This window comes from Trachypithecus francoisi, unplaced genomic scaffold (assembly GCF_009764315.1).
Source record: "Trachypithecus francoisi isolate TF-2019V2 unplaced genomic scaffold, Tfra_2.0 Contig01585, whole genome shotgun sequence".
Classification (NCBI taxonomy): Eukaryota; Metazoa; Chordata; class Mammalia; order Primates; family Cercopithecidae; genus Trachypithecus; species Trachypithecus francoisi.
The window spans coordinates 10,949,487-11,162,170 of record NW_022681444.1 but is presented as its reverse complement, the minus strand read 5'-3'; the positions used below and the strand labels follow the sequence as shown (position 1 = coordinate 11,162,170).

Genomic DNA, 212,684 nt, shown 5'->3' with positions numbered 1-212,684 from the left:
GTCACAGAATTGTCCTGCAGCCCTGGCACATGTGTGCATGTGGACAGAAGCATGTGGGAGCTGGGGCAGGTCCTCTTTCCTCCTGTGACTCCGAGGGCGGAGGCTGTTCGTTCCCCAGTCTCTGCCCTGACTTGGCCCTCGTCCTGCAGCTACTTAGAGAGCATGATGGAACTGGAGCTTCAGTTTTGACCAGCTGCGTGTTGCTGGCTTTTGTGTATGTGTGTGTGATGGAGTCTCACTCTGTTGCCCAGGCTGGAGTGCAGTGGCGCCATCTCTGCCCATTGCAACCTCTGTCTCCCGGGCTCAAGTGATTTTCCTGCCTCAGCCTCCCGAGTAACTGGGATTACAGGCACCCACCACCACATCTGGCTAATTTTTGTATTTTTAGCAGAGACAGCATTTCACCACGTTGGCCAGACTAGTCTTGAACTCCTGACTTCAAATGATCCGCCTGCCTTGGCCTCCCAAAGTGCTGGGATTACAGGTGTAAGCCCCTGCACCTGGCCTTCAAATTGGCTTTTAAAGAGGATGACGAGGCCAGGCGCGGTGGCTCAAGCCTGTAATCCCAGCACTTTGGGAGGCCGAGACAGGCGGATCACGAGGTCAGGAGATCGAGACCATCTTGGCTAACGTGGTGAAACCCCGTCTCTACTAAAAAAAAAATACAAAAAAACTAGCTGGGCGAGGTGGCGGGCGCCTGTAGTCCCAGCTACTCGGGAGGCTGAGGCAGGAGAATGGCATAAACCCGGGAGGCGGAGCTTGCAGTGAGCTGAGATCCGGCCACTGTACTCCAGCCTGGGCGACAGAGTGAGACTCCATCTCAGAAAAAAAAAAAAAAAAAAAAGGATGACGAGCTGGTCTGTTCTGTCTGGGGCTTTGGGGGCCTGTTTCCCAGGATGTGGGCCTATATCAGTGCTGACGAGAAAGTCGAGGCAATCAATCCCAAGCTGGCCACACTGCTTTTGATTTTTTTTAAATTGTGGTAAAATACACTTAACATAAAATTTGCCATCTTAGTCATTTTGGAGTGTTCAGTAGTGTTAAGTCCATTCACATCGCTGTGCAGCCATCACCACCATCCATTTCTAAAACTCTTTTCATCTTGCAAAACTGAAGCTGTGTCCCCATAACATAACAACTCCGTTTCCCCTGCCCCAGCTCACCATTCCATGGTCTGTTGTGACGGGTCTGACTACTCGAACTTGCTTTTATAAGTGGAATTAACGGTACCTGTCTTTTTATAACGGGCTCAAATCACTGAGCGTGATGTCCTCACGGTCCATCCAGGTTGTACCAAGTGTCAGAATTTCCTTCCTGTTTTCTGCTGACTCCCTGCTTTCAAAGGCCATCTTGGACATTGAAATTGTGGCCATTACTGACAGTTGAAATGGCCCTGGCTCATGTCTCCGGGGCTTCTACAGTACTTTAGGTGGGGACAGCACTGCGGCCCACACGTCCCCACAGGCTGCGTGTGGCACCTGATAGTGCTTCGTGCCACCGTGGAGCAGGTGTTACTCCCCCACTTCTCAGACAGGAGGCCGGGCTCTAGAAGCCACCAGCCCACAAGGAGGCCCAGCAGGCTTCGGGCCCAGGTGGGGCAGTCTGCACATCTCAGGGCCTTTCCCTGGGAACAACGAGGGACAGAGGCCACACACCCAGCCTCCTCTCTGCCCACAGTGAATTAAGACACAACCCCTTACATCCCTCCCAGCCTTAAGTGGAAAGCAATGACCTCTGAGGTCACTTGGTCCCTCTTGCCAGTTTACAAGTGTTGAATCAGAGACTCTGAACTTCGGCCCTTCCCCGAGGTCCTGAGATTATGAGCTGACACAGGCCCCGAGCAGCCACAGCGATTCCAGCCTGAGGGTGTGGCCTTGGCGGGAGGGTTGACGCCCAGTCATGGTTCAGCAGCTGTGCACACCCCCTGCTTACCTGTGTCCCACGCTTTCCATGCAAACTCACGTGACGACGCTTTGTGCTTGCAGGATGGTCTACCCCCAGCCAAAGGTGTTGACACCCTGGTGAGTAAAGTTACTGAAGCTGAGACTGAACGCAGCTCAAGGGGCTGTTCTGAAGGTATTAGAGGGCGGTTTCCTTGATGTAAATCTCAGTTGGGGCTGCTAGCCGGGCACGGTGGCTCACGCCTGTAATCCCAGCACTTTGGGAGGCCAAGGCAGGCGGATCACGAGGTCAGGAGTTCGAGACCAGCCTGGCCAACATAGTGAAATCCCGTCTCTACTAAAAATACACAAAAAATTAGCTGGGCGTGGTGGTGTGTGCCTGTAATCCCAGCTACTCGGGAGGCTGAGGCAGGAGAATTGCGTGAACCCAGGAGGCAGAGGCTGCAGTGAGCTGAGATTGTGCCACTGCGATCTGCCTGGGCGACAGAATGAGACTCTGTCTCAAAAAAAAAAAAAAAAAAAAAGTTGGGGCTGCTTTGCCATTCTCTCCTCAGGTTCTCATGACATCTGAATTCGGAGGCCCACATGGCTGTCCTCTTTCCCTTTGCTTTCTTTGACTTGTGTCTCTTGTTTCCTGTCCCTTTGCTCACCAAAGCCCCTGCAAAGACCGATAGGTACCTCCTTCCTGGGGAGGGGCAGCGGGGGGAGGGTACGGGGAAGGGGTGGTTTCTATCTCTTTGTCAGCAAGGCCCAGCTTCCTCTGTGTTGTGGCAGGTCCAATGTTGAGGGAGGGCTGGGAATGATTTGCCCAGTTGGAGTCGCCTTTGCCTCTGGCTGGTTTCCTGGGGAAGGGTGGCTGCCTCTGGAAGGGTGGTCAGAGGAGGCGGAAGCTGAGTAGAGTTTCCAGGTGGGGGTGGCCATGTGCCACAGGCGCATGTGTGTGGCACCCTGCCAGCTCCATGTGACCCCACATCTCTCTCCGTGTGCAGTAGGACGGACGTCCGTGTCGTGACCCCTTGGCTGGCTCCCATTGTCTGGGAGGGCACGTTCAACATCGACATCCTCAACGAGCAGTTCAGGCTCCAGAACACCACCATCGGGTTAACTGTGTTTGCCATAAAAAAGTAAGTCAGTGAGGTGGCCGAGGGCAGAGACCCAGGCAGTGACGAGTGACCACGGACATTGAGGTCTCCCCTTGTGTTCAAGACAGAGTGGGGCGGCGGCCAGCCTTGTCCTCCCAGAGGGCAGATGGGAAAGGTCATTCACGCAGCATCTTACTGAGCTCACGTGGGCTTGCCGCGTCGGTAAAACCCCTTGTGAGTGGTTTGCCAATGAGCTAGCTGGGGCAAAGCAGCCACGATGCCTGTTCCATAAACTCGGGGCCTCAGGGGCACACTTGCTGAATGATGGGAGATCCCCCATCCTGGTGGTGGCCCTGGGGGACCTCAAGGAGGGACCCGCCATCTGAGGCAGTTGGAGGAAATGTCCTGGGGTGGGGGAGGCACCTGACTTGGGCCTAGAGGTTCTACCATGGACTCAGGGTTTGTGACCTCTGCAAACCCTTACTCACCCCTATTATTTCAGGGTTCACCTTCTTCCCTTCCCCCACATGGTAGGCCTGGTTCCTGATCCAGTGGGGAGTCCAGGAATGACCTACTGTTAGGAATACCTGCAGTTCAAGCCTGGGAGGGGGAAGCTCTAGGGTGCAGAGGCGGGAGTGTGGGGGCCTCACGCGCAGCTTATAATGAGGGGGCACATGGCCGGCCCGGCCGTAAGAGTGGCAGCTGCGTGGGGAGGCATGGCTCAGGCCAGGCTGAGGGGGAGTGAGCGGGCTCCAGCCTGCGGCCCGCTGCCAGCCTCCAGCCGCCTGCCCTCAGCCCTCCTTACTAAGAGGAGGTGCTGGTGGTCCCTCCATCGCTGAGAAGAGGATGAAGCGAGTCGGAGCCCGAGGACTCGCTCAGGACAGGGCAGCAGAACGTGGTGCATCTGCTGCTCTGAGCCTTCCAATGGCCGCTGGTGGGTGCACGCAGGGCGGGCCTCCTGCAGCCCAGGGGCACACGGCTGGCTGCTCCCCCAGCCCCCCGTTCTGCCTTGCAGATACGTGACCTTCCTGAAGCTGTTTCTGGAGACGGCGGAGAAGCACTTCATGGTGGGCCACCGGGTCCACTACTATGTCTTCACCGACCAGCCGGCCGCGGTGCCGCGCGTGGCGCTGGGGACCGGTCGGCAGCTGTCGGTGCTTGAGGTGCGCGCCTACCAACGCTGGCAGGACGTGTCCATGCGCCGCATGGAGATGATCAGCGACTTCTGCGAGCGGCGCTTCCTCAGCGAGGTGGATTACCTGGTGTGCGTGGACGTGGACATGGAGTTTCGCGACCACGTGGGCGTGGAGATCCTGACTCCGCTGTTCGGCACTCTGCACCCCGGCTTCTATCGAAGCAACCGAGAGGCCTTCACCTACGAGCGCCGGCCCCAGTCCCAGGCCTACATCCCCAAGGACGAGGGTGATTTCTACTACTTGGGGGGGTTCTTCGGGGGGTCGGTGCAAGAGGTGCAGCGGCTCACCAGGGCCTGCCACCAGGCCATGATGGTCGACCAGGCCAACGGCATCGAGGCCGTGTGGCACGACGAGAGCCACCTGAACAAGTACCTGCTGCGCCACAAACCCACCAAGGTGCTCTCCCCCGAGTACTTGTGGGACCAGCAGCTGCTGGGCTGGCCCGCGGTCCTGAAGAAGCTGAGGTTCGCGGCGGTGCCCAAGAACCACCAGGCGGTCCGGAACCCGTGAGCGGCTGCCAGCGGCTCTGGGAGGGCTGCCGGCAGCCCCCTCCCCCTCCCGCCCTTGGTTTTAGCAGAACGGGTAAACGCTGCTTCCTTTGTCCTGTTGCAGTAACTGAAGCCTAGGTCTCGCCCCCACCTCAAATCACACACGCCCCCTCCCCGCCACAGGGACACACCATTACATACATAGACACACACAGACACAAAATCACACACCCCCCTCCCTGCCACAGAGACACACCATTACATACACAGACACACACAGAAAGACACACAGACACACGATCACACACATTCCCTCCCCGCCACAGAGACACACCATTACATACACAGACACAGAAAGACACACAATCACACATACCCCTCCCCACCACAGAGACACACCATTGCATACACATACACACACACAATCACACACACCCCCTCCCTGCCACAGAGACACACCAGTACATCCATACACACAGAAAGACACACACAGACACACAATCACACACACCCTCTCCCTGTCACAGAGACAAACCATTACACACACACATACACAGAAAGACACACATGGACACAATCACACACATTCCCTCCCCACCACAGAGACACACTGTTACATACACAGATACACTATCACACACACCCCCACCACAGAGACACACCATTACATACACAGACACACACAAACAAAATCACACACACCCCCTCCCTGCCACAGAGACACACCATTACATACACAGACACTGAAAGGCACGCACAGACAGAATCACACACATTCCCTCCCCACCACAGAGACACACTGTTACATACACAGATACACAATCACACACCCCCTCCCTGCCACAGAGACACACCGTTACATACACAGACACACACAGAAAGATACAGACACAAAATCACACACACCCCCTCCCTCCCACAGAGGCAAACCATTACACACACACACACACACACACACAGACACACAATCACACATGCACTCTTTCTGCCACAGAGACACACCATTGCACATACATACACCAACACACAATCACACACACAATCACACACACCCCCTCCCCACCACAGAGACAAACCATTACACACACACAAAAAGACACACAGACACACAATCACACACACCCCGTCCCCACCACAGAGACACACTGTTACATACACAGACATACACAGAAAGACACACACAGACAATCACACCCCGTCCCTTCCACAGAGACACACCATGACACACACACAGAAAGACACACAGACACACAATCGCACACACCTCTTCCTGCCACAGAGACGCACCATTACATACACAGACACACAGAGACACACACAGAGACACAGACACACAGATATACACAGAAAGACACACACAGAAAGACATGCACGCAGACACACACAGACACAGACACAGATACAAAGACACACACATATACACAGACATGCCCAGAGACACACGGAGACACATGCAAAAACGTACAGAGAAAGACATACGGAAGTGCACAGACAGACACATAGACCACACAGACACACAGACATGCATGCAAACACACAGACACATAGACATGCAGACATGCACACACACAGATACACAGACATGCAGACATGCACACAGACACAGACGCATGCACACAGACTTGGGCAGCTGGAATTCAGTGCCTGGGGCATAAGTTCCTGGAGGGGCGGCCACCTTCAGCCCCCACAGTGAGGTCCTGAGGAAGCTTCCCCTTAAACAAGGGATCATGGAGGAGGTCTCTTCCGGAGCTTGGAGGAAGGCCTTAAGTGGTCCTTCCACCTCGGCATCCCAAAGTGCTAGGATTATAAGCATGAGCCACTGCACCTGGCCCCAACATCATTTATTGAAGAGACTATCGTTTCTCCATTGTGTTTCTTGGCAGTTCTGTCAAAAATCAGTTGACTGTAAATGCATGGATTCATTTCTGGGCTGTCTATTCTGTTCCTTTGGTCTGTTTGTTTTTATGCCAATCCCATGCTGTTTTGATTATTATAGCTTTGTAGTATATTTTGAAGTTAGGTAGTATATTGTCTCCAGCTTTGCTCTTAGCTTAAGATTGCTTTGGCTATTTAAGGGTCTTTCTGGCCATTACTGACAGTTAAAATGGCCCTGGCTCATGTCTCTTGGGCCTCTACAGTACTTTAGGTGGGGGGCCAGTACTGCAGCCCACATGTCCCTACAGGCTGCGTGTGGCACCTGACAGTGCTTTGGCCACTGTGGAGCAGGTGTTACTCCCCCATACCAATTTTAGGATTATTTTATTTATTTTGGTGAAAAATGTCAATGAAATTTTGATAGGGATTGCATTAAATCTGTAGATTGTTTGGGGTTGTATGGACATTTTAACAATATTAATTCTTCCAATTCATGAACATGGGATGTCTTTTTTTTTTGGCACCTGATCTCAGATATGGGATAACTTTCTAATTATTTGTATCTTCAATGTCTTTCACAAATGTTTTATAGTTTTCAGCATACAGATCTTTCACTTCCTTGGTTAGATTTATTCGCAAGTATTTTTTGTAGCTATTGTAAATGAGATTGTTTTCTTGATTTCTTTGTTAGGGTATAGAAATGCTACAGATTGTTGTATGTTAATTTTATATCCTGCAACTTTACTGATTTCATTTATTCTAACAGCTTGTTGGTGGAATCGTTAGGGTTTTCTTTAAGATCATGTCATCTGTAAACAGGGACAATTTAGCTTCTTCCTTTCCAATTTGGATACCTTTTATTTCTTCCTCTTGCCTAGCTATTTTGGCTGAGGGCCAGCTTGTTGGGTTTGTTGTTGTTGTTTGTCTGTGCCTTTTGGTGTTTCATGTTGCTGGCTTCTCCAGCACGCAGTCACAGATATATGAGGCAGAAAGAAAACCCAGGGAACTCCTGTCACGTCATTCCTCAGGTCCCAAGGTCCCTACCTGGTCTGCCTTCTTCTCTCCACCTTTTAGTGTTTGATATATATACATTTATGTACGTAGTTATATACGTATGTGTAATATCCAGGGAAATATACAGAGATTTTAACTGTCCTTAGTATAGGGCATGGGGACAGGTGCATCTGTTCTACCTTGCCTGGAAGTGGAAATTTCTTCAAGTGAATTTATCACCAACTAGCGTGACAGAATTCCTGGTTTAGTGTCTAGCTGTCCCCACTGAGACCAATCACCATGCCATCAGGCACTCTCTTCCCTCTGTGCTGTGTACTGGGACCTGAAACAGCACCCAGCACCCTGAGAGCACAGGATGCCTGAGGGGCAAGAAAGAATGAACGCAGCTTCTTATGTGCCCCACCCGGTCAACCCAAGTCAAGCACGGACCTGGGAGCTGAAGTGACAAGCTGGAGGTCAGGCAGTTCTATTACTTAAGGCTGGTTCTTCCTGACTCCAAAGGCCAGGCGCCACCCTGTGCTCCTTCCAAACAGAAGTTGGCTTTACCTGAGTCAGGAGGACAAGATGGCTATTCCTGACCATTGTATAGCAGTGCCACATCTCCTAGTTTCCAGAACATTTAATGTGCTGCTGTGGAGGCCCGACAGCTCTGAAGTAACCCTTTGCACCCAGGAGAAACCGGGCCTGGAGGGGTGGGGTGGGGTAGGCTGAGACTTCCAGTATCCCACGTGGGCATCCCGTTGCTAAGGGCAACTGCCCCTCCCCGCGAGGGTGGGGAAGGAGCAGGGAGGCACACCCTTCCTCCCTCTGCGTTTCACTGGAGAAGACCTGTGTCCTACCGTGGTTGCACGTCGTGGACCAGCCCAGAGGGACTGGAGTGACTCTTCTCTCATGTGGGGCACAGCCAGCCTGGGCACAGGGCCTCACCGAAATCCCTGGGCCCCGTCTCCCTGGGGATTTCCAGGGGCTGTTGCACTGCTCGGTGAGCTGGAGGTGTGGGGGACCACAGATGAGGCAGGCGCCTAAATTGCTTGGGCAGAGTCCGGCTGCTTTCCCCCTCCAAACCCCTCCCTGTGTCCTCACACCCCTTTGGGTCCCGGCACCATGGCCAGCAGCGGTCGGGGGTCAGAGGTTTGAGTCCAGGCTGATTCCTCGGATGCACCGACTTTGCCCAGGAGGGCTGGGCAGAGGGCAGCCCCAAAGTGTCATCTTTGATTATTCTTTGACCCCAAAGCCAGCCTTGGGCATGTCCCCAGTGCTGGGAGAGGTGCCGCCTCCACGGGCTGTGGCTTGCCCAGAGTTTGAGTCACTTTTGCTTCCTCGCCCCTCTGCGCTCTGTTTGGTTTAAATAAAGCGCACCCGCTTGACCCACCCGCTTCCTCCCCTGCAGCCTCGGGCCCCATCCTCCCACATGGCCGCACTAGGGGTGCTGGGGGCGGAGTGGGGACCAGACCTGAGGGGGTTCTGGGTTCGGCTTCCCAGCAGGAGCAGCTGGGGCATCATCAGTGGGGCAGGTGACCCAGGATCTGAGCAGGAATCTTCCAGGTGGAGGTGGGGCCACCCCTCTGCTTCCCACAGCTGCCTTCTGCTCTGGGGGCAGCCCTGGCTGAGAATCCAGTGAAGTAAGGGCTTTGAAATGGTTTTGATTGTAAAAGTATTGTTTAGCCATTCCTTTTTTTTTTTTTTTTCTTTTTTGAGACGGGTCTCACTCTATCACCCAGGCTGGAGTGCAGTAGTGAAATCTGGGCTCACTGCAACCTCCACCTCCCAGGTTCAAGCGATTCTTCTGCCTCAGCCTCCTGAGTAGTTGGGATTACAAGCACCTGCCACCGCACCTGACTGATTTTTGTATTTCTTAGTAGAGATGGAGTTTCACCATATCAGCCAGACTGGTATCAAAATCCTATCCTCAGTGATACACTCGCCTCGTCCTCCCAAGGTGCTGGGATTTTGGCATGAGCCACCACGCTCAGCCATGTTTAGCCATTTTTAAAAGTTGTGAACAGATAATTAAGTCTATTCACAACATTAGAAAATTTAAGTTAAAATGTAAATGACTCTAGCAAGAATTAGCCTTTAGGTGGCCCTGGGTCCCCCTCCTCAAGCCCCGCCATCAGAGAAAACTCTGAGAAGAGTTTTCCAATTTTTCTTATTTATAAAATGGGTTTGATTCAAAACTGACTTTTCCTCTTCACAGAGTCTCACAGGTCCTTCCCCGGGTCCAAGAGGCTCTTCTGTGGCCTGAGGGCGACTTCTGTGGCCTGAGGGCGAGTAGCTGCCTAGCCGTGGTAGCACCTCCCGTCACATGGTAAGGGGCCCCTCCCCAGGGCCACACCTGGCAGAATATGGCTCATAGTGTTAGAAGCTTGAAAATAGTGTAAACCAGGCCGGGCGCGGTGGCTCAAGCCTGTAATCCCAGCACTTTGGGAGGCCGAGACGGGCGGATCACGAGGTCAGGAGATCGAAACCATCCTGGCTAACACGGTGAAACCCCGTCTCTACTAAAAATACAAAAAACTAGCCGGGCGAGGTGGCGGCGCCTGTAGTCCCAGCTACTCGGGAGGCTGAGGCAGGAGAATGGCGTGAACCCGGGAGGCGGAGCTTGCAGTGAGCTGAGATCTGGCCACTGCACTCCAGCCTGGGTGACAGAGCGAGACTCCGTCTCAAAAAAAAAAAAAAAAAAAAAAATAGTGTAAACCAAAAATAAAATTCTAAGCCCGCTCCCACAGCCATCTGAATGGACCTCTCTTCTCTTGGCCAGGGCAACCCAAAGTTAACCTGAAAAACTGGTTCAGGCTGTGAAGAGAAGGTGGGGTGGGGTGGACATGCCTCATCTATGTCCTCCTCCCTTTTAAAATTCAGCAAAGGCTGACCAGCGTGGAACATCAACATAGACCTTACGTCTGATAAGAGGCATTTACAATCTGTTCTCTCTGAAGCGTGCTATGTGGAGGCTTCCTCTGCGTGATAAAACTTTGGTCTCCACAATCCCTTATCATAACCTAGACATTCCTTTCTAGTGATAATAACTCTTTCAACCAATTGCCAATAAAAAAAATTTGAATCTACCTCTAACCTGGAACCTCCCCGCTCCATCTTCGAGTTGTCCCACCTTTCTGGACGGAAGCAATGTGTATCTTGCATGTATTTGATTGATGTCTCATGTCTCCCTAAAACGTATACTATCAGGCTGTGCCCAGATTGCCTTGGGCAAATGTTCTCAGGACCTCCTGAGGGCTGTGTCTCGGGCCATGGTCACTCAGATTTGGCTCATAATAAATCTCTTCAAATATTTTGCAGAGTTTGACTCTTTTTGTCAACAATAAGCTCGTCAAATGAAAGCTGTTGGAACTTTAAATTACTTTGAGCCCCGAAGCAATGTGATTATGAGACCCTGGTCAAGCAGCAAGTCACTGTGAATTTTGCTTCTCTAATTATAGATTAACGCTCTTCCTTTCTTGTTTTGTAAAATGTTGTGAAAGATTAAATGGCACCAGATGTAAGACCCCTTCCCTTTCTTAGTTCCTGACCTTTTGTTACGAATTAACTTCTTTATTTTCTTGCACCCAACTCAGACCGGATGGCACAGAAGACACCGTGCCTATCAAATACCATTAGACAATATGTTAAATATACTTTTCCCAAAAGGAACAAGATATAACCAAACAAATTGCTGCAACTCATAAGCCAGCCTTACTTGGAAAACGTAATCATGCTAAACCTCCTTGTATTTTCCCATTTAAGTGAAGCCCTAATCCCTCCAGCTCAGAGCACACCGAGCCCATTCCTTTAGAGTCTGTGTTTTCTGAGTGGTGGTCCTCAAACTCAGAGTTAGAATCAACTCTATAAAATTGGATTTTCAGCCTTTCAATGATTTCAGGTGGCAGGAGAAACACACAGACCCCACCTCTTCCTTTGGAGTTCTGCATTGCAAAGGGATTTCATCCTGCCTTTTGTAACCAGCCAAGGGGTTCCTCCTGCCTCATCCCCAAATAAAGACCTTGCATTCCAGCAAAGAGAGAGTTTAATAGACACAGGCAGGCCACACCACGTGGGAGAGAGAGTTTGTACTCCAATCATTTCATCAAAGGCTTATAGGCAGGGGTTTTCCAAGGCAGTTTGGGGGGTCAGAGGTGGCCAAGTAACAGGTACTGATTGGTTGAAACAGACATGAACTCATAGAGGGTCAAAGCTGTCCTCCTGCAGGCTAAATTCCCTCTTGAAAAGGAAGCCATCGCCAGCCTCTCATGCCCACCCCCATCTAGAACCCCCACTCCTCTCCAGTCTGTGTTTTGGAAGAGCCTCTGGATCGCAGGGGCTGGGAAATTCGACTGGTCATCCCCGCCAAGCAAACACATTCTCCCATCCAGGGCCCCTCAGTGAGTGAAGGCTGAGCCCCAGGAAAGAATCGCTTCTTACGGTGGTGCCACAGGAGTGAGGTTGGCGGGTCCAGGTAGAACCATGGGTATCAGACCTGCAAAAAACCTGAAAAGATATCTCAAAAGACCCATCTACAGTTGGGAAAATTGTGTATGTTGCTAGAGCGGTCTACACCTTAGCTCCTCCCTCTAGCCTCAGTGTTTCATTAGCTTTACGCAGGCAGAAGAGTTTTGGAGGAGACCTGTTGTTATTTAAACTATAAATTAAATGTCTCCCAAGGTTAGCTCAGCCCAAAAGCCCAGGAATCATGAAGGGAAAGGAAAGATGGGGGCGGGTTAGCTCAGCTCACTCTTACAATGTTTCTCATTTGTAGCAGGATGAGCCGCAGACAAAACTCCTCAGACACTGGATTAAAGAAGGAAGAGGTTTTTTATTTGGCAGACTTACATCTTAAGAGCCGAGCTCCCCGAAAAACAAATACTTAGCCTTTTTAAAGGCTTACAACTTTAAGGGGTCCGCGTGAAAGGGTCGTGATAAATCGAGCAAGCGTGGGAAACGTGACTGGGGCCTACATCCATCAGCTAACAGAACAAAAAGTTTTACAATGCTTTTTATTTCATACAGTGTCTGGGATTTACAGATGACACAAGTAGTTTAGGCCAGGGGTTGATGTTATTATTATTACTTTTTTTAACTCCTAGGGTCGGGTGGTGGTGCCAAGGTTGTCCGGCTATTTGTCTTACTTTTGTTTCTTTCTCTCTTTCCTCCTGTCTTGTGAACTAGGCAAGGTGGGGGGAGGAGGGCAGCAGGAGTAGTAGTGGCCTCCTTCCTTAATTGATAGAGTTTTTACAAAGGCAGTTTCACTTTCAGCGTGGTGGTTCTCTAACTTCTCTTGCTTCCTCAGGTCCTCACCCCAAACCAGCACCCACCCTTCACTCCCAGGGTGTACCCTTCCTTCCCTCCTGCTCACCTGGGCCTATCCCAGATTCCCCCCAGGAGCTGTGGAAGGTCCCAGTGGTGCCACCTTGGCCTCCAGGGATCACTCTCCAGCTTCTTCCCTCCTCCCTCCACAGGAACCTTGCCTCAAACGTCACTCCCGCTGCTCTCTGCTGCACTCAGCCTCTTCCTGGCAAGTGTGCCCCTCCCCTCTTGAAAAAGAAGCCATCACCAGCCTCTCGTGTCCACCCCCATCTAGACCCCCCACTCCTCTCCAGTCTCAGTGTCTTGGAAGAGCCTCTGGATCACAGGGGCTGGGAAATTCGGCTGGTCATCCCCACCAAGCAAACACATTCTCCCATCCAGAGTCCCTCAGTGGGTGAAGGCTGAGCCCCAGTAAAGGACAGATCATCGCTGTCACAGCGAGTGAACTAGAGCGACTCCATGCTGAGTAGGAGCTGGGTGAAATGAGGTTGAACCTTCTGCGCTGCATTCTCAGGTTAGGCATTCTTAGTCACAGGATCAGATAGGAGGTTGGCAGGATTAGTATCGCGAGATACAAGTCACCGAGACCCTGCTGATCCAACAGGAAGCAGTAAAGAGGCCAAAACCCACCAAAACCAAGATGGCGACAAAAGTAACCTCCAGTCGTCCTCACTGCTCATTATGCACTAATTGTAATGCATTAGCTGCTAGAAGACACTCTCACCTGCATCATGACAGCTTACAAATGCCGTGGCAACGTCCAGAAGTTACCCTATATGGTCTAAAAAGGGGAGGTACCCTCAGTTCAGAAAAATCCCCTCCCCTTTCTTGGAAAACTCACAAACAGTCCACCTGTTGTTTAACATATAATCCAGAAATAAGTGTTAGTATAGTCAGCCGAGATCCAAGAACCCTGTGTTGGGGTAGGGATTGGGACTCGTTTCTGGTAACAATACTAGGGTTCACGGAGCCCCCACATCCCAGGGCAAGTGGTGCAGAAGCCTGAGCCATCAGTAGCCACCCCCGTCAGGCTTCTATATGGATTCCTTGGTGCAGGGCATTTGGTTTACCAGGCCTGAGAGACCCACACCTGAAGTGCTAGCCCAGCCCCATCACCACAGCCCAGACACAAAACTGCAGCCCAGCCCCACACTGCAGCCCAGCCACACCACTGCAGCCCATCCCCACACTGCAGCCCAACCCCACACTGCAGCCCAGACACACCACTGCAGCCCAGCCCCACACTGCAGCCCAGCCCCACACTGCAGCCCAGACACACCACTGCAGCCCAGCCCCACATTGCAGCCCAGACACACCACTGCAGCCCAGCCCCACATTGCAGTCCAGCCCCATCACTGCAGCCCAGCCCCACCACTGCAGCCCAGACACACCACTGCAGCCCAGCCCCCTCACTGCAGCCCTGTCCACCACTGCAGCCCAGCCACAACACTGCAGCCCAGCCCACCATTGCAGCCCAGGCCCGGCAGTCATTGCCCTTGCTAGGTCTGTGTGGAGGAATCAGAGAGAACACTCTGGAAAGTGCTAGACACATGGGAGGCCCTCAAGGAATGGTGGCTGCCACTGAGAACTCTGTTTCTGTGGCACTTTCTGGACAGATGGCTCCTTTGCAGATTTTTATTCCAAAACTAAGCTCCCATCACCCAGTCCTGTCCTCCCTGCTGGCAGAGCTTGTCCCTGGATCCAAGTTCTCTTCTTTGCACCAAATCCGGTGGCCTCGAGTCCCAGCTCTGCTTTGCACAGGGGCTTTTCGAAGCCCTGTCTGCCTTGCTGTGAGATGGGGTCACCCAGCTGCCCTCCGGGGGATGGTGTTGCTGATGGAGCAGATGAGGACAATGCCAAGAGCTTCACGTGGTCTGGCTTTCCCAGGCTGGATGTGCCCCTCTGGTCCTCAGTGTCCCCGCATAGAGAATGGCTGATGCTGACCACCCACACTTGGTTTCCCCAGAGCCAAAGCAGGCTCCTTGAGGACAGGGATCTGACCCCCACACAGGGCCCCCAGGATCTGCTTGACGGGGGCACCAGGCAGTTCTCCCGGAAGGCAGGGCATGTCCTCAGGGCTCTCTGGGGTTGGGTGGGCCTGGGTCATCGCTGCCTCTGCCCACGGTCTTTCTAGAGGCTTCCCCAAGTGCCAGAGCTGCCCTGGAGGGCCAGGGTTACCGGAAAACCCAAAGGGAGAAAGTCAGAGAGACATCAGCCCACCCAAGAAGTGCAGGGCCTTGGGGACACCAAGGGTGAACTCTGTGCTGTGAAGGGCAGGCCTGACCTGGAGAGAGGGAGCCTGCGGAGGAGACAGGGGATCTCCCAGTGCTCTTCCGAGGAAGCCCCCGGATCTCCCACTGTGTTCTACTCTCCTGGGCAGGCAGTTGTCAGGGTGAGCAGGTGTCAGGATGGTGCCTAGTACAGCTGGTTTTGGGCAGAAGCCCTGCCCGTGGCCTGCACGTTGGGTGTCTGTGCATTGGGTCTCTGCTCTGCAGCCTCAGCAGGTACTGTGACGGGAGATGGCCGGGCAGGGACCTGGCCAGCTCTTTGTCTTAGCTGCCTTCACACGTCAGGGTTTGCTTTGCACATCACATCCCTGTGAACATACAGGTAGGATTAGTTTACTGGTTTGTGGCAGGGTGGTTTTTTCTTCTTCCTAAAAATGGGATTTAGTGGATTTTTAGCTTCCCGGGTTACATCTGAACCAATGACTTGGAATTTCAGACAATGGCTACGTGCTTTTGACTGGGTTTGGAATTTGTGATCTAAAAGGGTTCTTCGATCATTTTGTTATATGGCTAGAAGATGAGACGATTTTTAGTGGCTTTAAAGAAATATAATGAAGCGTTGGCCACATCAACATCGACCAAGACCAGAGCGACATTTTAAAAAGGGGCAAAATCGCCGGGGAGTGTGGCTTCTTGTTGCTGGGGGACTCCCAGCCTTCTGCGTGGCCGGAGCAGAAGCGGCGGCATGGGGAAGCAGGCATGGAGAGTAGAAAACTGATTTCTGGTCAGGCACAGTGGCTCACACCTGTAATGCCAGCACTTTTGGAGGCCGAGGTGGGCAGATCACCGGAGGTCAGGAGTTCGAGATCACCCTAGCCAACATGGCGAAACCCCGTCTCTACTAAAAATACAACAACTTAGCAGGGTGTGGTGGCAGGCGCCTGTAATGTCAGATACTCGGGAGTCTGAGGCAGGAGAATTACCTGAACCCAGGAGGCGGATGTTGCAGTGAGCCGAGATCCTGCCATTGTATTCCAGTCTGGGCAACAAGACGGAAACTCTGTCTCGAAAATAAATAAATAAATAAATAAATAAATAAATAAATAAATAAATAAATAAATAAAATGTAATGAATCTGGAGGACTGCATGGTGTCCTATAGCATGAGGGTTAAAAGTTGGGGTTTTGGAAACAAGTCAGCCTTGAAATTGCAGCTTTGCTGCTGCCTGAGCCACTGGACCTTCTGAGCCTGGTTTTCCTCCTGTGTCAACTGAGGGTGGTGACTTGGGCTCCCGCTCAGGGGTTGAAAGATTCTGCAGCCTCTGGAGCTGCCACTCATCACGTCATCACTGGGTCTGCTGTTCTCGGTCCTGCCTGGGTGGAGGTTTCTATGACTTCTCAACAGAAGTGGCAGTCTCAGGAGAACGCTGTAACAATGGCCATCCTTTGAGGTGCCTGTTTCTTGCTCTGTTTTTATTTAAAGATCTGTGGAAATGTTGAACAGGAAAAATGAACTGCAATATCCGGAATGAAAATAAACTAGGCAAAGTATTCTTGATTAAAAAAAAAAATTTTATATATAATACAAAAATTAGCCAGATGTGGTGGCCATCACCTGTAATTCCAGCTACTTGAGAGGCTGAGGCAGGAGAATCACTTGAACCCGGGAGGCAGAGGTTGCAGTGAGCCGAGATCGCGCCATTACACTCCAGTCTAGGCAGCAAGAGCAAAACTCTATCTCAAAAACAAACAAACAAACAAAAAAGCCTTTTATCTCAGGTTTAGGGGAGCATGTGCAGGACTGTTATATAGGTAAACTCCATGTCTCGGGGGTTTGGTGTACAGGTTATTGAGTCACCCAGGTAATAAGCATGGTACCCAATAGGTATTTTTTTTGATCCTCTCCCTCCTCCCACGCTTCACTCTCAAGTAGACCCCGGTATCTGTTGTTCCCCTCTTTGTATCCAAGCATTTCTGATTAATGAACCTAAAGAAATAGTGAAAGAACAAGCAAAACAAATCTATTCTCTTTGTTGCTCCACGCCCCCCTCTCTCTAGAAAACAACGGTTTTAACCTTGGCTGCATATTAGAGTCACCTGGGGTGCTTTTAAAATTCCCTTTGCCAGGCCCCACACTTGAACATTGTGATTTAGTTGCCTGGCCCAGGCATCAGTTTTTTTTTTTTTTTTTTTTTTTTAAGAGATGGGGTCTTTCTCTGTTGCCCAGGCTAGAATGCAGTGGTGTAATCATAGCACACTGTAGCCTTGAACTCCTGGGCTCAAGAAATCCTCCCACCTCAACTTATTGAGTAGCTGGGACTATGGACACGTGCCACCATGCCTGGCTAATTTTTAAAAAGTTTTGTAGTGATGGAGTCTCACTATGTTGCTCAGGCTGGTCTCTAACTTCTGGGCTCAAGCAATCTCCCGCCTCAGCCTCCCAAAGTGCTGGGAATATAGGCATGAGCCACTGTGCCCGGCTGGCCTCCGTATCTTTTGAGGTTTCCCTGATGACTCTACAGAGCAGCCACAGTTGACAGCCATTGCCCTGGAATCACTGTGTTCACTCACATTTCATTTTACAATGACTGTAATTGGAAAGACACATTTGGTCATGAGGAAGAGGAAATGGACAACTCATGTCTCATACAAATCACAAGTACCTCCCGCTGGAAGCAGCAGGCCTCTGGGAAGGTTCTAGAAAGAATAGGTCCCTGTGTCTGGAGCTGTGCTTCTGAGCAACTGCCTGGCTGGGGCACCCCCGCTCACTGGGTGGTCACTAAGCTTCACACACTGCTCCCCAGCTACGCTTTCCTCCTTCGTGCTTCCTTCTCCTTGCTTGACTGGACTCCAACCAGGAAGGCTCTTTTTCTTCATGATTAAAAGAGTCATAAGTGCTGATGGGAGAAAAATAAAGTCATATAGAAGAAGACAGTCTGGGTGCGGTGGCTCACACCTGTAATCCCAGCACTTTGGGAGGCGCTCACACCAGTCATCACTCCCCCTCCCAGTGCCCACATCCCCTGCCTGTCCACTGTGCCCTGTCCCCAGTGCCCTGTCCACAGCACAGCTAGCTCAACACACGTGGCATCCACGCCAGACACCATGCTTTGCCTCCCGCTGCTGAGTCCACCTGGCCCTACGCGCCTATGTGGCTGGAGTCCAGGTGTGGGGCAGGCTTCCGTGATGGTGTCAAGGACTGGACGCTTCCTGCCTGTCTCCTCGAGGTCCTTAGGGCTGACTCATCCCAACTGGGTCCCCTGCTGTGGTTCTCAGATGCCCTCTGTGTGTGTGTTTCTTCTCTGGGTTTCCTGGCCCATTCCAGAGCAATCACAGACCAGAGGGACGGCACCCCATTAGATCAATCAGACGAGCCCTGGAGTGGGGAGTGCAGTTACCATCCATGAGGATGCTGGTGTGTTGGGGGGATACAGGGAGGGGAATGGATGCCACGTCAGCCACCAATAGCCCCTATGGGCCCCTGACTTCCTGCACTAACATCGTCTCAGTGCACACATCTGCCCAGGACCACCGGGGCCATTCTCACCTGTGGGTCTACCAGATGCCCAGGAAACGCCCCCAAAATATATGATGCTTACAAGGCAAAGGCCACCTGCCCTGAAGGACGCGGGGGCCACAGAGTAGTGGAAAGCAAAGGGATGGGAGACTTATCCCCAAATCAGTGACACACCTGACGGCAGCTCAGTCACAATCCTTAGGGAGGTGTTTTGTTTTGTTTTGTTTCTGGACGGGGGTGACTTTGTAGACAAATTGCATTTTTTTCTTAAAAATGTAAAATGATCTGCAATGAAAATATACTGTGTTCAGTTTAGGGCAAGTAGCCTCTTCTGATGTTGAGTCTACAAATAATCAGAAAGCACTGAAAATTCAAAAGCCGGACTTAAAGTTCTCAGCAGCGCTTGGGTAGGCGGTGGAGTCCGTGACAGACGCTGAAACTGTGGGCTCCAAAGGCCAACACAGGAAGGAAGGAGAGAGCCTCAGAGGAGGGGGAAGGTCGGACCCGGTCCACCCCTGGCGTGGCGCCCTCAGCCCTTCTCAGCTCCCAGTGCCTCTTAACATTGCTGGCGGGTGTGAGCCGGGGTCATGCAGCCTCTGAGCGAGCTCGGTCCCTTACTCACTATTTCCAGCCTCACCTTCCTTCCCGTGAAAAGGGCACGAGAGTAACACCTCCCTCGTGGAAGTGCAAGGCTGGTACAGGCTTTAGCCACATCTCTGAGCCCTTTCACCAAAAAGGACTCACTGAACCAAAGAGCTGCACAGAGCGTTAGCATCCACCCCCACCCCAGAGAGGGCTTCCTGGAGCTCACCTGGGGGAGAGTGTGTGTGCAGGTGGGAGGATGGAGATCGTGGCCTCCCTCTACTTGGCTAGTGGCTGAAGACCCCACCGGACATCTCTGGCCTCCCAGGTGGCAGCTGCCTAAGTGGTGGGTGGTGTCTGGAACCAGGAGACCCTGTTCTGCCTGGCTGGGACTCAGTTTCCCAGGAGGTGACCTGGACAGGGTCATGCCGCCCCCTGTCTGTGGCACCTGGCTTGGGACTCGCTCCCTCCCTCCCCGTTGCTCTTCCTTCTCCTTACTCCAGGGTCTTCCAGGAAAGTGCCAATCCTGGAGTAAGATTTGGGGGGCAGTTCCTGCACTGGCTTCAAGCCCTCTGCGCACTCCTTCTCCAGCTGCAGAGCAAGGGCGTCCGGTCCTCCAGGAGAAGAGCTGGTCTAGGAGCTTAGTGTGTTCCCTGTGTCACAGGGCCTCCTCCACCCCCTGGCTCACGGACCCCATGCTGGCTGCGCTGCGGAGGCCTGCCCGGCTGCCAGATGCTGGTGACTCCCCTCCCGGGACCAGCCTTCTGGAAGGGGGATGTTGAGCCCATGAGGAGCTCCATGAGTGGCTAAGCAGGTGGGGACGGCCGTGTCCACAGCATCACCTTGGCAGCTGATGGGCAGGAAGACAGGTCCAGGCGGCCTCCAGGCACGTTCCTGTTTGTGTGACATTCACCGTGACATGGTGCATGCTGTGGCACACAGGGTCCTGTGTTCAGATAAGCCAGGGCCTTGGAGGAACTCAGGCAGAGGAAAGAGCTGGAACACAAACACAGCGCGACCTTTCCTGGGAAGAAGTCCATCCATGAATGCGCCCTGGGCCCCCTGCCACGCCCTGGGCCCCCATGGCCAAGTGCACATCCCCTCACTTCCACCACCCACGACTCCACTCAGCCCAGCTGACTCTCAAGAGCCTCTGCTGAGTCCCAGGAGCCTCTGCTGAGCCCATCCCAGAAGGGCGAGGGAGTCTGGGTGGCCAGAGAGGGCTGAGGCCTGTCAGTCTGACTGGGCTCCTTCAGGACAGGCACCCACCTGGGACGGGGACGTGCAGGGACCGCTGCGGCTGCCCTGGCCCAAGATGCCCCAGAGGCCAGGCGGACAGGCCCCTCCCTCCTCCAGGAGGTAGGACTAGGCTGGGTTTTGAAGGATGGCAATGGCCAGGTGGACGCAGGGCACGGACAGGGAAGTCCACGCAGGCCTAAAACACACAGACTCAGGCGGGCGGGAACTTCGAGGTCAAATCCCGGAGCCCTCGGAGGGAACTCAGGAAATCGGAAGCTCAGTGGGGGGCCGAGTTTGGCGCCTCAGCCTTGGGACGGGAGGTGGAGTATCCAGCAGAGGGGCTGCTGCCCACCACGGCTGGCCTTGCCCTTGGTTTTGGTCCCGGGGAAGTGCAGGGTGCAGGAGAGATGCCACAAGGCGCTTGGGTGTCCTTCCTGTGGCTTCCTTCGGTCCCAGGTGGGTGTAAGGAAGGAGACCACTACTACTCCTGCTGCCCTCCTCCCCCCACCTTGCCTAGTTCACAAGACAGGAGGAAAGAGAAAGAAACAAAAGTAAGATAAATAGCCAGACAACCTTGGCACCACCACCCGGCCCTAGGAGTTAAAAAAAGTAATAATAATAACATAAACCCCTGACCTAAACTACTTGTGTCATCTGTAAATTCCAGACACTGTATGAAAAAAAGCATGTATGTAAAACTTTCTGTTCTGTTAGCTGATGCATGTAGCCCCCAGTCACGTTTCCCACGCTTGCATGAATTATCAGGACCCTTTCACATGGATCCCTTAAAGTTGTAAGCCTTTAAAAAGGCCAAGAATTTCTTTTTCAGGGAGCTCGGCTCTTTAGACGCGAGTCTGCCAATGCTCCTGGCCGAATAAAAAGCCTCTTCCTTCTTTAATCCAGTGTCTGAGGAGCTTTGTCTGCGGCTCGTCCTGCTGCAGGTGACACATCTATGCCACTGCATCCACGCAAGACACTCTGTTAGAAAAAAGACAGGAAGGAAACGGTTCCAACTCACGAGTGAGTCACTGGGGAGGTGGGATTGGAAGTGATTTTCTCCCTTCTTCCAGTTTTTTAAGATTTATAACATGTGTGCGTCCTTTAAATGCAAAAGGCTTCCCAGGCCAAAAGCCCACCCCAAGAAGGCACTGGCTGCCCGCCCACTTCCAGCAGGTGTTCCAGCTCAGGCATTGCAGCGTGGTTGCTCCAGGGCCAGGGGAGACACAGGCCAGGGCCGCTTTGCCAGGGGGCTTCTGTTTTCCAGGATAAGTGGCCAGTGCTGGGAGATGAAGGTCATCCTGGAGAAAACTGACGAGCCGGGAAAATACACGGCTGGTGAGTCCCGGAGCCTGAGCCACAGCCTTTTGCTGCCTTCTGACTCCACTGAAAGCCCACTCTCCTGTCCCACTGGTCAATTTGCATTAGAAATGTGAACACCTGGCCCCAAACACCAGGTGTGGCAGGTTTGTCCTGGGACGGTCCCTCAGGGCTTTCTCTGTAGCTCTTGACTGTGGCTCTGGTGGGGCCAGGAGCAGAGTCGTATTTGGTTGTGGGGTCCTGCACCCCAACTCCCACCTCCACAGACCTCATACCCGGAGAAACCGCTGGTGACTCACTGGTTTGGGATGTGGCCGCCTCTCAGGTGCATCAGGTTCCTGGGAAGTGGGGGGTCCCATGGCCTGGGGCTCAGGCCTGGTGGGGAACCTGGGTCGGAGAGCTCTGGGAGTCTGGGAGGGTGCAGGAGCTGCGGGGCTCGCTGGGCCGGGTGCCGCACGCTGTCCCGGGATCCTCTCTGAAGGCCCCGGTGGCTAATTCAGGACTGTGCTGCTGTCCTTCTGCAGACGGGGCAAGCACATGACACATCATCCGATCACACGTGAAGGACCACTACATCTTTTACTGTGAGGGCCAGCTGCACGGGAAGCCGATCCGAGGGGTGAAGCTTGTGGGTGAGTCCCGCACCCCCACCCTGCAGCCCAAGCCTCCACCCGCCCTCCCTCCTCCCACAGCCTCCTGCACCCTCTTCCCCACGGGAGAAGCCAGTGGGACCCAGGAACCCGCTGCAGTTTCCTTAGGACAAGTTTTCCTGATAAAGGCCCCAATTCCCACCCCTGGAGTTCAAGATTTCAGATGCCCCAGCCTAGGTCTCTGCAGCGAAGGCAGGAAGGAGCCGCGGCTGTGGCGCAGGGGCTCAGAGGTCACACGTGTCCCAGGGCAGGCCAGGCCCTCCCCCGGGGCAGCTCCCTGCAGCGTCATCCTTGAGCGCGTTCCTGCGGGGTGTCCAGCGGGGAGAGGAACGGGGATGTGAGCAGGAGTCTGTGTGGAAAGAATGTTCCAGCTCCCAGGGTTGAATTCCGGATGCAGTGGCTGCCACAGACAGTGACGTGTCAGCGCCATTCCTGTCTGAGGACGAGGCCCGTGAAGGCTCCTGAGTTCTCCCTGGATCCAGGGGTGGGCGAATGACAGAGGAGTGGGACAGGCAGTGCCCTGGTGCGCCTGAGGGCAGAGGCGCTTCCTCCAGGGCGGACCTGTCCTGCTGTCCATCCTCACTCCGGGAGATGCCTGGGGATGGACGGAGAGCCCTTCCCGTTCTCCCAGTTCTGCTGTCATGGGAGCCTTCTCAGCCATGCACAACACCCTGGTCCCGCTTTGCCAGCCCGAGGGCCTCTGGGTTCAAGTCCCCCCATGGTGGGCGAGGTCCCCCTCCCCAGCCCAGCTCAGGCCTCCAGGCTGTGAAGGGGTGCCGTCTGCCTGTGCTGCCTCAAGCGCCCACATCTTGTCCTGGCTCCCACCTGCAGAGAGCCCGAGAACAACCTGGAAGCCTTGGAGGACTTTGAGAAGGCCGCAGGAGCCTGCAGACTTAGCACGGAGAGTATCCTCATCCTCCAGGTAGAGCAGTAGGAGGCATGGCCCTGCAGAGCCCCCCCGTGTCCCCGCGTGGGGACGTCAGCAGAGCCACGTTGCATCAGTGTGTAACTGTGCTGCCTCTAATTCTGGCTTTGTCCTTCCTGGGGTGGTGGAGCTGGTGGCTGTTGAGGGGCCCCAGTCCTGACTGCATTCTTGTGGTCTCCTGACTCGCCTGTGCTTCCTTTTCCTGCAGAAACCTGCTCTCCAGGGAGCGATTAGGGTGAGTGAACAGCTTTAGAGGACATTTGAGAAAATCCAGCCTTGGGCTCAGTGGCGCTTCAAGAAGCCCTGGGGTCTCTCCCACCCACCACACTCCTACCTGGGTGGGAGACACCTCACCTAGACCAGGCAGGTGGGAGATCTTCTCCTGAGCTGCCCGCACTCAGGCACCAGCCTCTGCTCTTGCCCTGGGAGTGACTCCTGGGAAGCTGAGAAGCCCACAGCGCTGAGCCCACCTTTGCTGGCTGCTAGTGGAGACGGTGTCTACCCCCAGCCCTGTGGGCGGGAGCAGGCAGGAGACTCAGGTTCCTCCTCAGCACCGCTCACCCTCAGCCATTCTTGTGATTCCTCTTACCCGATGAGTTGCTCAAAGATTCAGCAAAGTGGCAGGCGTGCCTGTGCTCGCTGTGTCAGATGGGCCCCTTGCTGGCTGCATGAGGGAACCAGAGGTTCGGAGACTCGCCCAAGGTCACCTGCCCAGGTGTGGGCAGAGCCAGAATCCTGGACAGCATCGCTGTCCTTCCCGCACCCTCCCCTTGGCCTGCAGTTGCCCCAATGCCTCTTCACTCGGCAGGGAGCTCTGTGGGCAGCCTGTGTGTAGGGGGGTCCCTGCTCCATTTGCTCCAATCTGGAGGCTGGAGACCCCACCTACAGCCAGAGAGCTTCGTGTGTGCCCCCCACACCGTTGCCCCCAAGAGCCCGCATGTGCCCTCCACACCCTAGTCCCTGAGAGCCCGCATGTGACCCCCCCACCATAGTCCCTGAAAGCCTGGCATCTGCCCCCACACCCTAGTTCCTGAGAACCTGCATGTGTCCCCACCCCACAGCCCCTGACAGCCGCGCTCAGCATGTGCCTCCCACACGATAGCCCCTGAGAGCCAGCATATGCCTCCACCCTGCAGCCCCCCAGAGCCCACATGTGCCCCCCACACCATAGCCCCTGAGAGCTCACATGTGCCCCCACACTGCAGCACCTGAGAGCATATGCGTTCCCACGTCACATCCCCCTGCCACCCTCCCTGTCGTGGCCTCATTCACCCTCCCCCGCTTACCAGGGCAGGGGGCACCTTGGCTCCTCAACAGCCCAAGGACGGCACCACCCAGCACCTCCATCCTTCACAGAGACATGGAAAAATCTCCCCACCCCTGCAGAACCCGGCCAGCTGCACCCCTTCCTACCACCCCTCACCTTCCCCCGCCCTGCATCCCCTCTCCTGGTTCTCCATAAAGAGCTTCAGACTCCACCTGTCTGTAGGGTTCCTCGGGGTGGGGGATGCTGGCTGGGTGCTCCTTGGGTTCAGGGAGGGGGTGGGAAGCGGGAGAAAGGACAGGGGACCAGCCTGGGCCCAGTTCTCCATGGTGGGTGCCACAGGCCAACAGTGCGAGGGGCCTGGAAGGGCCTGGCAGCGGGGTGTGTGCTGGCGACTCGGCCTGAAGGTTCCGGGGTGCTTCCTGCAGGTCAGCTGCCCACGGAGCTCAGGCTCTAGGGGTGGGTGGGGGCAGGGCTCTGCTCCTCGGTCCTGCACAAGTAAGACCAGAAGGCCTGGGACCAAGTTCAGCTGCCACCCCAGAGGGGGACTGGGCAGGGCCACCAGGGCCCTTAGCACTGACGCTGAGTCCGTGAGGCTGGACGTGGGGAGAGGGGACAGCAGCTCAAGGCAGGATGTGGCTCAGGTTTGAGCTCACCGGGGAAGCCAGTCCTGTCCTCCGGGGAACCACACCAGCACTGCCGCCAGGGCCTGGCTCCACGCTGTCCCTCTCTGTGCCTGGGTAGATTTGGGACAGGAAGTTCCCAGCTTGGGGGCAGCCACCGGAGGTCCCACCTCACACAGGCGCCTTTCCTGACCCTGGCGGTTTGTAGGATTTAAAGTTTCTTTTGAAGGCGCAACATCGCAGTGGCGCTGGGAGCGAGGAGAGGCAGACTCTTAGAGACCTGCTTCTCCCCAGGAGAGGGCGGCTGCCGGGCAGCGCCACACGGGGTGGCTTGCGCCCGGGACAGGACAATAGCCTGCGGAGCTCAGGGGAGGGAGCGGAAAGGGTAGCGGGTGACCCAGCTGTCTGTGGCCAGCTAACATGAGTCATTTCTCTGCTGCAGGGCATAGGGGCTGTCCCTGATTGTCTGGTACCTGGCCTTGGGGCAATGAGGGCTGGTGGGGAGTGGCCCCTGAGTGGGGCCATCTGAATAAGGCAGGGTGGCCGTATGGACCAATCAGCTGCTCAGGAAGGGGCCGCCCCTAACCAGGGCCTCAGCGATAGGTCAAGACTGCATTAAAAAAAAAAACTCGATTCTGGCCAGGCATGGTGGCTCATGCCTGTGTTCCCAACACTTTGGGAGGCCGAGGTGAGAGAATCACTTGAAGCCAGGAGTTGGAGACCAGCCTGGGCAACATAGTGAGACCCCATCTCTACTCAAAAAAAAAAAATTAGCCAGGCTTGGTGGTGCACACCTGTAGTCCCACCTACTTGGGAGGCTAAGGTGGGAAAATTGCTTGAGCCCAGGAGGTCGAGGCTGCAATGAGCTATGATCATGTCACTGCATTCCAGCCTGGGTGACAGAGCAAGACCCCGTCTCAAAAAATAAGATAAAAAATAAAAGAATTCCATTTGGGTTCCACTTTCTGCATCTCAAGATGAATCTTGGTTCTTATGAGGTGTCTGAAGTTCTCAGTCATAGCAGATGCCACCCATGCCCAGCTCCATCTCCCGTCTGCCGGCCTCCAGGGGTGACGTGGCTGCAGCGGGGGTCACCTGCAGCGGCGGACGTGGACACGCCAGCCAGCATGCCCATCTCAGGTGTGCAAGTCTCTGCACCAGTCTTCAGACGCCACGCAGATGACTGCAAAGAGCCTGTGCGAGCACCTGTAGCTCAGAAAGTGCCCCATGCCCCACATGACCACCATGGGGAAGCCAGAACCTCCCTCGCCCACAGGACCAGTGCCAGAGCCCAGGCCCAGGGACAGTCTGGGCAACTATGCAGAGAGGAAGGGATGATGGGGCAGCAGTTACAGAAGACAGACACCCCATCTGGGTGCATCCCAGAAGAGAGAACCCTTCGCTACGTGCAGCGATATGGAGAACTCTCATGTGGACCAGAGCATGACTGTGTGAGAGCCAGAAAGGGAGTTTGGAAGGCGTTGGACTGGAATTCACCTCTTAGGGAGGCGCAGGGTCTGGTTCCGAGGGGCCGTCGGAGAGGAGGTGTCCCTGGAGGACTGGTGGGGAAGAAAGCGGGCTGTGAAGAAAGTGGTGAAGAAAGAGGACCGAGGGCCCCTCGGAAGATGTTACGGAAGGTCAGAGGGTGTCCCATCAGCCCTAACGGCTCCGTTCTTCCCAATTTCATCTCAAGTCATGTGTCAGCTGTTTCGTTATCCCTCTGCATTATTTTAAAAGTGTCTACTCGAGGGGTGACGATGACATCCTTAATTCACAGTGGACTTGGAGCAAGCACTGTGTCCTTTACTTACAATGTGAAGGCCGGGCGCGGTGGCTCAAGCCTGTAATCCCAGCACTTTAGGAGGTCGAGGCGGGCAGGTCACGAGGTCAGGAGATCGAGACCATCCTGGCTAACATGGTGAAACCCCGTCTCTACTAAAAAAATACAAAAAACTAGCCCGGCAAGGTGGCGGGCGCCTGTAGTCCCAGCTACTCGGGAGGCTGAGGCAGGAGAATGGCGGGAACCCGGGAGGCGGAGCTTGCAGTGAGCTGAGATCCGGCCACTGCACTCCAGCCTGGGTGACAGAGCAAGACTCCATCTCAAAAAAAACAAAACAAACAAACAAAAAAAAAAAACGTGAAGACCTTGTGACGGCACAGGTGCGTCCTCCCCGCTCTGCCTCATGTCATAGGCCCTGTGACTGCACAGGTGCGTCCTCCCCACTCTGCCTTATGTCATAGACCTTTTGACGGCACAGGTGCTTTCCCTCATGTCATTGCTGACACGCATCACATCTACATATGCTGGAGACGTCGCAACGCAGCACTGCAGAGCTTGCCTGAAGCCGTCCTACATGTGATAAAGGAACGGAGAGGGTGTTTTCTCTTTACCCGCAGACCTTCCCCGGCGAGTGCTCTTTGGTCCTGGGTGTCCTGTTTCCATACTGATCACATCCCTCCAGCCTGAAGAATGGCTTTTATGCATTCTTTTATACTTTTATACAAAACTATATGTATGTGTGTATGTGTATATATGTGTGTGTGTGTGTGTATATACACACACATATACATACACACATACACACATATATATATACTTTTATGAAAAAGTAATTGCAGTTTTGGTCATTAAAAGTAATGACAAAACCATAATTACTTTTGCACCAACACAACCTAATAGCATTTTTTAAACTGCTGGCTGCTGTCCATAAATTGTTTCCATTTTGTTTTATCCGCATGTTTCACTTTGCTTTTACTCTTGAAGGATATTTTCAGCAGACACAGAATTCTCAGCCGGGCGTGGTGGCTGACACATGTAATTGCAGCACTTCGGGAGACCAAGGAGGGCGGATCACTGAGTTCAGGAGTTCAAGACCAACCTGGTCAACATGGTGAAACCCCATCTCTACTAAAATACAAAAATTAGCCAGGTGTGGTGGATGTGGCTGTAATCTCAGCTACTCGGGAGGGTGAGGCAGGAGAATCACTTGAACCCAGGAGGCAGAGGTTGTAGTGAGCTGAGATTATGCCACTGCGCTCCAGCCTGGGTGACAGTGCAGTAATAATAATAATAATAATAATAATAATAAAAAGAATTATCAACTGCAGTTCTTTTCCTTCCACAGTTTACAGATGCGGTTTCCCTGTCGCTGGCCTGCCTGTTTCCAGTGAAATCTCAATGCTTAGTCAGCTCATTCTTCTGCTGTATGTAATGTATCTTTTTTCTCTGATTGCTTTAAAATTCTGTCTTTAAATTTGGTTTTTGGCACTTTGACTTTGATGTACCTAATGTGTTTTCTTTCTGTTTATCCTGCATGGGGTTTTCTAAGGTTTCTGTAATTTCATAAAACTTGGTAGATTTCTTTTTTTTTTTTTTGAGACGGAGTCTCGCTCTGCTGCCCAGGCTGGAGTGCAGTGGCCGGATCTCAGCTCACTGCAAGCTCCGCCTCCCGGGTTTACACCATTCTCCTGCCTCAGCCTCCCGAGTAGCTGGGACTACAGGCACCCGCCACCTCGCTTGGCTAGTTTTTTTTTTTTTTTGTATTTTTTAGTAGAGATGGGGTTTCACTGGGTTAGCCAGGATGGTCTCAATCTCCTGACCTCGTGATCCGCCCGTCTCGGCCTCCCAAAGTGCTAGGATTATAGGCTTGAGCCACCGCGCCCGGCCCAAAACTTGGTAGATTTCTATCCATTATTTCCTCAAATGATTCAGTGATTCTTCTGCCCATGATTGCTCTCCACTCCTCTGGGACTCAATTACATGGGTGTTAGTCCTTTGAATATTGTCTCTTAGTCTCTGAGATTCTCTCTCTCTCTTTCTTTCTTTTTTTTTTTGAGACAGGGTCTTGCTCTGTTGCCCAGGCCAGAGTGCAGTGGCACAATCATAGCTCATTACAGCCTCGAACTCCTGAGCTCAACCTCTTTTTGTTTTCAATATTTGTTCCATTTATTCATAGGGCTGGATTATTTCTATTAACATATCTTCCTGTTGATGGAGGTGTCTCAATTCTTCTCTTAGCTGTACCTGGTGAATTTTCATTCCATATGTTGTGATTTTTAATTTTGGAATTTCCACTTGGTTACTGTTTGCAGTTGCTGTTTCTCTGCTGAGAGCACCTGTCTTTTCGTTCATTCTGAGCACATTTATTTCCCCCACATGCTTCACTATTGTGGTCACTTCTTTGGCATGTCCCAGTCAGCTGCCTCCAGGTTGACTCAAAGCCAGTTCTCTTAAAAATGGTCATATTTTCCTTTCTTCATGTGTATAATAATTTTGGATTGTTTCCTGAACAGTTTGAATGATGTATAAACTCTGGGTTTTGTTAGATTCCTGTAAAAAGTGCTGGTTTTTGTTTTTGGTTTTTTTTTTTTTAGATGGAGTTTTGCTCTTGTCACCCAGGTTGGAGTGCACTGGCACAATCTCAGCTCACTGCAAGCTCCACCTCCCGGGTTCAAGCGATTCTCCTGCCTCAGCCTCCCAAGTAGCTGGGATTACAGGTGCCCGCCACCAGGCCTGGCTAAATTTTGTATGTTTAGTAGAGACAAGGTTTTGCCATGTTGGCCAGGCTGGTCTGCATGGGGAAGGAAAGAGAGATCAGACTGTTACCGTGTCTATGTATAAAGAAGAAGACATAAGAAACTCCATTTTGTGCTGTACTAAGAAAAATTTTTCTGCCTTGAGATGCTGTTAATCTGTAACACTAGCTCCAACCCTGTGCTCACAGAAACATATGCTGTGTTGACTCAAGGTTTAATGGATTTAGGGCTGTGCAGGATGTGCTTTGTTAAAGAACTGTTTGTAGGCAGCATGCTTGATAAAAGTCATCGCCATTCTCCAGTCTCAAGTACCCAGGGACACAATGCACTGCGGAAGGCCGCCGGGACCTCTGCCCAAGAAAGCCTGGGTATTGTCCAAGGTTTCTCCCCACTGAGACAGCCTGAGATATGGCCTCGTGGGAAGGGAAAGACCTGACCATCCCCCCAGCCGACACCTATAAAGGTTCTGTGCTGAGAAGGATTCGTGAAAGAGGAAGTCCTCTTTGCAGTTGAGATAAGAGGAAAGCATCTGTCTCCTGCTCGTCCCTGGGAATGGAATGTCTCGGTGTAAAACCCGATCGTACATTCTATTTACTGAGATAGGAGAAAACCTCTTTGTGGCTGGAGGTGAGACGTGCTGGCAGCAATACTGCTCTTTAATGCACTGAGAGGTTTGTGTAAAGCCAAACATAAATCTGGCCTACGTGCACACCAAGGCACAGCACCTTTCCTTAAACTTATTTATGACACAGAGATCTTTGCTCACGTTTTCCTGCTGACCCTCTCCCCACCATTACCCTGTAGTCCTGCCACATCCCCCTCACTGAGATAGTAGAGATAGTGACCAATAAATACTGAGGAAACTCAGAGACCAGTGCCGGTGCGGGTCCTCTGTATGCTGAGTGCCGGTCCCCTGAGCCCACTGTTCTTTCTCTATACTTTGTCTCTGTGTCTTATATCTTTTCTCAGTCTCTCGTCCCACCTGAAGAGAAACACTCACAGATGTGGAGGAGCTGGTCCCCTTCAGGTCTCAAACTCCTGACCTCAGGTGATCTGCCCGCCTCGGCCTCCCAAAGTGCTGGGCTTCCCAAAGTGAACCACCACACCTGGTGTGGTTTTTGTTTTGAAGCAGGAAGTTATTTCACCTCCAGCTGTAAGCTCTGCCTCCTCTGTGGTGCACAGCAATTCAGTTCACATTTCAGTCAGTTCTTCTAGCCTTTGCTGGGCCGCTTCATGTCTTACCTGTGTGTTCATTTTTTAGGGGTTAGCCTGAGATTTGGACGGTTTCTGCATAGAACTTGGGGCTCTCTCTTTGGCTCTCTTCTTTCTTGAATTTCTCTCTTCGCTTTCCAGCAGCTATCATTGCCTAGGACTCTGTCCTCTGGTTCTTCAAGCCAGCAAAATTGCAGGGTGTCTACCAGAGTTTGATCTGCTCCATGTGGCACAGACAGGGCCTGCCCTCCAGATAAAAGCAGTGAGAATGGGAAACTCATCCCGTGCCGTCACCTTCTTCCAGGTGCTGACCAACCTGCAGTGTCTGTTTGCCCTGGGAGAGTGGTTTCTGCATTTTGTCCAGAGTTAATCATTGCCACTTGAGGGAGGCTTGGTCAGATGGGAGCTCCTTGCCACAATGGGAAGTGGAACTCACCATTTAGCAAAAGAAATGCATTTCACAATCCCAATAGGAGAGGGCACACTTGAGCTAAGTAATGGCCTAAGTCACCGATGTCTCCCACTCTGCAGCCAGAGTCACTTGTTACTACCATTGCAGGAAACTTTTACTCAGCTTATCTTGACTGGGAAAAGGTACCATCATGTGTATAGAGTCACTATAAAGAGAACACATGAGGTGAGGGTCTCAGGTGGGGTCTCCCTCGGCCCTGTGTAGAGCACACTCAGATTGCTCTGCCCTCCAATCTGGCTGTGCTGGGTTGAGGGCCACAACAGGGACATTACCAGCCTGCAATGCAATCTGCCTGGTGTGGGCTGGGCATGCTTCAGCATCCAGAGAAAACCTTCAAGCGAGGAGTCATGGGACATGCAACCGAGAGCTGCCTGTGCACATGAGGAGGATGCGTCTGGGAGGACACGGTTGGGGTCTCACATGACTGTCTGTCCTCCACCCCTCAAGTCGCACAGATATACGCAGCCCCATGGGACCGTCACTGAAGCTTCACTGGCCATTGCATTTCTGGGCTCCCTTCACCGTCTGGATTGTTTACCCAGTGGGGAAGGTGCACATTCATCTCCAAGGTGTCTGAGACCTGAGTCAGAGCTCTCGTCAGGCTCTGGTCACTGTAGTGGCTTTGTCATGGTCACCACTGGGCAGGGAGGCACCCATGGGTGCTTCCCTGAATCTCCTGAATTTTAGACACGCTCCTCTCTGCTCATCCTAAGTAGGAGCCACTTCACCAGCTCACAATAATCAGGGTCAACTACCCACCAATATACACAATCAGGGTCAATAATTACCCAGCAATATATACAATCAGGGTCAATAATTACTCACCAATATATATAATCAGGGTCAATAATTACCCAACAATATATACAATCAGGGTCAATAATTACCCAGCAGTATATACAATCAGGGTCAATAATTACCCGCCAATATACATACTCAGAGTCAACTACCCATAAATATACATAATCATGGTCAGTTACCCACTAATATACATAATCAATCAGGGTCAATAATTCCCCACCAATATGCATAATCGGGGTCAACTACACACCTATATACTTAATCAGGGTCAATAATTCCCCACTAATATGCATAATCAGGGTTAATAATTACCCATCAATCTACATAATCAGGGTCAATTACCCACCAATATACGTAATCATGGTCAACTACCCACCAAAATACATAATCAGGGTAAAATATCCAGCAATATTCCTAATCAGGGTCAACTACTGATCAATATACATAATCAGAGTCAATTACACACCAATATACATAATCAGTGTCAATTACCCACCAATGTACATAATCAGGGCCAATTACCCACCAATAGGCATAATCAGGGTCAATTACCCACTAATATACATGATCAGGGTCAGCTATCCACCAATAATACATCATTAGGGTCAATTACCCACCAATATATGTAATCAGTATAGTATACAGTAACTCCGTTCTTTTTTTTTTTTTGAGATGGAGTCTCGCTCTGTCGCCTGGGCTGGAGTGCAGTGGCCGGTTCTCAGCTCACTGCAAGCTCCGCCTCCCGGGTTTACGCCATTCTCCTGCCTCAGCCTCCCGAGTAGCTGGGACTACAGGCGCCCACCACCTCGCCCGGCTAGTTTTTTGTATTTTTTTTAGTAGAGATGGGGTTTCACCGTGTTCGCCAGGATGGTCTCGATCTCCTGACCTCGTGATCCGCCCGTCTCGGCCTCCCAAAGTGCTGGGATTACAGGCTTGAGCCACTGCGCCCAGCCGTAACTCCGTTTTTGTTTTTTTTTTTTTTTTTTTTTTGAGACGGAGTCTCGCTCTGTCACCCAGGCTGGAGTGCAGTGGCCAGATCTCAGCTCACTGCAAGCTCCGCCTCCCGGGTTCACGCCATTCTCCTGCCTCAGCCTCCCGAGTAGCTGGGACTACAGGCGTTACCTGCTCATCCGCGGGCATGAGGATCCCAGCATGGCCTGGTGGAACCATCACAGCAGTTTCCTGGGGCACTCACTCTGCTTCCTGGTAGCAGAGCTTTCCCTCTTGGTAATCTAACACTCTAATCTTACATGACCTAAGACTGCAGGGATGGCAAGTTTATAGCTTTAAATGGTTCTAGGAGGAAAAATAAATGCTTAAGTCAATGGCCCAAGCCTCCACCTTAAGAAGAAATGATCACATCATGCCTAAAGAAAGTAGAAGAAAGGAAATAATAAAGAGAAGAAATTGACAATGGGGGAAGCAGGTGTGGTGGGTGCGTGTGCACCCCCACATTCTGAATCCTTGGCCATTTGGGTTCTATGCCAGCTATGGGTTTATTGCCCCTCAGTTCCAAATTTGCTCTTAATTATCCTGCGTGTGACTGGAGCTGGACCCTGTCGACGTTTCTCCGTCATAGCTGGTGCACTGTTAGGCCTTGTTAACAGTGCAGAGGGCACAGGGGTCGAGGGAGGAAGGGGCTTCCCTTTAGATTCAGGAGACTTCATTCTCTGTCCTGAGGGGCTTGGCTGGCATGCAGGATGCCAGGTGGAGCTCAGCCCCAGTGAAGTCAGCAACAGACCCTTGGGTGGCTTTGGGTGAGTTCTTGGGTACCCAAAGTCAGCAAACTTCTCTGCCATCCCAGGACCACAGACACACTCCTCTCCAGGGAGGCCTTAGCGCCTTCCAGGTTACTCCTACCCCAGTGCTCAGCCTCAGCCCTGGGGTAGAACTGGTAGAAATAACATTTCTGTTATTTTTGTAGTTTTAGAGTCCTCTTTACCCGTTGGTAGCCCCTCTCCTGTTACCAGTTGGGAATTCTTTGCAGTAATTTGCCTTTCAAATGACTGTGCGACCTGTCTCCGACACCCTCTCTGTGTCAACCACGGCCTTTACTTTCTGAATTTGGACACGCTGATATCTGGGGCCTTGCTAACCCGGGAGGAAGTGCTTCTTCTGGAGTTGGCTAATTTCTAGAAATAGCAGATGACTTGTCTGTAAGTGTGCCTTCCATATGCAAACCAACCAGTTCAGAGCCCACACCCTCCCCAGGGCAGGTAACAGACAGCTAGGGACAGCCAGCCCCCACACCCCAGGGCCCGGGACATTATTGAAACCAGCCCGTCCTGAGCCTGTTTACTCTGCTTCCTCCGTTCCTTCCCGTGGGAAATGTGGGAACCGCAGTGCAGGCTCCGCCCGCACTCTCCTCCTGCTCCCGGCGCCTCCAGACAGGCCCTGGTGCTTCCGTGAGGCCCCGCCCCTCCTGTTTCTAGGGGGTCTGAGTATAATAAGCCTCCGTCCCGCAGTCATTTCTATGGCTGTGTCTCCCCCCACCAGCCTGCAGCACAGAGTCCTTTCTCAGTATTATGTGGGGCCATCCTGGCTTTCCAGCCCCTGTGCATGAGGCCACAACGCCAGCTCAGCCAGTCCTGGAAGCTATGGTGAGAGCTGCTCTCCCGCTCGAGTCAATGTGTGAAATACAGCATTTTGGATACCTGCTCACCAGCGAGCCAAGCTGGACGCTAGTGAAAGCAGTGAGGACCGGTTTTATTCAGCAACTTCTGAGAGCCAGGGAGAGTGGTTCCGTGTTACTTTATGCAGGGGTGAAGGGGTGTTGTGAAGGGAGAGTAGGAGGGGGTGCGGGAGAGAGTGGGGGCTCCAGTGAAGAGTTACAGAAGGCTGGGCAGGGTCAGTGCAGTGGGGCCCGCTGTGTGGCAGTTATGGAAGGAGGACTTTGTGCCCCAATAGAGTCTGGAAGATGGAGGCCCATTCTTCCTGAAGGTCACATTTCTAAGGAATGGCTCTCAGGTCCTTGAGAATGACACTTTTTTTTTTTTTTTGGCGTCTTGCTCTGTCACGCAGGCTGGAGCGCAGTGGCACGATCTCGGCTTACTGCAACTTCTTCTGCTTCCCGGGTTCAAGCGATTGTCCTGCCTCAGCCTCCCGAGTAGCTGGGATTACAGGCACGTGCCTCCACGCCCGGCGAATTTTTGTACTTTTAGTAAAGACAGGATTTCCCCATGTTGGCCCAGCTGATCTTGAACTCCTGACCTCAATTGATCCACCCACCTATGCCTCCCAAAGCGCTGGGGTTACGGATGTGAGCCACTGCACCCAGCCTGAGAAAGACACTTCTGCATTGCAGGAGAAACGCTGACTTCTCAAAGGCGCGGAGGAAGGAGTCACAGGTGTAAGCCCTTTTTAGCAAAAGCTCTAAGAAGGGGCGGCTGGGTGCTGGCCGGGACACACAGCAAATTCTCCTGCAGCGCTGAGCTCTCAGGTAAGCATTTAGGGTGCTGGGGCCACCCCAGGGATGCGTCTCCTGCTGCTGGACGCCGTGAGAGCTTGGTGGTCTCCTGTCTCCTGGTGCAGGGGCTTGGGCGGAGCCGATCCATGCCAAGAGCTCTGCCGTGCTCAGTACATATGCACTGGTATGCTCAGCTTGGGTCCACACTGGAGCACGGTTCTCTTTGTGTAAAGCCCCTGGAATATGTCCCCACACAACTGCCTCGGGGGAAAATGTCTGAGAAAGGGAAGTCTTGTCTCCTCACACAAAGGAGGAGGTGGTGATTCTGCCCAGGTGGGTTCAGGGGGATTGGGGAGGGGATCACGATTCTCACTTCCATCTGAGGTCACATGAATGTCCCAGTTCTGCATGTCACGGTCCCACTCCTTAAGCAGTGACCCAACTTTCACATAAACACTTGGCGACTTTAGAACCCAGCTAACCGTGCAACCCACACTACTAAATGTGGAGTCGGATTTTCAGCCGCCGCTCTGTGGCTGCAAGAATGAAATATTATTCAAGGCCAGGATGGAATGTCTGCAGTGTCTTGCCTGTTACTCAAGCTTAGACCTTGGTATTTCCTTTCTGAAAGCCCCAGAGGAGTCAGGGCAGCCCCCTCCCCATTCTCCTTGCAGTCGTCATTACCATGTTTGTGGCCAAGCCCAGCAGCCAGTTGGCTTCCCAAAGCCTTGGTTCTAGTCGGTGCCACGTCCCAGTGAGCAACCACAGCAAACAATGTAGGGAATTGTGTGTCACTTCATGCCATGCCCATAAGAATCCCATTTTCCATCGACGAGATGCCCTCCCTGCATCTTTGCATACCCAAGCAACCTGCACACACGCCCGGAGACACGAGAGAGCCCTGTGGTTGGCAAGGGTGGGAAGAACAACTCCAAAGCTCCATGGAGTGTGGGGGAGAAGTCAAATAATTCCAAACGCATTCCCTCCTTGAGCTGCAGGAGAGAGCCGTGAGGAAACGCATCCTCTGGTTGTGGGGCTGGGGCTGGGAATAGATAGTCACACCCCCCTTCAGCCGAAGGTGCATGGGGTCTTAGAGTGCTTTCATTTGTGGGTCAAAAAACCCACAACCACAACCGAGCGTGCAGGTTTTGCCAAGAAAGCCTCAGATGCTTCATTCCAGCTCTTCTTTGCAGTATGTTTCATGGGGCTAAAATGAAGGTTGGCAGAGCTAGCTCCTTCTGGAGGCTCTTGAGGGGGAATCTGTCCCTGCCTTTTCCAGCTTCCAGAGGCCTCCACATGCCTTGGTTCGTGGCCCCTCCTCCACCTTCAAAGCCAGCAGCGCAGTCTCTTCTGCTTCTGTTGGTAAAGATTCTCTCTCCCCGCCCTCCTCTCTCTCCCTTCCTCGCTCTCCAGCCTCTCTCCTATAAGGGTGCCTGTGATAACAGTGGGTCCACCCAGATAATCCAGGGTAATTGCTCATCTCAGATCCCTCACTGAATTATATCTGCGAAGTCCCTTTTACCACACACACATCCACAGGGCCAGGGATGAGGGTGTGGACATCGTTAGGGGACCGTTATTCAGTCTACCACATGGGGGAAATTGACGGTCAGTAGGATTGCAAGTAAATGAACAGGGTGTCTCCGGAAAGTGATCTGTCCTAAATGGAACACAGCTTAGGGAAGTGACAGAGAGAGGAGGGGCTGCATCTTTCCATTGTGTAGCCCGGAGAGGCTTCTCTGGGGAGGTGATTTTTAGAATTTTTATTTGGTATATATTTCACATGCCATCATACTCACTCTTTAAAAGTGCCCAATTCAATGGGTTTCAATAAATTCACAAGACTGTGAAACCATCACCACTATCTAATTCCAGGAGATCTCCATCATCTTACAAAGGTCCCCACGCCCGTCAGCTCTCACCCCCATTCTTCCCTCCCCGCCCCGGAACCTCTCATCTACTTCCCGTCTCCATGGACCTGCCTGTTCTGGACATTTCATAGAAATGGAATCATATATATGTGTTTGTTGTGACTGGTTTCTTTCCCTTAGCATAATGTTTCAAGGTTTGCTCAAGTGGTAGCATATGTCGGTATTTTATTTCTTTTTATGACAGAATAATATTTCATTGTGTGGATAATACCACCTTTTTTATCCATTCATCCATGGGTAGACATTTGCGTTGTTTCCACTTCTTGGGTTTTGTAATGTTGCTAGGGACATTTGTGCATAAATGTTTTCGTGGGAACATATGTTTTCATTTGTCCTGGGTGTATACCTGGGAGTGGAATTGCTGGGTCATATGGTATTGAATAATTCTACGTGTAATTGTTGGATAAGCTGCCAAACCATGTTTTTCTGAGCAGCTGTGCCATTTTACATTCCCACCAGCGGTGCATGAGGGTTCTAATTGCTCCACATCCTTGCCAACCCTTGTTATTATCTGGCTTTGTGATTCTAGCCATCCTAATGAATATGAAGTAGTATTTAACTGTAATTTTGATTTGCATTTCCCTAATGACTAATAACATTGAGGATATTTTCATATACTTATTGGTCATTTTTATATCTTCTCTGAAGAAAGTCTATTGAAGTAATTTCCCTTTTTAAAATTGGGCAATTTGTGTTTTTATGTTGAGTTTTAAGTGTATTTGATATATTGTTGATACTAGACTTATCAGATATGTGATTTGCAAGTATTTTCTCACGCTCTATACCTTGTCTTTGCATTTCCTTGATGGTGTCCATCGATGTACAAAAGTTTTTAATTTTGATGAAGTCCAACTTGTCTCTTCCTTTGGTTGCATGCTATTTGGGTGTATAGAGAAGAATTCATTGTCAAAGCCAAAGTCACAGAGATTTACATATCTTCTCTTAGAGTTGTACAGTTTTAGCTCTTACGTTTAGGTATTTGATCCATTTTTGGTGAAAGCTTGTGTGTGGCGTGAGGTCTCACCTCATTCTTTTGCATGTAGACATCCACTTGTCCCACAGCCATTTGTTGAAGACTGTTCTTCTCTTGGCGTCTCAACTCATTTTTGTACCTGTGTTTGTGGGGTGTTGATTTTCTTCACTTCCCTTGGAATCCTTCTTTACCCAAACATCATTTTCTCTGGCCCTGTGGAGTTCCACCCTCTGCCTGCATAGACCAGTATTTAGCTACGGTCTTGAGGACCCCTCTGCACGTTTCGGGAGCTCTTCCTCTGCACAGCGCTCTCCTGTTTGCTTCCTTGTCTCCCACATTCTAGTCGTCTGCGATACCCAGAGTCGAACCTGCATCCTGCCCACGCCATCTGACTCCTTGCTCTGTTGGGTTCCTGTCTCTCTGGTGGCTTGAAATTCCCTCCAGGCGTAAAGCTGCCATGATCCAGCTGAGGTCGTTAGCTCCCACTCTCAGGGATCACAGCCTGTGCTGTCTACGTCCAGTGTCTGAACACAAGCGTTTCACACCTGGGGGCCAGTTTCCCTCTGTTTGTGGTGGGACAGTTAGGTCCATCCCCTGTTCTCCTGGATGCCCAGGTGGAAATCAATGCGCCCTCCTGGGTTATTGCCGCATCTTTCTGACTGCTTTCTTTGCTTCTGTATTCGTTCCCCAAATATCTTGGGTTATTGCCGCGTCTTTTCTAACTGCTTTCTCTGCTTCTATATTCAGCCCCCAAATCTGTGCTCAGTGCAGCAACTGAAGAGACCCCTTAAATACGGAAGTCACAGCTTTGCCTTTGTTGGAGCTCCCCAGGGTCCTTCACTCAGAGCAGAAGCTGAAGTCCTCGTCGTGGTGCTCATGCCCTTCACGGCAGTTCCGCCCTCTCCCCTGGCTCACGTATGGCCAGTCTCCCTGGATCATTTGCTGTGGCCGCTCTGCCGTGTGTTCCTGGAAACTGCCAGTGCTCTCTCACCTCCAGGCTGGCACTGGATGCTCCTGCCACCCAAACTCCTCTTCCACCTGACGAGCTCGTAACTTGATTCCTTCATGTCTTAAATTTGATGTTTGAATGCCACCTTGGCGAGGCTGTTCCTCATCATTTCCTTTAAAGGACAAATAACCCCTTGTCCCAGCACTCCCTGTCCAAGTTGTCCACTTTGCTTTTTCCATAACACTGATCACCATTTAATATATAATTATATGAACCAGTGACCCATAGGATCCGGAGACAATAGATTGAACAGGGATTGCTTGCACAATGAACAATCAGCTATAGAGGTTTAAAGAGAACCACAAAGAATGGCTCAGGATTGCAGGAGGGCAGTTAAGGAAGACATAAATGGGGCCGGGGATCCTTTCCACAAGGCTGGGTTCAGATCTCATGGGAAAAGGTGTGGTTCTTCCAAGGGATGCTAGAGAAGTTTGCTGGGTTGCCCCGGCCACAGCTGGCCCATGGTCAGGGCAGAGGCCAGCAGGCAGGGAACTGCAGTCTGTGTCTGGCAAGCAGGAAGCCTCTTTTCCCTCCCAAGGCAGGTGGGCTGGGGCTGGGAAGCCTACAAAAGTCACTGGGAACCCACATGTGCAGATGCCACTGAATCTCCATAAGAAGCCATTTGGGGGGTCCCCTGAATTCAATGTGGTGAGTGCCGCCAGATGTTCCTGATTTGTGCCACTGCCATCTGTATAGTAAGAGAAAGAAAAAGAGAGAAATGGAAGCATCCTAGAACCAGGCATCCTGGACCCAGCCTGGGAGGCACTTTCCCCTACGCCTCTACTAACAAAGCTTAGCATCACGCCAGGTGCACAAGAGAAGCGCCTGCTGGCTCCAGCTCCATTACCTTGGAACCGGCCATGAAGGGTGCATGTGGAGCTGGAGGCAAGACATTGATAGCTGGCACCACAATTCACTTATTTATTTTGTTCATTTTATGTCCCCTACACCTAGAATATGAGCCCCACGAGTGCAGGACATTTGTTTTATTTGCTGATGTATTCCTTGTGCCCAAAGAATAAGAGGTATCTAGAAAGTCTGCAAAAATCAAACATAAAAATGAACCTTTATCATTGTTATTTTGATGGATATTTGAGGCATTTCCAAGATTTGTAAGTAAAGATTGAACCCATCTACTGATTCGTATGTGGGAGTGCATCTGTTGAAATGATGCTTCTGAGTGGAGTTGCTGAGTCTTTGGCTCTAAGTTTTTCTTTTTTTTTTAAAGTGTTTATGCTCATTGTGGTTTTTAAAATAAACATTTAATCTTGAGACACTGTAGATTCCCAGGCAGTTGTAAAAAGCCACACAGAGCTATCATGTGTATCTTCACCTGTCTTGCTCCAGCCCCAACCCCAGCAATGACAGACCTGTTATCCACTACTGCAATCTGCTCATTTCAAGAATGTCATCTATTGCAATCACAAAATTGTGCGATTGGCTTTTTTTTTTCCCCATGCAGCAGCATCATTCTCTGGAGAGTCATCCCATTGTTGCATTTATCAGTAGTTTATCCCTTTTTACTTCTGAGTAGTGCTCCATGGTATGGATGTACCGCAGTCTGTTTAACCATTCACCTGTTGGAGGACATCTGTGTTTATAGATTTGGGCTATGACACATGTACAGGTTTTTGCATTGACATCGGTTTTCATTTATCTGGGACAAAGTCCCAGGGGTTCTATTGCTGGGTTCTATGCTTGTTGCAGGGTTAGCTTGTTTTTGTTTTTTTTTTTGTTTTAACCTGTCAAGCCATTTTTCAGAAGCTGTCCAGTTTCCATGCATCCTCACCAGCTTCAGTGTGATCACGATGATCTTATCTCAGCCACCTTGATAGGTATGTACTGATATATCATGGCTTTTATTTGTGTTTCACTGATGACTAATGGCGTTGAGCATCTTTTCATGTGTTTATTTGCCATCTGTAAGTCCTCTCTAGTCAAGTGTCCCTTCACATCTTTTGTCTACATTCTATTTTTGAAATTGTTGAGTTTTGAAAAATTCTTTATAAAGTATAGAAACTAATTCTTTGTTGAATATGTAGTTTGTCAATATTTTCTTTCAGTCTTTAGCTTCTCTTTTGTTCTCTTCACAGGGTCTGTTACAGAGCAAAAGGTTTTTATTTTGATGAAGTCTATTTTAACAATTTTTCCTTTTATGGATCATATTTTTGGTGACAAATCTAAAACCTCCTGACCCAGCTCCATATCCCCAAGGTTTTCTTTTTGTTTTCTAAAGCTTTTATAGTTTTCAGTTTTATGTTTAAGTCTATGATCCATTTTGAGTTAATTTTCATACAAGGTGTGTGTCCAGTTGCTCCAGACCATTAGCTTCCAACAAAAGCTATCTTTCATTGAATTGCTTTTGCATCTTTGTAAAAACTTAATTGAGTATATGTGTGCAGGTCTGTTTGAGGATTCTTTATTGTCTGTCCCATTGATCTATGCATCTGTCCATCTGCTAGCTATATAATGAGTCTTGAAAGGGTAGCCTGTAGCAGGGTATGGTGGTGTGCACCTGTAATCCCAGCTACTCAGGAGGCAGAGACAGGAGAATCGCTTGAACTTGGGAGGTGGAGGTTGCAATGAGTCGAGATTGTGCTACTGCACTCCAGCCTGGGCGACAGAGTAAGACTGTGTTAGGAGAAGGAGGAGGAGGAGGAGGAGGAGGAGGAGAGGAGGAGGAGGAGGAGGAAGAGGAAGAGGCTAGATTCCTCCCACTTTATTCTAAAAAAAAAAAAAGTTTTAGTTATTCTAGTTCCTTTGCCTTTCCATATAAATGTTAGAATAATCTTGTCTATATCTACAAAAATTCCTTCTGGAATTTTGATAGAAATTGTGTTAAATGTTTATATTATTTGAGAGCGGGACCCCATGGCACCCACTGCAGTCCACCCCTGGCAGCTTCAGAACACACATGCCCCACACTGAGCTCACACTTAGCTGCCACCGACTCTTCAAGGTGACATTTGCCTGTGATAATTTCTAAAAAAACAAAAAAGACAGAAGTCTTAGAACAGAAACATTCTTGGGCTGGGCGAGGCTCCAGCTGTGGTAGTTGGTGTCAGGTGTGGCTGATGTCCATCCTTTCCTCCTCGCCACTGGCCAGGGTTCAGCTGGACTAGGTTGCCTCTCTGGTGGGATAGCACCGACCTTCAGGGTTCTGAGCCCCCGGCTGTGCACCTTGGAGATCTGTGTTCCTGCTGTGCCACTTCACAGGCCTGGAAGCACTAGAGGGTGCCCAGAGAACCCCGGAGTTCTTTGCCTCCACCCTCTGCCCCTCCCATGGGATGGTGCACCTGCTGCTTGGTGACAGCCAGACTCACTCATCCAGCAGTAGGTTAGCAAGACTATCACACTGTACGGACAAAAGAGAGATGGGCAGAAGTTAAAAGAGTTCTAATTTGCCTACAAAAGTAAAGGTGGCATCTGGCTCGCTCCTGGGCCCTGGGGAACACTGAGCACCTGCCCAGAGGATGCCAGTGATGGTGGGGCTGGAGCTGCCCGTCTCGCCTGGCATTGCCAAAAGTTCAGTGGGCAGAAACCCTCAGCTGTCTGAAGAAGTGGTGCATTTCAGATCAGGCCCCAGCAGGAAAGTCCCATGAGGCCCTGGTGAGAACCGGCCAGAGGACATGGGGTCCCAGTCACCTGTTGGACACCATGGTGTGGGCAGGTCCGGGAAGCTTTTTTTTTTTTTTTCTTTTATGAGACACTGTCCTTCTCTGTTGCCTAGGCTGGAGTGCAGTAGTGCAATCACAGCTCACTGTAGCCTTGATATCTCAGGCTCAGGCAATCCCACCTCAGCCTCCTGAGTAGCTGCCACCACAGACGTGCACCACCATGCCCAGGTAATTTTTTGTTTGTTTGTTTTGTTGAGAGACAGAAACTCCTATGTTGCCCAGGCTGGTCTCAAACTCCTAGGCTCAGATGATCCTCCTGCCTTGGCCTCCCAAAGTGCTGGAATTCCAGGTATGAGCCACCAACTGTGCCTGGCCTCTTCTCTTCTTGTTGGTGTTTGTCTATTAAGTGAACAGCAGGAGAAATATACCCAAAGGATGGTGGCAGTGCCCTCCCCTAACTCACCCCTAACCCCACCAACAGACTCGAAACAGAACCAGAGCAGGGAAATTTATTCTCTCAATACAGGGGATGCCGTAGCCACTCGCTGCCATCTCTGCAGGATCACTCCTATGCGTCTTCCCTTGGACCTGACTGTGCTCAGTGCCAAGTCCCTGCCCATCCACTTCCTGGTGAGCGCCTCTCCTTGGATGAGTGCTTGTCTCCCCCTAGGTCACTTCGCTTTGTTCTGTTCCTGGCCCAGTGCCGCACTCTTGGATATCAGCCTTTTTTTTCCGAACAATTCATGGATGCTTGTTCTTCCTTTCTGGCAGCATTTAGAAGTTCGTTTTATTTAAAAACAAAACAAAACAAAAGTTTAAAAAACGCTTTATATTCTTGATCTTTCGAGATCTTTCCAGGATCATTTATTTTCATCTTTTAAGTCCAAGAGCTTTCCAGGATGTTCAGGCCTGTGTCTCTCCTCACCTGCCTTGCCTGAATGTGCGAGCACTTGCGCGTTCCTTCTGCCCGGGGAAATGTTATGCCATTCTTGGTCTTCTGTCCTCCACCCGTGCGCCTCGCTGCTCCTGGGACGCCCGGGGTTTGCAGGGAAGGCTCCCGCGCGCCCTGCCCCCTCTCGCTCGCGGGCTCTCACTCAGTTCTGGCTGCGAGCTTCCTCTTCGCAGTGGCCTTCACCTTCTGTCTAGCTGCGGTCTTTCCTGCACGGTCTCACTCATTTCCCCGTTTGTAAAGCACGTGTTTCCGAGCCCAGTCTGCTTTTGCGCCGTGGCCGCCTGTCCTCAAGGGGCGCGTTTGGCGCCCGCGGTGGCCTCCGTTGCCGTCACGGCGCTCTGGTTTCCGCTCTGTGGGCCGCTCGCTAGCTGCGTTCCCTTGCCCGTCCCCGGGCTCAGGTCCAGGTGCTGCTCCTCCCTGGAGGAGTGACCCGAGTTTGTCGTGGGTCCCGCAGTCACTGGCTCTGTGGACGTTTTGCTCATCTCCTGCCGAGAAGCCTGGAGGAAGCCTTTCTGTCCCCAGTCTCCTTGGGGCAAAGGCCGGGGTGCCCGGGTCTCAGGCTTCAGGGCATTGCCTGCGTGCTGCTCTCTGGGGGCAGGTCAGGGGCCGGCCAGCGGGGCCTTGTGGAATGTCACGGGAGTGGCACTGCCTTTCCGTGGGGCCTGTGGGTCACACTCCCTCCAAGAAGGGGAACGGACTCACCCCTGGTGGAGTCCTGGGCCTCCGTCCCTGGCTGCCGGGGAAGCCTGCCTGGGAACGCAGCTGCAGCTGGGAGAGGAAGGCACCGGAGGTTCCCACACCGCAACTCTTCCAGAACTCGCTCCGCCGCCGATGTGGAGCAGCTCACATTTTGTTTTGTTTCTGCTTCCATCCGCAGTATTTATTTCTGCCTCCTGCGTTTCTGTTCTTCTCCAGTCTCCCCAGAGTCGGCTTCTTTATTTCCATCTCTGTAAGGAACCAGCTTCTGCCTCCGAGGAGCGTCTCTGCCTCGTCCTGTGCCGACTGTCTCACGTTCCCTCGTCATTTCGGTTTTGCTCTGTTATTTGTTTGTTTGTCTGTTTGTTTATTGAGACAGAGTCTCACTCTGTCCCCCAGGCTGGAGTGTGGTGGCGCCATCTCAGCTCACTGCAACCTCGCCTCCCAGGCTCAAGTGATTCTCCTCCCTCAGCCTCCCGAGTAGCTGGGACTACAGGAGAGGGTCACCACACTTGGCTAATTTTTGTTTTTTGGGGGGTTTTTTTGAGACAGAGTCTCACACTGTCGCCCGGGCCGGAATGCAGTGGGGCCATCTCGCTCACTGCAACCTCTACCTCCCGGGTTCAAGTGATTCTCCTGCCTCAGCCTCCCGAGTAGCCCGGATTACAGGTACCCGCCACCACGCCCCTCTTATTTATTTATTTATTTATTTATTTTGTATTTTAAGTAGAGAGGGGGTTTCACCATGTTGACCAGGCTAGTCTGGAACTCCTGACCTTGTGATCTGCCTGCCTCAGCCTCCCAAAGTGCTGGGATTACAGGCGTGAGCCACTGCACCCAGCCTAATTTTTGTATTTTTAGGAGAGATGGGGTTTCACCATGTTGACCAGACTGGTCTTGAACTCCTGAACTCAAGTGATCCACCCGCTTCAGCCCCAAAGTGCTGGGATTTCAGGAATGAGCCACTGCGCCTGGCCTGCTCTGTTATTATTTTTAATATTGATTTGAACACTTGGTTCATTCATTTCCATGTTTTATGTTTCTTTCTTTCCTTTTTTTTTTTTTGGAGACAGGGTCTTGCTCTGTCACCCAGGCTGGAGTGCAGTGGCGTGATCTCTGCTCACTGCAACCTCCGCCTCCTGGGTTCAAGCGATTCTCCTGCCTCAGCCTCCCGAGTAGCTGGGATTACAGGTGCCCACCACCATGCCTGGCTAATTTTTGTATTTTTTTTTTTTAGTAGAGGCAGGATTTCACCATGTTAGCCAAGCTGGTCTTGAACTCCTGACCTGAAGTGATCCACCTGCCTTGGCCTCCCAAAGTATTGAGATTACAGGCGTGAGCCACCGCGCCTGGCTATATTTCCATGTTTTATTTTTCTAATGCTTATGTCTGTAATTTTCTCTAAGTGCAACAAAGGACACCTTTAGCTGCATCCGACAAACATTGATATAGATTGTTGTCATTGTTATTCATTTCTCAGTAGTTCATAAGTTCCTTTGTAATCCTAAGAGTATACACTGTCAATTATGGAAATCTGTTCATACTTCCTTTCTAATATATGGATGAAAAGTTTTTGCAAACATTTCTCATGTACTTAAATTAATTTGTGGGTTTTGGTAGTTGCATATTTCCACCAACATCTGATGAACTTAACTGATCACATTATTTACATCTTAAACGCTCAAATATTTTTCTCTACTTCATCCGTTTGTTTCTGAATATCTCTGTTAAATAATCTCACTTCAGTTGTTGATTTCTCATGTTCTCCTTAAATTCAATTGGTTTTTGCTTCATATATTTAGAATTTATCATTGTTTTGGTGTGGTCAGCTTAATGGTGGTGATTTTCTTTTTTTTTTTTTTCTTTTTTTCTTTTTTTTTTTGAGACAGAGTCTCGCTCTGCGGCCCAGGCTGGAGTGCAGTGGCCGGATCTCAGCTCACTGCAAGCTCCGCCTCCCGGGTTCACGCCATTCTCCTGCCTCAGCCTCCGGAGTAGCTGGGACTACAGACGCCCGCCACCTCGCCCAGCTAGTTTTTTGTATTTTTTAGTAGAGAAGGGGTTTCACCGTGTTAGTCAGGATGGTCTCGATCTCCTGACCTCGTGATCCGCCCGTCTCGGCCTCCCAAAGTGCTGGGATTACAGGCTTGAGCCACCGCGCCCAGCCTGATTTTCTTTTCCCTAAGGATGATCACTCCTGTTATCAGCACCAAGCATCTTTGTGTGTTCACATTTGATGTTTCTCCTCATATTTCACAGCAACTTCTTTTGGAAAATATATTTTCCTTTTCTTTTTTTTTTTTTTTTTTGAGGCAGAGTCTCGCTCTGTCGCCCGGACTGGAGTGCAGTGGCCGGATCTCAGCTCACTGCAAGCTCTGCCTCCCGGGTTTACGCCATTCTCCTGCCTCAGCCTCCCGAGTAGCTGGGACTACAGGCGCCCGCCACCTCGCCTGGCTAGTTTTTGTATTTTTAGTAGAGACGGAGTTTCACCGTGTTAGCCAGGATGGTCTCGATCTCCTGACCTCGTGATCCACCCGTCTCGGCCTCCCAAAGTGCTGGGATTACAGGCTTGAGCCACCACGCCCAGCCTTCCTTTTCATTCTTTGGTTTTTAGCATGAGTCTCTTTCTGATTTTTTTTATTATTTTATTTTGAAATTCACATAGAGAAAAAAAGTGTGTGTTTTTGTTTTTTTGTTTTTTTTTTTGATGGACAGTTTTGATGGACGTGGATTTTAGCACGTATATAGATTTTTTTTTGTTTGTTTTTTGAAACAGTCTTGCCCTGTCGCCCAGGCGGGAGTGCAGGGGTGCAATCTCTGTTCACTGCAACCTCCACCTCGAGGGTTCAAGTGATTCTCCAGCCTCAGCCTCCCAAGTAGCTGGGATTGCAGGTGCCCGCCACCATGCCTGGCTAATTTTTGTATTTTTAGTAGAGACAGGATTTCACCATGTTGGCCAGGCTGGTCTCGAACGCCTGACCTCAGGTGATTCATCCTCCTCAGCCTCCCAAGCGCTAGGATTACAGGCGTGAACCACTGCGCACAGCCACATGTATAGATTTGTGTAACCACCACTGTCATCAGCACACAAAGCAGATCTGCCACCCCCAGTACCCCCTCCTGCTTACCCTCCACAGTCAAATCCTCCCCCAGCCCCTCACCTCTGGAGACCTCAATCTTTCTTCCATCTCTATAGTCGTGTCTTCTCTAGAATATCACATAAATGGAATTGCATAGTATGCAGCCTTTTTAGACTGGCTTCACTCATTCAGCATATTGCCTTTGATATTAGTCCATGCTTTTGAGCATATCAACAGCTTGCTCCTTTTAATTGCTGAGAAGTATTTCATTGCATGGCTGGACCACAGTTTGCCCAATTGATGGTGAAGGCGTTTGAGTTGTTTTCAGTTTCTAGCAATTATGAATGGAGCTGCTACACACATTTGTGTACAAGTTTTGTTTTTGTTTCTTTGTTTTGTTTTGTTTTTGCTTTTGAGATGGAGTCTTGTTCTGTCATCCAGGCTGGAGTGCAGTGGTGTGATCTCGGCTCACTGCAACCTCCGCCTCCTGGGTTCAAGTGATTCTCCCACCTCAGCCTCCCGAGTAGCTGGGATTACAGGTGCACACCACCACGCCCGGCTACTTCTTGTATTTTTGGTAGAGACAGGGGTTTCACCATGTTGTCCAGGCTGGTCTCGAACTCCTGACCTCGTGATCCACTCGCCTCAGCCTCCCAAAGTGCTGGTATTACAGGCGTGAGCCACCGTGCCCGGCCTTGTACAAGTTTTAACTATAAACATGCGCGTCCTATATTTTCATTTCATTTGCGTAAATGCTAACGACAAATTACTGGGTCATATGGTAAGTATATATCCAAATTTATAAGAAATTGCCCGACAGTTTTCCGAAATAGTTGTGCCATTTTGCATTCACAGCAGCAATATAAGGGTTGCGGTTGTTCCATATTTTTGCCAGCATTTTGTAGTGTGAGAGTTCTTGGGAAATAGTTTTGCCATCTATTAGGTGTACAGTGGTGTCTCCTGGTGGTTGGTGTGCGTTTGCCTCGCGGCTGGCGATGCTGCGTTTCGGCTCTCGTGCGCCTATTTGCCATCCGATTGTCTTCTTGGGTGAAGTGTCTGTTCAAGGATTTTGTTTTCTTTTATTGAGCTGTTTTCCTTCCCTTCCCTTCCCTTCCCTCCCCTCCCTTCCCTTCTCTTTTGAGATAGAGTTTCGTTCTTGTTGCTGCTGGAGTGCAATGGTGGCAATGGTGTGATCTTGGCTCACCGCAACCTCCGCCTCCTGGGTTCAAGCAATTCTCCTGCCTCAGCTTCCCAGGTAGTTGGGATTACAGGCATGCACCACCGTGCCCGGCTAATTTTGTATTTTCAATGGAGACGGGGTTTCTCCATGTTGGTCAGGCTGGTCTCGAACTCCCGACCTCAGGTGATCTGTCTGCCTCAGCCTCCCAAAGTGCTGGGATTACAGGCTGTGAGCCACCACGCCTGGCCCTGAGCTGTTTTCTTTCTTGATCTTGAGGTTTGACATTTCTTTGTGTGTTCTTTTGTTGGGATATGTAATTTGCAGATATATTTTTCAGTGTGTAGCTTTAAAAAAAATTCTTTTAACAGCATCTTTTGCAGAGCAGTTTTTAATGTTGATGACGTCCAACCCATTCCTTCTCCTTGAATGAGTCACCCTTCTGGTGCTCTAGCTGAGAATTCTTTGCCTAACCCCAGGTCCTGACGGTCTCTCCTTTGTTTTCTTCTGAATATGTTGTAGACTTGCGTTACGTGGAGACCTGTGGTCACGTGGGAGCTGGTTTTCTGTGAGGCAGGCCTGTCGCTCATGTCAAGGACCATCGATCTGCCTGTGGACCAGCAGCTGTTCCAAACCCAGTGGGTGAAAAGATCGTCCTTTCTCCATAGAACTGAGCCATGGGTTCCATTAGTAAATGAGCCCTGTCCGTCTGGCTGTTTCTGAATGCTCTATCCTGTTCCATCGTGTGTGTGTGTACAGCCCTTTCCAACACACATGCTCACACCCCCATACATACACATGTGGAGAAAACAATTTCTTAGCAGCCCGTGTGGCTGCTGCCCGCATCCCCATCCTGGCCTGCCAGCCTCCATCCGCACGTTTCCTCCCACAGAGCCTGCTGGGCTGTGGACAGACACTGCTTCTCGGGCCCCGCAGGTGTCCCTGAGTGTCCAGGCTCCTGCTGAGAAGGGGCTAGCTGTGGAGTCTCATTCAGGGGCCAGATGGTCAAAGGGCCTGGAGGAACACCTTTTCCTCTCTGAGATCCGGTAGTGGGCTGGAATCCTGCCTGGCACTGGCAGAAGGTCAGCATGGTTAGGGAACACCAGAGCCTTTCTCTGTGGCCCCTGGGGGCTGGGACCTGTCCACTTTTCTCTGGCCCAGATGGGCAGTGGCCCTGCCTCTCTCCACCCTGGCAATGGCAGGACACCCCCCAGCAGCCCTCCCTGCAGGGAATGACTGGGTTGGGCTGACACCTATGGTGCTGCCACCTGGGGGAATGGGGAGTGGGCAGGGAAGGTGGTGCCTGGCCCTGGGAAACACAAGGGTGCCATTGTGAGCCTGGCATCACCTGCAGCCCTGGCCTCCTGCTGGGGTCAGCCCTGGGTCATAGGACAGATGCTTCAAGTTCAGGAGCTCCCCAGTCCCAGGAAGGAACCCAAGATTCCATGGCTTAGACAGCAGTCGGGGCTCAGGTCAACAAAAAAATTTTTTAAATGCTGATGCTTAGGCCTGTGGACCAGGCATCTCTAGCATCTGGGCCCCTAATTCTGAGTCCAAGATTCCCACTGTTTTGCACCCACCATGCCTCTGCACCCTCATTTCCCTCTCTGAGAGCTGGTCAGCTTCCAGCCACACTCATGTCCACCTGGGCCAGAAGACTCCAGCTCCCCTCCCTTTGCCTTTTCCCTGGTAAGCACCCCTGCCTAGGTCCTCCTTCTTTCCTCACTCCTAAAGGGACAAGACTCATTCAATCCTGAGAGTCATCCTCAGCCTCTGGGCCCAGGGATTCCTCACCTTTGGCATGGGAGACCCCTGAGGTCAAGGAAAACGAGTCCCATGTGGCCCGGGGATGAGGCAGGAACTGATGTTGGAAAGACAGATCCTGGTGGTCAGTCTAAGTGGCAGGGATTGTGATGCACTGTCATTTATGCATGTCATCAGGACAAAACTGCACTTGATATTAAGGAAAGGGCTTGGTAATAGAAGTGGTTAGAGGACCTGGAGCTCTCAATTGTGTCAGGGAAAATGCAGACTCAGCCACACAATCGTAATAGTTTCAATCCCATGTTGCTCAGTCATCAAATAAATGAATGGATGAATGGGTGGAGGATGGATGAATGGATGGATGGATGGATGGTGGATGGTGGATGGTGGATGGTGGATGAATAGATGGTGGATAATGGATGGTGAATGGGTAGGTGGATGGATGGTGGATGGATGAATGGGTGGGTGGGTTGGTGGATGGATGGATGGATGAAAGGTGGGTGGATGGATGGAAGGTGGGTGGATGGATGGAAGATGGATGGATGGACAGATGGTGGATGAATGGACAGTGGATGGATGGATGATGGATGGTGGATGGATGGATGGGGAGGCGAACAGATAGATAATGGATGGATGGTGGATGGATGCATGGTGGGCAGATCACTTGAGGACAGGAGTTCCATACCAGCCTGGCCAACATGGTGAAACCCAGTCTCTACTAAACATACAAAAAGTAGCCAGGCATGGTGGCTGGCGCACGCTTGTATCCCATCTACTCAAGGGGCTGAGGCAGGAGAATCACTTGAACCCGGGACGTAGAGGTTGCAGTGAGCCAACATTATGCCACCGCACCCCAACCTGGGTGACAGAGTGAGATTCTGTCTCCAAAATAAATACATAAATCCTGTCCTTATCATATGCTGAAACTCACAAAGCAATAATGTCAATTCTATAATTATGAAATTGCAGGGAACACATTTCCACTATTACTTTGGGGACATTATCACATGAGAATTTTTGTTGGTCAGGGATCTCAAATTCAAATGCCCACAAGCAAGTAATTAAAAGAAAAAAAAAGGCCGGGCACGGTGGCTCAAGCCTGTAATCCCAGCACTTTGGGAGGCCGAGCCGGGTGGATCCCAAGGTGAGGAGATGGAGACCATCCTGGCTAACGCGGTGAAACCCCGTCTCTACTAAAAAATACAAAAAACTAGCCGGGTGAGGTGGCAGGCGCCTGTAGTCCCAGCTACTCGGGAGACTGAGGCAGGAGAATGGTGTAAACCCGGGAGGCGGAGCTTGCAGCGAGCCGAGATCCGACCACTGCACTCCAGCCTGGGCGACAGAGCGAGACTCTGTTTCAAAAAAAAGAAAAAAGAAAAAAAAAAGAGGCCTAGAGATCAGGTATGAACTACTGAGACAAAGAATAACAACAGAGGAGGGTAGAGATTAAATATGAATACTGAGGGGGCTGAAGAGCAAGTCTAAATGCAGTCATCCCACCGCAACACCAAAACCCGAGAATGCAAAAGTCCCTCATATAAAATGGCACAGTATTTGCATATAACCTACGCACATCCTCTACTATGGTGTATTTATTTATCTTAGACAGAGTCTCACCCTATCACCCAGCCTGGAGTGCAGTGGCATAATCTCAGCTCACTGCAGCCTTAACCTCCCAGGCTCAAGCAATCCTCCCACCTCAGCCTCCCAAGGAGCTGGGACTACAGGCATGTGCCACCTTGCCGACATAATTTTTGTATTTTTTGTAGAGATGGGATTTCGCCATGTTGCCCAGGCTGGTCTCAAACTCCTAAGCTCAAGCAACTCACCTCCCTCAGCCTCCCAAAGTGCTGGGATTATAGATGTGAGCCACCGAGTTCAGCTTCTCTCCTATACTTGAAATCATCTCTAGATTACTTACAATACCTAATAAAATGCCTATGCACCAACTGATTCTCATGAATTGAATGTAGTACTTGACATTCAGGACACTCGATGTTGCTTTTCAGAACTTTATGGATTTTTTTCCAAATATATTTCATCTATGGTTGATTGAATTCATGAATATGGAACACACAGATAAAATGGGTCCATTGTACAGAGGATGATGGAGACTAAGGGGAAATATTGAGGATAACAGAGGCCAAGTGTAAATACCGAGGAGGGTGGAAACCAAAGGAAAATACGGAGAATGATGGAGAGCAAGTATAAACTTCAGGAGATGGAGACCAGGTGCAACTACTGAGATTGATGGAGATGTAAATGTAAATTTGAGGATGATGGCGACCAAGTGTAAATGCAGAGGGTGATAGAGGCCAAGGGTAAATATGGAGGATGATGGAGGCCAAGTACCAATACAGAGGATGATGGAGACCAAGTGGAAATACTGAGAATGATGGAGACCAAGTGGAAATACAGAGGATGATAGAGGCCAAGTATAAATACTGAGGAGGAGACCAAGTGTAAATACCGAGGAAGATGAAAACCAAGGGTAAATACTGAGGAGGATGGAGCCCAAATGTAAACACTGAAGGGGCTGGCAACCAAGAGTAAATACCAAGAAGGGTGAAGACCAAGTATAAATACCTAGGATGATGGAAAGCAAGTGTAAATGCCACAGATGATAAAGACCAAGTGTAAATACAAAGAATGATGGAGATCAAGAGTAAGTACCGAGATGATAAAGACCAAGTGTAAATACTGAGGAAGATGGAGAGCAAGCGTAAATACTGAAAAGGATGGAGACCAAGGATAAATACCAAGAGTGATGGCGACCAAGTGTAAATACCAGAGAGGTTAGACAGCAAGTGTAAATACTAAGGAGGGTCGAAAGCAAGTGTAAATCAAGGAGCGTGAAGATCCAGTGTAAAATACAGAGGATGATGGAGACCAAGTGTCAATTTGAGGAAAATGGAGATCAAGTGTAAATACTGGGGATGATGGAGACCCAGTGTCAATTTGAGGATAACGGAAACCAAGTATAAACACCAAGGAGAATGGAGAGCAAGTGTAAAATACTGAGGACGATGGAGAGCAAGTTTAAATGGGGAGAATGATGGAGACGAATTGTAAACACCGAGGAGGATGGAGAGCAGGTGTAAATACCGAGGAGAATGGAGAGCAAGTGTAAAATACCGAGGAGGGTGGAGAGCAAGTTTAAATGTGGAGAATGATGGAGATGAATTGTAAACACCGAGGAGGATGGAGAGCAGGTGTAAATACTGAGGAGAATGGAGAGCAAGTGTAAAATACTGAAGATGATGGAAAGCAAGTTTAAATGGGGAGAATGATGGAGACGAATTGTAAACACTGAGGAGGATGGAGAGCAGGTGTAAATACCGAGGAGAATGGAGAGCAAGTGTAAAATACCAAGGAGGGTGGAGAGCAAGTTTAAATGTGGAGAATGATGGAGATGAATTGTAAACACCGAGGAGGATGGAGAGCAGGTGTAAATACCGAGGAGAATGGAGGGCAAGTGTAAAATACCGAGGAGGGTGGAGAGCAAGTTTAAATGTGGAGAATGATGGAGATGAATTGTAAACACCGAGGAGGATGGAGAGCAGGTGTAAATACCGAGGATGATGGAGAGCAAGTTTAAATGGGGAGAATGATGGAGACGAATTGTAAACACCGAGGAGGATGGAGAGCAGGTGTAAATACCGAGGAGAATGGAGGGCAAGTGTAAAATACCGAGGAGGGTGGAGAGCAAGTTTAAATGTGGAGAATGATGGAGATGAATTGTAAACACCGAGGAGGATGGAGAGCAGGTGTAAATACCGAGGATGATGGAGAGCAAGTTTAAATGGGGAGAATGATGGAGACGCATTGTAAACACCGAGGAGGATGGAGAGCAGGTGTAAATACTGAGGAGAATGGAGAGCAAGTGTAAAATACTGAAGATGATGGAGAGCAAGTTTAAATGGGGAGAATGATGGAGACGAATTGTAAACACCGAGGAGGATGGAGACCAGGTGTAAATACCCAGGAGAATGGAGAGCAAGTGTAAAATACAGAGGAGGTTGAAGATCCAGTGTAAATACCGAAGAGGGTGGAGTGCAAGTATAAATACAGAGGATGATGGAGACCAAATGTAAATACTGAGGAGGTGGCAACCAAGTATAAATACCAAGGAGGGTAGAGCGCAAGTATAAAAATACAGATGACTGGGTGTAGTGACTCACGCCTGTAATCCCTGCACTTTGGGAGGCCGAGGTGGGCAGATCATGAGCTAGGAGATCAAGACCATCCTGGCTAACACGGTGAAACCCAGTCTCTACTAAAAAATACAAAAAAAATGAGCTGGGCGTGGTGGCGGGTGCCTGTAATCCCAGCTACTCGGGAGGCTGAGGCAGGAAAACGGCTTGAACCCGGGAGGCGGAGCTTGCAGTGAACTGAGATCGCACCACTGTGCTCCAGCCTGGGCAACAGAGAGAGACTCTATCTCAAAAAAAAAAAAAAAAAATAGAAGGATGGAGACCGTGTGAAAATACCAAGGATGATGGAGACCAAGTGTAAATACCGAGGAAGACCGTGCTTGCTTCAGCAGCGCTTGTTTGAAGATACTGTGGAGGCTGGAGAGAAATATAAAACAGGAGCCTGCAGCTCTGGCAGCGGTTGTTTGGCCTCCCTGTCCTCCAGAGCGAAAAACAGCAAAATCAACCACGACAGCCATGATTTACTGAGTTCCTGCTCTGTGCCAGCAAAGAGTAAGTCCTCTGAATATTACGAGGGAAGTACCATAAAATCAACCCATTTTACAGATGATGGAACTGAAGCTCAGAGAGTTAGTCACTTGGCCCAGGTAGGAAGAAGTTAGATTCGGGATATGAATCCAGACCCTGTAATTCCAGAGTCTTGCACCAACCACCATGCTCTTGGGCCTTGGAACTGACCAGAAAGAGTTCGTAATCATTGATTGCATTTGGTGCTGAAGCAGAGCATAGGCACCAGCAAGCATGGAAGTCGTAAATGTTTTGCTGGGTACATTGCCCAAAGGAAACACATGTAACCAGTACCCACAAAAGTTAGAACATTGCCAACTCTGTGGGCACCAACCCAGATGCAGCTCACCCAGTGGTCAAAAAACAGATAAAATTTACCATCTTAGCCATTTTTTTTTTTTTTTTTGAGACCGAGTCTCGCTCTGCCGCCCAGGCTGGAGTGCAGTGGCCGGGTCTCAGCTCACTGCAAGCTCCGCCTCCCGGGTTTATGCCATTCTCCTGCCTCAGCCTCCCGAGTAGCTGGGACTACAGGCGCCCGCCAACTCGCCCGGCTAGTTTTTTGCCCTTTTTTTTTTTTAGTAGAGACGGGGTTTCACTGTGTTAGCCAGGATGGTCTCGATCTCCTGACCTGGTGATCCGCCCACCTTGGCCTCCCAAAGTGCTGGGATTACAGGCTTGAGCCACCGCGCCCGGCCGGTACTCCTCTTTTTAATGATGTGAGGAAGCTCCACACTTTTTTCCATGTAGGCTGCACCATTTACGTTCCCACCAACAGAGCACAAGTGTTCCAACTTCTCCACATCCTTGCCAACACTTGTTATTCAGGCTTTTTTGATAGTTGTCATCCTAATGGATGTGAGGTGATTATCTCATTGTGGATTTGGTTTGCATTCTCTGATAATTAGTGATGTGCAGCCTGTTTTCGTGTGCTTCTTGGTCATTTGAAAACCATCTTTAAGGCCGGGTGCGGTGGCTCACGCCTGTAATCCCAGCACTTTGGGGAGCCAAGGCGGGCAGATCACCTGTGGTCAGGAGTTCAAGACCAGCCTGGCCAACATGGTGAAATCCTGTCTCTACTAAAAATACAAAAATTAGCCAGGCGTGATGGCAGACGCCTGTAATCTCAGCCACTTGGGAGGCTGAGGCAGGAGAATCACTTGAACCTGGGAGGCAGTGGTTGCAGTAAGCCAAGATCGTGCCATTGCACTCCAGCCCGGGTGACAAGAGTGAAACTCCATCTCAAAAAAAAAAAAAAAAAAAGATAAAAGAAAAGAAAATCATCTTTAGAAGAATGTCTACTCAAGTCCTTTACCATTTTTTTTTTCTTCAGCACCTTTTTTACTCATTTTTTAAGTGGAATATTTAATTGTTTTCTTGTTGAGTTGTAGGGTTTATTTATTCTAGATGAAAATCCATATCAGAGATATGATTTGCAAATATTTTCTCTCAGCTTGTAGGTTACCTTTTCACTTCGCCGTTAGTGTTTTTTGAGGCATGAAAGTATTTATGATTGACGTACTTCTGTCTGTCTGTTTTGCTTTGGTTTGACTGTGTTTTTGGTGTCATGTCTGAAAAGTCAGATATGAAATTTCAAACTTTCCTGTATTTTCTTCTAGAGGTTGTGCAGTTACAGATATTATCATTAGGTTCTTATTTCATTTCTAGTTAATTTTTGAATGTGGTGTAAGGCAAGGGTCTCCCTTTATGCTTCTGCAAATGAATATCATTTTCCCAGCACCATTTGTTGGAGAAACTATCCTTTCCCCAGTGAGAGGTCTCAGTACCGTTGTTGAGGATCACTTGAACATATACACAAGGGTTTATTTCTGGGTTCTCTGTTTTATTCTATTGGTCTATATCTTTGCCTTTGGCCAGTACCACATTGTTTTGATAACTGTAGTTTAGTAATATGTTTTGAATTCAGGACGTGTGAGTCCTCCACTTTGTTCTTTTTCCAAATTGTCTTGGCTATTTGGGGTCCTTTGAGATTCCATGTGAATTTTAGGGTGAATTTTTATATTTATGAAACAAATACCATTTGTATTTTGATAGAAATTGCACTGAATCACTTCAAGTGGTAGGGAAAATTGACAAGATTAAGGTCTTTGAATCCAAGAACACAAGATATCTTTCCATGTATTTGTGTCTTCTCTAATTTCTTTCAGCAACATTTTATAGTTTTCAGTGTACAAGTCTTTGAGCTTGTAGGATAGGTTTATCCCTTAGTATTTCATTATTTTTGATGCCATTGTATTGAAATTATTTTCTTAATTCCTTTTGGATTATTGATTGTTAGTGTATGGAAAGGCAATTGATTTTTGAATGCTGATTTTATATCAGCAACTTGGCTGAATTCATGTACATTTCTAACTTTTTTTGATAACTTTAGGGTTTGCTAAATATAAGCTCATGATTTTACTTCTTCCTTTCCAATTTGAATGCCTTTGCTTTCTTTTTCTCACCTAACTCATCCGGTTATGAGTTTCAATACTAACTTGAATAGAAAAGACAAGAGCCAGCACCCTTGCTTGTTCCCACTCTTGGAGGAAAAGCGTTCAGTCTCTCACCATTGAGTATGACGTTAGAAGTGAGCTTTTCATAAGCGACCTTCATTGTGTTGAGGCAGTTTCATCCTCTTCCTATGTGTGGAGTGTTTTTTTTTTTTTTTTTTACTGTGAAAGGGTGTTGAATTTTGCCACATGCTGTTTCTGCATCAGTTGGCATTACCATGGGGTTTGCCCTTCATTCTGCTAATGTGTCTGCATGGTTCATATGTTGCTTCATCCTCAGAGTATACTGTTGTGTGTCTGGCTTCCTGCATTCAGCTCATGGGATTCATAAATGTCTGTGTTTCAGTCTGGATTGACTCCATTCTTTTCTCTCTCTCTCTCTCTCTCTCTCTCTTTCTTTTTTGACAGAGTCTCACTCTGTTCCCCAGGCTGGAGTACAGTGGCACGATCTTGGCTCACTGCAACCTCCACCTCCCGGGTTCAAGTGATTCTCCTGCCTCAGCCTCCCAAGTAGCTGGGACTATAGGCACGCACCACCATGCCTGGCTAACTTTTGTATTTTTAGTAGAGACTGGGTTTCACTATGTTGGCCAGGCTGGTCTCGAACTCCTGGCCTCAAGAGATCTGCCCACCTCAGCCTCCCAAAGTGCTGAGATTACAAGCATGAGCCACCCCACCCCACAAGCCTCCATTCATTTCTATTGCTCTGCGTGTCTGTTTTGTGCACTACAACCTCACTGCCTTGACTCCTGTAGCATCATAAGTCTAAATATCTCATAACATAAGTCCTCCAAATGTGTTCTTATTCAAGATTCGTCTGATTCTTTTAGTCCTTTGTGTTCCTCAGATTCCACATAGCAATATCTGCTGTTGTATTTCATAAAGAATGTATTGCATCTATAGATCAATTTGGGGAGAACTCAACTCAGTAATATGTGGTAGGGGGAGCCCCACAATGTGAAAAGGAAGGAATAATAAGCTGGGAAAAAATACCTGCAACTCTTATCTCAGGAAAATGACTCACATCCCCAATATGTAAAGAGCTCCTAGAAATTGATAAGAAAAAGATCAGCAAAGGAGAGTATGAGACCCTTTACAAAAAGAAATACAGAAGGCTTTAAGCATGTGAACATATGTCCTTTCTCAGTGATAATATACAACATTGTCTAATCCAAAGGTTTGAAAATATACTCTGAAGTTGTGTAGAAATAGGAACTTTTATTCATTGCTGACAGAAATATAAGTTGCCTGCCAATGGATGCAGTTTGACCGTATCTATCAAAATTACAAACTGGCCAGGTGCAGTGGCTCATACTTGTAATACTAGCACTTTGGGAGGCCAAGGCAGGAGGATTACTTGAGGTGGGGAGTTCGAGACCAACCTGTCCAACATGGTGAAACCCCATCTCTACAAAAAAATACAAAAATTAGCTGGGCATGATGGTGCTCCTGTAATCCCAGCTTCTTGGGAGGCTGAGGCACTTGAACCCAGGAGGCAGATGTTGCAGTGAGCCGAGATCGCACCACTGCACTCCAGCCTGGGCAACGGAGAGAGACTCTGTCTCAAAACAACAACAACAACAACAAAAAACCCCACAAAATTACAAATGTATTTACCCTTTCGTTTATCAGTCCTGGTATAGGGAATTCATCCCACTTAACACTTCTACACTTGACATATGTTCACAGTTATTGATTGCGGCTTTCCTCACAAGAGCAAAAGATTAGAAACAACCCAGTTTGCTCCAGCAAGGATCTAGTTAAATAAATGATGACCATCCACATGACAAAATACAATGTAGTTGGGAAAGAAGATAAGAAAGAGAGAAAGGAGGGAGCCTTTTATGTATCACTCTGGAAAGATCTCTGGCTAAACCCAATTGCTACCAGGGCTAGCACTTACTATTCTGTGCCTGAGACACCCAGTTGGATTTTGTCAGCACCTTGGGAGATTGCTTTACCAACATGTCCCTAACACCTGGGTCATCATGGTCACTATGGGCCAGGCCGGAGCTCCTGGCCCAGCTCAGCCACTAACCAGAAGAGAGACATTGGCCATTCCTCCCATGGGGGACGTAGCCCAGGTCCTGCAGTGAACTCTAACCCTGGGCCTCCAGGTCACGTGAAGACAGACAAACTGCAGGGAGTTCTTCTTTACTTGCCTTAAAGAATCAAGGCAGGCCGGGCGCAGTGGCTGAAGCCTGTAATCCCAGCACTTTGGGAGGCTGAGACGGGCGGATCACGAGGTCAGGAGATCGAGACCATCCTGGCTAACACGGTGAAACCCCGTCTCTACTAAGAAATACAAAAAAAACTAGCCAGGCGAGGTGGTGGGCACCTGTAGTCCCAGCTACTCGGGAGGCTGAGGCAGGAGAATGGCGTAAACCCGGGAGGCGGGGCTTGCAGTGAGCTGAGATCCGGCCACTGCACTCCAGCCTGGGTGACAGAGCGAGACTCCGTCTCCAAAAAAAAAAAAAAAAAAAAAGAATCAAGGCCAACTTCATTATGGAACCAGGAAATGGATTTCCTCACATGCCCATTTTATAGATGGGAAAACTGAGGCCCAGTGAAGGGAAAGCCATTGGGAATCATGGATACCATGGCATGGCCGTTCAGAGCAAGGATCCCACATCCCCTCCACTACAGGCCCCACCCCGGCTGGCCTTGAGCTGCTGGACAGGAACTTGTGCCTGACCTACCAATCCAGACAGCTGCTCCCACTGAGCTTGGACTACGTGCTTGAGACCCGCCTCCCCTCTTTAAACCCTGCTCGGGCAGCCTCACACCAGTGGGGACCGTGCTTGTTCACAGCAATTCTCTCAAGCCTCTAGAACAGAGCCTGACACCAGAGGCGCTTAATGTTTACTGAATAAATAGATGAATGAATCAGTGTAATCCTCCCAACAGCCCTTCAAGGAGGTGCTCTAAAGAATCCTCCAACTCAAAGAAGTCTTGGATTCATTCATTCATTCATTCATTCATGCATTCAGCACCTGTGTGCTGCTCCCTGTTGTATGCAGACACCTGGAATATGACAGCAAACTTCAGACACCTGGACTATAACAGTGAACCCCAGACTCCTGGAATAGGATGGTGAATGCCAGACACTTGGAATACGATGGTGAATGCCAGACCTCTGGAACACAATGGTGAACCCAGATACCTGGAATATAGCTGTGAACCCCAGACACCTGGAATATGATGGTGAACTCCAGACACCTGGAATACAATGGTGAATGCCAGACTCTTGGAATATGATGGTGAACCCCAACCCCTGGAATATAATGGTGAACCCCAGACACCTGGAATGTGACGGTGAACCCCACACACCTGGAATACGACGGTGAACCCCACACACCTGGAATACGACGGTGAACCCCAGACACCTGGAATACGATGGTGGACCCCAGACACCTGGAATATGACGGTGACCACAGACACCTGGAATATGATGGTGAACACCACACACCTGGAATATGATGGTGAACCCCAGGCCCCTGGAATGTAACAGTGAACCTAGACACCATCCCAGTCCTGAGAGCTCACAGCCCAGCAGAGGGGACAGCATCTCACCCACAGTCAGCAGTGGGGGCTACAGAACTAGAGCCTGCTCTAGCATAAGGTCTTGTGCCAGCCACAGAGCTAGAGCCACCTCCAGCTCCAACACTCGGAGAGCTAAAGCCATCTTCAGTGTCGGTTCTTGCACCCCTTCTGGCACCAGGCTAGAGTTAGAATCAGCTCCAGAACAATAGCCAGTTCTAGATCCAGCTCCAGCACCACTGCCCGGGATAGAGGCAGCTCCTGCCCCGGCTCAGGCCCCAGCTACTGAGCCAGTTCCACAGCCAGAGCCCAGCAGCTTGAGTGTCAGCCACCACTCCAGCTCCAGTGCGGGAGCCTCAGGCCAGCACCACCTTCAGCGCCAGCTCCTGTGCCAGAGCTTTACTGCCCCTCCCTGGGATGACAACATTTAATGTTTATAGTATGTTTCTATTTCACATTCTTTATGGTTTATTATATGTTGTGATTTAAGTTTTAAATACAGGTCAGGTGCAGTGGCTCATGCCTATAATTCCAGCTCCTGGGAGGCCCAGGCAGGTGGATCGCTGGAGCTCAGGAGTTTAAGACTGGCCTGGGAAACATGGTGAAACCTCGTTTCTACCAAAAAAAAAAAAAAAAATTAGCCAAGCTGTAGTCCTAGCTCCTTGGGAGGCTGAGGTGGGAGGATCACTTGAGCCTGGGAGGTTGAGGTTGCAGTGAGCCGAGATCACGCCACTGCACTCCAGTCTGGGTGACAGAGCCATACTCTGTCTCAGAAAACAAAAACAAATTATACACAATGAAATGAAATTTAACCTTTAATCATTGTAAACTGTACAATTCATGGATATTAAATGCATTTACTGTGGTGTAACCATCACCACTATCTAGTTCTAGAATCTTTTCATCACCACTAACAGACACCCTGTACCCATTAAGCAGTCACTCTCCACCCCTCACCCCTGACAACCACTCATCCACTTTCTGTCTCTATGGAGTTCTCTGGCCTGTGGCCCCGTCATGAGCACAGCTGACCATCCTTCTGCCCTTCCCCACTAAGCTGGAGACCCCTGACAAAGCTAACACGTTTGCAACCATGAACTCTACCGCTGACTACAACTGTGTCCCAAAGAAGCAATCCTTACCGAGGGACACTGCTCAGGTGTGGAGCCAACTCGGCCCTCCTCCCATGAAGCAGAAGGGACTGGAGATTCCCAAGAGCATCCTCTCAGCCATCTCCTGTGCTGACTCACCACAGGGCTGCCCTCCCCAGGGTCTGGCTGGTGACTAGGCACTTACAGACTGGAGGGGACCAGGCCAGTCAGCCACCTGCTACCCACTGCAAGCCCAGGCCACCCCAGACTCCAGTAACTCTGTCCGTCTGTGGGATAAAACACTCGCGGGTCACCAGGTTGACCTGGCCTCAGTGGACCGCCATAGGCACCTTCTGTGCCCTGGGAACCAGAGGACCAGCTAACCCTTGCCAGTGGGTGCTGCCACCATGCTCCGATCCCCGTTGACCCCAGGTGCTGCCCCCCGCTGGCATGTCCCTGACACCTTTCCAGTACAGGTCACTGCCATCCATGCCCAGGGGTATCCTGGAGCACCCACTCACCCAGCAGATCTGACCACGGTGAAGCTGCCCTTCCAGCCACTAGGCCCCCAGCGGGGAACTCAGGACCAGAGGCAGCTTCCACTCAAGCCCTGAGACCAGCTCAGGTGAGGCTCCTCCCTCAGCAGCTGGGACATTGCCAATGCACTCAGCATGCATTCAGCCGGCTCCTCCAGCAGCAAAGTGGAGGAGATCAATGTCAGCTTTGTCCTGGAGCCCCCTAATGGCAGGAAAAGAAGGCGACTGATCCCCCTTCTCCCTGACAGCTCTTTCATTCTACGTCCCCTCCCAGCCAGGTGCCTGCATTCCCCACTCTGCACCCACAAAAGAAGCAACAAACCCCCTGACTCCTGAAGGGAGCTGCTAAGAAGCCCCAGAAATAGACGCTGGCCTCAGAAGCCCTGCAGGGTCCAGGCTTCTGCTGATCTTGCTGTTCCACTCAGTTCTGGGAATCGACCTCGCTGTCATCCCCGGAGACCTCGGGCATCAACTCCGACTCCAGCAGCACCTCCTCCTCTTCAGCCTCCAGCACACCACGGCTGCTAAACCCACCTTCAAACTCTCAGTCTCAGGGCTCTGCAGCCACAGCTCCTCACACTGCTCTACAACCTGCAGGTAGGCGACACCACATCATCCACATCAGCCTGGACAAGGACAAGGCAACAGGTACAAGAGCGTCCTGGGGAGCCAGGCGGGCAGGCAGTCCCTGGTCCCCTCACTCAGGCCTGTCTGGATACAGACAGACCTCTCCTGCAGGACTGTTTTGACAAGTAGCCAGTTCTGGGCCATCCAGGCAGCATGCCCAGCCTGAGAGGAAGCAGATGGCCCCCACAGGCCTTATCAAGAGCCAGAACCAGCTCCCAAACCAATTTAGAGTTGGAGCCAGCAGCAGACACAGAGCTAGACCCAGGGCCAAGTCCAGACGAAGAGCCAGTGGCAGCACTGTCGCTCGCATCAGCTCCAGAGGTACAGCCCAGGCCAGCACCAGCTCCTGCACCAGCTGCAGAGCTGCAGACAGCCCCAGCACTAGCTTCAGAGCTACAAGCAGCTCTATAAACAGCTCTAGCACCATCAGCGGAGGTAGATCTAGCTCCAATATGAACTTGAACATCAAATCCAGAGTTTGGGCACCTTTATCACAAATTGCTGCACCAGCTGCAGTGGTAGTTCCAGCACCAGCTCTAGAGCTTGAACCGACTCTAAACCGAGCACAGAATTAGAGTCAATGCCAGGTTCATACTATAGCCAACACCAGATTCTGAGGAAGAGTCAGGTCCAGAACCAACTCCAGCACTAGCTCCAAGCTAGAGCCTGTGCTGCCTCCAGAGCCTAAACAAGAGCTCTAGCTCCAACACCAAAGCAACTCCAGAGATACAGGCAGCTCTCTCAACTCGGATACCATCTCTAGAGCTAACCCCAGCTGCAACAAGAGCTCTAGCTCAAACACCAATCTAGAAATCGCTCAAGCACTACCACTCCCAGCAACTCCAAGGATAGAGGCAGCTCTAATGCCAACTCTGATGCCATCTCTAGAGCTATGACCTGCCCCAGCACCAATTCAAGGAGAGAGCCAGTGAGAGTTTTCCTTTTAGATACAGCTCCAGAACCTCCTGTAGCATCGCCTCCTGACCTAGAGCCACTTCAGCATCCACTTCACAGCTAACTAAGGCTAGTGCCGGCTACATGTCAAGACCTGACTCTGCCATCACGTCCAGAGGCAGAGCCAGTCTCTGGCCCAGAACCACAGCTAGAATCAGCTCTGGCACCAGCTCCAGTGCCAGCTCCCAAGATACAGCCAGTGCCAGCCCCAGAACCAGAAGCTTCATGACCCTCACCTGTCAAGGCATTCTTTTTTTTTTTTTTCTGCCTGTTTTTCTTTTATCCGTATACTTTATAGTTACCTGTATTTTATGTTATCAAATTCATATAAAATAAAGATTACCATTTTTTCTTTTCTTTTCTTTTTTTTTTGACACAGAGTATTGCTCTGTTGCCAGGCTGGAATGCAATGGCATGATCTCAGCTCACTGCAACCTCCGCCTCCTGAGTTCAAGCGATTCTCCTGCCTCAGCTCCTGCGTAGCCATGCCCGGCTAATTTTTGTATTTTTAGTAGAGACGGAGTTTAACCATGTTGGCCAGGCTGGTCTCGAACTCCTGACGTCGTGATCTGCCCGCCTCGGCCTCCCAAAGTGCTAGGATTACAGGCGTGAGCCACCACGCCCAGCCTAAAGATGACCTTTTAAAACATATTCAGTTGTACAACTGAATGGTATTCACTACATTCACCATCCCGGGCACCAACACTACTCTCTAGTTCTAAACACTTTCATCACCCCAAACGGAAACCCCCCCACCGGTAAGTAGTCACGCCCCATCTCCCACTCCGCGCCTCTAGCACCAGAGCTGGCCCCTGAGCTGGCATTAGAGCTCCCCCTGCTGTCAGCCTCGAATCTGCCACCCATGTCTGTTTGTTTACCTTCTCTGGATTTTTCATACAAGTGGAATCATATCACGTGTGGCCCTCGCTGAAGGGTTTACTGCACTTAGTAAGATGTTTTCAAGGTTCATCCACTTTGTAGCATATATCAATACCTCATCTCTCCTTATGGCTGAATAATATTCCGCTGTATGGCCAGACCACACTTTTTTTTTTTTTTTTTTTTTGAGACAGGGTCTCACTCTCTTGCCTGCCCATGCTGGAGTGCAATGGCACAATCACGGCTCACTGCAGCCTCGGCAACCCAGGTTCAAGCAATCCTCTCACCTCAGCCTCCTGAGTAGTTGGGATTACAGGCACATGTCATCACACCCGACTAATTTTTTTTTTTTGGTAGGGATGAGGTCTTACTGTGTTGCCTAGACTGATGTTGAACTACTCCTGACCTCAAGTGATCCTCCTACCTCATCCTCCCAAAATGCTAGGATTACAGGCATGAGCCACCACATCAAGCTTGTATTCAATTATTTTGGGTATATATACCTAGGAAAGAAATCACGGAGTCAAATGGTAGCACTATGCTGAATTTTCTGGGGAACGGCCAAACTGCTTTCCATAGCCACTGCACCATTTTACACTTACTCCAGCAAAATATGAGGCGTTGGTTTCCTCAACATCCTCTCCAGCAGTCGTTACTTTCATTTTTTAAAAATATAGCCACCTAGTGGGTGTGCAGTGGGATCTCATTGTGGTTTTAATTTACATTTCTCCAATATCTCAGGATGCTAATCATCTTTTCCTATGTTAATGGTCACTTACTTGTACATCTGCTTTGGAGAAATGTCTATTAAGACTTTCACCCATTTTTAATCAGGTTATTTGTGTTTCAATGTTGAGCGGTAAAAATTCTGTATATATTCTGGATATAAAACCATTGTCAGATTTATAATTTGCAAATACTTTCTGCCATCCTGTGGGTTCGCTTTTCATTCTTTTCAGGGTGTACTTAAGGGGCTTTAATTTCAATGAAGTCCAATTTACCTGTTTTTTTCTTCTGTTGTTTGTGCTTTTTGTATATTTAAGAAACCATTTCCAAATCAACGGGCATAAAGATTTGCTCCCATGTTTTCTCTAAGAGTGTCATTTTTCTTCCCCCCACCCAGGATGGAGTGAGTGCAGTGGCGCAACCTCGGCTTACTATAGCCTCCACCTCCTGTATTCGAACAATTCTCGTGCCTCAGTCTCCTGAGTAGCTGGGATTACAGGCATGTGCCACCATATCTGGTTAATGTTTTTGTATTTTTAATAGAGACAGGTTTTGCCATGTTGGCTAGGCTGCTCTTGAACTCCTGGCCACAGGCGTTCCACCCTCCTCAACCTCCCAAAGTGCTGGGATTACAGGCATGAGCCACCACACCCGGCTGAGTGTTAAAGTTTTATTTCTCAAATTTAGGTCTTTAATTCCTTTTAAGTCAATATTTTATATGGTATTAGGTAAGGCTCCAACTTCCCTCTTTTGCCTAGGGATATCCAGTTCTGCTGGCACCATTTGTGGAAGGGACTGTTTCTGCCTCATTGAATGATCCTGATAGCCATGTTGAAAATCAGTTGACATACATGTATGGATTTATCTCCTGATTCTCAACTGTATTCCACTGATCTGTATGTGTGTTCCTCATCTCTGCCGAAACTTTGCTGAAAATTGTTTATTAACTCTAATACTATTTTTTTTCCGTAGAATGTTCTACACATAAGTTCATGTCATCAATAAATAGAGATACTTGGCCGGGTGCAGTGGCTTATGCCTGTAATCCCAGCACTTTGGGAGGCCGAGGCGGGCGGATCACAAGGTCAGGAGTTTGAGACCAGCCTGGACAACATAGTGAAACCCCATCTCTACTAAAAATACAAAAATTAACTAAAAATCTCCAGCAATAGAGGAAGGAACTCCTTTTACTGGGCAAATTATAAAGCAGTTCAATAAGGTGTTACTGACAGGGTGCAATTACCATTGTCCCTATCACCCTCGGTCTTCAGGAAAGTTGAAAGAACAAATGGCAAATTAAAACTGAAATTGGCAAAGTTAACTGAATCAGTTGGGTTGCCTTGGCCAAAGGTAATAACCTGAATTGCAATCAGATCTACTCCCACTGGAGAACACAAATTGACCCCTTATGAAATAGCCACTGGAAGGCCTATGTCCCTAATAATAGCACTTCGTGCTTCTCCTGATCTCTTGAGCTCTGATATGACTAAATACTGCAAGGCTTTAATATATTATACCAAAGTATACTTCCACCAGGTGTGGGAAGCTTTTCCAGATCCACCAACTGCGGATAATCAAATCCTCCGTGATCTGGAACCTGGAGACTGGGTCTTCTGGAAACGACATTAGAGGAAGACCGCTCTTGAACCTCGTTGGAAGGGACCATACCAAGTTCTCCTCACCACCCACACTGCAGTGAAGCTTCAGGGCCTTGAACCTTGGGTCTGCATCTCATGAGTCAAAAGGGCCCCTTCAGGCCGGGTGCGGTGGCTCACTCCTGTAATCCTAGGACTTTGAGAGGCTGAGGCAGGCAGATCACGAGGTCAGGAGATTGAGACTATCCTGGCCAACACGGTGAAACCCCGTCTCTACGAAAACTACAAAAAATTAACTGGGCATGGTGGCAGGCACCTGTAGTACCAGCTACTCGGGAGACTGAGGCAAGAGAATGGTGTGTCCCGGGAGGCAGAGCTTGCAGTGAGCCGAGATCGTGCCACTGCACTCCAGACTCGGTGACAGAGCGAGACTCCATCTCCGAAATAAAATAAAATAAAATAAAAAGGCCCCTTCAGACTCCTGGAACTGTACACCTGTTGGAGACTTTAAAGTAAAGCTGACCAAGGAAATCTCTGCTCAGAAACAGACAGCATCCCAGTTTTAGACAGCTTTCCCAAGATCACGGATCGAGACTTCTCAATCATCAGGAAAGCCTTGTGTGCTTTTCTGTTTTCCTCATCTTCTGCCCTAATCCTGTCCTTTTGCCTACAGGCAAACCTATGGCACCATAATCAGTGGATGGCTTTAGCTCAAGTTTATGCTCTAGCACAAAACAAGAGTAATTGTTGGGTTTGTGGGCTAATGCCAAAAAATCAGGAAATGATTCCACTGGTGCCCATGCCCCTCTGCATTCCCAATGAGAGTTACCTGAAACTCCAAGGGAAGAACAGAAAGTTATTCTTGATATTCTAAACATCACTGCTACTTGCTTCCTATACTCACTAAAACCAACACTCTAACTTTTTCAATTGATAACTCGATCATTACCAAATATAAAAAACCAATCCAAAGCTGGGTGCAGTGGCTCACATCTGTAATCCCAGCACTTTGGGAGGCTGAGGCAGGTGGATCACCTGAGGTCAGGAGTTCGAGACCAGCCTGCCCAACATGGTGAAACCCCATCTCTACTGAAAATACAAAAATTAGCCAGGCATGATGGTACACGCCTGTAATCCCAGCTACTGGGGAGTCTGAGGCATGGGAATCACTTGAACCTGGTAGGCAGAGGTTGCACTGAGCCAAGATTGTGCCATTACACTCCACTCCAGCCTGGGCAACAAGAGCGAAACTTCGTCTCAAAAAAAAAAAAAAAAAAAATTCCAAGTGATGCCAGCAAAAGGTATATTGTGCTTCTAGGCATCTCACACTCAAGATTTGGGAATTATTTATGTTGATACAAGTGGTTGCTTGTGTAATGTAACTGAATTAAATCCAGTAGGATCTCTTTTTACTATATGTGGTTATATACCCTTACAACATGCTATAAAGGGGCCACAGAAAAGTAAATTTCCCACTGGACGTTGTTCAGGAGGTATGCAGATTTATAGTTGAACAAACCTGACTGATCTCTGCTCAAATGCAACTAGGTGACCCTCTTTTCCAATCCCCGAGGGTCTGTACTGGGTCTGTGAAGAATCTGCATATTCTGTTCTACCCCCTCACTGGTTTGGTTCTTGTTATTTGGCCTGGCCTGCTCCTGCCTTTCAAATAGCTTCCCCTGAAAATTCTCATGATAGCCCTTATGATCAGAGGCCACAATGATCAATAACTGAAATTAGCACTAGCCTTGAAATAGACGAGGATATGCTAGTTTCTCTTTTTTTTTTTTTGAGTCAGAGTCTCACTCTGTCGCCCAGGCTGGAGTGCAGTGGTGCCATCTTGGCTCACTGCAAGCTCTGCCTCCCGGGTTCATGCCATTCTCCTGCCCCAGCCTCCTGAGTAGCTGGGACTACAGGCGCCCGCCACCATGCCCGGCTAATTTGTTTTTTGTATATATTTTTAGTAGAGACAGGGTTTCACCATGTTAACCAGAACGGTCTCAATCTCCTGACCTCATGATCTGCCTGCCTCGGCCTCCCAAACCAAAGTGCTGGGATTACAGGTGTGAGTCACCGCACCCGGCAAAGGATAAGCTAGTTTCCACTGAAGAAAGATTCCAGTGGGGTTCCTGCGGGCGCACTCTTGGTGGTAGTGAGATACCAGTTGTATGGAATTTAAAGCTAATTTGTAAATTGGGAAACAGCTTGGATTTTGTAATCCGATCAGACCTCCCAGGGTTTCAGATGGGTAGAAGCTACTCTCAGAAAGGCAGATGACAGGGCTGGGCGCGGTGGCTCACGCCTGTAATCCCAGCACTTTGGGAGATGGAGGCAGGCAGATCTCTTGATGTCAGGAGTTTGAGACCAACTTGGCCAACATGGTGAAACCCCATCTCTATTAAAAACACAAAAATTAGCCGGGTGTGGTGGCTCATGCCTGTAATCCCAGCTACTTGGGAATCTGAAGTAGGAGAATCGCTTAAACCCAGGAGGTGGTGGTCGCAGTTAGCCAAGATAATACCATTGCACTCCAGCCTGGGCAACAGAGTGAGACTCCATCTCAAAAAACAAACAAACAAACAAAAGGTAGATGATAACATATGTATTCAACAAAAACCCTTAATGGAACATCGTGCAGCCTCAGATCCTCTTTTTGCTCAAGCTGGAAGCCTAGGTTTGGTGTTAAACAAAACTGAATATTGTACTTATCTCTTACCTGATTTTGTTACTACAGGAAGCTTAATTTAAAAGGTGCTGATACTGCTGTTTCCTTAGACACTGCCACCAAATACATTAAAGACATCTCTCAAGAGGAAAGAGCCCACGACGTATTTACAGGAACAGCTAACGGTTTGCAGGCCGCCTAAGGGTGGATGGCAAGCTTGGGTTTTCCAAGGGCTTCTAATCCTTATAATTCTTCTAGTAGGTTTCCAAGTTATTATGACTTGTATTACCAGTGTAACAATGAAAATGAGTAACTGTAAGTCACGCTACTTTACAGCAAACCGTGGTCCTTAATTGCTATCATACTCCAAACGAGGGTAATGACCAGTTAGACCCTAATACTGTTCAACTGCCTATATTGTCTGAACCTTCACTTGGCTAATTTGGTTCGGTTCGGTTCATAAGCACCCTTTATTTTTTTTGAGACGGAGTCTCGCTCTGTCACCCAGGCTGGAGTGCAGTGGCTGGATCTCAGCTCACTGCAAGCTCCGCCTCCCAGGTTTACGCCATTCTCCTGCCTCAGCCTCCCGAGTAGCTGGGACTACAGGCGCCCGCCACCTCGCCCGGCTAGTTTTTTGTATGTTTTAGTAGAGACGGGGTTTCACCGGATTAGCCAGGATGGTGTCGATCTCCTGACCTTGTGATCCGCCCGTCTTGGCCTCCCAAAGTGCTGGGATTACAGGCTTGAGCCACCGCGCCCGGCCCGTTTCATAAGCACTCTTATTAAGGAGTACGCTTTGGCATGTTGATAGTATCCTCTTGATAGCAATAATAATCGTCACCCTGTTACATTGTATCCTCTCAAGTATTAAATGTTTCCTATTTAGCCATCCATTGAGAGTTGAATGGCCTCATTCCAACCAGGTCAAAAAGTACATAAAGAATCACTTAGCTGGTACAAAGTTGCAACTTGTGAATTCCGTATTAACATCAAAGAAGACTTGTGAGACTCCATACTAAAGTTAAAGAAGACCTGTGAATTCCACACTGAGACTAAATAAGTCTTTAGGATGGTGACAGAGAGTGGCATCAATGCCCAAAGTTTCGGTCAATCTCTCTAAATTGAAAGGCTGACCAAAAGAGGGGAATTGCTAAAGCAAACTAAATATGGCCTAAGAAGAGACTCCCTACCTCTATATTTGAGTCCTTGTGGATCAACCATTACCTGGCTTAATAGGCAGACAAAATGGAAAACCCAACTTAGTAGTATGCACCTATAACAATGGCTGAGTGTTGGCCAATCTCAGTGGCCGTACTTCAACCACTCATAGACTGCTGAGTGTTCAAACCGTGCTCAACTAAGGCAAATGCCGAGCTGCAACCAATCTCACTGTTTCTGCACCTCACTTCCGATTCCTGTATGTCACTTCACTTTTTTGTCTATAAATTTGCTCTGCCCACGAGGAACCCCCAGAGTCTCTCTGAATCTGCTGTGATTCTGGAGGCTGCCCAATTTGTGAATAATTTCTTTCTTTTTTTTTTTTTTCAATTAAACTCCATCAAACTTAACTTGTCTGAAGTTTTCTTTTAACAGCTGGTAACGTCGGCACCGTAGCTTCCTGATTCATTCACTCATTCAGCAAATATTCTCTGGTCCTGCTGTGTGCCCAGCTGTGTGCCTCAGTGGGCATGACCCAAGGAGGTCACTCTCCACGTGGGGCTCACGCCCACTCTGTGACGTGTAGAGCGGTCCATTGGGTTAGCGGGGATGATGGGCACCGGGAATTGCCCACTTTACCAAAAGAGAGGCCTGTACTTGAAAGAAATAATGGAGAAAAGGCCTATTTGGCACTTGATCTTGAAAAATGAAATAATTAAAATATGAAAAATAAATGTAGCCTTTTTTGTTTGCTTGTTTGCTTTAAGACAGGGTCTCACTCTGTCATCCAGGCTGAAGTGCAGTATTGCAATCTCAGCTCACTGCAATCTTTCCCTCCCTGGCTCAAGCAATCCTCCCACCTCAGACTCCCAAGTAGCTGGGACTACAGGCACACACCAACACACCCAGTTAATTTTTGTATTCTTTGTAGAAGTGGGGTTTCTCCATGTTGCTCAGGCTGGTCTTGAACTCCTGGCTTCAAGGAATCTGCCCACTTTAGGCTCCCAAAGTGCTGGGATTACAAGTGTGAGCTGCCACGGCCAGTCAAATGTGTATTTAACAAAATGTGGCCTGGTGTGTTGGCTCATGCATGTAATCGCAGCACTTTGGGAGGCTGTGGCAGGTGGATGACCTGAGGTCAGGAGTTTGAGACCAGTCTGGCCAACATGGAGAAACCCCATGTCTCCTGAAAATACAAAAGGTAGCTGGGCGTGGTGGCAGGCACCTGTAATCCCAGCTACTCAGGAGGCTGAGGCTGAGAATTGCTTGAACCTAACAGGCAGAGATTGCAGTGAGCCGAGATTGTGCCACTGCACTCCAGCCTGGGTGACAGAGCAAGACGCTGTCCCACCTCCCCCCAAAAAAGGAAGCTGTAATTGCAAGTATACACTGAGTTTTAGAAACAACAATGAATAAGTCTGCAGTAGATTAGGTATGTGTGACACAGTTTTTATGACAAAATTATAGCATATCAGCAGAAATCTTCTAGAACCTCATTACTTTTCCTAAGGGTTCTTACATCTTCTAGTGCTTAAATTGTTCTCTTTGAAAACGGTTTTCTGTCGCCTTATCTTTTTTGTCAGTTGTCTCTTATTCCATTGCTAAGTGATCCCACTCTGCCAGGGTCTCCCTTGGCAGTGGCTTGCTATGTCTGGACAGGCTGCCAGCAGCCCTTCCTCAGCCTGGCGAGCTCCGGTTCTTCCTACAATTTGCACTTCCCTTTGCAATTGATTGGCATTTTGACTGTAGATCACTTTGTATGTGCACATGCCATGTCTCCTTTAATGACTTCATGAGTTAGGACTTTTGTTCCCATTTTACAGACGAGGACACTCAAATCCAGAAGGTGGAGACCACCTGCTCAAGTCCTGCAGCCAGTGTGGAACCCTGGCAGAGTCTGGGTCCCTGAAAGCAGACAAGGACTTGGAGACACATCATTTGTTACAGATGATCCCAGGACACCTGAGTGAGGACATGGGAAGGTGAGCCCGGAGGAGGGGAGCCAGAGAGTGGCCCTGATGAGCGAGCTCTGCGGTGGGCGCCTGGGCTCAGTCTTGGCTCAGCCTCCCAGTGTCCCACCTGGATGGGCTCCACCTCTGTGGTAGAGGGTCGTCCCTGGGGCATGAATGCTCTTGCTCTGCTGGCTGGTGCTGGCGTGCAAAAGAGGAAGCTCCCATGGGGTTTGAGGTACATGATGCCAGCCCACCTGGGAGCAGGGGTCTTCACCGTGGATCCCTGTTCTGTTCTAAACAAGCAAGCCGGTGCTCAGAGAAGGAAACGGTCATGACTAAAATCTCTCAGCCAGAGAGCAGTGCAGCTGTGGTTCCTGCCCAGCTCAGGCTGCCTCGGCACAGAGCCTGAAGGGAATGCACCAGGAGCTTTGTAAGTAGAAAAATCCCTGGCTGGGTGCGGTGGCTCAAGCCTGTAATCCCAGCACTTTGGGAGGCCGAGACGGCAGATCACGAGGTCAGGAGATTGAGACCATCCTGGCGAACACGGTGAAACCCCGTCTCTACTTAAAAAATACGAAAAACTAGCCGGGCGAGGTGGCGGACGCCTGTAGTCCCAGCTACTCGGGAGGCTGAGGCAGAAGAATGGCATAAACCCGGAAGGCAGAGCTTGCAGTGAGCCGAGATCCGGCCACTGCACTGCAGCCTGGGCAACAGAGCGAGACTCCATCTCCAAAAAAAAGAAAAGAAAAGAAAAGAAAAATCCCAGCACAGCCAGGAGCTGCCTCCTTTCTGCCTCCCTGGGGTCTCTGCATGCATCTCCTTTGTGAAAGGCAGGAGTAAGTGGTCTCCTCGGGCCAGGACAGCTCAGCTGGGAAGGCACCTGCTGACTGAGAGGAAACCATACTGCCTGGTCAAGCTCGAAGCAGTGGGCTGGGGGAGGGAGCTGCCTAGCACAGCCAGGTCAGACGCAGGTGCAGTCATCTACCAGCTGCTATCAGTGTGCACCAGGGGCTGAAGAGCAAACTGTGTGTCACCTGCAACCAAGCCTCTGAGGTGGGGACCATGGTTCCCCCATGCTCTAAGTGAGAAATGGAAACACCGCCTGGCCAGTGAGTGGCAGGGCTGGGGATTTAGCTGAGTCTGTCTGGCTCAAAGACAAGGCTTCCCACTTTCCTGGAAATGGGGAGTCCTGAGCAAGAATGTCAGAGGCCAAGAGGCCTCTCCTGTACAGGTGTCCTGGGCTACCCCAATCCCCTCCCACACCTGCCACACTTGGCCTGTCCCCCATCTGGAACACTTCATGTCTGACGGCGTCCACACACACACCTGAGACCAGCAGTCCACAAAACCCTGGCCCTTCCTGGGAGGCCACTCTCTAATGTTTTCTATTTTGTTTAAAATCCAGCCCAGGAGCCTGGATTTGTATTTTTGTAAAAATACAAAAAGTTAGCTGGGCATGATGGCTCACACCTGTAATCCCAGCACTTTTGGAGGCCGAGGTGGGCAGATCATGAGGTCAGGAGTTTGAGACCAGCCTGGCCACATAGTAAGACCCCATTTCTACTAAAAATTAAAAAAAAATTAGCCAGTCATGGTGGTATGCTCCTGTAGTCCCAGCTACTTGGGAGGCTGAGGCAGGAGAATCGCTTGAACCCAGGAGGCAGAGGTTGCAGTGAGCTGAGACTGCGCCACTGCACTCCAGCACTCCAGCCTGGGAGATAGAATGAGACTCCATCTCAAAAAAAAAAAAAAAAAAAAATGCTGGTGTCAGGTCAGGCATGGTGGCTCACACCTGTAATCCCAGAACTTCGGGAGGCCAAGGCAGGTGGATCACTTGAGCCCAGGGTTTCAAGACAAGCCTGGGTAACATAGGGCTACCCCATCTCTACAGAAAAATTAGCTGAGTGTGGTGGCATGCACCTGTGGTCCCAGCTACTTGGAAGGCTGAGGCAGGAGGATGGCTTGAGCCCAAGAAGTTGAGGCTCCAGTGAGCCATGATCATGCCACTGCTCTCTAGCCTGGGCGACAGAGTAAGACCCTGTCTCAAAGAAAAAAAAAATGCTGGTGTCAGACAGAGGTCAGCACACCCCTCAGTGGACCATGAGCTGAGTTAATGGGGTAGGCTGGGATTTTATTTATTTATTTATTTTTGAGATAGAATTTCACTCTTGTTGCCCAGGCTGGAGTGCAATGGCGCGATCTCAGCTCACTGGAACCTCCGCCTCCCAGGTTCAAGCAATTCTCCTGCCTCAGCTTCCCGAGTAGCTGGGATCACACCGCACCCCCGCCAACAGCAGCACTTTTAATGGTTGCAGGACCTGTTTCCTCCTCCAGGGACACCAGATCCCCCCGCTCAAGGCTGGGGGGTGAGTGTGCCACTCGGGGCTCTGAGATGGGCAGAGATGACTCTCCTCGAACTTGAACCCTTTGTTCATGTCTCTAAAGCTTTCCTATTTTCTAGAAGTAGACAAACTGAATCCAAGGGGAGTGTGCTGGGGTCTTAGTGCCAACTCACCCTCCAGGAGAAGAGTTCAGGCCCCCCCTCCCACTGCCAGGGGAAAGTATCCATCCCCCTCAGCCATTCCAAGGGTTTCGAATTTCAGGGGTATGATATCATGCCATATCTATCTATCTAGCTAGCTATCTACACACACACACACATACATACATACACATTTCCAGCTACGATTCCTGGCTCGTAACTCCCATAGCCCTTGTTATAATGTTGGGGTGCTTTAGGCCTCAGGAGCAGGCCTCAGAAAACAGAGTATCTCTCTCTCTCTCTTTCTCTGACCTTCTCCTGCCCTCCTTTCACCTGCTCCTTTTTCTCCTCAGGGCAAGAATCTTCCCCTGCCTTTCTGTCTGGCCATAAATTATCTGACCCACCTTGTCTAATTATAGGTCACAAGATCCCCATCTTAGGAGTCCTGCTCCATTCCCTGGAGGAAGGAATGCTGCAGGGAGAAGCCAAGAAGAATCTGCACAGACAGGCCTTGTGAGTTTCCCACTCCACCAATGCTAGAGCGTGGGCCAATGCTAGACCATGTGCTAATGCTAGATCGTGCGCCAGTGCAAACCATGTGCTAATGCTAGGTCGTGTGCTAATGCTAGACCATGCCCTTTTTGTCCAACCACGTTTCTACATAGTTGTCCATGTTTCAGTCATGCCTATCCGATTATCCCATGAAGCCTCCATAAAAGGCCCAAGAGGACAGGGTTTAGGTAGCTTCCAGAGGGCTGAACACGTAGAGGCTCTTGGAGGGTTGGGGCCCTGGGAGGGCGAGAAGCTTTGCACCTCTTCCCCTATACCTCGCCCTACACATCCTTTCATCTGTATCCTTTCTAATATCTTTTATAATAAACCAGTAAACACGTTTCCCTGAGTTCTGTGGGCTGCTCTAGCAAATTAATTGAACCCAAAGAGGAGGCTGTGGGAACCCCAGTTTGCAGCTGGTGGGTCAGAAGCCCTGGAAGCCCAGATTTGTTTGCTTGCTTATTTGTTTGTTTGGAGATGGAGTCTCACTCTATCATCTAGGCTGGAGCGCAGTGGTGTGATCTCAGCTCACTGCAACCTCTGCCTCCTGGGTTCAAGCAATTGTCCTTGGAAGCCCAGATTTGCCACGGCGTCTGTGGGAAGCCGGGGAGGGGGCAGCCTTGTGGGACTGAGATCTCAACCCGGGAGATCTGACGCTACCTCCAGGTAGACAGTGTCAGAAGCAGATTGAATTAGAGGACATCCAACTGGTGTCTGTCGCCTGTGTGTGTGGGAAACCCTTACACATTGGGCCACAGAAGTCTCCTGGGTTGACGCTGAATGACAGAAGAGAAGAAGCCCTTTGAGAGAGAGACAGAGAGACAGAGAGAGTTTGTGTGTGTTTTCCACTCAAGGGGCTTTAGGGGAAAAGGCGGCACACTTGGTGGGTGAGATATGCCATCTAACTCACTGTCTTATTTTATTGTCCTGATGTAGGCGGAGGCTGGATTTTTATCTTTCCACCATTTCTGAAGTGTGTCCCCTTCTGCTCTCAGGGGAGCCTGCTGAACATGTGTTTTCTGGGCATTCCTGGGGTCAAAGTCTGGGTGTGGCTTCCAGCACAGCCAAGAAGCTCCCCTCCCAGGTACTAGGGGTCCAGGAACCAGCCCTGAGATCCCTCCTCCAGGCCTAGCTTGCTGGTTTCAGTTAGTGCTTGGATTTGCTCCCCTGGGACAGGGTGCTGTGGGTTCTGCTTGTATCCAGGCCAGGCCTTAGCTAGTGCAGGATGATGGGCTTGGATCAGAGGCTGGCTCCTGGATGCTGCTGGGTTCTGGGTGGGCCAGCTGTGTGGATGTGAATGCACCTGTCCTCCTGAACCACCAGGTCAAAGAGGAATAGAGTGCAGGGAGCCCCAGAGGGGCAGGGCTGGCCCAGAGTCTACCCAGCTCTATAGTCTTTAAACCCCACTTTTTTTTTTTTTTTTTTGAGGCAGTGATACATTGTTCTGATAATACAGATGTAGAACCCCAATGTATCCAACACAGGACAGAGCTGCTCAGGGTGGAGCTGGGGTGAGGCCTGTACTCCCTACCCCCAACCCAGACACACTACAGGAACCTCCTCCCTGACACCCCATTCCTAGGCTTCTGAGAGGCACAGCTTGACAAGCACTAAAGGAACCTGTCACCGCGATGCATAGTGGAAAAAACTGAGGCTTTGTCCAAGGTCATCCAGCAAAGCAGGGACAGAACCTTGAGTGATGGACTGAGACTTGGGGTCTATCCTCAGCACCCTCCTGCTGCTGCCCATCCCCAGGTTCCAAGGCCAAGGGGATCCAAAATCAATGTCTGGGTCCAAATTGAGCTTTGCAGAGATGCCTGCTGGCCACTCAGAAGAACACTGGCTCTTGTTCCAGACAGGAGCTTCTCCTAAGGTGAGGAGAGTGAGGCCCACACGGGGGGCCACGGGGCCTGCCTCCACCCTGCCCAGTCCCTCCACCCCAGCTCCACCTCTAGGGAAGCACTGCAGACTCTCCCCACCTCCCCTTAGAGATTAAAGGTCTGGGAGGTTCTGCCACCCCTGCTCACCTGAGTTCCCAGACTTGACCATGAACGACCTTATTTCTGGGAAACACTCGGGAGCATTCTGTGGCATCCCAGAGGTAGGTCACAGCTGGGGATCAATTACAGAGGGTCTGTGCATGGTGGGGAGCCCAAGGACTGGCTTTGGAGCCAAGGGGTCTCAGCCCAGCTCTGCCGCTAACCAGAAGGGGGAACTTAGCCAGTCCCCTAGCAGAGGACGTTTCCCCTGTTCCCTTCATGAACGCAAACCTCAGCCCTCCAGGATTACCAGTGGGAAGACAGTCAGTTCTTTGTCTGCTTCAGAAGATCAAGACCAATTTATGGAGAAACTGAGAGATGGATATCCTCACAAGCCCATTTTCCAGATGAAAAGCTGAGGCTCAGTAAGGGGAATGGTTACGTGGGGACACTGGATAGCCTGGGAGTTCAGACCAAGGATCCTACATCCCCTCCACCGCAGACCCCACCCAGGCTGGTCTTGAGCTGCTGCACAGGAACTTGCGCGTGACCTCCCGATCCCAGCAGCTGCTCTCACTGAGCTGGGACCACGTGCCTGAGACCCACCTTCCCTCATTTAAACCCTGCTGGGGGTTGGAGGTGGGTGCTTCATACCATCAGGGAACGTGCTTGTTCACTGTGTGTTCCTAGCTTCTAGAACAAAGCCTCAGGTACAGGAGGCACTTCACATTTACTGAATAAATAGATGAATGAATAAGTGTCATCCTCCCAACAGCCCCTTGAAGTAGGTACTCTTATTGGACAGAGGAGGAATCTGAGACACAAAGAAGTCTTGGGTTCATTCATTCCTTCACTCATGCGTGCATCCAGCACCCCTGTTGTGTGCAGACACCTGAAATATGACAGTGAACCCCAGACACCATTCCTGTCCTGAGAGCTCACAGCCCAAAAGCAGGGACAGCATCTCACCCACAGCCAGCAGTGGAAGCACCGATCTGGGTCCCAGCTTCAGTGGCCCACCACCTCCTCAAAAGATAGTTAAGTAAGGCCAGGCACGGTGGCTCACACCTGTAATCCCAGCACTTTGGGAGACCGAGGTGGGTGGATCACCTGAGGTCAGGAGTTCGAGACCAGCCTAGCCAACATGGTGAAACCCTCTACTAAAAAAATTATAAAAATCAGCCAGGTGTTGTAATCCCAGCTACTCAGGAGGCTGAGGCAGGAGAATTGCTTGAACTGGGAGGCAGAGTTTGCAGTGAGCCGAGACTGCACCACAGCACTCCACCCTGGGCGACAGAGCAAGACTCCGTCTCAAAAGATCACGCCACTGCACTCCAGCTTGGGTGACAGAGCGAGACTCCATTAAAAAAAAAAAAAAAAAAGATAAGTAAAACAAAAATTTTATTTATTTACTTATTTTTGAGACATACTCTGGCACCCTGGCTCCAGCCCCATAGCTTGCTATGTTGCCCAGGCTGCTCTTGAATTCCTGGGCTCACATGATCCTCCCACCCTGACCTCCCAAATACTGGGATTACAGGTTTGAGCCACCATGCTCGGCCTTAAGTAATATTTAATAAGAGTTTTCTTTAAGTCATATATAGAGACAGACAGAAAAACAGAGACAGAGAGAGACAACTGGAAGGCTAGCAGCGACTTTTCTCCCCACTGTTCTTCTCCCGCTCTGCCTGACTTGGATTTGTTCTTTCTGGTTCCCTTGAACACCGCAAGTCTCTGCCTACATTTGTATTTCAGCCCATTTAACTCCCAGATGAGAAAGATGTCCACATGGACCTACAGTGTTTTCTCCCATCTTCCTTTTACCTCCCTTGCCTTTGATTATTATATTTTTAAGTCATGGATGTCTCTCTTGTCTTTCTTTACCTTTGCATCCAGCCCCTTCCAGGCCAGTGCTGTCTTTAGGCCAAATTCTTTCTCCTCTCAGGGTGCAGCAGGGAGGGATGGAGAGACTGCTAGCTGCGCCCAGTAGGCAGAGCCATAGGGCTAGGTCGGCCCTGTCTTGGTCACCTTAAAGCTGTATTAGAAAACAATTCCCAGAGAGGCATCAGTGTCTGGAAGGCAGACCAGGGAACTCTGCAAACATAAACTGAGTAACGAAAATGAATCAGCAGATCCCAGACCAGGTCCCAGGGAGGTCGTGTTTGCAATTAAAAGGTGGAAGCGTGACCTTTTAAACAGCACTCACCAGCTCCCAGGGCCAGTACCAGGCTCCCACAGACTGAGAAAACAGGCCCTGCCTTATAGGAACCTGTGGTCCTTGAGAGAAACCCCAAGGACACAGGTAATCATCACACCTCTGAGGCGACTGGGAGGCTGTGCCCAGGCACCAGGCAGGTCTGGGTTTCCAACTTCCAGCTACACTGTGACCTGGAGCACACCCGTAACCTCTCTGAGCCCCTCTCTGGCTGGGTCCCACCCCCCACCCCTTTGGTCACTCTCTCCTTTATTTTCCCTTAGGGCCCTTTCATTTTGCCTTCCTGCCCCTCCCCTCCTACACCCTGCCTAGAAGAGGCTTCTGCTACAAAAACCTTCTACCCTATGCGCTGGTCGACCTCTGGTGAGCTGCAAGAGGGTCTCTCCTGGGGTCCCAGAGTCCCTGGGGTGGACAAGAGCAGCCCTTCGTGGAAGGGATAATGCAACACAGGCCGTGGAAAGAAAGCGCGACCAGTGCCATTTCACAGAAGAGGACACGGAGGTTCCCGGTAATTCTGGGAGCCACTCGCTTGTGTCCCCTCGCTGGGCAGGGGCGCCTGGCTCAGAGGCCCCGAGCAAAGGAGGACAGATCCTAAACCGGACAGCAAGTGGCGTCCAGCTCGTTCTCCCTTTCCGTGACTGCTTCAAAGCTCTTATAAACAAGGTAAGGTTTTCCTCACAAATCGCTTCATTTCTCCACCTGCACCCTACCCTGCCCCCGGACCTGCGCTTCTTGGCCCCCCGAGCTGCCCCTGCTGCATCCTAGGCCGAGTTCTAGGCGGCTAGCGGAAGCCAGGCCCAGGGGTCAGCTCAGGCGCTCAGCTGATCCCCCGGGATCCAGCTCCTGGGCCGCAGGGAAGGCGCTCTCGGACCGCAGGGGCGGGGCCTGCGGTAGGTGGGCGGGGCTGCGGCTCCCTCGTTCCTGCCTGGCTTCTCCAGCCTCGCCCGCTGCCCCGCTGCCTGCCCTGCTCCAGGCTCTGCCTGCCCTGCTCCAGGCTCCACCTGCGCCGCCGATTGCCCGGGTATCGCGGGGGCCCAGGCCAGCTGAGTCCGTTTTCTGCGCCGGGGTGGCGCCCCTCCATCCGTCGTAACGCCGGTCCGGCAGCAAGGAGGGAGTCTGCACCCGGTAGGGAGAGTCGAGCTCCCTCGGCCCCACCCAGTCCCTGCCGAGCGGGGGGCCAAGGAGGAGGGCCCTGAGCCCAGGAGGTGCGCATCTCGGACCCAGAGTCTCGGGTCCCGACCACGGGCTGGGGCCGGCGGCGCTCGGGAATGGGCTCTGCGTTCGCGGGAGGCGGGGGCGAGACGGAGCTTGGAGGCCCGGGTGGGGAAACTGAGGCCCCAGAGGAAGAGAGAGGGAGAGGGCTTGCCGGACACTCCCGAGTGGCAGCGGCCTAATCCCCAGAACCCCCGCCCTCCGCTCACTGTGGCCCAGGCTGCGCCCAGCGTTTCACAGCCTTTCCGGTGCATCTTCCCCCCGGGCGCCGCGTGCCGGCCGCCATCCACTGAGGCTGGGAGCAGGGGATGACTGACCCAAGGTCACCAAGCCAGCGGGTTGAGGCGCGTTCCCATCGTTCTGTGGAGAACCCGGGGCCTGCCTCCCAGAGAGGTGGACAGCGACCACCTCGCTCCGCTCGGGGAATCCTGGGCGCCCCTCCCCGCTCATCCTGCGCTGGGACTGCGTGTGTCCTTGCTGTGCCTGGGGGCTTGATTTCCAGCGGACGGTGGACTGGCCCATGCGCCCCTCCCGGCGGCCTCGGCTCCCCTCCGAGAATGGACCAGGTGAGGGAGACGCGGGAGCCAAGGCAGGGGTCCACCGCCTTCGCGAAGTCAGTCCCAGCCCCTCTCCTAAAGGGCTGCTGGAAGTAACAGCTGAGCACCCAGCCACTGCCATCGTGCGCCTCCCAGAGCTGCCAGAGCTGAACCCGGGATCTAGCGGGACCCAGAGTCCACATGACCCTAGTGGGTGACCGAGGGGAGGGCAGGGCTGCAGGGCTGGGGTCACCGTCTCCCGATAAAGAGCATTCCTGGCCCGGCGAGGTGGCTCATGCGTGTAATCCCAACACTTTGGGAGGCCTAGGAGGGAGGATCACCTGAGGTCGGGAGACCAGCCTGACCAACATGGAGAAACCTCGTCTCTACTAAAAATACAGAAATTAGCTGGGCGTGGTGGCTTATGCCTGGAATCCAGCGACTGGGAAGGCTGAGACAAGAGAATAGCTTGAACCCAAGAGAAGAGGTTGCAGTGAACTGAGATTGCGCCACTGCACTCCAGCCCTGGTGACAAGAGTGAAACTCCATCTCAAAAAAAAGCATTCCTTTGCAGGTGTTCCTGGGACCTCAGAAACCAGGCTCAGAGCTTGACATCCCTGCAAGGGGATGGCCTCATCTGCCCAGACCGGTGGGGTCTCTGCAGGTGCCCAGGCTCTGGTGCAGCCCCCAGCAATGCATCGCCAGAGACTGGCCCTGGGTCTGGGGTTCTGCCTGTTGGCGGGCACAAGCCTCAGTGTCCTGTGGTGAGTCTGCCCCACGGAACTCTTCCTGTCTCTATTCCCACCCAGGACTCCCACTGTCTCTGAAGGTCAACCCCAAAACCTTGATCTCCTTGTAGGATTCCAGATCCCACCAACCCCTCTCCTGACTCACCTGTCCTCCAATCTCAGCTCCAGCAAGACCCAACTAGTGTCCCTGGCTTCTGAGTTCTGTCTTGTACTGGTCTCCTGGCCTTTGACTTGCTTTTTTTTTTGAGACAGAGTCTTGATCTGTGGCCGAGGCTGGAGTGCAGTGGCACGGTCTCGGCTCACAGCAAGCTCCACCTCCCAGGTTCACTCCATTCTCCTGCCTCAGCCTCCTGAGTAGCTGGGACTACAGGAGCCCGCCACCTCGCCCAGCTAACTTATTTGTACTTTTAGTAGAGACGGGGTTTCACCATGTTAGTCAGGATGGTCTCGATCTCCTGACCTTGTGATCCGCCTGCCTCAGCCTCCCAAAGTGTTGGGATTACAGGCGTGAGCCACCGCGCCCGGTCCTTGACTTGCTCTTTTCTCTGCCTGGACCATCCTTCAACCAATGTTGATGGGGAATCCCTGTTCACGCTCCGATATTCCCTCTTTGTTTCTGTCCTTCCATGAAGCTCCTGGGGCTGCCCCTCACTCTGCTGTTTGTGTGGCGGGGCCTGGCATCAAGAATATACACTCCCTGGGAATGAATGACTGCATGGGTGAATGAATGACTGCATGCCAGGCCCTGTGACACATGCTGGGAATACCAGTAGGCTTTGTCCTCCGAGGTCAACCAGACCTACAGAATGACAGGGGACCTGGTCTCCTAATGCACTATGGGAGACCTTCACTCCCAGTGATGTGCGTGAGGTGTGTTTTCAGCCTCTGGAGCAGAGTGGATCAACAGATTTTTTCTTTTTCTTCACAGGTTGTACGCTGAGAACTGGCTGCCAGTCTCCTATGTCCCCTATTATCTCCCCTGCCCAGAGATCTTGTAAGTATGGGTGGGGCTAGGAGAAGTGGGGGCCCTGTGGGCTGCTCACAGCTGGGGAGACCTGAGAGTATTTAAGTTCACTTCATCTGCCGGTTCCTGAGTTCTAAGTTCATGTTTCTGATAAATGCAATAGTATTTAGTTAATTTAAGGGCTGTGACAAATGTGAAGTGAAATTCCCATTTCGGTCTTCCAGCATCCTTGCAGCTCCCTGCATGGTCTGACCTTCCACATTTTGCACAGCTGTGAGCCTCACTTGCTGTGTCTGGCCACTGAGAACAGAGAGTGCAATGATGCCCATAAATAGCCTGCTGTTGCTCCTGGTGACCAGCAGGCGCCCAGTGCTTTTAGGACTTGACCCTGTTGCTCAGTTTTGTGTTCCATGGATTCAAGGAACAAATGAACATGTGACCAAAGTCCTCCTTACTTAAGGAGTTGTTTTTTTTCTGGGTTTTTTTTTTTTTTTTTTTTTTTTGAGTCAGAATCTCACTCTGTTGCCCTGGCTGGAGTGCAGTGGTACCATCTCAGCTCACCACAACCTCCGCCTCCCCAGTTCAGGAGATTCTCCTGTCTCAGCCTCCCGAGTAGCTGGGATTACAGGCACCTGCCACCATACCCGGCTAATTTTTGTATTTTTAGTTGAGACAGCGTTTCGCCATGTTGGCCAGGCTGATCTCGAACCCCTGACCTCAAGTGATCCACCTACCTCAGCCTCCCAAAGTGCTGGGATTATAGGCGTGAGCCACCGCGCCCGGCCGAGTCTGACTTTTTAACAGTTAAGCCTGAAAAAATGAGTTGGGATAATCTCAGAGGAGCATCTGGTCTTTTGTTTTTCATGACAACTCAAGGAAAGTTAAACATCTGAATCATAGACCACTAATTAACAAGGCATGTTTTATATTGTAAACATAGAAGATAGTAAATTAGGAAGCCAGGAAGGAGAAAAGATGAAAGAAAAAGAAAACCCTGTCAGGTTCACCTGTCAAAAATTACACTCCAATTCCGAAGTTCGTTGTTTGCTTTGCTTGTTTGTTCCGCTTTCAAATTTAACAGATTAGATATTTACATGGTTCTAAATGCAAAATGGCTGCTTGCCATTTAGAACAGTTGTGGTCATACTGTTTTTGCAGTTTTTATTCTGTTTTCCCAGAATGAACTTTATTTTTCAATGTGTGTCCCATCCCCTTTTTTTTCAAAATGAGATAAAGTCTCACTGTGTTGTCCAGTCTGGTCTCGGACTCCTGGGCTCAAGCAACCCTCCTGCCTCAGCCTCCCAAAGTGCTGAGATTACAGGCATGAGCTACCGCATCGGCCTGATCACCATCATCTTATTCCACCCAGGGGCTGGCACATAATTTTTCAGTCTCTCTCTCTTTCCCACCACCAATTGCTCTCGGCATTTATGATGCTCCCAGTTTCCCAGGGCTCTAAGTTAGTTTGTGATGAGCAGCATAACCCTTTCTCCATTTCAAAGATCGTTTTGTTCAGACGTGTTCCTTTAGTGGCCGGAGGATGTGGATAGGTTCTGATCCATCTCATCGGGTTATTTCAGAAGGACCACAGCACAGCAGTCACTCATTCATGTGCCCTGCCTGAGCAGTACCCAGCAAAGCCACCCTGTAATACACCTGGGCTACTGCTGGGAATACCAGGGGTTATGAAAACAAAAATGAACCTACCTTGCTGATTGGGAGAGGGAAATGCTATCCTCTTTGGTATAAATTTTATTTATGATGATGATGATGATGATGATTATATTGAGACAGAGGCTCACTTTGCCGCTCAGGCGGGAGTGCAGTGGCGTGATCTCAGCTCATTGCAACCTCCGCCTCCCGGGTTCAAGCAATTCTCATGCCTCAGTCATCTAAACAGCTGGGATTACAGGCGCACCAGCTAATTATTGTATTTTTAGTAGAAACAGGGTTTCATCATGTTGGCCAGTCTGGTCTTTGCCCACCTCAGCCAGGCTTCGCCCCCACCACTGGCCTCCCAAAGTGCTGGGATTAAAGGCCTGAATCACCACCCCTGGACTTAATTTTTTTTTTTTTTTTATTACTAGTGAGACTCTCTTTTCCCTATGTCTTCCCATTAATTGAATTTTTTCTTGTGTGAAGTGCTTCCTCCCCACCTTCTCTGTTTGGTCCGTTTGTGGGTTCTCTATCATCACCCTTGGCTGAGTATACCTACAACATTTTTTTCTTCTTTACAGTTTGTCTATCTTTTGTGTGTATGTGTGGTGGGGGAAGATAAGGTCTGGCTCTGTCACTCAGGCTGGAGTGCAGTGGCATTATTACAGCTCACTACAGCCTTGACCTCCTGGGTTCAAGTGATCCTCATACCTTAGCCTCCCAAGTAGCTGGGACCACAGGTACGCACCACCACACCTCCTAGCTCATTTTTTATTTGTAGAGACGGGGTCTCACTATGTTGCCCAGGCTGGTCTGGAACTCCTGGCCTCAAAGGGTCCTCCCAACTCACCCTTGCTGGGATTGCAGGTGTGAGCCACCACACTGGCCTGCTTTTGTATTCTTTTTTTTTTTTTTTTTTTTTGAGACGGAGTCTTGCTCTGTCGCCCAGGCTGGAGTGCAGTGGCTGGATCTCAGCTCACTGCAACCTCCGCCTCCCGGGTTCACGCCATTCTCCTGCCTCAGCCTCCCAAGTAGCTGGGACTACAGGCGCCCGCCACCTCGCCTGGCTAATTTTTTGTATTTTTAGTAGAGACGGGGTTTCACCGTGTTAGCCAGGATGGTCTCGATCTCCTGACCTCGTCATCCGCCCGTCTTGGCCTCCCAAAGTGCTGGGATTACAGGCTTGAGCCACCGCGCCCGGCCTGCTTTTGTATTCTTGTGTGTAACTCTTCACTGCAGCTGGAGTGTGTCTGGGCTTGTGGAGAGAAAAGAGGAGCCAGGGAGGTACAGAATGTTGGGCTGTTTGGTGCCCCTTCTAACTCCTGACAACTTCTTGAAATCCCAGGGCTTTCTGAGCAGGGCCCTGAAATATACTTGCTTGTAGGAAACTAGAGCAGAGGGCCAGTTTGACAAATTGACTTGAAAAAATTCTTGATTCAGGAGTAGCAACTTGGCTGGGTGTGGTGGCTCACGCCTATAATCCCAGCACTTCAGGAGGCCAAGGCTGGTGGATCACTTGAGCTCAGGAGTTGAGACCAGTCTGGCCAACATGATGAAACCTCATCTCTAATAAAAATACAAAAACTGGCGGGTGTGGTGGCACACACCTGTAGTCCCAGCTACTTGGGAGGCTGAGGCAGGAGAATCACTTGAACCCGGGAGGCTGAGGTTACAGTGAGCCAAGATCACACCACTGCACTCCAGCTGGGAAGACAAGATGACTGAGGCTCCATCTAAAAAAAGAAAAAAAAAAAGTAGCTACTATTCACAAAAGGACAAAAACTTAATTATTCCACTTATAGGAAGTACCTTCCATACTCAAGTTCATAGAGGCAGAAGTAGAATTATGGTTCCCAGGGGGGAGGGGCAATGGCAAACTCTTGTTTAATGAGGGTCCAAGCTTCCTTTTGGGATGATGAAAAAGCCTGAACACAAATGTTGGATCGTTGCATGACAATGTGAATGTACCTAATGCCACTGAACTGTACACTTAGAAGTTGGCTAAGGTAGTAAATCTTGTGTTTTGTACACTTTACCACAAATAAAAGAGCGTAGCCTAGAGGTAGAAGAGTTCAAGGAGGCTTCAGCCATCCCACCATACATGACGTATTGAAACTCACAGAGGACCAGGCCAGGCGGCTCATGCCTGTAATCCTAGCACTGTGGGAGGCCGAGACAGGCAGATCACTTGAGCTCAGGAGTTCAAGACCAGCCTGGGCAACATGGTGAAACCCCGTCTCTACCAAAAATATTAATACAAAAACAGCTGGGTGTGGTGGTGGGCACCTGTGGTCCCAGCTCCTCAGGGGACTGGTGTGGGAGCATCGCTTGGGCTCAGGCAGTCAAGGCTGCAGTTAGCTGAGTTTGTGCCACTGCACTCTAGCCTGGGCAACACAGAGGGACCCCATCTCAAAAAAGAAAAGAAAGAAAGAAAAGAAACTTACAAGGACCTGGCAGACTACCGTGTCATCAGTGGGTGGGATCCTTACGAGCTTCTGCCTGGGGACAATCAGCCTCCGGCCTTTTCTTGCTGCTGCTGGCTGGGTGGCTTTTCCCTTTTCTTTTCTTTTCTTTTTTTTTTTTGAGACGGATTCTCCCACTGTCGCCAGGCAGGAGTGCAATGGCGGGATCTTGGCTCACTGCACCCTCCGCCTCCCGCATTCAAGCGATTCTCCTGCCTCAGCCTCCTGAGTAGCTGGGACTACAGGCGCGCGTCACCACGCCCAGCTAATTTTTGTATTTTTAGTAGAGACGGGGTTTCACCATGTTGGCCAGGTTGGTTTCGATCTCTTGACCTTGTGATCCATCCGCCTCGGCCTCCCAAAGTGCTGGCATTACAGACGTGAGCCACTGCGCCCGGCCAGTCTTTCCCTTCTCTGTGCCTCGCTTCCACCTGCTGGAAACACTCTAAGTGGATGGTTTTACTGTCCCCATTTTGTGGATGAGGAAACTAAAGTTCATAGGGTCAAATGTCTGGCTCCAGGTCCCTGGGCCAGTTGGTGGCAGAGCCAGAGGTGAGCCCAGGGGTCTGACCCTGCAGCCCTGGCACCTCCTTCATGGACCCCTTCTTTCTTCTCCACCCAGTTTGACTTTGAAAGTGACCATGCAGACTGCCTGCCAAGACTTGCCCAGGATCCCTCACCTTATTGAGCACTTGCTCCATGCTGGACATGGGCCAAGAGCCCCTCACGCACCTTGTGTAATTCTCGCCACTGCTAGGGCTAAGGTTGGTTTTGCCCATTTTGCAGATGCAGAGAAATGGCAGTCAGGGATCCACTAGAGAAACAGAACCAGTAAGAGGTAGGCAGGTGGACAGACAGGCCAACATACCTGGGAAAATTGACGTATGTGATGGTGAGGCTGGCTAGGTAGCTGAAACTCAGACAGGAGTGGACACTACAGCCCACAGGTGAAAGTTCTTTTTTTTTTTTTTTTGAGATAGGGTCCCACTTTGTGGGTGGCCCAGGCTGGAGTGCAGTAGTATGATTACAGCTCACTACAGCCTCCACCTCCTGGGCTCAAACCATCCTCCTGCTTCAGCCTCCCAAGTAGCCAGGACCACAGGTGCACACCACCACACCCAGCTAATTTTTGTTGTTTTTGTAGAGACTAGGACTTGCCATGTTTCCCAAGCTGGTCTTGAACTTCTGGATTCAAGTGCTTTGCCCACCTCGGCCTCCCAAAGTGCTGGGATTACAGGTGTGAGTGACCTGGGCTGGCCACCAGTTCTGTTCTTAAGGCCTTTCAACCAATTGGATCAGTCCCACCCAGGTTGTCTAGGATATTCTGTTGGGGTCCGCGTGTTTCCTAAACAAAGGAATGAACACACAAGACAACACAGGACAAGACAGACATGGCGGCCGCGCCGAACGGCACACTCTGCTCTATTGTATCCAGCCGTTTGCGGAATGTGACCAAGTCACGGGGCGTGTGTTGCTTCTCTGACCTTTTCTTCACTCCCAAGATCAGTAAACATTGACCAGTTCCCAGAGCCCACTGTTTACAGCTGGCTCCTCTGTCCTTCCTGTTTGCAGAAAAGGACCGTCCTGCTTTGTCTGCAAGAGCACGGCTTATCGGGAACGTCTCGTTTGCGAGCACGCAGTCCTCTACATATTCCCTTTTACATCAAATCAACTGATATAGAATGTTAATCACATCTACAGAATACTTTCACAGACCAACATAGCAAGACCCCATCTCTACAAAATTTTAAAAAATCAGCCGGGGGTGGTAATGAGTGCCTGGCAGGTGCAGCTACTCAGGAGGCTAAGGTAGGAGGATTGCTTGAACCCAGGAGGTTGAGGCTGCAATGAGCTATGATTGTACCACTGCACTCCAGCCTGGGCAACAGAGCAAGACCCCGTCTCTTAAAAAAAAAAAAAAATGTTTCACAGCAACACTTTGACTTGTGTTTGAGAAACCGGATACTACAGCCTAACCAAGTTAACACATACAACTGACCATTACAGTGAGCTCAGGTTAATTAGCTCACCTGAGGTCCCAGTCACCAGGCCTTTGCAGCTTTTCTTCCTTTTTTTTTTCTGAGACAGAATCTCGCTCTGTCACCCAGGCTGGAGTGCAGTGGTGCAATCTCAGCTCACTGCAACCTCTGCCTCCCGGGTTCAAGCAATTCTCCTGCCTCAGCCTCCCGAGTAGCTGGGATTACAGTCGCCCGCCACCACGCCCGGCTAATTTTTTGTATTTTTAGTAGGGACGGGGTTTCACCATCTTGGCCAGGCTGGTCTTGATCTCCTAGCTTCGTGATCCACCTGCCTCGGCCTCCCAAAGTGGTGGGATTACAGGCATGAGCTACCGTGCTCCGCCCTTTGCAGCTTTTCAAACCTTCTCTCTGACAATGAGAGCGACATGGTTGGAAAAGCATCAGCCTTGGGACTAAGCAGCACTGGGTTCGAGTCACTGCCCTGTCACTCACTCTCTCAACAACCCTGGACAGATCACTTCTGCAAGGGTCCCCAGCTCCTCTGTAGAGTCGGGTGGGGCTGTGGGGGAAGGTCAGAGGGAGCCTGCATGGACCCTGGGTGCCCGCCCGCAGGGGCCTCTGACTCCTCCTTCTTCCTGTGCTGAGTATCTCTGTCCCCAGTCCCACGATGATGGCTCTCTCTTGCCTCTGCTACCAGCAACATGAAGCTGCACTGCAAGAGGGAGAAGCCACTCCAGCCCGTGACATGGTAAGGAGACTGGCATTTCCCCTTTTGTGGCCTTGAGGGTGGTGGCTCCCCTCCACCACTGGTCCTTCTTGGTTGCAGGTCACAGTACCCCCAGTCCAAGCTGCTGGAGCACAGGTAGGTGTCATGGAGAGGCCTGAAGGGGGTGGGGGGAGGGGCCAAAAGAGCTCTGATTTATAAGTTGGGGTAGTGGAGGTGTCAATATCAGGGTGGCCTTGGGGCCCAGAGAGTTAGGGACTATGGACAGACACAGGGCTGGGAGTCAGGGACCTGGGCTGTGTGACCTTGGGCAGGGTACCCAACTGCTCTGAGCTTTTTCTGTGCAGGTGGATAATAGTACCTAGCTCCCTGGAGGTTGGAGGAGCAGATGAGAGGTACTGTAACATCTGCGGTGTCTGCACTCGGTGCTCGGGCCATTGTTCTTAACAATGTTGCCTTGCCCTTTTTAATGACCCTCACTTATTAGGGGCCTGGCACACATGGACAATGCCAGGGTCCTCCTTGGTGTGCGTTAACTCCTGCTCCTCCTAACCCTGCTGGGAGGTGACTGTCATTATTCCCCCTTTCCATGTGAGGAAAGGGAGGCCCAGAGATGGGGACCAAGCTGTCCCGGTCACACAGTGTGAGAGCCAGGGCCGGGAGGAGACTTAGGCTTTCACAGGGGAGGGTCTCAGTGCCCACAGCCCCCCTGCTGCCAGGCCCACACAGCTGCTGACACTCACACCCTGGTTAGCGCCCATCGTCTCCGAGGGGACCTTCAACCCAGAGCTTCTGCAGCACATCTACCAGCCACTGAACCTGACCATTGGGGTCACGGTGTTTGCCGTGGGGAAGTGAGTAGTGGGCTGGGGAAGGGGAGGGAGGTCTCCCTGAGCCACAGGAGTTTATAGTCAGGAAGAGCCCAGACGTGCACACAGGACCCTGCTGGGCACCCGGCGGGGCTCGGAACCAGGTGCCGAGCAGACAGAAAGTGCAGAGTAGGGTGTGATAGTGGGATGGGGGCTTCCTGGGGTAGGGGGTCTGGCTCTAGCATAGACGGGAGGCAGAGTCCAGGTGAGGGGACAGCAGGAGCCTTTGTCAGGAGGTCCCATTGCCCCTCCCTGTTTCATCTGGACCCCTCCTCTGCCCTTGTCTCTCCCTGACCCCACCTGGCCTTCCTTAGGAGCTGCTGCTTGGCAGCCTCCCTTTGGGCCCCTGGGACTCCTTCCTGGAACTTCCTGGGGCCCCAAGCCCTAAAGCATGGCCAGATGATGAATGGCCCACCTAGGGTCAGGTGGCCCCCTTGTCCAATGAGTTTTGGCCTGGGGGCAGGGCTGTGTCAACCACACTCCACTCCATGCCCCCAGCATCTAGCTCAACTGCTTTCCCTTAATTCGTCCACTTAATTCGTCCACTTAGCCGCTTCTTGGCTACTTTCTTCTCTGTGGTACTCAATGTTCCTGCCTGTATAATGGGAATGCTTTAAGGCAGCTTATGAAGATCAAAGATCATAAGAATTCTTAGAATGTTGCTGGGCACTTAGAAATTGCTCAATAAAACTTCACCTGGTCTAGGAGGATAAGAATCTCTACCAGGGCCGGGCGCGGTGGCTCACGCCTGTAATCCCAGCACTTTGGGAGGCGGAGACGGGCGGATCACGAGGTCAGGAGATCGAGACCATCCTGGCTAACACGGTGAAACTCTGTCTCTACTAAAAATACATTTAAAAAATTAGCTGGGCACGGTGGTGGGCGCCTGTAGTCCCAGCTACACGGGAGGCTGAGGCAGGAGAATGGCATGAACCTGGGAAGCGGAGCTTGCAGTGAGTGGAGATCGTGCCACTGCACTCCAGCCTGGGCGACAGAGTGAGACTCCGTCTCAAAAAAAAAAAAAAAAAAAAAAAATCTCTACCAGGAGGCCGGGCGCAGTGGCTCATGCCTGTAATCCTAGCACTTTGGGAGGCCGAGGCAGACAGATCACGAGGTCAGGAGATCGAGACCATCCTGGCCACAAAAAAAATTAGCCAGGCGTGGTGGCAGGTGCCTGTAGTCCCAGCTACCTGGGAGGCTGAGGCAGGAGAATGGCATGAACTCGGGATGCGGAGCTTGCAGTGAGCCGAGATCACGCCACTGCACTCCAGCCTGGGCGACAGAGCGAGACTCCACCTCAAAAAAAAAAAAAAAAATCTACCAGGAACATGCTTACAACAGCCGTTAAGAGGCTGGTACTAGCGTTTTGGGAATTGGACAAATGAGGACCCGGAGGGTTGGAGCAGAGTGACATCTTGAGATGGGGAGCAGGTAAGTGGACCCCAGCCTGGCTGACCCCAGCACACAGTGGAGACCCAGGCAGGCTGCTGGGGTAGCGGTGGGTGACCGGGTGATCATCACTAGGTACACTGACTTCATCCAGTCCTTCCTGGAGTCAGCCGAGGAGTTCTTCATGCGTGGGTACCAGGTACACTACTACATCTTCACTGACAACCCTGCAGCCGTTCCCGGGGTCCCGCTGGGTCCCCGCCGGCTCCTCAGCACCATCCCCATTCAGGGTCACTCCAACTGGGAAGAGATATCCATGCGCCGGATGGAGACCATCAGCCAGCACATTGCTAAGAGGGCTCACCGGGAGGTGGACTACCTCTTTTGCCTTGATGTGGACATGGTGTTTCGGAACCCGTGGGGCCCTGAGACCTTGGGAGACCTGGTGGCTGCCATTCACCCAAGCTACTACGCCACACCCCGCCAGCAGTTTCCCTACGAGCACAGGCGTGTTTCCACTGCCTTTGTGGCAGACAGCGAAGGGGACTTCTATTATGGTGGGAAAGTCTTTGGGGGGCAGGTGGCCAGGGTATATGAGTTTACCAGGGGCTGTCACATGGCCCTCCTGGCGGACAAGGCCAACGGCATCATGGCAGCCTGGCGGGAGGAAAGCCACCTGAATCGTCGCTTCATCTCAAGCCGTCCAAGGTGCTGTCCCCCGAGTACCTCTGGGATGACAGGAAGCCCCAGCCGCCCAGCCTGAAGCTGATCTGCTTTTCTACACTGGACAAGGATATGAGCTCCTGAGGAGCTGACCATGGAGCTGGGGGTGCCGTGGATGGGGATCCAAAGCCCTGCAGCCACCAGTGCTTCACTAGCGTGCAGACCAGCCCTGTCCCACCTCCCTCTGTCAGTCAGGCGAATTCAACTGGAAAAGGGATGTGGAAAGGCCACTGTGAACTGCAGAGGGCTGTGCACACAGTAGCACACAAGATCTCACAGTAATGTGGCACAGGAACGGTGAGACGGGGGAGGGGAGGCACAGTTACAAAGGCAGGGCCCAGCAGGCTTGCCGTGTTCTGCAGCCGTGCCTTTGTGGGGCAGGCTCTGAAGCCTCAGCCCGACTCAGAGTGGTGCCCCGCAGCGCCAGCCTCCTGTTTATTGCATATTGCCCTTAACATAGCATTTCTAATACCCTAGTGTGAAGGCACCTGAGACCCCTTTTCTCTGGTCACAGGGGTCCTGTGTCCCTTGATGTCTCCCAACCACATGTAGCTAATTCCTCACTCAGGCCCCCAGAGCGAGCCTTTGAAATGGAGCAGGTCTAGGCTCCCTCTGGTTTCCTGCACCCCAAAGTGAGCCGCACTCTCAGGGGACTAGCCACCTCCTTCTTAAGAGGGTTTGGGGCAGTTTATAATAAAGGTGGTGTGTGCTCGACCCTAGCTAGGGTGATTTTTTGTTTGTTTTGCTTTTGTTTTTTTTGAGACTGAGTTTCGCTCTTGTCACCCAGGCTGGAGTTCAGTGGCGTGATCTTGGTTCACTGCAACCTCTGCCTCCCAAGCGATTCTTGAACCTCCCAAGGTTCAAGCGATTCTCCTGCCTCAGCCTCCCAAATAGCTGGGATTACAGGCACCCGCCACAGCCAGCTAATTTTTAAATTTTTAGTAGAAACGGGGTTTCACCATATTGGCCAGGTTGGTCTCAAACTCCTGACCTCGAATGATCCACCTGCCTTGACTTCCCAAAGTGCTAGGATTACAGGTGTGAGCCACCGTGCCTGGCCACTAAGGTGGTTTTTACCTGCACATCCAGCCTGCCTGTGTCTCCAGTGCCTGTTCCATCAGGCAGACTGGATTTCAAACAGAATCGAATGGGGGTGGGGAGTAGGGGATATAGTTACTCCAGAAAATCTGAGCTAAAGCTAGAGGCTGCAACAGATAGTATTTCATTCCAGTTCTCCAGGGAGACCGGGTGAAGCGGAGCGTGCTGGCAGACCTACCACACTCCTGACTGTGTAGAGGGATATGGAGCCCAGCAGCTGGACAACCCTGGGAGCTCCTGTATCCAGGGTCACTGCAGCCCTGTGAGGCCACCAGTGGGCGTGGGACTCTGTGCCAATGGTGCAGGCCAGGATTAGAGAGCTTAGGAAGATGACCTCTCCAGTCTGGACCCAGAAGGACTTCAGAGACCTACAGTGGTTGTCTGCCTGGCCATACAGAGATGGGGTGGGGTATGGGTTCAGGGCTTGGTGGCCTGGTGCTTACTGCCCTGGAGACAGTAGCATCTTTTTCGTGGAAGGAGAAGACAGAGAGGATGGTGGGGTAGACTCTGGTCATATCAGAATGGGCAGGTACCCACCCACTTGGTCACCCGTAGAAAAGTTGGGGCCAGCCCTGAGTTCATTCTTCCTGCACCTGTGTGCACCTGTGGTTTGGCCAGCGAGCAGAGACAGATCCCAAGAGTGTGGACAGATGGAGTGACTAGTTGGAGGAGACAGACTGGGCTGGAGAGGCCTGGCGTTTAGAAGGGGCTCTGGGTGCTTCCTGGGCAGAGGGGCAGGAATGGAACCATGGTCTCTGTGTCCCTCATAGGGAGCGCCTGCTCCAGGGGAGAGGGGGCTGTGCTGAAGGAGTAGGCCCTGCCTCCGGGGAGCTTCTGTTGAAAGCACATAGAGGGCCATGGAAGTGCTGGACTCAGCTGGGTGGATGACTGGGAGATGGGGGACCCGAGGTGACAGCAGACCCTGAGGCTTGGGCAGCTCTGCCTAGCAGGGAAGAAACCCCCCACACCCCTCTCACCCCACTTACACCCAGCTTTACCCCTGGCACACCCTCCCGGATGGGAGTCCCTGAGCCATTTTCAGTAGAGGAAACTGAGACTCTGAGAGGTCCCCAGGAGCTTGCCTGTGATGTGGTCCAGCTGCAGGTTTGAACCCAGGTCGTCTGGGTTCAAGACTGTGCACTGCCTGGGTTGGGAGGAGTGCAGCTCTGAAGGTGAGTGCGTTGTGGAGGAGGATACAGGGAGGGGCAGTGCTGGCAGGGGGCTCTGAGACAGGCAGGAGCTTGATGGGGTCCCTGAGTCAGGATGGCCCCAGGAGGCTAGAGTTGGGGTATAGGGACCAGGTCACACAGGGTTCTGAATGCCAGGCAAGGAGGCAGGGGTCACTGCCGGTCTGTCCCAGCAGGGGGCTCAATATAAATGGGGCCCAAGTGCTGGACTCGGGAAACCTGGCCAGCGAGGCCCCAACACAGGATGAGGCCTCTGATGACCAGCTTGGGGATGAGCGACGGGGAAGAGCCATGAAGTGTGGGGGTCACCACACACAGCAGGGCCTGGCCAGTCAGAGCTGAGTGGCCTGCAGTGCTGGTGCCTTGGCTTGGTGTAAAATTGAATGAGGCCGGGCATGGTGGCTCATGCCTGTAATTCTAGCACTTTGGGAGGCCAAGGCAGGAGGATTGCTGGAACCCAGGAGTTTCAAACCAGCCCGGGCAACATAGTGAGACTTCATCTCTACATAGTTGTTTTAAAAATAAAAAGGGCTGGGCACAGTGGCTCACGCCTGTAATCCCAACACTTTGGGAGGCCGAGGCGGGTAGATCACCTGAGGTCAGGAGTTCGAGAACAGCCTGGCCAACATGGTGAAACCCCGTCTCTACTAAAATACGAAATCAGCTGGGCGTCGTGGCAGGTGCCTGTAATCCCAGCTACTCGGGAGGCTGAGGCAGGAGAATTGCTTGATCCCAGGAGGCGGAGGTTGCAGTGAGCCGAGATCGCACGATTGCATTCCAGCCTGGGGGACAAGAGTGAGACTTCGTCTCAAAAAACAAACAAATGAGACTACATCTGAAAAACAAAAATAAATAAATAAATAATAAAAAGGGACGAAATCAGTGAGCCCTAATAACACTGACTACCCCCAACACTCGCTCAACCCGTGTGAGGCCTCCTTCCCCCAGGCTCCCTCGAGCCCCATCTTACACCAGCTGAAGCTGCAGTTCGACGTCGTGGTCCCGGGTGCTGTCAGGGAAGACAAGGATGGAGGTGGGGAAGGGGAGACCTGACTTTCTCCCTGCCCAGGCTGAGTCCGCTGTCACCTTGGGTCCCCCAGCTCTCAGCCGTCCGCCGAGCCGAGTCCAGCAGGTGGCATCGGGGTGCTGGGCGACAGGGTGAGCGTGTATATTTGGTGACGCCTGCGCGCCGATTCAGCAGCCCCCGCCTGACTGGGGCGAGGTTGGCCCTAGGTCCTAGCCGGGTGGGGAGTACTGAGCAGGCGGCTGGGGCGGAGGGACACGTGAGATCGGCCGCACACAGCGCTTGGCGCGTGGCGCGTGGCGCGTGCGCGCGGCGAGGCGGAGTGACGTGCACGCGCTGTGTGCGGTCCCGCGCAGGCCCCGTGTGCGCGCCCGGCCTTGGACTCCAGGCCCCGCTGCCCCGCGCTGGGAACACCCCCGTTGGCCCGCGGGAGGGAGGCCTGAGCGCGCCTCCGAGCGCGCCCCCGAGCTCGCGCGGCGGGGCGCGCCCCTCGCACCTGCGGGCGGGCTGGGGCGGGGCCGCAGCTGTCCCCGCCCACCCAGGCCCGAGCCCCGGGAGCCGGGGCGGAACCGAGCGGCGGGGCCCGAGCGGCCGGAGCGCGGCGCGGCGCAGACAATGGGAGCGGCGCTGGCGGCGGCTGGGGCAGCCCCGGGGGCCACAGAGTCCTGGGCCCGGCGGGGACCGGAGGCCGCGCCATGAGCCCCGCAGCCGGGCGCACCCCTGCGCCGCGCGCGGGCCGAGGCGAGCGGCCTCTGCGAGCCCCGGGCCCCGCCCTGGGGCCGGCGATGAGCCACCGAGGCTGAGGATGATGGTAGATTGCCAGGTGAGTGCGCGCCGGCCCCAGCCCCGCGTCGCGGGTGGAGGGAGGACCGCACGCCCCCGCCCACACCCACCCGGGGGAGGGAGGCCGGCGCGGCGTCCACGCTGAGCGTGCGCTTACGCAGCTCCGCGTCCAACCCCGACCGGGACAGTAGGGAAACTGAGGACAGGAGAGGGGCAGGGACTGGCCCGGAGCACACGAAGTGGGCGGAGTCCAGAGGTGAAGGGAGGGTTCCGACCTCTTAGGCCAGGAAGGGCTGGACTCACCCTTCCCATGGGGTTTGCTTTGGGACTGACAGCCTCTAAGATCCTGAGGACCCCTGCCCATCTCCCATGTGGGCTCTTTTGCCTGGGCTTCTCCGCCCACGCACAGGCGCAGGCCTGCGCACACATGCTCACACACACGCAGACACACACACCACACACTTCCTGGGAACGGGACGGGACGCTGGGGAAGTGACTGGGGGAAAGAAGAAAGAGGGCAGGGGGTGCTCTGTCATGGGCAGGGGCATCCAGTACCCAACAACATGCCCGGGGCCATGGCACGGGGTGGGGGGCAAGGGGAGGACACGCCAGCTTGATGGGCGGGGGTTCTCCAGGGTTCCCAGGATCTGTCTGGGCTGGGGCAGCCTGGAGAGGACAGATTGTGGGACTCTGTGTTCATCACTGTGATCACCTAGAAGCAGGAAGAGACCCCTTCAGTGTGGACGGGACTGTAGGAAAGGAAGCCGCAAATTCCTGCTCTATAAATTGGAATGTTCGGCCTGGGTGACCCCAGGGGTCCCACAGGCTCATAGACGTGTCTATCGGCCTTAGGTCTCCACTGGGGATGCTCCCACTACCCACCAAGGTCTGTGGAAAATGCCTTCTTCTTGAAGGTCCTTCTGAGCAAGAGAAGCCTGGGGGGCTGAAGGGCTGAGGGCCTGGGGTGGTGCAGAGTGCGCCCAAGCACTGGACTACTCTTGTGGGGCAAGACTGTCCTTGTTGAAGCCTCAGGGTTCTTATTTGGAAGTGGGGCCACAGCCGTTGCCCTGGTTGGAGTGGGGAGGCCTCACGAGTGAACTGGACACCCCAGGGCCAGCAGAGGGAAAGAGGGGAGCAAATGAAGCTTCCGAGGCTCCTTAAATTACCCCTGGAGCCTGCAGGTTCTGCTCCTTTGACCCTCTGGGACTCAGGAGAGCTGCTACCTTGACAACACCCAAACAAAGGTGTGTGTTTTGTTTTCTGGGTTTTCTGCCCGAGGCTGCTGCTGTGCTAGTGCCGGCCACCAGGGGGAGGCAGTGCCCACTGTGCTCCATGGAGCAACTGGAGTCAGGGAGAGCCCCGCAGGCTCACTCTGGGTGACCCCGGCCTCCACCCAATGCACACCCCCCATTACTAGCATCCCTCTCCACAACGTTAGCTGCTCAGATGCGGGAGTGGGCTCCGAGAGCCTCCTCTATCCCTTCAGCAGGTGTGCCCAAGCACTCACCCTGGATAGAGGAGCAGCATTGGGCTTGGGCGTGGCTCTGAAAATGACCCAGGTGGGCCTGCCCTCTGGAGCTGGCAGTCTGGAGGGGGCGATGGAGGGGGCGATGGACAGGGCACAAAAGCAAACAGGCAAAGAAAGGAAAAAGGAAGTGCTGCAGCGAAAATAATGCCAGTGCTGCCAGGGAGGGCTGGGGCCTGGTGGGTGGGGGTCTGGGAGGTCTTGCTAAGGGGACATCTGTGCTGTGACCAGAAGACAAAGCATGGGCCAGCCCTGCACGAGTCTGGACAGTGTGATGGAGAAGGCTCAGCAGACAGGGCTGGGAGGCACAAATGAGTTTGGCCAGAGAGGAGTGAGAAAACAGGCCGGTGTGGCCCAAGTGAGCTGGGGGCGGGAGGGGAAGCCCAGGGGCCTGGAGACAGCTGTGTGACAACACTACCCTAATGTACAGCTTTCAGCAACAGACACTGATCATCACACAGCTTCTGTGGACCCAGATCCAGGGCAGCTCAGCTGGGTGCCTCAGCCCCCAGGTCTCAAGGGAGGCTGGGACTGGGGTCTCAGCCGTGGCTGGACTGGGCAGGACCGGCCCTCAGGCCTTTCTCATGTTATTGGCAGGATTCAGTTTTGACTGAGGGTGTCAGTTCCTCTGTGACTGTTGGTGGGGACCCTCCCTTGGTTCACTGCCATGTGGGCCTCTCTGTAGGGCAGGCAGCTCACCGCATCAGAATTCACTTCCCCAGCGTGAGGGGTGAGGGTGGGGAGGAAAACAAGAGCAAACAAGCAAGACAGAAGTCATGGTTTTTTGTAAATCTTGGAAGTGACCTCACGTCACTTGTGCTGTATTCTGTGAGAAGCCAGTCACTAAATCCAGTCACCCTTGGAGGAAGGGGATCACTCAGCAACTTATGTATCAGGAGGCAGGGATCTCTGGAGCCAGTGTGGAGGCTGCCTGGGACAGTGGCTGAGAGGAGGCAGTCAGGCCTGATTCTAAACATAATGGAGGCCAGGTGCAGTGGCTCACACCTGTAATCTCAGCAATTTGGGAGGCCGAGGTGGGTGGATCACTTAAGGTCAGGAGTTCAACATCAACCTGGCCAACATGGTGAAACCCCATCTCCACAAAAAAAAAAAAAAAAAAAAAAAAACAAAAAGTAGTCAGTCATCTTGGCAGGTGCCTATAATCCCAGCTACTTCAGAGGCTGAGGCAGGAGAATCACTTGAACCTGGGAGGTGGAGGTTGCAGTGAGCCGAGATCATGCCACTGCACTCCAGCCTGGGCAACAGAGCCAGACCTTGTCTCAATAAACAAACAAACAGACAAACATAATGGGAGCCAATGGAAGGTGTTCCCACTGGGAGATGCTTCCATATGCCACAGGGCCGACATCTGATGTTTGCCTAATTTTCAACCCATTCATGGTGCAGACAAGGAGACCAAACTAAGAAGGGAGTGACTCCCTAGATACAGCACCAGTGCCCATCCTGTCCCACTTGTATTCCGGGCTGTGTCTCACCCTTGTGAGAAGTTTCTTTCCTCACAGTTGTAAAGGCCAGAGGCCCCAAATCCAGGGGTCAGCAGGGCCCTGCTGTCTCTGAAGACCCCTTCCCTTCCTAATCCTTCCATCTCAAAGTCTGTACAGTAGCTAACAGGTTTTGTAGTATTGTCTCACATTAGCATGGTGATGTCCCCAGGAAGTAGATGTTAGAATCATCCCCATTGTGCAGGTCAGGAGACTGGGGAGGCCCTGAAAGGCACAATGACTAGTTTGGGGTCACAGAACTGGCAAGAGGCAGGAGCTTGGTGACCCAGATGGCTTTCCCTCTCTGAGCCTCAGGGGCTGGGAGCATGAGAACACAATGGTTGGCTGTCCCAGCTGCCAGAGTGACTGTGAGTACCTGGAAGTGCCCCTCGTCCCCCCTCACACACCTGTCATCGCTGTCCCCATTTCCTTAACCCCCAGCACTGCTGCCACTTGATTTTTATGAACATCTGAATATGACGAAGTAGCAAAGGCGGATATTCGCTCATTCATTTTGCATCTGTCTCCTGGGTCCAGGCCATGCCAGAGGAGGGGGTAACACAGTCCGGGGAGTTGCCAGGGGAAGAGGCAGTGCTCATCTGGGGAGTGAGTGGGCACAGAGAGATTCCAGAAGGAGGTGTCCTGTGGTCGTGGTTGATTTGCAGAGGGGAGGTGTGGTGATGGCGCAGAGGGCGATGACTGCGGCCAGTGTCTATCAGGTCAGTTTCCCGGGCAGCTGTCACAAAGTGCTGGGTGGCTCAACACAACAGAAATTTATTCTCTCACAGTTCTAAAGGCCAGAAGTCCAAAATTCAGGGGTCAGCCATGCCCTGCTATCTCTCAAGGCTCTAGGAGAGGATCCTTCCTTGCATCTTCCAAACTCTGGTGGCTGCCAGTTTCTTTGGCATTCGTTCCTGGTGTTGTAGACGTGTGACTCCAAACTGTGCCTTCATCATCACATGGCCGCCTGTGCGTGACTGTCCAATTTTCCCTGTTATCATAACGATAGCAGTCACTGGATTAAGACCCACCCTAATCCAGTATGACCTCATCCGGATTCAATCCACACAGACCCTATTTCCAAATAAAATCTCATTCACGGGTACCAGGGATCTTTTTGGGGGACACAGTTCAACCCGTAACAGGAGTATTGGGAATGACTCCCCTCCCACAGGCCGGATACCCGCGTGCCTACGGGGACTAGGGAAGCAGCGGGGAGTCAGAGGACATCCCAGGAACCCAGCCCCCAGCTAGGGGGTGTGGGGGCGTGAGCGGAGCCCGCCTGCTCCCCAGCTTGGCGTATTTTGGCGGCAGCACCAGCAGGTGGCGCTGTGCACTCCCGTGCGGCCGCCCAGCCCGGCGCGGAGCTGCCGCAGACAAAGGTCTCGCTTTCGGGTTGCGAGGAGCTTGCGCACAGCGGTAAACAGGCCAGGGGCACGGCCACCTCATGGGTGACACACATGGGAGGAAATCAAACCAGGCGGGGCCGAGGCGGGGTGACTGGGTGGCGACTTTGCGTCGGAGGCCGGCTGGGGGCCGAGGAGGAGGTGACGGGGTGGCGAGGAGGACCATGGTTTGCAGACCGTGGTGTCAGCGGGGCGGGAAGGAAGGCAGGGACGAGGGATAGGGGACCTGGGAGGCTGCAGGGGCCGGGCCCACAGGGGCCAGGAGTTTGCCTTTCGTTTGGTTCCTCACCTGCAAGCTGAGCCAGCCTTTCTGAGGCCTCTCCAGAGGCCCTGTGGCTGGTTACACCTGCAAATAGCTCTCCTGTTACTACTGCAGGGCCGCCTGGCCCAGGTCTGCGGGTGCTCAGAAGGCAGCCCTGGGCACGGAGGGGGCTGTCTTGTGCAGATCGAGACTTGAGGGGTCCTTGCCCCCAGCCCCAGCCCCAGACCCTGTCTCCGGGAGCTGGGATGCCTGAGGTGGTCCTGCTGCTCCTGGTGGGGGTCAGCACGGCCCCTCAGGGGCTCCTTTGATATACAAAGGGGCGAGGCAGTGTGGGTCTGAGGAGCAGGGGTCAGGTCCCTGCCATGGAGCCGCTCACATGGCATTGGTGAAAGGGAGCGGAGTGCACAGCGAGCCGCTGGCCCAGGAGTAGAATGAGTGGAAGCCATTCCTTTTTTTTTTTTTTTTTTTTAAGACAAGGTCTTGCTCTGTGGCCCAGGCTGCAGTGCAGGGGCGGGATCACAGCTCACTGCAGCCTCGACCTCCTGGGCTCAGGCCTCCAGAGTAGCTGGGGCGGCAGGCGCACCCCAACACTCCCAGCTAATTTTTGGATATTTTGTAGAGACAGTTTCCCCATGTTGCCCAGGCTGGTCTCAAACACCTGGGCTCAAGCGATCTCCCCACCTCGGCCTCCCAAAGTGCTAGGATTATAGGCATGAGACACTGCATCCAGCCAGAGGCCATTTCTTACTGTCACCTCCCTACCTGCACAAGGCCCTCCCACCACCACCTTGTTCATGGAGCTACCAGGCCCACCCCTGAGGCTGCTGGTCCTTGACAGTTGGTTCAGTGATTGATTCACATAGCAGATATTGGCCTCTGTACACCTGGCTGGCCCTGGGTGCCTGGCCTGTGGGGAGCACCCTGGCTCCTGTGGAAGGGTCAGGGATATGGAGCAGACAGATCTTGTGGAGAAGGCATGGGCTGGGAGCCTGGGGACCTCCTGGATTCAGTGGCTATTCTGCCATCAGGGGCGTGGTCAGTCACCATTGCATGCTAGCCACAGGACCATACTCCACAGAGTCCTTCCCAGGCCATCCCTGCACCTCTGTCCCATGCTGCAGAGGTGCCTGGTGGTAACAGCCAGCCCATAGTCCTTGTGCTAAGGTGTCCCTTGTATCTGCTCAGCACTCTGCAAGATAAGTGCCACTGCCATCCTCCCTTCCAGGTGGGGAAACCGAGGCACTGGGAGGGGAAGGGACTCCACAGCTATGTAGTGGCAGTTTGGCAATGGCGCCTCCCTGTGTTCACACAAGCCTGGGAAGGGCCAGGCACCAGGACCACATTCCTTCCAATTACAGTGGCCTTCCAACGGTCAGGTCTGGGCCTGGCTGCTGGGCAGGGCGGGGCTGGGAGGCCCCAGGCCCCAAGTGGTGGTTAATGGCCGCAAGGAGACGTAAACAGAGCTAATGAGCCCCTTTCATCGTCTCCCTGCTCTAATGAAGGCCTTGGACTCTGGGCTCTGCATTTTGGGGGTTCTTGATTCTGGAGCCTCAAAGAGTCTTAGGGCCAGGGATATGTAGGCCCCTCACAGGGGTGAGGTGTGAGCTTATGGACTCCCAGTGTCCCCTCCCAGAGCAGCCAAGCCAGGGTGAGGAAGTGGAGAGGAAAGGGCATGGAAAGCATCGTGGCATCCCCCTAAAAATTACAAGCCCCAAGAAAAGGGAGTGTTCCCATGGCAACCCAGAGCAGTTGCTTGGCAACTGCTGGCCCCCAAAATATTTGCCTGCAGGAAGGCTCAGGGCTGGGGCTTTCCGATGGGCTTTCCGATGGCTCACCTCCAACCCCCGCCAGTGCACACCCACCCCTGACCCGCAGAGAAGACTGAGGCTGAAAGAGAAAATGCAGAGACCAGGGTCCAGGACCTTCATTAGAGCCTGGGGAGGAGGGGGCCTGACCTGCCGAGTTGCCTCAGATACTTCTCAAGGCCCACCGCCCTCCACCTCCACCCGGAGACAGGACCCAGCAGCCTCTGCCCCTGGATCCTTCCTGAGGGACACCCCAGTCCACTCCCCTCTCCCTATCTCCCCGCTCTGCCAGCCACCCGTCATCAAGCCAGTCCCCTAGCAACAGAGGCCACTTCCTGGATACCTGAGTGAGAGTTGACAGTGGCAGAATGTCAGAAAATGCAAGGTCAGGAGGCACAGCAATGGCTTGGTGCCAGCCAGAGTGTGTGGGACCATGGGGTACCATGTGTGGTACCATGTGCTTTGCAGCCGTGGGCTCCCTGGCCTGGGGCAGGCTGGCATGCCAGGGTGTGGTTGAGCTGGGTAGAGCCCCTGGAACAGGGGACTGTGGTTCTGGGCCAACTTTGATACCGACTGACTATGTGACTTTAGCGTGTCCCTTCTCACTGGCCTCAGTTTCCCCATTGGTGACCCATCTACCCCTCTGCCTGTGTGTTCACCGTTCAGTGCAAAAACATTGCCCTGTGAATTGTGTCACCTAATGGGGCCTTGGGGCAGGAGAGTGAGGGGACCAGGACCAGGCCAGCCACTGCCCTTCCTCCTCACCTGCCAGCATCCACCTCAGCTATCAGGCCCCTGGTCCTCAGGTGAAGCAGGTGGCTTTGGAGCAGGACACTTGGGTCGGAATTCCAGCTCAGCGCTTATTGCCGGGCATCCTAGAAGCAGCACAGGACCCCCTCCGAGCCTCGCTGTCTGCCCTGAGGCCCCCGCAGTTGCTGTGAGGGTGTAAGGAAGCCCTGCCCTCTGGGCTCCCATAGGGACTGCCTTAGTTTGTGGGCGCCCACCCTGCACCCAGACCTGGGCACTGCGGGAGCCGAGGTGAGAACGCAGATGAGGGCTGTCCAGCCTGGAAGGAGTGAGGTGGAGCCCCAGACCCTGGGAAAGGGTGGGGCAGCAGAATGGTGGGAGAAGGCAGGTGGGGCCACACTGCCCAGTGGTTGGACTTTGGAGATGGGAAGGATGTGAGACCTGGTCGCCTCAGATGTTCTCTCTGGGGATGGCAGTGAGGGTAGGACTGTTGGTGACCACCCCCTCCGGGGCCTCCCGGTGCTCTCATGGAGCCAGGATGCCAGTCTGACCCTGATCATTTGCTCACTATGTGACCCTGGGTCATGACCTCACCCCTCTGAGTCTCCCTTGCCCCATCTGTCAAATGGACAAGGGGCGTGCCCACCTCCAGAGTTGGGTGCTGACCTCGTATGTTCACTTGGGGGTCATCGCCTGGGCTCAGGGTGATCCCATGGGGACTCTGCCCGGCCGCCCCCAATTGGAGTGCCACAGGAGGAGGGACAAGGCAGGGGGCAGCACAGACAGTGGCGGGGAACTGCTGGCCCACAGCCCAAGGTGCATGCAGCCCTGGCCCAGACGCCACGCCAAGAAGGCGGGCGGACGAGGTGAGCCCCCAGCCTAGCACTGAAGAACAGGGGGCAGAAGGCCGCTTCAGCTGGTGGGAGGGAAGATTCAGGCATGCAGCCCCACCCACCCTGCCTGGGTGCTGCACCAAGGACCCTCCCCCGCCTCCCCTACATTGGCCTCCCCTCCCTGCACTGCCTGGTGGGCACATAAAAAACTGGGAGGGTGAGACCATGAGAGGGTGGGACCATGGGGAGGGTGAGACTGTGGGGAGGGTGGTGGAAGGTATTTAAGCCCTGGGGGCTGCCACCACCTGACCTGAATCCATTCCAGAGGGATTCCAGCTCCCACCCCACACCTGCTGGGCTGTGGCTGCGGGGAGGGAGAACCCCGGCCCTGAGCAGCACTTATCTGTCCTGATGATCAAGTGATTGGCTGATTAATCACCTGATGAGTGCTGTCATCTGTCATGATGATCACCAGGAACAGAAGCCCCAGGGAAGTTCGGGCTGTCTAGAGGTCAAGGGGAGAGAAGCCTGGGAGGCGGGAGGGGAGCCCTGGCTTGGCCTCAGGGGACCCAGACAAGTGGGCTCCCTAACTCCTCTGCACCCCCATTGCCTCCTCTGCAGACCTACAGATGTGGGGGAGTGTGAGATGCCCCTAAGGCCCCTGGCACGGCATGGGCAGGCCCTCCGCAGGTGGCAGCCAATGTCCGTTCCCCTTCACAGAAGGGAGATGGCCGATGGCCCACCAGCTCCGGCTGCCCTTGGGGAGCCAGGGTGTGGGCGGAGGGCAGGGACACTTGCAGGCCCTAAGTTGAATCCACAGGTCTTTTCAGGTAGGGGAACTACGGCCCAGAGGAGGCGAGTAAGTTGCCCAGGCCAAGCATCGTTTCTTCTCTGAGGCCAAGTTCCAGGTCCTGGCTGCCCAGCTGCTCAGGACTAGAGTTCAAGGGTGAAGCAGTCCACCTGGTCCCAGGCCCTGGGTGGCTGGGGAGGTGACAGCTAGGGGTAGTGTGCAGGTGGGTAGTGCCCAGTGTGGAAGGTCCCAGCTGGCAGCGCTGCCTGCCTGGCCCCCTACCCCCTCGAAACAGATGCTTGCCATTCTTCAGGACTCCATGAGGAGTTTCCTTCCCAGCTGCTGGGGCCAGGGAGTCCCTGCATGGAGCCCTGCCTCCTCCCCTCTACGCAGCCCTGAGGGAGTGTGCTCAGGGGTCTGGGGATGCTGGGGTACCCATTGGTGTCTGGCAGATATGCAGGGAGCAGGGTGTGTATCCAGGGCCTCTGGGCCTGCAGGGGCAGGGGCTGTGTGCTGTGGGATACCGTGGGGTACATGTGCATTCCTGCACGTGTGTTGGGGGCAGGGGCATCTCTCTGCCTTTGGGTGACCCCGTATGTCTGCAGCATGCATGTGCCCAGATGTGACAAGCTGGACAGTGGCTGAGGGAGCACATACATGAAGGGGTGCATGTGGCTGCGTGTGGGGACACATGGCTGGTGCCTGGGGAGGGAGAGCACATTGCCACAGTGAGTGTGGGAGGGAGTGGGGGTTTGCATTTTGCCTTTTTAAAGTACTACACCTGTCTGGGTGTGGTGGCTCATGCCTGTACTCCCAGCACTTTGGAAGCCAAGGCGGGTGGATCACCTGAGGTCAGGAGTTTGAGACCAGCCTGACCAACATGGTAAAACCCCATCTCTACTAAAAATACAAAAATTAGCCAGGCGTGGTGGCGCACACCTGTAATTCCAGCTACTCTGGAGGCTGAGGCAAGAGAATCGCTTGAACCTGGGAGACAGAGGTTGCAGCGAGCTGAGATCACGCCCCTTTACTCCAGCCTGGGTGACAGAGCAAGACTGTGTCACAAACAAACAAACAAAGCACCAGGCCCATGCTGGAGCCGTGACCATGAGCAGGGCTATCAGTTTTTTCATCCGTTACTGGGTTGACAGCCAGGCCCAGCTCACAGGGTTGTGGTGGCTGGAAACTGCTCAGCCACTGCCTGGCACACCCAGCTGCCCACCGTGGTGCTGGCATGGAGACCTGAACAGCTCTCGGAGGGTCCCTGGGCAGGGGAGGGCAGCTGGTACCTTGCTGTCCTTTGTCAGGTGTCCCAGGTGAGGCAGAGAGGCGAGGCCCTTGAGTCTCACCTTCCAGGGGAGAAGCCAAGGGAGGAGCCAAGCCCAGGGGTTAACGGGACAGTGGGTGGCAGGAGGGTGGGACACAGCAGTTTCCCTCAGACCCAGGGCCCTAGAGTCCCAAGGAATTACTCTTCTCTAGCTCTGGGGAACTTCTTGCAGGCCAAGGACTGTGAGAAAGAGGGCAGCGGGCACCAGCCCTGCTACCTCCTGGCAGCCAGCCAAGGCCCTGTGCCCTCTCCAGAGGCCAGGGCAGCTCAGGAGGTCCCCTTCGGAAAGGGTAGCCCCACTTCTCAGGCCCTCAGCCCCCTCAGGCAGGCGACAGGCTGGTGGTGGCACCGGGCACGCAGTGTCCCTGGCACGGCAGGCAGCCTCCCAACCACAAGGGCCCGTTTGTCCTGGTTCCCTTGGCCCCAGTGCACTGGGTGACCAGGACCTGCTGGACACAGGGGCCTGACTGTGGGCTCAGCCCCCATCCCCCATCCTCACCAGCCACGGCTGTGCGGTGGGGAGGGGTCTCTGCCCACCCCAGAGCAACTTCTACTTACCTGTGAACAGAGACCCATTGCCCAAGAATTGTTCCTGGGCCAGGAATTTAGGAAGGGAAAATCCCCTAGTTAAACCAGGGCCAACCTGACCACCTACCACTGCCTCCACCGTCCCAGGGCAGGCTGGCTTCTGGGAAACTCCAGGGCCCTGCTTCTAAGAAAAAGGGCTCTTGCTTCCCAGAAAGCCTGGCCGCCTTCCTCCTCGCTCTTCCCCCGCCTGGACTTGCCTCTGCCTCTCTCCTCAGCCTGGTTCCCAGGAAAGCACTTTAATGGGAGGGAGCCAGGTGAGCAGAGGCGACCCCGCCCTTCCCTGGCCCTCCACCCCCCTGCCCTCCCTCAGGCTCCTCTCCAGCCTCATCACCTCCTCCAGGGAGCTCTCCTGGTGATCTTCCCACAAGAACCTCCGAATATTTTAGAGACTGGCCCATCGAGCTCACTTGTTCATCTAGGCATTTATGGAGAGCCTGCTGTGTGCTAGATGCTGTTCCAGGCATCAGGATCCTGGGGAACAGAGTCCCTGCTCTCAAGGAGCTTAGAAACTCCCCGCCAAGGGGGGCATGAAAGGACCCCATGGTAGATGAATTGTGTTGTTTTGTTTTGTTTTGAGACGAGTCTTGCTCTGTCGCCCAGGCTGGAGTGCAGTGGCACGATCTCAGCTCACTGCAACCTTTACCTCCCGGGTTCAAGCAGTTCTCCCGCTTCAGCCTCCTGAGTAGCTGAGATTACAGGCACACCACCACACCCAGCTATTTTTTGTATTTTTAGTAGAGATGGGGTTTTACCGTGTTGGTCAGGCTGGTCTCAAACTCCTGAGCTCAAGTGATCCGCCCACCTCGGCCTCCGAAAGTGCTGGGATTATAGGCGTGAGCCACCACGCCCAGCCTTGTTTTGTTTTTTGAGATGGAGTCTTGCTCTCTCGCCTAGGCTGGAGTACGCAGTGGCGCTATCTCAGCTCACGGCAACCTCCACCTCCTGGATTTAAGTCATTTTCCTGCCTCAGCCTCCTGAGTAGCTGGGATTATAGGCACGCACCACCATGCCCAGCTAGTTTGTTTGTTTGTTTGTTTTTGAGATGGAGTCTTGCTCTGTTGCCCAGGCTGGAGTGCAGTGGCACCATCTCGGTCACTGCAGCCTCCACCTCCCAGGTTCAAGCGATTTTCCTGCCTCAGCCTCCTGAGGAGCTGGGGTTATAGGCGCCCGCCACCACACTCAGCTAATTTTTGTATTTTTAGTAGAGACAGGGTTTCACCATGTTGGCCAGGCTGGTCTTGAACTCCTGACCTTGTGATCCACCAGCCTCGGCCTCCCAAAGTGCTGGGATTACAGGCATGAGCCACTGTGCCTGGCCTAGTTTTTTTGTATTTTTAGTAGATGCAGGGTTTCACCACGTTGACCAGGCTGGTCTCGAACTCCTGACCTCAAGTGATTCACTTGTCTTGGTCTCCCAAAGTGCTAGGATTATAGGCGTGAGCCACTGCGCCTGGCCTAGGTGAAATGTTTTAATGTCCCTCCTTCCAGCCATACCCGTGCTGCCCCCTCAGCTCTCCTGGTCTCTCTGCAGTTGTAACACCTGCTCCTGCCCCACGGGCCCCATCAACCTTCTCTGTTGTTTTTGCCTTCTGGAACATTATTTTCAAACATGCATTTTACTTATTATGACCCAGGCCAAAGTTGATTTTTATGTTTTGTGTTTTTCCCTGGTCTATCGCTGGCACTTGAATAGTGCCTGGCACCTAGTAGGTGTTCAGTTAATTCGCGTGGTCTGGCTGTGTGAATATAGTCGTGCCCCGGGCCCTCTCTGTGGTCCACAGACAGTGCAGGCCACAAACTCTGTTACTGATCCTCATCTACTTCAGTAGAGAAATGGACATTGTTTAGAAACTCTATGGCAGTTGACATTGCTGCAACATTTCAGTTGCATTTTACAGAAGTATCAGCTGGCCTTGAATTCAAAATAAGAACTCTGGTTCTTCCCTGTAGAGGATGCCAGCTTGGCGTGCCATGTTTTGACACGGAGCATGTGCCAGGCTCTATCTTGAGTGCTTCCCATCCAGTGTTTCAGCATGCAGTCTTTTAGAGGCAGAGGTGATCCCTGTTTATGGGCCAGAACCAAGGCCCAGCAAGGGAAAGGGACCTGCCTGGCTCACCCAGCTCTGAGGGCTTAGCCCCAGACTCCTGACACTGTAGGCCGCAGCTCCCAGCCGCTGCTCGGATCCTTACAGTTAGATGTTGGGTTCCTCCTGGAGCTGGACCTGGGGGCAGGCAGGGTGGGGGAGGGGAGCTGCGGTGCCCTTGGCAGGGCTGGGTCCTGGTGGGCTCCAAGCCAATGGGAGCGGCTGGGGCAGGGCCTGGATTCTTGGATCCTCAGTTTCTTGGCAACCTGCATGACTCAGTGGGCTGGTAATAGGGGCCGGCAGGCAGTCAGCCAGTGCAGGGGAGCCCTGCGGCGGGTGAATCAGCCAGTTGCTGAATTACTGTCCTGCCTGGGGTGGTGCCAAGCCCCAGCTGCCAAAATAAACACAGCCCCTCTTTGCCTTTCTGTCCCCGCTCCAGGGTGGCCCACCTTCCACATGCCTTGGCAGGTGTGTCTTGTGGAGGGAAAGGGCCTCCCCATTGGGGTGTGTAGCCTTCCACAAGTCATTCGGAGGCTCTGCCTCCCCACCACACATGGGCCCTCCCATGAACCAGAGGCCATTGAGATACTGGCACCCTGGACCTAGAAGGGCACCGTGAGGATAAAATCACCTTTGACTCTTTTTCCCAGCACCCTGGACCTAGAAGGGCACCATGAGGATAAAATCACCTCTGACTCTTTTCCCAGCACTTTGGGAGGCCGAGGCGGGAGGATCACGAGGTCAGGAGATCGAGACCATCCTGGCTAACACGGTGAAACCCTGTCTCTACTAAAAATAAAAAACTTAGCCGGGCATGGTGGTGGGCACCTGTAGTCCCAGCTACTCGGGAGGCTGAGGCAGGAGAATGGCATGAACCTGGGAGGCGGAGCTTGCAGTGAGCCGAGATCGCGCCACTGCGCTCCAGCCTAGGCAACAGAGCAGACTCTGTCTCAAAAAAAAAAAAAAAAGAGTCTTCCTGCTAAGAGTTTGCAGGAGGGAGCGAGTGGGAGCGCAGTCTCAGAGTCAGACAGGATTGGAAGCCCTGCTCTGCTGTGTGGCTTTGGATGAGTTTTGTGCCATCTCTGAGCTTCTGTCCTCAAACTCACCTGCAAAACCTGCTTTACGTATCATGATGGTGAAATGATACCCGCATTGGCATGGCAGTGAGTAGTAGAAATTATCAGGGGGTTGTGGACTCTGGTTTAGGCACCAGGGTGGAGGCAGCAGTGATCAGGAGAAATAGAAGTCAGAGTTCCTAGCCTGGGCCTCCTACAGGGGACAGACCACCCACCCCAGGGACAGGGACCCAGCAGTGTCAAGTCTGTGTGCTGCCTGGAGCAAATCTACTTGTGATCCTTACTTTGGAACAGAGTAGAGGGAAAGCAAGGGGGCCAGACTTACACCCTACCTTGGCACTAACACGCTGTGTGACCTCAGGCAAGTTGTTCGCCCTCTCTGGGCCTCAGTTTTCTCAGTTTTACAACAGAGATGATGACTGTGACTTCATCTTTCTGGCAGAGGCTGTGTGGAAAAGTGCTTTGTCCCCAGTGAGGTATGCTAAAGGCAGCGCCAGACTAGGCTTTAGGGGATGAAGACATGTCAGGAGTTGATCCTGCCTCCCAGGCTTCTGAACATGGCAAGAATTTGCCTCTGGGCTGCACGGTGACAGGTGTCAGTGGTGCCCCCATCCCTGGGTGCAGCCTCCAGGGGCAGGATCCATCTCATGCACGGCCACAGCACCATCGCTGCCTAGCAGAGCCGGCTGGGCCTGAATGTGTATTGAGTGACTTGACGGGCCCTCAGGTTCCCAGAAGCCAGGGGGAGGGGAGCTGGAGTGTCCCCCCAGCTGGATACCAAGTCTGGTCAGCAGGTCCCTGAGTCAAGTTAGCAGCAGGAAAGAGGAGCAAAAGCCAGGCCTCAGCCTCTGCTATATGCTTCCTGGACAGGATGTGGTGCTGAGTAAACAGCTTGGCGAGGAGTCACCGCTCTGGCTCTGAGTCACAGCTCCTAGTGACAGCTGCACGGTGTTTGTAAACAATGGGCCTCGCACTGGCCCGGCCCTGCCCCTACCTAGAAAGGTGCTTGTGGGTTGGGTTTTGCTAGCCTGGGCTTGTGTGTGTGGCCAGGTGCATTATCCCAGGCCACCTGGACTGCTGGGCAGAGCGTCGTGGGACCGCTGGCAGGTCGTGTGTCGTGGGAGAAGTCTGAGGTCAGGGCTGTCTTAAGCTTCACACACAGTAGCTGGAAATGTTTGTGTCGTGTATGGCCCTCACTAGGCCCAGCTCCTGAAGGCAGCCAGAGTTGGGGTGGTGGGGGGGCTGCAGGTGGAGCTCCTCCAACTGGCCTCACCCCCAAGCCCCAGCGCCTGGGCTCTCCATGGCGGTCTTCGTTCCAGGCAGTGACAGTGATGTGGCACATCACGTGGCAGCCTGGCCGGCAGGGAACAAAGACCCTGCTCTCCCCCAGGCTGGCGGCAGAGGCAGGGCCAGGGACCACGTGGGTGGGAGGAGGGGTGCGTGGGCCTGCTGCTCCCCTCCCACCGACACCACCACCTCCTCCGGACGCCTGCATTTCTGAGTGGCAGCTGGTGCTGCTCCTCCTGCAGCCTGACTGTGTCACCAGCCCCTCGACAACCTTTTCAGCAAGCTCAGTGCCCACTGCCCTGGGTAGCCCTGCCCACCCTGGCTGCAAAAGGAGGAGCCCCAGGATTGGGCCCTGAGGCCAGGCTGACCTGTGCTGGAGGTGGGGGCAGGGGAGATATGGGGGTAATAGGCTTGGGAAGCTGGGCTGGAGTGGGCTATTCAAGAATAACACAGAAAGCTTGCGTGAGAGATGCGATGGCCTGCACAGGGCCTGGTACCCAGGAGCTGCTTGTCCAAGTAAAGGCATTAGCTCACAAACACACCTAGCAGGGTAGCTTGGTTCCCTGCCACTTCCCTACTGGTCCACCACCATGAAAGCTGAGCACTTCTGGCCGGGCGCAGTGGCTCTCGCCTGTAATCCCAGCACTTTGGGAGGCCAAGGCAGGTGGATCTCGAGGTCAGGAGTTTGAAACCATCCTGGTCAACGTGTGAAACCCCATCTCTACTAAAAATACAAAAATCAGCCGGGCGTGGTGGCTTGTGCCTGTAATCCCAGCTACTCGGGAGGCTGAGGCAGGAGACAAGCTTGAACCCGGGAGTTGGAGGTTGCAGTGAGCTGAATTGGTGCCACTGCATTCCAGCCTGGGTGACAGAGCCAGACTCTGTCTCAAAAAAAAAAAAAAAAGGAAAAAAGAAAAAAAGAAAGTTGAGCGCTTCTTTCCAGGGCCTCTTTAAGCCCCCCACCCACCCAAATGTGCACACACTGTAGGAAACAGCTTCTCCCTCACTGAGCCCTTCTACGGGGCTGGGCTGAGAGGTCACACTTTACAGACAAGGAAACCAAGGCTCAGGGAAAGCCCTCCCCACCCTCCCAAACCACGTGCTGAGCTCCCTGTTAAACTTGGAGTGGCAGCCGAACCACACCACACAATGCCCACGGTCACATGGCCAGGCAGTTGGTGACACCGGAGTGAGAGGCCGAAGCTGGGGATAGTCTCGGATCCCTGCTTGGATACCAACCCCTGCCGCCTGCCTCACCCAGATCCTGCCTGTCTGCACAGGGCTTCTTTCCCGTTAAGAGTGTGTACCCAGCCGGGCGCGGTGGCTCAAGCCTGCAATCCCAGCACTTTGGGAGGCCAAGACGGGTGGATCACGAGGTCAGGAGATCGAGACCATCCTGGCTAACATGGTGAAACCCCGTCTCTACTAAAAATTACAAAAAACTAGCTGGGCGAGGTGGCAGGCGCCTGTAGTCCCAGCTACTCGGGAGGCTGAGCCAGGAGAATGGCGTAAACCCGGGAGGAGGAGCTTGCAGTGAGCTGAGATCCGGCCACTGCACTCCGGCCTTGGCGACAGAGCGAGACTCCGTCTCAAAAAAAAAAAGAGTGTGTACCCAGACAGCATCCTCTTCGTTGGTCTCCTCTCCCAGGACCAGGCCTGCCTCGTAGTACCCATCTGTGTGTGCTTCTACATCGGCAAACATTTCCGAGCTGTCTGCTAGGATCCAGATACAAACCACACTCTGAGCACTGGGCAGACCCTGGACTGCCATCTGGACCTTGCTCTCAGGGATGGAGTCAGGCTATGGCACTCCTGGCACAGGGGCAGCACTCACCAACATTGATCAAATGTCTGTTATGTGTCTGGCACCGGGGCAGGCATGTGACCCTGTGGCACCTGAACTCCTCAAGTCTCCGTGGGAGATGATCATTGCACATCTGCCAAGCACGGCCATGAGCCAAGCCCATGCTGAGTTATTGTGGAATCCTCCAGCGCCTTTGTGCCCATTTTACAGAGGAGCAAACTGAGGCCCAGAGATGCTAAATCACTGGCCCAGGGTCCCAGAGTCCCTGGGGATCGGAAATTTCAATCCTGGGCTGACCAGTTCACAGCCTGATTGGCTCTACTATTTCTCGAAGCTAAAGGTTGAGTCACTGTGTGCGAGAGAGGCCAGAGGTGACGCCTGACTTTCCCAGGGGACAGGGCCTTGGAGCCTGGCCCGCAGGAGGAAGTGTGCCAGATGGAAAAAGGACAGGGAATGGGGTGGCTGGGGCAGGGATAGTCAGGAATGGTGTTGGTGCATTAAGACAGGGGCGTTGGAGAAGGCTGCTCTGAGTGGGGACCGAGTCCTGAGACCAATGGGGAAGAACATAGTTCCCAGCAGAGGACACTGGCAGCTGGAGTTAGTAGGAGGGGGCTGTGGGCAGGTGAAGACTTGAGATTCTCTTCTGGGTGGGACAGAAATGGTGGAGGGATTTTAGCAGAGGTGATTCGTTCTGGCCGCAGGGTGAGTCCAGGAAGGCAGGAAGGTGGCTGCTCCAGGGCCCCCCTGAAATGACCCTCTAGCTCCATTTCTCTGATGCCCCCGCAGCCCAGCGTGGCCCCACCCCCAGATGTCCACCCACATCCCCTGAGAGTCCCCACCCCAAGGGTGGCAGAGCTCCCAGGCCCTGAACTGCCTGCTCAGCTGGGTCCCCTGAGGCCCACAAAGCCACCGGAAGAGGATGTGAGATGCTCAGAGGAGCCCGGTTGGGAGCGAGCTGCTGCTGGGGCAGTGTCTGGACGGGACGCTGGGCCCCGGGGCCTGATGTGCCTGTGGGGGCCCTCCACAGCCCCTGCCCACACCCCGTCCTCCCTGCCTCTGCTGTCCTGCTCCCTGCCCTGTGCCCTCCACTTACAGCCAGGGACTGGGCATCCACCCGGCCAGGGTCCCAGGAAGGTAAGGAAGTAGCTGAGACCCTTGGCCTCTGACTTCACCCTGGCATCTCTGGGCTTTGGGGTTGGGATTCTGAGTGTTCTTACCCCCAGGTCAGGATGGAGGGAGCGTCTGCAAGCTTTGCAGAGCGGCTGGACAGACGTGAGTCTTGGGTTTTCCTGTGAGATCTTGGGCAAGTCCCTGTTCTCTCTGGGGCTCATCTTTCCGTTTGTCAGGTGGGTGTGTTGGATGTGTCCGATGGCTTCCAATGTCTGGTTTGAAGCAAAATGAGAAAAACAGAGACGGGGACAAGGTAGTAAGTTTTGTGTTGTGGTTGTGGTTTACAACTCCAGTGGTCACTCTAGTAAATTATTCTAAAAGCCAAATGTACTCATTTCATGGCTGCCCTTCTTTCTGATGGCAGCCCTTTCTTGTTACCTTTGGTGGTGTTTTTTCTGAATGGTGGGAGTAGTGGTGGTGATATTATTATTTTTTACCATCCTACTTAATGAAACGAACAGTTGGCAACCCCCACCCCTGTGCCCAGTTAAAATGAAATCTTGTGGCTAGGTGCGGTGGCTCATGCCTGAAATCTTACCACTTTGGAAGGCCAAGACAGATAGATCACCTGAGGTCAAGAGTTCGAGACCAGCCTAGCCAATATGGCAAAACCCCATCTCTAATAAAAATACAAAAAAATTAGCCAAGTGGCTGAGTGCGGTGGCTCACGCCTGTAATCCCAGCACTTTGGGAGACTGAGGCAGACAGATCACGAGGTCAGGAGCTCGAGACCAGCCTGGCCAACATAGTGAAACCCTGTCTCTACTAAAAATACAAAAATTAGCCGGGTGTGGTGGCACGTGTCTGTAGTCCCAGCTACTCGGGAGGCTGAGGCAGGAGAATTGCTTGAACCCGGGAGGCGAAGGTGCAGTGAGCTGAGACCACACCATTGCACTCCAGCCTGGGTGACACAGTGAGACGATGTCTCAAAAAAAAAAAAAAAAAAAAAATTAGCTGAGCATGGTGGCATGTGCCTGTAATCCCAGATACTCGGGAGGCTGAGGCAGGAGAATCACTTGAACTGGGAGGCAGAGGTTATAGTGAGCCGAGATCACACCACTGCACTCCAGCGTGGGCGACAGAGAGAGATTCCATTTCAGGAGGAAAAAAAAAAAGAGAAGAAAGGAAATCTCGTGCCTGGGTGCCAGGGATGGTGGAGCTCAGGTCTAGGGGGCAGGGAAGCCTTCCAGAACAAGTGAGTAGTGGTCTCCTGCCTGCCTCCCAGTGGCTGTAGCTAGACTCACATCCACCTGGTAGCTCTGCTGACTGAGCCCTGTTTTGATTTGGTTACTTGTATCTGTCACCTTTCTGACTCTGTGTGGTGGTTTCCAGTCCCCTGACACAGGAGGAATGGGAGTGGGGGCTTGGAGAATTAAGGGAGAAAGCTGGGCTAGTTTGGGGCAGCCTCTCCACTCGTCCTCGGCTGGCCCATGGCCTGGTACAAGCGGGAATTCCTGGCCCTGCCTGTCACAGGAGCAGGTATGACAGCCACGCGGGTGACACCAGGCCTAGGCACTCGGGTGCTCCACTCCACTAAGGCACGTAGGCGACAAGCACACTGGCAGAGGGCCTCCCGCAGGACCCACTTCCCACCTGGCTCTCGCCCCACCATGGCCCGGGAAGCAGGCCAGGTTTGTGCCAGGCCTGCTGTGCCCAGAGTAGGGAAGGGCTCTGTGTTCTTTGCCTGTGTCTCTGTGGTGACTGCCAGGAGGAGGGCCATCGCCCGCCGTGCCGCTCTCCAAAGCCCGACACCTTGGCTGGCACCTCTGCCACCACCGACCACCACTGAGGTGAGTTTCCAGGGCAACCAGTGCCTCTGCCGGGGAGGGGCTGGGTAGGTCACTGCCAGGCCCCAGGCGCGGGAGTTGCTTTCCCAGGACTCCCCTTCTTCCCCGTCAGAACTGGTTGGAGGAGTTTGGAACTCGCAGTGGAGTCTTCATCTCCCGTCTCGGGTATGAGAGAGGAGACTGGGGGTCTGCTCTGCTGCTGGTGCCTGTGTGCACCCACTTGGCCTCCCCAGCTGCCCCCTGCTCCGCGGGTCGGTCCAGGGTGGCTGTGGGCTGTCCCAGCAGCTCTGTCCGGAGCGTGCTTCTTGGATTACCAAGGACTTCTATGCACTGCTTCACTGTCTGCTCTCTTGAGAAGCCTGGGAGCCTGGTGCTATGATGGTTACTGTCCTCATTTTACTGATGGAGAAATGGAGGCCCCGAGAGGTGAAACTGAGGCTAGGAAGACACAGGGCAGGCACTGGAACCTGAATCTGTGCTCCAGATCTTAGAAGAGTTCCCCAAACCCACAGGAAAGAATGGCCCCTTGGGGTGGGCTCATCCCAAGGCCTCCTGTGCTATAACATTTCCAGCTGGCACTTTGTGGAGCATTTCCAAGGAGTCCAGGGCCAGGCTGGCGGCCGACCACCCTGCAGGAGGGGAGACCGTGGATGCTGGGACCCCTCGGGGTGTGATGTGCCCCGCCTATCACAGCTGTGGGATAGACGTCGCTGCCTCCTGATCAGGGCCCCCAGGCTTGGGGACAGGTACTAGGCTGAGATTATGGGACCCTCTGGGCCTTTGCTCCCTTCCTCAGCCAGGTGTGCCCAGCGCCCCCGCAGCCCCTGTGCCGCTCTCTCTCCTCACCTCCGTCTGCCTGCTGTCTCCCTCTCCCGCTGTGGTCCTCCAGCTCACTTTTGGGTCTTAGACTCAGTTTCCCTCTATGTCTTCCTCTCTCCTCTGCTTCCATCCACGTTGGGCTGTCACATGTTGAATTGGCAGCCCCTTGGGGTGGCAGTGACTCCTCATGGTGCCAGGCAGCAAGCACCGCAGGAGTGGGGGACAGCTGTCCGAGTGGCCCCCGGTTTGCAGCCCATGGATGCATTTATCACGTTTGCTCCTCTGCGTGCCTACCCCTCAATATGCTGTGGGTGTACCCATTTTCAGAGGATGACAGCAGGGCCCCACAGCGAGTCCCAGGCTGATCCAGAGCCCTCTGCATCCCCATCCAGGGCGGTTTCCGCTGCTCCCGGCATCGGCACACCTTGTCCGGTTGTGCTGAGATAGCAGCGCCCTGTGAGGTCAGAGGGTTGCTGCCACCCCGCCACCCAGTGTGGTCTCCTGGAGATTTCAGTGGTTCGGTGCTTCGCTTCTCACCTGGCTAGCTCTGAGTTCAGCCTCTCGCCTGTGGGGACCCCTGCATCCTGGGGGTAGAAGGAGGAGGAAGAAGCTACCAGAAGTTGCCAGGAACCCAGTGGCAGGGGAGGTGGGGCTGAGCCAGGTCCGACCGCTGTGCCGGGAGTTCCCACGCGTGGTCCAGCTGCGTCACTTCCTGCCAAGGTGTGTGCTCACCCGCCCACAGAGGGTCACCCCAGGACCTAGGCAGGCTAGGAATGGTGACGCCAGTGTTGGGAAATGACCGAGGAGCGTGTCCAGGCCTCACCCTGTTCATGTCCTCCCCAGGCTCTAAATATAGATCACAAGAGACAGAAAGGGGTCAGTGACCTCCACCTGCTGAACAGGAGGTGACAGGTTTTCCACCAGGGCCTGACCTGAGTCTGGGTACCTGGCTGCCTTTCCTCCCGGCCTTGGCCGAGCCCAGGTTGGAAAGGGTGATAGCCAAAGGCCACAGTCACCCAGACACTGCCTTGTGCCCGGTTCCCGCTCTGAACTGCTGTGTGTCTGGCAGTCCCCAGAACTGCACCCCAGGCCCAAAACCCATTCCCTGGGATCCTGCCTAAAGGCAGGCCTGGGTCCCGACTTGAAGGTCCACAGAGACAGCTTTTATGATCCGCCTCTCAGGTACTGGCCAAGGATGTACCGGCCAAGGAACGGGTAGACGGAGGGAAGGACCAGCCAGAGAGAAGGGGCAGCATGAAGAAGGAGCTGCAGCAGTTCTGCCGAGAGGGAGCCTGGAGGGGGAAGCTAGGACCACACCGAGCCAGTGGTCTTCTGCCTGAGGGCAGTGGGATCAAGACCTCATTGGCCACAGTGTCTGGGTATGGGAGCAGGGAGAAGAGGAACCACAGAGATCCAGCCTGAACACATCTTTTCCTTAAATGAGACAGCTGCTCAGGGGCTGAGGAGTGACGTAAGATGCCCAGGGAGTCTCTCCTCGCCTCCGTCTGCCTGCTGCCTCCCTCTCGCGCTGTCCCTCGCTGTGGTCCTCAGGCTCACTCTTGGTTCTTGGGCTCAGTTTCCATCTGTGTGTCCCCCTCTGTCTCTTCCTCCTCTGCTTCCTTCCACTTCGGGCTGTCACATGTTGAATGGGTGGCCCCTCCGGGGTGGCAGTGACTCCCCTGGGTGTCGGGCACTGGGCACTGCAGGAGTGGGGGACAGTTGTCAGAGCGATCCCCACACATGCCCTGGCTACAGGAGGCAGCTGCAGTCAGCTTCCGGCGACACTCAGGAACAGAGACCCGGTGTGGTCAGGTCAGCCAGAGTTACAGGAGAAGTGGGAAATGTGGATTTTTAGATGAAATCACCTGACCTTTTACTGTTGGCTTAAAATTTTCAAAACACTTCGCAAGCCAAACAAAACACATGTGTGGGCGGGAGCTGGCTGCCATCTGTCAGTTCACAGCCTGCCTTTTTAAGTTCCCCTGCATGCAGCGTCCCGGCTTCCGAAAGGTCTGTGCAGCTGTGCTCTCCAGGGGCTTGTGGTTGTAGCCCCCAAGGAAAGGCAGGTGCATGTCCCAGGGGGAGGTTGGGAACCTGGGAAGGCTAGGTAGGGGATGGGGGGCATGATCTGGAGCAGGAGGGAGGAAGGGACCGACGCCGATTCATAAGAACCCCCACTTCCGGGCAGTGCTTAGTGCTCTCCAGAGTCCCTAGTTCCTCCCAGCAGAGGCTCCAACAGCCAAGCACAGGATTGTCATTGGCCTTGAGCGTCAAACCCACCCAAGTTGACCCGGGCTGCCCCCAGCCACCTCTGACAGCCCCATCTGGGCATCTGGACTTGGGTTCTAGCTGCCCACGGCCTCAGTCCCCGCAGCAGGGCCCCCAACCCCTTTTGTAGTAAAAGTGCCATCAGTGACCCCTGAGCACACAGAGAGTAATACAGGAAGTGGTGAGTCTGGCCAGGTGTCACTGCCCGGGGTCAGAAGTTTGTAGTCCTCTCTGGAGGACTGCTGGGAGCCTCAGAGGTATCAGAGGGCGAGTCTCAAGCTGTGTCCTTTTTTCTTCTTTTTTTTTTTGAGACGGAATCTCGCTCTGTCGCCCAGGCTGGAGTGCGGTGGTGCAATCTCGGCTCACTGCAAGCTCCACCTCCCAGGTTCAAGCAATTCTCCTGCCTCAGCCTCCTGAGTAGCTGGGATTACAGGCACGTGTCACCATGCCAGGCTAATTTTTTTGTATTTTTAGTAGAGACGAGGTTTCACCACGTTGGCCAGGCTGGTCTCGAACTCCTGACCTCAAGTGATCCACCCACCTCAACCTCCCAAAGTGCTGGGATTCCACTGTCTGGCCATTTTTCTTCTTATAACTTTTATAATGGATAATTCCAAATAGACACAAAAATAGAGAAAATTACATAAAGACCCCCAGCTTTCACGACCATCGGTGCAGGGCCACTCTTGTTCACCTCTCACTGCCCCACTCGCTGCCCATCCCTGGAGATGTTTACATGAATCCCAGGCATGTGATACCATCCACAGATAGCCCAAGATGTAACTCTGCTAGTGACCACAACACCATTCTCACACCTAAAAAGATGTCTAATGTCACCCGGTATGCAGCAGTGTTCAGACAATCCACGTATCTTGTAGCTGTTTTTTTTTTAACAGTTGTCTTGCTGACATCATGATCCAAAATCCACACATTGCATTTGTTAGATGTCTCTTACCCTTCTTCTAATCTAGTTTCCCCTTTCTTTCTCCTCTGCAATGTATTTGTTGAAGAAACTGGGTTGTTTGTCCTGTAGAGGTTCCCACAGCCTGGATTTGTGGATTGCACCCTTGTGGTGTGTTGAACATGTTCCTCTGTCCCCTGTAATCCCAAAAATGGCAGTTATATGCAGAGGCCTGCTTTGATTTAGGTTTGGGTTTTGAGGAGAACACTGTGAGTGGTGCTATGTTCCTCCACTGGTGACATGTGCTGTCCCAGGATGGCCTTGCCCTTGGTTAGGGTGTCCCCAGAGCACACAGGAGGCACAGGAGGCCTCAGGAGAGGGTCTTGCATGCAGCAGGCGTCCCATGAATGCCAAGCCCAGTTGCTAACAGTGGGGAGCAGTCAGGCCTGCCCGATCTGGGGGCATTGGGCAACACATGCTGTGCAGGGAACTTTACCTGTACATTCATTAGTGGGGTGTGTGTATCTGTGTCTCTGTCTCTATGTGTGTGTATCTCTATCTGTCTATGTCTCTATATCTGTGTGTGTGTCTGTGTCTATCTCAAACTTGTTTTTTCCCTTTTTGTGGAGAATGGGGTCTTGCTGTGTTGCCCAGGCTGGTCTCCGATTTCTGGGCTCAAGAAATCCTGCCTCTGCCTCCCTAAGCTCTGGGTTACAGGCATGAGCCACCACGCCCAGTCTCTTTGTCTGTTTCCATGTCTCTGAGTATGTATGTCTCTGTCTGTGTGTCTCTATCTCTGTGTATATGTGTGTGTCTGTCCCTATGTCTCTGTGTGTCTCTGTCTCTCTATGTGTGCGCCTTTGTCTGTCTCTGTGTGTCTGTGTCTGTGTCTGTCTCTCTGTGTGTCCGTGTGTCTGTGTCTCTGTCTCTATGTATGTGTCTCCGCGTGTGCATCTCTGTATCTTTGTGTCTCTGTCTCTATGTCTGTGTGTGTCTCATGTACAGCCAGAGCAGTGATCAGGCTTCCCAGGAGTTGGGAGGGGAGTCCCAAAGGTAGGTGAACAAGGCAGGAAGAGGAACTTTGTAAAAACAGACACCAGCCGGAGGGACTGGCTAAGTAATGCCCTCCTCCACCCTGGCTCCTGTAGATGATATAGTCAGATGGGAAGGAGCCAGGCCAGCCGCGTTGGAGGGTTTAGTGTGATGAATTCTTTACTCTTCACCTCTCCAGCCTCCTTGGGGCCACCCCTCGCCCCAGCACCAAGGCCAGAATAGTGATGACTCTTCTGTGTCCTCATGAGTCACTTGTCCTTCTGGGCTATAAAACGGGTAGGCGCTTGTTCCCAGGCCCATCACTCAGCGAAGGAGATAAAGTCAGTGGCAGGCAGCTTCTGGACTTTCAGTTTCTGGAGGCACTGGGAGCTTGGCCCCAGGAGAAAGGGATGGGAGGAGGAGCTTAGAGCCAGAGGGCAGTGTCTAGGTCACCTCTTTGTGGCCCTGTGGGGACCTCCTGCCTCTAAATGTGCCTCACCTACATTACCCTCCCTGGCCAAAGGGCTTGGAGGCTTCCTAAACAGCCTCTAGGGATCTCCATCCCAAATCAAATCTACCCATCTTGCTTCTTAAAAAAAAACAAAAACAGGCTGGGCGTGGTGCTCATGCCTGTAATCCCAGCTCTTTGGGATGCCGAGGAGAGCGCTTCACTTGAGGCCAGAAGTTCAAGATCAGCCTGGCCAACATGGCGAAACCCTGTCTGTATGAAAAATACAAAACTAGCTGTGCATGGTGGCGGGTGCCTGTAATCCCAGCTCCTCAAGAGGCTGAAGCAGGAGAATCACTTGAACCCAAGAGGCGGAGACTGCAGTGAGCCGAGATCACACCACTGCACTCCAGCCTGGGTGACAGAGCGAGACTGTCTAAAAAACAAAATCAAAAACAGCATTTATCACATACAGCTGATTATTAAAATACTGATTTTAGAAATTAGAAATTCAGGGAAGTAAAAGGAAAGCCAGTATAGCTTCTACCCAGCTGCAACTTACCACCATAATTTTTGTGAAGTAGGCCCTTCTAGTCATGTGCACATGGGGGTCTGGTTCTGAAAGGATGACCTGCCGCCTCCCTCCAGTCACAGTGGAAGCGTTTTCCGTGGGTGTCTGAGGATTGGCACTTGGGAAGGGGGCAAGATGTGCTCGTGGAATGTGCTGTCTGGTCCCGCCCTCTCAGTTTACAGATGGAGAAACTGAGGCCCAATGGTACGGACCAATGGGGAGGTTGGCATGGCAAGGGCTGCTGGCAGCGATTGCTGGCCTCCCTGAGGACTGAGGGCTGACGCCGGGACAGGCCCAGTGGTGGGTGAGGCACGAGGAAGGGTCCCATTGATTCATCCACTCTCGTGGCCCTGCTGTTAAGCCCCAGCTTGTCTTCCTTCCTCACTGGCTTCCAGAAAGAGTAGTTGAGGATCTCCCTGTCCCTGCTTCCCCTTCAGGCCCAGCAGCCCCACTCCACCCTGAGACCAGGGATGTCCAAGCGACTAGTAGCCCCAGCTGACAGGCCCCGCAGCCATGTGCTCTGCCCAGCATTGTCACTCTTGATGCCTTCCTCCTTGTCAGTTGCCTCTCAGCACCAACCTTGGCGCCTCCCGCTCTCCCCCACCTCCCTGACTTCCCCTCCTCTGAGGGTGTCTGTAAGGCTGAAAGGGGATAGTGTGGGGCTTTACCCCAAAAATGGTAGGGCCCCACTCTCTGACCCTTTCCCCCACTGCACACACAGCACCACACTCAGGATTTCCAATTGCACTGACGTGGTCACTGAACACATGGTCAGCCTCTTCAAACTCGGCATGAACCTGTAGTCAGGTGCAGGTGCTGAGTGCTCTATGCCCCTTACGTAATGTCATCCTCCCCGCAATTGTTTGAGGAAGTCATTTTCACTACCCAGATTTTCCAGATGAAGAAACAGTGAGACTCAGAGGGGTTAAGCAACTTGTGGAAGGCCACAGAGCTGGGGAGAGGCTTTGCTGGAATTCGGGGTAGCCGACACCAGGGCGGCTTCCCCACACATCATAAGCACGTACAGATTTGAGACCTACACAACACACGCACTGCAGCAGCGTGACACGCAGACGGTGCCTAAGCGGGGTACCCAAGGCCCCACGACACACGTGACAGCAGGTCCTTTAGGGAGACCCAGCCAACGCGCGCCCCTCGACCTCCCCGGCCCCGCCCTCTTTGTTCACACCCCGCCCTTCCAGGCTCCCGGTCCCGCCCCGGGTCTGACCTCGGCGGGGGCGGGGCCGCGGACGCGCGCACGCACGCGTCCCTGGGCCTCCGCGCTCCCCACTCCCTGGCCCCGCCCTCTTCACCCCTCCGGCTCCGCCCCCAGCCTGACATCATCAGGGGCCGGGCCGCGGGCTCACAGCGGAGGCAAAGCCCAGCCGCGCGGGCCGCGCCGCCGCCCCCGCCGCGCGCTGGGCCGGCCCCGCGCCCGCGCTGCCCCGGGTCCCGCGGCCCGGCCCCCGCCGCGAGCCTTCCATGGTGCAGCGCATGTGGGCCGAGGCGGCAGGGCCTGCTGGCGGCGCCGAGCCGCTGTTTCCGGGCTCCCGGCGGAGCCGCAGCGTGTGGGACGCCGTGCGCCTGGAGGTGGGCGTCCCCGACAGCTGCCCGGTGGTGCTGCACAGCTTCACGCAGCTCGACCCCGACCTGCCGCGCCCGGAGGTGGGTGAGCTGGGGCGGTCGGGTGGGGGATGCGTCGGAGCCTGCCCACCCACGGCAGAGCTGGGCAGGCCGGGGCGAGCCCTGGACGGGGCCGGGCGATCCCAGCGGGCCGCCTCCCTCCTCCCTCCTCCGTAGGTGGGGGTCGGGGCCTTCTGCAGAAATCAGCCAGCAGGGTGGGCCAAGGGGCTGCCGCCCCGCCCCGTCCAACAGTAGGGACCACGGCTGGGATTTTGCTCCCCTCAATACCGTCCCAGGGCCTGCTGTCACCGAGCCCCCGCAACCCAGGTGGACCTTTTCCTGCGGCATTGTCACTGTTTACATCGGTGGCCTGTGCCTTATTTCACCCAGTTGCCCACCCAGGGCCTGCACCACGTCGGTAGCCTTTCCGATGCAGGTGTGGAACAAGTGGTCGCGAGGGCCGACTCCTAGAATCCTCAGAGGTGATGAGACCATAGGGGCCTTCCAGACAGACCCTACTTGGGGCAGATGTGGATCTGGTGACCAGGGACATCGGGGCTGCTCAGAGCGGGGCGGGTTTGGGGGGAGGGTCGGGGGATGAGGCGGAGCAGCAGGCCTCCAACACGTGGGACCAGATGTCCTGGTGGTAAGGGGAGGAGGGTGGCCCAGGCCCAGAGCGGGCGAGACTTGTTTCTGTTTAACTGGAAAGAGTGCCAGCACCCTGGATCTGTAAGCACTGGGTAGGATTCAGAGAAGGGAGTGGTGTACCTGTGATGGATGAATGGGAGGGTGACCAGGTGAGGGCTGGGGCTTGTTTCTCGTGTGCCCTGGGTCTCTGGGTGGTGCCATCTGCCTCCCACCTGACTGCACAGCAGAGGGGCTGGAATCCAGAGACACCCCCTTTGCCCTGCTCTGCCTGGGCACAGGGTCTGCACAGAGGCCATCCCTGGATCAGGGGCTCAGGGCCCATCAGAGCTCTGGCCGGGCTGCAGCCTTCACAGTGAATCTCCTGAATCCCCGTGCTGCATCGTGTCGCCTTGCTGCATCTCCAGTCCCTTCATGGCTTTAGACTGTGGCGTGTTGTGATTGCTGGCGATTGTTAGCCTGAGGCTCGTTCCTCTTGGTGTCCTGGTACCTAGACAGGGCCTGGATGAGACTTGTTTCTCCGCCTGGTGTTGGGAAGAGCTCTTGGTGGGGGAGCACCCCACGCCTGAGAGACCCTTTCCTCCTGAGCTTGGCAGATGGCCGGACCAGACGTGTTCCCTCAACCCTCATCTACCCAGGGCTCTGGTCCTCATTGGCGGCTGGAGAGGGACCCCTGGGAGGGTGGGGGTGGGAGTGGGAGGCTGACAGCAGCCCAGCACTCATCTGGCTTTCATTACCTCTGGCAGCAGCTCGGCCTTTGTGTGCTGGGAGGGTCTGGCAGAGTGCTCACATGGGCCGTGCAGGTTTGCTCTCTCCGTCCCTGAGGAACCAAGGGAGAGGCAGAGCTGAGCCCCACCCCTGCCTGGGGTCTTGCCTTCCCTCTTTGGCCCTGGCCCTCCTCGCCCAGCCTCAGCTCTGAGATCCAGCCTGTGGCTGCTATTTAAAAATCAAAGGGGAAACTTCTGGCTGGGTCAGGAAAACCAGGATCCTGGCAGGAGAGGAGGCCACTGCCGGAAACTGAACACAATGACCATTTACCAAGGGCCCAAGGGAGGGGGCGGGGAAGTCCCTGTCCCTCCTGCCAGCACCCCCTATCCTGGGGCTAGTTTCCTGGTGGCTATGTCGCCTGCCAGAGCTGACGCTGCGCACTTGGTCCCTGTCCTCTGGAAACCACCAGACAGTTTCTGCCTTCCCCCACACCCGTTTCCCTACCTAGCTTCCACCCGGTGCTTCCCTCTCGGCTGCCAGATGTCCTCACATCTGGGCTTCCGCTTATCTCCTCTATTCTAAGCCAAGCCACCACCGACCCAGCTTGGCCCGCACAGTTCTTGCTTTCTGGAGGTGACCTGGTTGGTGCCACCATCTCTGGACAGGCTGTTGCTTTGGCCTGGCAAAAAGTGCAGGTTGTGGGCGACTCCCTCACTTCATCTGCCTTAGACCAACCCTACAGAGTAGGTGCCAACACCACCTTCTAGGAAGCTAGGGGGTCAGAGAAGGGAAGTCTCTGACCTAAACCCCCGTGCAGCCAACAAGGGCGGCAGCCGGGATTTGAGCATGGGCTATGTTCTCTGTGGCACCCACTGTGTGCAGGAGCCGTCAGGAATCGGAGAAGGCCCAGGCAGCCCAGATGCCCCGAGCAGTAGGGAAGCTTATGGCTCAGAGGAAGGCAAAAGTGCTTTGGGCCACAGGATGCTGGGGAGAGCTACCCGGAGGAAGCAAGCCCAGAACTGGACCCCGCAGGTTTAAAATGACAGCTAATAGGAGCCAGCAGGTTTTGGGGAGGTTCTGAGCTAAGTAATTTGCATCACCTCCTTTTGGGGTCAAGACTGGTAAGAGCCCATTTGACGGATAAAGTCACTGAGGCAACAGAGGCTAATTAGATTGTGCAGAGTGACCAAGCTGGTCAGTGGCAGGGGCAGGATTCTGACCCAAGGCCTGAGGGCAGTTGTAGGTGGGCTGGAGTGGAGAGGGCCTCTCTGTATTTACAGGGAGCATCGCCCTTTAGCCTCCCACGTCTTCCCACTGTTTGATCTCTTGATCACACTGTGTGCAGGTCTTTGGTTTAATCACCAGGGCTCATGAGCACTTTGACACTGAAGACCCGAGGCAAGGAGCCTGTCCCTGTGTAGCTGTGTGTCCCTGCGTGCGTGTGTGCAGACTGTGGTCTTCCAGGAGAGCTTCCTAGGTGACTCCGAAGGGGCAGCCCCCAGGACCCTCAGGTTCCCCTCTTGCTCTGCTCCTCGGGAGGGTCCCCCAGGAGAAGAGGGCGACCAGCCTGGCTGGTCCTGGGTCTTTGTTTCTTCTCCAGGTGGGGGATGCTCAGGCATGCTGGCCTGTTTCCCAGGAAGCTCAGGAATGGCCCTGGGAGATATTCAGCTGCTTGTTGGCAGGGCTGGGGTCTGATTCTTAACCTGGAAGTTGGGCATTGGCAGGCCCTGTCTGCGTTGCCGGTGAGAAAAAGAGCGGGGAGATTTGTCACTGGCCCTCTGCAGGCAGGCTCGGAAGGAGCCAGTGGAGCGGTTTCAGGAAGCTGCGCCCAGGCAGTCAAGGACTGGTTTCCAGGGGCTGCCGGTTGGCCACCCAGGTGACTCCATGGCATGGTACCACCCTGCTGTGGCCACCCAGTCCCAGGGTTGGACTTCCAGCCTTGCAGGCCCAGAATCGCTGTGTTCACAGATATGCAGCACCAGCAGAGCAATGGTCCCCATTTGATTGTCGAGGGGCAGACACTGAAGCCTGCAGCCTCATGCAGGACAAACTGAGCTTTGAGCAGACCCAGTTCTTCCAGTTCTGCACACCTTGCCTGCCCACGGGCCGGGGGGGCAGGGGGATGACAGCCCAACGGTGGCTTGGCGGGCAGGGCAGGACACCTGCGTTGGAGGGTTTTGGCGTCTTCCTTCGTGGAGAAGCTTGCGTGCTTTGGCAGCCTCCCCTGTAGTCATTCCTGGAGACTTTTATCCATCTCAACCGAGAGGCAGGGAGCCTGGGCTCTGGAGAGAAGAGAACTATGCTGGGATGCCAGCTCAGTCCCCTGGCAGCTGTAGACGTGCTCCTGAGTCTGTTTCCTCATCTGTGAAATGGACGTGATGCCAGCCCTCCTCTTAGGGTGAGCTCCCTCGAGTGAAACAGGAGGTCTGAGGAGTAGCCAGCACAGCACTTGGCACAGTGGATAGGTGGCAGCTGCCACAATGAGGTTTTCTGATTAGGTGCCAGGGGAGTGGCCTGAGCCTTCCAAGTGCCCTGGGCTCCTGGGGTGCATCACCTGGCACCTTCAGCATGGCACTTCCCTAGCCTGGTGTCTTGCAGGCCTTTTGCCCAGGGCACGTCCACTAACCTCTTGGAGATGCAGGTGCTGGAAAGCTGGCCCTGCCACACTCCCCTGCGAACTTGCTGTGTGACCTGAGGAAATCCCTCCTGTCTCTGGCCCCTCCTCCACATCTGTGCCACAAGGAATTGAACTCTGCTCCAAGCTTGAGACTGTGGCAGAGGCAGCACCAGGCCTGGGTGGGTCCCAACAGGCCAGGGTTCAAATCCACGTTCTGGCTGCCACTTCCTGGCTCCTGATCTGGGCGAGTTCCTGCCGGGCTGTTTCCTTATCCATCAGGCAGGGCGTTAGGAGGGTTAAACGTGATGGGTGTCCAAAGGGCCTTGCACCCAGGAAGTGCCTGCACGTGCTGGGCACTGTGACTAGTTAAAGTTGGGGCTGGACCTTCAGCTGGCCCTGCCCTGCATCCCCTTGGGACCAGCCCACCTTCCTCCTCAGCTGCCACCAGCCATGCCCCTCCCGGGCCTGGCCCTGTGTTCGCCTGACTGTCAGGGGCTGAGTGTGGACAGGGACCCTGGATGCCCGAGGCTTGTGACTGACCTGGAGGTCTGGGTCTCCCTTCTCCTGCTTGAGGCACGATTTTCCCGTCAGTGAGTAGCACGGCACAGACCGGCAGGGGGGGTTTCTGGAGAGATGGGCCGGCCTTTGAGGGGCTCAGCACAGGCTGGTTCCCAGCCTCCACTTTCCGAGGCCAGGGAGCATCCTGGTGGGCAGGCACCTCGTGTCGTCCCGGTCTGAGGCCACCTCTGTGGGTTGCCATGCCCAGGATCAGGAAGGAATGTGGCCCACCAACACCCAGCGCTGGCCTCCTGTCATCCTGGGGCCTTGTCCATGCCCTGGGGATCAGGGTTGGGTCCACCCACCCGGAGCTGGAGGGCAGGCCCGAGGGCAGGAGGGTCACGGACACACTGTCCTTGCATTCCACCTCCCTCGGTGGGGCTCGTGGTCTGAGCTCATGACTTGAGAAGTCCTGGGCTCTCACCTCAGCCGGCACACGCCCCACCGGCTCCCCTCCTCGGGCCTGGGTCCCCACCTCTGTAGGACGGGGAGGGTGCACAGCAGCGTGGGCCCCTCACTGTCCCGGGAGCCTGGGCTCTGTAGAGAGTGAGCAGCCTTGTCTGATGCATTTCACGTTTGGCTTCTGTATGGGAGCGAAAAGCTCAAGTCAGAAAGCTGCTCCCATCCACTGGGTTTCAGGGTGACTCAGCCTCTCTTTACAGTGTCCCTCGGCTAGGTCCCCAAGCCTTAGGCAGGCCTCAGACAAGTTTCCCTCAGGTTTTTACCGCCCAGCGTCCATCGCCGGCCCGTGGAGGATGTGGTATCAGGTGTCATCCGGTACCATGCCGCTGTCAGGTCCCAGTGCCAGTCACCAGAGGGCTCATGCTGGGAGGAGGTGCCATTGGCCTGGGCGGGGAGGTGGCAGGACTATGGCAGGCCCCGTGGGGCTCCTCAAGACCCTCACTATTCTACCCAGAGGGAATCTGGGTTTGGCCTGTGGCTTCCTCCCTCTGTCAGCCAGGGACATGGCATCCTGCTGGCCTGTCACTCTGAGAAGGCTGATCAGGTGACACGCTCAACCAGACGCCACCAGGCCCTGTTTCCCCTCCTCATCTTCAGGGCTCTGGGCTGTGTCCCTGGGGACACTGGGGTGTGGGGGCCCCTGCTCACCAGGGACCCCATGCCACCCTCACTGCACTGACCCAAATGTTAGAAGACCGGGCAGTGTGTTTACGGGCACAGCTGCTGACTGGGTCCCAGAGCCCGGGGACATCACGCCTGCTGGGGGTGGGACAGGAGTGTCCCCTGAGTACACAGCCAAGCATGTGGTGTTCTTTTCTCCTAGCAGTCAGCTCATAGCGGCTGCCTGGGCGCCTGCCCTCGGGGAGAAGCATTTTGTCTGCATCAGCTGTTCACTAGGCTGCTTCTGCTCCTCCGCCTCTGAGCTCCCAGCCCTGCCAGAGTGCCCTGGGGCCCAAGCGCTGCCCAGATGGGGTGTCCGCTAACAGAGTGACCTAAGGTGGCCTGTGGGTGTCGGAACCCTACCTTTCTTGCTCCAGAGGGTCCCGGGGCAGCCGCCAGGGCTGTTGGCTTGCTTTCTCTGTCCTGTGAGGGGGGCTTAGCGCAAGGGATAGAGGCCCTACTCTGCCACTTTGTTCCCAGACCCCAGGGCAGCTTGCTCTGGAGCCTGCACCTCCACCATCTGAGCAGGCGGTTTAAACGGCCCCTGTGCTCCACGTAGCTCTATGGTCGTTTCCATGCCCGCTGCTGCTGTGACGGGAAGGGACCAGAGAAGACTAGCTCCACGAGGGCTAGAGCGTCTCCCCGACCATGTGACAGGGTGGCAACTCCCTCATCCCAAGCATGTGTGGCTCTCAGCATCGGGCCTGCATCCCTCCCCACCACCCGGCCGGCAGAAGAGGGCCCCCGGGGGGTGGGGGAAGGGTGCAGGGATCGTATGACACCAGTCAGGGCTGGGCCAGCTGCTGGCCCGCCAGCTCACGGAGGAGCCACTATCTAGACCTGCTCAGGGATGGCTGAGGCCACCTGACTTCAGCCCCTCCTGGGGACTGGCCTGCCTGGGGACACCTCTGTCCGGCAGGCACTGATGGTGCTTAGCCAGGACCTGGGTGCTGTGCCGGGCTCCCCCGGGGTTAATGTTTAGTCCCCTGTGGCGGGCTTGTTCTGCACGAGACCTCAGAGCCACTGCCGGTGACTTGGGCACTCAGGATACTGTCTGCCTTCTGGCTGGTCCAGATGTGGCTAAAATCGCCGGGGGAGAGAGAGACTCCCAGCTGAGCCAACAGCCTTCACAGGAGGCAGTCTGGGACCCCTGAGGAGGCCAGGGTGGTTGGGGGCCCTGGTCACTGTAATCTCTAATGCTTTTCTTTTCAAAGGAACGATTTTCTGGGCAGGGGACAGACGTGTGAGTCAGGAAAGGGGGTGAGCGTATGTCTCTGTTTTCCTGTCAGTGGAAGGGCCGGACCTCCCCTGGCGGGACTGTTTGTGGGGCCTGGGTGTGAGGGTGCCTGTGGGTTCCCTGCTAACTTCCAAGAAATGGGGCTGGCTGTCTGTCCAGAGGCGGTGGCGGTTAGGAGCCCAGCGTGGTGCCCACAGCTTTCCTGTTGTATAAAGCCCAGAGTGGGAGGGCGACCTCGGGTCAGAGGAAGTAGACTTCCAGGATGGCTCCTGGGCCTCCCAGGGCCGGGCCTTTGAGGGTGCGCAGGAGGCCGGGGTCCCGTCCACAGCATGCTGGACAGTCTGCCTGACTCCTGCCGGGGTTGAGGGAAGGGCCCGAGTCAGCACTGTCCACCAGGCCTTCGCTGAGCTCCACTCCCACCTGGGTTGGGGCATTGACTGTGCGGTTAATGACCCTGGGCCAGGCCAGTACTTCCCACCTCCTTCCTAACCTCTGAGGTTGGTGTCCTTACCCCACCCCCGACCCCGGCTCCTCTACCTGCTGCAAGCTCATTCCATCCCTGGACAGAGCAAGTGGCAGAGGGGGCTGTGAGGCAGGGGGTAATGGTGGCTAAGTGACCTAGGCCAGCCTGCCAGGTGCGGGGAGTCTGTCTCCTAAGACAAGGGCCTTTCCTTACCGCCTCGAGCCAGATGCCCCCTTCCTGTTCCAGCCCAGGCCTGTGGTTTAGGGCTCTGTGGAACCCCAGCATCTGCCTGGATACTGGCACCGTCACCTCTCACGCCCGTCCCCTCCCGTGATGACGGTCAGGGAACTGGGAAATCCCATTGCCCAAGCAGACACGAGGGCATGAATGAGCAGAGGGGAAGGAAGTGGCTGGGATGTGGCCGTCGGGGGTGCCCCACACCTGCCCAGATCTGGGCTGCCGGCACCTCAGAGCTGGCCCTGGAGGAGCTGCCCACTCCTGCTGGGTCAGCCAGGGCCCGCCAGGCTGGGCAGAGGAGGGGTGAGTGTGAGGACGCCCATGGGCCTCTGGCCCTGGGGAGGTGGGGGGACCTTCTCTTGGGGCATAGCCGCCTGGATGCAGTCAGCCGTGTCAGAGCCCTGGGATCCCTGCCTCACCGCTTACCTGAGGCAGCGTGACCTTGGACCAGTTGTTCCTCTCTCAGCCTCTATTTACCCATCTGTGAAATGGCTAAATAACAGTCCCCACTGTGGAGGGGGCTGACTTGAGGGTGGGTCCGTCCTGGGCAGGAACAGGAGCCAGTTACTAGGGGATCGGAAGCCTGGTAAACCCATCATGACCATGTCCCAGGTCATGGCTAGCCAGGCTGGGGAAGTGGAATGCCAGGACAGTGGCCCTCTGTGCCGTTGTTAAACCCAGGCCCTCGAGCTGTGATCTCATTCCACCCCGGGCTATAGGTCTGTGCAGCCACCAGTCTGTGCCCTGTCTGGGGAACAGGTTGCACAGGTCCATCCCCTGCACAGTGTCCAGGCAGGCCCCTGACGTCCCCACGCCCGGCTGCTGGGCGTTGTCTTCACAGAGCTCCACGCAGGAGATCGGTGAGGAGCTGATCAACGGAGTCATCTACTCCATCTCCCTGCGCAAGGTGCAGCTGCACCACGGAGCCAACAAGGGCCAGCGCTGGCTCGGGGTGAGTGCGCTCTGGGTCTCCACTAGGAGGCGCAGCTGGGGATCCCTCCCAGGGCTTTGCTCCTTGAGGGCCCCACAGTTCTGATCCCAAAGGAAACGGCCCTCACTCCCTTCCCGACCCCCACTGTCCAGCCCAGGCTTGATCAGGTTTTCTGCAGCAAGTTTTCATGTTTGACCTCCCTTTTCCAGGTGTGCAGCCATCAGCCTCGCCATCCTCCATGCCTCCTCCCAGACGTGCACACCGTCTGGAGTAGTAGGGCTTCACCCAAGAAGAACAGGGTTTCAGGCTGTTAGGTCTCTGCAAATTGCCGTCTCCCAGAACACATCCCTGGGGTTCCTCCAGGTTGAGAGCCAGTGCCTGACTCAGCTGCGTAATATTCCAGAAGGGAGGCTGGGGCCACTGCCGCGGTTCAGCTCCTCATGGCGGTGGGGCCACTTCGACAGTGCTGCAGGAGCCAGGCACGGTGGCTCACGCCTGTAATCTCAGCATTTTGGGAGGCCGAGGCAGGAGGATCACCTAAGGTCAGGAGTTCGAGACCAGCCTGGCCCACCATGGTGAAACCCCATCTCTACTAAAAATACAAAAATTAGCCAGGCATGGTGGTGTGCGCCTATAATCCCAGCTACTTGGGAGACTGAGACATGAGAATTGCTTGAGCCCAGGAGGCTGAGGTTGTAGTGAGCTGAGATCACGCCACTGTGCTCTAGCCTGGGTGACTGTCTCAAAACAAAACGAATCAGTGCCACAGGGAAGATGCTGTGTGTCCTAATGGACCAGTCCCTCCCAGCTCCTGGGTAAGCCTCTGTTTCCTCATCTCTAGAATGGGGATACTTTTTTTTGTTGTTGTTGAGATAGAATCTCATTCTGTCGCCCAGGCTGGAGTGCAGTGGCGCGATCTCAGCTCACTGCAAGCTCCTCCTCGCAGGTTCATGCCATTCTCCCGCCTCAGCCTCCCGAGTAGCTGGGACTACAGGTGCCCACCACCTCGCCCGGCTAATTTTTTGTATTTTTAGTAGAGACGGGGTTTCACCGTGTTAGCCAGGGTGGTCTTGATCTCCCGCCCTCGTGATCCCCCTGCCTCGGTCTCCCAAAGTGCTGGGATTACAGGCATGAGCCACCGCGCCCGGCCTAGAATGGGGATGTTTTGTTAGAACTCTTAGGTGATGCTCTTCCCACAGGGCAGCTACCATTACTCAGTTAACAACTGACTGACCTGAAGGTGTTAATATTTAAATCATTCCTGCACCTCAAATTCTCCTTTAAATTTTTTTCACTCTTTTAGAGACAGGGTCTCATTCTGTCACCCAGGCAGTGGTATGATCATAGCTTACAGCAGCCTTGACCTCCTGGGTTCAAGCGATCCTCCCCCCTCAGCTCCCCAGGTAGCTGGGACTACAGGCATGCGCCACCACACCTGGCTAATTTTGTATTTTTTGTAGAGATGGGGTTTTGCCATGTTGCCCAGGCTGGTCTCAAACTCCTGGACTCAAGTGATTTGCCCACCTCAGCCTCCCAAAATGCTGGGACAACAGGTGTAAGCCACCATGCCTGGCCCTGGCTAATTTTTAAGTTTTGTAAACAATTTTTTGTAGGGATGGGATTTCACTTTGTTGCCCAGGCTGGTCTCCAACTCCTGGCTTCAAGCGATGCTCCCACCTTGGCCTCCCAAAGTGCTGGAATTACTGGTGTGAGCCACCACACCTGGCCTGAAATTCTACTTTTAAAGCTGATAACCTTTTTCTGCTAGAGACATTCAGTCCTGCCTCTTGCCACAAGCCACTGAGGGCTCGGGGTTCCATCTGAGCTCCAGGAGATTCATGTGCTGCCACTGACTGTCCTTCCTCTGTCCCACCCCAGTATGAGAATGAGTCGGCCCTGAACCTTTATGAGACTTGCAAGGTGCGGACCGTGAAGGCTGGCACGCTGGAGAAGCTGGTGGAGCACCTGGTGCCCGCCTTCCAGGGCAGCGACCTCTCCTACGTCACCATCTTCCTGTGTACCTACAGAGCCTTCACCACCACCCAACAGGTCCTGGACCTGCTGTTTAAAAGGTGAGCACGCACCCTTCACAGCATCGGGTGCACAGGGCCCCTCACCCCCGCCTGGCTGTGGGTCTTGACAATGCTAGTTCACTTCTCTGAGCCTCGCTTTTCTTGTACGAAAGAAAAACTGGGTGCTAAGAGGACCTCGTGGTTATTGTCAGGCCTGGGCGGGATGAGGGGTGGAAAGTGCTCCCCCACCACCTGGCCCTAGGGAATGGGCTGTGGTGCTCGTATTTATGATTTTCCTGTCCCCCCATGGGGAAGCTCTCTGCCCCAAGCCTCACTTGGATGTGGCCTTGGACAAAGCAGTTTTCCCACTTGTCAAGGACATTCCAGATTGTACCCGGGAGCTGGTGGAGGGGTCCAAGGGGCGCTCAGCTGGTTGGGGCTCATTCATTGAACAAATGTATATGAAGCACCTACTGTGTGCTGGCCCTTTTCTAGGCGTTTAATATAATTTGATGAAAAAAAGCAAAAAAAAAAAAAAAAAAAAACCCTGCCCTCCTGGGCCTCCGTTCTAGTCGGAGAGTCAGACAGTAACACAAGACGTCGTAAGCAGGTACGGTAGATGTGACGCCCTCACGGCCTCCTCTAGATACGGCTGCGTCCTTCCCTATTCCGACGAGGATGGCGGACCCCAGGACCAACTTAAAAAGTGAGTGAGCTTTGAGCCAAGAGGAAGGGACCCTGTCTCCAGCAAACAGTGGGAGAGTACATGGGGCTGGGGCCGGAGCCGGCTACGCAGAACCGTGGCTCCCACACCTCTTGCGGTTCCTGCTGGAGGGCTGGGGTCTGGGGGCTTCGCCTGCAGGAGGAAATAAGAGCAAGAGCTGTGGAGGGCTCCTGGGGTGGCCGGGGCTCAGAGCAGCCGCCGGCAGGAACCCATCCCACCATAGCCTCATCTCAGCTGGGTGTGGCTCAGTGTGCCCTGATCTAGGGGCCCAGGGCAGGAGGTGGGGTGAGCCTCTGCTCTCACATCGCCTCTCCCCTCAATAATGAGTGCTTAGGGGGCAGGCTGCACCCCACTCTCTAAGAGAAGGGGATCAGTGGGGCGATGAGACCCACACAGCTCTCAGAGAGAAGGCAGCTCACCAGCACCAAGCTACAAGCTGAGGAGGCGCCAGGGACCTGCAGATGCCAGGCAGGAGGACAGATCCCTCGTGGAGTTTATGGTCCAGCGAGGAGAGGGGCCGGGAGACGTGCAGAGGCGTGGGCGGGGCTTCCCTGGAGGAGGGGAGAGGTGGTCCCCATGTCCAGGGGGCTCCTTGGTTCTTTGCCTGGACAGCCATGGGGGCTGAGGCTTGGGCTGGGGCGGGTGGCCTCCGGATGGACAGGGGCCAGCACAGGAGCCCAGCGTAGCTCAGGGGAGCTATGGGAGGGCCATGGGGAAGGGGAGCCCGGGCCTCTGACTCCGATGCCCACCCACCTGTCCCCAGTGCCATCTCCTCCATCCTGGGCACCTGGCTGGACCAGTACTCGGAGGATTTCTGTCAACCCCCGGACTTTCCCTGCCTCAAGCAGCTGGTGGCCTACGTGCAGCTCAACATGCCAGGCTCAGACCTGGAGCGCCGTGCCCACCTTCTCCTGGCCCAGCTGGAGCACTCGGAACCCACTGAGGCAGAGCCTGAGGGTGAGGAGGACTGGGGTGGGTGCCAGAGGTTGAATGAGGAGGGGTCAGTGCTGGGCCACACAAGGAGGCGGCTCCAGGGTCTGGTGCTGGGCCAGGGGCATAGATGCGACTCAGACCACACAGGCAGGGACCACAGGTGGGAGGACACTGGTGTAGGTTTTGTGGGTTCGAGGGGAGCGGCTGCTCTGGAAGCCGGGGCTGTTCTGTCTTTGAAAAGGCACAGGAAGGGCTGGCATGTTTTTGAACTTTTTTCCTTTTACAGCTCTGTCACCAGTGCCAGCTGTAAAACCAACTCCAGAGCTAGAGCTAGCTCTAACACCAGCTCGAGCACCCAGCCCACTGCCAGTGCCAGCCCCAGCTCCAACACCAGCTTCAGGTTCAGAGCTAGAGGTTGCTCCACCGCCAGCTCCGAAGCTCCAGCAGGCTCCAGAGCCAGCTGTGGAACTAGAACCGGCTCCAGCGCCAGCTCCGGAACTAGAGCCAGCTCCAGTACCACCTCCAGAACAGGATCCAGCTCCCTCCCAAACTCTAGAGCTGGAGCCAGCTCCAGTGCCAGTTCCATCATTAGAGCCTTCCTGGCCTTCACCTGTGGTTGCAGAGAACGGGCTGAGTGAGGAGAAACCTCACCTCTTGGTGTTCCCTCCCGACTTGGTAGCAGAGCAGTTTACACTGATGGATGCGGTGAGTGGCTCAGCTTGGCAGGGCAGGGGTGGGCCTGCCTTCTGGCATCTGCTGGTCCAGAGCTGATGTTCTGGTCAAATCCCAGCTCTACTGTTACCAAGTAACCAGGGCCAGTTTCCCTCCGGACGGTAGAGATGAGGTCACCCCTGTCCTCCAGAGTGACTGTTCAAATTCCAGATGGAACAGATGGGAAGCTCAGCAGGCCTGGCCTGTGGGAGTGGAGGGTGCTCACCAGGGTGCACCCATGGGTCACCCCCATCTGTTTAGGAGGCGCACCAGCCTCAGCACTTATTAGGCATTTGGTGTGTCCTGGAGCCCATGGCAGAGACTGGACAAAGCCCCTAGTTGTAGCGCCCACAGCAGATGTGCGTCTGGATGGGGAGCAGACTGAGGCGTGCCATGGGGATGGCGGGGGTTGGGGGGTGGGCAAGCAGTGCCCTTTGGTCCATGCAGGTGCGAGCCACCTGTCGGCACTGGGGCTTGGCGAGGATGCGCGAGGCAGTGCTCCTGTTGTTCCCACCAGCATTTTGTCCTGGGTCACTTGTGTGCTAGGCACCCTGCATGGACATGGGATAAAATCCAGAGACCCCCCCACCCCCAAGGCTCAAGCTACATCCTCAGCTTCCCCAGCGCCAGCCCAGACTGCTGGGGCAGGGCCAGGTGACGCTTACCCTCCTCCCCAGGAGCTGTTCAAGAAGGTGGTGCCCTACCACTGCCTGGGCTCTATCTGGTCACAGCGGGACAAGAAGGGCAAGGAGCACCTGGCACCCACCATCCGTGCCACTGTCACCCAGTTCAACAGCGTGGCCAACTGCGTCATCACCACCTGCCTCGGGGACCGAAGCACGAAAGCCCCAGACCGGGCCAGGGTGGTGGAGCACTGGATCGAGGTGGCCAGGGTACGCCACAGGAGGGGGCCTGGGCCCCCCCTTTGCCTTCATCTGTTCTCGGGTTGTGGTCTGCAGTCCAAGCCCCTGTACAGGCCCCAGTCCACTCTTCCCAGGGGCACGCTTTCCTTGACACGCCCAGCCCACTGCCTGGATGCTCACGTCCTCCTGTTTCTTTAGGTTAAAATCCTCCTGTCACCCCTGGGTCGCAGGTGTGCCCTCGGGACTCCCTGAGCGTCTGTCTCATTAGGAGGGAAGGGGAGGCTAAGGGGGATTGAGGCCAGGCAAGCTGGGAGCCCCAGCCCCACCTCACGCCTCCTGCTCTTCCCGCCCCAGGAGTGCCGGATCCTCAAGAACTTCTCGTCACTGTATGCCATCCTCTCTGCCCTGCAGAGCAACTCCATCCACCGGCTGAAGAAGACATGGGAAGACGTTTCCAGGTGGGCATGCCTCTGTAGGAGCTCCTGCTGCACCGGGGACCTCCCACAGGGCTGGCATTGCCCTTTTAGTGAGCCCGTGGGAGGCCACAAACCCTGAGCACAGGGATCCTCCACTGACCTGAGCCGGCAGCTCTGCCTCAGAGCTTGGCTTCCTAAGCTGTCGGATGGTGGGTTGAGCCACATCAGAGATTTTCAGGTATTCGTGTTGTGGCCACAGAACCCTTATGCTATTGAAATCAAAACCTTTGTGCCAGGCGCAGTGGCTAACGCCTGTAATCCCAGCTACTCGGAAGGCTGAGGCCAGGAGAATCTCTTGAACCCAGGAGATGGAGGTTGCAATGAGTTGAGATCGGACCACTGCACTCCAGCCTGGGTGGCTGAAACTGTCTCCAAAAAAAGAAAAAAAAAAAAAACCCTTTGGAAATAGCTGCTCACTGGAAACGGGAACAGGGGGTCCTGTTGCACCAACACGAAGGCCCCCTCCCCAGACCTGCAGAGCGTTGGTGCTCTGCAGAACCCTGTGTGCTGCGTTCAGGCAGTCTGGGGTCTTTCAGCTCTAAAATAAAATGGATTTGCACTCACACCCCTCCTCGCCATTGCTAGCTTTCTCCTTCCTTCTTTGCCCTTCTGACAGGGACAGTTTCCGGATCTTTCAGAAGCTGTCGGAGATCTTCTCAGATGAGAACAACTACTCATTGAGCCGGAGCTGCTCATCAAGGTGGAGTGGCGGCAGGCAGACGCAGGGAGGCAGGGACTGAGGCAGAGAGGCAGAGGCTGGGACTGGGGCAGTGGGTGGTGGCGTTCGCTTCTTGCTGGAAAAGTTCCTTTCCCGTGTGCACAAAGAGGGAAGAGGGATCTGCTTGGCCCCTGGGCGTTTGAGGGACAGGGCCCCGGTTAATCGGACACAGTAAGGGTGGCAGTGGAGGTTCCAGGAGTAGAAGATGAGTGTCAGGACCAGCAGGTCTCTGGCTTCCTCGCTGGTCCCTCCTGCTGGGTGGGAAGGGGATACAGCTCCTGCCCCCACACCGGCCCAGGCTGTCCCCAGGAGGCCAGGCTCCTACCTCTGTCTGTTCTGCACACCCAAGGAGAGGGCAGCCTGCCTACCCCAGGGACAGGAGCTGTAGGGGATACCAAGGGCCAGGTGACTGGACCTGGAAGGTAGATTTGGAGGCCCTGTGTGGCTTCCCCACCCTACCCTGAGAAGAGACACTGACCAGAGAACCCTGTAGAATTCTTCTCATGGTACCCCGTTAGCCACGGCAGATACCCCAGATGACTGAGGAGAACTTTCAGGGACTAATGGATTCACGAGGCCTCAGATGGAGTCAAGTGTCACTGCCTGGTGTCCCTGGCGTGCTGGTCAGTGAAATGGCATCTAGGGCCCCCCTCCTGCGTGGACAAACGCAGAGTTCCCTACAGGGGAGGATCACAGGGGGTTCTGGAACACCTGTCCCTCTCCCTCCGTGGCACAGCTCTGCTGGGGGCCCCAGCATGCACGAGAAGCCCAGAGGATGGTATCGTGATCAGTGGCCAAACGGGTAAAGGCAGATGGGGCAGAGCCTCTGGCTAGGACAGACAAGCCTGTTCCGAGTCCCTGGGGGGCCCTGGGCAAGTCGCTGCCCACCTCAGGGCCACAGTTTCCTCATCTGGAAAACGGAGGAATGCCAGCCCCGGGGTACTGATCTCACGGAAGGTTCAAGGGAGAAAAGGAGTATTCAGCCAAAACAGGACTGTAGCGCACAGTCTCTGAGGCCCTGCAAGGTAGGCAGAGTTTTTTTTTTTTTAAGAGGAGTTTCGCTATGTCACCCAGGCTGGAGTGCAATGGCGCGATCTCGGCTCACTGCAATCCCTGCCTCCTGGGTTCAAGGGATTCTCCTGCCTCAGCTTCCCAAGTAGCTGGGATTACAGGTGTACACCACCATGCCCAGCTAATATTTGTATTTTTTTAGTAGAGATGGGATTTCACTGTGTTGGCCAGGCTAGTCTTGAACTCCTGACCTCAAGTGATCCACCTGCCTTGGCCTTCCAAAATGCTGGGATTACAGGCGTGAGCCACCTCATCCACACTTTCCAGAGGGGGAGGCAGGCTCGGGAAGGCCAGGTTGCCGGCCCAGGACCCCACACTAGTGAGTATTGATACCAGGGTCAGCCCTGGAACCCAAGCACACTGGCGGCGCCCCAGGTCAGGGTGCTTGAGGGCTAAGGGCTGAGGGGATAGGGCCTCGCTGACCCTGTCCTCTCTACCCTGGCAGGAGGGGACCTCCAAGTTTGCCACCCTGGAGATGAACCCCAAGAGAGCCCAGAAACGGCCAAAGGAGACGGTGAGAGTGCCCAAGGCTGCGGAGGGTGGGGGAAGGGGGCTGGCCTGGGAGTAGGGGCCCTTTCTATGTAGCCATGGTGCCTGTGGGCCCCATTAGAGGTGGCCTCCTCTGGACCCTGGCAGAGCCATGCCTGGATCAGCTGGTATCTGGGAGGACCAGCTGCAGCCACGAAAGGATAGGCCTGGCAGAGCCAGCTCAGGCGGGTGTGGGGCTGGGGAGGACCAGGGGCCACATGACTCAGGAACCCGGCATTTCCCAGATGCCAGCCAGGGAGGTGGCTAGAGGGAGTCTGAGGTCCAGCGAGGCAGCGGGCTCCAGGAGGCTCCTGGAGGTCCCCAGGCTGTTCCAAGTGAGGCCAGTTGGGTCTGGGGGCTGAGAAAGCCTTCAGGGGAGGGGTCTTGTTCATCCTTCTACCCCAATGCCACAGGGCATCATCCAGGGCACCGTTCCCTACCTGGGCACGTTCCTCACCGACCTGGTGATGCTGGACACCGCCATGAAGGACTATCTGTATGTGAGTATGCTGGGCAAGGTGGGAGTGGGGCCCGGGAGGAGATACCTTCCCTGAGCCCTGGGGGCTGGGCCGCCACACCTGTCCTAGCAATGAGTAAACAGCTCAATGCCCGGCTGGTGACACCCCAGGGCTGCCCGAACACAGAGCTGAAGCGGGGTTTGGCTGAGTGGGACACATCCCATCCCTCAGGCAGTGACCCTGGGCACAGGAGGAAGCCAGGCCCTCCAAGGTCAGACGGCACATGGTGGCTGAGCAGGGCCTTCTCGCCTAAGGCCTTAGTCCATTGTCCTCGGAGAGGCCTGGACAAGAAGTCCCCAAGCCTCTGCCCGCACATCACCGTGCCCTAGTGCCCAGCAAGGGCTCCAGTCCAGGGGTGTGTGTGCCCTGCCCCCTTGTGGGCGCTCTTGGTAGTGCAGCATGAGGTGGGGAGGCTGTAATGGTCAAGGGGTCATTTTCTGATGGCCATTGGGTGTCCACCTTCCAGGGCAGACTCATCAACTTCGAGAAGAGGAGGAAGGTAAGCAGCTGCAGCCCTGACTGGGGGAGGGGTGGAAAACAGACCCATCAGGGTAGGACACTCAACTCCCATCCTCTCCCTCTTAGATTCATGGGACATTTGGATACAGAGAGAAGGGGGTCCCCTCCCACTGAAGGGTGGGGGTAGGAGGTTATAATCCAGGACCACCTCCTGGGGAATGGCTGTTTGAGCCCAGCTTTGAGAACAGGAAGGCCTGGATGGGAGTAGAGGGGAAGAGGAGACCCCCAAGAGCAAAGACCTGGAGACTGGCCCCTGTCCTGCCCGGGCCTTGTCACCGCCCTGTGCTTCCCTCCACTCCCAGGAGTTCGAGGTGATCGCCCAGATCAAGCTGCTGCAGTCGGCCTGCAACAACTACAGCATCACGCCAGATGAGCAGTTTGGGGTCTGGTTCCGGGCCGTAGAGCGGCTCAGCGAGACTGAGAGGTGAGGCCGGGGCAGCAAATGGGGACAGCGTGGGCAGGCTGTCCTGGGGAGCCAGCTCCAGAGGGCCAGCAGCTCTGACCTATGGTCAGCGTCAGCCCCTGTTGCCTGCAGAAGGCTGGGGCACCCTGGCTCCAGCTTCTGGACCGGGAGCATGGCCCCCGGTCATCACACCACTGCCCTCTGCTCATAGCTACAACCTGTCGTGCGAGCTGGAGCCCCCATCCGAGTCAGCCAGCAACACCCTCAGGACCAAGAAGAACACAGCCATTGTCAAGCGCTGGAGCGAGTAAGGGCCTGGCCAGGGGTGGCAGGGGCAGCTGCCTCGGGGCTCAGAAGCCTCAGGGCTCAGAAGCCTCAGGGCTGAGCCTGGGCTCGGGGAGTCAGGGCAGCTGGCGCTGGAATCCTGCCCCGCTGCTGACTGGCCCTGAGACCGGGATGAGTTCCCCCCACCTCTTTGGGCCTTAGTCTTCTCCTCTGTGAAATGGGGTGATACTAAATGCTCTCCCAGATGGCTGTGGTGAATGGAGTACTGGCAACTGTCCCAGCACTTAGCACAGTCCTCGGGCCCAGAGTGCAGGGGCTATGGGGGTGGGGTGTGTCCTTGGGGAGCCCCCTTAACTAAGCCGACCCTTCACCCAGCCGCCAGGCCCCCAGCACTGAGCTCAGTACCAGCGGCAGCTCCCACTCCAAGTCCTGTGACCAGCTCAGGTGTGGCCCCTACCTCAGCAGCGGGGACATTGCTGACGCGCTCAGCGTGCACTCAGCCGGCTCCTCCAGCTCTGACGTGGAGGAGATCAACATCAGCTTCGTCCCGGAGTCCCCTGATGGCCAGGAAAAGAAGGTGACTGCCTGCCCTTCTCCCCAATATCCTTCCCCATCTCCCTACTCCAAATCCATGCATGGGACCAGGAAGCCCTGGATCCTGAACACAGCTTCTAGAAGGTTCCCCATCTGGCTGTTGGCTTGGGGTGCCCCACGGGGCAGGGGGATCTGCTGATCTTGCCGTCTCCCTCAGTTCTGGGAATCAGCCTCACAGTCGTCCCCGGAGACCTCCGGCATCAGCTCGGCCTCCAGCAGCACCTCGTCCTCCTCAGCCTCCACCACACCCGTGGCTGCCACACGCACCCACAAACGCTCCGTCTCAGGGCTCTGCAACTCCAGCTCCGCGCTGCCGCTCTACAACCAGCAGGTGGGCGACTGCTGCATCATCCGCGTCAGCCTGGACGTGGACAACGGCAACATGTACAAGAGCATCCTGGTAAGCCGGGTGGGTGGCCCGGGTCCCTCCTTCCACCGGTGGCAAACGCACCCGAACGCGGTGCACCATCCCTTCCTTCCTGGGATCCCCTTCTAGTTGGAGGGAAGGACAGATGTCAGCCAGGTACAAAAATGAAGAAGGTAGTGATCAGGGACAAGGCTGGCCTGAGGGCAGAGGGAGAGGGAAGGAGCAGCCGTGCAAAGCCCCCAGGAGGTGAAGGGGCAGTACTGTGGGGGAGATGAGGTCAGGGAAGTATCTGGGGCCTGGCCACATAGGCCCCGAGCACTGTCAGGACCTTGACTTTCTCAGGGAGGAAGACGACTAGCTTCCTCTGTCTGGCGTGGGCTGGTACCAGAACCGCAGGGATGTTGGTTAGGAGGCCGCTGTGGCAACCAGGCCGGGAGCCCTGGAGGGGGCCAGCAGGGTCAGAGTCTGGATAGGATTTGCAGACAGCCGATGGGAGGTGCCCACAGAATGGGTTTGTCTGGAGGCTCTTTCTTCATCCTCCAGGTGTCCTGCGACAGATGAACCATTTGTAACTCCCACCCTCTGTACCCCACACTGGGGCAGGTGCCCCATTATTCACACACCTTCCCCGAGCCTCTCGCTGCCGGGAGCTAGCATGGTTGTCATTAAGCAGTCACCGGTGGCCCTGTGTCTGAGTTCTAGCTGTGCTCTGGGCCTCAGGGTCAAGGGAGTAGGGGCCTGGCCTGTGCTGACCACACTGAGCATCCTGGCCGGCCCCTCCTTTCTTACCTCCAGGGCTTGGACTAGGGACTGTCTGTCCCCCAGGCTCAGTGATGCTGTTATCCTGGAGGGTCAAGTGCTTCCCAAGAAAGCGCGGGAGGAGGGAACAGGCTCTTATAGGAGAAGCAGGGTAGGAACTGCTGGGAAAGACCCCTCCTCATTCCACGGAGACCTCACGTGGGGAGCAGGAGAAGGTGACAAGGCCCTCTCCGGACCTAACACCTGGCCAGAGGCTGTGAGTGCCTATACCCGGTGCTGAGGGGACTGCACAGGGTCCTTAGCCACTGCACTCTGGGGGAGCTGCTCCAGGGTCTTTTCGCTGATGGTCCATCCCCCGCCACGATGCAGGTGACCAGCCAAGATAAGGCTCCGGCCGTAATCCGCAAGGCCATGGACAAACACAACCTGGAGGAGGATGAGCCGGAGGACTATGAGCTGCTGCAGATTCTCTCCGATGACCGGAGTAAGTCAGAGGACCAGAGGGCGATGGTGGAGGGGGCAGGTCCTCACCACTCCCCAGCCCCAGGTCGGAAGTCTTTGGCCCCAGAAAATTCACCAGCAGAGCGTGGGTAGACACTGGACGGGGCAGCCCTGGCTGCCCCCATTGTCTGCTTGCTGTCCCCAGTGACCACTGGACCTCTCCAGTGTGTGCTCTTCCCTAGGCGTGAAGAGGCAGTTCAAAGCTCACATCAGTGAGGAACGAAGAGAAAAGGCATTTTCATTGGGACAGGTTGGGACTGTCCCAACCTGTGGCCCACTGGAAGGGACACTTTCTGGCTAAGACAAGAAAACATGTGCTCTAGAAAGAATGGTGACCACTGTAGACCAAAGTGTCAAGTGTTAAAATCCATGGGTGTGAGACTCTAAAAGCAGAACAGGCTACTAGGAGGCCAACTGAGTATTCTAGAAACTGGGAAAGTGTCAAGAACCAGTGCAGGCTCGAGTGGGGTGTCCTGGGCCTGGAGACGCTGGGCAAGTTCCTTAAGCCCTCTGTGCTTTTCCCCAAATGGAAATGAAAGTAGCCAGTGGGTTGATCATACATATAAAAATCTATATGTATATACGTCTATATATATATGCATGTATAGATAAAGCATCTATGTGCGCCATAAAAGTTAACTACAAATATTATCATCTGTTTTCTTCCCAGTGAGCTGAACACCTCCCCCCTCCATTAGCCCAGATAGTTAGCAATGACTCCTATGATCCCTAGAAATTATAGTCTAAATCCTCTGGCAGCTTCTTGCACCATTTTGGTTAGGTGGGCAGGGTAGGTGGGACCCCCATCTTATAGAAAAGGAAGACTGAGGCCTAGAGAGGTTAAAGATGATGACGAAAAGCCACACCATGTCGGGAGGAGCACGAATCGAGCCCAGCTGTGGTTTACAGCAGGCTGTGGGCCAGAGGAGAGGGTGGGAAATGGAGCCAAGAGGAAGTGCTTGCTGGGTGCCAGGGTTCCAGAAGTAGAGGCCTACCTGGAATGGGCGCCAGAGCCCTGGGGCAAGCCTGTCCTTTCCTGGTCCTTGGAGCCCTTGTCCTGAGTGGGGCAGGATTCCAGAAGGTGATCTGGATTCTAGAATGCCTGTTCCAGCTGGGCAGCCCGCACTGCGGTATGGGCAGGACAGGGTAACCCTCTGCCAGCTCAGGCCAAGCCGGAGTGTTCTGGAGTCAGTCCCTGTTTAAACAAGAGTCATCAGGTTTTGTGAGGACCTCAGCAGAGTCTGTCCTCAGGCAGTCATTGAGAGGGGTCCTTGGAGTCCTGGAGCTGTACTGGAGGGGGACCTCAGGTCTGTGGCTCAAGACGGTCCTTATAGGGGCTCTCAAGTGGTAGGGGTATCCTGCAGGGCCCCCAGGAGCACCACTGATCACCCCTCTGCCCCTCCCCTACCAGAGCTGAAGATCCCTGAAAACGCCAACGTCTTCTATGCCATGAACTCTACCGCCAACTATGACTTTGTCCTGAAGAAGCGGACCTTCACCAAGGGAGTGAAGGTCAAGCATGGAGCCAGCTCAACCCTCCCTCGCATGAAGCAGAAAGGACTCAAGATTGCCAAAGGCATCTTCTGAGGGCATCTCCCCAGGGTCTGGCTGGCTGGTAGCCAAGCACTTATGGACCAGAGTGGCCCAGGCCAGCTGGGCACCTTCTTCCCACCTGCCAGCCCAGGGTACCCCAGACTCCAGTTTCATCCTGAACCTCTCCTGCTGCTGGGATTGACGCCTGCCATTGGTCAGGCTGACCTGGCCTCCCGTGGACCACTTGCTGCCTTAGGTGCCTTCTGCTCTCTGGAACCAGAGGACTAGCTGACTTTTGCCAAGGAGCAGTGCCAACGGGCACGGTGCCCTGCCTGCCCCCAGGCACCACCTCTGTACACTTCCCTGACACCTTCCCAGGTGTGGGTCACTGCCACCTGTGCCATGGGCACCCTGGAGCACCCACTCGCCCGCCATGTCTGACCACTGCAGTTCTCTCCTCATGCCCACGGGCACTGGCCTGTGACCTTTGCAGGGGTCCCGGCCCCTCCCACCACTCTAGCCTTTCTCAGGCTGCACCAAAGATTCCATCATCAGGGCCAACTGAGAGTGAGGGAGTCTCACCCACCACTTACCCCAGCCCTCCCCCGGGAGCAGAGAGACACCCTCTTCATGGATCAGACTCTGCACCCGGTGGATGAGGACAGTCCCAGCTGAGTTCCATCGATATTGAATCTCATGCCACTGCAAGTGCCATTCACCACTGCGTCCTGGGCTTTATGAGACCATGCAAGACGGGGGTTAGTGAGGAAGGAGGATTTGGGGTGGGGGTGGGGCGATTGAATATTTGTATAAAAAGCAAAAAGGAAAAAAAAATGTTTACTGATTGGGGAGGGGCAATATTTATTTGTTGTAAATAGCAAATGCTAGACTTGAATATTATATTAAAATCCTGTTTCTACTATAGCCTGGTCATTGCAGTTTTGTTCTTTCATTGCCTGTCTTAATTAAAATGAGATAGAGACTCTTACATTCCATGTTAAAATAAGGACTCTTGCAGGATTATCCAGTTATTTTATGCACAGGAAAAGCCAGCACCTTTCTCAGCACACTGAAACACAAAGTTTACCTTTCATACAGCAGATGTTCATTTCGGCATCATTAAATTGGGAAATGTGCTGAGACAGCCCTCAGAACTCCTGGGGCTAGAGGTTGGAGGTACTTTCACAAGGCATAGCAAGAATTGCTGAAATTTAGCTGTCTTTAAAAGTAACATTTCTGGCCAGGCACGGTGGCTCATGCCTGTAATCCCAGCACTTTGGGAGGCCAAGGCAGGTGGATCACGAGGTCAGGCATTTGAGAACAGCCTGGCCAACGTAGTGAAACCCCATCTCTACTAAGAATTTAAAAAAATTAGCCAGGTCTGGTGGCGGGCACCTGTAATCCCAGCTACACAGGAGACTGAGGCAGGAGAATCGCTTGAACCTAGGAGGCGGAGGTTGCAGTGAGCTGAGATCACGCCACTGCATTCCAGCCCGGACAACAGTGTGAGACTCCATCTCAAAAAATAATAAAGTAATATTTGTGACAAAAGATGGCAGAGTAGGAGACCCCACGGTTCAGTCTCTCCACAGAAACAATGATTAAAAAGAAAACTATCAGAATAAACTGTTTTGGGACTCGAACCTGATTGGACCTAGTCACCGGGGGAACACTTGATGAAGGGAGATGCTGCTGAACTCTAACAGTTAAGGGAATCTCCATCAAGTCAGAGGCTGACCAAGAGACAACAAAACAGAAACTTCGTGACTGTACACAACAAGGAATACAAATATAAGCCTGGCAAAAATACAGATATAAGCCTGACAACTATAAGCCTGGAGAAGTTACTATGGACACAGAAGATTGCATCCTTCAATAAGTAAAAAAGCAATTCCTGAGGAGGGAGACAATCTGATTTCCAGAGTCACTGCATTATAATAATGTTCAGTTCTCAAAAAATTACAAAGAAACGAAAATGTGGCTCATTCACAGGAGAAAAGAGGATTTGACAAAAACTATCCTTGAGGAAGCTCAGACATTAAAATTACTAGTCAGAGACATTAAATCACCTGTCCTAAATATGCTTGGTGAGCTAAAGGAAACCATGGAAAATAATGTATGAGCAAATAGGTGATTCGCAATAAAGGGATAGAAATTATAAAAACCAACTAGAAGTTCTGCAGCTGAAAAGCATAATAACTGAGAAGAAAAATATACTAGAGAGGTTCAACAGCAGATTTGAGCAAGCAGAAGAATCAGTGTATGGGAAGATAAGACAATAGAAATTACTCTGTCTAGGGAACAGAAAGAAAAAGGTATGAAGAAAAGTGAACAGAACTAGAGGTTCTTGTGGGACACCATTAAATGTACCAACATACATTTAATGAGAGTTCAGAAAAGACAGAGATTATTTGAATAATGGTCCAGAACTTCCCAAATTTGTTGAAAGACATAAATCTCCATATCCAAGAAGCTCATTGAACTTCAAACAGGATAAACTCAAAGAGATCCATACCCAAATTTATTAGTCAAATTGTCAAAAGACAGAAAATCTTGAAAGCAGTAAGAAGTGATTCATCACACACAAGAGATCCTCAAGATTAACAGCTGATTTATCATCAGAAACCAAGGAGTCTAGAAGGTAATAGGTTGACATATTTAAAGTGCTGAAAGCAGGCTGAGTGTGGTGGCTCACACCTGTAATTCTAGCACTTTGGGAGGTCAAGGTTGGCAGATCATCTGAAGTCAGGAGTTCGAGACCAACCTGGCTAACATGGTGAAACCTCTTTTCTACTAAAAATACAAAAATTAGCCAGGCATGGTGGCACATGCCTATAGTCCTGACTATTTGGAGGTTGAGCCAGGAGAATTGCTTGAACCCAGCAAACAGAGGTTGCAGTGAGCCAAGATCGTGCCACTGCACTCCAGCCTGGGCGGCAGAGCAAGACTCTATCTCAAAAAATATTCTCAAAATAAATAAAGTGCTGAAAGAAGAAGCAAAACATCCTTTAAGGATGAAGGAGAAATTAAGACATTCTCAGATAAAAGTTAAGGGAGTTTTATTAGTAGACCTGCCCTACAATAAATGGTAAAGGGAGTCCCTTCCAGTTAAAACAAACACTAGACAGTGACTTGAAGCCATATGAAAAACTAAAGAACACTGGTAGAGATAACTAACAGGTAGTTAGCAAAGCCAGTGTTATTACACTTTGGGTTTGTGTAACTCATCCTTTTTTCTTATGATTTAAAGGTAAAATTCATAAAGCTATAAATCCACATTAATGAAAACAATGTATAAAGATATAATCTGTGACTGACAGTATAAAGAGGGAAGATATATAATAGCAGTGTATATTACTTAAATTCAGTTAATATTATTGAAACTAGATTGTTACATGTTTAAGATGTTACTTGTAATCCCAAAGGTAACCAGTAAGAAAATAACTAAAAAGTATATAGGAAAGCAAAGAAAGGAATCAAAGTTGTACAAAAGTAAATCCATAAAAAGCAGTAGTGGAGGAATTGAGGAACAAAAATCACAAGACATACAGAAAACAAACAGTTCAATGGCAGAAGTAAAGGTTTTCTCATTACTATAAATATAAATGGGTTAGATTCTCCAATTAAAAAAGCAGAGATTGGGCCAGATGCAGTGGCTTACACCTGTAATCCCAGCACTTTGGGAGGCTGAGATTGGAGATGGCTTGAGCCCCAGAGTTTGAGACCAGCATGGGCAACATGGTGAGATTCTGTCTCTAAAAAAATTTAAAATTAGCCAGGCATGGTGGTGTGCATCTGTGGTCCCAACTCTCAAGAGGCTGATGTGGGAAGATCACTTAAGCCCGGGAGGTCAAGCCTGTAGTGAGCTGTGATCCTGCCACTGCACTCCAGCCTGGACAACAGAGCAAGAGCAAGACCTGTCTCAGGAAGAAAAAAAAAAAGATTGGCAGAATGAATTTGTTACAACTTGATCAATCTATATGCTGTATAGACAATTTTTTTTTTTTTTTTTTTTTTTTTGAGATGGAGTTTCGCTCTTTCACCTAGGCTGGAGTGAAGTGGCACAATCTTGGCTCACTGCAACCTCTGCCCCCTGGGTTCAAGCAGTTCTCCTGCCTCAGTCTCCCAAGTAGCTGGGATTATAGGCGCCTACCATCACACCCAGCTAATTTTTGTATTTTTAGTAGAGCTGGGGTTTTGCCATGTTGGCCAGGCTGGTCTCGAACTCCTGACCTCAGGTGATCCACCTGCCTTGGCCTCCCGAAGTGCTAGGATTACAGGCATGAGCCACTACGCCCAGCCTGTAGAGACAAATTTTATTTTATTTTATTTTAAGGTGGAATCTGACTCTGTTGCTTAGGCTGGAGTATAGTGGTGCAGTCTCAGTTCACTGCAACCTCCACCTCCCAGGTTCAAGCAATTCTCCTGCCTCAGCCTCCTGAGTAGCTGGGATCACAGGTATCTACCACCACACCTGGCTTTTTTTTTTTTTTTTTTTTTTTTTTTTTTTTTGTATTTTTGGTAGAGACAGGGTTTTACCATGTTGGCCAAGCTGGTTTCGAACTCCTGACCTTAAGTGACCCACCCGCTTTGGCCTCCCAAAGTGCTAGGATTACAGGCGTGAGCCACTGCACCCGGCTGAGACAAATTTTAAATACAAAGATACAAAAAGGTTGGAAGTAAAAGGTTGGAAAAAGTTATTCCATGAAAATAGAACAATGGCTACAGTATTATCAGACAAAATAGATTTTAAGTCAAAACAGTAACAAGGCCACTATACACTGACAAAAGCTTCAACTTGTCAAGATATAACAATTGTATACACATACACACTTAAAACACCCAAAATATATGAAGCAAAAATGGACGTAATTGAATGAGAAATACACAACTGGAGATTTCAATACCTCATTTCCAATAATGGATAAGAACAACCAAACAGAAAATCTAGAAGGAAAGAGGACTTAAACAATACTATAATTAGACTGAGTAGACATACACAACACTCAAACCAGCAGCAGCAGGCTACACATACAATACTATAATTAGACTGAGTAGACATACACAACACTCAAACCAGCAGCAGCAGGCTACACATTCTTCTCAAGTGTACATGGAACATTTTCCAGGATAGACTATATGTTAGGCCATAAAGAAAGTCTTAATTTTTTTTTTTTTTTTTAAGACTGAGTTTTGCTGTTGTTGCCCAGGCTGGAGTGCAGTGGTGCAGTCTCGGTTCACAGCAACGTCCGCCTCCCAGGTGCAAGTGCTTCTCCTGCCTCAGCCTCCCGAGTAGGTGGGATTTCAGCACCTGCCACCATGCCTGGCTAATTTTTGTATTTTTAGTAGAGATGGGGTGTTACCATGTTAAGCAGATTGGTCCTGAACTCCTGACCTCAGGTGATCTCCCTGCCTTGGTTTCCCAAAGTGCTGGGATTATAGGTATGAGCCACCATGCCCAGCAATAAATTGTTAAAAATTGAAATTATACAAAGTATCATTCCAACTACAATAGGATAAAATTATAAATCCATAGAAGAAAAACTGGAACACTCATGAATATGTGGAAGTTAACGCACTCTCTTTTCTTTTTCACATCAGATGGTTAACGTAACAGGGTTTGAGGATGACACACCTCACACATGTGCGTGAACACCCCATCACAGTCATCAACTACAAAAGGATCTTAACACTCTTCCCCTCCCCGAATCCAGACGGAGTCTTGCTCCGTCGCCCAGGCTGGGGTGCAGTGGCATGATCTCAGCTCACCGCAACCTCTGCCTCCCAGGTTCAAGCAATTCTCCTGTCTCAGCCTCCTGAGTAGCTAGGATTACAGGCATGCACCACCACGCCTGGTTAATTTTTTTTTTTTTTTTAGTAGAGATGGGGTTTCACCATGTTGGCCAGCCTGGTCTTGAACTCCTGACCTCATGATCCACTTGCCTCAGCCTCCCAAAGTGCTGGGATTACAGGTGTGAGCCACCGCGCCCAGCCTTAACACACTCTTAAACAACCAGTGGGTCTAAAAAGAAGTCACAAGGGAGATTAGAAGACGCCTTGAGACAATGAAAACAAAAACACAACATCCCAAAACTTATAGCATGCGGTGAATCGAAAGCAGTGCTTGGGGGAAATGTATAGCTGTAAATGACTACATTAAAAAAGCAGAAGGATCTCAAATCAACAACTTATCTGCACACATTAAGGAATTAGAAAAAGAGCAAACTAAACCCAAACTAGTAGAAAGAAGGAAATAATAAAGATTACAGCAGAGATAAACGAAATAGAAAATAGAAAAACAGAAAATCAGCAAAACCAAAAACTGGTTCTTTCTAAATAACTAAATGGACAATACTTTAACTAGATCAACAAAAAAGAGACAAGACTCAAATTACTAAAATTTGGAATGAAAGTGGGAACATTCCTACCAACTTTACAGAAATAAAAAGGATGAGAAGAGAATGCTTTATAAGAGAATGCACCATTGCATGCCAGCAACATACAATAGAATATTATTCAGTCATGAAAAGTCCAGGTGCAATGGTTCATGCCTGTAATCCCAGCACTTTGCGAGGCCAAGGTGGGTGGATCACTTCAGGTCAGGAGTTCAAGACCAGTCTGACCAACATGGTAAAACCCCATCTCTACTAAAAATACAAAATTATCCGGGTGTGGTGGTGAGCCCCTGTAATACCAGCTACTTGGGAGGCTGAGGCAGGAGAATTGCTTAAACTTGGGAGACAGAGGTTGCAGTGAGCCAAGACTGTGCCACTGCACTCCAGCGTGGGCAACAAGAGAGAAACAAGAGGGAAGCTTCCAAAAAAAAAAAAAGGTTTGGCGTGCTGACACGTGCTACAACATGGATGAACTTTGAAAACATTACAATCCCACTTATGAGAAACATCTCCAATAGGCAAATTCATGGAGATAGAAAGGATAGAGGTTACCAGGGGTTACAGGGAGGGGAAATGAGGAGTTAGCTAATGGATACAGAGCTTCTATTTGGGGTGATGAAAAAAATTTTGGAAATAGAGAGTGGTGATGGTTGCCCAACAGTGAATCGAACTAATGCCACTCAATTCTACTCTTAAAAACAGTTAAATTAGCTTAAGTTGTGTTATGTTTTACCACAATTAAAAAAAATAGTATCTGCAAGGACCATTTCCTAGCCCAGGTTAGTGGTTGCCTTTCTACAGCTTTAGAGGAAGAGGAGCATTTTCTGCTTGTCTTGCTGAGGTTTCTGTTGACCAGTTAGGAACTTGTGGATTTCAAGGTCTAACTCTGGAATTTAGTCAGCACTAAGACAAATTATAAACAGAGAAAATGTACAATATGGAAAGCAGGGGAAAAGCTGAAGGAAGAGTGTTAGCCAGTGTACGGGCAAGATTTTGCCCCCTCAGTCCCATCTAGAGGCCTGTGGTCCACGCTTTTTCCTAGATGGGAATCCTTGCTCCTAACCCTAGATTTCTATTGCCTGTGCGTTTTCTGTCTGGGGAAAGACTTGTGACGCTGTGTTAGGGTTGCAGTTGGCCTCATTCCATAAGCATTCCTGCCCACAGTGCCCACATCACAAGGCCATGGTGAGGTCAGGCTGGTCAAGTGCTCAGTGCAGTGCCTGGGCTTGGACCCAGAAGAGATGTGGGTAGTCCCGACCCTACCCTCTGCCCCAACATTTCTGCCAGAGCCATTGGGCACCCCCACCCAGCACCTGCCACCCAGCACCCTTGGCATCCTCTGCTTCTGACCTTCCAGAGTGATGTGTTATTCTAGCGTCTACCTGTGAACCAGGACGCCAGCATTCCTACAACCCCTTGTGTGATTGATGTCATCCAGAAACACCTTGGAAAGCCCCAGCCCCTCTGCCCTGCACGCTGTGGCCACTCCTACTGGAGCCTCATGAATGCCCAGTGAGTGCTGATTGCCAGGATAAGGGTGCTGATTCCTGCCAGCAAAAGACCTCCATTGTCTCCCCTGATGGCCAAGGTGAAGCCCAGGGCCGGGTGGTGCTGAGGTCCAGTCTCAGGTGATCACCAATTTACAGACTGAGTCGTGTTGTGACTGACCCATCCTAAAAGGGTAGCTGGGCCCTGAGCCTTTAGAGCTTGTAGCCAGCCTCCTGGGGTGACTGTATTCTTTGTCCACAGCCTGGGATTTGGTTATGTCCTGGTGGGGGGTGGGGGTGTTAAACATGAGACACAGGAGTTGGGATGGGGGGAAGAGGGAGGCCACTGAGACTGAGGATCCACAAGCACAGAAGGCCACAGCCTTACAATGAAGCGCTGAAACCCTTACCCTGTGACAGTCAACAGGCGCTGGCCCAAGCTCACCCCAGTGCTCTTCCAGGCTTCCTGGGATTGGGAGTCAGCAGGACCCCAGACGGCTTCCAGCCTGCCCTTGTATTTTCAACTTCATTCTCTGGAGTCTGTAACGGCAAGAGCGAGATGGATTGCAGGTGACTCTGAGTTCTCCCCTCCCTCTCAACAGCTGCAGGCATCACCCAGACACACAGCAGGGCTCACCTCTGCCATAGAGGCTTTTAAAGTCCATTTTCTGTTGCTTATAACAGAATACCTACAACTGGGTAATTTATAAAGCAAAGGAATTTCTCACAATTATGAAGGCTGAGAAGTCCAAGGTTGAGGTGTTACAGGATGGAAGGTCTTAGCTGTGAGTTGTCCAGGTTATTGGTGTGTTGAACAAAGAAGTGAACAAAACTCACAAAGTAACCAAAGAACGAAGCAATGACAGACAAAACAGGCCAGTCACAGTGGCTCACATTTGTAATCCCAGCACTTTGGGAGGCCGAGGTACCTGAGGTCAGGAGTTCAAGACCAGCCTTGCCAACATGGTGAAACCCCGTCTCTACTAAAAATACAAAAAAATTAGCTGGGTGTGGTAGCCAGCACCTGTAATCCCAGCTATTTGGGAGGCTGAGGCAGGAGAATCACTTGAACCCAGGAGGCAGAGTTTAGAGTGAGCCCAAATTGTGCCATTGCACTCTAGCCTGGGCAACGAGAGTGACACTCCGTCTAAAAAAAACCCAAAAACCAAAACGACGACAACAAAAAACAAAAGAACAGCTTACCAAAGGCACAGACTGATTGAAGAAGCGAACTTGGGAGCAAGCCCGAGCAAATGGCTCAAGAATCTCCTGATTGCAAAGCTTCTCAGGGTTTTTATAAAGAACACCCCAGATGCCCTTTAGAGGCCTCCAATTGGTTACAGCCTATGAATGATTAGCCTGGGACCAATCAAAGGCTGAAGTGGGTTGGCCCACAGTCAATCAGAGGCTGAAGTGGAAACTCCTGACTTGTTATCACAGGAGTGAGGATGTGGCCTGTGTGCTCCCCAATCCTGCCTAGAACTGGCTGCACCTGCTGTTCTCCGGCTTATGTGAACTGGCTGCACCTGCTGTTCTCTGGCTTATGTGAACTGACTGCACCTGCTGTTCTCTGGCTTATGTGAACTGACTGCACCTGCTGTTCCGTTGCTTCCACCCTAATCCTTGGCTTCCCTAATTCCCTCTCCTCCTGCCTCAGAGAGGCTGCATCCGGTGAGGGCCTTGCTGGTGAGGACTCTGGTGTCCCGAGGCGGTACTGGGCATCACATGGTGAGGATGCTGAGCCTGCTCACATGCTAGCTCTAGTCTCTCTTCCTCTTACAAAGCCACCAGCTACCCTCCCATGATGACCCATTAACCATGAATCCATGAATGGATGAATCCATTTACAGGGGCAGGGCCCTCATGATGCAATCATCTCTTAAAGGCAGCACCTCTCAATACTGCCACATTGGGGATTAAATTTCAGCATGAGTTTTGGCGGGGACAAGCATTCAAACCAAAGCCGAGGCAAGGTGGGTGCAGCCCAGAGGTGGAACGCACCTGGATCCCCGCAGCCCATCCCTTCTGACGTGGCCTGGCCATCCAGGGATGTGATTTTCTGAATGACAGGCATGACTGTGCTTTCTCTCAACAAGAGACAGGTGCCAGTCCTGAGGGCTGGGAAGAGGCACTCGAGTCCCAGGGATTTCTCCCACAGTGCTGGAGGCTCCTGAGAGCTGACCCCACAGGTAAAAACACAATAATCCCTGTGGGTACCAGTGCAGCCAAGGAAGGGGCACATCATTGTATCCTCGGGCTTCTGTTGCCCAAGAGAACAGGGACCGTCGCTGGGAGAGGCCCACATGGCCGGGCAGTTCCATCTCAGTCTTTGACAGGGAGTCCCCTTTTTACACCAGAGACCCCTCAACCAACCCAGGAAGACCAGGTGGCCAAAGTAGTCACAGCCAGCCAGGATGTCCCCTGCCTCTCCGGGGTACAGGGTTCATCCCGGCTCAGCTCTGCTGCATGAGGCTGTGGGACTTGTCGGACCTGAGACTTATTCTCCCACCTGTAGGCTGGAGGGACAGAGAGAGTGGCTAGTTGGTCCTTGGGTGCTGCTGCCCTCCACCATGGAGCCCTTCCAGGCAAAGTTGCTCAGGATTCCAGAATCTTCTCTCATCTGAGCCCCACCCTGCCCCACAGTGCCTGCTTAGAAGGTGGATGAGGACTGGGGAAGAAGACCTCCCACGTTGTTCTGAGAACTGGCTTTGGAGTCAGGTTTCTGGGTTCAAATCCTTGCTCTGAGTGACCTTGGGCACGTGATGCCCTCGCAGGGCCTCATTTTCCTCTGAATATCTATAAACGTCTAAAATGAGGGTGTGCACAGTACCCAGCTCAGAAGGCCATGGTGAGGTAAGGCTGGCCAGCTGCTCGGTGATGTGCCTGGGCTTGGAGCTAGCAGAGGCAGGAGTGCTTCCTGACTCTGCCTTCTGCCCTCTGCCCCTTGCCCTGTCAACTCTGCCAGAGCCATTGGGCACCCCCCCACCCCCACCCCAGAGGCCCACCACCCAGCGCCTACTGCCCAGCACCCTCCCCATCCTCTGCTTCCAATCTTCTGGAGTGATGTGTGATTCTTTCTTTGACTTGGATCCGGCTGGAGGAGCAGAATCCCCTTCTTTTCCCAGGTGGGTTCCCAAGACTCCAGTCAGAACACAGACTTTACTCCCTGCACCCAGAGGATGTGGGTGTGGCTGGGCTCCCCTAGTCCAGAGGAGGCCACAGCCTCCCTCTCTGACTGCAGCTGCCACCAGGCCCTCCCACCATTTGGGACAGAATCTAGCCCCTGGGAGCCAGCAGCCTGGTTCCATTCAGGGAAGGGCAGGCTCTGGAGTGACCTGTGCCTGACTCCCACTCCTGGGCCTGCCAATCAACTTCCCTGGGCTCGCCTCCTCCACTCGAAAGTGAGGATGCCACCATCGACTTCCAGGAGTCTGGGGATTGTGCGAGATGATGGGGTCACAGGTTGGGCCCCCACCTGGTGCTGTAAGGGTAACTGAGGGCCACTCCTTCCTGCAGCTTAGCCCTGGGAGCAAAAAAAGACGCCAGACAGGGAAATGAGGTTTTATTCAGGAAGAGCTAAAGACGGGAGGGGAGCCCCTGGGGTCCCACCCTTGTGGCCTCTTGAGACCAAGGCTCGTGGGACGCTAGAAGCCAATGACTGCAGGCATCTGAGCTCCCGTGGAGTCACCCGAGGTGGGCACAGGGGCGGCCTCAGAGTCACTTGTGAGGGGCACAACGGTGTCCTGAGAGTCACCCATTGTGGGCACGGGGGCAGACTCAGAGTCACCTGTGGCAGGGACAGGGAAATCCAGACCAGCCTGGCCAACATGGTGAAATCCTGTCTCTATTAAAAATATAAAAATTAGGCCAGGCGCAGTGGCTCACACCAGTAATCCCAGCACTTTGGGAGGCCGAGACGGGTGGATCACGAGGTCAGGAGATCGAGACTATCCTGGCTAACACAGTGAAACCCCGTCTCTACTAAAAAATACAAAAAACTAGCCAGGCGAGGTGGAGGGCGCCTGTAGTCCCAGCTACTCGGGAGGCTGAGGCAGGAGAATGGTGTAAACCCGGGAGGGGGAGCTTGCAGTGAGCTGGGATCACGCCACCGCACTCCAGCCTGGGCGACAGAGTGAGACTCCGTCTCAAAAAAAAAAAAAAAGATCAGGCCACTGGACCCCAGCCTGGGTGATAAGAGCTAACTCTGTCTCAAAAAAAGAAAGAAAAAAAAAAGTCGTAGGTCAGTTTCTATATCTTCATATTAAAAAAACCCCAAAGTTCTAACTGACTGTGTATCAGTAGATGGCCTAACCATAGTGTTACTCAAAGGACCTGGAGGCACAATTGTTTATTCTGTAGGAGAATTTAAGGAGAATGAGCAAATCGATCTTAAATGATCCTTAGTAGTCTTAATATTTTATCATATATTACTTTATATAATTTATAATTTGTTATTTAAATTCATGTACTTTAAATATAACTTATATGATTTATTGCAATATCTTATATGTAAAAACTAGCATATGTATGTTATAGGAAAAAGAACATAAACAATGATGCTGGTGCTGTCAGGAACCCAGACTTTTAGCATAGGCAGAAAAAGAAACAGGTGTAAAATCAGAGAAGTAAAACCTGACAATCTTACAACTGGGAAATGCCTGCATGAATTCATACTTTTATTATTATTATTATTATTTGAGATCGTGTCTTGCTCTGTCGCCCAGGCTGGAGTGCACTGGTGCAATCTCAGCTCACTGCAACCTCCGCCTCCCGAGCTCAAGCGATTCTTCTCCCTCAGCTGGGACCTCAGGTGCGTGCCCCCACACCTGGCTAATTTTTTGTATTTTTAGTAGAGATGGGGTTTCACCATGTTGGCCAGGCTAGTTTCAAACTCCTGACCTCAAGTGATCCTCCTGCCTCGGCCTCCCAAAGTGCTAGGAATACAGGCATGAGCTACTGTGCCTGGCCTCATACTTTATTTTTTTTTATTGGTTAAAAAAATACTTATTTCCTGGCTCTGTCTCTTCCAAAGCCCTAGCAGTAAAGAAATCCCAGGAGCAAGCACCACCCTGGTGAGCAGATTGGGGTCTCTAAACAGCATGTTCACACTGACGAAGGAGTGCGCCCTGGGAAAATGGTTGGCGGGAGGGGCTGGAGTCTGCAGCATCATGGTGGCTGTAAGTAAGGAAGGTGCCCAAGAACCAAGGGTTGTGTCAAAGGACTACAGAGACCAACCTGAGGCCGCCTCTGGCCAAAGACAGACGAGCTGGGCATGAAAAAGCAAGCCTGCAACTGACAGACAGATCCCGCAGCTTAGCCTTGGGAGCAAAGAAAGACGCCAGACAGGGAAATGAGGTTTTATTCAGGAAGAGCTAAAGACGGGAGGGGAGCCCCTGGGGTCCCACCCTTGCGGCCTCTTAAGACCAAGGCTCATGGGACACTAGAAACTAATGACTGCAGACATCTGAGCTCCCTTGGAGTCATCTGGGGGGGGCACAGGGGCGGCCTCAGAGTCACCAGTTGGGTGTACGGGGGCGGCCTCGGAGTCACCAGTTGGGTGTACGGGGGCGGCCTCGGAGTCACCCGCTGGGGGCACGGGGGCGGCCGCTGAGTCACCCGTTGGGGGCACGGGGGCGGCCTCGGAGTCACCCGTTGGTGGCACGGGGGCGGCCTCGGAGTCACCCGTTGGGGGCACGGGGGCGGCCGCTGAGTCACCCGTTGGGGGCACGGGGGCGGCCTCGGAGTCACCCGTTGGGGGCACGGGGGCGGCCGCTGAGTCACCCGTTGGGGGCACGGGGGCGGCCTCGGAGTCACCCGTTGGGGGAACGGGGGCGGCCTCGGAGTCACCTGTGGGTGGCACAGGAGTGGCCTCGGAGTCACCTGTGGGGGGCACGGGGGTGGCCTCCTGGTCAGTCACCGTGGGCAGCGCCACATAGCTGAGGGTCCAGTAGCGCACGAAGTTGGTTCTCAGGCCCTGCTTCATGGAGCTGCCATCCATCTTCTTAGTGATCTCCAGGTAGCTGCCGTTTTCCGAGGTGTAGGGTTCCCAATGTGTGGGCACAGCCGAGTGGCCCATGTTGGGGTCCCTGCAGAGTGAGAAGAGGCTGTGCAGGGGCTGGGGACTCCCAGGGGGCTGAAGTCCTGCTCTGCACCCACATGCCTGAGCCATCCCCGTCCTCTGAGCTGGCCCTGGGCACCGTGGCCTCTCACTACATACGGGACACAGGCTGTGCACGTGCGCGGGCTTGGGACTCTGCCAGGAGCTCTTATCCTTGTAAACACACATGGATTCTGATGCAGGGGGAGGTTAAGTGACTTGCCCAAAGTCCCTCCGCTGGCAAGTGAGGGAACAGGGCCTTGTGGTGGGAGGCCCTTGACGGCTGCGGCCCTCCGCCCTGCTCTCAACCCACGCCTTACCCCGTTTTGGCAAAGTTGGTCCAGTAGGCGATCATGGCCTTGGAGACTGTCCTGTCTTGGGCCCGGTAGCCCAGGGGGGTGGCGAAGGGCTTCCCAAAAACGTACTGGATGTCATCCGCATGGTCTGCCCCCATCCATTTGGGGTAGATGGGCATCCGAGAGGGATGGGAAAACAGGTAGTTGTAGGTCTTGGCACTCCTGGAGGGGAGAGACCACCCAAGTACGCAGGGTGCCTACCAGGGACCGCCCAGCCCACAGACTGGCCCTGGAGGGAGGTCCTGGGCAGCGGGCAGGGAAGGGTCTGGGGGATTCACATGAAGAGATGGGGCTTCTCAGACCCGGGAGAGGGAAAGCTGAGAACCAAATTCATGGATTCATGGGTTCTGCCATTTCTGTTGAATTTATACTTCAATTCCACAAAACCTTGTTAGGGACCTTCCTTCTAGAATTCAATAATCAAGAAATATTTTGCTCGGCCGGGCGCAGTGGCTCAAGCCTGTAATCCCAGCACTTTGGGAGGCCGAGACGGGTGGATCACGAGGTCAGGAGATCAAGACCATCCTGGCTAACACGGTGAAACCCCGTCTCTACTAAAAAATACAAAAAACTAGCCGGGTGAGGTGGCGGGCGCCTGTAGTCCCAGCTACTCGGGAGGCTGAGGCAGGAGAATGGCGTAAACCCGGGAGGCAGAGCTTGCAGTGAGCTGAGATCCGGCCACTGCGCTCCAGCCTGGGCGATAGAGCGAGACTCTGTCTCAAAAAAAAAAAAAAGAAAAAGAAATATTTTGCTCTCCAAGTGAATGTGCGTTCTTCAATTAGATTGGACAAGGTATAGGCCCTCAACTGTTTCCCTTTTTGCCTTCAGTGAAACGAGGCTCACAGCTAAATGTATTGCTTAGTTGCTGCAAAGCTTTCATCCTAGACTTCTCGGTATCCTTTTATCTTCCTATCTTTTTCGTATTCCTAACTTATTTTTTATTTTTATTATTTATTTATTCATTTATTCGAGACATAGTCCCACTCTGTTGCCCCTGCTGGAGTGCAGTGGCGTAATCTCGGCTCACTGCAACCCCCATCTCCCTAGGTCAATCAATTCTCCTGCCTCAGCCTCCTGAGTAGCTGGGATTATAGGTGTGCACCACCACGCCTGGCTGATTTTTGTATTTTTAGTAGAGATGGGGGGGTTTTGCCATGTTGGCCGGGCTGGTCTCCAACTCCTGACCTCAAGTGATCCTCCCACTTTGACCTCCCAAAGTGCTGGGATTACAGGCGTGAGCTACTGTGTCTGGCCTTATTTTTTATTATAATTGGCTATTATTACATGAAGATTTTTAATCTGGCTGTGGGCTGAAACTGTCTTGTAAATTGGCAAAGTTGAGGCCCTTAAGAGTCAGTGGATAGAAACCATTGACCAGTGTTGTCTCAGTGCCCACAGTGTGGGGGATGGAAGGTAGCTCAAGAACTCTCCAGTGGGAAGGACCATGGGGTGCAGGGCTGAGCAGGGCAGAGGATCATGGGGTTCGTAAACCCCTATAGGCTGGGAGGTAAAAAGAGGCCCTCAAGTCTTGCCAGGCCTCAGCAAAGCGGATGAGGCAGGCACAGGTGGAGACTCAAGCACCACTTTCCCAGTCAACCCAGACACCTGAGCGCCACCCACAGCCAGGCCTCGGCTGGCAGGTGCAGCACCCCAGGAAGGCCCCCAGGAGCCACCCCCTGCCCAGATCCTCACTTGGCGTTGGCTCTGTGCTGGGCCACGGCAATCTCGGTGGGCACCAGGAAGAGGATATCGGTCTCAAAGTCCACCACAGTCTTCTTCTTGTTCTCCTGGGATGGGTCCTGGGCCCAGGACTCAGTGTAGACATCAAAGGTACTCTTGGCACCTCTGACTCCCTTGGTCATCGTAAGCCCACTGACCAGCTTGTAGAAGTCCTCCCTGCGGGGACCAAGGAGACACTGACACCCCCCCTGTGCATACCCACCTTGACCGGTACTAGCTTCCTCACTCCCAATCCTCCTCTCAGTGCCTTCCTCCTCCAGGCTGGCCCCCTCACTCGTGCCTTCCCGGCCGCCCTCCAGCACGGGTCGCCCCTGGGTCCTGTGCCCCCTGCTTACCCCGTGACTTCCTTGTTGCCGTTGTTGATGGCAGGCATGTCGATGCCGGCGAAGAGGTGGCCGTCCATGTCGTTGGTGCCTGCTATATAATCGATGTCGGCGGCATTGGCGTACAGGTTGATGGGGTCATCGGGGATGAAGTCTCCATCAATGACAGGGATGAAGCTCAGATAGTGCAGCACGGGGTCTGGGTGGGAGAGCCAGGAGGTTCTTGTACCTTCCAGTGTCCCCTGAGCCACCCCTTGCCTCTCAGGGCTGGAGTTGGCTATTTCCTCCCTTCTCTGATCTAGGGACACTTGGGGCTGGGTTGATTCTGCACCATCGGGGCATCCTGTGCCTTGTAGGATGTTTAGAGCATCCCTGGACTCAACCCACAAGGTGCCAGGAGCACACCCCCTCCCCAGCCGTGACCATCACAAACGTCTCCAGGCCCTGCCACACGTCCCCAGGCTGACAGCCACTGTCTAGGGCCAGATCTGTCCTCTTCAGCGGCAGCCCCTCCCTCTCCTCTCTCTCTTTGCTGGGCCTGAATCAGGAAGGAGGAAACTTAGAAGCCGCTGAGGGAACTGATGGAGAAGGAGCTCCCTCTCTCAGGGCCGGGGTCCACTCCATTAGCTAAAAATGGTGCGAGGTCTGCATTGCCCTCCAGACCCCCAGACTGGCCCCTAGAGGACGCTGTGGCTGCTGAGGCAGGCGGGGCCCGGCTGTCACTGGGCCCAGCACAGTGGGCTTTGCTTCCAGCGGGGCTGTGCGGCTTGCTTGGTTTGGGCGTGTCCAGCCAGTGCAGTTGAGCTCATGTCAGGTAAACACGCAGATGACTTGGCTTCATGGCACGTTGCCATAGAAGAATGTGCAAGGGAGAGCGTTAGCCTAGCAAGCTGGTGTGGCGGCCATGCACAGGTGTTTGTGGAAGAGGTCCTCAGGCCTTCCCGGGGTACAGAATAGTGGAGCTGGAGGCCCCAGTGCTACAGTTCAGTAAATGTTTGCTGAATGAATGAATGAATGAACTGTCATCTAGCACAAAGGTTCTTGGTCTGGGGTCTATGGATCTCCCTAAAATTGTATGCAAATGACTGCATATGAATGCATGAGGTGGGGGAGGGGCCCCAACGTTCATCAGCTTCTCAAAGGGGGAGTCTGTAACTCATGGGAGATAAGAAGAAAGAAGGGGCCGAGCACGGTGACTCACACCTGTAATCTCAGCACTTTGGGAGGCTTAGGTGGGCGGATCACCTGAGGTCAGGAGTTTGAGACCAGCCTGGCCAACATGGTGAAACCCTGTCTCTGCTAAAAATACAAAAATTGCTGGGCACGGTGGCTCACACCTGTAATCCCAGCACTTTGGGAGGCCAAGGCGGGCGGATCACGAGGTCCCAAGAGCAAGACCATCCTAGCTAACACGGTGAAACTCCATCCCTACTAAACATACAACAAAGAGAGCTGGGCATGGTGGCAGGTGCCTATAGTCCCAGCTACACGGGAGGCTGAGTCAGGAGAATCACTTGAACCCAGGAGGCAGAGGTTGCAATGAGCTGAGATCCTGACACTGCACTTCAGTCTGGGCAACAAGTGAGACTCCATCTCAAAAAAAAAAAAAAAAAAGAAATGGCTTCCCTTCTCCCTTACAGCTGGGGCCTTTGAGGGGAGTCACCGGTTTGATGGCAACAGGACCAGACGACAGCTCTGGCACCTTCTCTTCTCCAGAGTACTTCCTGGCAGTACCCCCACAACCCCCACCTCGAGACCCCATGCGCCAACCCGAGCAGCTACTCACACTCTATGCCTGCCAGCGGCAACTTATAGGCCAGCGTCAGGGCTCGGGGGTCAGTAATCTTTAGACACTTGGCCATCCTGGCGGTGTCGTCCACAGGGCAACCCACCTTCTCAGCCACCTGACGGCAGGAGCAAGGTCAGCAGGTAGGTGAGGCCAGTGCTCAGGGCTCCGAAACATTTGAAGGTAAGGACAGGGTCCAGGATAAAGAATGGAAATAAGGATGGCCCCCACCCGGGTATCAATTGCACCCCCACGCTACCCAGCCCTGCCCTCCTCCGTTTACCTTTTTGGCCCAGAAGACTGGGTTTTTCTGGATGACCCAGGGGCTCACGGCCACGCCGCTCTGGCTGATGGCTCGCCGGATGAGGCCCTTGTTGTAGGGGGAGAGGGTCTACGACAGCCAGAGATCCTGTCACCAAGGCCGCTCCCCACTCCACCCACCCCAGGCTGGGCCAAGGACACCCCAGCACCACAACCCCAGCTCCATGCTCCTCCTCCCACCTCCCCTTCCCGTTTAAGCTTCCTCCCAACCTGTGGAGCAGGCCCTCCCCACGGGGATCCCCAGACCTGCAGAGAGACGCTGGCACCTCCAGCAGACTCCCCAAAGAGCGTGATGTTGCTGGGGTCCCCCCCGAAGGCCGCGATATTCCTCTTCACCCAAGCAATGGCCATGTGCTGATCCCGAAGGCCATAGTTACCTGCGGGCATGGCAGGGGAGAGGGTGCTAGAGACCAGTGGCCCAGGCCTGGCCTGCAAGGGAGACCATCGTGGGTGGGGCAGAAATGCCCTCAACAGACTTGGGGCCACGGCAGAGCCGTGGTTGGCAAATAGTGGGTACCTAAGAAGCTGGGTTGGGTGGGGCGCTGGAGGGGGTGGGTCCCCAGGAGGTTGGGTCAGTGGGGTGCTGGAGGGGGTGGTGGTTGTGGGGAGCAGGATGGTCAGGCCCGTGCACCTCTCCCGCCCCTGCCCCAGTCCCTCTTGTCTGTGTGCTGCCACTTCTGCATCCACAGCTGCGTCCACAGCCTCAAGGTATCGTTCTGTGTCTCTCACTCGGCTCTGCTCTCCTGGTTTCTCTCTCAGCTTCAGCCTGTTTGCCTGTCTGTCCCATAGCCTCTTTTACATTTGAGATGGGGCCTCACTGCCACCCAGGCTGGAGCGCAGTGGCACGACCACGGTTCACTGCAGCCTCGAATCCCTGGGCTCAAGTGATCCTTCCACCTCTGCCTCCCAGGTAGCTGAGACCAGAGGGATGAGCGACCATGTCCGGCTGATTTTTTTTTTTTTTTTGAGATGGGATTTTGCTCTTGTTGCCCAGGCTGGAGTGCAGTGGCGCGATGTCGGATCACTGCAACCTCCGCCTCCTGAGTTCAAGCGATTCTCCTGTCTCAGCCTCCTGAGTAGCTGGGATTACAGGCAAGCACCACCACACCCGGCTCATTTTGTATTTTTAGTAGAGAAGAGGTTTCTCCATGTTGGTCAGGCTGGTCTCGAACTCCTGACCTCAGGTGATTCACCTGCCTTGGGCTCCCAACGTGCTGGGATTACAGGGGTGAGCCACCGTGCCTGGTCCCCAGATAATTTTTTATTTTTTTGTAGAGATGGGGGTCTCCCTGTGATTCCCAGGCTGGTCTTGAACGTCTGCGCTCAAGTGATCCACCTGTGTCAGCCTCCTAAAGCATTGGGATTACAGGCATGAGCCACCTCACCTGGCCTCCGCAGCATCTTTAATTTTGCTATGGCTGCTAAGGACCTCCTGCTTCTTGTGATCCTACTCCAGCTTCTGGGTCTTTCTGTGGACATCTACTGGTTGTTTGGGGTGAGGGGCGCTGAGAAGCATCCCCCTACTGGGCTCAGCACGCTGGCCGCCCCACCTCAGGGCCGAAGAGGCCCACGCACCTGGCAGGTTGGCGTCCCCAGTGCTGAGGAACCCAAGGGGGCCAACGCGGTAGTTGAAGGTGACCACGATGACGTTTCCGCGTGTGGCAATCTCCTCGCCGTCATACAAGTAGTTGCTGAGGAAGTTGGCCCCGTGGCCGGACCCCATGAGGAAGGCGCCTCCATAGATCCAGATCATAACGGGCAGGTCCCGGGAGACTGAGATGGGGGAGCAGCCGGTGACCCCAGACGCCCCGCCTGGCCCTCTCCCCAGCTGGTCCCCTGTCCCTGTGCAGCAGGTGCCTGGGGCCGAGACAGGGAGGCGCTCCAAGGCGCGGCCCTGCCCCAGGCTGGGGGACTGGCACAGGCGCTCCCCTCTCCGCCTCTGCGGGATTGCATGGAAGTTCAGCTTTGCAGCCCCCAGACTCAAGCCAGGAGCAGATCCGGGGCTCTGGCTGCGTGGGAACTTCCCTTGGGGAGCAGGGGGCAGGCAGACCTTGCTTCCGGTCCTGGGGCACCCAGATGTTGAGGTACAGGCAGTCTTCATCCCCGTAGGTGCTGTCCTGGGTGATGGTGGCCTGCAGGCATCTCTTCTTGAAGGACTTGGCCTTCAGGGTCCCTGCAGGTGGCAGGAGGAATTGGCACGAGGAAGGCAGTCGCCCTCACCAGCCCCACCGCAGGGCCAGTCTGACACTATCCACTCCTACCTTGCCAGCCAGGGTGTGGCTGGGGGTTCTCCAGGGCCTTGGTGGGAGCTGCGAAGGGGATGCCCTTGAAGATGTCCACAGAGTCACCCAAGAGGCCGAGCTTCTTATTGACGCCTTCCACGAACCCACCTTCTGTGTACACGGCGCCCAGCTGGGAAGGAGACATGGGCAGGGTCAGGCAGGCTCAGGCCCCATCGGCCTGAATCCAGAGCGGGCAAGGCAAGCCGACACTGGGACCCAGAGATAAAGACAGCTTCAAAGCAGGACAGCTCTGCCCAGGAGACCCAGACAGCACCCTCTGCCCCGCACTGCTCAGGGCTTGAGGATTCCTCTTCCCCTCCTTATCCCTGGGGGTGTGAAGCCTGCCAGCCAAGAGGTGGGATGGAGGTTTGGGTTCAGGCTGTGGCCGCCCAGTTTTGACTCCGATCCTGTTTCCCCATGCCCATGTGGAGGATGAGCGACAGGCAGGAGCTCAGGCAGGAGTGCACCTAATGCTCAGTGTACCTGGGATGTTTCACACCAACCTTCCTCCTTCCTGAGGGGTGGGGTCTGCATTTCCCTCCTCCTGTCTCCCTGCACAGGGCCTAACTGGCTGGGCACAAAGTCGATGTCCCCATACCCAAGTCCCCACAGCTCCTGTGCCCCCTGATGGTAAAGAACCCCCCCAAGGACCCCCCCCAACCTCCACCACACTTCCCTGTGCCATGAGAACTGCCTCTGTGCACCAAGCTGTCCATCCCCATAAGGGGCCTGGAGGTTGGTGCTTGTCCACCCTCTGTCCCTGAGGGAACTGAGACTGGGTAGCTTTTGGGCTTGAAGTCACCCTGTTGAGAGGCAACTGTCTGCCCAGTGCCACCTCCTTTCCATCTTGGGCAGCAGCTCCTCCTGCCCGTGGTGCGTGGTGGGAGCCGGTGGTTGCTTTGCTGGCTCTCACCTGTGCTAGGTTCCAGGTGGAGAAGGGCAGGGTGGCCCTACACCCTCAGGTCCAGCCAGGGTCCCAGCAGCCCTCTGAAGTCTAGGCTGATGGGCCCCTGCCACACCGGGATGGTAGAATGGGGTGGTTGGAACTGGAGGGAAGGAGCCAGAGGCAACACCTGCAGACATTGTGGGTAACCCCTGCGAGGCATCCGTGTCTCCTCGTGCCAGCTCCCCCCTGCCCCGCCCTACCTCTGGGAGGCGGTGTAGAGAAGTCACCTGGCAGAAGTGTTCCTGTGCAATTGAGACTGGCCTGAGGGCCTCAGGGCCGGGGAATGGGGTGGGGTCGTGCTGACCTGCCGAAGGCCTCTCAGCACCCCAAGAAGAGTTCGCCCAAGAAGAGGATGACCTCTCCTTTGAGTCAGGAGCCCAGGACCATTGCCCAAACCTCCAGGTCCCAGGGCCAGAGAGTGTGGAGAGCAGGCAGTGGGGGTGGAGAGAGGAGTTCCCAGGGCCTGAGAGAGCAGGCACAAGAACAGCGTGGTCAGCATTTGCGGTCCCCTGAGTGAGTCCTGCTGGGGACAGGGACTGGGCCAGGCACTGACACTGGCTTCCTGCGGGGCTTGGGGTTTCTGTGGCTTCCCCCTCACAGGCAGAGAGGGCTGATTTTATGGATGCTTGAGAGAGCTCCTGCCGGCTCTCCCTCTGAAGGGACCCGGACCCGGTGTGGAATAGCCCAGCTCTCAGGTTCCTGCTCAGGAGTAGGAGGTAGCAGCTGTGCGATGCTGGGCAAATGGCCTGCCTGCCTCTCTCCGCCCCGTGTGCCTGCTCTCCACACTCCCTGCCCCTGGCCTGCTTCCCCTTCTGTAAAATGGGAACAGTGTCGCCAGCAGAGCTTGGTAGGTGGGATCACCAGGCTGAGCAAATGCAAATTCAAGAGGCCCAATTACATTTGCATTTCAGGTAAACAGCGAATTTTTTTTTAGTATGTTTCATTTTTTTCTTTTTCTTTTATACTTTCTTTTTTTTTTTTTTTTTTTTTTTTTTTTTTTTTTTGAGACGGAGTCTCGCTCTGTCGCCCAAACTGGAGTGCAGTGGCCAGATCTCTGCTCACTGCAAGCTCCGCCCTTCAGGTTCACGCCATTCTCCTGCCTCAGCCTCCCAAGTAGCTGGGACTACAGGCGCCCGCCACCTCGCCCAGCTAGTTTTTTGTAATTTTTTAGTTGAGACGGGGTTTCACCAGGTTAGCCAGGATGGTCTCGATCTCCTGACCTTGTGATCCGCCCGTCTCGGCCTCCCAAAGTGCTGGGATTACAGGCTTGAGCCACCGCGCCCGGCCTTTTTTATACTTTCGAGACAAAGTCTCGCTCTGTCACCCAGGCTGGAGTGCAGTGCCGTGATCTCAGCTCACTGCAACCTCCACCTCCCAGCTTGAAGCAATTCTCCTGCCTCAGCCTCCCAAGTAGCTGGCATTACAGGCACCCACCACCATGCGCAACTAACATTTGTATTTTTAGTAGAGATGGGATTTCACCATGTTGGCCAGGCTGGTCTCCAACTCCTGACCTCAAGTGATCCACCCACCCGGGCCTCCCAAAGTGCTGGGATTACAAGCGTGAGCCACCGCGCCCGGCCCATGTTAAGTGTGCTTTAAATATTGCATGGGACATACTTACACAGCAGTTCTTGGCAGTTTATCGGAAATTCAAATGGAATTGGGCATCCTGCGTTTTACCAGGCCCCTGTCCCCATAGAAATGAGCGTGAGCGCCCGGGAACCGCCCCGGAGCTGTGCTGGGCTCTCTTTCTCAGCCTGGCCCGAAGTTTCCAGATGTGAGTGAGGGGAGGAGAGCAGGACCTGCCCCTCTGCTGAGCTCTTACCTTCGCGGCACTGGCCACTGCCCAGCAGCAGGCGAGGCCCAAGACAACCAGTTGCAGGCGCCCCATGGTGTGCGTTAGCCTCTGGGTGGCCCTCCCGCTGGGCCTCGGGTATTTATGGAGCCGGAGCCAAGGTCATATGCTTGTTCGTGAGGTCGCAGACACCCCCTCCCCTCCACCCCCTCTGGTGCAGGGAGATCCAATTTTCCCAAAACCCACAGTGCACCTGTGCAGGTTACTGCTTATCTGGGAACAGAGGCAGGTGGCAAAGGGGGTGGTGGGGCCGGGCAGGGTGCACAGTGCTCTGCCTTCTGGTTTGTTCACAGGGCTTGGTGTCACTGTCAGAGAAGAGGGCATACTTTGTCTCCATGCACTGCCTGTCCCCTAGGTCCCCAAAGGAGCTTCACAGGGGACCGAGCCCGTGAATTCTGGGACAGAGAGCGCGGCATACTGTGGGCCCCCAACTCATGTGACTGACCTTATCTGTACAAGCTTTTCCTGGGGCCTGTGGTGCGGGCAGTGCAAGCTGGGTGTGGGTCCCAGAGCAGCACAAGGCAGTCCCACTCAAGGGTGGGGAGATGTTACCATCCAGCCTGATGTGTCCTGGGAGGGAGGACTAGAGGCTCAGGGGGAACATGGTGTGGGTGGGAGGGTTGGGGGGGTATCTAGCCCAACCTTGAGGGGTTCCCTGAGGAAAGAAAGGGCCCAGTCAAGGCCCCCGGGCACGCCCAGGCAGTGACAGAAGGGGAGGGAAAGAGGCCAGCGGGAGGGAAGGGATAAGGTGTGAGGTCGTGGAGGAGGAGGAGGCCACTCGCATTTTCTGTGAACACCTGTTACTCCCAGAGCCAGGAAAGGCTATGAGAAGTGAAAGAACACCACGAACAAAGTCTTCTGATGGGGCCTTTAAGCTCAGCCAGTGTGAGGTCACCCTCACCGAGACACTCAGCGGCAGCTCCAGTCACGGCACGGCACTCTGCTGTGATAGGGACAGGGTGGGGGCAGTCAGAGCCTGCCCAGCCAACAGCGCCCCAGGAGACTTGGAGCCTGTGCTTCCCACACCAACCGCACCCCTGCTCTGCCATCCCTGCAGCTGGTGCCAGGTACCGAGTGGACCTGCAGAGCCACGTCTGTCCCTCTGTCTGTCGACCACAGCCGGTGCCCAGCAATTCAGGAGGCCTAGTGGGTGAGGGAGGCTGGGGGAAAGGCCGGGAGGGTGGGAGGAAGAGTCGGCCACAGAGAATAAGGGGCCTGCAGGCGGCTGGGGTGCCCCAGCACAAAGGCATTTGCCTCAGGCCTTTGCCCTGTTACTCTAGTTCTGAGAACCTGCTCTAAATAAAGGAGGTAATTCTGAACTGGGAGACAGGCCCTTTGTGCTCCAGGATATTCACTGCAGTGTTACTTACAGAGCCTAAGGAAGAAAGGGGAGGGCAGAGGGCAGGCAGCAGGGAGAGGAAGGAGGTGGGGGAGAGGGCGGGGGCAGGGGAGAGGGAAAGGAAGGCCCCACTTTTTATACATATACATTTTTAGGGCAGCTTTAGGTTCACAGCAAAATTAGAGGAAGGTTACAGAGACTTCCCGTATGTCCTTGCCCCACCCCAGTCTCCCCCATTATCAACATCCCCCACCAGGGGGTACAGCTGTTTCGCTTGATGAACCCACACTGACATGTCATTATCACCCGAGTCCACATATTTTGGGTTTTTTTTCTTTTTGAGACAGGGCCTCACTCTGTCACCAGGCAGTGCAGTGGCACAATCACAGCTCACTGCAGTCTTGAACTCCTGGGCTCAAGGGATCCTCCTGCTTTAGACTGTCAAGTAGCTGGGATTACAGGCGCGTACCATCACACCCGGCCAATTTTTGTATTTTTAGTAGAGACGGGGTTTCTCCATGTTGTCCAGGCTGGTCTCGAACTCCCGAGCTCAAGTGATCTGCCTGCCTCAGCCTCCCAAAGTGCTGGGATTACAGTCATGAGCCACCGTGCCTAGTCTCATACTTTTTTTTTTTAATTGGCAAAACAAACAAACAAACAGAAAAACTTATTTCCTGGCTCTCTCTTCCAAAGTCCTAGCAATAAAGAAATTCCAGGAGCAAGCACCACCCCTGGTGACCACACTGGGGTCTCTAAACATCATAGTCACACTGAGGAAGGAGTGCGCCCCAGGGGGATGGTTGGGCCGGGTCCGCAGCAGGAAATGCCAGGGACTGCGCCTGCAGTCCCAGCTACTCCGGAGGCTGAGGCAGGAGAATGGCGTAAACCCAGGAGGCGGAGCTTGCAGTGAGCTGAGATCCGGCCACTGCACTCCAGCCTGGGCGGCAGAGTGAGACTCCGTCTCAAAAAAAAAAAAAAAAAAAAAAGACTACAGAAGCTAATCTGAGGCGGCCTCCGGGCAAAGACAGACAAGCTGGGCATGAAAAAGCAAGCCTGCAATGGACAGATCTGAGCTCACCAAGCAGCCCAGGAAATACTCTGCACCCCCTCCTGCCCTGTCACTGGCCCTTGCCAGGGCACTAACTCATTGTTCTGAAAACTGTTAGAGGTGAAAACAGGCATTTTCCCTCCTTTTCTGTCCAAGTAGTATTTCAGGGTAATCAAAGAGACGATGAGGAAGATTCCTTTATAGAATTCCAGCTACTAAATACAGGGGGAACAATACAGTTCAAAAAATCACCATTTTGCACCCTTAAGGAGGCAGTACAGGCAATGATCAACGGCTGTTCAAAAGCCATTCAATACGCTAGAGGTGGTGGCTCACACCTGTAATCCCAGCACTTTGGAAGGCTGAGGCAGGGGGATGCCTTGAGCCCAGGAGTTTGAGACCAGCCTGGACAACATTAGTGAGACCTCATCGCTACAAAAAATTCAAAAATTATCTGGACAACGTGGTACACAACCTGTAGTTCCAGCTACTCGGGAGGCTGAGGTGGAAGGATCACCTGAGCCCAGGAGGTTGAGGCTGCAGTGAGCCCTGATTGCATCACTGCATTCCAACCTGGGCGACAGAGCAAGACCATCTCAAAAAAAAAAAAAAAAAAAAAGACCCACAAAACACAGAAACCCAAAAACCATTAAGTAAAAGACCAACGCATCAGGCTGACAACACCTAAACCTGCTGGTCAATCCTGGTGTCAACAAAGGGGCCCAGCAGACATCCTGTGCTTGCAGACCGACGCAGCCGAGGGAGAGACCTTGAACCTGAAGCGGGCTGAGCCTCCACCAGTCCCCAGGAAATACAGGGGAGAGAAGCAGGTTCAGCACTACGCAGAAGCAACCAGCCGATCCAGAACGGGGCCGTTCTCTAGGACAAATGACTTTGTTTCCTCAACAAATACTCGGCACGCACACAGGTTGGGAGGGAGTGCTGCTGCTGCACTCGGGGAGACACGAGAAGTGCCTCGGCCAAGGGCAACACGGGGAGTAGGGCCAGGCAGGCAGGCTCGGTGGGCTCAGGACCCACTAGTTTCACACTGGGAAGCCACGGGACAGCAGGGCCCATTTCCCATGACTTTGTCAAGAAGGTATTCATTTAGAGAAGAACTCAGCCCAGGCCTGGAGTCCTCCCAGCTGCCCTCACCCAACCCGACCCCATGTGAGGGGCACAGGCCAGCACTGCCAGCATGAGGTCCCTGAATGAAGGATTAAAGGAAGGGACAAAGGGAGCCCAAGCCCCAAGGCAGCAAGAGACTCCCCTGCAGCTCCAACATTCACACTGAGAAACCCAGACTTCTCGGGAAACTGGTTTAATAAGGACAATTCCAAAGGGGCCTGGCTGTGGGCAAAGCTGCGCCAAACGGTTGGGATCCAGAGCCAAGGGAGCTCTTGCCACCTGAGACCATGGGCCAGGCTCCCCACACTATCTCCACCGCCACAGTCATGAGAGCCAAGTGAGACTGGCCTGTGGCCTGGGGCCCCGCAGCTGCCCAGCTCCACCTCCGGCATTTACTGGTCTCATCCTGAAAGGCATTGGGCACTCACTGGCTGGATGCTGGGCTGGTTCATGGGTGGCGGAGCCAGGGCATACCCTTTGGGGATGTCCCTAACCCCTTACGACCAGAGGCAGCACCCAGCGGCACGTCACAGCCAGTGCTAGGGTCAGCTGCACCCTCTGCTGGGACTCCAGGTCTCCTCAGAGGGCCTCCTAGGGCCATTCCGGGCACTGGGGGGTGGCAGTGGGGAGCCCTGGCTCCCTCATTAGGCCAGACTGGTGTCTGGCCGGGTCAGGAAGGCCCAGCCTTGGGCCCTGTCACACGTAGTCCAGAATCTCTGTCTCCATCTCGTTCTCACTGCCGTCAGATGGCTTGAAGTCCTCCTCCTCCTCTTCCTCCTCCTCATCCTCCTCCTCGTCTTCCCCAGACTCATACGTCAGCTGCTCTTTTCCGCCGTCAGTCTTGGCTGAGCTGGAAAAGAGAGCTGGGGCCGGAGGAGACAAGGCCATGGGTGTCCCATGCAGGCTGCTGGGTGGCCCCAGAAAGGCCACCAGGCTCTGGGGAGCCTGGTTACTACTACAAGGGTCCGAGCTCGAGCTCTGAAGAAGCTGGTGGGTAAGTATGGGGTGGAGGCCCCCCGGGAAGGTGTAGTTTAACAGGCACCCAGGGGAATACTGCAGCAGGGGGGCCATGAGCAGCTTCCAGGGCCCAGGGACCCTCAAGAGTGAACACGCCATTGTCTCTGGGAAAGGGTCCACACTCTTGATTCGATTCCCAAAGGGGGCTGAATCTGGATTCCAAGCAAGACCAAGATTGGATTCCAAGACCAATCTGGATTCCAAGCAAGACCAAATCCCTGCTTCAGTCAGATCTGTGTGGCGTGGCTGGGGAGGAGTCCCCTGAGAGGGGGGCTCTTATGACTCTCCCCAGCCTTGTCAGATCCACTGCCTGGCAGGTGCTGCCCCCTTCACTTCCCCTGCAGCTGGCCCTCGCTCCTGTCAGGGTTGCCTGGTTCCAGGAAGGGGTTGGGCCCCGCAGAACAGGAAGAAGACAGAGGCAGAGCCTGCACACGCAGGGCTGAAAGACGTGGGCTGGTGTGAGGGCGTCCGGTGGAGGCCCCAATGGCAGCGCCGGGCTGCTGCACCCGTCCCCTCTGGGCTTGTCTCCTGCCCCAGACCCCAGCGCTGAGGGCCTTGGCTGAGGCAGCCTCTGTGGCAGCTGGGGTGATGCCGGCTCCTGGGCTGGGCTCCGGCTCACAATGCCCGCCTCCCACCAGGGCCAGGAGCAAGATGATGCCACCTAGGTACCATTTCCCAGGAATGGGTCCCCTTAGGGAGACCTCTGTCTCCAAGGGGATCCCCAGGCATCCTGGGCCCCCGTTACCCCAAGCGGCTCTCACCAGGCCTCTTGGAGCGGATGGTCTGCCGGATCATGAGGGACATGGTGTCCCTGAGCTCGTCGCTGGTCTTGGGGAGGCACCACCCGTCCCGTTCCGTGCAGGAATTCTCGGCCCCGTCATTGCGGTGAATGATCTTCTGCAACCTGGGGGTGGGGAGAGGGTTGGGACATCAGGCCCCAGGGTGGGTCTCTGCTAAGAGATGCCAGTGTTGGCTTTTGCTGGAGGCAGAGCTGTACCGAGAAAGGCAGCCCCATGAGTGGAGTCTACAGAGAGGAATTGGAAACACGAGCTGTGTGCTCCCAGCTGGGGCCCTAAACCTGTGTGCTCCCTGGATCCCTCACACACGTGAAGCTGGCCGTGTACCCCTGCACATGCTTCTGGTGAACCACGGCTTTCAACAGATTTCAAGATGTATTTGACGTGTTCCCATCTCCATCTCCTCCCATCCCAGTGCCCTTTCCCTGCAATTCTTTTTTTTTTTTCCCCAAGACGGAGTCTTGCTCCGTTGCCCAGGCTGGAGTACAGTCGCGCCATCTCGGCTCACTGCAAGCTCCGCCTCCTGGGTTCACGCCATTCTCCTGCCTCAGCCTCCCGAGTAGCTGGGACTACAGGCGCCCACCACCACATCTGGCTAATTTTTTGTATTTTTAGTAGAGACGGGGTTTCACCGTGTTAGCCAAGATGGTCTCGATCTCCTGACCTCATGATCTGCCCACCTCGGCCTCCCAAAGTGCTGGGATTCCAGGCGTGAGCCACCGCGCCCGGCCCCCTGCAATTCTTAAACATCACTGAGAACAAGTCGATAAAAGGTTTCTGGGCCGGGCGCGGTGGCTCAAGCCTGTAATCCCAGCACTTTGGGAGGCCTAGACGGGCGGATCACGAGGTCAGGAGATCGAGACCATCCTGGCTAACACGGTGAAACCCCGTCTCTACTAAAAAATACAAAAAACTAGCCGGGCGAGGTGGCAGGCGCCTGTAGTCCCAGCTACTGGGAGGCTGAGGCAGGAGAATGGCGTAAACCCAGGAGGCGGAGCTTGCAGTGAGCTGAGATCCGGCCACTGCACTCCAGCCTGGGCGACAGAGCGAGACTCCGTCTCAAAAAAAAAAAAAAAAAAAAAAAAGGTTTCTGGGGTCTGATGGGTCCTGGGATTGAGAACCCCTCATGGGGCCTTCATGTGGACAGTGGAAGAGGGGCAAGGACATAGCAGCAAGAACTGTGTCTGCGCAGTTTGGAGCCGCGGCTTTCTACAGGGCACTGCCTCTGCGAGGACCGCCAGCACACCAGGGCTCTCGGCAGCACCAAACTCCCAGACAGGCGAGTGTTCTTGCGGGAGATGACGGCCGACGTGAAGTGGAAGAGCTGCAGAGAGCACTTTGGTCCCTGGGTCCCATGGGTCCCCCTCAGTGTCTCAAGGCCCCTCCCATACGTACTCTTCCACATTCAAGTCGCATAACTGGTAGAACATCTGCCGATAGGGTGGCAGGGCCCCTTCCCGGAAGATGTAGACGGAGTCCTGGTGAAAAAGGGGGAGAGAGACAGGGAAGGTTAGCCAGAGCCCTGGGGGGCTGCCAGTGTTAGAGACTCCGTGCAGGCTCCCATGGGGTCTCTCCAGGGAGCTGACTGGTCACCAGGACCAGGTTGGGCAGACAGGCTGGAAGGCCAGGGAGCAGTTGGGGAAAAAACAAGGTTTAACTCCCTGGGACACTCTAGGAGAGGCAGAGGAGCACCAGGCCCTCCCGGGGCCACTGGAAACGGTGAGCCCGCATGTGCAGCAGGCCATGGCACCCATGGCATGGGGCCAGCACTAGCCTTGTGCCGGGCTCTGCTCTCTGTGCCTTCCTGCACTCTGACCTTATCCGTCACCCACTGCTGCTCATTTGTCACCCTATGTCCCCCTATGGGCTGCCCTGACATCTCTTCTGGGGAAAGCAGGGCTTAGTGAGTGTTTACTCTCTCCTTTCCGTACCCAGCCATGTAGTTCTAGAGGTAAGGATAATGGCCTCCCAGGAGAGGTCTCGAGGAGGCAGGCCACACAGGCTGTGGCATGATTGCCCCTCACTGGGAAGACAGCAAAGATCTCAAAAACCTGGGGAGCAGGCAGGGGCCTCCGGACACGGGGAAAGCGAGTCCCTCCCATCGCCCGTCTCTGCTGCACTCATCTCTGCTGCCTGCTCCCTCGGCAGGTGATTCCACCATGCGGGACGACCCCTTCTCAGCCTCCCCCAGGACTGTGGAGCGGCTTGCGGGAGCCTGAATGTGGGAATAGCTCTGAAAACTGCCAACCCGTGCCAGGCAATCACACTGACAGAAACGTGAGCCAGTGAGGCTTCTGCCACAGCTGCGGCCCACATGCCGGCTCTGGCTCTGTCCTCCTGCGTGTGCCCAATTCCGATCATTCCAGGAGTGGTCATGTGGCTCAGTGGGGGCCCAGGCTCCCAAAGGGCTCGAGAAGGACAGCCACATGCAGCTGCTGGCACCAGGCTTCCCTGTCGGAGACCTGTCACCACCTCTTTGCCAGATGTCCCCAACACATACAGCCCCGGGGCTTTGCACCGAGTTCTTGCCCTCAGTGTCTGAAGACTGTCCTAAAAGCGGGCAAGGTGCTGAGGCCCCAGTGGGCAGAGCTGCCCTAATCACACCCCTCCAGCCCACCTACAGGGTGCCCAGCCCCGAGAGGGAGGTCCTCCCCTCTATTCCCGGCCCCCCTGGGAGCCACGCCCTCCTGGGGCTCAAGGGCGCCCACCTTGAGCTTGTACTTGCTGGAGGCTGGTTTCCGAGCACCGCTCGTCCCCGATGGGCCCAGGCCCTGCTTCAGGTCATGCATGGTGACAAGCTGGCTGGCTGCGTGGGGACAACAGCAGTGCTTGGCATGTGCAGGGTGGGGAGGAGGTATCTCTCCCAACCACGCCCTGCCCTCCTGCCTGCCCACCCCCTCCTAGGGGAGGAATGACCGGTAGAGCCCTGGAGTGACCCCCAGGAACCACCTCCCCATCTGGGTCCAGGTGCCCCGCCTTCCTTGGCAAATCACTCATGACTCACAAAAGGCGCTTGGCACACTTACGTGTCTTCTTGACGGTGATGGGGAGGCTGTAGTTGTAGGTGCTGCGCTTTGCTTTGACTGGCAAGTCGCTGGGGGCGTAACCTGCAGGCGAGGGCAAGCATGTCAGGAGGGTGGGCACAGGGCCCGTAGGCACACAGCACTGGACTGGAGATGGGAGTTGGGTCCATGGGGCCAGCTCCTGAGAGGGCAACTCCAGGCTGCCAAGCATGCCACTGCAGTCACCAATGCATCCCAGCACTTCCCAGGCGGGGTGGACACAGATGCTCTCACAAGTGCCTGGCCTGCGTCACAGGACCATAGGGCACGTGGGGTCACTCAATGAGGGACTGTGGTTCAGAAACGGGGTGGTCAGCGGTGGGGCCAGCACAGAACTGAGACTTTCGTTTCCATGCCATTCTGCATCCAAGAGTCTCAGCAAAGGGAGCAAAAGGTTTTTTTATTCTCTCCAAATGAAAATATTCTTACTACCAAAGAGAATGCTAGAAACTGAAAGATAGAGAGAAAGGCAGGAAGCAAAGCTTTCAGGATTTTTTACCGTGTTTCATTCCACAGCGGATTCGGAAATCGAGGACTTGGTAAATCTTGGCATCGGGGTTTTTTCGGGGGTCATACCCAAATCGAATCCACAGGCTGCGCCAGGGGCCTGTTATCTGGAGACAGAAAAGGTGGGAATCATGTGAGGCGAGGTGAAAGCCCAGGTCCCTGGGGCAGAGCCTACACTGAGGAAGAAGAGCTCAGGAGCTGGGGACAAGGCTCTGGATGCCCAGGCCTGCTCTGCCATGTGCAGGCCCTGTCACCTTGGTGAGGGCACGTGGCCTTTCCAAACCTTGGTCATCCTGTCAGATGGAGGGAACAGGAGCACCCTTTCCTGTGGGTTCTTTTATTTGTTTTTCTGAGAGAGGGTCTCACTCTGTTGCCCAGGCTAAGTGCAGTGGCACAATCACAGCTCACTGCAGCCTCAATCTCCTGGGCTCAAGCGATCCGCCTACCTTAGCCTCCCAAGTAGCTGGGACTACAGGCATGAGACACCACACCCAGGTAATTTTTAATTTTTTTGTAGAGATGGGGTCTCACTATGTTGCCCAGGCTGGTCTTGAACTCCTGGATGCAAGCAATTCTCCCGCTTCAGACTCCCAAAGTACCAGGATTCTAGGCATGAGCCATCATGCCTGGCCTCCCACGGTTTTGGAGAGGATTAAATGAGATAGCACCACGGAGCCTTTATCACGGTTCCTGGCACATATTAAGTGCCCAGTGTTACTACTGGCCTAATTGATGAGATGTCTTCTGTCCCCAAACGGAGCTTTTGAATGGCTTATGTCTAAAAAGCCAATGCCAGCCAGGCGTGGTGGCTCCTGCCTATACTCCCAGCACTTTGGGAAGCCGAGGCAGGCGGATCACTTGAGGTTAGGAGTTCGAGACCAGCCTGACCAACATGGCGAAAACCCGTCTCTACTAAAAATGCAAAAAAAGAAAATCAGCTGGGCATCGTGGCGTGCTCCTGTACTCCTGGCTACTTAGGAGGCTGAGGCAGGAAAATCACTTGAATCCCAGCAGCGGAGGTTGCAGTGCGCAGAGATCATACCACTGCACTCCAGCCTGGACAGAGTGAGACTCCATCTCAAAATAAATAAATAAATAAATAAATAAATAAATAAAAAAAACAGAATAAAATAAAATAAAAATAAGATAAAATAAAATGCCAACACCAAGCAGCACAGGTGGTGCTCCTGAGCCGAGAGTCCAACACGGCAGGAGGAATGAGTCTTTCCTGTGCCCTACTGCCTGTTGCAGACCCTCACGGTCATGTCTTACGCTGGCCTCCCCTAATGCTCTGTGAGGCCTCACGGCGGGGAGGATCCCTTTCCCACCAGCATCTTTGGGAACCTCAGTAATGACATCCATCTTTACATGCTTGGAGATCAAAGAGGGATCTGCCTCCCACTGAACCCCACTCAACACAGGTGGAGGACGACATGGGCCGCTGTGGTCAGGGGCTGGGTTCTGCAGCCCAACAGGCTGTGGAGAGCGTCCTGGACTCAGGGAGCTGAAACTTTTCCAGTTGGCTTTAATAAGCTGTCTTAGGGATGCTAGGATTGGGGGACCAGGACAGAGGGGAAGGAAGGCTGGAGGTGCCAGGACGGGGGAGGTGCCAGGTTGGGGGTAGGGTAGGAAAGATGAGGGCCAGGCCGGGGTGGGTAGGAAGGATGGGCCAGGATGGGGGTGGGGCAGGAAGGACGGGGAGCCAGGATAGGGGGTTGGCTGCTCTTACTGTGGCTCTAAGACATCACAGCAGGGACCGGGGACCATATGCGTGGGAACCAAGGCAGGTGGGCGGGCAGCTGCCACTTACCATGTAATAGGCTATGAAGGGAAGCAAGACCTTGAGCTTGTCTGGGTGGACGCTGATGTTGGCCTTGACAGCATTGCGAGACCAGATGGGACGGATGTCAAACAGCTGGGGAGGCCAAGGGCAGAGGCTGAGAGGAGCACCAGCAGCTTCCACCCTTCTGCCCTGAACTCCCCAACATGGGCTGGGCCCCAGGGGCCCCTCCAGAGAGGAGTGGTAGAGGACAGGGGCTGGACACACAGGGCATGGCCCTAGGACCCGCTGCACTCACTCTCTCACCCCGTCCCTCAGAAGCCTGGGCGGCACGCCACCCTGTGCCAAGTGCAGTTGTGGGGCTGGGGCCCTGAAATGACCACAAGAGACATAGTCGTTGTCCTCTTACAGCCCACAGCACAGCAGAGAGCAAGGCTTGGGCGGGGGACGTGCTAGAGTCCCAGGGTCCCCATGCTGCCCCAATCTACAGAACAGGTGCCTGAGGTGGGACATCGTCAGAGGTAAAGGGGACAGCCTGGCTTGGGGAGGATGGCAAAGGTCAGTGTGGCCGGAGTGTAGTGGGCCAGGGGGCCGGGGCAGCGGGCCTCACAAGCCAGTTCAGGTCAGGAATGTGGGCTGTGCCTGGAGGGCAATAAGGAGCCACTGACAGTGTGCCCCAGTGACGGCTGGAAATCAACAAGATATCCACGTGGTCTCCCACAGGCACACTGTGTAAGGAAAGAGCCGGGCTCCAGGTGGCCGTGGCCTCACTGTGAACCTGATGCTCATGCCAGTGGGGATGCAGGCCTCCATGGCACCTGCAAGCCCGGGGAAGGCGGGCTGCCTGGCAGCACGGCTCCAGATCTAACGGTAAGAAAGTGCTGGGCCTGGCACACTAGGTGCCCCACTGGGTTTGCTGCAATGAGTGAATGGATGAATAAGAGCGCAGTGGATCCCAGAGCTCCACGTGTAGGTCACAACTGAACAACGCACGCGTATTTTTCTTAAGAACTCTAAGAAGCATTTTCACCCTTGGGAATGTAAAACTTGCACCGACACGGCCTTTAGACATGACATCTGAAAGTGAGAAGTTCCCATGCGCTAAGGAACGGGGACAGGTCGGTGCCGCCAACCCCACAGCCAGGAACAGGGAGCAGCTGGGTAAACACGGGAGGCCAACACGGAGACTGGAGCCCCCGGGGCCGGGCGCAGTGCAGGACTTGCCTTCCTCAGCTCCTCCTCTACCTTCCGGTCCACGGGGTTAGTGCAGACTCTCCTCCACGTCTGGGCTGCAGCCTCCAGCGGCTGCTTAGGCACCTCCTCATCCTCAAAGTTGACAAAGATGGCATTGTGGGGGCGCCGGGCCCTGCTCAGGCCAATCAGGTTCTCGCCGGAGATTGGGGGGTTGTTGTAGCCTTCCCTGGGGGCAGACAGTACAGGTGAGAACAAGAGCACCAAGGCCATCCCAGGTACCCACCGGATCAGACCAGGCAGGAAGCCCAGAAGCCTGGCAAGGCCCGCAGCCACCGTGTGCCTCTCCCTGGACATCTGTGCTGGGAAAGGACCCCAGAGCTGGCTGCTAAAGGAACCTGTATTCACAGAGGAAGAGATGTGGCCACAACTGCCTATGACAACTCGGAGAAGCTCCGGGGCCTGCAGCTCTCAAGCTGGGGAAAGCCCAAAAGGTCCTAGAGGCTGGAGTGCAGGAAAGGGCACGTGTCATGGGGCTGGTAGCCCCACAAGTGCACTGAGTCAGGTGCAGCACTGTCCAACCAGTGAAAAACTGGACAGAGTCTAATGTCCAGCAGCTGGCAATGGTGAAATCACTCAAAGCACAGCTGCATGAAAGAACACGATCTACTGTCAAAACAGGACAAGAGCTGCACTCACTGACATCTGCTTACATGCGATTCACTTATTTAATGCTCACAACTAATTATACAGAGAAAGGACCATTTTCTAATAAAGCAGCTGAAACCACAGGGACTGGGAAACTTGCCCAGAGACAGAGCTCCTGGGAAGGAGCTGGGACTCCCATCCAGGAGCCTGGTTGCAAAGGTCCCATCACACACCTGTCCTGCCACCCAACAGAGCATGACTCTTCGGCTCACAGGCATCTCGACCACATGTAGGTGAATGAACAAAGGACCTCATCAAATGGCATTGTCATAAAACACAGGGGTTAAAGCCAAGGATTCCATTTGTCCCAACACACAGAATGTCCAACACCAAGAGGGAACCCTGATGTCAACTACGGACACTGGGTGACGATGTCTCAGCGTAGGTGGATCCACTGTTAACAAGTGCCCTACTCTACTGAGACGCTGATGACGGGGCAGGCTGTGTGTGGGGGCAGCTAGGTGGCATATGAGAAATTGCTGTGCCTTCTTATGTGAGTCTAAAATTGCTCTAAAAAAATAAAGTCTTAAAACACACACACACGTGCAAAGCAGAGATTCTAGAACTATCTCTGTGTGCTGGCACAGAACACCCTTAGGTAGACATTTCTCAAAATATTTGTAGTGGTTACCTCTTTAAGGTTGGACACCTAACTTACACAAAAGCAGGCAGAGGCCGGTGTCAAGAACCCCCATGTGCCCGTTACCAGTTTCAACAATATCACCACATGGTTAACTGCATTTCATCCGAACCTCCACCCAACCCACTATTTTGAAGTACATTTCAAAGTAGGTCCTGGACATCATAGAATCCATTTGGGTGATTACTACCTTTTCAGTTTGTTTCCATTTTACCTTAGTTTTCTACATGAGTACACATCATCTGCACACTTACAAAGAGTAATAGTAACTTTCACATTGGGAAACAAAACTAGAAAGATGGGATCAAGTCTGGGCCTTCTTTTTAAAGTGGCTGCGTTAGAAACCGCACGGGACAGGTCGGCACTATCCCGGTTTCAAAGATGCCCCCAAGGAAAACCGGGTGGCCATCTGCAAGAGCAGCCCTTCTATGCCCAACCCTGTAGGGAGAGGCTGTGCAAACGAGGCTGCACCCCCAGCCCGCTCCCCGGGGCGGCCTCAGGCTGTGGTCTGTGTCACCATGATTCTAAGCAGGTGGGGAACTGCTGGCAGGGGTCGAAGGGTGCTGATGGCAAAGTCAACAAGACCACCTTGGAGAGTCCCTGAGGAGCAGGAGGGACCCACCATCCTCCAGTTAGAAGGACCCCGTCAGGCCAGCCCAGCAGCCTGCAGCCTGTGCTTGCCCACCTGGTTTGTGGGAAGCTCAATCTCCCCAGGAAGGGGCCAAGGAGGCAGTGGCTAGGCCTCTTCCCTGCCAGTCCTCACGCACCCAGCAACGTCAGCAGGGCAGGAGAATCGACAGCAGCCCTGGGAGAAAAGGCAGGTTCTTTCCAGGTGCTGGAAACCGATAAACCACATGGGGAGGAAGGGGGGCCTCAGGGCCCGAAGGCAGCTGGCCCTCCTCCCTCATTTTACCCCAGGGGCTTGAAACAGCTTCCCACTGGCCCGCAGGGCAGAGCAGACGCTCAGATGCTGCTGCCACCTAGTGCCAGGGGCGGCAGTGCAGACAAGTGCTGTTTTCATTTTTTTGAGATGGAGTTTCGCTCTTGTTGCCCAGGCTGGAGAGCAATGACATGATCTCAGTCCACTGTTTTAACTTCCACCTCCTGGGTTCAAGCGATTCTCCTGCCTCAGCCTCCCAAGTAGCTCGGATTATAGGTATGCGCCACCATGCCTGGCTAATTTTTTACATTTTTGTTTTTTGAGATGGAGTCTCACGCTGTCACCCAGGTTGGAGTGCAGTGGCGCGATCTTGGCTCACTGCAAGCTCCACCTCCTGGGTTCACACCATTCTCCTGCATCAGCCTCCCAAGTAGCTGGGACTACAGGTGCCCGCCACCACACCCGGCTAATTTTTTTATATTTTTGGTAGAGACAGGGTTTTACCGTGTTAGCCCGGATGGTCTCAATCTCCTGACCTCGTGATCCGCCTGCCTCTGCCTCCCAAAGTGCTGGGATTACAGGCGTGAGCCACCATGCCCGGCTAATTTTTTGTATTTTCAGTAGAGATGAAGTTTCTCCATGTTGGTCAGGCTGGTCTCAAACTCCCAACCTCAGGTGATCCACCCACCTTGGACTCCCAAAGTGCTGGGATTACAGGCGTGAGCCACCATGCCCGCACGGTTTTCTTTTATATATTTTTGTTTCTGACAAGAGTGAGCTGCTTGTGGTGAAGAAAAAATAAACAAAAAAACACTTTTTTTTTTTTTTTAAAAGAGGGTCCCACTCTGTCACCCAGGCTGGAGTGCAGTGGCACAATTACAGCTCACTGCAGCACTGACCTCCCAGGCTCAGGCCATCCTCCCATCTCAGCCTGTCAAGTAGCTGGGACCACAGGAACACGTGCCACCACACTCGGGTAGTTTTTAAAAATTTTTTGTAGACACAGGGTCTCACTATGTTGCCCAGGCTGTTCTCAAACTTCTGGCCTCAAGAAGTCTTCCCACCTCAGCCTCTCAAAGTGCTGGAATTACAGGCATGAGCCACTATGCCTGGCCAATAAGTAACTTTAAAAAAGTAGGCTGGGTGCAGTGGCTCACGCCTGTAATCCCAGCACTTTGGGAGGCTGAGGCGGGCGGATCACCTAAGGTCAGGAGTTTGAGACCAGCCTGGTCAACATGGTGAAACCCTGTCTCTACTAAAAATACAAAAATTAGCTGGGCATGGTGGGGCACACCTGTAGTCCCAGCTACTCGGGAGGTTGAGGCAGGAGAATCGTTTGAACCCAGGATGTAGAGCTTGCAGTGAGCCGAGATCGCACCACTGCACTCCAGCCTGGGCAACAAGAGGGAAATTCCATCTCAAAAAAAAATAAATTAATTAAAAAAACACATGTCACCCTGCTTCAAATTCTTACAGTGAGTACAATATACTTACAGAAAATTGTATCATTCTACATGTAAGAGATTTCTGCAGGGAGGCAAAGTGACTTGATTCTTTTTAGTTAATACATTTCCACAATGTTTTGTTTTTTTCTAACCGGTACAATTTATTCTTACAATCAGAAAAAAGCAGAGGGTGGTGGCGGTAGGGGATGTTACAGACTAGGGGACAGCAACCAAAAGAAACGTGTGTGGCCCTTGTTTGGCTCCTGAGTGGCTTTTGAGACAATGAGGATAAAGTGAACAAGGACTGGGTGTGGGTGATGTTGGGGAGTGCTGTTAGCTTTGTTGGGTAGGAGACCGGTACGGCAGGTCTGTTTGAAACATGAGTCTTCCCTGGTGGAGATCCGTGCTGCTTGTTTCTGAAGGCAGCACTGTGCCAATGGGAGTGGAAGGGGGCAGAATGTTGCTCACTGGACGCTTGTGATGGGCATGTGAGGGCTACTAGACAATTCAATTCTCTCTACTTTGAGGTGTATTGGAACCTTTCTTTCTGCAATGCTTTTCTGGAGGCAGAGAATAACACACTCTCTCCTAAGGATGAAGCCTAAGCACTGGTCTTTGCTCCCCACCCCCGTTCCCTGGCTCACCTGCTCTGGGGCACAGCAGCCTGCCCAGCCTTCCTTTGCATGCGCCAATCCCCTGGTCTGGAAAGTTCTCCCTGCATCTTCACCTGGCTGGCTCTGTCTCAGCTTCAGATGTCAGTTCCTCTGAGGGCCCTTGCTGCTACCTGTAGCCCCGGCCCACTCCCCATGACCTCCTTTAAGGCTCCCCGCCATGTAATCATGCTCCATCTAGCTCCCCACCCCTGCACTGCACCCCAGCTGCCGTGTCGTCCATGGACACCAGGCTCCAGGGAGTGCCCTGGGCCACCACAGGTGCTCAGTCAGGACATGTTAAAGGAAATATGTAATGAGGAATGAGAAGGCCCTCCCACCCCTTCAGAGAAAACTGCTGAGCCCCAAATCTTCCAGACTTTTCTAGACTTCTGTTATCACACCACCATTTACTTTTATCCCACAGAATCTGGTCTTGCACCTGCCTCTGTCATAGAGCAAGGGAGGCAGCTGGGCATGGGTCCCATCAGTCCACAGAGTCCACTCTTTCTTTTGTTTTTTGAGACAGGGTTTTGCTCTGTCACCCAGGCTGGAGTGCAGTGCTGTGCTCATATTCACTGCAGCCTCAAAATCCTGGGATCAACCAATTTTTCCACCTCAGCCTCCCCAGTACCTAGGGCTATACAGGTGCATGCCACCATGCCCAGCTAACTTTTTTTTGTTTTTTTTTTGTAGAGACAGAGTCTTGCTATATTGCCCAGGCCGGTCTCAAACTTTTGGCCTCAAGTGATCCTCCCGCTTTGGCCTCTCAAATCACTGGAATTACAGGTGTGAGCCACTACACTAGGCCCAAGCCCATTCTCTTGAGGGCTGCATTTTTGGAAGCTTAAAACATGCTATGGAACAATTCTTCCATTGTGTTTGTTCCCAGAACAAACACCATTACCTCTGGGCCAGTTTTCAAAGTCCTTTTCAGACTGGGCGCGGTGGCTCACGCCTGTAATCCCAGCATTTTGGGAGGCTGAGGTGGGCGGATCACTGAAGGCCAGGAGTTCGAGACAAGCCTGGCCAACATGGTGAAACCTCATCTCTACTAAAAATACAAAAATAAGCTGGGCGTAGTGGTGAGCGCCTGTAGTCCCAGCCACTCAGGAGGCTGAGGCTGGAGAATTGCTTTAACCCAGGAAGCAGAGGTTGCAATGAGCCGAGATCACGCCACTGCACTCCAGCCTGGGTGGACAGAGCAAGACTCCACCTTTCAAAAAAAAAAAAAAAGGCTCTTTCATTTTGCTCGTCTGTTTGCAGTAATCTTGCTCCCCTAAATCTGCGTGGGGCCCATGGATACTTGCTGAGTCCCTCTCACTGGCCAGGCTCTGTTCTGGGCACCGGGGCTATGACAGAGACCGAAGCAGGCCAAGTCGCTGCCTCTGGGGAGCATACATTACGATGCAGTTTTTTTTTTTCATGTTGTCTTTTTGTGTGTAATTTTAGAAAGTAGAGCATACAAAAGTCAGGACACCGTGGCACTGGGCCACAAGCAAAGCCTGCAGAGTGGGAGAGACCGGGGTGGTGCTGCCCGCAGGACCTGGCGCTGACCCCACGTCTCAGCTTCCTCATGTGTACGATGCGGGTGTCAGGAACCCTGGGGAATTGCTCCCAAGCTGGGGTGAGATGCACTCACAGCGCTGTTGCACAGGGATGTGGAATAACTGGCAGTGAAGCTGGTCAATGTTATTTATCCCCAGTTGGGTATTTTTTTTTTTGAGACGGAGTCTCGCTCTGTTGCCCAGGCTAGAGTGCAGTGGCCCGATCTCAGATCACTGCAAGCTCCGCCTCCCGGGTTTACGCCATTCTCCTGCCTCAGCCTCCCGAGTAGCTGGGACCACAGGCGCCCGCCACCACGCCCGGCTAATTTTTTGTATTTTTAGTAGAGACAGGGTTTCACCGTGTTAGCCAGGATGGTCTTGATCTCCTGACCTTGTGATCTGCCCGCCTCAGCTTCCCGAAGTGCTGGGATTACAGGCGTGAGCCATCGCACCCAGTTGGGTATTTTCAAACTTGTTTTCCTCATTTTGTTTTCATAGTAGTCAATCTTGGATTTTATATAAAGGAAATCCTATTCTTCTATGTCAATGTGTGGCATTTGACAATTTGAACATTTGACAATGGCCAGGCCTGCCTTTCCAACAGCCCCAGGGTTCTCTAATTATGTCAAGAACTTCTGAGTTACAAAACTCATTTCACCTGAATTGCATGTGGGCTTGGGCAGGCTGTGCACATGGGAGGTGTGGTGGGTGGCGGTGGCTGCACTATGAGTCACGGCCATGTGGCTTTTCATAGCTCTCGGTGTAGGAGAAACCCACTACTGATGAGAGAGAGAGTGAGCGCCTGTCCTCAGGAGAGGCACCATGTTCGGGAGGGGACACAGACCATAACCAAGTACAGAGCAGGCGAGAGCTGTGTAGAGTCACAGATGCCTTGAGAAGGATGACACTGGGCGATGGGCAGGGTCAGGGGTTCCCTGAAGCGACCTCCAGCCGCACAGGGCAGACCAGGAAAGGGTAAACAGCTGGGGTGAAGTGGGACCAAGGCTTGGCAGGTGAGTGTGGCAAAGAGAGGAGGGCAGGGGAGGGACAGATGATCAAGAGGCTGGGAAATTTCTGCCAGGGACAGGGACGGTGAGGCTACGGGGAACAAAGGAGGTAGGAAAGAGCTGGGGTCAGAGAGTGGGACGTTCCCAGGCGGCTTGCTTAGGTAGTGTCATTACTAGTGACAGCAAGGTCCAGAGACTGGCTGGTCAGCCATGACCAGGGATTAAGCCAAAGGACATTTCTCAGCAAGAACCCACATGTCCCACAGTCACATTTTTTGCACTGTCCTCAGGGGTGAGGCCAACCTGGTGATCACACAGGCCACTGCTTACTAAGGCCCCGTTCTGTACTCAGCCCTGTGCCGAGAACTGCACGCACTTTTTAAATTCAATCCCAGCGCCTCTGTTGGGTAGCTACTACTATCATCCCATTTTCTTTTTTTTTTTTTAGAGACAGAGTCTCACTCTGTCACCCGGGCTGGAGTGCAGTGGCGCAATCTTGGCTCACTGCAACCTCCGCCTCCCGGGTTCAAGCGATTCTCCAGCCTCAGCCTCCCGAGTAGCTGGAATTACAGGTGTGCACCACCACACACAGTGCGTGAGCCTCCGCACCCAGCCCATCCCATTTTCAGGATGGAGAACCGAGGCCGCATGGAGAGGGGCCTTACCGGTGCTGGGTCTCTGGTCGGTAGAAGTAGTCCACCGGAGCGTCCAGCCGGGAGAAGATAGGCGGCGGGATGTAAAGCGGCAGCTCCTGGTGGAAAAAGGCCTCCTTCTCAGGCCGGAGCATGAGCACCTTGTCATACATTGACGTATGCTTGCCGCCTGCTTCCGTATGCACGGCCAAGTACTGGAAGTCAGACATCCCTAGAAAGAAAGGTGGGCAGATGGCAGACAATGAGTCCAGGGATATCTGTCCGGGAATGGGCAGCTGCCACACACCGACACCCACGTCTGCTTAGGGAGGTGCTGAGTGGGCCACGTGGTGGAGGCTGCAGGGTGAGGGTGGCAGGAAAACACACCCTTCCCAAACGCTTCTGCAAAGTTGGCTTGATGCAGTCTAAGTCACTTACATAAAAATTATTTTGGGGAGGTGGGTAGCTACCTGACAGGTGAGGATGGAGTCCAGGTCAGTGCTTCTGAGACGTATGTTACTTTTAACTGTAAAAACTGCAATTACCTTTGCACCAACCTAATAACATGCCTATGAATCACCCGGGATCTTGCTAAATGCAGGTTCTGACATGGCACATTTCTACCAAGCTCCCAGGTGAGGCTGATGCTGCCAGTTCAGAGACACACACTGAGCAGCAAGGTGTTGGTTCAATTTGATAAAAAAAATACGAGGTGTAATGTTTTATGAATCACTTGGGAAACCCTGTCCCAGAAAGAACATCCCTCTTTGGTGAATGCCATGACCCACCAGAATGACTGCCACTGAAAATACCCAACCCATGGGACCCCAGGTCCTGCTTCTCCTTCATTTCACTTTCTTCTTCCCCTCTTTTCTCTTTCTAGTCCTCTTTTCCCTTCTCAATCTTTAAACTCTTCAGATTCTGCCTAGACCTGCAGCTGTAACTCAGCCATCTCTAAGGCTTGTTAGTCACATGCCAGGCACCTCCTGTGGTCCACAGCCTGGCCCATTCACGGGCACTGCCTCCCGGAATCTTCACAAGGGCCTAAGGAGCAGGCTCTGCAGCCCGCACTGCACAGACAAGGAAACTGAGGCTCAGGGAAGCCAAGTCACCTCCCAAAGAAACTGGCAGGGCTCAGGCAGGCACAATGCCAGAGTCTGTCTTTCTCACTCCTGTCTCCCTCCCTTGCCTTATTGCTTCCTCCCTGGGGTTCCTTGTAGGTGGCAAACCTGACTGAGGGCTCCACGAGGGACGTTCAACCTGCTGAGAGTTCAGAGGAGCAGGAGGTCTCAAGGGGCTTCGGCAGCTAGGTGGGCAAGACCAACAGCAGCCGAGACCAAGAGAAGGTTCAAGACACTGTGGTAGGGGAAAGACTGGGGGAGGTCTACTGACCAGTTTTACTTGGTCCCATACAATGGTTTCATTAAAAGTTAGGAGATTTCTGACCGGGCGCGTTGGCTCAAGCCTGTAATCCCAGCACTTTGGGAGGCCGAGACGGGCGGATCACGAGGTCAGGAGATAGAGACCATCCTGGCTAACACGGTGAAACCCCGTCTCTACTAACAAATACAAAAAAACTAGCCGGGCGAGGTGGCGGGCGCCTGTAGTCCCAGCTACTCGGGAGGCTGAGGCAGGAGAATGGCGTGAACCCGGGAGGCGGAGCTTGCAGTGAGCTGAGATCCGGCCACTGCACTCCAGCCTGGGAGACAGCGAGACTCTGTCTCAAAAAAAAAAAAAGTTAGGAGATTTCTAGCCTAACAACGCTGACGACTGGCAGCAATCAGCCCGCAGTCTCTGGGCAACTGCTGGCTGGAGGGAAGAAAGGCTGCCTCCTGGATGGGGCCTGTGCCCTGCTGTGTCCCCATAGCCCCTGCCCTCCTGCCTGGGCACATCCTGGCCCCCTTCACTGATGCCGATGACCCACACAGCTCCTGCAGGCAGCTAGGATGGCCGGCCCTGAAATAACCAGACACTGCAAGAACAGATTTCAGTTACCCTGGAATTTGTAAATGGTGGAGATGATGCCAAGGATCTCCATGTCAAATGTGACCTCGGAGTGGGCCTCAGTGCCCAGCACCCCTTTCTGCCGCCTTGTTCTCTTCCTGATGCGGAGCAGCAGGCTGCTGGTACTGAAGCGGTTGGCGCACACTGGGTGGCAGTACGGGTCCTTGGGCCGGAAGTACAGCTCCAGCCTTTTGGTGGGGTCTGCGTAGATCTGTGGCAAGGCCAAAGGAGACAGAGTGAGGCAGTGACAAGCCAAGCAGCCAGTGAGAAGCTGCTCCTCTCTCAAAAAAAGTCTGACAGTGATCCAGGAAGGGCCAGGAGGCTCACGTTTCATTCTAGACTCTTAATTCCAAAAGGCTCATTTTTTAAACCCATGTATCTTAGTTTTTATCTAGTGGAGAAAATGAGAATCATCTCCTTCCTTCTAAGAAGTTGTGAAGTTGGAGATGACAAGTGCCAGCTAAGTAAATGCCATCATCCATCAAGTGCCTGCTCAGTGTGGGGTGTCAGGTTGTCCTTCTGGCAACACTTGAGGGGAGGTACTATCACCCTTATCTTGGAGGGAACTCGGGCTTGGTGCAGGGTGGAGTGGCTTGTCTAGGGCTACCTACTCTAACAACTACCCACCATAGAGGGTCTTGGTATTCAGTCTCATATGCAAATGTTTCGAGGTCCAAATGAGATTAAATCAATCAGTAACAACCATTTGGGCTCTGACTTGCTGTTACCTCTAGCTTTCCAAGCATATGAGACTGAATACCAACACTCTTTTGGGTTCCTCTCCTTAAAAACCCCAAGAATAGCATCTATGTCATAGGACTGTTATGGTTCAATATGAATAAAGCACAGTGCCTGGTGCCTAACTCATGGTAGACATTCAACATGTGCCACTTCCATCGAATGAATACTTGCCCGATGCTGGGTCACAATGAGCATCGGATGTGTGCATATGAAAGCACCAACAATGTGAATACGGATGAGGTCACCTACGTGCTGGTGAGCTGGCTCCCAACACCCAGCACAGGGTCTGGCCCTTAGGATGTGATCAGGAACTACCTAGGGAGAGAATGAAGATGACTTTGTCCTCAGGAATCTCCTCCTCATAAAACACACACCTCTGAGTCCTGATGGGGTGGGAATGAACCCAAGCGTAGGCCTGGCACAGGGAGGTGCTCAAGAAACATGAGGAGACTGAATGGGTAATGAAGATCCCTTCCCAAAGTGCTCACGCTGTCACTGGGTACACATGATCCCTGAGGTTAGCGAGAGGAAGGATTCTGTCAAAGCCATAAATCAAGTGAATAATATAAAAGAAGAAGCCAGGGGCAGTAGCTCATGCCTGTAATCCCAGCACTTTGGGAGGCCAAGGCGGGCGGATCACGAGGTCAGGAGATCGAGACCATCCTGGCTAACACGGTGAAACCCCGTCTCCACTAAAAATACAAAAAAATTAGCCGGGCGTGGTGGCGGGCGCTTGTAGTCCCAGCTACTCAGGAGACTGAGCCAGGAGAATGGCGTGAACCTGGGAGGCAGAGTTTACAGTGAGCTGAGATTGCACCACTGCACTCCAGCCTGGGCGACTGTCTCAAAAAAAAAAAAAAAAAAAAGAATAGGCCTAAAACCTATTATTGAAAGTCTCATTAGGGACAGGCTCCTTGAACCCCGTAATGTCCCCTTATCCCAATACTGCCTGTAAGAAAGTCAGATGGGTCACACCAACTAACGAAAAACCTCTGGGCCATCAACCAGATATTCCAGAATATTCACCCTGTTGTCCCTAACCCTTACACCCTCCTCAGCAAAATTCCATGCGACCACCAGTGGTTTATGGTCATATATTTAAAGGATGCTTTTTGGGCATGCCCCTTGGCTAAGGACAGCCGAGACACTTTTGCTTTCGAATGGGAAGATCTCCATTCTGGATGGAAGCAACAGTATTGATGGACAGTTCTCCCCCAAGGCTTCACAGATTTCCCTAACCTCTTTGGTCAGATTCTAGAACAAGTTCTTTTTTTTTTTTTTTTGAGACGGAGTCTTGCTGTGTCGCCCAGGCTGGAGTGCAGTGGCCGGATCTCAGCTCACTGCAAACTCCGCCTCCGGGTTCACGCCATTCTCCTGCCTCAGCCTCCGGAGTAGCTGGGACTACAGGCGCCCGCCACCTCGCCCGGCTAGTTTTTTCTATTTTTAGTAGAGACGGGGTTTCACAGTGTTAGCCAGGATGGTCTTGATCTCCTGACCTCGTGATCCGCCCGTCTCGGCCTCCCAAAGTGCTGGGATTACAGGCTTGAGCCACCGCGCCCGGCCGAACAAGTTCTAAAACAAATTTCTACCCCAAAACGCATATGCCTGCTCCAATACGTGGATGACCTGCTGGTATCTAGTGAAACTATAAAACAGAGAGCTGCCCTGTCCGTCCACCTCCTTAACCATTTGCAAGGAAAAGGGTTAAGGGTTTCAAAGGGAAAGCTTCAATTCATAGAGCCAGAAATTAAATACCTAGGACACTCGATAAGTAAGGGCGAACGAAGGACAGGGCCTGAACCACTTGAAGGGATTGTGTCCTTACTTTTGCCTAAAACTAAGCAGGAGTGGCCAGGCGCGGTGGCTCAAGCCTGTAATCCCAGCACTTTGGGAGGCCGAGACGGGTGGATCACGAGGTCAGGAGATCGAGACCATCCTGGCTAACACGGTGAAACCCCGTCTCTACTAAAAATACAAAAACGAGCCGGGCGAGGTGGCGGGCGCCTGTAGTCCCAGCTACTCGGGAGGCTGAGGCAGGAGAATGGCGTAAACCCGGGAGGCGGAGCTTGCAGTGAGCTGAGATCTGGCCACTGCACTCCAGTCTGGGCGACAGAGCGACACTCCGCCTCAAAAAAAAATAAAAAATAAAAAATAAAAAATAAAACTAAGCAGGAACTCAGAATAATTCCTAGGATTGGCTGGATATTGCCGCTTACGGATTGACTTAAACGCCCTAAAAACAAAACCTTTATACCTAAAGCTTGCCTAAGAAAAGCCTGACCTCTTCTGTGGACCTCTGAAGAAATCCACTGGGTTGAAGAACTAAAACATCTGCTCGTAACTGCCCTGTCCTAGCCCTGCCTTCCCTAGAAAAGCCATCTCACCTTTTCATTAAACAAGGGGGTAGCTTTAGGGGTACTTACTCAAGAACATGGGGTCACTGGCAACCTGTGGCCTTGCTGTTGAAAGTTTTAGATCCAGTAACCTGTGGATGGCTTGAATGTATCCATGGCGGCTACCACTTTGTTAACTGAAGAAAGCAGAAAGCTGATCTCTGGGGGAAATTCAGTTGTGAGCACGCCTCATCAAGTTAGAACTATCTTAAACCAGAAAGCAGGGAGACGGCTCACTGACTCAAAAACTTTAAAGTATGAAGCCATCCTGTGAGTGAGATGATTTAACACCAACCTCTGCAATTCACTTGACACACAAGGTTTCCTAACAGGGAATCCAAATCTAAAAGGACCTGAGCATGAGTGTTTAGATTCAGGCCGGATGTAAGGGAGACCCCTTTCAAAACAGGGCAGCACTTATTTATAGATGGCTCTTTCGGGGTAACTGAAGGAAAAAGACATAATGGATATTCAGCAGTCTATGGGGAAGACCTTGCAGAAGGAGAGTCTGGAAGGCCGCTCAATCATTGGTAAGCTCCAACGTGTGAATTATTTGCAGTAAATCAAGCCTTAAAGCACTTGCAAAACCAAGAAGGAACTACTTATTCTGATTCCAAGTACACCTTCAGGGTAGCTCATACATTTGGAAAAATTTGGACCGAACGAGGTCTCATTAATAGCAAAGGCCAAGACCTTGTCCACAAGGAATTAATCACCCAAGTATTAGGTAACCTCCAGTTGCCAGAAGAAATAGCTACTGTCCATGCCCCAGGACACCAGAAAAGTCCTTCTTGTGAAAGTTGAGGGAATAACCTGGCAGATCAAATAGCCAAACAAGCCACCATTTCCTCTGAAATGCTCACTTTTCACCTAACCCCTTGTCTTCCTCCCCTGACTGCAGTTCCCATCTTCTCTTCAACTGAAAAAGAGAAATTAATAAAAACAGGGGCCAAAGAGAATCCTGAAGGAAAATGGGTATTATCAGACCAAAGAGAATTGTTATCCAAACTCTCATGAGAGAAGTCTTATCTCAGCTGTATCAGAGAACTCACTGGGGACCCAAGCCGTGTGTGACGCAGTTCTCAGGGTTTAGGGATGTGTAGGAATTTATACTCTGGCAAGACAAGTTACAGATAGTTGTCTAACATGCAAAAAGACTAATAAGCAGACCCTAAGAAAACCACCCCTTGGGGAAGGGAGTCCAGGGTTAACCATTCCAAAGTGTCCAAATTGAGTACACCGACATGCCCCCAATCGGTTGCCTGAAGTACTTATTAGTGATAGCAGATCACTTTACGCACTGGATGGAACCTATTCCCTTTGCAAGTGCAACTGCTAATAATGTGGTTAAAGCACTGACTGAGAATATTATACCCAGGTTTGATAGATTAATAGAAAATACTGATTCAGATAATGGGACTCATCTCACTGCACATGTCATCAAGAAACTAGCCCAAGTACTAGACATAGCATTGGAATACCATACTTCCTGGCACCCACCTGCATCAGGAAGAGTGGAGAATGAACCAAACGCTGAAGAGCCACTTAACCAAATTAGTCTTAGAGACTCGGTTGCCATGGACTAAATGCTTTCCCATTGCCTTGTTAAGAATCCGAACTGCCCCTTGGAAAGATGTTGGCTTATCACCTTATGAAATGCTATATGGGTTGCCTTCTCTACACTCCAGTGCTGACGTTGCTACGTTTGAAACAAAAGATCAGTTTCTCAAAAACTATAAACTCGGTCTATCCTCCAGCAGGACTAAAGGCCTCTTAGCACAGACGCCACCCCTAGAGTTTCCAGCACACCAGCATCAGCCTAGGGATGACATTCTCATCAAAAGCTGGAAGGAGGGAAAACTCGAACCAGCTTGGGAAGGGCCTTATCTGGTACTCTTAACTACTGAAACAGTGATCCGAATGGCTGAAAAGGGATGGGCACTACACGGGGGTGAAAGGAGTAACTTCCACAGACAGGGAAAAATGGGCTGTCACCCCGGGACCCACCCCCACCACACTAACTAACCCTAAAAAGGGCTTAATAATCACTTGTTTATTTTTCCTTTTCTTTCCAACAGAAGGTCATCTTGTCATCAGTGTGACTCAGGCTAATTATCCCTTGACCCTTCAGTTTGATGCCTGTTCAGTTATCCTGTGCGGCTACGAACAAGCTCAAAGGCAGCTATCCAATGTAGGTAAGTATCTATGTCCATATCGCGGAGTCAAACAAGTATAAATATGGAGCCTTAAAGGGCCCCTGTGGTGACTGGGCATATGTTTGGTGGACCACTTAATATGGCAGGTGGACAGCCAACCCCCTCCTTTAAATAAGCTGCGGAAACTTTTTTTTTTTTTTTTTTTGAGACAGAGTCTAGCTCTGTCGCCCAGGCTGGGGTGCGGTGGCGCGATCTCGGCTCACTGCAAGCTCCGCCTCCCGGGTTCACGCCATTCTCCTGCCTCAGCCTCCCGAGTAGCTGGGACTACAGGCGCCCGCCATCTCGCCCGGCTAGTTTTTTGTATTTTTTTTTTAGTAGAGACGGGGTTTCACCGTGTAGACCAGGATGGTCTCGATCTCCTGACCTCGTGATCCACCCGTCTCGGCCTCCCAAAGTGCTGGGATTACAGGCTTGAGCCACCGCACCCGGCCGCTGCGGAAACTCTTAACAAAAACTCCAACTTCTCCGTGGTTCCACTCCACCAAATTGTAAGCCACTGAAGTGTAACCCCTTATTGCTAATTACAGATAATCCCCAAACAATGGCCCAAGAACCCTCTGTATTTGGAGGGTATGGGTTAGGAGCAGACGTTACAGGGCGGGATCCCATAGGAACCCTCTCTCTAAGGTTGGCTGGACCATCGGCAGCTAAAAACAATGAAGAAATCCAGACCCAGGGTCCAAGGAACGTATGGGACCCAACGCTCTCCCCAAACATATCAGGTCCAGCGTTCCCCTCCCATCTCCAGGACGACCCTGACAAAGTAGCAGTTGTAGAAGTAAGAGACCTAAAGCAAACTCTAGCAACTGAAACAGGGTACGGAGATGCAAATGCCTGGATAGAATGGATTAAACATTCCGTCCGCACTTTAAACAAAAGCAATTGTTATGCTTGTGCACACGGTAGACCAGAGGCCCACACTGTCCCCTTTCCTCTTGGATGGTCCTCCAGCCGAGCGGGCATGGGCTTAGGTAGCTCTTTTCCAGAACCCCACAGCCTGGGGTGACAAATGGTGCCGACCTCTCTCTCTGCGGTTCCCTGAAGTTCAACACCCTGCGGGTCAGCCCCCAAGGGCTATCCAGCTTCCGTCTCTCAATGCCAATTTTCCTTTGTGTCTCTTGTGATGGAAAATTTGGCATTCCTTGGAGATCTAACAGGATGCAGTGAGCTTAAGCCCTTCCAAGAGCTTACCCATGAGTCTGCCCTTAGTCATCCTGAGCGGATGTATGGTGGCATTGTGGTGGACCATTACTGGATACTCTGCCAAGTAACTGGAGTGGTACTTGTGCTCTGATCCAACTGGACATCCCTTTCACTCTGGCATTTCATCAACCAGAAGAAGTAAAAACAAGGCACTATAGAGTAAGAGATGCCCCCCATGGTTCCTTTGACCCTTATGTTTATATAAATGCCATTGGAGTTCCCCGAGGGGTACCTGAGGAATTTAAGGCTCGTAATTGAATAGCTGCAGGATCTGAGTCTATGTTTTTCTGGTGGCTAACTATAAATAAAAATGTGGACTGGATAAATTACATCTATTCCAACCAGTAACAATTTGTTAATTATACTAGGGATGCTATCAAAGGAATAGCTGAACAACTAGGACACACCGGTCAAATGGCTTGGGAAAACAGAATAGCATTAGAAATGATACTAGCAGAGAGGGGTGTGGTTTGTGTCACGACTGGAACGCAAGTTGTATTTTTATCCCTAATAATACTCTCCTGACGGAATCATAACAAAGGCACTGCAAGGTCTTACTGCTTTACCCAATGAGCTAGCTTAAAATTCTGGGATAAACGATCCCTTCACTGATCTAATGGGAAGATGGTTCGGCAGGTGGAAAGGACTTATGTCCTCGATCCTTATCTCCCTTGCCATTGTAATAAGCATGTTTATTCTCGTAGGATGCTGTATCATACCCTGTGCCCGAGGGTTAATACAAAGACTTATTGAGACAGCTCTCACTAAAACCTCCAATTTCCCCCCTGGCCTTATTCAGACAAACTTCTACTTTTAGAAAACCAAGGAGAACAGCAAAGTCAAGACATGCTGAAAAGGTTTGAAGAGGAAGAATTATGAAAATCAAGAGGGGGAAACTGTTAGATACACTGAATTCTTCTTCAAAGATTCAGCTTGTTCAACTCCTTTGTTCTTTGTTCTCCATCTTCAAAGCCTAACTTCCTTGTTCTTTGTGCCTCCTTGCCCTTAGTTCCCCGCTGTGTTTAACTGCCCTTCCCGCCCAAACTATTCTTCCCACTGAAATCGCTCATCCTGCCACTGTAACCCACACCATGGTTCTATCTGAAACAGCCAATTGAGATCAGCTTAGATTGTGTGGTCCAACTCCAACCAGTAGGGACAGGTCACAAAAACAGGGACTGACTGCGTTAGGGATAAAAACCCCTTCCAGGCCGGGCGCAGTGGTTCACGCCTATAATCCCAGCACTTTGGGAGGCGGAGACCGGTGGATCACCTGCATTCAGGAGTTCGAGACCAGCCTGTAGCATACAGTAAATTCCTCTCCAAAGATTTCAGCCTGTTACCTTCCTTTAAATTCAAGAGGGGGAAAATTAACAAATACAATAAGTTATGAGTTCCATTTCAAGGAACCAATATGTTAGTATGTTCAGCTTCCCTGTTCTTTGTTCTCCATTTTAAAGTTTAACTCCCGCCGGGCACGTGGATCACGCCTGCAATCCTAGCACTTTGGGAGGCAGATCACGAGGTCAGGAGATCGAAACCACCCTGGCTAACACAGTGAAACCCCGTCTCTGCTAAAAATAAAAAAAATTAGCCAGGCGTTGTGGTGGGTGCCTGTAGTCCCAGCTACTTGGGAAGCTGAGGCAGGAAAATGGCATGAATGCACTCAAGCCTGGGTGACAGAGCAAGACTCTGTTTCAAAAAAAAGATATATATATAGAGAGATAGATAGATAGATAGATATAGAAAGATATTTATATATTTAATAAATATACATAAATATTATAAATATATATATTAAAGTTTAACTCCTCGTTCTTTACACCTCCTTGCCCCTAGTTTCAGTAAACAGCCCCTTCCTAGCTTCTATCACCTGCTCTGTCCTTAGTCATCCTTAGTTACCTGCTCTGTAACCATCCTTCGCACCGAAACTACTCACCCTGCCACTCAGGCCTGCGTCCCTGCCTTCTTTGAAATAGCCAACAGGAATTAGCTTAGACTGTGCGGTCCAACCCTAGCCAATATGGGAAAGACACAGCAGTAGAGACTAGCTGCATAAGGGATAACCCCTTCCCCTGCCATTGCTTCATCAGCAAGATGCACCCTTCTATAGAAGTAAATTTGCCTTGCTGAGAAAACTTTTTGCCGGAGTGCTGATTCTTCTTCGCGGCACCCAAAATTTATTTCCAACAAGCCTGACCAACATGGTTGTGGGGAAAAGAAAAAGAGATCAGACTGTTACTGTGTCTATATAGAAAGAAGTAGACACAAGAGACTCCATTTTGTTCTGTATTTGAGATGCTGTTAATCTGTGACCCTATCCTAAACCCTGTCCTTGCAAGAGACATGTGCTGTGGTGACTCAAGGTTTTACGGATTTTGGGCTGTGCAGGACTGCTTTATTAAACAAGTGCCTGAAGGCAGCTTGCTGGTTAAAAGTCATCATCATTCTCTTAATCTCAAGTACCCAGGGACACATACACTGCAGAAAGTCGCAGGGACCTCTGCCTAGGAAAGTTAGGTATCCTCCAAGGTTCCTCCCCATGTGATAGTCTGAAATATGGCCTCGTGGGAAGGGAAAGACCTGATCGTCCCCTAGCCTGACACCTGTGAGGGGTCTGTGCTGAGGAGGACTAGTATAAGAGGAAAGAAGGCCTCTTGGCAGTTGAGATAGAGAAAAGTATCTGTCTCCTGCCCGTCCCTGGGCAATGGAACATCTAGGTGTAAAACCCGATTGTATGTTCTGTTTACTGAGAAAGGAGAAAACCGCCCCACAGGGCTGAAGGTGGGACGTTCTAGCGGCAGTGCTGCTCTTTATGTACTAAAAAGGTTTATGGAGATGTTTGCAAACGCGTATCACGCCACAGCACTTTTCCTTAAACTTATTCAGGTCACAGAGATCTTTATTCGTATGTCTTTACTGCTGACCTTTTCCCTACAAGGATCCTATTATCCTGCCACCTCCCTTTTTCTAAGATGGTAAAGATAATGATCAATAAATACTGAGGGAACTCAGAGTCCGGTGCCAGCGTGGGTCATCTGTATGCTGAGCGCGGTCCCCTGGGCCCACTTGTTCTTTCTCTATACTTTGTGTTTCATTTCTTTTCTCAAGTCTCTCGTTCCACCTAACAAGAAACGCCCACAGGTGTGGAGGGGAAGGCCACCCCTTCACATGGTGAAACCCCATCTCTACTAAAAACACACAATTAGCAGGGTGCAGTGGCGGGCGCCTGTAATCCCAGCTACTCCCAGCTACTCGGGAGGCTGAGGCAGGAGAATCGCTCGAACCCGGGAGGCAGAGCTTGCAGTGAGCCGAAATCGCGCCACTGCACTCCAGCCTGGGCAACAAGAGCCAAACTCTGTCTGAAAAAGAAAAAAACCAAAAACCTTTCCCTCCTTTGTTCAGTTAGCTCTGGCTGCCGCCATAAGAGCGAGCAGCACCCTTCTGCATAAATTTGCTAAATTTCCCTTGCTGAGAAATCCTTTGAGTGCTCGTTTTCTGTGAGACTCGGAGCTCTTATTCCAACACGGACATTCCCAGGCCCTTACCCGGGAGACGCCTTCCTCGCCGCCCAGAGTCGGCAGCATCTTAGCCACGTCACGCACCACGCCCGGGTACTCCACGCACACCATGCGTCGCTCCCGCCGCAGCTCCACGGGGACAGCAGCCCCCAGCCCCAGATCGGCCGCCTCCGCCGCCATCCCTGCGTGTCTGGCAGGGCCCGCCATGGTCCGTCCCACAAAGTGCTCCCAGAGGCCTCGCCTCAATGGTTCCGCGAAGGAATCGTTCCGGGCTCCCTCACCGCTCGCGACGCCCTAACTCCCCGGGCTCAGCAAGACTCCAGGGCCTCCGGGGAGCACATGGCCCATGGGCGGCCCCATGGCTTCGGGGAAACGACCGCCGTGTCTTCCACTTTTTGTTTAAAATGAAGCGGGTTAGCCGACGGGGCGTGGCAAGCACCACTCTCTCCTACTAGCCAGCTTGGGACCCAGAGGATAGTAAGACACCACCCTCCCTGGACTTCAGCCAATGAGAGTCCGAGGGCCGAGCGAGTTTTTTTCTTAGCCAATGAGAAATCCAGAGGTAGCTAGGTGCCACCTTCTCCTCCGGTTCCATACGTTTTAACCAATAAAGAACTAGAGTTTGACCACGTCCCTGCCCTCTTCTGGTTATTCCACCCAATGACAGCTCGGGGGCGGGCCAGAGGCAGACTTCCGACCCGCCTGCTTGGGTGGGAAAAGGTCCCGGTTGAGAATTGATTTCCGGGTCAGGGTTCTCCTGGGTTCTGTAGTTGTTGGCGCTTCTTTTCCCAAGCTCTTGCAACCCTCTCGGGATTAGGTTTCTAACGGCGCCTGCGGGGGGCCTCGCGGAACTGGATGTGGAAAAGGCGAGCGCGGGGGAACTGTGCTGTAACCACTTGCCCCGCTTCCACAGAAAGCCCCGAAGCGTCGGCTCGGGGCCGAAGGCGGCGTTCGTCTGTTAGACAGGCAGACATGAAGCGTCTACTGTGTGCTGGGTCCTATTCGAGAACCAGCGGGAAGAACAGCGTCTGTCTGGGAGGCGCACGGGGCTGCTGCGAAGCCCCGGAGCTGGGAGTGTGGCCCCTCAAACAGCGAGGAGATGAGGTCCGAGGCCGACCGAGGTCAGAGACCTTCACCCACGAAAAGGGTCCGCCCGTCGGGCTGGCTGCTTCCCAGTGCCGTGGAGGGCCCCTGATGGTTTCTCTTTTTCTGAGAAGAAGTCTCGCTGTGTCTCCCAGGTTAGAGTGCAGTGGCGCTTTCTCGGCCCACTGCAACCTCCGCCTCCCGGGTTCAAGTTACCCTCGTGCCTCAGCCTCCCGAGTACCTGGGATTACAGGGGCCCACCACCATGCCTGGTTAATTTTTGTATTTGTAGTAGAGACGAGGTTTCACCATGTTGGCCAGGCTGGTCTCAAACTCCTGACCTCAAGTCATTCGCCTGCCTTGGCCTCCCCAAGTGCTGGGTTACAAGCGTGAGCCACCGCGCCCGGCCCCTTGAAGGGTTTTATGCGGAGCAGTGATCCCATTCATGCATTTGAAAGAACTCTCTGGCTGTTGTGTGGAGAATAGAGCAAAGGGGGCGAAAGTGAATTCAGAAAAACCAGGCAAGAGATGAAGGGACTGAGTTTGAGGATATTGGGAGACGAGAATCATGGCCGAGCACAGTGGCTCACGCCCATAATCCCAGCACTTTGGGAGGCTGAGGCAGGAGGATCACTTGAGTCCAGGAGTTGGAGGCTGCTGTGAGCTATGATCACGCCACTTGCATTACAGCCAGAAATTAGTAAGAGCAAGTGACCCCTTGCTCTTGGCTATGGGTACCCCAAGTTTCTGAAGTGTTTTTTTTTTTTTTAAGACAGGATCTCCCTCTGTCACCCAGGCTGGAGTGTAGTGGTGCGATCCTGGCTCACTGCACTCCCGAACTCCCGGGCTCAAGCGGTGCTCCTGCTTCAGCCTCCGAATAGTTGGGACTGCAGGCATGCACCACCATGCCGGACTAATTTTGCAGTTATGTATGTGTGTGTGTGTGTGGCAACGGGGTCTGACTATGTTGCCTAAAGTCATTTCTTTTCTTTTTTTTTTTTGAGACCGAGCCTCACTCTGTCACCAGGCTGGAATGCAATAGCGCAATCTTGGCCCACTGCAACCTCCAACTCCCTGATTCAAGCGTTTCTCCTGCCTCAGCCTCCCAAGTAGCTGGGATTATAGGCATGCGCCACCATGCCCAGCTAATTTTTTGTATTTTTAGTAGAGATGGGGTTTCTTTTTTTTTTTTTTTTTTTTTTTTTTTTTTGAGACGGAGTCTCGCTCTGTCGCCCAGGCTGGAGTGCAGTGGCCGGATCTCAGCTCACTGCAAGCTCCGCCTCCCGGGTTTACCACGCCATTCTCTCGCCTCAGCCTCCCGAGTAGCTGGGACTACAGGCGCCCGCCATCTCGCCCGGCTAATTTTTTGTATTTTTTTAGTAGAGACGGGGTTTCACCGTGTTAGCCAGGATGGTCTCGATCTCCTGACCTCGTGATCCGCCCGTCTCGGCCTCCCAAAGTGCTGGGATTACAGGCTTGAGCCACCGCGCCCGGCCGAGATGGGGTTTCACCACATTGGCCAGGATGGTCTCGATCTCCTGATGTCATGATCCACCTGCCTCGGCCTCCCAGAATGCTGGGATTACAGGCGTGAGCCACCGTGCCCAGCCTGTGATTTCTTAATCAGAAGAGTACCTGATTGCTCTCGATGGGTTTAAGAAGGCAGAATAAATGGCTGCATGAATTTAGCCCACTGAATACAGTCTGAAGTGTAACCTCAATGTGAAATGTATTGTAATTGGAAGGCTGGGTCAGAGCCCCAAAGCTTTGAAAGAACGCTTCCTTCTGAGAGTCCGGTGGGAAATCAACCACCAGCAGATGATGGATGAGCTGGAAGAACCACGTGTTTCCACAGGGAGCTGCACGTGAGGACCTGGTGGCCCCTGACCTGCCCTCTGCAATGGGGACCTGCACTTTCTGCCACCAAAGAGGATTCTCTGTAGGGAGGCCAGGATGATTCTCCAGAATTTACCATGCCTTGAGATGAAATTTCCTTTCAAACTTCTTGTGTCCTTTTGTCTTCATTCTATGTTCACCAGTCAATCTTCTGATCCTTTCATTTTCCAGAAAGGAGAATCTGAATAACATATATTTTAACCTTGCCTGCAATTGTAAATCAATAAATTGGTATATTTACATCAGATCTCTGTGAGTTTGGTGCACATAAGACAGTCCTGAAGACTTGGTCACTGTTGGTAGAGTTGGCCAATAAGATATTGAACACACAGTTAAATTTGAATTTATGTAATATTTGGGGCGTATTTATACTAAATATGTGTTATCTGAGATTCATATTTAGCTAGGTGATTTTTAAATTTTCTAAATATGGCACTCCCACCTCTGGGTATTGAAGACATTGAGTTTCTGAACTTGCAAAGCTGACTCCAAACCACCTGGAGCCTTAGTGAGCCCACCCTGTAATCCAGTGACCCTCTAGTTTGCTCTATTTTTCCTTCTTACTGAAGCAAAAGTGATCTTTCTAGAATGAGATCGCAGTCCGTCCCCGCCTCCAGTGACTCCCCATCATCTCTGTCCCACCACCCAGCTAACTGTCCCTTCCCTTTAGATTGTTGTCTTAGACGTCACTTTGCCTGGTAAATCCTCCCTGACCCCAAAACACTAGTTTGGTGCCATCCTCTCTGCCTGGGGCTCCAAACTCACTGTATCATGGAGCCAGAAGCACTATTATTTTTTTCTATTTTTTTCTTTTTTACTTTTCCACTTGAGTGGCAACTTCCTGAGAACAGGGATCATGTCTGTCTCATTCACCACTGTCTTCCCACTGTCACCACTGCCTTGCATGGGGCTGAGCACAGAGCAGGGGCTCAGGAAGTATTTATTGAACAACTGAATGAAGTCACTTGACTTATGTGAGCCTTCAGTCGAGCCCCAGGTCAGGGCATCGTCATGGGGACACTACATCAAGGCTTGTCAGATGAGGAGTGTCCTTTAGTGCACAGGAAGTGAGGAGCGGGGCTGGATGTGAGGGGAAGACAAGGGACCAATCCCAGGGCATCAGACTAAACTTTCTGAGATTAGACTTGGTCCTGCCTGAGATTCAAAGCAGAAGGTCAGAGGCAGGAGCAGTAAGACCAGGCTGGGAGCAGAGACAGGCCAAGAAAGATCAGGAACCCAGTTAAAAAGTAGCTTTGGCCGGGAGCGGTGGCTCATGCCTGTAATCCCAGTACTTTGGGAGGCTGAGGCGGGTGGATCACTTGAGGTCAGGAGTTCAAGACCAGCCTAGCTAACATGGTGAAAACCCGTCTCTACCAAAAATATAAAAATTAGCCACGTGTGGTAGCACATGCCTGTAATCCCAGCTACTCAGGAGGCTGAGGCAGGAGACTCGCTTGACCCCAGCAGGTGGAGGTTGCCATGAGCGGAGATCATGCCACTGCACTCCAGCCTGAGTGATAGAGTGAGACTCCATCTCAGCAGCAACAACAACAACAACAACAACAAAGTAGCTTTAACATTCTCCAAAACCTTGCAGCATTTAGAGCAGGCAGCTGTGACAGTACCTGTGCACTGAGGGGACACTTTCTCTGCCTGGATTCAGGGCATATGCTATGATTTGAAAATGTCCCCCAAATTTCATGTGTTGGAAACTTAATCTGTCTGCCTTCATGAATAAATTAATGTTGGCTCTGCCCTCATGCACGGATTAATGTCGCTGTTGTGGGAGTGAGTTGCTTATCTCTTTGTCATAGAGGCAAGCTCTGTCCAGCTCTCTCTCCTGCCCTCTTGCATGTGTGCCCTCCGCCATGTCATGGCACAGCAAAAATGCAAAGACCTTTAGCAGATGCTGGCACTGTGTCCTTGAACTTCTCAGCTTCCAGAACTACAAGAAATAAATGTCTTTTCTATAGGGATTACCCAGTCTGGGATAGTCTGTTATAACAGCAGAAAACAGACTAATGTGGCATCCTTCTTGCATCTCGGCCCGCTGTGGGGTGGCAGATCTCATCCCACTGGACAGAAGGGCTCTGCAGCTCTAGCCGCCTCCTGTGGGCTGGATTGGGCACACTGGGGGTTGGGGGGCAGCCTCGATGTGCCACTTCCACACAGGAGAGATTTGGAACTCCTGAAGAACGCTTGGGTGCTGGCAACCAGCGTTTGTTACTCAGGGAAAGGGTGGGTGTAGGGGCCAGCCCTACAGGGTCTGTGGGTTTTTCTCCCCGTGTGCAGAGATGAGAGATCGTAGAAATAAAGACACAAGACAAACAGATAAAAGAAAAGACAGCTGAGCCTGGGGGACCACTACCACCAAGACATGGAGACCGGTAGTGGCCCCGAATGCCTGGCTGTGCTGATATTTATTGGATATAAGACAAGGAGGCAGGGTAAGGAGTGTAAGCCATCTCCAGTGATAGGTAAGGTCACGGGAGTCACATGTCCACTGGACAGGGGGCCCTTCCCTGTTTGGCAGCCAAGGCGGGGAGAGAGAGAGAGAGAGAGAGAGAGACAGCTTATGCCATGATTTCTGCATATCAGAGACTTTTAGTACTTTCACTAACTTTGCTACTGCTATCTAGGAGGCAGAGCCAGGTGTACAGGATGAAACATGAAAGTGGACCAGGAGTGTGACCGCTGAAGCACAGCATCACAGGAAGACAGTTAGGCCTTCGGATAACTGCTGGTGAGCCTGACTGATGTCAGGCCTTCCACAAGAGGTGGAGGAGTAGAGTCTTCTCTACTTTTCCCCCCGGGGAAAGGGAGACTCCCTTTCCTGGTCTGCTAAGTAGCGGGTGCTTTTCCTCGGCACTGACGCTACCACTAGACAACGAGCGTCTTCCCAGACACTGGCATTACCGCTAGACTAAGGAGCCCTCTGGTGGCCCTGCCCGGGCATCACAGAAGGCTCACACTTGTCTTCTGGTCACTTCTCACCGTGTTCCAGTCAGCTCCTATCTCTGTATGGCCTGGTTTTTCCTAGGTTATGATTGTAGAGTGAGGATTATTATAATATTGGAATAAAGAGTAATTACTACAAACTAACGATTAGTGATACTTACTAATCATGTCTATGATCTATAGCTAGTATAACTCTTGTTATTTTATATATTTTATTACACTGGAACAGCCCGTGCCCTCAGTCTCTTGCCTCGGCACCTGGGTGGCTTGCCGCCCACAGGTGGGGACCCCTGGCACGAGACACAGAAGGGTGCATCTTCCACCACCACCCCTGGGAGCTGAGCTCCTCTTTCCAGACTCAGGGACCCTCCTGCTGAAGGGACTAAGGAGCTGGCTCCCTCAGGGATGGTTTGGGTTTTAGGCTGAATCTTGGCCTTAGCCAGGACCTGGCAGAAGCTTTACCATTGAGAAGCTTTGAGCTGCTGTCGGCATGAGGAGGAGGATGAGTCTGCTTCTGTTGGGCCTCACTTCTGTACGTGGGCGCTGCCCTGCTTGATTTGAACATTTTTTTGGCTTAAATATTTAATTTCCCATGGTGTGACTGCGAGGGGGGAATGGAATCCTACTGTCACCTTGCTACTGGACTGCTGGCCTCCAGAACTCTGAAAATCAAATTTGTGTTGTTTTCAGCCACCCAGTGTGTGGCGATTTCTCACGGCCACCTCAGGAGATGAATACAGGTCAGGGAGTCCTTGAATTCTCAGAGCATTTCCGGGATTCATTTTGGGGTCATAACATTTTCTTCTTTTTTTTTTTTTTTTTTCTTTTTGAGATGGAGTCTCCCTCTGTTGCCCAGGCTGGAGGACAGTGGCATGATCTCGGCTCACTGCAACCTCCACTTCCCGGGTTCAAGCAATTCTCCCGCCTCAGCTTCCCGAGTAGCTGGGACTACAGGGCCGTGCCATCTCACTCGGCTAACTTTTGTATTTTTAGTAGACACGGGTTTTCACCATGTTGGCCAGACTGGTCTCAAACTCCTGACCCCATAATCCACTCGCCTCAGCCTCCTAAAATGCTGAGATTACAGCCATGAGCCACTGTGCCTGGCTGGGTCATAACCCTTTCTGGCATAAGCAGGTCAGATTTTCTTCTCTTCAGTTACTGGAGCTCACTCACTATAAGTCAGGCCTTCCCCCTTCATTCCTTACGCCTCGTATGGGGCCAGAGACCACCCATTTCCAGACTGGGGTCCTCTTTGAGGTACTGACCATCACTGGGGGCAGATGGTGTAAATGTCGCAGCCCAGCCTGGGTGGCTGAGTTGCAGCAAGTGTGGTCCCCACCCACTCTCCAGACTCTATGTTAAAACCCTAACTCCCTGAGCTGGTATTAGCAGTTGCTGCCTTGGGAGGTGATTAGGTCAAGAGTGTGGAGCCCTCATGGCGGGATTAGTGCCCTCATAGAGGAGACAAGGTGCGTGCTCACTCCACTCTGCTGTGTGAGGTCACAGCAAGAAGGTGGTCGCCTGCCAGCCAGGAAGAGGGCCCTCGCCAGGCCCTGTATCTGCCCGCACCTTGACCTGGGACTTCCCAACCTCCAAAACTGCGAGAAATAAATTTCTGTTGTTTAAGACTCCTAGTCTATGACGTTTTTGTTCTAGTAGCCTGAACTAAGACCAGTCACTTCACAGCAGTCACTCAGACATCCATTTACCAAATGCTTCCCGCGATGTGCCGGATCCTGTGCTGGGCTCAGACGATGCAGTCAAGAGAACCGCCAGCCTCCGCCCTCACAGAGCTCACATTTGATTCGCAGAGATAGACAGCAGGCGAATACAGGAAATCCACGTTGAATGTAATACTAGGCAATGAGGGCTTCCGGGAAAAACGAAGCCCGGTGCATTTTTAATTTTTTTATTTGTTTGATTTTGTTTTTTTGAGATGGAGTTTTGCTCTTGTTGTCCAGGCTGGAGTGCAGTGGCATGACCTCGGCTCACCACAACCTCCGCCTCCCGGGTTCAAGCGATTCTCCTGCCTCAGCCTCCTGAGTAGCTGGGATTACAGGCGTGCACCACCACTCCTGGCTAGTTTTGTATTTTTAGTGGAGATGGGGTTTCTCCATGTTGGTTAGGCTGGTCTCGAACTCCCAACCTCAGGTGATCCACCCGCCTCGGCCTCCCAAAATGCTGGGATTACAGGCATGAGCCACCGCGCCCAGCCTAACCCAGCGCATTTTAACCATTTCCCTGCAGTCGGCCCTGCCGGCCCCAGCCACCGCCTCCAGACCCCGGGAAGTCACAGAGTGAGTTCTCAACTAGAGCCACACAGGCTCACATCCTCCCTGGGCAGCAGGGACATGTGGTGTGAAAGTTAAGGGGTGGCCGGCGCCCCCATGCCCGGCCACCTACGGTCGCAACTCGAGCACTAAGGACATGCCAGGCCCAGCCCTCAGTTGCCCCAGCATCCAGCTGAAGCCCAGCTCCTGCTCCCTGATTGTAGACCTGGGGAACATCGCACAGCTGTACTGTCTGCTGAGGTGTCCCAAGGCAAAAAAGGGGCTACTGACTAATTGACAGGACCAAATCCCATGGGGTGGGGGGGCTGACACTCTAGCCACCCCACAACCCTCACACCTGACTTCTGTCTGGGGCCTTGAGTACTTAATACTGCCTAGGGAGGCCCTTCTCTGATGGGGCCTGGGTGGAAGAATATTGATCCTCTACTAACTGAAGACAAGGAGGGCTTTGAAAAATGTTTTCTTTGCAGCCTGGCAAAATGGCTCACGCCTGTAATCCCAGCACTTTGGGAGGCTCAGGAAGGCGGATCACTGGAGACCAGCAGTTCAAGACCAGCCTGGCCAGCATAATGAAACCCCATCTCTACTAAAAATAAAAATTTTAAAAAATAGCCAGGCATGGTGGCGGGCGCCTATAGTCCCAGCTACTCGGGAGGCTGAGGCAGGAGAATCGCTTGAACTCAGGAGGCAGAGGCTGCAGTGAACTGAGATTGTGCCACTGCATTCCAGCCTGGGCGACAGAGTAAGTCTCCACCTCAAAAAAAAAAGTTTTCTTCGGGTCCCAGAATCTGAATATTCCTTCCTGGGATGCCACGTCAGTCTGTGAAGCACACGATGGGTATTTATTTAGTATTCTCTGGTCTGGAATTGATTCCTGCACCGAACAGGTGGAAGGGTGTAGTGTTGAATTTTGGCCACGAGATGGCAACAGAGCGTCCTCCTGGGCAACATCGCCACCTGGTGACCATCAGTGCCCATGACAACCTGGAAGAAAGGGCGAAGTAACCAGGGAGGGTGAACCCAGCTTGAGGAGCTTAGAGCATCATGTGATGCTTAGAAGCCATGTGCTGGGCCAGGGGGCACCAGCCTGCTCCCGATCAGGTCCGACCATATACACATCCACATCCAGGTCCAAGAATACTCCCACACAGTTCCAATACTGGGTGGCAAATGACGGGGACCTGGGGATGGGGTTTATGCAGAGTTTTCACAATTTTCTTTTTATTTCCATGGGGGACAAACTATTCCAAAGGATATGCTCCCTTTTAACCAACTTGTCATTCTGAAGCAAAATTAAGTTACATATGTATAGTACTGAATTTCAAAGTCTGTTCATAAATTGAGTTGTGTTCCTAAA

At 53.1% G+C, this 212,684-nt stretch overlaps 6 protein-coding genes, 2 long non-coding RNA genes and 2 pseudogenes across 11 annotated transcripts; 5 read left to right on the top strand and 5 right to left on the bottom strand.

The window, feature by feature from the left end:
* Nucleotides 1–1,484: 1,484 nt before the first annotated feature.
* On the top strand, nt 1,485–4,942 carry ABO (ABO, alpha 1-3-N-acetylgalactosaminyltransferase and alpha 1-3-galactosyltransferase). The gene is made up of 3 exons (XM_033195155.1): nt 1,485–2,021; nt 2,891–3,025; nt 3,999–4,942. The coding sequence occupies exons 1-3, from the start codon at nt 1,900–1,902 to the stop codon at nt 4,687–4,689; spliced, it is 948 nt and encodes a 315-aa protein (XP_033051046.1). The 5' UTR covers nt 1,485–1,899; the 3' UTR covers nt 4,690–4,942.
* A 13,584-nt stretch (nt 4,943–18,526) lies between these two features.
* LOC117070678 lies at nt 18,527–24,776 on the top strand (annotated as a pseudogene).
* A 57,163-nt stretch (nt 24,777–81,939) lies between these two features.
* Nucleotides 81,940–94,981, top strand: GBGT1 (globoside alpha-1,3-N-acetylgalactosaminyltransferase 1 (FORS blood group)). Of its 3 annotated transcripts, XM_033195152.1 has the most exons (7): nt 81,940–82,116; nt 83,329–83,518; nt 84,432–84,497; nt 91,262–91,312; nt 91,391–91,426; nt 92,008–92,142; nt 93,682–94,981. In XM_033195152.1, the coding sequence occupies exons 2-7, from the start codon at nt 83,382–83,384 to the stop codon at nt 94,307–94,309; spliced, it is 1,053 nt and encodes a 350-aa protein (XP_033051043.1). In that variant the 5' UTR covers nt 81,940–82,116; nt 83,329–83,381; the 3' UTR covers nt 94,310–94,981. The 3 variants fall into 3 exon arrangements, with proteins under 3 accessions (XP_033051043.1, XP_033051044.1, XP_033051045.1); XM_033195153.1 differs by lacking the exon at nt 92,008–92,142; XM_033195154.1 differs by lacking the exon at nt 81,940–82,116 and having other exon boundaries at nt 83,465–83,518; nt 91,225–91,312.
* Nucleotides 94,982–100,684: 5,703 nt separating this feature from the next.
* LOC117073915 lies at nt 100,685–119,418 on the bottom strand. Its single transcript, XR_004433460.1, has 3 exons — nt 119,201–119,418; nt 116,615–116,779; nt 100,685–102,379 (listed from the first exon to the last, which is right to left on the bottom strand). It is a non-coding gene; the product is annotated as an uncharacterized LOC117073915 (long non-coding RNA).
* A 6,363-nt stretch (nt 119,419–125,781) lies between these two features.
* RALGDS (ral guanine nucleotide dissociation stimulator) lies at nt 125,782–148,973 on the top strand. The gene is given in 19 exon segments (XM_033195151.1): nt 125,782–126,058; nt 134,445–134,555; nt 136,413–136,606; nt 137,193–137,252; nt 138,034–138,227; nt 138,490–138,908; nt 139,592–139,807; nt 140,132–140,235; nt 140,870–140,934; nt 140,937–140,953; nt 142,488–142,556; nt 142,984–143,070; nt 143,555–143,587; nt 143,910–144,031; nt 144,222–144,317; nt 144,671–144,872; nt 145,047–145,289; nt 146,385–146,499; nt 147,928–148,973. Coding segments are annotated over 19 exon segments (2,706 nt in total). The 5' UTR covers nt 125,782–125,875; the 3' UTR covers nt 148,104–148,973.
* On the bottom strand, nt 145,254–157,197 carry LOC117073904. The gene is made up of 5 exons (XR_004433454.1): nt 157,135–157,197; nt 156,342–156,471; nt 147,512–147,711; nt 145,585–146,694; nt 145,254–145,381 (listed from the first exon to the last, which is right to left on the bottom strand). It is a non-coding gene; the product is annotated as an uncharacterized LOC117073904 (long non-coding RNA).
* LOC117074035 lies at nt 153,645–153,734 on the bottom strand (annotated as a pseudogene).
* Nucleotides 157,198–161,272: 4,075 nt separating the features above from the next.
* On the bottom strand, nt 161,273–171,752 carry CEL (carboxyl ester lipase). Of its 2 annotated transcripts, XM_033195150.1 has the most exons (12): nt 171,611–171,752; nt 168,816–168,966; nt 168,605–168,727; nt 168,130–168,327; nt 166,801–166,931; nt 166,517–166,624; nt 166,234–166,351; nt 164,460–164,646; nt 164,077–164,280; nt 162,349–162,546; nt 161,504–162,017; nt 161,273–161,470 (listed from the first exon to the last, which is right to left on the bottom strand). In XM_033195150.1, exons 1-12 carry the CDS (start codon nt 171,674–171,676, stop codon nt 161,372–161,374), a joined length of 2,097 nt encoding a protein of 698 aa, XP_033051041.1. In that variant the 5' UTR covers nt 171,677–171,752; the 3' UTR covers nt 161,273–161,371. The 2 variants fall into 2 exon arrangements, with proteins under 2 accessions (XP_033051041.1, XP_033051039.1); XM_033195148.1 differs by having other exon boundaries at nt 161,273–162,017.
* LOC117070673 lies at nt 171,675–172,920 on the top strand. The gene is given in 5 exon segments (XM_033190146.1): nt 171,675–171,794; nt 171,996–172,076; nt 172,306–172,642; nt 172,645–172,766; nt 172,768–172,920. Coding segments are annotated over 5 exon segments (813 nt in total).
* Nucleotides 172,921–175,332: 2,412 nt separating this feature from the next.
* Nucleotides 175,333–203,611, bottom strand: GTF3C5 (general transcription factor IIIC subunit 5). Its single transcript, XM_033195147.1, has 11 exons — nt 203,124–203,611; nt 193,014–193,233; nt 191,052–191,250; nt 183,543–183,738; nt 182,349–182,453; nt 180,531–180,645; nt 179,996–180,076; nt 179,678–179,775; nt 178,365–178,447; nt 176,934–177,076; nt 175,333–176,018 (listed from the first exon to the last, which is right to left on the bottom strand). The coding sequence occupies exons 1-11, from the start codon at nt 203,301–203,303 to the stop codon at nt 175,852–175,854; spliced, it is 1,587 nt and encodes a 528-aa protein (XP_033051038.1). The 5' UTR covers nt 203,304–203,611; the 3' UTR covers nt 175,333–175,851.
* Nucleotides 203,612–212,684: the final 9,073 nt, after the last annotated feature.

Coding starts and splice junctions, on each gene's coding strand:
- ABO (XM_033195155.1), top strand. CDS start 1,900: ATGGTTCAGCAGCTGTGCACACCCCCTGCTTACCTGTGTCCCACGCTT. Junction 2,022..2,890: donor CCAAAGGTGTTGACACCCTG/GTGAGTAAAGTT, acceptor CTCCGTGTGCAG/TAGGACGGACGTCCGTGTCG. Junction 3,026..3,998: donor ACTGTGTTTGCCATAAAAAA/GTAAGTCAGTGA, acceptor TCTGCCTTGCAG/ATACGTGACCTTCCTGAAGC.
- GBGT1 (XM_033195152.1), top strand. CDS start 83,382: ATGGCCTCATCTGCCCAGACCGGTGGGGTCTCTGCAGGTGCCCAGGCT. Junction 83,519..84,431: donor ACAAGCCTCAGTGTCCTGTG/GTGAGTCTGCCC, acceptor TTTTCTTCACAG/GTTGTACGCTGAGAACTGGC. Junction 91,427..92,007: donor TCCAAGCTGCTGGAGCACAG/GTAGGTGTCATG, acceptor CCCTGCTGCCAG/GCCCACACAGCTGCTGACAC.
- CEL (XM_033195148.1), bottom strand. CDS start 171,676: ATGGGGCGCCTGCAACTGGTTGTCTTGGGCCTCGCCTGCTGCTGGGCA. Junction 168,967..171,610: donor CAGTGGCCAGTGCCGCGAAG/GTAAGAGCTCAG, acceptor TCTCCTTCCCAG/CTGGGCGCCGTGTACACAGA. Junction 164,281..164,459: donor GGCAACAAGGAAGTCACGGG/GTAAGCAGGGGG, acceptor TGGTCCCCGCAG/GGAGGACTTCTACAAGCTGG.
- GTF3C5 (XM_033195147.1), bottom strand. CDS start 203,303: ATGGCGGGCCCTGCCAGACACGCAGGGATGGCGGCGGAGGCGGCCGAT. Junction 183,739..191,051: donor CGACCAGAGACCCAGCACCG/GTAAGGCCCCTC, acceptor GTCTGCCCCCAG/GGAAGGCTACAACAACCCCC. Junction 178,448..179,677: donor CCAGCAAGTACAAGCTCAAG/GTGGGCGCCCTT, acceptor CTTTTTCACCAG/GACTCCGTCTACATCTTCCG.